The sequence below is a fragment of the Microcaecilia unicolor genome, chromosome 4 (assembly GCF_901765095.1).
Source record: "Microcaecilia unicolor chromosome 4, aMicUni1.1, whole genome shotgun sequence".
Lineage (NCBI taxonomy): Eukaryota > Metazoa > Chordata > Amphibia > Gymnophiona > Siphonopidae > Microcaecilia > Microcaecilia unicolor.
This window is the reverse complement of record NC_044034.1, coordinates 154,987,196-155,206,184: the sequence shown is the minus strand read 5'-3', so window position 1 is coordinate 155,206,184 and position 218,989 is coordinate 154,987,196. Positions and strand designations below refer to the sequence as shown.

Genomic DNA, 218,989 nt, shown 5'->3' with positions numbered 1-218,989 from the left:
AGTAGCCCTTGCCTGGGGTGCTATTTTGTCAATTTCCTGCTCTGGCCCTATTGATTTATTTCTTAACAGCAATAAAAACCTTCATTATGTCTGAATACGCGGCATGATATACATACTACGTAGGGACTGAAGGCACAAGGTGTTCACTTTTTATATGAGTAAAATGCAGTCCCCTGAGTAGTAGTATAATAAGGCTTCATTATATATATATGCAATAAATGCCCTGGTCTGCATCCTCTTATTCTCAGTGTCCTAAAAGCCTATGTGCTTACATGCATGTACACATACTTACAAAAATATAGGTGTGTATATCCAGATCTGCCCTTGAGTCAGAGTTGGCTCCTGGTGACAATACAGTAAGGGACCCCCTCCCCCACTTGTGGTTTTCTTGGCATGATACAGGAGTGGTTTGCCATTGCCTTCTCCTGAGCCATGGAGGGTAAAGTGACTTGCCCAAGACCACAAGGAGCCACTGTGGGATTTGAACCTGGGTCTTCAGGTCTCTCTCTCTCTCTCTCTCTCTACATGCGTGTAAAGCTTATTTTAGAAGCTCTATGCATGCTTTAGACATAATCTGGCATGCACACAGCTCTAAATCCCAATTTGACAATGTGAGGATATAGACGTCTAAATCTCAAAAGCATGCATATGGAAAGGGTGTGTGGTGTGGGTGTGTTTGGGGTGGGACTACAGAAGGGCTAAAAGAATATAAGCATACATTACCTGTTTCAGAAGGGGAATATAGGTCTGTGTCAAAAAAATGAACATCAGGATCTGCAGCTGACATTTAGGTTTCAGAAAAATGCTCTACTGGAGGGATTAGAGGAGACCATGCCCTTAATCCCCAGGGTTTCTTGTCCTCACCGAAAACAATATTAACCAAGGATAGTGGGCTCTGTGACAGCATCAGAAAACATTTATGTTTCCAAAATGACTAACATACCCATTTAGGTGTTGTACATAAATGTGTATGTTCTGAAACAGCGGCATATCTATGGTCATGTTGCCGTGTTGTGTATGTTGATATCTGACATGGATGCTCCTGCCCCTTGTAACCACTACATAAGTCCATCTCACTACATATCTTAGAACAGGCTTTATATCGGTAGATCCTGTTCTAAAATACTAGCAGAACTTGAAACGTCCAAACCTGGATGTCTGGATTCTGATTCGTTTGTTCTTTCTAAAATGCCGCTCATATACTTGTATTCTAAAATGTCTTATTTTTAAGACACTGAGAATAAGAGAATGCAATCTGCACTTCTACATTGTGAAAAGCACTCATCAGAAAGCCAATCTGGCTTAATGTAGGGACGCAGGACAATATAATGGTTGAAGTGTCCCAAAATTTCTCATTTTCTGAGCGATCCCTTAGTGTATTGGTCTGATGCATCTGCAGGGGTGAAGCTTCTGCATTTGTTACAATATTCCTGTACAGATGTCACAACACATGTATGACGGACTGTGAGTGTTAGGTATCGTGTCTCAGAAATCTAACGGGATCAGCTTCTACCTGTAGCTCCAATCAAAAGCTCCTCTAATTTAAATAAACTATTAATAGTTGCTTCATTTTTCAAATGTCAAGGTATATAAATATATTTCCTGTGAAAATGACTCATAGCACCAGATGCACTAAAGACAATGTTACAGCAAAGTGAGAAACAAGCGTAGTATATTACTGTGTAAACACAACTGGCTTAATATTCAACCTCCGTGGTCAGCATTTTTTTCTAAACATCAGCTGTGGCAGTGAAACAATATCCTGATCTGGATAGTGGTGAGTGCTGACTATCCAGATAAGGCGGTCAGCACCTGAACTTATCAGGATAGTGGCAGTCTGCCATCCAGATAAGTTATCCAGATAACTTTGCACTACCCGGCTATGTCTCCACCACTCTCAACCGCAGCCCAATCTGTATAGTGCTGAGGCTGTCTTAAGGACGTTCAGAGACACTATCTGACTAGTATATCCTGGTCAGCAGTTTATATATATGGTATACCACCATTTGGTAAAACTAGCATAGTGGTTTACAATATCCGGTATTTATAGACTATTTATAGACTGATAGCAATATGAAAGAAATAAGTAAAAAAAAATATAAAAGATGCATTGAAAAGTCCAAATAAAGGAAAAAAATAAAAATAGAATAACTATTATATGTGCTTCATTTCTGTGGCTGGCTCCACCTACTCTTCCACCTGCCATGCTGTTAATGGTTTCCTTTAGTGTCTCTAAACAAAAATGCTTTATTTTTCTTAAAATACTTGTAGGATGATTCGATTGCAAGTATTGTGGTGAATGATTCCACAGAGAAGGAGCTACTACACTAAAAGTTGAATCTCAAAATGGTATAGAAATATAACTAGTGGAAAGATGGTATTACTAAAAGGTTTTGCTGGGAAGAGCGCAGTGTTCTTACGGATGAGTATGGAATATGATAACGTAAGTGGAACACCAGTATAAGTATTTTGACCACCAATGTTCCTCTATCAGTAGGGGAGTAACATGATACTATTTACGCGCACCTTAAGCAACTTTACTGTTGTGTTGAAGAATTCGAAGTTGGCAAAAGTTCTGTTGAGTGAACTCCTTTGAGCAGAGTCGCAGTAATCAGTAATGATCATAATGTGGAAAGAATTGATATTCGTAATACTGTACTGGTAAAAACTGATTTAACGGAGTTTGAAAAAGCATTTTGGAGAAATAAAAGAGATGTGTTGTTTAAAAGATTCACGTCTTCTTCCAGAATTACATCTAGAATTTTCAAAAACAAAACCCAAGTGATTGGGGAACCAGACGTAAGTACAGGAGAGATACAGGAATGTGGGCCGTTCTTAATCAATATCATCCCTTTTGATTTTCTCAGCATTTAGGAAGGAAGTTATCAGCGTAGACTACTGTTAAGATGTGTTATTTTACTGTTAACACCAGCTATTAGTAACTCATTGCATAACATGGGACCTGTGCTAAAATAGCACGAATTAGTGGTAAAGTAACACATCTTAAGGGTAACCCAAATTGATAACTACAACCCCCCTTAGTTTCATCTTGTAGCGAAGTAGCCAGGTAGTGATCCTATCAAGTTTATCATTAAGCACAGTAATACTTTGACAATCTTGAAGATCTAAAAGTAGTCAGGATGGGAAGTCGTCAGCATATGTAAATGCTGGTAGTGCATGGCACTGAATCAATTCAAGCAAAAGGGTTATGAAAATATTAAAAAGCATGGGTGCTGTTTTCCAGATAAGTGCTTTTGAATATAGAGCTAGACGATAAAATGTTGAATGTTTATCTCGTTTTTATATCTGTTACCTAAAATATTGATCACAGAGATGTGATTTGCACAGCATTTTTTCTCTAAATTTAAATATTCCTTCTAAAGCTTGTTTTCATTGGCAGATGCTAGGTGTAGTGAAACTGTTTCTGCTTTATTGCGAAGTAATAGGTTTTGTTCTTCTTGAGTGAGACTTACTCGAGGGTGAGAGCTTAATGACATCTATACAGCAGTTCCAGAGCCACATGGAAAATAATGAGGTATTCATGTAGGGTGAGTCACTGAGAAATGTCACCACATTTAACGCACAGGTAGAGTTGAGCCATTCTGAAGTTTTATTTTATTATTCCAAATGTTTTTCTTTGCTGCTTATCTCAACATTGTTATGTCTAGATCCAAGATTTTTAAACATCGTGAGCCCAATATTTAGCTAGCGGCGATCAGCATTTTGCTGAGAGATGCTGAGTACAGCTATTTGGAGAGTGATGAGGATAAAGCAAATGTGCTAAACAAATACTTCTCTTCGGAGTTCACAGAAGAAAATCTTGGAGAAGGTCTGTGGTCAGCTGCCAAGGGTATATCTGGGAATGGAGTGGATATTGCGCTGTTCACAGAAGAAATGAAAGTGGACAAAGCTATGGGACCGGATGAGATACATCCCAGGATACTGAGGGAGCTCAGAGAGATACTGGTGGGATCTCTTAGGGATTTATTTACTAGATTTTTATAGATGGGAGAGGTTCTGTGGGATTGGAGACAAGCGGATGTGGTCCCTCTTAAAAAAAGTGGGGCTAGGCAAAAAGTGGGAAACTCAGTAATTCTCATGTTGTTGTAGGAAAAAAATGGAGCTACTGTTGAAGGAAAAGATAGCTGACTTTCTAGGAGCCAATGGGTTGCAGGATCTGAGGCAACATGGCTTTAGCAAAGGAAAATCCTGCCAAACTAATCTAATTGATTTCTTTGACTGGGTGACCACAGGACATGCACTAAATATTATCTACTTTGGTTTCAGCAAAGCCTTTTATATGGTTTCTCACAGAAGACTTGTGAATAAGCTGAAAGGGCTGAACGTAGGACCCAAAAGTGGTGAACTGGATTGGAAACTGGTTGACAGGCGACGGGGTGGTGGTAAATGGAATCCGCTCGGAGGAAAGGAAGGTGAGTAGTGGAGTGCCTCAGGGGTTGGTACTGGGGCCAATTCTGTTTAAAATATTTGTGAGAGATATTGCTGAAGGGTTAGAAGGAAAAGTTTGCCTTTTTGTGGATGACATGAAGATAGCCAATAGAGTGGATACCCGGGAGGGAATTGAAACCACGAGAAGAGATCTTAAAAATTAGAAGAATGATCAAAGGCCTACCAGTTAAAATTTTATGCCAACAAGTGCAGAGTGATGCACTTGGGGTTCAGAAATCCAAAAGATATGTACCAGATAGAACGAGAGAGATTGATAAGCATAGCTCAGGAGAGGGACCTTGGGGTGATGATGTCTGAGGATCTCAAGGTAATGAAACAATGCGACAGCCAGAAGGATGCTAGGCTGCTTAGAGAGAGGTATAACCAGCAGAAGAAAGGAGGTGTTGATGCCCCTGTACAAGTCATTGGTGAGGCCCCACTTAGAGTAATATCTTCCAAAGGATGTAAAAAGACTTGAAGCAGTTCAGATAAAAGCAATGAAAATGGTGTGGGGTTTGTGTCACAAGATGTATGAGGAGAGACTTGAGGACCTGAACCCTGGAGGAAAGGAGAGGCAGGGGTGATATGATACAGACATTCAAATATTTGAAAGGTATTAATCTATAAACAAACTTTTTCCAGAGACGGTAAGGTACAGTGCTGCACACATCTAGTGGTAGAACTAGAGGACATGAATTGAAGATGCAGGGAGGCCAACCCAGGACTAATATAAGAAAATACTTTTTCACGGAGAGGGTGGTAGATACCACAGGAGGTGGTGGAGATGAAAATGGTAACAGAATTTTAAAATGCATGGGATAAACACAGAGGAATTCTGTATAGAAGGCATGGAGCCAAACAAGCTTAGCAGTAATTAGATGGCAACACCAGTAATTGGGAAGCAAAGTCAGTGCTGGGCAAATTTCTACAGTCTGTGCCCTAAAAATAGCAAGGACAAATCAAGATCAAGTATACATTTGTAATATCATATCATACCTTTATACTATGAGTTTATCTTGTTGGGCAGGTCTTTATCTGCCATCATCTACGATGTTACTGTGTTTTTTTAAGATTATTGCAAGGCATAAAAGCACGATAAAGTATGATAAGAAAGGGGCAATGGGTGCTGGAATAAGTTTGGGAATCATGTATTGTCCCTGTATCCAGCCTGGTAGAAAACCAAGTAAACGCAGACTAATTGGAAAAGGAGTGATATCCCATGAGTGGTCAAGCTTCTACAAATGGAAGCTGAGATATGTTCTTGCAGTTCTGGCAGGAATAACTGGGGAGACTGGATGGGTCTTTTTCTGCCATTATCTACTACTGGATGCTATAATGTAGATGATATAAGATTTAAATTGCTTCTCTCTTATTTACAGTAGGGACTTCCTTTTATGGTTGTAACACTGCAACAGTAGGGAAGAATTAAGAGAAAGCCACCACTTTATGCAATAGAACTAGCTTAAGTAGGTTTTCTTAGGCTTCTGCAGCTGGCTCCTGAAGAAAGCCACAGTATAATGGCTGAAACATCAGTTCCACTTACTCAGACTGGCAAGACCCGGACAACCGCTACAATTATCTTAAGTAGCTCACATACTGATTCCCATAATGTAAAATCCAAACTGCTTTAACCCATAAAATGACATTACAACAAAATCCCTTTTTTGAATTGTTGTCTTTCCACAACCACATTTATTACATTCCAAAAGCCATTAATTTCTTTTGTGCAAAGGAAGCAGTGACTCATGTTTGGATTGTGAAGCTTTGTGTTCAGAATTCTTGTTGTGCTGCTGTTTTTACAGGCTGAATTCTGTAATATACTCAATATCTGGCTGGCTCCTGTGGCCCTTTGTCCACTGTTGTAAGCACTTAGGACTAGTGAAGTGTGAGAGGAACATTTAAAGGGGAAATATCCCAGCGTGATAGGGTTTGGTTGGCTCTTACACTAGCACATAGAGTTAGAAAAGTATATATGCCAAATAGCCAATCCAATAAAATGCATTAATAATTTTACTTTTCTTTCATATTGCTGGCACCTTCTTGACTAGTTTAGTTAAGACTTGTAGGTCACAGAAATACTGTACTTATGCTGTTAAGGTGGAATGTCATTCCACAAGCCCAACATGTACTGGGCTTTTGTTTTCCCCCATCAAGACTAGATTGAGGAAAACCCTTTAACAGTTCCACTCTAAAGTGTCTCTAGACTACTAAAACACACATTACACAACTTAAACACTTGGGTTCCAGATGTGAGATCTCATTATCTGATGTCATAATCATGGTGACGAGAGCTTGAATGTAGCCATTCATTTTCCATAAAGTTATTTTAAAGAGCCTACATAGAACACCTAGGTCTAACATGACCTGGGTGGATCTGACAATGTCAGTGTGATCTTTTAATGTTTAATCGGTACTTGATATACTGCCTTTTCTAAGAAGGTCAAAACGGTTTATTTAGGACAGGAAAGACACATTCAACAAGTGATTCAATCATACAATAAAAGCATTACAGTTAAAATTAAAGCTGCTCTTGCACTATATTACAGGGAGGACAATGAAGTGCTCAATCCAGAGGACAGTTGAAAGCCAGTTGAAAGTAATAGGTCTTCAACTGGGTTTTAAAACATGGATGGGAGAGCTCAGATCTAAGTTCTGAGGGCAGGTTATCCCATAAAGAAATTAAAAGGCTGCTTTCCTAGTAGATTCATGACCCTAAGAGAGGGTAGGACTAGACGACTGGAATCTAAAGACCGGAGTGCTCAAATTGGGGTATAGGGGATAATCATAGAAGATAAATACAAAGGTTTACCTGTATGTAAAACTTTATAAGTAAGGAGGAGGACCTTGAATTATAGTCGATATTTTACCGGAAGCCAATGAAGTTGTTTCAAAATGGGTGATGTGGTAGAATTTCTTTACAGAAAAGCCTAGCAGCAGTATGGTATAGGGTTTGTAGTCAGCATAATTGGAAATGAGGAAGTCCATTGTAGATCACCTTGCAGTAATCTAGTCATGATATAATGTATTAAAGTAATTGAAGACAGTTTATGTGACCATTAAATATGGGTTTAGGATTATTCCATGCCTAAGCATGAAGGACAGAGAGCATAACATCACCCTCAAACCTGGGGGATGCACCGATTAGTAGCAAAGGCAACATTTTCTCTCTTCTCCCTGTCCTTCTCCTTCTGTAAAATACTGCATCAGGGGCAAAACTCTAGTTCTTACCCTAATTCCAGCTCTAACCATGCTTCCAATTGTATTTACATTCCATTCTCCCACCTTCTCTATTTTCTGCTCTGGAATTGCAGATAATAGAAAGTACCTATTGGTCATTACCCTCAACACTGGGAAAACTACATTTTTTTCATTCTAGTCTCCATAACTTGCATACTTTTTATATAAAATTAAAAGGAATGAGGCTGATTCCTCATTAAACATTGAGGGATGAAGTTTTTTTCTGCTGTTATATTGTTTCTTTGCCTAAAACTTTGAAGCTAAATTTTAGTGTCTGCTAAAAAAAAAATGATCATTGGATTTAATATGGGTTGACGTTTAGCTTCTTACCAGCTAATTTTTATATAAAGTTTTTGCTTTTCATTGAGTTCTGCAGCTCACCTTTGTAATATATCTTTCCGGGAACCCTTCGTTATGTTTATAGCACAAGTGCAAGCCAGATTTATAGATTAGCATGCATTCTTATTTATAGATATGAATGACTAAAAACACTGCATGTGTGTTTATACTTATAAAATATTGTACATGTAGCATTACTTTAACCTTTGATATAGGATGGATGTATGTATTTCCACAAGATACAAACAACTTCAGTGTAGATCAGGGTACTCAACTCTGGTCCTTAAGCGTAGCAAGCCATTCGGCTTTTCAAGACATCCACTCTGAATATGCATGAGATGCGTTTGCATACACTGCCTTCATTATGTACAAATGCCTCTCATGCATATTCATTGTGGATAAATTTAAGAGAGTATCTGTAATTAACAGATAGATATTTTCTTAAAGGATTATCTATATCACAGTATCAGATAGGAGAAGAATCCTGCAGGTTCTACAGTTCTGAGAAAGGACCCCAATTAGGGTCCAATTCACAAGGGCTTGTTTCCCATTCTATGGCATCAGTTCTATAAATTGGTGTCTCATTTTAGGCGCTGCGAAGGAATGTGCTTAGTGCCAATTCTATGATAGCTTAAGGGTGCACCTAAGTTGTTTGAGAATATTAGTGCAAAGCTGCATTGGTGTGCCAAAAGTAAAGCATGCCACCTTATGACATGTGACTGCTGTAAATGGGTGCTCCATGCAATATGCACAATTGATAGTATTCTAGAAGTTAGATTAGATTAGATTTATTATTTTTTTGTCCACCCTTTTCCAGAAAGGATTGCAATAAAAACATCCATAAAATATACAAAAAAACAAAAATACAAAAAGAAATCAAGATGCATCAAAAATACATTACTTAAGCAGGACAATAAAAAGCCTTAAACAAAAGAAGTTGTGCATGCTGCTTGGTGACACCCATGTTCTGCCCATGTGTACACCCCTCCGACAGTTGTGTGCTGAATTCTATATCAGACACCAAAAAAATCAGTGCTGAAAAAAGTGCTATTCTAGAAACTGCTCTTAATAGAATAGCGCTTATGCCCGAGGATTGTGCCTACCTTTAGGTGTGGCCATTTGCACCGACTGAAATGTGGTGCAAATGTATGCACCCAAATTAGGTGCATATCCCCCTCATTCTATGACAATGCACATAAATGTTAGGAACGCCCCCGTTCCACCCATGACCCTCCTATTTCTGCACCCCCTTTTTGCACTTACGTGTAAAATTTAGGCACGGATCCCACACCTAAATTTTCTTGCGTATATTTTAATTAAATCTAATTATTGTCAATAACTGCTTGTTAAGCCAATTATTGGCACTAATTAGCTTGTTATTCAGTTAAATTGTGCATGCAAATTGGGCACATGCTCAAATTTGCATGCACAATTTTTAGTGACTTTTAAAGAATGATTTGGGTGCACTGTTTATAGAATAACACCTAGCACTTACATGCATCACTGCCAATTATTGGTGCCAATCCATGAGGAAGCACAACCATTCTAAAAACTAGGTGCACTATTGACACCTAAATTTAAATATCAGCCTATAGAATCATGTTTTATGTATACGTGAGAAAACATGAAAAAGTTCCGTAGTGCTCACAGCATCATGCATGATAGGCTGGGCAAAGCTTATAAGAACAGTTTTACAAAAACACAGTGTAAATGGAGTGGTACAACTAGATCACATGATGAAAATAACCTAAAAAATTGTTAAAAAGGGACTGACCCCTCCTAGCATTCCTAAGAAACCTACAAAATGTTCTAAAGGCTGCTTGGCTTGAGCTTGACGTTCAACCATTCTAACAGTGGGAGTTACATTGGAGCCTGGTAGATATCAACAATATCACTTTACATTTACCGACAGCCCAGTGAACAGTCAATCCTCTGGACCCAGGACCAAATCAAGTGGGACCACTTTTACTAGGTTATTTCATGTAGAAATATGAATAGCAAGTACTTTGTTTTTTGAGCTGAACATATGGATTTTTTTTGTATGCACTCGGTCTCTGTTAGGCAAATACCTGATGAATATGTAACTAATAATCTCCTAGAATGTTGCTCTGTTTGACATGTGATGTGTAAAAAGATACAGCACAAATTAATACTGTAATCTCGTAAAAACATTCTGAAAACATCCCATGACTAAGAGACCTGAGGTGTGTCACAGGATTTCCAACTGCCCTTTTATATTGCTTTAAAGTATGGCCATGCATGATATCATCCAATAGCATATTCTCAACTGGTTTTTAGTGGAAATATTCTGGTTTATAACTTTTTCCTTGAAAATGCTTTTTTTTTTTGGTGCGAATGCTAGGACATTGGTTAGCGAGCTGTCACTGGTCTTTCTCATGCTTTAGATCACTTTACTACTCTGGGTTCTGGCTTAAATGTGCCACGGGTTTTACTTTTTAATATTCTTGAGGTTTACTTCAACCCCTGATACAGGCGTACTTGACGCTGAAACACGGCCCGTGTTGGGTCTACCAATAAAAGGCTCTTGATTGTCCCATACTTGACGGCCCTTGCTGCTTTTGCTGCTTTTTTCTGTGTTTATACTTTGACCCTCTCCTCTGCCATTGCTTAGTTTATTTTGGAAGCATAAAAGCATCTTTTAGTGCATCTGCTAATTAATGTGTTATGGTACTTGTTCCACCAACTCCCACAATATGGTTCAAAACAGATTCCAAACATAAATGTGAAAATAGAGAAATTATAAGCAAGATTTCTGAAACAAAATAGTCTTCAAATTCTTCCGAAAGGAAAGGTAAATAGGAGATAGTCTCACTGAAATGGGCAAAGAGTTCCAGATCTGAGCGGCCTGATATGAAAAAGATGATTGTAATGATTTTTAGTAATTAACACCAGAAAATGATGGAAAATATAAAAGATAATATATGGGCCTGTTGTTCAAAAGGGTTTAACTAGGCAAAAGCCTCTCCTGTCTGGTTAAATCCCACTGAGCTGGTCATCCCCCAATGTTTAGTAGCTCTTAAACAGGTAGTGCCACTGAAACTTGCCCCTGACTATGACAGTGCTATCCGATTTACTACTTGAGCAGTCTGGGGGCGGAGCTTGGGCAGTCTGGGGGGTAGAACTGGCACTTAACCAGTTAGTTAGCAGTGATATTCAGTCTTCTAATTGGTTATGTATGCACGTCAAGTTAGGATAGCAAAAAGGTTGTCCTAACTTTATCCACAGAGCTAACTGGGCACCAGTCTGAATAGTAGCCGGTGTCTGATTAACTTCTGGGTAACTGGACATGTGAATATTCAGTGCTAGAGTGCAGATTTGGCCCAGCCTGTGGCTTTCAGCAGCTTAAAAACTACTGACCATTGTGGACTGGCTATCAAACCCATTAATGCTTTAATATTTATAGCTCATCTGTCTATATTTCACTTGTTTCAAATATTTCTTTTAGCATTGTCCCAGAAGGAATCTCTTCAGTTAGTCTCTATTTCTCTTTTTAGGTAAGTTAGGATCTCTATGCTCCCCCCCCCCCTCCGGACACTGTTCCAGAAGGAATCTCTTCTGTAAGTCTCTCTTTCTCTCATTAGGTAAGTTAAGATTCACCCCCCCCCCCCCCCCACTCCCTGGGCACTGACCCAGAGGGAAGCTCCTCTGTTAGACTCTCTTCCTCTCTTTAGGTAAGTTAAGATCTCCGCACTGTCCCAGAGGGAATCTCCTCTATTAATTTCGTTTTCACTATATAGTTAAGCTAAGCTCTCTGAGCCTCTTACAGAATCCATGTAGGCTATTTCTTCTTCCTTGGATCACAGCTTCTGGATTCTGTGGAAATACTGAAGATATGGTCAAGACTTAATCTTGTTTTCTCTTACTCCTCTTCAGTGGCATTCCTAGGGGCGCTGACACCTGGGGCGGATCGCTGATGCGCCCCGCCCCCTGGGTGCAGTGCCCCCCCGGAACAGCGTGACCCCCCCGGTGAAATAACCCTCCGGGTGCAGCGCAACCCCCCGGCGAAAGAACCACCCCCCCCCCCCCCCGGGTGCACGCCGCTGGGGGGGGGGTGCCGCGCGCCTGTCGGCTCTTCGTTTCCATGCTCCCTTTGCCCCGGAACAGGAAGTAACCTGTTCCGGGGCAAAGGGAGTATGAAAATGAAGAGCCGACAGGCATGCGGCACCCCCCCCAGCGGTGTGCACCAGGGGCAGACTGCCCCCACCGCCCCCCCTTGGTACGCCACTGCTCCTCTTTCTCCCTATAGGAACGTAGGCTGGAAAGCTGGTTCTCTAATTCAACTTTTACCCTCTAGCGAATGCAGCAGCTTTGCAGGCTCTCCCTTGTTCCCACCTGCAGGTACTTTGCAGTGGTAAAGGACTCTCTTTCTCTTTGGTAGAGGCTTTTGATAAGAGCTAAGCTGGTGCCCTAACAATATCCTGGTACAATGGCCAGGGACTGGAATCAAAGACAAGGACCCTCCCCTGACCGGGTATTTAAAGGAGCCCAAATTTTTATTCAATGGCTGGATCCTCCCACCCTGTCAATCAGTAAGGGAAAGCACAGCCCTTATTCTCGAAGCTGGAGGAGTTAGTGAACTGTATGAACTGTTTCTGTTCTGGTAGAATGCTGAAGGTGTTGGAACTCCTGAACAGGTGAAACCTTAGCCATGTCCACACCAGCTATTCTTAATTTGGGCATATCAGGTATTTTCCTAACTGGAACCAAACATTTTAGCTAGCCGTTGGTTATTTGAAATAGTGTTGTGGTGAGAGTATGGAGTCCTTATAAATGCAACCATTGATTCTTTGTGTAAGCATGAAGAGAAACGCCTCTCTGGACTTGGTGTAGATACTATTGGTTCCTATGTGTAATTTCAGTGAAATGGTATATACTCAATGTGTTTTTGCTGTTCATTGAATTGCATTGGATGTTCTGATGTTTTCTTTACGATGTGAATACCTTTATAGTGGCATAGATATGAATAGTTGTACATTGCTTGGTAACTTTTTTTTGTACTGTATATGTGTGTATACACATCTAAAAAGGAAAATCTTATTACCAATGATATTGTTGAAAACCATGTATGCAGCCAACCAGTTATAAATAGTCTCTGTTTGTAGATAACTGATGATGTTTGTGGCCTGTCTATAGTTATAAAAGTGCTATTAATACGGTGTGAAAGGCGTTATATGCCGTACATTATGACTGTCTACGAAGTAGGTACAGGTATGTGTTGAGATTTGACCATACTAAAATTATACTAAAGTCATCACAAGTATCCCAAGGAAAACATTGATCTTTATAACTCTCCTATGCCTTTTGCTCTCCCTACCTCGCATGGACAACAGCTAGTACCATTCACAGGTGTTGTTGAAAACCCAGCATCACTGTATGTGAGCATTGGGAATGATGCCCTCTAGCGCCATGAAGGAGAATCCTCCATGAGTGCAGCACATGGTGACACTCTGCTCTCCATGGACAGGAGTCTGTCCCAGAACACTGTGTTCAGTAGGCGTAGGTTAGGGTAGGCATGGGGGAGGGGGAAGAAGACAGCACTTCCCAAATGTTTCAGGTACTAAAGCTGAATTGCACCCCCTTCCAGGATAACTTTCTTATCCTATGTTTCCCAAAAATGAAGCAGGCAAACAGCACCCCTTCAAAGTCACTGCTGCACTCTAAGTGGCAGTGCCCTGTGCAAACAGAGGTTACACACCTATAAAGGCAGCCCTGGTGCCATCAAGAATACTCAGCACAGGTGTTACAGGTCATGTATCCCTGTGCTGCCCCTGTATTACTTTAAACAAGCACAAATCTGATATGTAATTATTCCATAATGTGAATGCACATAACTCCATTTAAATGGCCAGATAACCCAGCATTTTTCCCACAGATATAAAATGGGAAATCCCTCTATATATCTGGCCTTTAAAAATGGTAAAAGTGAACAAAGCACACATAAACACAAGACAAGCACAAAAAGCCCGTGGCACAGTATTTAAAAAGAAAAATATTAAAGGTAGAAAAGACTACTTCCACTGTTAACTTCACCTTCAGTGAATCTGTGGAAGATACACGAGTTTATCAGTGAGATGTCAGAAAATGTACAGATTAGATATTTTATATTATAGAGACAATATTCAATGTCAGCATGTCTTGATTCATCTCACAAGCTATCTGGAACGGTGGTTCCGCCTTTTAAGCTCTTGTGCTGGTGAGAAGCTTCCAAAGCTCCGATGAGGAGTGATGATGTGACACCGGCACTTAAAAGCTGGTTTTCCTAGCAGGGGAGCAAAGCAGGTGCCACTGGTCTTCAGACTGGGATATTGCACAATGCCTATGTTTACTATCGTTAATTAATGGTGCCCTGACAGAGTCTCTTCCAAATCAATAAACATAGGATCATTGATACCAACCATAGCAACAAACTTTCTGAATATGACTTGGGGTGGGGGAGGAGGGGGACTGAACCTAAATCACTCCTCCCTAGACACAGTGAAGGAGTTTGTTCAGTACTATGGGTGTTCAAATACCCATTGCACCTAGACAACTGGCACCCATGACAGAAACAAAACCTTTCAAAACAAAGGACTTTCCCAGCAGCAACTGAAAGAGAATCTCTCCGCCCAAGCCAGACACAATACAATGTACATCTTGATCCCATCGTGTGCCAATATTAACTCACTCTTCTGGGAACAGTAGAAATAAGCTTTTTATGACTACTATTTAACATAGAATCAAAGCACAGATAATGTGATCCTTTAAAGAATTTTTAGGTACTATAGAAAAACTTAAAAACAATATTTAAATGTTTGAGACATGTGAGTGAAACATCTCTGGTACCTTCCTATATAAAGACTAATGACTAAGGGGGGGGGGGGGGGGTCTGTGAGCTTCTTGGTGTTTACCGCCAGCTGATTTCTACTGCGAGCTAAAAACGCTACCGCGGCTTAGTAAAAGACCCCCTAAAGAAGGTAACCCTTCTGCTCCAACATTCATTTTAAGGTGCTCAGGAATCCATCACCTATGTTCCTTTTCCTGGGTTGAAAGGGGCAGCAATAGTATGGTTTCAATCACGAGGGACAATCAGGTCCCCTGGGACTCCCACAGAACTGGTCAGCCTCTTGAGGTTGAAACTACAGCACTCTCACACATTATGGACATGGGTGGTGGTCTCCTGTACATTTTAGAGGGAACATTGTAGTCTGTTCCATCTGGGTCCTTCCGTGGATTGTGTAGATGAGAATGTGTCTCCAGTAGTAATCTCTTTTTCTAATGTGAACTAGGTGAATTATCTTATGAAAACTTTTTTTACACTTCTTTTTTATGGTTTCCTACTGTGTGAAATAACTTTCTGTAACTTTCATGAATTACACTGGACTTTCTTTGTATATTACAGAATTAATCAATGGAAATAAAAGATTTCACTAAGTGTTATACCATTCATGTACAGATCAATAAATGTTGATTTCTAACTCTCTGGTCTTGTTTGCAGTGTTTTGTTCTTCTTTCACTTTGTTGGGAGTATCCTGAAGACTGGGTTGAGAACCTCTGGCATAACTTATGTCTATTTTTATAAGTGTTATAAGTCAGAAAATGACCTTCTTCCTGGAAAGCTCCCACACTGATTCTGAGACATCTACAACTGTCCTGTTTTATTTTAGATGCTTTTGTGTATATTGTTTCAAGTTTCAAACTTGTATTTAGTATTTTTTTTCTAGGGAAAAAGGTGCTGGTACTCATTCAGGGCCAACCTTAGGGGCACATGACTGTTCATGCCCACATTAGACATGCCCTTGTCACCAGTGTTAATGCTTGCACCTAAATGTTAACTAGCAAGATACGTGCAATCAAATCATAGTACATACCTTCCATTGGTTAGTAGGGATAGGCATTGGTTTGCTACTCTTTGGAATGTTTCTCCCCCACTAAGATCCATAGCTTCCCTTGTGGATTTTCATTTTGCTCTTAAAGCCTTCCTTATTAGAGATGCTTATAAACATTCACTTCTTTTCTAATACAACGCAAGGTTGAGTAACTCACGTTGTTCTGTGAGATCTCATATAACTGCATCCTATCTCATTCTTTTCTCTAATACTGTTCTTTCCTTTCCTACAGAAAATGGAGGTCCAATTTTTCTTCCTTTTCTTTTCATTTTTCTCTCTCACTATCTTTTCTCTCTATTAGCAGGGCCACCGAGGGGGGGGGGGGCGGGGGGGGGGGGACAAAATTCCCCGGGCCCAGGCCTTCAAGGGGGGCCCAGCGCCATAGTCCCACCCGCCCACCCTCAGCTCCGTCGACCGTCCGCCACTGGGCCGGGCCCCCTCCATTCAAATTACAGTGTCTCAGCACCTTGCTCCGTGTGAAAGCGCAGCAGCGGCAGTCTACAGATCGCCTCCCTTCGGGCCTTCCCTCTCTGTGTCCCGCCCTCGTCTGATGTAACTTCCGCCAGGGTGGGACACAGGGAGGGAAGGCCCGAAGGGAGGCGATCTGCAGACTGCCGCTGCTGCGCTTCTTTCACATAGAGCGAGGTCGAGGTGAGGCACTATGATTTGAATTCAGGGGGCCTGGCCCAGTGGTGGACGGGGGGGGGGGGGGGGCTGCGGCAATGACAACAACCTCGAGGGGGGGGCCAGGGTGGCCTTGCCTCGGGCCCGGCCCAGTCCCTCGGCAGCCCTGTCTATTAGATTTTTAAATATTTTTGCTCTTAAGGCCTCTGTCCTTGGGCGCTGTATCAAGATTTTAATAAACCTGAAACAGTATGGGACTCTCCCATGTTGTTGCATATCATTATCAAACAAAAACGAGCAGAAAAAAACCATGAGAATGAATGTTTTTCATTTACTGATAAGAGTGTGTACTCTTTTGAGAGAGTACACACTATTTACAAGGACAACGCTCATCGTGCATAGGTCATGGGGGTCATGGATTTGATATACTGCCTTTCTGTGGCACAATCGAAACGGTTTACATGTATTATATGCAGATACTTTCTCAGGTAAACTACTGTGCTCTTTCAGAAAGAGCACACCTTCTTTGCACATAAATGACTTTCTTTCAGGGATCAAAAAATGGCCAAACGAAAACGAATAAAATGAAAATTCCTGGAAATGACACAGAAAATGATAGAAAATGAAAACTTTCTGGCTGCCCATCCCTATTGGTCAGTATTCTATAAGAGGCTATTTATAGCCATTAATGCACATAAATGGCTAGAATACTGCCATTTCCACATGTCCCTGCCCCTAGAACTAGGTGGCTTCTTATAGAATTATCCCATCCCCAATGCTGCTTTAGTCACAGAAATAACATAAGTTTCCAAGTTATTAAATATTTGATATTCCGCTCAAGCAAAATTATAGGTGATTTACAACAATAAAATCAGGTCAAATAAAAACAGGAAAAGAATGTCAATATTGACAGGAAAGAAAAGGTGGAAACAAGGACTGAGAAGCAGTGGCCATGAGCAACTGTTACCTTAAAGAATTCTGGGACTTCTTCTGTTGTTTTAGTAGTAAAAGGTGACCATACAGTCTAATGTGCTTTCAGAGGGACTATGAAGCCAAAGAAAATGTACCTAGATGATCTGAGGCCATATGGAAGTACTTTAGAGACCACAACTCAACTGCCGAAACCTGGTATAAATGCTGGCCTCCAACTAATGGTAATTACGCACGCAAATGACATTATTCTAGTATAAATCTTATGATTCTTTGCAACACGACTGAATCCTGGGAGCGCCCCTGTCCCATCCATGTCCCCTGTTGAGTTCTGCTCTATAAAGTACTGCCATATGGCCTCAGATTATCTAGGTACGTTTCTTTCGGTTTCACTCTGAAAGCACATTATTTATTTATTGGGATTTATTAACCGCCTTTATGAAGAGATTCACCCAAGATGGTGGACAGTTTAACACAAAACTTATAATTTTTGTTAACAGCATAATAATAGTAACATAACTAAGAATAAACATATATACAATAAATAAGGTAAACCTGAAAATAGTAAATTGAAACCTAATAATAGAACTACTGTGAAACAGTATCAAAAATATACACGTTTAACAGCACTGGAATTCAAATATCAGAGATATAATACAATGTTAGGATAATACTAATAATACGCCTAATAAACACCTATTAGTACATTCAACTAACAACATATTAGACTGTGTGGTTATCTTTTACTACTAAAACAACATAAAAGGTACCAGGATTCTTTCAGGTAATGGTTGCTTGGTGCACTGCTACTACTAATCATTTCTATAGTGCTACTAGATGTGCACAGTGCCTACAGGTACTTTCTCTGTGCCTGGAGGGCTCACAATCTAAGTTTTTGTACCTGGGGAAATGGAGGGTTGGGTGGCTTGCCTGGGGTCACGGGGAGCAGTGGTGGGAGTTGAGCTTACTTTCCTAGGCTCAAGGTCCACTGTGCTAACCACTAGGCTGCTCCTCCACTGCTTCTTAGCCCTCTCCTGGAGGTGCACCTAGTCAGTCAGGTTTTCAGGATTACCGCAATGCATATGCATGAGATAGATTTGTATGCAATCGGTCTCCAGTATATGTCCATTTATCTCATGCATATGCACTGGAGTAATCTTGAAACCCTAACCAGTTAAGTGTGTCTCTAGGTAGGTGTTGATTACAAGAAGAATGGGCTGGGTTATAGTCGCAGGGTGGCTCAATGTTAGCTGCTAGGTATGCACCGAAAGCCTCAAAATCCTCTGCACTGAAAGCCTCAAAATCCTGTCTTTTTCTGTAACATCTGTGGGAGTTAAAAAGAAATGCAAAGGAGTGAAAAATAGAAGATGATTTTAAGGAGCAATAGGCCATAGCGTTCAAAAGTTTCTGTGACAAGAATGATTGAGATCTTTGCGACTGTAATTCCTGCTCTTCATCCATCATTTTGGGGTTCATGGGAGGGCACAGTTTTCTGAGCCAAGATGTAAACAGGAAGTTAAGACCCATAAGTCAGGGAGCCACAATTAGCTGGCGGAGTGCACACAGAAATGTTGCAAAGATGTGAGACAGGAAAACACAAAACACATCCATCTGAACTTTATTAGTTTAAGATGATGTGAAGCAGTCATGCTACTAACTGAAAGTTTTTCTTTGAAGTTAGTGTATGTTCAGTTACTCCTTCATTATATAACTTGGCATCCAAAATTGGGTACTGGGAACATCCACATTAAACTAGTAATCTTCAAAGTGGGAAAATGTGGGATATAAGTGAACAATAAATAAATAAATAAAGTGCGCTCTGCATGGAGTGACCTTTACAAAATACCAGTTTAGCCTAAATCCTGGGAACACCCTTGACCCATCCATGCCCCCTGTTGAGTTCTGCTCTATACAATTGAGGTGCTCATGTTATAGAAAAGGACACAGGGCAGATCAGGTTATGCTAGTATTTTATAATGGAAGTGAGGTGCTTGCTTTCCTTTGTAGAACGCCATCCTACAGCACTCCTCTGGGGCCCCTAAATTGAGACGCCCAGTTATTGAATTACTCCCCAAAAGGTTTTTGTCTGGAGGAATAGTCTAGTGGTTAGAGCAGCAGACTTTGATCCTGGGGAACTAGGTTTGATTCCCACTGCAACTCCTTGTGACTTTGGGCAAGTCACTTAACCCTCTGTTACGTCAGGTACAAAATAATTACCTGTATATATGTAAACTGCTTTTGATAGTAGCCACCGAAAGGCAGTACATCAAGTCTCATATCCCTTCTCTTTGATAATGTTTAGAAAACAATGATGAGACAAAAATATCAGCTTTCCCCTTCTCTTCTTCCTTTACAAAGATCTACATATTTCACATGGCAGCTAATGGTAGCTACAAACCATGACTCATGTACACCTTGAACTACTGGCAGCTGTGATTCCAGGAAGGAACATTCTTTCCGTCGGCTTTCAGACTGAGCAACACGGGGCACCAAGAGCAAATCTGGACTTGCCTGCCTCAGATCCAGACAGGTGGTAGCCCTCGGGCTCACTCTAAGTACAACTTTTTAATTAAACGCATCCTGACATGAGGGTTCTTGCAATTGTTCGACTCATAGCTTTGCAGTGGGTTCTGTAAAGGGATGTGCTATCATTGTTCATATTAGTCTTACTTTTGGAAAGTAAGGAATTGTTCAAGGTCCTACCTGGATTGAGCTGAGAGATCGCTTCCCCCATTGGACCCTAACCTGGTAAAAAGTAGACTCAAAAGAACCTGTCCACAACGCATGAAATCTGTGCGATAACAGCACCTGTGCTGATAGGGATTGAAATTATTGGAACATCACTCTAAAAGTATTTCTGAGTCATAGCATGTGCAAGTGAAAAGGAAGCATACCATCTGCCTGTCCGTGCATAACCTAGTCAATGGGAAGAGGGTAGGTGGTTGCAGATGTCAACGGCAAGGAACTCAGAACAAATTCATTAAACAACCCCAGCTTTTCATTTGCATCAATTATGCACAGAACAGAGCTTTTTCTGTTTTAGTCCCTAAGGTTTTGGCTATAATTGACACATTCAGCTTATACAAAGTGACACATTTTATGAACAAAGACAGGCCGTTTAACACATCAGTAGGGTAACGTTCAAAGAAATGTAAGTGAATGACAGTTCATGAGTTTAAAAAAGGGCAGATAGAAGCTAATTTCTATAACAGGGTACCTATTTTTTCACGGAGAGGATGGTGGATATGTGGAATGCCCTCCCGCGGGAGGTGGTGGAGATGAAAACGGTAATGGAATTCAAACATGTGGGATAAACACAAAGGAATCCTGCTTAGAAGGAATGGTTCCGTGGAATCTTAGCGGAGATAGGGTGGTGACCTTTGTAATTGGAAACAAAACGGGAGCTGGGCAGACTTCTATGGGCTACGCCCTGATCGTGACTGAATAGATAGAGATGGACTGGTGTGTAAATTTTAAGGGGCTTCGATGTTAGCTTCAGAACTTAGTACAAGAACAGTACTGGGCAGACTTCTACGGTCTGTGCCCTGAGAAAGGCAAGGACAAATCAAACTCAGGTATGCATATAAAGTATCACATACCATGTAAAATGAGTTTATCTTGTTGGGCAGACTGGATGGACCGTACAGGTCTTTATCTGCCGTCATTTACTATGTTACTATTAAGGGGGTCTTTTACTAAGGTGCGCAAGCATTTTTAGTGAAAGTTAAAATGGGCATCTCAGCGTTTAGCGCCAGCTGATTTGTAGTGTGAACTAAAAACGCTAGCACACCTGAGTAAAAGCCCCCCTAAATGTGTTGGTTAAGGTGCTTATTATAAGCCGATCCTATAATGAAAAGCAAAGACTTACTTTTCTTTGTAGAATTACTAGTGTAAATGACTGAAAACATATTTCCATTTAAGACGCAGGCACTGACACCAGCCTTATAACTGGTGGAAATGTCCAGGCCTTGTGGTGAGCTAGAACGGGCATAAATTATAGTGAAATTGTGGTGCACACTTTTCTATTAGTCTGTATTCTATAACACAGGTCATTTGCACACATTAGTAGCTACTTATATGGGTAAAGCCTAAAAATAACACAGTTTATGCATCTTCTTGCTAGTGGCGTAGCCACGGGTGGGCCTGGGTGGGCTGGGACTCACCCATTTAGGGCTCAGGCCCACCCAACAGTAGCACACGTTTAGTGGTAGCTGGTGGGATCCCAAGCTCGGCCAGCTGAAGACTTCCTCCTGATGGTAACAAAAATGCTACTCTCCATTATACCGGCACCTGCATATGTTCAGTTTTCAGCGCATGCCTGCTGCAGACTGCCAAGGTGGAAAGAAGCGTTTTCCCACCAGCTGAGATGTTTTTTGGGTGGTGGTTGGAGGAGGGAGAGAACAATTGGTGCCCACCCAGTTCTTCCCTAGGCCCACCCAAAATCTGTTGTCTGGCTACGCCCCTGCTTCTTGCTGCCCAGAACATGGTGGGCTCCTTACAGAAATACCCATTAATACACAATCATGATTCAGAAAATATAAAATAAACATTATTTTGGGGCATTACTTATTTAAAAGGCTATCATTTGGGGGTCTAAAAAGAAGATTACCATTGCACTTTATTGACAATCTCTGAGATACGCAATAGTTCATGGCATAAGAACATAGGCTACTTCTCCATAGGCACTGCCATACTGGGGTAGACCGGAGGTCCATCAAGCCCAATAACCTATTTCTAAAAGTGGCCAATCCAGGTCACAAGTACCTGGCAAGATCCTGATTACAACAGATTTTAAGCTGCTTATCCTAAAAATATGCAGTGGATTTTTCCAAGTACATCTTAGAAAGAAATTATTGGTTTGTTTTAAATTTACTACTTAGTAGCTTCATTGTGTGCCCCCTAGTCCTGCATACTGCTCTGCCTTTTATTTGTTAGGATTTTGCTCACATCTTTTTAGTAGTAGCTGAAGGTGAGTTCCCTGTCCCCAGAGGGCTCACAATATAAGTTTAAAGCTGAAGCAATGAAGGATTAACTGATGTACCTAAGATCATAAGCAGCAGCAAGATTTGAACTGGGCTTCCCTGGTTATTAACCTGGTGCTCTAACCATTAGGTTACCCCCCTCCACTCTATGCCATTTTGGAGAAGTTATTGCATCTTGCCTGTCAAAGAGCAGGATTCCATCAGCTGGGTGTGGTACCTCAGGCCTGGCACCACCTCCTTTCAAATCATGGGGCCAGCTGTGACTCACAGTGTGAGCAGCACCCAGAGACTTGCTGGAAGTGAGTGAGACATAACCTTGTTCTTATTGCTGGTAGTAAAGAGAAAATGTAAATCGCTATTTAGGGGAAAGTGAGTAACTTGTTTGGTTGGTCTAATCCAGGCCATTTTTTAAATGATTCTGCTGTTCCCCCGTAACTAAATGAGATGGAGTGCCATGAGCTCTTCAGCTCTCAGAAATGAGCCTAGGAAAAGAGCCATTTTACCCTTGGTACACCTCCATCCTATATAATAAAGCGCACCTCCAACATTCTGAAGCAGAGAAAGTGAAGCCTTCAAGTCTTAAAGCATTCCTGCAACGTTCCGGAACTACGTGTCGTCAATTGAGGAGATGGAGCCTTATAGAGCGCACAAATGCTTCAAGGCTTGAAGGCTTCACTTTCTCTCTCACACACACACTCTCTGTCTCTCACATACACTCTCTCTCTCTCACACACACTGTCTCTCACACTCTCTCTCTCTCTCTCTCTCTCTGACACAAACACACACACACATTCTGTCTCTCTCTCTCTGTCTCACTCATTCTCTCTCACATACTCACTTCATCTCTCACCCACACACTCTCTCTCTCTCAAACATACACACTCCGAGGAAAGGGGGGCATGGAACACCCTGGGGAGGAGAGGGAGGGGGCATGGAACTCGGAGGGAATGGGGGACCAAGAACTCGGAGGAGAGGAGAGAGAGGGAGGGAGGAGAGAGAGGAGAGGGAGGGAGGGGGGCCTGCACCTCCGACGGAAGGGGGCCTGGAACTCGGAGGGGAGGAGAGGGAGGGAGGGAGGGGAGGAGGGGGTCATGGAACTCAGAGCCCCACACACACACACACTCACTCTCTGTCTCTCACATACACTCTCTCTCACACTCTCTCTCTCTCACACACTCTCTCTCTCTCTCTCTCACACACACACACTCTGTCTGTCTCTCTCTCACTCACACACACACTCCATCTCTCTCTCTCAAACATACACACTCCGAGGAAAACCTTGCTAGCGCCCGTTTCATTTGTGTCAGAAACGGGCCTGTTTTACTAGTACAGCAATAAACACATAATTCAATTACAGACAACATTGAGAAAATAAACTCTCCAAGCTTTATTCATTAGATTTTAACTAAAAATAACATTTTGGATGGAAACTGTGGAGCTTTCTAATCAAACAGAACTCAGAATGACACAGCAGTGGGGCAATATTTTGTCCAGATCTATTAAAGTGTTTTGGAAATGCCCTACGTAAAGGCCGCACAGCTACTGTACCCCAGTCAGTACAGTTCCAGACCAAACATGAAACGTTGCAACAAAAAAGCATTGAAGAATACATGGAACAAGGTAAAAAAAATACATCAACATTACCTAGACAGAATAAAAGACCTTTTCAATAACCATGCGAAAGATACAGTCATTTTTGAACCAGGGTACCTGTTCAATCTGTCCAAGAACTGAAATTCTTTTAATCTGCAGGGAAAACATGTCTGTATACTGTTCAGAAACAATAAAAGCCACAACTTCTTAAATAGCTTATATCAAGGGTTGTCAAGCTCTGGTCCTCCAGATAACCATATTCTATTAATTAAAGAGGATCATGGATTTGGTACACCATAAATTAGAGCCGCCAACAGATCTTATGAATATTCATTTCGGCTTTCTTCAAAATCCAAACTGTTTTTGCCATCCTCCAGGACTAGAGATTGACACACCTTCTTAATGTCTTTAGAGGCGGCATTACTCATAACCAAAGGTAAACTTTGTGCTGGGAGGGGCTCATGATCAAAGGCTTGAATCAGCATGTTCTGTTCCCATAGACCCAGAATGTGCAAACAGCCTTTAGTTTATAAGCTGTGGAAGTATAAATTGCAAATGAATTATTTTTCTCTAAATTCCTGGGTGCTTTGCTGTACAAGTGTTTATTGCTGGACAGTATTTTGGAAATTAATTAAAAAAAAAAAATCACTGGGCATGCAGCTTCCATGCCTCTTCATCTATGTGAGGAATGGTCCTATTTTTTGAAGGCACTTTCTTGAAGGGTATCGCAAACTGTTCGGTCCCTCTCACTTTTCTGCACGCAGTTAAACTGCAAACAGCTGTAATCCAAATATACGTAGTACACAAATAAGCTAGACGAACCTCAGGATCATTTAGATTAAAAATAACAACATAAAATCAATACTCAAGACTCGACATGACACTGTGTTTCGGCACAAAACGTGCCTGCCTCAGGAGTCTGATGATACGGAGATAAGGATAAGATTGTGCTGCTGGGTGAAAATGATGAAGTGGTCTTTAAAACGACTGTGCATACACAAACCAATGCACTATAGAAAAACAATTGTAGCGAAACAAGGCCAGATACTCCGATACAGTACAAAGGTATGGTAAAACATCAGTGCTAGTCTGCTTTGCTCAGGAATACATTTTTAATCTAATTGATCCTGAGGTTTGTCTAGCCTTCTTCTGTTTCCCAATTATTTGTGGACTCCTCGTGGGACTCCTCTGTTCGGTTACCTTTTGGTTTCTGATCCAAATATACACCATTCCATGTACCTCTCAGGTACTTATTCTCCGCCCCCCTCCCCAATCAAGTGCAATCATCAGCTTCAAAAATTGTAAACAAAATGGGTTAATAAAGTTGAAGTCGGTCATGTCAAATATGAAGATATCATAACTCAAGCACATAGAGGGACAAATTCTATACATGGTGCTGAAAATCTGTCACTGAAAAAAAGTGCTAAAAGTTAGGCGTGGATTATAGAATAGCACTTATGCCGGGGAATTGCACTTAAGTTTAGATGTGGCCATTTACACCAACTGAAATGTGGTACAAATGTATGCACCTAAATTGAGCATATATTCTCATTCCGCCCATGACCCTCCAATTTCCATACCCCCCTTTTTTGTGCCTAAATTTACGGGCATAAATTCCAATTAAATCCAATTGGTGCCAATAAGTACTTTTTAAAAGGTCAATTATCGGTGCTACTTAGCTCATTATTTGATTAAATTGCACATGCAAATTGGACATGCACCCAAATTTGTGTGTGCAATTTTTGGTGGCTTTTATAGAATTCGAGGATGGAGTAATTCTCAAAAGGTCACCTAAAGTGTGTGCACTAAGCTTGAATTCTACCACAGCAATTTATATGCATAATTGCTGTGATAGAACATTAACGTAAGTCCAGAGTTTCACGCAAACTCTATGTCAATGGCTGGTGAAAATGCTCGTAAGGCACCTAACTGACCGCGTTCTAAAACCCATGTGGGTAAGTGCTCAGCACGCTCCTGATCCACCTGTACCCCTATCGAAAAAGTGAGGTAGACTCAATGAGGATGCCAAGAAGTCTTTTTTTTTTTTTGCATACGTTATGTCACTGACGTTTGCCGGTTAGACATTGTTTGCATTACTGCGTGCCTTTCTTACCGAGGATTACACAGAGGTTTGACAGCCTGGATCTTGACGTTACTTTTAAGCTAAGTTTTGTCATTACAAGAGATCCACTTCACCACTGAGGCAGGCCTTTTCTGCCGAAACACGGCCATGTCGAGTTGACTGTATGTTTCTTAGAATTAAAGACTTCTTGGCATCCTCATTCAGTTTACCTCACTTTTTTGTTTGCTACTCACGTTTGCGTGAGGGACTTTTCCTCCTCTTTTTTTGTTTGTCCACCTGTACCCCTCCCAGGTCCACACCCCTTCACAGTTATGCACTATGGATTTTGCGCACACAATCTGCAGAATCCTGACTAAGGGCAGGTTTATGTGTAATTGCTAATTAGTGCCAATTAGCACTAATTAACACCAATTATAGCCAATGACTGGATGTTAATGCCAATTAGCAGCAAATTATTATCTTAATTTTCCTCAGGGAATTGATAGTGTTCCATAACTTGCTCATGCAGCTTTGCATGTTAAATGTAAAATTGTGCACACAAGTTTATAGAATGAAGGGGTATGGGGTCATGTATAGAATATGCGCCATGCCAAGAACATGCATACTTGTGTGGCACTCAGATGTAGGCGTATTTGGGAGTGGAATTTGGGTGGAGCCTTAGCAGAGATGTAATTTATGCTTCTTGTTTCTAAAGCTTGTGCATTACAACCACAATTACTGCAGCTTTTGAGGGGAGATTTTATAAAGATCCATGTGTCTCTCTAAAATAGGGGCCTACTTGACCTGTTATAAAATTACTCTTACATGGGAAGCAGTTGCCCCACCTCTATAATAAATGTTACTTTCTGAACACTATGAGAGATTTCCAATTGCACCAGAGAATCAGAAGCACTGAGCTCCTGGCTCTTTCTTAGTATTTTTAGGCCTTTCAAGCCTTATCTCTCTTTCAATATATATAATGCTCTATTATGACCAAACATACTCACAGCATCTGTTTTAACAGTGTATCTGCTAAACTACTATATTAAAATTCCTAGTTTCCACCTACAAATGTGACTGGATTTTTCCATATGCAAACATTGGACCAGGTACCAAGGGTGGGACGGTGGGAGTTGTTCACCCCAGGTGCAGACAATATGAGAGAACATTCAGCCATCTGAGCAGCGGGGGAATCAGCAGCATGCTTTCAGCCGCTGGCAATCCTCGTGCACGTTTATTTCATACGCATGAACTGAGTATATGCAGGTGTAACCCTTTGCTATATTTGAGCCCTGGGTGGGGAAGACCCAACCAGGGAGTAAGTCATAAATCCATCTCACACTTGAGAATGTTCTGATTTGTGGAACCTCAGTGTGGGGTGGAGCTGATGACTTCTCTATATAAGGAAGGACAGTGCTGTAAGATTTGTCCTTGGCAGCCTGCATTAAGAAGATTCATAACCCCAGACCTGTTGGGCTGTCAAAGGGGTACCTGGTGAGCAAACCCTAGTAGCGGACATAGGATCAGGATCATTACTGTTAAATTCCTGAGCCACTTAGAGGAGCTGATTGCGGTTGAGATTGGGGAGTCTCGCTGCAATCCGGGCTCAAGGGTAGGGCGCTGTTTACCAGTGGCTGGAGATTTGCTTTCAGGGTAAACCCCTGAAAGACTTGGACAGTTAATGCCAGATCCAGATCTCGATTGGTACTGTTACTACATTGGAGAGAATAAGTGCAGGGTGTCATCTGGCTACAGGTCAGGTGTAAGGGGCTTTGTATATGTGCCTAATCCCAGAAGGAAAGATTGCACGTTCTTGTGACTTTGTAAAATCAAGCCTGTGTTAACATCTTAATTCTAGGCTGAGGACTTTCTGATGACCGATGCCAAGTTCCAGTTGTTAAATAAAGTTCAGTTGATTTCTTGCATTCTCCTGACTACTGCGTGGTTTCTGTGTGAGAGTTGAAAGGAACCTGAAGTAAGTAGAGCAACCCAATCTCCTGAACCCTAAGATCAGCTCATGGAGTTCACCTCCTGAGCGTGAATCCGCGTCTGGGTGAGAGGAGTGGGTTACATATGCACTGCCACCTTCTCCACTGCTCAGATGGCATGAGGGGAGGGGCTCAGGCAGAGGAACTCTTCCACTGGTGAGGAAATCTTTTGGTGGTCTAAGGAGGGGGTGTTAAAATAATGATCCACTCCAGGTGTCAAATATGCTAGGTACACAACTGCAAACAATGCACAGTAAAAAAAAAACCTGTCAAACACGCATTGGGTGACAAGCATGAATTTTCTAATCTACAGAAAAGCTGTGTGGGTTTAGATATATACAAATACATATTAGTAAGTAACTTGTAGGTGAGACCTTTAGATTGGGCTAACGCTAACCTAATGTGTTAGTAACAAGTGCTCGAGTCCCTTCATTCTGTAAGTGCCTGACTATTCAAATAACATCATCCTTGGCTCATTTAACACCGACCTGATTATATATGTACTAAGTCCAATTAAAAAAGCATCGCCTGCAATGTGCTTGTTGACCTTTATGTCAATAATGGAAAGAATGTGCAGTTTAATTACCAAAAGAGACCCCCGCCATGGCTTTTGTAAACAGATCACTGCATTTTTCACACCTGAGAGAAAAGAAATACCAACCTACACCTATGTTTTTTTCTCACACTGGGATAAATGTAGCTGAGTAACCTGAGCAAGAAGCAAAGCCTGATTTAATTAAACCAGCTTCACAAAGGTGGCTGACATATACATTTTATGCAGATCGGTTCTAATTCAGACTGAGATTAGATTTGTAAACACCCCTGACCTGCCCATGCCCCTCCCTTGGCCACGTCTCCTTTTCGGATCCACGCAGGAAAATTTACATGCACATCTTTATTGAATACTGATTATAAAGACACACGTGTAAATTCAATTGCCAATTAGTGCCAATGATTGATTATTAGTACCCAATTATCAGTACTAATTGCTTCATTAAGCAATTAAATTGTGCACGCAATTTTGAGCACTAGATATATATAGTATTAGGTGGTTCGTGTACAGTGTTGCAGATGTCTAGAAACACTATAGGAATAAGTAGTAGTAGAAGCAAAGGAAGAGAGAGCTTGAAGAAATTCTCAAGGGAATCTCTGCATAAATCACACTGATGAGATCTAGGAACAAAATGCCAGGGAAGGGCAATTGGAAGAGCTTTAAGACAGAACAGGAGACTTACTTATACTAAAGAAGGAGTCATGGGTTAGTCGTCATCAGTATTTTATTTATTTATTTCCTCTGATTTGATACAACCACCGATCGCCATAAGCAGCCAAGTGCTGAATCCACCCCCGGAACGCCCCCAACAAAGCCAGCTAACCGTGAAATTCATTGGCACTTAAGCAGTTAACTGCCACTGAATATTAGCAGCTAGCCCTGAGCAAGTGATTTCACCGGTCAGCAGCCGGTTAAATTATTTTGAGTATCAGGTCCAAAATGACTTTAGGGCTGCTCTAAACTTCTTACAAGAAGCTTCTGAGCATAGAGAAATGGACAGGGAATTCCAAAGGGAAGGTGCTACCTGTGTATGTGTGTGTGTGCAGTTTCTTTTTCCAATCAGGTTTTGGAAACCCAGTTAGAAACCTATATACACTGCATGCCTTCCCATAAAGTGAGGCAGGTGTCTGCACCATGTGAGGAGTGGCACACGATGGCAGTGACTCAATATTCTGAAATAACAGGACCTGATAATTATGCCAAGGGAGTCTTGCACAATTTGCACGTTTCAAATGACTCCAGGCAGCACAAGAGCCCTTTCTTGTTCCTAGTGTCTGTAAGAGTTCCATAGCTCTATCTTGGGTATAGGAGGTCTTTTTTTAATTACTCCCTCAGCTTTACTAAACTGTAAGTTATATGGCTCCGAAGATCATAATAGAGATTTCATCACCTATATGTGCACTCACACTGCAGCATTTCTGCACCTCCCCCTCCCTAGACTCCTCCCTGTGATTTCACTCATATCTATGCCCGACTCTTCCTTTTCCACCTTGTTGTGCCATATGCTTGGAATAGACTTCTTGAGTTCGCATGTCATGTTTCCTCTCTAGTCAAATCCAGTTTAAAAAGCCACCACTGTTGAAGCTAGTTTGAAACCTTAACTCCCTATATCCTAATCACAGCCTTGTTGGCTTTAGCCATTTTTCTTAACAAATGAACTTCCCCAAAGTTTCTTTTCCCCTTTGTGTTTATCGTAACTAAGTTCCACACGGCAGGTATTTTGTACAGCACCGCCTATGTCTAGTAGCACCATAGAAATGATAAGTAGTAGCTTTTGGGAAGAAAAGGACTTTTGTGTAGTCCATATTAATAAGACGATGCATTTTGCAGAGTACAGGATAGTTAAGATTTAGCACAATCATGGGGAAGATACTGAGCCACACTGGTCAGTGGTCACAGTAGGCAGTAAATGACCCGGATGTTCAATGCCAGGGCATTGACATCGAATATCAAAGTCTTTAATGGCCACCGAAAGTTATCTAGGTGTCGACCAGTATTAGATCAGTTCTTGGACAGCAGCGTTTTTGTAGTTCTAATTTTTTCCAGGTGTTTACTCGATTAGAGGACTGAGTATTACCACTAACCAGGTGAGTCCCGGCACTGCCCTGACTCCAGCAGTAACCAGAGAATGCCAGGGTGGTCAGAGAACTTATTCACTAGCCACTTAAATACTTGCCCTGGGGCTGGCCAGTAGGATTTAACCAGGTATGAGCCTTCCTGTTCAGTTAAATCCTTTTAAACATCTACCCCCACATGTCTGAGGAACTGATCCTCCAGTAAACATTTCTATGTAAAGCTGGATCTGAACAGGTATCGGGAAGCTTAAAATAGAATATTCAGTTATACAGGGTCTGACCAAACAGAAAAATTAAAATTATGGCAATGATCCGAGGGATTGTCTCAAACAAGCACTGAAATGGCAGCCAAAGAGTTAAACAATGGTCTGCTAATAAAGTGTTAATATTTGGCGGCCTTGATGCTTTTATATTTCAATGTGCAGTAACTGTGTGTTTCTAATAGGCAGTTAGTTGGCATTTCATACATGAGTTAATTAAATAGCCAACAGAGTGCTTTGAAATCCAGCAAAAACTAACCTGTGAAATGCCAGTGGAATATGATTCTCAATAGAGTGCTGACAGAAAAGAAACAGCCTAATGGCTCAAGGTAAACCTAAAGAAACCCAAGAGACCTTGCTAAAATTAAGCAACATCAATTCCAGTAATGCCAAATGAGCGGCATAGGATTTGAGAAGATCTGCTATCACTGCGCTGGAGATTTTTTTAAAAGGCGAAGAGCAAAGCTATGTAAAATAATCTCAGTTTTATTCTTCTCTTAACCATTACATTTCATCCTCTCATGTTGTCGAGGTCTTATTGTTCCTGCCCTCAGTCTTTAAAGACGTCACATCACTGCTTTGTAAAGCAGAGACCTTCACCACATATCCTCTGGAACAAGAGCCAGTTCAAGTTTTCTGGAGAACTATAAGTAACACAGTAGCACAGTAGATGATGGCAGATAAAGATCAAGTGGGCCATCCAGTTTGCCTAGTTTCTTTTTCGGGTCTATACTAGTAAGGATAGATCCCAACTGCTGAGTGTAGAAGCTCAATCACTTGTAGAATCTCTCTCATTATCTAAGTCAGTTTCTGTCTTCCTCCTGAATAGATGAGCAAGAAAGGTCCTGCACTTAATCCGTTCTGCAGCTCCTTCCCCCATGCTCCTTTTCTCTCGCGGCACCTTATGCCTGGAATAGACTTCCTGGACCTATACGTCTAGCTCCATCTTTACCTGTTTTCAAATCTATGCTGAAAACCCACCTTTTCACTGCTGCTTTTAGCTCCTAGCCACTACTCAATTGCCCTCCCCTTGTCCCTTCCTTCCTTCTCACCCATTACTTCCCTCACCCGTAACTGTCTTGTCTGTCTGTATTATTTAGATGTAAGCTCTTTTGAGCAGGGACTGCCTCTTTGTGTCAGGTGTTCAGCGCTGCGTACATCTGGTAGCACTATACAAATGCTAATAATAATAATAATGTCCTGCCACTCAACTTTGTAACAATGTAAACAGCTCCCAAAACTATTGAGGCTGTTATCTGCACATCCAGATGCCTAAGTCCCTGTGGCACTGCTTGACGGTACCTAGACACATCAAATGCTGCCTTCAATCCAGAGGGTGTAGCCTGCTGGTGTTTACCAGCTACTGATATTAATTGGAAACAGAATGTTAGTTATTTGCATTAGATACAAATAGCACCATTCTATATAGATAGCTAGACAAAACATCTCATGTATAACCTGTCATGTGGAAGGGTAGAGGAAAAGATTTATAGTAAGGTGTTTCTATTTATATTATCCCTGCAGCCAAAACAATAAAACAAATTCCATAATAAATATACGGGAAGGTAGCCTTCCCATTCGACAAGTCTTACAAATATTAGCTAGATATGTCTTGACATGTTTTCCCACTTTGTGGCAAACAGCATTCAATATTATTATGTTTTTTTTTAATCAGCGTGATGTGAATATAAATTTTAAATAATATAAAATTGCCTTTGGGCTGTGGTCATTTCACTTTGCTTTCATTTGGCAAGAAGCCAGTGTGAGCCACAGACGTTAGAGGCGAACGGCAAATATTCTGAAAGAGGCCGTTAATTGAAATTGTTTCAATAATAGTAATTAAGAACAATAACTGGATAAATTATTCTTGGCAGAAGGAGGCAATCATGTTTAGGAATCTATACCTGTACCTCATGTCCTTCCTAGGCTCTCCTGCTTCTGCCTTGGGTAGCAGTGCTTTGCTTACTAACAGCTTTCCAAGCATTATTCTAGGATACAGAAATACTGTCCTTTAGTTGTCCATCTGCATGATATTTTCTTTATTCTGCTTTTATTGTTTGTTTAAAGGCTTACATTAGCCCTTCGAGGAAATGAGATGAAAATGAAAGCAGGCAAAGAAACCAATCTTTCGGAGTCAACTCATCCTCCATTCTGCGAAAGTTCACAATCCATTAGAGTTTGCCATGAGTGTACTGGAGCTCTGCTCCTTTTGGATACCCACTGAAACAGAACCCTTCTTTAGCAAAATCCCAGTCTTTATGAGAACTAATGACCACAGAAATGCAACCAGTACAGAACAAACGAAGTTGCTTTTCCACGGTGTGTTTGAAAATCACGTAAGAACGGAATGAGTTAACAAAGAGTTAGTAAGGTGATTATATTACAGGTAATGCCACTTCTGTTCTAGTCCTCTAGCCCCTTCCCCTCCCCAGATACCTGTACACAAACATGGATTTACATGTATTAAATAAAGCAAATCAATCACTATACAAAATTCTTTTAGCATACTAATGTGGGACCCCCCAGAGAAAGCATTCTGAAATTTTTTACACCTCATGTGGCATAGTTTATATATTATATATATTTTTTAAAAACCACCCGCGAAAGCCCTGCTAGTACCCACTGGCTGCCAGGCAACAGGCTGCTTTATGAATCAATTCCCCTAATTCATTTTGACATAGTTCTGTGTGCAGCGGTTACAGGCATCCAAACACTTCTAGCATTGGTCTTCCAAAGGTCTTGTCAAAAGGCAGGCTGCACCTTTGTTCCTATTAGAGGTTTTGCTGCTAAAGCACATCACATTTCTTGCAATCCTAAACAGCAGGATAGATTGCAGAAGCCTGCAGGTGGGAGCTGGTGAAGGGAGAGGAACCACTGTGGTGGGCAGTGAATGGGAAGGGAGAGGGATCTATCAGAAGACTACTTTTTTACTTGGACCCGATCAAAACTGACAAAGATAATACAAAAGAAATTATGCCAGAAAGCGTCAGTAGCATATCACATCTGAAAGTTCCAGTCCTGGTTTCATATTAGGATTATGCTATCCCACCTCCTCTCTCTCTTTCTTTCCACAAGATGAAAAGTTTCACACCCCAATTTTCATGTCCCCTTGATGTTGATTTCGTACTTGCTCAGCTGACATTAATCTGCCACTTGTGTCACTCGTGTGTTCTTGGTGTACTAGGTGCACCATTTCCTGAGACTTGCTGGCTTCTCCGTTCACCTCTTCCATTCTCCCATCCTCCACTGGTCCTTTGTTGCCATTTATCACCAGCTTTTTCTTATGTCCACATCTGTTTCAAAGAGAGAGTTCTGCAGAATTAATGGGGCTCATATATATACAGGAATGCTAGTAAAGTTTCAAGAGTTTGATTAGCATGAAGGGGCCTAGTTACTAAGCTGAGCTAAGGTGTTGCACCTAACATGCATTAACAACCAAAGTTAAGGGATGTTAAGTGCAACACCTGTGCTGTAACAGCCAAGGCCGCCGAGAGACTGGGCCGGACCCGGGGCAAGGCCGCCCCAGGTCGCCGCCGCCGCCCCCCCGAGGCCGCTGCGCTGCAGTCCCCAGTCTCCACCTGCCCACCCCCAGCCCCATCAACAGCCCCCCTCCATCCGCCACCGGGCCCCCTGCATTCAAATCACAGCGCTTCACCTCCGTGTGAAAGCGCAGCGGCAGATCGCCTCCCTTTGGGCCTTCCCTTCCTGTGTCCCACCCTTGCAGAAACAGGAAGTTACATCAGATGAGGGTGGGACACAGGGAGGGAAGGCCCGAAGGGAGGCGATCTGCCACTGTGCTTTCACATGGAGGTAAGGCGCTGTGATTTGAATGCAGGGGGCCCAGAGGGTGGCTGTCGACGGAGCCGAGGGCGGGTGGGTGAGAACGGGGACTGCGGTGCCGGGTCCCCCTTGGAGGCCCGGGGAATTTTGTCCCCCCCTGCCCCCCCTCTCGGTGGCCCTGGTAACTGCCAGAGGCATTCCCAGTCCTTTGGGAAAGGCAGCCATACAATCAGGAATGGCCCAAGGCAAGATGCCGCCTGAGGAAGGGCTGAGATACCACTCCCTCCCCAGGTCAAGTTCTGACATCTCCTTCCTTCCTTCCTCCACCCCATTTCCGAGTTTACCTTCTTTCTCCATGTTCTAAAAGCCGGCGGTGGCAGTGATTCCCATACAATGCCCTGTCTCCATTATTGTCTTCTTCTCTTACTGCGGCCACCTCTGAGGAAACAGGAAGTTACATCAGAGAGGCGGGCCACAGTAAAGAGAAGAGGCGGGTGCCGGTGGCAGGACAGTGTATGGGAATTGCTGCCGTTGCTGGCTTTTGGTACATAAAGACAGAAGGTAAACTCAGGGAATGGGGTGGAAGAAGGAAGAGGGAAATGCCGCTCTCGGAAGAGTGCCACCTGAAGCCCCCACCTCAGCTGGCCTAATGGTCAGGCCACCCCTGTGTACAGTCAACACAGAGCAATGGAGGTACAGTTAAATGCATCATATTATCTGCTGCATTAGCAGTTAATGCAGACTAACAACCTCTCCCCCCTCAGATTCTATACAGGTCACCCAAAACAATCAGTTGATGGGCTCCGATGATTTACTTACTGGAGCTAAAAAGCACTTAATTGGCACTAATTATGATTTGGGCACTGCTCTGGCTACGCATTATGCTGTGTCAATGTGTGCCTAAATAGGGCCATATGCGACTCAAAAAGGGGTGCGACCATGGGAGGGGCATAAGTGAGTCAGGGGTGTTCACAAAATATGTGTGCAGTGTTACAGAATAGCAGGGATCCACGTCCAATTTGCGTGCTAGGATTTATACCAGGTTTCCGCTGGCATAAGTCCTTGTGCTCAACATGAGAGTGCTCATCCCAAAGTGCCCTCTATAGAATTACATTGAGCACCGAATTTTATTGGTGCCAAATTTTCCGCACCATTTATAGAATCTGAACCCTCTGTCTATACCACTACCCCGAATGGGAATTTCCATGAGATGTTTAATGCAATCATTAGATTCATTAACTGTAAACAGGCTACACTTTGGGATTCTGCCAGGTACTTCCGACCTGGATTGGCCACTGTTAGAAGCAAGATACTGGGGTCGATGGACCTTTGGTTTGACCCAGTATGGCAATTCTTATGTTCTTATGTGCAGTACTGTTAGCACAGATTAAAATAAGGAGTCATTTACTAATGGTTAGTTTGTGTTAATGCCGTTGTCATGCATGATCTGCCACAGAGACCATCAAACACTTACGGCCGGATTCAGTAAATGGCGCTGAAAAATAAGCATTGGGAAAAATCAGTGCTCAGGGCTACTCTATAAAGGGCACTTCAGGATGACAACCCTGTATTAGAATAGTGCCTAGTGGGGATTCTCACACCCAATTTTGGGTGTGAAGTTTTTTGCCAGCTGAAACCAGGTATAAATCCTGGCAAACAACTCGCGCGTTCACCCCCAAATTCTATAACACCGCACATAATTCATTGGAATACCCCAGTCTGCACACAAGAGGATTTGGGTGTGGATTGTTGTAGAATCGCATGCAGCCAGATCCATGCACTAATCCAAACTAGAGCCAATTAACATCAATAACTGATTGTTAACAGTTTGTTAACTAATTCATTTGTGTGTTGATCTCAGGATTGCGTGCAAATCTGGGTGCCATTTATAGAGTCTGGGGGCTAATGCGGCTTGGTGAATAGGTCCCTAAGTTGTACTGAATGGAGCTCCCTGATAGAATAAGCTATAATATTTTTAGATTAGCTGTTTAAGTTTCAATCCTTTTCTCAGATCAATAGCAGCCAAAATGCATTTGCTTTGAAATCTAGCTCATGTGCTCATCTGGAATGCCAGGCAGTTCTATTTTGCTCATCTTTAGAGACAAAGGAAAATATGCAGAAAGAAGATGCCTAGAACAGTTTGTCATTGCAGTCAATGAACCTCATTACATTTTGTGGTCAGATACAGTGATTTTAAGTGACTATATCAACTGACTAGGATAGTCATTAAAGGGCAATTCTGTAACTGGGCATTCCTAATTATGCACTGTTTTAGTAGCCCAAAAGACCCTATGATAATGGAAGGGCGTGTGTGTGTGTGTGTCCCTTTAAAGGCTGGGGGAGGGTAGCCAGGGCTGCTGAGGGGGGCAGGGAGAGCAAAATTCCCCAGGCTTGGACTCCAAGGTGATTGTGTTAACGCGATAACCCAGTCCCGGCAAACAGTAGCAAGAGAGAGACAGACCCCAGTGCTCGGCCTCCCTTGGTGGCCAGGGAGGAGAAGACGCAGGTAGGGGGCGGGGGGGGGTCAATGCTGCCTGAACGATTGAGCAAGCGAGGGACGGCAGTGGCAGCTGCATCCCGAGTGGGGGGGGGGGGGGGGGGGGCGGCGGCGGCTGCGTCCCGAGGGAAGGGGGTGGTGGCTGTGGTGGCCCTGCCCTGGGCCCTGCTCTCTCTCTTGGTAGCTCTGAGGGGAGCTTGAGCCGGCCTGATATGTGAATGTCTCTGCATTGAGGCTCAAGCTCTTCCACCAGCACTATGGCTGGTGTAATTGCTCACACCTAAATTAAAGGCAAGTATCTAATTAGTTAAGATAGAATTCTGTAAAGGAATGTAGGTATCTATTTTGCTTTATAGAATAGGTGCCATGTAGGAAGCCAGCAGGCAACTAGGTGAAAGGGCCCAGTTGGAACCCTATAGCTTATTACCCAGTAAAAGGTCTTTCATACTGACCATGCCATTGCTGTTTGGCAAAATATCTGACCACCACTGGTCATTTGGTATTACTACTGGTCTATTCTCAAATGGTTCTTCTAACCTGTTCTGCTCCGTTCATGCTCTGTGCACTCACAGAATAATTTCACAAGGACCTCGCCCTACCCTGCCAATTATTATTCACTGACCTGGATGGCTTTCAAGTTCTGTTCTAAAGCATTCATCAGTCAGCCCCCAGTCACATACTGGGAGACCCTTCAGTTCCGGGCCTTCACTTCCTCTGTGTGTGTGTTACCATGACACCAACTTACAGGTGCTTGGCCACTGCGTGCAGCTAACCACATATATTAACCAGAAGGGAAGAGGAAGTCCGGCATTTGCCGCAGACTGTGAACATTTTTGTACTCAATATTCACTGTTCCTTCAGTTACTGCACCGTTACACACCTGCCTACATTTCAAAATGACTGGGGATGTCAAACACAATGCAAATTATCCCTCCCTAGATACAATGAGGGAGCTTGCCCAGTACTAGGGGTGCTCAGCACACACTGAACTGGCTTCTGTGCACCTGGTGCTTGTATCTCAAAGGCTCCCCAGTTGTTAGTGTAAGGCAGTGACGATCCTAGGTAGGCTGCCACCCGGGGCGGATCGCCGATGCGCACCCCCCCCCCCCCCCGGGTGCAGCACGACCCCCCCCCCTGTCACAATGACACACACACCCCCGGCATATGAACCCCCCCCCGGGTGCATTCTTGGCTGCTCAGAGCAGCCGCGTGGCTCTCGGCTCCGCTGGCTCCCTGCTCCCTCTGCCCTGGAACAGGAAGTAATCTGTTCCGGGGCAGAGGGAGCAGGGAACCAGCGGAGCCGACAGGTGCGCGGCTGCTCTCTGCACCCCTCCAGTGGCGTGCACCCGGGGCGGACCGCCCCCACCGCCCTGCCCTTGGTACGCCGCTGGTGTAAGGAATTTTTTCATACAGTGTTTGACATTTAGGTATACAAGATCATAAGAATCATGCTTTTAACTCAATCAAGGAAGAGATACACCAACCACTATTTCTTCTAGGCGGAGTGAGAGTCTTCCGACTGCATTGTTGCCAGTGGGGGGAGGTGCTTCAATATTTTGTTTTCAATCAGTAGGGACAGTCAAGTTCCTTGGAGTCCTACAGAGCTTACCTCTTCCTCACTATTGAAAATGTGAAACAGTACCCTCCACTGGCAGGACTTTACGTGGAGGACTCCCACTCAACTTAGAGGGAATAGTTACGCCAACTATATTCTATCATATGACATTATTCTTATTTTTGCAGTTCATCAGGGTGCCTCAGCATGTAGAGCAGTTTGGCCTGAACGTTTTATATTGATCTGTAAATCTACTGTGAAGAAAAGCACTGGTATCAGCAATATATTCTGAACTACATTCTGGCCCCCATTATTTTTCTTGGTTCATAAAACTTTCCACCTAGAGAGGAGAAATCAACTATGGAACATTGGAGTTGAAAATGAATTTCTTGACATTTTGATTCTGGGAATGGGTTGGGAAAGAATTTCTTTTTGAGTGTCAAGGTGGAATAAACACAGTTGCTGCCACATGCCAGCTTCTCAGATGCATCCTTCAATGCCAGCTTCTCAGATGCATCCTTCAATGTTCAAAATGGAAGATGAGAACTGAGAGGGGGTGAAATTCTCTGCATCACACAATAAGAAAGGATGGAGGTGTGCAACTCAGGTCCTTGAAGAATGCTCAGTTTCCAGGCTATCCATAATGAATAATTATGAAATATATTTATACACATTATATGCTAATTCATTATAGTGGTCCACTGCATTGACATTCAAAAATGTTATTTACCTAAGAGCCCATGATTTCTAATGGAATATATTTGATAGTAACACACATCAAGTGTCTCGTGGTAGTTTTGGGATAAGTGCATGCTACCCACATGCTAAAAAATAGAATTTATTATTTAGCGCTGGGGTGTGTTCAGGGGGCAGAGGGTAGGCATGTGCTGCACTAATTGGTTAGCGCAGCTATGTTGTCGCACACTGATAAATGCGTGGTTATCGCCTAGAAAATAGATGTTGGTAAGTGCTCACACGCTAATGATCAAGCGCTAATGGGGAAAATAGTGCATGGCCATTAATAGGAATCATGGAAAACGGGGACATTTAGCACCACGCTAAAAGTGGCCTCAATGTGTGAGGAAGACATGTGCTGGGGCTAGCGTAAAGTTACCATATTTGCTCCCCTAAAAATGGGGACACATGCCCCACCCCACCACACCTCACCCTGCCCCCTGTCACATACCGCCCGCTTCACACCTCCACCCCGCTCCCCTGTCAAACCCCCTAAGGTTATCCTATCCTCCCCTCCCCATACCTTACTGTACTGCTCTGGTGATCTAGTGACCTCTTCGGGGCAGGAAAGAGCCCCATCTTTCCTGCCTGAAGTGGCTGTAGACTGTCTTGCTGCCTCCCGTACTGGCGTCATTTCAAAATGGCTGCTGAGATTGACCTTGAAAGACTTCTGCGGAAGTCTCGTGAGGCCACCGCTTGAACTCTCTGTGGCCATTATGAATCGGCACCAGGAGCGGAGGCAGCAAGAGCATAAAGCTGTACGTTAGATCTCAAAAAGTCAATTGTATTCCAAAGAAAAAGTTTCTCTTGGGGCAATGTCTGCAAGTGGGTTGGTTTGCACATACCATGACAATAATGAACTTCAATTATAAGTCAGGGTATGTGGCGTATTCTCTCAGTCTCTTAAATTTACTTCGAACGCTCACCATAGACCTTGCATTGTGCCAATGAGAGCTTCTTTCTTGAAAATTCCTTTTAATCAAGACTATGGCAACCAAAACAATGGCAGTCCACAAGAATCAGAAGACACGTCTTCTAATGTTGATAAAAACTTTTATTCTTGGACCATACAGTACCGACATGGACCCTTGTTGCCTCCTAGAGGCTGTGTCAGGGGCTTAGACTGGGCACACACACCTTCTCAGTCAGCAAGTCTCTGTGCACCAGGTTTTTGATTGCTAGTGGTGTTTTTCAATTTTGTCTGTTCTGGAGAATCTATTGAATATTAGCTGTGTGTGTGCCCAGAGGGACCCTTATAGTTTAAGCACCTGACACAACCTCTAGGAGGCAAAACGTGATCACATCAGGCATTGTATGGTCCAAGAATAAAAGTTTTTATCAACATTAGAAACCATGTCTTCTGATTCTTGAGGACTGTGATAACTTCTGCAGATTTTAGTTTCCTCTGTTTGGTTTGTCACCCAAAACAATGAGAAATACTTCTGTATCTTTCATATTTTCTTGGTCTTGGAATGAATTTCTTGGTATTTAAAGATCTTCTCACAGTTTCTAGAGTAATCACTTGATCAATACCATGTTGGTATTTTTCTCTTTTATCACCAGTGGCATAGGAAGGGGGGGCGGTGGGGTGGTCCGCCCCGGGTGCCCGCCGCTGGGGGGGTGTCGGCTCGCTGGTTCCCTGCTCTTTCTTCCCCGGAACAGGTTACTTCCTGTTCCGGGGCAGAGAAAGCAGGGAAGCAGCAGAGCCGACGCAGCTTCCAGTGACGTGCACTGGGGATGGATCGATCCTCCCGCCTGCCCTCCGCTGCAAGGTAAGGGTGCGTTTCGGGGGGGTATGCTCCGGAAGGGGGGGTGCACCATGCCCTGCACCCGGGGGGGGGAGGGTGCTCAGCGGCGACTCGCCCCGGGTGTCAGGCACCCTCGCTACGGCACTGTTTATCACTATCAGGCTTATTTTCAAAAGAGAAGGGCGCCCATCTTTCTACACAAATCGGGAGATGGGTGTCCTTCTCCCAGGGTCGCACAAATCGGCATAATCGAAAGCCAATTTTGGGCGTCCTCAACCGCTTTCCGTCACGGGGACGACCAAAGTTCACAGGGGCGTGTCGGAGGCATAGCAAAGGCGGGACTGGGCGTGCCTAACAAATGGGCGTCCTCGACTGATAATGGAAAAAAGAAGGTCGTCCCTGACGAGCACTTGGGTGACTTTACCTGGTCCATTTTTTCTTATGACCAAGCATCAAAAAGGTGCATGATCTGACCAGATGACCATTGGATGTAATCGGGGATGACCTCCCCTTACTCCCCCAGTGGTCACTAACCCCCTCCCACTCTAAAAAAATCTTTTAAAATATTTTTTTGCCAGCCTCTATGCCAGCCTCAAATGTCATACCCAGCTCCATGACAGCAGTATGCAGATCCCTGGAGTAGTTTTAGTGGGTACTGCAGTGCACTTCAGGCAGGTAGACCCAGGCCCATCCCCCCTACCTGGTGGTAAATGTGAGCCCTTCAAAACCCACCACACATCCACTGTACCCACATGTAGGTGCCCCCCTTTACCTGTAAGGGCTATGGTAGTGTTGTACAGTTATGGGTAGTGGGTTTTGGGGGGGTTGGGGGGGGGGCTCAGCACACAAGGTAAGGGAGCTATGCACCTGGGAGCAATTTCTGAAGTCCATTCCAGTGCCCCCTAGGATGCCCGGTTGGTGTCCTGGCATGTCAGGGGGACCAGTGCACTACGAATGCTGGCTCTTCCCATGACCAAATGGCTTGGATTTGGTCGTTTCTGAGATGGGTGTCATCGGTTTCCATTATCGCCGAAAATCAGTGACGACCATCTCTAAGGTTGACCTAAATTTCAAGATTTGGGCGTCCCAGACCGTATTATCGAAATGAAAGATAGATGCCCATCTTGTTTTGATAATACGGGTTTCCTTGCATTTAGCTTTATCAGCCTGGATGGGGATATCCCAGGTTATCATAACCTCTTCATTCTCAACAGTTCTCTCAGGGTCATGATTCCAATGCTTTTCTGGTACATTAGATCTTTCTCCTGATCTTTCTTAAAGCAAGCAAAAGGAACAACCCAAAAGATAACATAGTGTGGGGTAGTAACCAAACACTATAACTGTCAGTGGTTTCTTCTGGAAAGTAGAATTCCACTGTAACTCAGATACTATATATTTTCTTTAAAACACTTTTCATGGATGTCAAATTTTTATTCACAGAACCTTCGATAATCATCTTGAGGCCCAGCTAGACTGGGAGAGCTGAACGCTTCAGAAGTAATCAGTGATTAAATGATTACAATTCTACTGGGATAGAGCTGAAATGCATTTTAACTAACTGTTGCCATGAGAAAATATTTGTATAGACTGAAATTCAAACTTAAACTATGATTCTGCTCAACAAAGACAGTTAACAGCTTTCAACTTTCAGATGCTTTTTCCCCCTAGACAAATACTGGCTGCATTTGATCGGCTGCCGTGTTTTTGTCTATTTCTATGGTGATGGTTGAGGAGGTGGGACCCATTTGGTAACTGAGAAGTAGCTTGACCAATCACAATATTCTTAGCTCTCCTCTCACATAAACAACCAGTGAAGAAAGAGGAATATGAACTGTCTGTGCAATTCACCATACAGCAGACATTTTAGTTTAAATATTTTTCTAGTAGCATTATCAGAGGTCTACTATTTCTGAACTTATGTATACAATGTGACTGTGCTGTATATATAGAGACCAAAGCAAGGCTGCAATGGAATTTTCCAACCATCCTGAATGTTTCTATCATATAATGCACTGTTTTGTTGCTTAAAAAAAGAGAAGGAAGCAAACTGGATCCAAAAGTATCTGCTTTGGCAGGGTCTAGTCAACACTTTTTGCAATAGTGTTACCATTTTCCATGATGCACAGCCAAAGCTTCTTCACAGTCGTTCAAGGAAGTGTAGACCTACTTTGTACAGAAAACAATACTCAAGCCATGAGCATGATGAAAGGAAATGTGAGGGCAACAGTGTTGTCAAAATATCAGTTACTTACTGCAACAATCAAGTGTTGTTCATAAAAAAATGATGACAGCTTTTGAAATTTTACACTAAACTTCTGGATGTTTCAACCAAGTACTTAAAGAGAGTCTTATTGCACAGAGGAACATTTTAAAAACCTTAAAACCAGGAGGAATTTGCCTTGTTCTTTTAGGCTTAGGCGATTGGCATCACGATTGTTGCAGCTGTCCAGGTCTTGCTGCATCTAAGTCGAACCGACTTTTCAGCCATCGCGCTGTGGCTTTCTTCAGGGTGTGCTGCGAGGTCTGCAGTTTGTCTTTATGTATAATGGGATCTCAAACCTGATTGGCTGCAGAGCTCATAGCACACCCTGAAGAAAGCCACAGCACAATCGCTGAAACATCGGTTCCACTTACTCCGATTCAGCATGACACAGACAACTGCAACAATCAGCAATTTGCCATGGTTGGGGTGCTTTACTAACGCGCTTTCAGCAACAAAATTTTTACATTTAAATAATATGTGATAAAACTGTATATCCTAAGGCTGATAAGATGCCTGGATGATTGCAGCGATTTAATTTATGTGTTAACGAGGTGCTGTATTTTATATCTCTTAACCACTGCGTTCCAGCCAAAATGGCAGACAAAGATTTGCTTACCTTCTCCTGCTATTGACAGCTATACATACTGCAAGGATTAATGCCAGTGAAATAAGAGACACGGTTATGATCAACCAGTCTGTGGAAAAAGGAGCACAAAATAGTGACTATTCAAGACATCCAAGAAGCCCCCATGCATTGAATATGATAATCCTGGCCTTTTAATCTCTTGTGTAACTTGTCTTTCCACATTAATGACACTGTAGGTGGCCTATAATAAGCTGAGAAATGCTGCAATTCTCCCTCATGGTCAAAAGGCGACATCATCTCATCTTGCTCCTCTCTTGTTTTTTTTTTTTTTTATTATTTGATTTTTATTTGATTTTCAAATATACAGTTGTAGCAGAACCAAGTAGCAGAAATAACAATAATATCATGGAGAAAACTCAAACTTTAAAGTCAGGTCCACATCATGAGGGAGTAACTATCCAGAAATGTGTTGAAAAGAAGTTATACACTACAAAAACGTTCGTTAAAAATCAAGTGCAAGTATACAGTCTGCCAATAGAACCCTATTTATATATCTTAGCCTGTACATTTAACATTTCTATATTAAATTGTAATCAAACTATAAATCATCTTTAACTGAAATCTTTCCCACAAGAAATTTCTCCAGCTGGGAAGGATCCCAAAAATATAAAGCTGTTTCCATCTACATTTAAGAAGAAAGCAAATCCTGTTGCCAGCACCATAGGCTTCATCTGCAGGAAAGTCTTTCTTCTCTTTTGTGTGGATCTGGCTACATCAAGAAACGTGGATATTGTCTGCCCACAGACTCTTCTCTTGTAAACATATGTGTATCCTTTGAATCATAGTAACATCATAGGTAGCAGCAGCTATGAACCTTTTGAGTCTACCCCATTGCTCCTGTCCATGCCACCAATTATTTTTATTTATTTAGCAATTACTTAAGTATCTTTGCCTACTGTCAGTCACATAGGTTTGACCACCTGCAAGATACTGCACCTTCTCCAGGTCAGTTTTGTCTCTCTTTGGGCCTGTGCCAGTCTAGCTAGATAACCATGCAAGTTCCCATAGATAAATTAAAAAAAACAAAACAGGGGGCCTCCTACTATGTCTTTTACCCAACCTCTCACCTCTGTTCTTATTGCAATTCCTTAGACAGAACTGCTCTGGCCAAACAAGTTCAAGATTGTATTTGTATAACAATAAGAATGGACTTGCTCTCTGCAAAAGCAAAAGAGAGCTCATGTTGACCCTAGGCACTAGTTCCTTTATCCCAACACTCTTCACAGCAGTTCTTTAACCTAGGCACTCACATTTACATGCATGTTATGTGCAATAAAGGTTTAAAATACTAGGGTTTATCTGCATATGTGCACACTTATGCAAATATATCTTAGTTTGATTCCTAAGCCAGGGGCAGCCCAAGGTAATTGCTTCCTGAGGCAGGGATGAAATGCCACCCCCACCACATCTCATCCCCCAGACCACTGTCTAGCCTGCCTCTTCTCTACTGTGGCCTGCCTCTGAGGAAACAGGAAGTTACATCAGAGTGGCAGGGCAGCATATGGGAATCACTGCCACTGCTGCCTTTTGGAAAATGGAAAGAGAAGGTAAACTCAGGGAAGGAGGTGGAGGAAGGAAGGGGGAGATGCTGCTCCAGGAAGAGACCCCTGCTTCAGCTGGCCTAATGGTAGGGTCGCTACTGGCCTAAGCCTTATTCTGCAAATGTTCACTTAATTTACATAGTGTATATTTGCAAGGGGGCGTACATAGGAGCAGAGCATGGATGGGACATAGACAGGCCTCCCACTTACATGCATAACCTACAGAATACTGTATGTTAGATAATAGCGCGAGGCTGCCTGTGGAGGTCATGACGGCCATTTTGTAAAGGCAGCTGCTAGCAGCAGGAGCGAGGGGTGTTCGCTCCTGCCTTCATCGCTCCACTGGACCAGCAGGGATTTCAGGTAGGCCTGAAGAGGCCTATCCTGAGTTGGGAGTGGGGATGGGACGGTATATGGACCTGCAAGTGTGGGGGTGGGGAGATCTTGTCTCATCAGGGGTGGGTTGGGAGGGGGAAATCGGAAGGAAGCCGGACAACTTTTTTTTTTTGCAGGACCCAGCCGATATTTATTGCTAACTGATCTATTAACTTGCCCAGGTTAGCTATGCGGGTGCTGGTACTAAATAATGCCAGCACCCACATAACCACCGGCTACTCCCCAATACTGCTCCTGACCGGCCCACTTTCTACATGGACGGTCAGAGATGATATTCAGTGGCATTTTCCGGTTTAGTACTGCTGAATATTGGAGGTTGGGCGGCTCTAAGCGATTTAAGCAGGCAGGAGCCTCTGCCTGCTTAAATCACTTCAAATATTGGGCAGACTTTGTATAAAACCAGTCAATGTCCCTTTTAATTCTTGTATATTGTTTTTAGGTCATGTTAATCCTTCCTTCCTATTTACAAAATAGAAGGCACATGTCTGGGCCTACTTCAGATAGAACACAGACATCCAGGTTGGGATGTGCACAATTTCAATAGTATTTTAGAAAAGGATCTGCTCATGTAGAGTCTTTTCTAAAATGCATGTGGAAGTGCATGTGAAGCAGGAGCAACCATTTTACGATAATACATATTAAAAAGTTGTGCAGAGGCCCCAGTCACTTACACTTGTAAGTTAAATGTGTACATCTGCCATTTTGCAAAGTTACACATATACATTCTGGTAATTAACAACAGAGGCCACCATCCTTACTGATTTTCATTGTGGAGGGGGGAAATAAGCAGCAGGGGATTAAGTGGAAGAGCTCCCTTAATTCCTCATGGAAAGGCCTGACCCAAAAGGACACTTTTTACAAACCTACACATGCAAGGGAACAGCTGCAAATCCTGACATTGATATATGGAGGCATACATGACCTACCCTTTCTGAAATACGGAATACACATGTAGATTTTAGTATCACTCAAACCTAGCCCCTGGTAATTTACATGTGTAAATACCAACTTTCTAAATATCGGGTTTTACAGTGTATGTGTGTATTTATGTGTATAAATCGTGAATAGGGTTTCTAAAATAAAGGCCATGCTGTTTAGTTAGTGTAGCTACATTTAACCAACTGAGTCTGCACCTGGGAGGAAGTAAAAAAGAAGCTTCATTGTAAGATATGATCAGTAATTGTTACTGAGCAGATTAAAAATTCTGCAAGCACTCAGATTTCCAATAACCCTTCAGTCACCATACTGAAAAACCACTAAAACTTTGGGCAGTGATTCTGCCAAATGGAGTGGAAAGAGAATCATTGTTCAGATTGTAAGCTCTCTTGAGCAGGGACTGTCCTTCCCCTTGTCTAAACTTGTACAGCGCTGCGTAACCCTGGCAGCGCTATAGAAATGCTAAGTAGTAGTAGTAGTAGTAGCATTTCCCCACTCACAATGTAAAATCTAAGAGGACAATCAGATTTTTGCTAAGGTTGGCTTGCTGAAGAACGCAAGTCTGATGGCATGTCAGATTATTTATTTGCAAGGCACCACTGAGCACATAAGAACAGAATGAACACAGTCCCTCTCAGATACACTTTGAGTCTGGTAGTGATCCTTTAGTGCAGTGCTTCTCAACCCAGTCCTTGAGGCACATCCAGCTAGTCAGGTTTTCAGGATATCTTCAGTATGCAAATCTCTCTCATACATATACATTATGGATATCCTGAAAACCCAACTGGCTGGGCGTGTCCTGAAGATTGGGTTGAGAAGCACTGCTCTAGTAACAGAAGCCTCTGCAATACAATACGAATTCATGGAAGATTTTTTCAAGAGCTGACATCATTGTAAACAAAAACTCTGCCATGATCCAGGCACCTACCATTAAGTTTGGTTTGTTTAGTTGTGACCCATGATCAGATATCTCTCATATTGCAGGTTCATTTCACAGAAAATAGAACATTTTGGTGACTGCATTTACCATAAGATTCAATGTTGACATTTCCAGTGAAACAAATGAAAAGTCTGAAATTTGCCACAGATCATGTGCAGAATGCTTTCAATTGTGCCAGTTTCCTCAGTTTTACTCAATAAAGTCCTTGGCAAATGTATTTGTGATTTCACAACCCATTTGTGTGTTTATTCATGGACAGAAAATGTTACATTTTGCACATCCTTGTACAGGATTGAGTGTTCACAGTCTGCTAGAGCCTGCTCAGCAGTAAATGCTAAGATTACAGGTGGGGTTTTGATGTGCAAACCAAGATGAGGCTTTTCTGAACCATCTCAACTTTTTGATGTAATAATGTCACTTCCTCTAGAAATACATCTCAGACACTTAATAATTTTATTACTGGATATGCCAAAAGGACAGGAGTGAAAGTGGTGAAACTAGGTGAAAAGATACATGAAACAAATGTGAGCTAGCAGTGAATGAACAGGTGCACACAGGTAATTAGAAGATTATGTTTTTGCAGGGTGTCTTTCAGGCTTATTTTTGAAAGAGAAAGACGCCCATCTTTTGACACAAATCGCAAGATGGGCGTCCTTCTCACAAGGTTGCCCAAATCGGCATAATCGAAAGCTGATTTTGAGCATCCTCAACTGCTTTCTGTCGTGGGGATGACCAAAGTTCACGGGGGCTTGTCTGAGGCGTAGCGAAGGCGGGACTGGGGCGTCCTCGACCCATAATGGAAAAAAGAAGGTTGTCCCTGACGAACACTTGGACGACTTTACCTGGTCCTATTTTTCTTATGACTAAGCCACAAAAATGTGCCCTAAATGACCAGATGACCACCGGAGGGAATCAGGGATGACCTCCCCTTAGTCCCCCAGTGGTCACTAACCCTCTCCCACCCTCAAAAATGTTTAAAAAAAATATTTTTTCCAGCCTCTATGCCAGCCTCAAATATGATACCCAGCTCCATGACAGCAGTATGCAGGTCCCTGGAGCAGTTTTAGTGGGTGCAGTGCACTTCAGGCAGGTGGACCCAGGCCCATCCCCCCCTACATGTTACAGTTGTGGTGGTAAATGTGAGCCCTTCAAAACCCACCACAAACCCACTGTACCCACATGTAGATGCCCCCTTCACCCATAAGGGCTATGGAGTGGTGTACAGTTGTGGTGAGTGGGTTTTGGGGGGGCTTGGGGGGCTCAGCACCCAAGGTAAGGGAGCTATGCACCTGGGAGCAATTTCTGAAGTCCACTGCAGTGCTCCCTAGGGTGCCCGGTTGGAGTCCTGGCATGTCAGGGGGACTAGTGCACTACGAATGCTGGCTCCTCCCACAACCAAAGGGCTTGGATTTGGTCATTTCTGAGATGGGCGTCCTCGGTTTCCATTATCGCTGAAAACTGGGGTCAACCATCTCTAAGGATGACCTAAATTTCGCAATTTGGTTGTCCCCGACCGTATTATCAAAATGAAAGATGGACGCCCATCTTGTTTCGATAATATGGGATTCCCCGCCCCTTCGCCAGAACGTCCTGCGAGGATGCCCTCTTGAAAACGTGGGCGCCCCTTTCGATTATGCTCCTCCACGTCACCTGAGATCCATTTTACTCTGCAAACATTTCCTGAGTTCTGATCATCTCTTCAATATATTGAAAATAAAAAAAGGAATTGTGATCAGACCAACCTGGCACTCTGGCGGATCTTCTAGCTCCAGGGGCATCTGTTGTTTCTTGGCCACCGCTAAGTCCACCACTTCTGTTTCCATTATTATGTTCAGATTTAGAATCACCTACAGAGCAAAGTAGAAAAATCAAAGAAAAATGTCACCTTTAGAACTATTTTCCATGAGAGTCAAGGGCATGCCCACTAAAATTTATGCTGAGTTCAGAGATTACTAGTTTAGCACAGATCAAACGTGGAGTGAAATTTTTGATATGACGTCTAAGTCTGACTTTGGATGTTTAGCACAAAACATCTAATTTCCAAATAGAAAAGAAGGTCATTTTTGAAAAATAAAATGTCTATCTTATTTAAAAAAATACCATTTCGAACAAGGTTTTGTGCTTTGTTTTTTTGAACCATTTTCAAAAACAAAATGTCCAAATGAAAAACATAGAGAGCCAAGTCATTGGGATGTAGGAGGGGGGCCAGCATTTTTACTAGACTGGCCTCTCATACTCCCAGGAGAGCTATGAGGCACCTTAGGGGACACTGCAGTGGACTTCAAATAAATGCTCCGAGGTAAACATTTCACCATTGCTCCTTTATCATGTCAGCTCAGCTCCCCAAAACCCACTACCCCAACTGCACACCACTACAGTAGTCCTTATGGGTGAAGGGGCACCTAAATGTGGGTACAGTGGGTTTCTGGTGAGTTTTTGGGAGGCTTATAGTTTCCACCACAAGGGTAACAGGTAGAGGGATGGGGCGGGTCCACCTGTCTGCAGTGCAATGCACCCACCACCAGACTATTCCAGGGATCTGCATGCTGCTGTAATGGACCCGAGTATAACATCTGAGGCTGGTAAGTAAAGTTTTTAATCACATTTATTTTTTTTTGGGGGGGGGGGGTTAGGGGGTGGGAGGGGGTCAGTAACCACTGGAAGAGTAAGGGGAAGTCATTCCTGATTTTTTTTTTGTTACATTTGTACCCCGCGCTTTCCCACTCATGGCAGGCTCAATGCGGCGGGCAATGGAGGGTTAAGTGACCTGCCCAGAGTCACAAGGAGCTGCCTGTGCCGGGAATCAAACTCAGTTCCTCAGTTCCCCAGGACCAAAGTCCACCACCCTAACCACTAGGCCACTCCTCCTCCAGTGGTCATTTAGGGCACCTTTTTGTGCCTTATTCATTATAAAAACAGGTCTAGCTCAAAACATCTTAGTTTTACTCCTGGAAGGTTTTGTTTTCTTCCATTACGGCTGAAAGCATCCAAGTCTTAGGATTTTCCCAAATCCTGCTCTTAACATGCCCTGACATGCCCCCTTGTGATTCGGATGCACCAGGGGCATAGCCAGACACCCAATTTTGGGTGGGCCTGGGCTCAAGATGGGTGGGCAGAAGAACCCCACCCAGTCCTACAGGTGATTTGGTCTCTCCTTCTCTAGCCTGCATGCCATGTGGTCTCAAACATCCCCCCGCTCCCGCATACCTTTAAAATAGCAAATTTTCACTGGCAGTGAGAAGCAACTAATACACACTGGTCATGTTGGTCCTGCAGCCTTCCCACTGCTGCAACTTCCTGTTTCTGCATAGGCGGGAATATATCAGAGAAAAGGCTATGGGGCCGGTGTGAGCAGTATGTATCAGTCGCTGCAGGTGAAGATCTGCTATTTACAAGGTATGCAAGAGGGACAGTTGTTGGGAGTTTTCAGCTAGTGGGGCTTCGGAATCCCTGCCAACCACATCATAGATGTGTTGCTACTGGGTGGGCCTGAGTCTAAGCCCACCCAAGCCCACCCTTGGCTATGCCACTGGGATGCACTGCACAGGAACAGCATAGAGAAACATCTGAAAAATAGATTTCAAAAATACTGATTTGGACATTTAAAATGTCCAAATGCAGTTTTATGCCACTGTTTAGATGTTTTTTTTTTCTTTTGAAAATGAGCCCCATAGTAGCATAGCAGGTAAAGACCAGCATTGGTCCATCCTGCCTGCCCAGTAAGGTGGCTAGTTGTACCTGTTGCTCTATGCAGAATGTGAAGGTTACCCCTCTCCCCCACATTCTATATTCTAGATCTGTGCACAAACTAGTTAGTTAATGGGATGTTGACAATCAACAATCAGTATTAATTGGCACTCATTTGAGTTTATACATAGATCTGCCCTGTGCCCTATTCTATAAAATGAACACTATTTACGCAGGATGCAAAGACCAAATCTTGAAGAAACTACAAACAGCACAAAACACAGCAGCTAGACTCATTTTCGGAAAAACCCGATTCGAAAGCGCCAACCCCCTTCTCCAAAAAACTACGCTGGTTACCGATCAAGGCACGCATAGCCTTTAAGATTTGCTCTCTGACGTACAGAATAATTTTCGGCCTATCACCAGGCTACATGATCAATCTAATAGACCTACCAACCCGGAACACAAATAAATCAGCGAGATCTTACCTAACCCTCCACTTCCCAAGATGTAAAGGCATTAAATACAAATCATCTTACGCCTCCAGCTTCTACTATGTCTGCACCAAAATCTGGAACTCACTACCAAAAGACATAAAACTCAAGGACAATTACCTAATCTTCCAAAAACATCTGAAGACTCATCTTTTCAGGATATTCATCCCCACAGAACCAACAAAATCTGCCCAGTCCACCGTATTACATCACCAATAGACATACCAGTGAACAGAAAAGGCACAAGAGTCCGTCACTCAACTCACCACAAATGTCTACCTGAAACTAAATTAAAACCATTAACCTGTCATTACCAAGACACATGCAAATCTCATTGTCTATACAAATTCTACCCTGTTTATTCAAACTCCTTCGAATCTGCTACAGACTCTCACTACTGTACATAAACTGTAACCTTGTTCGACACAATCTGTAACCAATTTATTCCAGAATCATGTAAGCCACATTGAACCTACCAATAGGTGGGAAAATGTGGGATACAAATACAATAAATAAATAATAAATAAATAAATAAATAAACACATTAGTTGCACGCCAGCATTTACATCAGGTTTTCAGCAGGTGGTAAGTGGAGCCCAAAGTTAGGGGCAAGATCTGCATTAAACTACAATTCTATAAAAGGTGTACCATGCAGAGCGTCCTTCGCAGAATGCACGGTTAATGCAGATCTTCTGGGCACCTAACTTTGGGAACCAATTATGAATTTCCCCTCTATGCTCTTTTTTTAGAGTTGCACCTGCCGCTCTTTGCAGGATACCCCCATCATGTTTTTGAAATGTGTTAAGAGCGGTACCTGACATTCCATGCAGAATGTGCAGATTACCCCCTCTATGTCTTTGCCACCGAGAGCAATTTTACTTGAAAACTAGTCATAATGAGAGGTTCATCATGCAACACATAGAGTCAATGTTAAAAGGGTTTAACCAAGTAGGAGAGGCTTGCCAGTCCCAGATATTCAGTACCACTTAACCAAGTGGTGCTGCTGAATATCCTGGCAACCAGCCATCCACGAGGAGCAGGCCAGGGGAGGAGTATTGGCAGTGTGCCAACGTAGTCTGTTAGTGGTGCTATTCAGTCTGCTAACCGGCTAATGAGAGCAAAAAGGCTCAAAGAAGACCGACCAGAATGATAGAGGGGATGGAACTCCTCCCGTATGAGGAAAGGCTAAAGAGGTTAGGGCTCTTCAGCTTGGAAAAGAGACAGCTGAGGGGGGATATGATTGAGGTCTACAAAATCCTAAGTGGAGTAGAATGGGTAGAAGTGAATCAGTTTTTCACTCTTTCAAAAGTACAAAGACTAGGGGACACTCAATGAAATTACAGGGAAATACTTTTAAAACGAATAAGAGGAAATATTTTTTTTTACTCAAAGAATAATTAAGCTCTGAACTTTTTGCCAGAAGATGTAGTAACTGCAGTTAGTGTATCTGGGTTTAAAAAAGGTTTGGACAAATTCCTGGAGGGAAAGTCCATAGTCTGAAATTGAGGCAAATTCCTGGAGGGCAAGTCATAGTCTGCTATGGAGGAAGCCACTGCTTGTCCAGAGATTGATATCATGGACTGTTGCTGCTAATGGCTTTCTGACAGGTACTTGTGACCTGGATTGGCCATTGTTGGAAACAAGATACTGGGCTAGATGGACCATTGGTCTGACCCAGTATGGCTATTCTTATGTTCTTAACAGCTGTCCTAATTTTATGTGCCAAGTTAACTGGGCACCGGTCTGAATAATCCGCCGTACCTGGTTACATATCTGGATATTGAATGCCGGGCGCTCTGCATAAACTGATGGAAAGCATGGTAACCAAACAACTTACTGATTATATAAACAAATTCACAATATTACATGAATCACAATCAGGATTTCGCCCCCTCCATGGCACTGAAACAGTATTAATTACCCTCCTAGCCAAATTCAAGCAGGAAATAGCAACAGGCAAAGCATGCCCAGTGTGTTCTACATGGTAACCCATGAAATACTACTAAGACTCCTAGATTACTTCGGGAATGGCGGACATATACTTAGTTGGATCAAGGGTTTCCTAGAACATATCAAGTGAAATCAAGTTCAACATATCACCACCGTGGAAAGCAGAATGCGGAGTACCTCAAGGATCACTACTATCACCGATCCTTTTCAACCTAATGATGACCCCACTAACCCAAACCTATCCAACCCAAGGACTTAACCCTTTCATCTATGCAGATGATGTCACAATATACATTCCTTACAAACGTGATCTGACAGAAATCACCAACAAATCAAGCTCAGCTTGAATATCATGGACTCATGGGCAAGCACATTTCAACTAAAACTCAATACAGAAAAAAACACACTGTCTCATCCTCTCATCCCAATACAATACGAACAAACCCACAAACATAAACATCCCAGATTATACTCTCCCTATCTCAGACAGCCTGAAAATTCTCGGTGTTACAATCAACCGTAACCTCACATTAGAGAACCAAGTGAAATCTACAACAAAGAAAATGTTCTATTCAATGTGGAAACTTAAACGTGTGAAACCATTCTTCCCGAGGGAAACATTTCGCAACTTGATACAATCAATGGTACTAAGCCATGTAGACTACTGCAACGGAACTTATGCGGGATGCAAAGAACAAATTATAAAGAAACTTCAGACCGCTCAAAACACAGCAGCCAGGCTTATATTTGGAAAAACACGATTCGAAAGCACCAAAACCCCTCCGAGAAAAACTGCACTGGCTCCCAATCAAGAACGTATTGCTTTCAAAATCTGCACCCTGGTTCATAAAATTATCTACGGTGAAGTCCCGAGATACATGACAGACCTCATAGACCTACCAACCAGAAACACAACAGGATCAACACGAACATACCTAAATCTCCACTACCTAAGCTGCAAAGGACTCAATACAAATCAGCCTATGCATCCAGCTTATCCTACATAAGCACACAAACTATGGAACGCATTACCAAAAGCCGTGAAAACAACTTATGATCACCTAAACTTCTGGAAATCATTAAAAACTAACCTGTTCAAAAAGGCATACCCTACCCGACCCACTTAAATGCCTGTACCACTGCAACCACAACAAAACCAAAGCTCGTAATGGACATATAATAACTCTTCCTTTCTACAATTCCCTAATGTGTCTGTACAACACGACCCTTATTCTACCACAACATTACTGTATTTGTTCATACCGGAATTGGCGAACGCCTTTACGGTACAATGTAAGCCACATTGAGCCTGCAAATAGGTGGGAAAATGTGGGATACAAATGTAACAAAATAAATAAATAAATATCCAGGGTTAGGTGAACCGGCAGCGGGCTATTATATTATTTATTTATATCTTTATAATTAGGATTTATTTACCGCCTTTTTGAAGGAATTCCACTCAAGGCAGTGTACAGTAAGAAAAAATCAAACATAAGCAATAGACAATTACAGCTGTAACAATATTCAAATAACAATATAAAGTATGGCATAGAATGTTACTTACATTTACCCTTATTACCCTTTTCTTTCCCCCTTGATTCTCTAGCCCCTCATTTGGCAGTGGGTTTTCCATAAGTGAGATATATATGACCCCATAATATTTTTCTTGAGATCTCAGCAAGCAGGAAGCTTAGCAAATGATCCTAAATGACCCTCAGCCACAGAAAGAGTGAAACCTAAAAAAAAAAAAAAAAAAAGAGCAGCTGCCTTGTAAGAGGCTATGTCTGCAATTGGGAGCCGGTTTCAGAGAAACCAGCATCAGAAAGGAGTGGAGAAACCTTGGGAAGACTGAAAGAAAGTGCAGCCAAAGAATGACTCTTGGGGACAAAATATAAGACAGTCAGGAGGAAAGAAATTGCAGGAATTCTAACCCAAAAAGGATGTAATGTGCAATTCAAATGATATGTCTGTGGACAACTTTAAAAGCTTGTCTTTGCTTGAATTAAGAGTTATATTTACTGGTCTGTGTTAATGAAGTTAATGCACATTATTGTACCTTAACTGTGCCATTCACTTTCACCCATGGTATTTGTAAAATGGCTCTATTGACAGGAATGGGGCTTAGGTTAAATAAGCATGTTACTACATTAACACAGTGTGGCAAATCTAGCCTTCAGGGGCCTCAATGCAGCAAGTTGCAGCGCTCAGCGTGCTAACACATGTACTAAAGAACTTTTTAGTAACTAATTGCCACAATATTACTGCTGCTATCTGAGGAAAACAGTGCACACGTCAGTGGTAAGATACAGCCATTTGCTGCATATCTAATATAATAATTCACACCTCCAATGTTCTGAAGCTGAATCCGTGGCAGCGTCGGGCAGTGAAGCCGTGAAGCCCTGAAGTGTTCGTAGGCGTCGTAATCGCTCCGCCCTCCAGAGGCATGGAAGGCTGGATGGTAACGCGACGTTACTCTCAGTACCCCGCCCTCAGAGGCCTCCATCTTCTGATCTGAATCGCTCGCCGAGTCCCACCCTCCCGCCCTTGGAGCCCATGCTGATCTGAAGCAAGAGCCACCTGACAGTTCCTCTTGCCGTGTCCTGCCCTCCCGCCCTCAGAGCCCTCCTGAACAGAAGAACGAGCCGCCTGACTCAGTTCCTTGCGCTGTAATCTGACTCAAGAAACAGCCACCTGACTCAGTTCCTTGCGCTGAAATCCTGATCTGAACAAACAGATGCATGACTCACTTCCTCGTGCTGAAATCCATTCCTACCTGGACCAAGTGCTCTGACAGGACTCGAGCTTTAAAGAGCCTGCCCATCGCTACACCAGCACAGCTGCTGACTGAAGAAAACCTGTCCCGTGTTGCAGGCATTGATAGTGTCTGCTCTGCCTCGCCTGTATTCAACTTGGACCTCCTCCACTACTCCAGGCTCTATCACTGTGCCAGAGAGGGGAGGGTTGGAGGGGGTCCAGAGCAGTGCCGTAGCGAGGGCGGCTGGCACCCGGGGTGGGTTGCCACCGCGCACCCCCCCGGGTGCAGCACGGTGCCCCCTTCAGGCGCGCATCCTCCCCCCCCCCGCCAGAATGCATTGTAGCTTACTTGGCAGCGAGGGGCGGGCGGGAGGGCCGATCCGCCCCCGAGCCTACGTCGCTGGGAGCTGTGTCGGCTCCATTGGTTCCTTGCTCTCTCTGCCCTGGAACAGGAAGTAACCTGTTCCGGGGCAGAGGGAGCAAGGACCAAACGGAGACGACACCCCCCAGCGGCGTGCACCTGGGGCGGACCGCCCCACCGCCCCCCCTTCCTATGCCACTGGTCCAGAGCAGAGAGGGGGGTGAGGGAGAGGGGGTCCTGAGATCAGAGAGAGGGGGGGTGGAGGGGGTCCTGAAACCTGAGAGGGGAGAGGGGATCCTGAGACCAGAGAGGGAGGGGGTATCTCTGTCACGCACACACTCTGTCTCTCACACACACTCTCTCTCACAGCCAGTGTCTTTCTCTCTCTCACTCTCACACACTGTCTCTCACACACTCTATGTCTCACACTGTATCACAGTCCCTCTCACACACTCTCTTGGTCTCATACACTCTCTTGGACTCAGAGAGTCTGTGTATCGCACACATACTCTCTCACACTCTCTCTGTCTCACACACACTCTCTCTCTCACACACACTGTATCTGTGTGAAACACACTTTCTCTCTCTCACACTCACTGTCTCAGATACGCAGTCGCACACACTCTCATTCTCACACACACACTTTCTCTCACAGACACACTCGCACCCAGTCTCACTCTCTCTCTGTCACACACATACACTCGCACATTCACTCTCTCTCTCACACACACTCTCTCAAACATACACACTCCGAGAAAAACCTTGCTAGCACCCATTTCATTTGTGTCAGAAACGGGCCTTTTTTACTAGTGACTAAATATCTCCCTTCCTGTGAGTGTGTGAGTGGGGATTAGTCTCAGGAGTAATTTAAGGAAATACTTCTTTACAAAAAGGGTGGTGGATGCATGGAACAGCCTCCTGTGGAGGTGGTAGAGATGAAGACTGTATCTCGGTGGCATACCCAAGATTGGCTGTCACCCGGGGCGGGCTGTCATTTCACCCCCTCGGTGTATCACACCCCCCAGTACATCAACCCCCTCCCCTAGAAGCATATCACCTACTTCCCCCCTAAAGCGCATCATCCTCACCCACTTGGGAATGCAGGGAGCAGTCATTCAGCTGTCGGCTCTGTGAATAGGAAGTAATGTCAGAGGGGGCAGGGAACTGGCGGACCTGACTGCCGCGTGACTGCTCCACTACCCCCCCTTGCTGTCTGCACCCGGGGCGGACCACTATCACCGCCCACCCTCGGTACACTACCGCTGTATCTGAATTCAAAAAGGCATGGAAAAACACAGAGTGATCTCTAGGGAGGGATGGGTATTAGAGATTAGTAGATAGTACGGAGGTGCAGACTGGTCACCCATTTCTTATGGCCCTTATTTAATGGAGCCAGTTAAATCTCTGCTCCGGCTATGCACAATTTTCAGCAGCACTTAACTGGTTAATGATATTTAGGGGGTGTTCCAGGGGCAGTTAAGTGCTGATATTCAGAGTGCTTACTGGCCAGATTAACTGCATAGATAGAACAGCATAAAAGTCAATCCTAGCTTTAGTGGTAACCCATAGCTGGTCAAGTGTGAATATCGCACTTAACCAGCTATGCATTAGCCAGCTCCCACAAACCTGGAAATTCAATGCCAGTGTTCGGACATGGCCTCGGCATTGAATTTCCTAGTTTAGCGCTGGCATTGGTCAGCAAAACGCTGAATAGTCGGGGCCTATATTTCTATGTATGTTTTACAAGATATATGCACATTTCATCTGCATACTTTTACACCAGATCCTGAGGAGGTATAAATTTAGGTGGGTGCGTTTATCCGTAATTGTCCTGGATTACATCAAGCTATATTATAAAGATATATAAATGCTTATTTGTCTTTATCAATAAGGTCCCAAATAGGTGTCTACTTGGTGACCAGATATAAAATTATCCTCCTCATACAAGAAAGTGCTAGGATATGGTCCATCCATTTTGTCCAGTCTGGCCTAACTATGGGGGTCCGTTTATGAAGCTGCGGCAAAAGGGGCCTGTGCTGGCATCAGTGCGTGTGTTTGACACACGCCGAGGCCCCCCTTTTCCCACAGCGGGTAAGATGTAGATTTCCCTTTTTTTTAAAGAAATGGATGTGTGACAAGTGGATCACTTGCCACGCGGTCATTTCAGGGGGGAGCACTTACCGCTACCTATTGAGATGGCGGTAAGGGCTCCTGCACTGATCTGGTGGTAATCGGGCAGTACACAGCACTGCCCGATTACAGCCGGGTACACACTGGGGCTACAGAAATTGACATATTTTTGCAGTGCTGGAAATGGCACATGCTGGGGGATGGAACTACCTCCGAGCTACCTGTGGCCCCTATCTGTGGAGTTTTGGCTCCCAGTACAAATGTCAGATGATCACTGTGTGACCCATTAGTTTACAGCTATCTCAGCGGTTTACAATAATCAAATAAAATTGACTTCAAGAATAAGCCCCCCCCCCCCCCCCCCCCACACACACACAATAAAAATAAGTCACTCAACACACTTCCTTTCTAAAAGCAAGTCTATCAAAACAGATCTGTAAGAGACAAGAAAGACATGCTGTTAGGTATATTGACTACCGAGGAGTGGAACAGAAAAAGCTTACTGAAAAAAAATGTCTTAAGCAATCGTTTAAAACAGGATGCCTCCACTTCTTAGAGACCCTGCCAGAGTGCATTCTTGGGCTGATGATCAGAAGCAAACGCAGGTGCTAGAGGCTGTTAGTGCCATACTAGCGCCTGCATTTGCTACCGCCCCATGATCAGAGCCCCCGAGTGCGTGAAACAACGCATTTGTGAGCTCTGAACACAATTAGCATGCAAATGCATGCAAAACAGGGCTTGTAGTGCAAGTAGAATGCAAGTGCATGCTAAACCTATTCTTCCCCAATGATCAGCGAGCCAAACATTGGCATGCTGTCAGCAGCAAACCCTATGCCAGCACGGAGCTGGCGTTAGGGTTTGCAGACCATTGGAGAGGAATGGTGAACTCTGTACAGCATGCATTTGCATGCTAGGAGGCCCCCCATTCCCCCTGATAAAGCCCCCCTAGAGGAGCAGGAACCTCGACCCGCCCCCCAGCGACACGGGCGGACCTCCAGTACCCCGACCCCCCCTGATCCCCCAACACAAGTTCAGTGGGATCCCCCTAGCATCCCCCAAGTAAAGCCCCGATGGCCCAGTGGGCCGTGAATCAACCCCCCCCCCGACCTGGTGGTCTAGCGGCCCTCTTCCCCGTCCCCCTACCTTTGTTGAAGGAGGGAGGTAGACTCCCTCCTCTTCCACTAGCGCCGCCTCAAAAATGACGGTGCCCAGCCCTGCCCAGTGCATCCTGGGATGCAGTGGGCAGGGCTTCACACCATGCTGGAAGGTCTGAGGGTAGGCGTGATATATAACCATCACATCTATATCTGAATCCATATACTTTGAATAGCTTACATCTAAGAAGGATGCAAACAGAATGCCTTCTGCAGGTTAAAATACCAAGATGCATACTTTGGGTGTCCATATTCATATTAAATATTACCAATCCTCCTTTCCCATCTCTTTAAAAATAACTTTTGAAGGTGTGGAGAGAATCAAGAAGCAGCTATTTCCTAGAGCTAAATCTAGGAAACAAACAGTTTACAAGTTCAGCAAATGGTTTTACTTCAGAGGTCAATAGACATCCTCTTGATTGATGTGTCTTATGTTACCTCACAGGAAATTCCTAGCTGAGTGCTGAGTCTGGCAGAGTCGAGATAGGATCTGTACTGTTACAAGGAAGAGGTATCAATAAACGCACAGACTTCTCTGTAAATGATCCTGCATGTTCTTGCTCTTCTGGAGCCATTTCTCAGACACCCCTAAAATGTTAAGTGGTTAAGCCCCCTCCATTCATTAGAGGGATGATGTATAACTGTACAGTCCAGATGTTTGCTATCCATGTCAACAGGCAGATGTTTTTTTTACATTATTCTTTCAAAGTATGTGGAAAACTGCAATATTTGGCAACATCCAAATCCCGACTAGAGCTACTAACTTTCTTCAAAACAGGATACACAGACGGACTGTCCATACAGAGGGCAATTTTCAAATTATTCACATAGCTGCAAAGCATGGGGGGACTTTGCACTAAATTTCCAAAGTAAACCTGCAAGTACTTAGAAAATGTCCTAAGAAAAAACATGCATGCATGCACACACTTCCACCTCCAATTTTGTACAGATATTTTTGGGCCACTATTCAATCCACCGCAGTTAGCAATTATCATGTCCACTGCCACAGCAGGCAGAACTTGACCTGAATATTCAATGCCAGGTATAATCCAGGAGCTGGCGTTGAATATTTGCGGATTGCATGGCTGCCGAGAGGCTTGCGTGACTGCTGGAAGTTACCTGGGTGCCAGCCAATATTCAGATCAAAGAAGGTAAAGTTAGAGCAGCTTTTTTTCCTGTCCTAACTTTATCCACAATGGGGCTCATTTTCAAAAGAGAGAAACATTTAAAAAGTGGCATAAAGCAGCATTTGGTCATTTTTCTCACAAAAACGTCCAAAACAGTATTTTCAAAACCTATTTTTCAGACGTTTTTCTAAGCTGTTCTTCTGAAGTGTGTCTGAATCTCATGGGGGTATTTCGAGGGAGTGTTAAGGGCAGGATGTGGGTGGGAATTCCTCCCCCAAATGTAGGTAGAAATCTATATATTGTTGCTTCATTCAGACAGCCAAATGCATATGGACACAATGCTTTCTACCCATTGCAATTGCTTTGAAAATTACTCTCATTACCATGCACTAGAGACATAAATGATGCTTCTGAATTGCTTCAAAGCACCTAGAACAACCCAAGCCACATATGCATCATTGAAATGATAATTAATATTAGGTTATGGAATTTTCCTCAAGAATAAAAGTTGTCCTCTAGTACTTCAGCACTATCTGCTAATTTAAAATCTCCTAAACTTATTCCTGACGTGGAGGGGCATAATTGAACGGAAACGCCTATCTCCATGGCGTTTATCTCCGAGAACGGGTCCAGGAAGGGTTGGGCCGAACCGTATTTTGAAAAAATGGACGTTTTTGAGCTGGGCGTTTGTTTTTTTTAGTGATAATGGAAACTAAAAAACGCCCAGCTCAAAAACGTCCTAATCCGAGCCATTTGGTCGTGGGGGGGGGGGGATTCATAGTACACTCGCCCCCTGATATGCCAGGACACCAACTGGGCACCCTAGGTCAGTGCGGTGGACTTCAGAAAAAAGCTCCCACATGAATAGCTCCCTTACCACGGGTGCTGAGCTCCCAACCCCCCTCCCCAAACCACTACCCACAAATGTACAACACTACCATAGCTCTTAGGGGTGAAGGGGGCACCTAAATGTGGGTACAGTGGGTTTTGGAGGCCTCCCATTTACCAGCACAAGTGTTACAGGTGGGGGGGGGGATGGGCCTGGGGCCACCTGGCTGAAGTGCACTGCGGTACCCACTAAAAGTGCTCCAGGGACCTGCATACACGCCTGCCTCTAGGACTTGTTACTTGCTTTATTAACATTGGCACACCAGTTTACACCTGAAGACTAATCTCTCCGAAAACGTCCCTTTATTGGAATAAGCACGCTTACTCACAGTTACTGCAGATCAGAGGTTCCGCCCCACCACTGGCAATGAGTCTCCCTGGTAGTGAGATTAGCAGGTCAGAGCTGGCAGAATGCTGTACAATGCCCTCTTTCAGCCACATTCAAGGTAAGAACTAAGTTCTCTAACGTGGCTAACACATGGAAGGGATCTAAAACTGGCTTACAAAAAATGGCCACTACCTCATGGACTACCGGAAACACAACAGGGCACACTCTGACCCAGTAGCAGGGGAAAAGCACCATGGGAGAAGAGCCTACCAACTACCAACTGTTGGAATGTAATTGTATTTTACATGCATTGCCTGTCACCTATTATTTCTCTGTGATTACTCTGTGACCTCTGATGTGAATTACTTAGAGAGGTCACAGCTATGCAACTTCCTGTGGGGGTTAGACACAGCACATGCAGCACATGGAGCACATGGAGCTCATGATCTCTCCTAACCTGAGAGGATCTATGGTGGTGTGAGCATCCATTACCATCTAAGCACATGGAAGGAGCTGATAATACAAATGTATAGTAATATGTATATATAAGCCTGTCTGATTATAATCTAACTACAACTGTGAGTAAACAGATGTTTGTTACTTCAACTTTAAAGTGACTCAGCAGTGAATTATTCAGGGGTGAATGAGAGAGAGATGAAGAAAGAAATTAACATTTCTAAAGCTGAAGCTGTGTGTACTAAAATCTGCTAATTATTTACTACAAATAATCCAACAAAAGGGTTATGGGCCCAGGGCCAGGAATTGAAAAAGAAGAGAAATATTACCAGGCAGAAAAAAAAAGGCCACATTTTCTCTTAAGTTTTAAAGGAAAGATTCAGTCTGTCTCTCTCTCCCCCCACACAGCAGACAGAAGGCTAAGAAAATGGCTGAGGGAAGAAATTCACCATTTTTCTATTCTCTCAAGGTGCCTAAATTAACTGAGTTTAATTATCGGCAGTGGGAACTAAGATTCATATGTCTCCTTCGAGCAAAAGGATTAAATATATGCTTAGACCAAGACAGAACAGCTGAAAATATGGCTGAATGGGACAATGCAAACTATTATGTGAAGTGCATGCTTTGGAAGCTCTCTCAGAGAAACAAGCCATATTAGGGGAGGGAAAAGATACACCAAAGGACATTTTATATAAACTGAGAACTATGTATGCAACTACATATGCAAAGCAGCAACCAATTTGGCTGGCAGAGTTGAATGAAACCAAATTAAGGGATAAAAGTAAATGTAATGATCACATTATGCATATTATGTCTTCATTTCAAAGTTAGAACTTTCTGGAATTCCCATGTGTGATGCATTGAAAAAGAGCATTTCTTTTTACCTCACTATCAAAGAAGTTTGATGTTTTTAGGTCTGTAAATGAGGCCATTGAAGGGCAATCTTTTGAACAGACAACATCAAAAACTAGGCAGGAATGCATATAAATGATTCTGAGGAGATGTGTTCTCAAAGCAAGTCAGAGAGAAATGAAACCAATTTCTTGGCAAAGAACAGAGGAAGGCGGAGCTATGGGAAAAATCCACCCAAGGGCAAGCTGATTTGCTACTCATGTGGAAAGGAGGGACATGTATCTAAATGGTGTAAGGAAACACAAAACACTCCCTCTAGCTCACCTAAGCCAATGGAACTAAAGAATTTCAAACCAGGAAATGTATGAAGGACAAAGATAACACAAGGGCTATCTAATGGCAGAAAAATCTTTGACTATGGTAAATAATAATTCAATGAAAGTACTTGGATTTTGGATTCAGGGAGCACATGCCATTTAAACCAATTGTAAGAATTTCTTTCAGGAAATGTGTCCAGAGGAAGGTATTCTTAAAAAACTGCAAAACGCAGGGACTGCTAAGATCCAAGCAAAAGGTATTGGATTCTTAAATGCAAAGTGTCTAATGAAGTTAAAGAAATTCCTGTAAGTGATGTCTTGTATATTCCCCAAGCAGTGTGCAATATGCTTAGTGTATCTACATTAGATAAGAAGGGATTTGTGATTCATTTGAAAACAGTAAGTGCACAATCTCTAAAAATGATGAAGTGTATGCTGAAGCTTTTATGCATAATGATGTTATTAAGCTGAACATTTCAGGTGAAGCCTCACATATGGCGCAAGTAAGGAAGAATGATGGTAAATGTAGTCTGGAAATCTGGCACCGCCGCCTGGGACATCGTGATTTTAAGGTGATCAGGATCTTTACAGAAAGCAACTAGCCACCGGCATTCAGATAAGTGCAGATGCTGGTAATATGGAGAAATGCATAGACTGGTGTTACTCAAAAAGGTGTAGAGACCCTCATTTCCCTGCATACACAGGAAATAGGAGTAATAAAGTGCTGGACTTAATACACAGTGACTTATGTGGACCGTTTAATATCCCATCATTGGGAAATAACAGATTTGTGCTAATATTCTTGGATGATTTCTCTAGATATTGTGTGGCCCTATTGCTGAAAGAGAAAAGTCAAGTCACAGACATGCTGAAGAAATACGTAGCCATGGTGAGCAATAAATTTGAAAGAAACCAAAGGTTCTTCAGACCGACAATGGGGTGAGTTCACTTCACAAAGCATGCGCACATTTCTAGAACAAGAAGGCATTCAACATATCACAACAGTAGCTTATACACCAGAGCAAAATTCCTGTTGCAGAGAGAAAATTTAGGTCACTTGTGGAAATGACCAGATGTATGCTGTCAGATAGCAATCTCCCTAAAAGACTATGGGGGGAAGCCATTCTCACAGCAGTGTACCTACAAAACAGAATGCCAACTAAAGGCGCTGAGCGCACACCACATGAGACATGGCATGGTAAGGAAGCCAAACCTGTCACACATAAGAACATTTGGAAGTACAGCATATGCTCATGTACCAAGCAAAGAAGGCATAAGCTGGATTCCACAACAGAAAGGGGCATTTTAGTTGGCTATGCTCCAGGGACACAAAGGATATAGAATTTTGAATCTGAAAACTGGCATTGTTGGCATAAGACATGTGTACATATTTTGATGAAAACAAAAGGGTTGATAAAGGCTTGGATTATCCCAGATGAGCCTGATCATCCAGAATATGAAACTAGAACCATAATAGACATGCAGTGTATATAATGCCATACCAAGGCAGATGTCTGAAAGCAACTCACCTGTATCTAACGAGGAACAGGCAGAGGAAGCAGACACAGAAGGATCATTGAAGAAGACAGTACAGTTGGAGAAGGGGAATCAATTGGAGAAGGACTCTCAGATTTAGAGGATGCGGAAAGGTCAGACCAACCTGTTGTCAGACGCTCATCCAGGGAAAACAAAGGTGTTCCACCCCAAGACTGTCTTACCTAACAAAGTCAGCAGAAGCTCAAGAGCCCTTAACATGGGATGAGATTGAGAAAATGCCAGCAGAAGAAGCTGCTGAATGGCATAAAAGCTGCACAAGAAGAAATTGATGCATTGGATAAAAAATAATACTTGGATTCTTACAAATTACCTCCTGGCAAGAAAGCTATAGGATGCAATGGGTATTCAAGTTAAAAAGGAATGCACAAGGAAAAGTGGAAAGGTATAAAGCCAGATTAGTCGCAAAGGGATATCTTCAAAAATATGGAGAAGATTTTGATGAAGTGTTTGCACCTGTAGTGAAACACACGACAATCAGAACACTTCTGAGCATTGCAGTCTCAAAAGGCATGCAAGTCAACCACATTGATGTGAAAACAGCGTTTCTTCACGGAGATATAACTGAAGACTTGTATATGGAACAGCCAACAGGTTTCATAAATACAAAACAAAGACAGCTAGTGTGTAAATTAAACAAAGGTCTTTATGGATTAAAGCAAAGTGCAGAATGTTGGAATGAAAAATTGCATGAAATATTGACAAATTTAGGATTTAAGCAAGGTGAAGCAGATAAATGCTTGTACACTAGGTGCACAAATGGACAATATGCATACATTTTAGCTTTTGTTGATGATCTGCTCATTGCAAGCAAAAGTGAGCAAGAGTACAAGGACATTGTAAAGTGTTTAAATCTCAATGTTGAGATAAAAGAACTTGGTAATGTGTCATACTATCTTGGTATAGAAATTGAGAAACAAAATGATGGTTCTTATCTTCTAAGCCAGAAGCAGAAAATAAATGAGCTTATTGAAAGTTTAGGTATGCAAGATGCCCAAGTTGTAAGCACTCCCATGATCACTGATTTTCTGAAGGATGAAACAGTAAGAGAACCTTTACCAGATAACATCCAATATAGATCAGCCATAGGTAAGCTTTTATATCTAGCTACCACATACAGGGCTGATATAGCAAATGCAGTAGGAATTTTGAGCAGAAGGGTCAGCTCACCTACCAAATCAGATTGGACTGCAGTTAAAAGGATGGTAAGGTATTTAAAGGGTACCATTGATTGTAAGTTAAAGGTTTCAGCCAATAGTAATCCAAAACTAATATGTTACTGTGATTCAGATTGGGCAGGGGATCATTCTGATTATAAATCCACAAGTGGATATGTGTTTATGTATGGAAATGTACAAATTTCATGGGCCAGTCATAAACAAAGTATTGTGAGTTTGTCTTCTACAGAAGCTGAATACGTGGCTGTATCGGAAGCGTGCAGAGAACTGATGTGGATTGAAAAACTTTTGCTGGATTTCGGAATAGCTGAAAAGAGACCAATCCAGATAATGGAAGATAATCAGAGCTGCATCCGACTGTCACAGAATGACAAGGTTCAGTCACGCACCAAGCACATCGCAACGAAATACCACAACGTGCGAGAGTTGGCGAAAGAAGGGGTCATCAGTCTACACTATTGTCACACCAGTGAGATGACAGCTGACATCATGACCAAACCGTTACCCAGAGAACATTTTGTGAATCTGCGTATAAAGCTTGGACTTTGTATGAATAAATAATTGCATGACAGTTATGCATGAGAAGGGGTTTGTTGGAATGTAATTGTATTTTACATGCATTGCCTGTCACCTATTATTTCTCTGTGATTACTCTGTGACCTCTGATGTGAATTACTTAGAGAGGTCACAGCTATGCAACTTCCTGTGGGGGTTAGACACAGCACATGCAGCACATGGAGCACATGGAGCTCATGATCTCTCCTAACCTGAGAGGATCTATGGTGGTGTGAGCATCCATTACCATCTAAGCACATGGAAGGAGCTGATAATACAAATGTATAGTATTATGTATATATAAGCCTGTCTGATTATAATCTAACTACAAACTGTGAGTAAACAGATGTTTTGTTACTTCAACTTTAAAGTGACTCAGCAGTGAATTATTCAGGGTGAATGAGAGAGAGATGAAGAAAGAAATTAACATTTCTAAAGCTGAAGCTGTGTGTACTAAAATCTGCTAATTATTTACTACAAATAATCCAACACCAACATCGTGAGACTGTAACACAAGCTAATGAAATCACGGAGCCCAATACCCTACACCCACCAAAATGCAATGCTGATGTGACCCTGTAGTGCACCCGAGAGCCACTCTGACCCAGGGAAAGGCTGTGAGAGGATCGAACATATTCTGCTGTCATGGAGGTGGGTACGGGCATTTGAGGCTGGCATAGAGGCTGGAAAAAAATTTTTTAAAGTGGGTTTTTTTGGTGGGAGGGGTTAGTGACCACTGGGGAGTCCGGGGAGGTCATCCTCGATTCCCTCCAGTGTCATCTGGTCAGTTGGGGCACTTTTTTGGGACTTGTTTCGTGAAAAAAAGGGTCCAAAAAAAGTGACCCAAAAATCGCGGTAAAAACGCTTTTTTTTTTTCGATCATCAGCTAAAGACGCCCATCTCTCCTCGGCTGCTAACCACGCCCCAGTCCCACCTCCGACACGCCCTCCATCAACTTTATTCGTTCCGTGACATAGTGCAGTTGGAAACGCCCAAAATCGGCTTTCGATTATACCGATTTGGGCGCCTTTCCCAGAAAAACGCCCATCTCCCGATTTGGGTCGAAATATAGGCGTTTTTTCTCTTTCGATTATAAGCTGGATCTTGTCTTAGCTACACTTGGATAACAAAATCAGCAATTATTTAATGAACGCGAATTGAGAGTGACAAAATGAACTGAAACGAGATGTTTTGCCTTGTGAAAAATCTGTAACCAGCGAGATGAGATTAATAGGGGTGGACTTATATTTGAAACAAACCAGAAATTTCTAGTCAAATTTCCTTTTTCATTAAAAAAAAAAAACCCTCTGGGCCCTATCTCTACTCCTATCAGCCCCCCAGGACTCTCTTTTTGGTCATCTGGCAGCATTTTCAGGTACAGAAGATATTCAAAATGGCATTGGTCTCAAACTAATCAGAAACCATTTCTATAGCACATCAATGGGGCTGGAATAACTGGGAATATCACCCGCCCCATGATGGCAGAAGAATGTCAGAGGTTGATTGACAGATGAGAGCATAGTAAAATGACAAAGAAAGCAAAAAAAAAAAAATATATATCCATGCGCATATCTAGAGATTAGAGGGAGACTACCCATGTTTAAAAAACTATGCAAGACCTAGTGTTTCCAGCAGGCGTTGCTGAGGTCTGTCTAGACACTGGTTATCATGACCGGCATTGATGACAAAAGGTGGTAAACCTTTTTATTTGTTAATTTGTCTGATAGTTTTTTCTTCTATTTTATTATGCTACATTAGAAGGATGATTTTATTACGTGAAGATGGAATTCACATTTACAGGTCAGGACATGGAAAATTTCTACAGTACTTTGGAGGCTCTACCAAATGTGGAGTCTCTTGTAAATCAGGTTGCAGGACCGCTTGTGTAAGTCTCTCCATGTGCAGCAGAAGCAGCAATTTTGAAAAGCTTTAAGTGTGGAGAAAATGTGGAAATATCTCAGCTTTTCAAAACCATTGCCCTCACAGAGCCCTTGCCAGCAAACTGGCCCCCCCCCCCCCCCCCAGTGGCCCTCCAATATTGATTTCCCCTGATCATGTTGCAAAGCAACTGATCCCTTTCCCGACCCCCATCAACATCTGTCTGCATGAGATTAGAACCTCGCCCAAGCATCCAATCCTTCCACCCACAATCCATGGCACTAAGCCCCCTCATGACCCCCCCCCCCAGCAACACTGAAACCCCCTCAAGACCTTCTCCCCGACAGACTCCCCAGTCTCCTATTCTGAGCTTACTGGAGTCTCTGGTGTCAAGTGTGAGCAGAAGCGATGCCCACTTGTTCCTGATCTTACAGCACGGGATTCTAAAATGGCTGCCGTGATCTCTGGAAGTGCTCAGACCATATTAACATTAAGGGTCAGGTTGCCAAATAAGGGAATTTAAAAGGCTTTTATTGAATACTAACAGTATGGAGCAGTGGCGTAGCCAAGGGTGGGCTTGGGTGGGCCCAGGCCCACCCATTTTGGGCTCAGGCCCACCCAGTACCAGCATGGCTATAATGTGGCTGGCAGGGATCCCCAAGCCCCACCAGCCGAAAACTCGAAACAAGTGTCCCTCCTGCATACCTTGTAAATAGCAGATCTTCACCTGCAGTGAGCAGTGACTGATGCATACTGCTCGCACCGGCCCCATAGCCTTTGCTCTGATGTATTCTTGCCTAGGCAGAAACAGGAAGTTGCATCAGAGGGAAGGGTATGGAGCCAACATCAGCAGTGTGTATTAGTTGCTGCCTGTTGCCGGTGAAAATCTGCTATTTAAAATGTATTCAGGAGAGGGAGGATATTTGAGAGACCATATGGCAAGCAGATGAGAGGAGAGACCACATCATCTGCCCACCCATCTTGGGCCCAGGCCCACCCAAACGTTGGTGTCTGGCTACGCCCCTGGTATGGAGCCATTAATTGCTACATTAAATGCCTAACACAAAATTCCTATTAGGGGCCTGATATGAGTGGGGAATGGCATGGATTGGCCTTGTAGTTAATGTGGAGGTCGGTGCATTTAGCTACACCTTCGGAGCTGTAGCTAACTGTATTGCAAATTATCAGCCAGTCATGCTGTTAATTTGTGGTGACGATCATTGCTTTGCATTAACTTCATGGTTGCCTTCCCCAGAGTGGTGGGAATGCCTCAGCAGTTAACATAAGCTAGTAAATGAGAACATAAGAGTAGCATTACTGAGTCAGACCAACGGTCCATCTAGCTCAGTATCCTGTTTCCAACAGTGGCCAATCCAGGTCACAAGTAACTGGCAGAAACCTAAATCATGGCAACATTCCATGCTACCAATCCTAGGGCAAGCAGTTGTTTCCCCATGTCTGTCTCTATAGCAGACTATAGACTTTTCCTCCAGGAACTTGTCCAAACCTTTTTTAAACCCAGATCTGCTAACTGCCATTACTAATCCTCCGGCAAAAGGTTCCAGAGCTTACCTATTCGTTGAGTGAAAAAATATTTCCTCCTATTTGTTTTAAAAGTATTTCCATGTACCTTCCCTAGCCTTTGTACTTTTGGAATGAGTAAGAAAATCGATTTACTTCTACTCATTCTACACCACTCAGGATTTGTAGACCTCAATCATATCTCCCATCCACCCATCCATCCATCCATCTCTTTTCCAAGCTGAAGAGCCCTAACCTCTTTAGCCTTTCCTCATATGAGAGGAGTTCCATCCCCTTTACCATTTTGGCCACTTTTCTTTGAACCTTTTCTAATTCCGCTATGAGATACATACATTGTGAGATACAGTGGCCAAAACTGAATACAATATTCACGTTGAGGTCGCACCACGGAGCGATACAGAGGCATTATATTTTTGGTTTTATTCACCATCCCTTTCCTAATAATTCCTAGCATCCTGTTTGCTTTTTTGGCCACCACCACACATTGAGCAGAAGATTTCAGTATATTATCTACAACGACACCTAGATCTTTTTCTTGGTTGCTGACCCCCAAGGTGGACCCTAGCCTCAGGTAACTATGATTCGGATTAGTCTTTCCAATGTGCTTCACCTTGCATTTGTCCACATTAAATTTCATCTGCCATTTGGATGGCCAGTTTTCCAATTTCCTAAGGTCTTTCTGCAATATTTCACAGCCCGCACATATTTTAACAACCTTGGATAGTTTTGTGTCATCTTCAAATTTAATCGCCTCACTCATCATTCCGATTTCCATATCATTTATAAATATGTTAAATAGCACCGGTCCTAGTACTGATCCCTGTGGCACTCCATTGTTCACCCTCCTCCATTGAGAGAAATGACCATTTAACCCTACCCTTTGTTTTCTGTCCAATAACCAATTCCTAATCCAAACCAGAACCTTGCCTCCTATCCCATGACTCTTCAATTTTCTCAGGAGTCTCTCATGAGGAGCTTTATCAAAAGCTTTCTGAAAATCTAGATACACTACATCAACTGGCTCACCTTTATCCGCAAATTTATTCAGGCCTTCAAAAATGAAGCAAATTGGGGAGGCAAGACTTCCCCTTGGCTGAACTCATGCTGACTCTGTCCCATTAAACCATGTTTGTCTATGTGTTCTGTAATTTTACTCTTATAATAGTTTCCACTATTTTGCCCAGCATTGACATCAGGCATACCGGTCTGTAATTTCCCCACCCCGATCACCCCTGGAACCCTTTTTAAAAATCGGTGTTTCATTGGCCACCAATCTTCAGGTACTATGGAAGATTTTAAAGATAGGTCATATATTACTAACTGCAGATCAGCAATTCATGCTTGAGTTCTTTGAGCACCCTTGGATGTATGCCATCTGGTCCAGGCCCTGAAATATTTATTTTGTTATTTTTTAATTAATTATATTGATTGTATGCTGTTTGAGCCCCTTTGTTGGGAGTTAGGTGACACATACATCTGAATAATGTAAAAGATCTTTCGTTAGCATTATAAGACTGATCCTGGGGGTAATGTCCCCAAGTGGGTTAATTTTGTGCATACCATGACTGTAATGAATTTTACTCTTAAGTCAGGGTATGTGGAACAGTCGCATAGCCAGACTTTAAATTTTGGGGAGGTCCTGAGCCTAAAGTGGGGGAAGACACAAAAATTTGCCCAGCCCCCTGCTCTCCACATCTGCCCTGCTTTCCTGTGCCCCCTCACCTGCAACCTCCTGAGCTGGCGGGGATCCCCAAACCCTGCCAGCAGAAAAGGGCCTCCACCGGTGGCCTGACAGTTTGGTGGCTCTTTTCAGGGCTGCTGCCGTGCCACATTCCCCAGGCATGCTCAGGTTTTCTGGATGCAACACACTGGGGAGGGGGCAGCGAAGTGGTTGCAGCCCCATGGAAAGTGTCACTATTTGGCCAGACTGCCAGTGAAGGGCCTTTTCTGCCTGGTGGGGGCTTGGGGATCCCTGCCAGCTGCAGCAGACAGTGCCTCAATTTGGGGAGGGGCCTGAACCCAAAGTCAGGGAGGCCCCGGGCTCCCTCTCCCCTATGGCTACCAACCACCGAGTGTGAAGAATGATTTCAACCTCTCAAATTTACTGCTAACGTTTGCAATAGCACTTGCATCGTGCTGAGGAGAGCTCCCTTCTGGGGTTCAGTGGATGTAAAATGTATAAAACAGTGCTTGGAAATTTCTTATAATCAGGCCTGTGGCATAACAATACAATTCTGTATCTATGTACTCATTTCCTCCTTCTCCTCCTTTTACCACAGAGAGTTGGAGATCCCTTTAGTGTATCTGTCTTTTGTCTTTTCCCCTTTTATTCCCTTTGCTTTGCATCTACTGACAAAGTTGTCCCTGCTGAAAATGAAAGTAGGAAAGCAGCGTTAGTCTGAGGGTTGTAGCACAATGGCTGCTAGGCCATATTGAGTAAAATTGAAAGCTTCCCTGATTTGCCTCATCACAAACATATGAATGCTCTCTGGGCGTAGTTTGCTAAACAAATGATCATTTATTTCTCTTACCGTTTTCTGTATCAGTCTGGGTTTTATCAGGAATGGTCTTCCCGTTTGAGGAGGATAAGCAATGTTCTCATTCTCATCTTCCTTTGTTGTTTCCTCATAGCTTCCATAGGGAGTCTCTGTGGTATCAGGTATTGAAGTAGAGACTGGATGTTGTATGATGTGGATTAAAACTGTCTTCATCACCAGAAGTGCTGGGAGAAGAAGGTTTAGGTTGTAATTTCACCAAAAATTGTCATGATCAGATTTTTCAGGGTGTAACAGTCTGATTCTATTGCGAGAATATCCATCTGTTGCAGTGTCAGTGTCAGATTCAGAGTGATCAAGGGCTTGAGTAGTTAGTGAATCAAAAGGTCATAAATCATCAATTTCTGTGATCTTCCCCAGTATCTGATTTAGAAGGGGTTGGTTTCCTTCTGGTATGGTGCTTCTGTCCAAGACCTGGTCCTAAAGGGGGTCTATCGGATGAGGTCCCTGTTGGCAAGATATGAAAATATGTTTTAATAAATATACATCTTTCTGGTACATAAAACTCAGAGTATGCAACTGTATCTTTTTCAGATATATGGTCATTTAACCACCTAACTAGTAACTAAAAAAGGACCTCTGACTCATCACTTACACAGACCCTGAAAATTCAAACAAAACAATTAAGAACATGAGAACATAAAGAACATAAAGCATTGTAGCCCAGTATCCTGTTTCCAACAGTGGCCAATCCAGGTCACAAGAACCTGGCAAGAGCCCATAACAGCAAAAACAGATTGTATGCTGCTTATCCTAGAATATGCAATGGATTTTCCCCTAGTCCATCTTAATAATGGTTTATGGACTTTTATTTAGGAAATTATCCAAATCTTTTTTAAACCCTGTTAAGCTAACAGTTTGTTTTACCAAGTTCCCTGGCAAACGATTTCAGAGTTTAATTACTCTTTGAGTGAAGAAATATTTTCTCTGATTCGTTTAAAATTTCTTTCTTTCTTTCTGACTTGATATACCGCCGTTAACTGACAAGCAGAGCAAAGCGGTTTACATTAAATTAAAAGAAAGAACTACATAATTTTTTGACAGGAAAGATAATACACGCATTAATAAAAGAGACATATATCAAACACACAACTGTGCATTTCATTTCTTTTTACTTTCCTTCCAGACACTGCAGACCCAATATGCCTCAATCACACCTGTAATGCCTGTTGAAAAAAAAACTGTCTTCAACAGTGATTTAAAGTCTTTAGTTGATTTCCCATGCAGGGTAAAGGTAAAGAATTCCACAGATGAGGAGCAATAAAGAAAAAAAAGCACTCTGCATGAGTAACTTTCAAGATATGCAAAGCGAGGTCCTGGCAGAACCATTCAATGACCATTTATTGCACGAAGAATCCTTACGGGTGAATATGGGATTATCAGTGAAGATAGGTATGTGTGGTGAGCCTTGACGGAATGACCTTAAAACCCAATAGTAGTGCTTTGAACTTGATACGGTAGGAAACGGGTAGCCAGTGATGATCGCGTAAAGCAGGTGTGATATGGTCAAATTTATGGTAGTGACAAAGAAGACGAATAGCTGTTCTGTAGTGCCTGGAGTCTTGCAAGCAGGGATTTAGAAATACCTAAGTAAATGATATTGCAATAATCCAGTTGTTATAAAGAGAGAAATAATTAAGGAGTGAAAGAATCATGGTCAAAGAAAAGCCAAACCGATCGCAATTGATGTAAAAGAAAAAAAACTGTGATTTACTTAATGCAGAGACTTGTGGCTCAAAAGTGAGACCAGAGTCTAATAGTATCCCTAAGCATCTAGCTTCTCCTACATAAGCACACAATTGTGGAACGCATTACCAAAAGCTGTGAAAACAACGTACCACCACCTAAACTTCCGGAAATCACTAAAAATCAACCTGTTCAAAAAGGCATACCCTACCAACCCAACCTAAGCACCTAAACCCTACAACACAACGAAACCATATCTTGTTATAGACTCTGCATAACTCTTCCTCTCTACAATTCCTAATGTGTCTATAACACATGAACCTTAATTGACTACAACAACTCTTTGTATCTGTATCTCTACCGGAGATGGCGAACGCCTCTACGGTACAATGCAAACCACATTGAGCCTGCAAATGGTGGGAAATGTGGGATACAAATGTAACAAAAATAAATAAATAAATAAAACTTGGTACTGGGGTGATCACGGGTGTCAAATAACAGAAGAGGGATAGTAGTTTCATTGCATGCCCCCTAATCCTAGAATTTTGGAAAGAGTAAACAAGTGATTCACATCTACCTGTTCCACTCAACTCAGTATTTTACACCTCTATCATATCTCCCCTCAGCCATCTCTTCTCCAAGCTGAAGAGCCCTAGCTGCTTCAGCTGTTCCTCATAGGGAAGTCGTCCCATGCCCTTATAATTTTCATCTCCCTTCTCTGTACCTTTTCTAATTCCACTATCCACCTTATAATCGAAAGAGAAAAACGCCTATATTCTGACCTAAATCGGGAGATGGATGTCTTTCTCTCGTGGGTGCTCAAATCAGTATAATCGAAAGCTGATTTTGGGCGTCTTCAACTGCACTCCGTCGCGGGAATGAATAAAGTTGATGGGGGCGTATCAGAGGTGTGGTGAAGGTGGGACTGGGGCGTGGTTATTGGCCAAGCAGAGATGGGCGTCTTTAGGTGATAATCGAAAAAAGGCGGTTTTACCGCTATTTTGGGTCACTTTTTTTGGACCCTTTTTTTTCACGAACAAGTCCCAAAAAAGTGTCCCAACTGACCAGATGACCACTGGAGAGAATCGGGGTTCACCTGCCCTGACTCCCCCAATGGTCACTAACCCCCTCCCACCAAAAGAAACCCACTTTACAAACTTTTTTGCCAGCCTGTATGCCAGCCTCAAATTCCGTACCCACCTCCATGACAGCAGAATGTGTTCTATCCTCTGACAGCCTTTCCCTGGTTCTGATGTGGCTCTCGGGTGAGTGTGACACCTTTTCTGTTAAGGGCACTGCAGAGTCACATCAGCAATGCATTGTGGTGAGTGTAGGGTATTGGGCTCCGTGATTCCACTAGCTTGTGTTCAATGCTCACGATGTTGGTAGTTGGTAGGCTCTACTCCCATGGTGCTTTTCCCTCTGCTTACTGGGCCAGAGTGTGCCCTGTTGTGTTTCCGGTAGTCCATGAGGTAATGGCCATGTTTGTAAGACATTTTTAGATCCCGGTCATGTGTTAGCCATGTTACAGCACTTAGTGTCTTACCTTGAACGTTGCTGAAAGAGGGCATTGTACAGCATTCTGCCAGCTGGGACCTACTGCTAATCTCAGTACTAGCGAGACTCGTTGCCAGTGGGGCACAACCTGTGATCTGCAGTTAACTGTGAGTAAAGGTGCTTATTCAAATAAAGGACGTTTTCAGCGAGATTAGTCTTCAGGTGTGAACTGCTGTGCCAAGGTTATACAGCAGCAACAAGTCCTGTCCCTGGAGCACTTTTTAGTGGGTACTGCAGTGCACTCAGGCAGGGCAGACCCAGGCCCAACCCCCCCCCCCCCCCCTCCACCTGTACCACTTGTGGTGGTAAATGGGAGACCTCTGAAACCCACTGTACCCACATGTAGTTGCCCCCTTCAACCCCTAAGAGCTATGGCAGTGTTATACATTTGTCCCTCCCACGACCAAATGGCTTGGATTAGGACGTTTCTGAGCTGGGATATTTTCCATTATCGCAAAAAAAAAAAACCCAAAAAAAAAACGCCCAGCTCAGAAAGGACCAAATCCATGGGCATTTGGTCCGTCCAAACCGTATTTTCGAAACAAAAGATGGACCGCCCATTTTTTTCGAAAATATGGTCTGTCCTGCTTCTTCATGTACCCATTTTCGGACATAGATGCCCATGGAGATGGGCGTTCGCGTTTGATTATGCCCTTCATTATCTTTTTTGAGATGCGGCAACTATCAAATCCCTCTGTTCATATAGTGAAAAGATGAGTCTGACCACGTGGTCCATGCTGTGATAACATCGGGCTGGACCTACTGTATTGCCCTGTACATTGATTAGGCTAAAAAGAGTTTGTACCAGCTCTATCTAATTCAGAATACTGCAGTACAACTCATAGAGGGCTGCAAGTGACATGACCACATCATACCCTTGCTGCAAAACCTTTACTGGCTGCCAGTACCTTACAGGGTCAAATTTAAAACTCTATGTTTGCTATTCAAGGCCCTCAGACAAAAATTGTCCAGAGTACTTATACACCTTTGAAGCCTCTAAGGTCCTCTCTCAAGCAGCATCACTATCTGTACCTCATCAACACCTGCCAGAACGCCCTCTCAGGAGAAGCCCTCACACTCAAACTCGCTCCCAGAAAGGCTATGCTGAACTCTAGACTACCTTTACTTTAGGAAACAAGGTAAAAGCCTGTCTCTTCTCTCAAGCCTTTAATACATGTGGCAAATAACTATCCACACACTCTGCACCTGGACTAGCTTACTGCAAACACTGCACCTTAGACTGTTTCTTTATATATTAGTTAACTGTACATATAATTTGCCTTCAGTTTAGCCACTCATCTGTTTATCCCAATAACATATATGTAGCAGTTCTACATCTCAACTGCACTTACCCCCTCAGCTGCCTATTAAGCTGCTTCATTTGTATTGTGTTGACATTGTGGGTGTCATATCTATGTTATATGAATGTTCCTCCATGCCTGTCTATTATGGTATCATTCATATTCTGTCACTGTTATCATATTTCTGTTAGATTGTTCTACAGTGCTGTTAAATATGTATATTTCTGATACTGTTTCATGGTAATTCTATCACTGGCGTTCAATTTGCCATCTCCAGGTTTACCTCACTGATTTATGCTTATGTTTTGTCATTTTACTATTGCTATGTTGTTAACAAAATTGTAAGTTTTAAGTCAAGCTGTACCTGCTATACAATGCCTTGGAGAATCTCTTCATAAAAATGGTTAATAAATCCCAATAATAAATAAATATTCAGTGTGTTTCCCCTTGCAGCCATATAAAAGGGGGGGGGGGGGGGGGGAAGGGGGGAAAACTCAGAGCAACTGGATTCAAAAAGTGATCTTAAAAATCTAGAACACCTGTTCCTTTAGCTCTATATGGTAGATCCTCATATAGAGGCCCACGTTTTGCAAGCCTACATTCAGTGGTCCTCTCAGCTGGAATACAACTGAGTGCTTCAATCAGGGCTCAGTTCTGCTGGTTTGCTTTGTCAGCTAGTGCCTCAGCTATCTCAGCAGCTTATATTATGTGAGCAGTGAAAAATATGCATAGCACCCTAGGTTGGACAGAATAGATTTACAAAGCATCTTTAATAGTTTAAAAAGATTCAAACAACCACTCTTCTAAGGGGGAGGGGATTGGACTTGATATACTGCCTTTCTGTGGTTTTTGCAACTACCTTCAGAGCAGTTTACATAGGATATACATGTACTTATTTGTACCTGGGGCAATAGAGGGCTAAGTGACTTGCTTAGAGTCACAAGGAGCTGAAGTGGGAATTGAATTCAGTTCCTCAGGATCAAGGTCTGCTGTATTAACCACTAGGCTACTCCTCCACTTAAGTCAGACCAGGGGCGTAGCCACGGGTGGGCCTGGATGGGCCTAGGCCCACCCAGTTTGGGTTCAGGCCCACCCAGCAGCGGAGCGGAGGGAGCAGGGCGCGCTGATCCTGCATCTGCCTCCTTCTCTCTGGTGGCAGTGCTTCCCAGACGCTGCTTACCGCCGCCAACGATCTACCTCCTCACTCTGTCTCAACAGCAGCTGGTAGCATCGCGATTCAAACACGCTGCATCCTGCCTCTAACCCGGAAACGCTTCCGGGTTAGAAGCAGGGGGTAGCGTGTTTGAATCGCTACCGCTGCTGTTGAGAGTGAGACAGAGGGAGGAGGTAGATCGTGGTCGGGCGGCGGTAGGCAGCGCTGGAAGCGCTGCCGTCCGAGAGAGGGCGGGCAGGTGGAATGGGAGGGAAGGATGCATGGGGGTGAAGGAGAATCGCTGGACACATGATGGGAGCGGGAGGGGAGGGGAGAGAGGAGAGTCACGGGATGGATGGATGGAGGTGGGGGTCAGGGTGAGAGAGGAGAATTGCTGGGGATGATGGATGGATGGAGGTGGGGGGCAGGGGTGAGAGGAGAATTGCTGGGATGATGGATGGATGGAGGTGGGGGGTCAGGGGAGAGAGGAGAATTGCTGGGGATGATGGATGGATGGAGGTGGGGGGCAGGGGTGAGAGGAGAATTGCTGGGGATGATGGATGGATGGATGGAGGTGGGGGTCAGGGGAGAGAGGAGAATTGCTGGGGATGATGGATGGATGGAGGGAGGTGGGGTCAGGGAGAGAGGAGAATTGCTGGGGATGATGGATGGATGAGGTGGGGGCAGGGGAGAGAGGAAAATTGCTGGGGGAAGGATGGATGGAGGTGGGAGTCAGGGGAGAGAGGAGAATTGCTGGGGATGATGGATGGATGGAGGTGGGGGCAGGGGAGAGGAGAATTGCTGGGGATGGATGGATGGAGGTGGGGGGCAGGGGAGAGAGGAGGGATTGCTGGAATGGATGGATGGAGGGGACAGGGGCAAGAACAGAATTGCTGGGATGGATGGATAGGGGGAGGGGAGAGAAGAGAATTGCTGGGTATGGATGGATGGAGGGGAGAGGAGAGTTGCTGACATGGGTGGATGGAGGGAGGGAAGAGGAGAGAGGAAGGTTGCTGGACATGGGTGGATGGAGGGGAGGGCAGGGGGCAGAAGAGGGTTGCTGGACATGGATGGAAGGAGGGAAGGGAGAGAGGGAAATGCTGCACATGGATAGAAGAAAAAGGAAAGAGTGAGGAAGGAGATGAGATGAGGGAAAAGGAAGAGAGGAGAAAATTGCACATGGATGAAGAAAATAGGCAGAAGCTGGATCCACTGGACAGTCAAGTCTACCGGAGGACCAGAGCAAGAAATGAAGAAGAAAGGCGGAAAGTAAAGAAATAAATGGAAAGGAAGCCCTGGAAACGGAGTAGTAAAGAGGACAGATAGCAGCAGAATCAGATACTGGGCCAGTATGATCAGAAAAACAAAGTCACCAGACAGCAAAGGTAGAAAAAAATAATTTTATTTTCATTATAATGATTGGAACACGTCCACTTTGAGAATCAGGTGCTCAACATTAAAAGTTTATATTTATTTACTTATTTATGGCATTTTATCCCACATTAAACATGAATTAGATTGGAACCTGGGATCATTTAATGTTTTTTTTTTCTTGGAGAGAGTAATGCATTGCCTCCCCCACCCCCAGGCTCTCTCCCTGGCTATAGCCAGCTCTGCAATTTTGAGGGAAGGTGCACAGGTGGACGGGGGGGGGGGGGGGGGGGGGGGGGGGGCGCAGAGGTGGACCAGGGAGAGAGCCTGTTAAACATTTACCAGCACACCACTGTCTAGTGCCCACCCATCCAACCTGTTGGCCCACCCAAAAATTGACTTCTGGCTACGCCCACTGAGTCAGACTGGTTTACAATCTAAAATTACACACACACCACACACACACACACACACACACACACACACACACACCACACACACACACACACCACACACACACACACACACACACATATATATATATAAGAAAAGAACAGCACAGTATGACAGAAAAGTAAACAATCACTCATACCAGAAGATCACAACCCAAATAAAATCCCCAATCCCAAATACATGACTTTTACACTATTCATTTTTGCAACTTACCTGGCATACAACCAGGGTTCAAATCTGCTGATGTTCCTTGTGGCCTTGGACAAATCATCCCACCCTACATTGCCTCATGTATCAACTACCCAGATAAATGCTGCTGAGACAAATATTTAGGGGCTCTATCTGGATAGTGTTGCTATATATCTTTACAGCTGTATTGTAGAAAAGCATTAGCATCGTATCTCTGTTATTTGAATGTTCTAATGCGGGCTTATTAGATGTTTCACTAGTATTATGCTGACATATACTATATCTTTGTTATTTAAATTTGAGTGTTGTTAAAGTGTATATTTTTGATACTGTTTCATTTTAGTCCTATTATTAGGTTTTAATTTGCTGTTTCCAAGTTTATCTCATTTATTGTATTTATGTTTATATTTGGTCATTTTACTATTGTTATGCTGTTAACAAAATGTAGGTTTTAAGTTAAACTGACCTGCTGTATACAGCCTTGGGTGAATCTCTTCATTAAGGCGATTAATAAATCCCAATAAATAAATACAGATCACCTTGGCACTATCTGGGTAGTGTCGAGGCAGTCAGGGGGAGAGGTGAGGTAGGGACACAATTTATCCAGATAGCAGCAATTCTGAGCATACTATTTGAATAATTATCAGGATGTGTACGGCCCCATTGCATTTACATGCTATGCCAGTTACATGCGTCATTACAGAATAGCTCTTAGGCAGCCTGCTAGCACTTTCACAGCTAAAGTTTGCACTTCTACACTACTATTACTACTACTACTTATCATTTCTATAGCTGCTGACAGAGCTTACAATCTAATCAAGACAGACAAACAGACAAATAAATAAGGGATAAGGACAAAGAGTAGCAAGATTCCAGAATCCCAAAGAATAACCACATTCTGTGCAGAATCCCAAAGAGTAGCAAGATTCCGGAATCCCAAAGACTTCTACTTATTTCTATAGCGCTGCTAGACGTATGCAGCTCTGTACACTGAACATGTAAGAGACAGTCCCCTGCATGACAATCTAATCAGGACAGACAAACAGGCCAAATAAGGGATAAGGACAAAAGAGTAGCAAGATTCTGAAATCCCAACGAATAGCAAGATTCCATGCAGAATCCCAAAGCGTAGCAAGATTCCGGAATCCCAAAGACTACTACTACTACTACTACTTATCATTTCTATAATGCTACTAGATGTATGCAGCACTGTTCACTGAACATATAAGAGACAGTCCCTGCTTAAAAGAGCTTACAATCTAATCAGGTTACACCTGTCTTTAGAAGCCATTTCACATATCCTTAATTGCATGTACTGCTCACCTTTTCCACCTCAGTCCCTTCACTCTCTGTCAGGGATAGGTCTCACAGTGGCTCAATAACTTACAATCCTTTCTGTGTGGCAGGATACCAACAGCAAGTATACACGACTGTGATTACATGAGCGTAGGGGCTCTGACCCTTTAACACATAGCCAAACCACAGTCTAAAGACAACTAAATACATCCTGTATGCATATTGTTGGGTCAATCCAAATACTATTTTAATCCAAGCACAACAGAGATGTGCTCTCTAACAGGTCTTCCAGTTCAGCCACATATGGTTCTCGAAGCAGTCTCTGCTATTATAAAAAGAAGCCTGTCTTACCTTGCAAACTGTAGTGCTACAATTTCATTTCAGCAGTCCCTCAGCTATCACTGACAGGGCCGTTCCTGGGGCCTCTCTGACATGTTGCTCTAAAGCTGTTCCCTCCTTCATTTGGGCTACACCCCTACCTAGGCTTCCTAGTCTTAGATCTTGGGAAGATGTGTCTTAAGGAATTATGGAATGTGTGTCACTGGCTGGGATATGATCTATAACTGGACAGTAGGGAGACAAATGTGGGCATTATAGGATGTGAAGATCCTGTCATCCACCAACTTGTTTATATTGTTTTGGATATATTATTTGATCTCATTTTACTGGTGGTAGCTTGGTTTTATTGTGAATAATATTTATTTATTTTATTTTACACTGACTATTTTATGCCTTGGTTGAACTATGAATGTGAGTTGTAATCCATGTTGGTTAAAAGCAGAATCTAAAGATAAATACATAAATAAATAAATATAAATAGATAAACAATTAACAATAAGCAATGAAGGGGAAATGAGGTGTGCCACAGGCACTTCCTCACAAGACACAGACTTTGCATGTACGATATATGTGGCTCAAATGTCATAGCCTCGGTACCAGCTGCTATATATTTGAGACAAGAGTGACATGTCCTTGGCAAATAGATACTATGGCATAAGGTTTTTTCTTTGGTTTGCCCACAGTTTGTTTACTCTAGCACTTGCCTCTTATAGTATACAACTCCTGCCAGTTCTTGAGTATCTATGGGACAACACACCTTAAAGTCTCTGTTCAGTCCATGGCTCATGTTGGTCCATCCTACAGATGCTACAGTGGCTTATCAGGCAGTGGAAGAGGGCAGCAGGGATGAACAGGCCAGTCCCTCCAATGTTCCAGTGGCCAGCAGTTAATGGAGAACATCAACTCAATACTGTGATATCCATGTCCAGGAGAAATTGCCACCTGTGGGCTCTGCAAAAGAGCCTGAAGAGGAAGGACAACCACTCTGAAGAGATCAAGGAAGGTGCATTAATGCAGAAAAGCTTGAGGTAATGCCCTCCAGAGAAGAAGGTGGAGAGTGAGGAGGACATTGCAGGGGATCCATCAGAGGACTTCCAGTGGCCCAGAGGTCACAGCAGCTCATAACATCAGAAAACCTGAGTAACATATAGTAACCTAGTAAGATAACATCATCTTAGAAATAGCTCAAGACATTATCAGCAAGACAACCTGCTCAGGGCAGAGGTCAGTGGCCTTCATGTGGATGTTCAGGGTCTGAGAACCACTGTGGAGCAGGAAGTGGGTTGATTAGGATTTAAAGTGAGTAGCCTCATAAATGAAGTAACATTGGACGTGAGCTCCAGACCCTGAACCATATCCCTGGCCTTCTTGCACCCCCAGCTACTTCGGTTTGAGCCATCAGTGTCTGATTTTCTGCAAGCTCCATGAGGAGGTCAGGCATGACTATGGGGTATGGCAAGGTGGACCAGGCTCTTCTGGTGAGCCCTCTGACCCATGACAGCCTCTACATTACAGCACGTGCCAGCTGTCATCTCCCCAAAGTGTGGTTGTAGCAGGGGAAAGAGCTAGGGATCTGGAGGGGTGTTGGAAATGTGCAAGGGTCAGAGGGAGAGTGGCGGTAATAGGGCAATTGCATGCACATGTATGCTATGAGACACCAGTGTGGGGAGGGGAAGGTGTTTTTGGAGGGTATATGAGCACTGTTATATACCTTAAATACACCTGGACACTTGAATTAAACTGTTCACTTACGCACAAGAAATGAGTCTGGGTCAGTTCATTCCTTGCAGCCATTGGATGCTGGTGGGCCTATGCAGGCATTAGATCGCTTGGGTGCACGGCCTCTCCCTCATCCTCACTGTCAGGGTTTGCCTCCATTGGTTCTTTTGGTTCTGGTATCCGCTGGTTGGTTGTGGAGCATGTATGATTGCCAGTGGCATACTACAGTCTCTTTATCAAACCTGAACCTGCAAATGCACTGCTCCACTGTCATGTCCATGAAACAGTTTCATGGCCTCTATACCTTCTGCACAGGGGTTTTTCTTCTTCTTTATTGATTTTTTCTCCTGCAAGCAAGGGCCCACAGGAGCACCACTCTGCTTCTACTCAAGCTTGTACCCACACGATTGCTGACACCTGTGACCATCACAGACTGTTGGGCAAGACTACCACACACACATGCACGCCCGAGTGTGGTTGAACAGACACAGCCAATAACAGACACACAGACAGGCACTCCCAAATGCACAAATACACACACTGTCTGTTGCACATAGAGATGGGGTGGAGGTGCTGAGGAAGAAGAACGCTGTTTAGAAGGTTGGAGAAGGTGTTTGGTAGAAAGGAGCAAAATGGAGCGTAATGGAACTATCCTGTAGAGGTTTAGAAGAGGGCAGAGAGGTAGCTAGTTAGAGGAAGACCAAGGCCTGACCATTCACTGGAGACGTCAACCAGTAGAACAATGCACCAACCAAAGTTCCAGATCAAAAGGGACATCTTCTCCACCACTTAGGTACTAATTATTGAGGAGTAAACTTAGGCTTGTCTTTTACACACCATCTGTGCATGCAATATTTATAGAATCCTGCTGATATTCAGCGCTATTTAACCAGCCAGGAATGGCTCCTGGATGGTCAAATAACATTTAATCGGCTATCTGCGAATATTCAGCGGGAGATAGTTGGTTATCTCCCGCTGAATCTTCGTGGTCAATGCATAGTGGCTAACTGGTTATATCACCTGATATAACCAACTGTCTGCGAATATTCAATGCTTTGCTGGCCAAGTTAGGCAGCCATATTGGGCCACCAAAATAACAGGCCTATCTTTGGCTGCTATAAAATTCACCGGCCAGTGCTAAATATTAATTTAGGCCCCCTTTTATCAAGCCGTGCGGCAATGCCAACTGAGCACATTCAATTGAATGAGCTTTGTTGGCAATACCACACCAGCAGCCACTACTGTCGCTTGATAAAAGGGGGCCTTAGCTGGTTAGTTTATAATAGACAAAAAACCTTGCATATTTAATGCTGGTCACCGGAAACAGCCCGGCATTGAAAATGAGGGCTCAGTGCTGACCACAAGACTTAGCCAGCCTGCCTCCCATGGCTGAATATTGGCTCCAGAATACATCCTACATGCTTGGGTGACACTCATGTCCATTGCAGGCCCAATTTCCACAATAAACGTGGCCCCTTTCAGGGCACATGCATTTATTTATATGACATACTGCATACGTGCACACCTTTTTGGACATTACAGAATACCGCTGAGTGCATTCCTGGGTTTTTCTGTTGAAACTGCGCATGTGAATGGCGCATAACTTTTACAGAATGGTGGGGGTTGTGTTGATCTGTATTGACTATAGTGTCTTTAGGCTGTTCAATTCGAGGCATTTTTCTTGTCCTCAAAGCTAGTATTTGGGCATATGAGGGAAAGGAATATATTGTAGAATCTGTAAATCAAGGACAATGCCAAGAATCTGAAGGTAAGCGGTAGTTCTGGGATCAGCGCGTGCCAATCCCGTGCAAAAAATATTTAATCATTTATAGTGTGGGGGCGTTTGGAACCTGTGTTAATCTGGTAGTGTGGGTAAATTGCCACACATTGCCAATTAGCTCAGGGTTAGCCTGGGAGCCCCTACCTCCTACAAACTAGGTGGTAGTAAGGGCTATTGTGCTAATGGCCACATGCTAATTGGGAAGCTGGCGCATGGCCATTAATGAAAAAAAAAAAGAAATTGAGGTCATTTTACAGCCATTCTAAAAGTGGCCTCAGCATGTGCAACACCCATGCACTAAAAACAGTGCAGACCACTTTTTAGCACGGCTTAGTAAAAGAGACCATTTTGTGTTTTGATTATGCTTTGCTTGGAGTTTTGTTTTTTTATTTTTACCTTTTAATGTATCTGGATTTAGATCACGCCTTTTTTGGTAGTAGCTTAATGGAGGGTTAAGTGAATTGACCAAGATCATAAAGAGCAGCATCAGGGTTTGAACCAAGCTTCCCTGAGTATAAGCCCAATGCTCTAGCCACCAAGCTACTCTTCCATGGTATAGTGGGAAATTCTCCAAAGTGGTGAGATTTTAGAAAGCATCCTTAATAACAATATAGGAACAAAGCAAAACTGATACTAGATGCTATGAGGAGCTCTTCAGGGAAGAATGAGGAACAGACAAACCTGAACATAGTTGGATTGCACGGCTAAGACTATTGAACACAATGACCTTCAGCCATCAAGGTTAGAGCTGATGAACCTCAATGCTTATCTGCCACCTTAGGCCTTCTTACAATTCACAATGGGATTCTTGTGCACTGGAAAATGAATACTCACTCATGTAAGCAAAACCATACCTTGTTCTTGAACAGTTTTGTCTGGATAAAAAGTGAATGATGGTGGTAGGATGATGGGATCACATACTTTCTTCCTAGTTTCTGCATACAAAGGAAACACAATATTTATTGCAATTTAATTGTAACATTGGCATTTGCAAGAGATTTCTTGTTGGCCTTATTTGGCTCTTTTGGAAAAGGACTCCAAGAAATGAGCAGTTGTGGATTATATCAAGCACTCCCTGATAATCAGACTGAGTTGACCCTGTATTCATAGGTGAAAATTGAAGAATAATCTAGTTCTACAGAATAACTCTTGACTTCTGAATGCCTGATCAATAATTATAAAACAATCATAGCATTTATGCAGCATTCCAGGTGTTTTACTTGAGAAAAATAATGGCATTTCAAAGTCTTAAGCTTGGAAAGGGAAAACAGAAGCGTGAAAGACATGGGAAAGTGCCAAAAGATCTGCTCTTGAAACTCTGAAGACAGGTTACCAAGGCTGAGCTTGAAGACACTGGCATATAAAACCTTGCACGATATCACAATGCAAGTTACACCAGCTCATACCCATCTGTATCTGAAGGAATAAGGCCTAGAAAGTCACCTTAGATGTCATTTTAAACACTGAACAAAATTAATGCCAACAGTTATTTTATGCAATTAAGATTCTTTTGTCAAGAAAGCAATTTTATTAGAAATAATATACCAACATGTTAGTGTACAGATTACGGAGATGGTATCAGGCAAGTTCCCACCCACCAATTCCCCCTGAGACAACTCCCACCTAGGACAATTCCCCTGGGACAATTTCCACCAAGGACTTCACCCCACCTCTGGTCATTTCCCACCCTCCCTAGCATTTTTTTTAACTGACCGTAGGTTCTTTCTTGTATTGGATCTGGAACAAGGAGATTAGAGCAGCATACAGATGTACACAGAGGATGTACAATTGCAGAATAACTTTTCATAGGTAGAGTAGTAATTTGTCATAAATCATAATCAGCATGTCATTTTGAGGGTCTGAATTAGGTTTAAACTTAGTTTAGGGAGGTGTGGGGGCACTTACCCCCTACATGACTTGCAGTTTGTATTTATATTTACTTATTTATGACATTTAGACCCATTAAACATGAATTAGGTTGAAACCTAGTTTGGGGGTGTGTGGGAGGGCATAGCTAGAGTAGCAATTTGTTATAAATTGTAATCAGTGCGTCATTTTGAGGGACTGAATTAGGTTCAAACCTAGTTTTGGGGTGTCACATGAACTGCAGTTTCTATTTATTTATTTATGACATTTGTATCCTGGATTAAACATGAATTAGACTGAAACCTAGTTTGGGTTGTGTGTGTGTGTTTGGTGGGGGTGGGGGGGGGGCATTACCCACCACATGAACTGCATGTCTGAAAGGGAAAAGGGAAGTGTAAAAGATAAAGTTGTAGGGGGGGGGGGTGTGAGGGGGTACTGGCACCCCAATCAATCTGGAAGAGAAAACGGAGGGAGATTACTTGCCTTGTGTGTTTTGTATTTTCCCTGGTGTGGTGGGAACTGGTTCAGTGGGAATTGTCCTAGGTGGGAATTATCCAGATGGGAACTGGTGGGTGGGAACTGTCCAGGTGGGAACTGACCTAGAACCGCTGAGATAAACACACAGCATGGACAACTGCTTAAATGCTTGATTTGAATTCAAACATGCGTGGGATAAACATAAAGGAATCCTGTTCCGAGGGAATGGATCCTCAGAAGCTTAGCTGAGATTGGGTGGCAGAGCCGGTGGTGGGAGGGGGGGCTGGGATAGTGCTGGGCAGACTTATACGGTCTGTGCCCTGAAAATGACAGATACAAATCAAGGTAAGGTATACACAAAAAGTAGCACATATGAGTTTATCTTGTTGGGCAGACTGGATGGACCGTGCAGGTCTTTTTCTGCCGTCATCTACTATGTTACTATCAGGCATATTTTCAAAGCACTTAGCCTTCCAAAGTTCCATAGGTTTCTATGGAACTTTGGAAGGCTAAGTGCTTTGAAAATATGCCTCATATGTTTCCTATTGGGTGCATTGCTGATTTCTTGATGAGTATTTTTTTATTACATTTGTACCCCACACTTTCCCACTCATGGCAGGCCCAATGTGGCTTACATGGGACAATGGAGGGTTAAGTGACTTGCCCAGAGTCACAAGGAGCTGCCTGTGCCTGAATGGGGAATCAAACTCAGTTCCTCAGGACCAAAGTCCACCACCCTAACCACTAGGCCACTCCTCCACATATGTGAGCATTGAAGTAATTAATGTGCCTTAACATTTTCCGTGCATGCAAAATTGATTTAACATGCATTTGCCTATGAATTAAGGTGTATGCAATTGATTTGCATGTGTTTAAAAGTTCTAACTCATGTTAATAAAGTTATTAATGCTAGTATGTGAAACAATCTAAAAAATGCCTGAAAATTGAGAATTAAAAAAAAGCCAAACAAACTGAAAATGAACTGAAAATATTTGGGCTGTGCACATCCCTATGGTCGATTATTTCATACTCTGAAAATGTCCATAGTGTTCCTGACATGCTCATTATTGTATATTGTATTATTTAAAAAATATGAAAAATATGTTTCATAAAATGCATTGTATAGATCTAGAAACACTAATATGACAAAGTACTAAACTCAGTGCATCTTCCTATATTTTGGCTATGGGGCAATTTTCAAAGCAATTTAAATGGGCAAACTAGCTGTCTGAACATTTCTCAAGCAAGGCAAGGTCAAGGGAGGGAAATGGAAATGCCACATATAAATTCCATTTCAAACCTACGTGCTCTATTTCCAATGGAAAAAGTACCCCTGCAAAAAGTCAGAGCAGCTGTTCATGTTCCCCAAGCAAAATAGGCATCTATATTTTTAAAGGCAATATAGGCATCTATATTTTCCCTTGCAAAGCTGTATGTAAAATGCCTCTACAGTTTGCTGGAATGTGAGCAGTTTTGAAAAATTCCCTCTTAATAAACATCTACATTGTTCATTTTATATCTACAGCATCCATTTATGTCAACAGTAAATACCTGAGGCATTGAAGCAATAGACATCATATCGATCAGTTATGTTTGAGATAAGAATATAAACGCCTGTGTTGTTTGCAGCACAATTGGATGGGGATGGATACGAGGGACGACAATATTTCTTCTATCCATCCATACCTACAAAAAACAGTGAATACGCCCATTAGTATGGGCATCTTCCATGGTACAGAACAAATTTCCTACAACTAAAGTGAAGAACTAAAGCTCAAAAAATTCAAATAATAATCTAACTGTTTATTACATTCATTTAATACATTTCTGGATTAGACTTTGAGACAGCATTCCTTTTCTCAGATCAAAATATCAGGTTTTGTTATTGTTTTGACCTGAGGAAAGGAATGTTATCTCCCAAAGGTGAGAGAAGAATGGGCTCATTTTCAAAACAGGAAAATGTCTAAAAAGTGGCATAAAGAAGCATTTGGATGTTTTTCTCACAAAAACGTCCAAATCAGCATTTTTGAAACCTACTTTTAGACGTTTTTCTTTGAAGTCCGTCAGAAGTGCGTCCAAGTCTCAAGAGGGTGTATCAGGGGTGTATTCAGGGTGGGACTTGGGTGTTCCTGAGACTTAGATGTTTTCAGCCATAATGGAAGAAAACAAAAACGTCCAGGACTAAAACTATGATGTTTTGAGCTAGACCTGTTTTTATAACAAATAAGGCACAAAAAGGTGCCCTAAATAACCAGGTGACCACTGCAGGGAATCAGGGATGACCTCCCTTTATTCCCCCAGTGGTCACTAACCTCCCCACCCCCAAAATGTGATGGAAAACATTACTTGCCAGCCTCTGTGCCAGCCTCAGATGTTATACTCAGGTCCATTAGAACAGCATGCAGATCCCTGGAGTAGTGTACTGGTGGGTGAGTGCACTGCAGACAGGTGGACCCAGGCTTCTACCACCCCCTACCTGTTACACTTGTGGAGGAAACTGTGAGCCCTTCAAAACTCACCAGAAACCCACTGTACCCACATATAGGTGCCCCCTTCACCCATAAGGGCTATGGTAGTGGTGTACAGTTGGGGGTAGTGGGTTTTGGGGGGCTCAGAAGACAAGGCAAGGGAGCAATAGTCAGATGTATACCTGGGAGCATTTTATGAAGTCCACTGCAGTGCCCCCTAGGGTGCCCTATTGCTTTCCTGGGATGTCATGTTTGAATTCTGTTACCGTTTCATCTCCACCACCTCCCACGGGAGGGCATTCCAGAGTGGTGGATGCTTGGAATGCCCTCCCGCGGGAGGTGGTGGAGATGAAAACAGTAACGGAATTCAAACATGCGTGGGATAACCATAAAGGAATCCTGTGCAGAAGGAAGGGATCCTCAGGAGCTTAGCCTAGAATGGGTGGCAGAGCTGGTGGTTGGGAGGCGGGGCTAGTGCTGGGCAGACTTATACGGTCTGTGCTGGGGCTGGTGGTTGGGAGGCAGGACTAGTGCTGGGCAGACTTATAGGGTCTGTGCCAGAGCCGGTGGTGGGAGGCAGGGATAGTGCTGGGCAGACTTATACGGTCTGTTCCGGGGCTGGTGGTTGGGTGGCGGGGATAGTGCTGGGCAGACTTATACGGTCTGTTCTGGGGCTGGTGGTTGGGAGGCAGGACTAGTGCTGGGCAGACTTATACGGTCTGTGCCAGAGCTGGTGGTTGGGAGGCGGGGATAGGGCTGGGCAGACTTATACGGTCTGTGCCAGAGCTGGTGGTTGGGAGGCGGGGATAAGGCTGGCCAGACTTATACGGTCTGTGCACTGAAGAGGACAGTACAAATAAAAAAGTAGCACATATGAATTTATCTTCTTCGGCAGACTGGATGGACCGTGCAGGTCTTTTTCTGCCGTCATCTACTATGTTACTATGTCAGGGGGACCAGTCTACTAAAATGCTGGCTCCTCCTACATCCCAATGCCTTGCTTTTGTGTGTTTTGCAGTTGGACATTTTTTTTTTTTTTTTTTCGAAAATGGACCAAAAAATAAAACATCCAAATCACAAAACCTTCTATTTTGAAAACAAAAGATAGATGTTTTTCTTTTTTGAAAAATGACCTTCCTTGCTATTCAGATTTTGGACGTTTTTGCGAAACATTGAGACTGCAAATAGGTGGGAAAATGTGGATACAAATGCAATAAATAAATAAACATCCAAAGTCGGACTTAGACGTCATATCGAAAATGTCCCTTCACATGTATTAAGTTCATCCAATGCCAAGTTATTGCCTTACGCTGTTTGTTTTTGTTTGTTTGTTTGCGTCATGGATCTTTACTTCCATGCTGTGAAGTAGACAAACTTGGCAAGAACAGTGCTTTATCCAAGCTTAAAGCAATGGCTTTTCAGAGCTCTATAAACTTTCATGACTTCAGTCACCTTCCCTTCACCTTGTTGATATGCAGGAAATAGCTAGTGGTGGTCATATCAAGAGGTTTCTGAGGTGAATAGTCAGGCAAACATCTATTGTTGCTGTACTTCTTGGTACAGGTTTGAACATTGCTCATGCAGGGACATTCCCCAAAGATGACACATAAATTTGACATTTACAGAAGATAAAATCATAGTTCAACAACCCATGCTCTGGGGTCACAGCATTTTAACTGGCAATGATCAAGAAAAATCATTGCGGCACACAGAATTTAATTTGATTTATTACAGAATTGCTGTACTGCCTTTCAAGAAAGGCGGTTTACAAAAGCATCATAGAAACCAAACAAATAAACAAAAAAAGATACAGAAATGCAAAGAGAATTATTTGAAACACTATAAACAAGCAAGCGTAACAAAAAGAAGAGATGATGATGAGGAGCAAAGGGTAGAGGGGACAATCAACCACTGTCACCGGGCCCATGATTTATTATTATTGTTATATTATTATTATAGTGGTCGATATTCAAAGTGATTTAACCAGCCAGAAATAACTCCTGGTCGGTTAAATTGCTTGAGCGGGGCATTTAACCAGTTAATGTCGCTGAATATCACCACAGACCACTGGAGTGAAAGCTGGTTATTTTGTAGGCAGTCCAGGGCAGAGTTGGTGCTAATGCGGGTTAAATACCGATATTCATATTCAGCGCTTAACCACCTAAGTTAAGCAGCCATATTGGACTGCATAACAGTCAGTCTTATCTTCATGTGGTGTTACTTAGGCGGTAAGTGCTGAATATCGAACTTAATCGCAGAAGAGAGAGAGAGAGCTGCCTACATAAAACCAGATATTTAGGGGTCATTTTACTAAGGTGTGCCAAAAAATGGCCTGTGCTGGTGTAGATACGGGTATTGGATGTGTGCAGGTCCGTTTTTCAGCGCACCTGCAAAAATTGCCTTTTTTTGGGCTGAAAATGGACGTGCGGCAAAATTAAAAATGGCGCGCTTCCATTTTGGGCCTGAGAGCTTACCGCCACCCATTGACCTAGCAGTAAAGTCTCATGTGTTAACTGGGCAGTAATGGTCTACATGTGTACAATGCCAATTAATGCCCAGTTAGCGCCATGCACCGGCACGCTTAGTGGACGCACGTAAAAAATGAAATAACTACCCGGGCCCACGTGATAGCTAGGCAGTAGTTCAAAGTTTGACACACATAGGACACACGAACATGCCTATGTGGCTTAGTAAAAGGGCCCCTTAATGCCAGTGCATGGACTGGATATCTAAGAATAATGCCAAATGCTCACTGCCTGCTGCTGAATATCTGCCCCATTTTTATTATTATTGTGGTTCATATTCGAAGCAAATTTAAACAGCCAGGAGAGGCTCTTGGACATTAAATTGCTTGTCCGGGGCTAACCAGGGATATTCAGTGGCAGCTGAATATCTCCTCTAACTATTCACGCCAAAGCTGGCTAGTTTGTGGACGGTGTGGGAACAGAGTTAAGGTGGTGAAGAAACCTAGAGAACCAGCTGAGCAACTACATAAAGTTAGGACAGAAAAAAAGGCTAAGTTTATGGGGCAAAGTTAATCGATCTGAATATCAGCAAGTGCCATCCCCATCCCTCCCTCACAATTCCCCCCCCCCCCCCCCAGGCACATCCTGAACTACCCCTTTTGCTCCCTGCTCCTTGCCTCCCACTGCCCCTCCCCCAGAAGCAGGACTCGATCCCTTCCACTCACCTTTGAATGCTAGAAAGACCCCCTTCTGATGTGTGCTCCTTCTCCCAACCCCTGAAGCAAAGCAGGACCCCCTCCCTTCCCCACTTCCCCCTCCCAGAACAGCAAGCCCACTTTCCCCCATGTTTGCAGGCTTTCCTGCCCCTCTATCCTGGTGGCCCAGTGGGGAAATGGGCAGGAGCAAGGCCCAATCACTCCTGCCCATTGCAATGCCTCCCTCAAATGGCTACCGCACTTCAAGCAGCAGCCTTGTGATACTTCAGCCGGGATCCGTATAAGCTCCAATGGCTAGCTTCTGAGGAATAAGCACTGAATATTCAATGCTGGTCGCCAGACATGACCCAGCATTGAATATCTGGGGCTAATTCTGCCCATGACAGAGTTTTAAAAAAAATGGTGACTGCTGCAGGCTGAATATTAACCCGATATCTGGTTAGTGTATCTGGGTTTAAAAGGTTTGGACATGGGGGAAGACACTGCTTGCCCCAGGATTGGTAGCATGGAGTGTTGCTACTCTTTGGGATTCTGGAATCTTGCTATTTTGGGGGATTCCAGAATGTTGCTACACTTTGGGATTCCGGAATCTTTCTGCTCTTTGGATTCTGCATGGAATGTTGCTACTCTTTGGGCTTCTGCCAGGTTCTTGTGACCCGAATTGGCCACTGTTGGAAGCAAGATACTGGGCTAGATGGACCATTGTATGGTATAGCTATTCTTATGTTCTTCTTATTATTATACATGGCACATAACACAAACAAAGATTTGTGTCATATCACTGGAGAATTTAACCTTCACCTAGAAGCTTAAGAATTATCCAGGTATGATTGCAAAATAACTTGAAGCCAACAAAACTGTTTTTTGTACGTCCACTGTTGAGAAATCTGAAATTTCAAGGTGTTGTAGAAATTTTTCCTCTATTGGATAACACTGTCTAAGCTTCCTACAACAATAGGAATAACATAACATGGTCCTTTCCAGAATTTCTATTGTCAGCTCTCAAGACGTCATTAACTTGTCTAATACTGAAGCAATGCTAGAGATACTATAAACAAGAAGAAGAGAGAGGGGTTAATAATGAGAATGCTTCCAAGCTTATGATAACAGCACTATACAAGACTTAGCCAATGTTATGCACTGATGAGTAGGTTCATTCACGGAATGGAAGCTGCAACCCAAGAAGATGTCATTGAATTCCGTGCTGCCTTTGTGGACTCAATGACTCATTTTATTTATTAATTTATTTATTTGTGACTTGATATACTGCTTTAACTGTCATACAGGAGAAAGCAGTTCACAAAACTAATAAAAAAGGTAAAAGAACTAGAATAATTCATATGAAAGTGACCCAGGCGCACAAGAACACATCCTGCCAAATCGTGCCAAACATCACTAATCAGTATAGGCTTATTGAAATAGCCAGGCTTTTAGCAATGATTTAAATTTCTTTTGGGCAAATTCGCTGTGCAAGTTTAAAGGCATAGAATTCTATAAATTAGGGGTGACAAAGAAAAAGGCGCCATACTGGGTCAGACCAATAGTCCATCTATCCCAGTATCCTGCTTCCAACAATGGCCAGTCCAGGTCACAAGTACCTGGCAGAATCCCCAAAAGTAGCAACATTCCATGCTACAAGTCCCAGGACAAGTAGTAGCTTTTCCCATGCCCTTCTAAATAACATACTATGGACTTTTCCTCCAGGAACTTGTACAAACCTTTTTTAAACCCAGATATGCTAACCGCCATTATCACATCCTTGGCAATGGGTTCCAGAGCTCAACTATTCTTCGAGTGCAAAAATATTTCCTCCTATTTATTTTAAAAGTATTTCCATGCAATTTCATTGGATGTCCCCTAATACTGTACTTTTTGAATGAGTGAAAAATCAATTCACCTCCACCTACTCCACACCACTCAAGATTTTTTAGACCTCAATCATATCCCCCCTCAGCCATCTCTTTCCAAGCTGAAGAGCCCTAATCACTTTAGCCTTTCCGCATATGGGAGCAGTTCCGTTCCCTCTATCATTTTGGTCGCTCTTCTTTGAACCTTTTCTAATTCCTCTATATCTTTTTTGAGATACGGCAACCAGAATTGAACACAATACTCAAGATGAGGTCGCACCATGGAGTGATACAGAGACAGGACCATATGATGGTCATTAATAGAGCACAGGACCTGCGCTGGGGAATAGGAGACAGTCAATGAGGATAGATAAGAAGGTGTATCTTGTCTGAGGGCCCTAAACGCCAGAAGCAGAGTTTTGAACAGAATGTGGAATGCAATTGGTAACCAAAGATGATCCTTTAAAACAGACCTGACGTGATCAAACTTCTGTAAATGGCAGAGAAGACAGACAGCTGTGTTCTGCAAGATCTGAAGCCTTTTAAGTGGAATTTAAAGGTGGACCCTGCAAATGCACTGGTGGGGCAGGAGTGACTGGGGATTGCTCCTGCCTCATCAAGCAAATTCATCACACAGACAGAGCAAAAGTCAGGTAGGTGGCTGGTAGCTCAGGGCAGGCGTGCATTTGCTTTCTCAGGGGAGACAGGAGGACAAGGTCTAGACCCGAAATAGGGTGCTATGTTTTTAGGCTTACTGCAGGAAGTGGGAGTTTCTGAAAGTTAAATGACGAATAGTGAACAAAGTTTCACTTCATTTTCCTTTCATTTTATTTTCTAAATGAAATGGGACATTTTTTTTATGCTCCTGACCAAAAAATAAGTCAAAGCCTTTATCTCAGTGTAGACAGCTTGAATATTGTTCTTATGGGGTCCTTTTACCAAACGGCAGCTAAAGGGGCCCTGCAGTGATATTGTCATGTGGGTTTGGCACTCAGTGAGGCCCCTTTTTCCTGCCACCAGTAAAGGGTATTTTTTTTATTTTAAGGAAGGAAATGATCGTACGGTAAGTCCTGGAAGAGCCCTTGCCACCTCCTATTTAGGAGGTGGCAGGGGATCCTGGGTAGCACCAGCAATAACTGTGCGGCATATGGTATTACCCAATTACTGTCAGACACACCCCTGGTGCTAAAAAAATTAAAAAATATTTTCTAGCAATGGAATTGGTGTGTGGCGGGACATAGAATTACTGCCGGGCTTCCCCAGGAGCCCAGTGGTAGGGCCGAATCACCGTGCGTCAGGTCTGTGCTACACCTTCTACCTTTTTGTAAAAAGGGCCTCATAATGCACTGGGAGGAAACACTGAAGATTAATACCACATCCCTTTGGCATGAAGATAACTGCTGAAATTGTGCTTTGTGTAGGACTGTTCACGTTTACCATCCACTGCTTTCTGGCACTAATTCACACAGACTAGGATGAAATCAGGGTTTCTGCTGCTTTGAACTTAAATTATGGGTGGAGCAAATTACCTGGTTTCAATCTGTTTTATTTTAAGCCTCTATTTACCTTCACTGAAAATGAGTTTCTAAATGCAGTCCCTTTGAATTTTAACGATTGCTCACACAAATGAATTTGAGATTGAAATAGAAAGAATTTCAAATTCATTTGCAGGAAAGGTAAAGAAAGAAGGTTACAAATATTAACTGAATGTTCTTAAGACTTTGCTTTCCTATATATGCAAACAGGAAGGAAGTTAATAAATGGCACTAATTTGTTGCTGAAAATATTGAGTGCAAACTCCCGGATTCTATATAGCGCACCTAGCATTCCATGCTGAAATCCAAGCGTATTCTATAACAACACACGTAAACTTAATTGGCTTAACAAGCCAATCAGCGTTGTTAACAGCACTTAACAAGCAATAATGAGCACTAATTGGCAATAGTTAGAATTTAAGCTCATAACTTGCTAACCATATTTGTGTAATGTACGGCACCTAAATTATAATGCATGCAGGCAAAAGGAGCATGGTTAGTGGCGGGGAAATGGGAATTCCAAAATTTATGCACATAGTTATAGAACATGGCCCAGTGCGTGTAAATCTACGCGTCAGAATTTACACCACATTTTCATTGATGTAAATGGAGGCACATAGTTTCAGTCGCTAGGATATTAATTAAGCATATTCTATATACCGCCCCCAAATATAGGTGCCCCTTATAGAATATGCTTAGGTGGAAATGTTTTCCGTGTGGATTTTCTAGATGCCTTATACAGAATTTCCCCCAAAGCACTATTCTATAAAGGGAGTGCGTCCTTTACAGAATAACGTTCAATGCAGATCCGGCACCTAACTTTTAGGTGTCATACTTACACCTGTTTTTAGGATAAAGCTGGCACCAACCTAACTTAGACACGCACAAAACCTTTTGGAACACCCCTGACACGCCTATGGTCATTCACCCTTTTCAGATACCCATGATTGAAGTTAGGTGCTGTGCTTTATAGAATAGCTTGATGAGATGCCTATGCCCCAGCCCATGAATCTGACCCCCAAATCCATTGTCCCACGAAGAGTAGGGGTTCCTGAAACAGTAAACAGTAGACAAAGAATTCCAAAGCTGGAGGGGAGTGGCAGAGCAGTCACAGATGCAGGGGTATGGTTAGTGAAAGGAGGAGTCCTGAAGAGGATAAGCCTCCCTGGATCCGCAGGCCCTCGTGAGTCATCCACAATGGCTCTCAGCAGATCCAGGGGGTGAAGATCTTAATGGAAGGCAAAAGCTGGGGGACCTACTCCTATGGAAGTGGAGGGATCTGAGATTCAAGGGAAGGATAAAATGTCTGAAGCAGAGTTTATGGATTACTCTGATGTAACCAATTGGGTAGAACCCAAAGTATGTAAATGTGAGTGAAAAAAGGGGATTTCTAGATACCTGTCAACACTTACAGAATTCTGGGTTGCAGCTGTGCGGGGGGGGGGGGGTGGGGGGGGGGGGGGGAATAGTGTTTGTTATGGAAGGAAAACTATCACAAGGGGAGTATCTGTCAGGGGTCCCCACAACTAATAAGCTGAGAAAGTCCAACCCAGGGAGAAGAGACTAAAGAAGGTGCTGATTTTTCCAGATCTGATTTGCTATATGATTTGTGGACAGTAAAATCCCTGGATTATAAGTTGCTAGTGGAAAAATCCAGGGGTTGGTTCTTACCTTGTGGACTTTACAAACTAATCTTAAATATGTGGAGGGGCATAATCGAAAGGGGCACCCAAGTTTTCCTGAGGACGTCCCGGCGAAGGGGTGGGGAAACCCGTATTATCGAAACAAGAGGGACGTCCATCTTTTGTTTCGATAATACAGTCGGGGCCACCCAAATCTTGACATTTAGGTCATCCCTAGAGATGGTATCCTTAGACTTGGTCATTTCTGATTTTCGGCTTATAATGGAAACTAAGACGCCCATCTCCGAAATGACCAAATGCAAGCCCTTTGTCATGGGAGGAGCAGCATTCGTAGTGCACTGGTCCCCTGACATGCCAGGACACCAACCGGGCACCCTAGGGGGCACTACAGTGGACTTCAGAAAAAGCTCCAAGATGCATAGCTCCCTTACCTTGGGTGCTGAGCCCCCCAACCCCCCCCCCCCCAATCCCACTACCCATAACTGTGCATCACTACCATAGCCCTTACGGGTGAAGGGGGGCACCTAGATGTGGGTACAGTGGGTTTTGGAGGGCTCCACATTTACCACCTCAACTGTAACAGGTAGGGTGGGATGGGCCTTGGTCCGCCTACCTGAAGTGCACTGCACCCACTAAAACTGCTCAGGGACCTGCATACTGCTGCGATGGACCTGAGTATGGCATTTGAGGCTGGCATAGAGGCTGGCACAAATATTTTTAAGTTTTTTTTTTAGGGTGGGAGGGGGGTTAGTGACCACTGGGAGAGTAAGGGGAGGTCATCCCCGATTCCGCCCGGGGGGTCATCTGGTCAGATTGGGCAACTTTTTGTGCCTTGGTCGTAAGAAAAACTGGACTAGGTAAAGTCGTCCAAATGCTCGTTCAGGGACGCCCTTTTTTTTTATTATGGGTCGAAGACGCCCACGTGTTAGGCACGCCCAAGTCCCGCCTTCGCCCTGCCTCCGACATGCCCCCGGGAACTTTGGTTATCCCCGCAATGGAAGCAGTTGGGGACACCCCAAATCGGCTTTCGATTATGCCGATTTGGGCGACCCTGTGAGAAGGACACCCATTCTTCCGAATTGTGTCAAAGATGGGCATCCTTCTCTTTCGAAAATAAGCCTGAGAGTGTCCTGCTATTGGCTGGCTGCTGAAATGTCTATTCAACCTCAGTTGGAGAAGGGCCTAGAATTAGGATTCTGGGGACCAGTGGGGGTGCCTAGGGGAGCGACCGCTCCCCCAAACAGAGTTCTGCCAGCTCCGGCGCCTATTTTTTTCTCAATGTGTTGCATTGAAATGTGCGCCGCTCTTGCTCCCCCACACCGTCAACCTGGGCTCCGCTTCTGCCTGGGACCAGTCAGCACTGCAGGATACAACACACACCGGTCCTCGTGGGTCATCCAGGGTTACAGGACCTGTCCAGAAGGGAAAAGGACTTTTTTCTTTCTGGAGTGCTGACATCATACATTGGACTATTGCATGGACCTTACAAGTTCTTGGATCTGAATACTGGTGGAGGACCTTTATATCTCTCATAATAAAGGGGTGGACTAACAGACATGTCTTCCATGTGAAATACGCACAGCTTTCACTCACTGCTGGCTACACCCATTTCTAAAATACAGATCCTACACAGCAACAAATGACAAAGATAACTTTTAATAAGAATAATTTCCCTGTAATTGGAGACTGCGTGTTCTTGCAGTGCAGCTGTTTTCAGCAACTTAAACCTTTGCAAATGGAGCTTTCTGGTGCAAATCCTGATGTGCTCTCTCTTCTGTTTTCATTTTTCCAGTTAAAAAAAAAGGGAGTACCATAATAAGGTAATAACTAGTCCCAGGGAGGTCCAATAGGATAATGACCAGTGCCAGTGTGGAATGCAGGCATGAATCATGCAATTAATTCTCGGATACACTCGGGGTGGTACTCAAAAGCACTTATAAAGTCAATGGCAACACCAGTCCCATGAGTGCTTTTTGAACAAATTCATCACCATGGGTAAATGTGTAACTTTGGTCATAATGACCAAATGTGTATGTTTAGAAATAGGACATGGTTTGGGGTGGGAAGAAGGCACTGAAAAAGGTTCAGTGACAAAATTCAGTGACTGATTGTATGAGTTATGGGGGTAATTTTCAACTGCGGCAATCAGCAATTAAATTTTAAATACTGGCCCCACCTTTTAAATTAATATGTATTTTCACCAATGCTATAAATATACGAGAGGGGGGGGGTCTATTTATACATTTAGGAAGACTTGATATACCGCCTAAGACTAATGAATAGATCCAAGTGGTTGTACAATAAAATTTAAATAAGGAAATCAGAAAGAGCTCCAATAAATTGACAGGAAAGAGTATTCATTCATCCACTTACAGAAATAGAAGGTAAGTGCGCAAAACAGGGGAGAGGACAGAAGAAATTAAAAGTGAGGAAAAGGAAGTTGTATTCACAGAAGGAGAACCTTCTAAGGGTCATTAAGCGGAAAAGTCAACTTTTTATAGCAGATTTAAATTTTTTTAAATGAGGATTCAGCTCGGATTTCTAGTGGCAATGAGTTCCAATGGAATGGGGCAGTGAAGTAAAATGCACAGCGTCTGGTAGATTCAAGTATAACGTGTTTGGGGTTGGGAAGGGTTAAATGATAATATTTATAGAACGGAGCAATCACAAAGGGGAATATGGCATGATAAGATTAGAAAGATATAGTGGGAAACCTGCCCTGAAAGCTTTAAATGTATGAGTTAAAAGTCTGTGAATAATTCTTGTCTGATCGGAAACCAATGATATTCCTGAAATAAAAGAGTAGTATGATTGATTTCTTAGTGTGACAATGTAGCCTCATAGCGATATTTTGAAGTGTTTGTAGGAGTTTAAGTCTATAAAGGTGCTCAAAATTAGGTGCCAGAAAACAATTGGCCTTAAGCACAATTCTATTAAGGGTGCACCCAAGTTAGACGTGCTGAGGCTGTATCTAAAATTGATGGGGTCCTTTGACTAAGGTGCGCTAATGGATTTAGTGCAAGCTAATGATTAGTGTGTCATACCTCTGGATTCTATATATCGCGCCTAGTGTTCTGCACCGAAATCCAAGCATATTCTATAACACAGTGTGTTTTTTCTAGCAAAAAAGGTGCCAGTGCTCAATGATAGGCCACCCTTCAGGGGCGGGGTGATCACTGAGGGACCCACCCCACAATAGCCAGGCCCCCCTGCCAACTAGTCACAGAATCTATGACAAAGCAGAATTGGTGTGTAGAGCCTGAGCTCTTTTCATAAAACTTGCGGACCATGGGTCAATTTTTGCAGACAATGGAAAAGGTGCCGTTACTCCAGTACCCCCCAAGTATCCCTTCAAAAAAAGCCCTGCTATAACAACACACTTAACTGGCTTAACAATCTTAATCAACATTTATAACAGGTCTTAACGAGCATGAGCACTAATTGGCAATAATTAGAATTTACGCACACAACTCGCTAAGCGCATTCTGTAATACACTATCCTGCTTATAATCGAACGAGAAAAACGCCCAAGTTCTGACCTAAATCGGGAGATTGGACGTTTATCTCACAAAAACGAATAACGCGGTATAATTGAAAGCCGAACTTGGATGTTTTCAACTGCAATCCATCGCGGAAAGCATACAAAGTTGACTGGGGAGCGTGTCGGAGGCGTGGTGAAGGCGGGACTGGGGCATGGTTATCACCCGAACAGAGATGGGCGCCTTTCGCCGATAATGGAAAAAAGTATGCGTTTTGTAGCTAGAATTTAGGGCACTTTTCCTGGACCCTGTTTTTTCACGAATAAGGCCCCCAAAAAGTGCCCTAAATGACCAGATTACCCCAGAGGGAATCGGGTGATGACCTCCCCTGACTCCCCCTGTGGTCACTAACCCCCTCCCACCACAAAAAAAATGATGTTTCACAACTTTTTATTTTCACCATCAATGTCATACCCACCTCCCTGGCAGCAGTATGCAGGTACCTGGAGCAGTTGTTAGGGGATGCAGTGGACTTCAGGCAGGTGGACCCAGGCCCATCCCCCCTACCTGTTACAATTATGCTGCTTAATGCTTAGTTGTCCAACCCCCCCCAAACCCACTGTACCCACATGTAGGTGCCCCCCTTCACCCCTTAGGGCTATAGTAATGGTGTAGACTTGTGGGCAGTGGGTTTTGAGGGGGATTTGGGGGGCTCAACACACAAGGGAAGGGTGCTATGCACCTGGGAGCTCTTTTACCTTTTTTTTTTTTGTTTTTGTAAAAGTGCCCCCTAGGGTGGCCGGTTGGTGTCCTGGCATGTGAGGGGGACCAGTGCACTACGAATCCTGGCCCCTCCCACGAACAAATGCCTTGGATTTATTCGTTTTTGAGCTGGGCGCTTTCATTTTTCCATTATCGCTGAAAAACAAAAACGCCCAGCTCACAAATTGTCAAATAAACATGGACGTTTATTTTTTTCTAAAATACGGTTCGGTCCGCCCCTTCACGGACCCGTTTCTGGAGATAAACGCCCCATGGAGATAGACGTTTTTCGTTCGATTATGCCCCTCCACGTCTAAATTCTAATGCGCACAGTCAAAAAAGGGTGTGGTTATGGGTGGAGAAATGGGTGTTTGTGGGCGTTCCAAATGTATGTGTACTGCTAAGGAATATGCCCCTGTGCGCCTAAACCTATGCGCCGGCATTTATGCCACCCTTCCCTTGGTGTCATGGATGCATGTAGTTTTAAGCACTGTGATATCAACTAAGTGTATTCTATATACTGAACTTAAATATAGGTGCCGCTTCAGAATGTGCTTGGGGGAAATTTTATTCTGCGTGGAGTTTCCAGGTGCCATACAGTATATAAAATCTGACCCTAAATGCTAAGATGCCCATTATATTCCTATGGGTGTCTTAACATTTAACGTGCACTACATCTGTTAGTGCACCTTAGTAAAAAGGACCTGTATGCATGCCATACCATTCACCAAAGATCATTCACTAACATATCTACTGCCTGTACTATTTTATTGGGACATAATCAATGAACCCCTGCTTTTGTCAGTTTTGTGTGGTTAATCTGGGGTTAAGGCACACGAAGAGAGAAGAATTGTCCACATCCCCTCCCAACAGATTATAGAAAACCGCTGAAAGGGATGAAGGGCCTTTGATAACTCTAGGGGTATCCTACAAAGAAATTTTTGGAAGCAAAATAATGGAGAATCCTCCTTGGAATGCTATGAAAACAATATATATTCTTCCCAAAACTAGGGGTAATGGACTGGGGACCATGATATTAACAAATAAATAAGTGCACAAATAAACAATTCTATGTGGGGCCCTCGGGAATCATACAAGTGATGTAATAACATTTCCAATCATCAGTATCTTTTTTGAGTCTATATAGATTTGTGTGCTTAATGCTAGAGAGTAAACTTATAAAAGAGCACTTAAGTTTAATACAGAAGGAAGACAACATATCCTATATAATAATTCTCACCACCAACGTTCTAATGTGGGACTGCCTGTGTCCGTGGCTCCTGGAGTTGCTGAGCTAGGCTCCGTAGCCAGGATGACATCACTCACAGCTGATTCCCAGGCAGGAGGAGGAGTAGGGAAACACGCTGTCTCTGTCTCTCTCTTATTCTCTCTCTGACACACACACTCGCATCTCTCACACACACTCTCTCTCTCAAACATACACACTCCGAGGAAAACCTTGTTAGCGCCGTTTCATTTCTGTCAGAACGGGCCTTTTTTACTAGTTTTATATAAAATACACTAGTAGAAATAGCACCTAATTTGTGTGTGCTGACATGCATGTGTACACAGCAGCTCATAAAGGGCTAGATTCAAATATGGTGCCAAACTATCTGAGCTGAAAAAAGTGCTATTCTATAAATTGCGCTTAAGTTAGCGTAGTTTGTAGAATAATGTTTATGTCTGGAAATCTCGCTTATCCTTCGGCGTGGCCATTTGCACCACTGAAATGTGGTACAAATATATGCACATCCCATATTCTATAACTTGCATTAATTTTAGGAACACCCCCATTCTGTCTATGACCTTACTATTTCTGCGCCCCCTTTCTCAAATTGTGCATAAATTTTAGATGCGGATCCTGCGTCTAAATTTATATGCGTAAATTCAATAAAATGTAATTAGTGCCAATAATGCTTGTTAAAAACTCAGTTCTACATCTATGTGGATGATGTTCAGGTACTCATACCCACTGAACCTGACCTTACCCACAGTCCTGTTTTAAAAACTGACTACCTGTCTAATATCAATTCAAGCATGGGCTAAAATTACAAACGTTGCCCTGAACCCAAGTAAAACTGAGGCTTCTATGGGTCCCTAACATAAGTGAGCACATACCTGACATAAAAATCTCTTTTGGGAAATATGAACTCCCCCTCAAATCACAAGTCAGGAACCTTGGAATAGAGCCGATTCAAAACTTACTCTGATCCCCCAAATCCAAGCAACCTTCAAAAGCAGCTTTTATCATTTGCGACAACTATGCTGCCTGTCTCCTTACATTGAGAAGGCAAGCCTTGTCTCAGTTGTGCATGTCACGATAACATCAAAACTGGATTACTTTAATGCACTCTACAATGGTCTGACTACAAGGGTCTGCATCAGCTCCAAGTGATTCAGAATACTGCAGCAAGAGTAATAGAAGGTTGCAAGCGATGTGACCACATCACATCATTTTTGCAAAACCTTCACTGGCTACCAGTACAATACAGCAGGGCTGCCGAGGGGGGGGGGGGCAGGGGGGACAAAATTCCCTGGGCCCAGGCCTCCAAGGGGGACCTGGCGCGGGGTCAGGCTGCCGGCACTGCAGTCCCTGGTCTGACCTGCCTGTTCTCCGGCACCGTCCGCCACCGGGCCCCCTGCAATACAGGGCCAAATTTAAAACTCTGTTTGACCTTCAAGGTCCTTAAAAGAATGGCCCTGAGTATTTGAAGAACAGGATCTTCCTCTAATACCTCCAAGGTCACTAAGGTCCTCCCAAGGAGTATCCCTAACCACAACCTCTCCAAAGGACATCACACGATATGATATCTGCAAGTGAGCATTCTCCGGAGTAGCCCCCACACTCTGGAATGCACTCCCTGAAAGGCTTCACTTAGCACAAGACTATCTCTACTTCAGGAAGCAGGTGAACCTTTGGATCTTCAACTAGGCCTTTAATGAAAGAAGTAAATGACACTGGCTGCACATACTATATTTACACACTCCTACCCTAGCTAAGATAATGTTCAAGCACCTTTCTGACCTCATTTGCAACTTTCTTAAAATTAATCCCCTTAGGGGGTCTTTTACTAAAGTTTAGCTCGAGTTATCTGCAGCAGGGCCCATAGCAACAAGGGCCCTGCTGCAGATAACTCAAGCTAAGTTTAGTAAAAGACCCCATTAGTTTCTTACTTTTGTTACTTTGTCTTATCTTTCTATAAAAGTTTCATCTTTGCTTATACTCTAGGCTGTCTATGAAAATGTTTTATTATGTATTGTGTTGACGTATAGTAATGTAGCATACTATGCCATACTTTGTATTGATGTTTGAATATTTTTACTGCTGTAATTGTCTATTGCTTATATTTGACTTATTTTTACTGTACACCGCCTTGAGTGAATTCCTTCAAAAGGCGGGTAAATACAAGCTAATAAATCATAAAAAAATAATAATTTATTGGCACTAATTAGCTTGTCATTTAATTAAATTACATGCGCAAATTGGGCACACGCCCAAATTTGCGTGTGCAATTTTTGGCAACTTTTACAGAATTAGGGGGAAAAGTAGGCATGTACCTGCAAATTCTATAAAATACGCAGGGAGATTTCAACTCTGCCCATGCTCTGTCCATCCTCCTCTCCTGAGCACGTCTGCTCTACAAGTAAGTGCTGGTGTGACCTAAATTTGGAAAAGGCCTTTTACATGCATAAAACACAGTACAGGAAAATAAGGTTTGTAAAATGACCCTCCACCTATTCCAAATATGTGTCTTTTTGAACATCATGAGGAAAGAGCATCTCCAGTCTGGTACACGTTTTGAATAATTTGTTTTAAACTCATAAACATGTAATGACAGACACAGAAAAATGGACCAGTAATTTGACATGATAGTACAAAGATATAGTTCGATATAAAATGATGGTCTGACATGCACATGGATAGCTTTTTAATTCATTGTGGGCCCCTTTTACCAAGCTGTGGCAAAAGGGGGCCTGCGCTGGCGTTGGCACGTGCTTTTGACATACACTGAGGCCTCCTTTTACCGCAGCGGTTAAAAGGTAGGCCTTGCTTTTCTGTAGGAAATGGCCATGTGGCAAGTAAAGCACTTTCCGAGCAGCCATTTCAGAGGGGAGCCCTTACTGCCACCCATTGAGGTGGCGGTAAGGGCTCCTGTGCTAACCATGCAGTAACCGGGCAGCAACGCGGCACTGCCCAATTACTGCAGGGTACACACCGGCGCTATAAATATATTTATTGTTGTAGTGCCGGATATGACGGTGTGCTGGGGGGGGGAAGTAGTGCTGGGCTGCTGCAGTAGCCCGGCAAGTACTTCCTTTTTAGCGAGCAGTAAGTCCTCATTGGGCTTACCGCACTTTGTAAAGGGGGACCTGTATGTTTATTGGAATTTACGCTAAGGTATGAATTTTCTTGACTTTTTTTTTCATTTGTTTTATATTAATATCCTTCAATTCCTACATTGTTTTCAGGTTTGGGAAGTCCATGGTTGTTTTCACTCAAGTCAGAGGTTCAGTTGAAGGAAATGTAAAGAATGACCGAGACGGAGAGAATTGGGGGAGATGGGGAAAATGACTAAACAGGCAACATCTAGCATAAGTACAAATGAGCTTGAAAGTCTAAACTTTTTATGGCCATAACTTGATAGGAAAAGCCTAAATTGGCTACAAGCTATAGTAGAAAAAAAACATTTTCTTCTAACCCCAAAGGACAGATTTGGGTGAGATAATGGGTGCCTCACATTAAAAAAAAAAAAAGAAAAAGAAATAAAGAAACCATGTTCTAAGCTTCATCATTAAAGAATGGATTTCTATTAGTTCATAAGTATACAAATATTGCCATACTGGGACACACCAAAGGTCCATCAAGCCCAGCATCCTGTTTCCAACAGTGGCCAATCCAGGTTACAAGTACCTGGCAAGATCCCAAAACAGTACAATACATTTCATGCTGCTTATCCTAGAAATAAGGAGTGGATTTTTCCCAAGTCCATTTTAATAATGGCTTATGGACTTTTCTTTTAGGAAGCTATCCAAACATTTTTTAAACCCCCACTAAGCTAACTGCTTTTACTACATTCTCTGGCAATGAATTCCAGAGTTTAATTACATTTTGAGCGAAGAAATATTTTCTCAGATTCATTTTAAATTTACTACTTTGTAGCTTCATTGCGTGCCCACTAGTCCTAGTATTTTTGGAAAGAGTAAACAAGCGATTCACGTCTACCCATTCCACTCCATTCATTATTTTATAGACCTCTATCATTTTAAATGTACTACTTTGTAGCTTCATTAAGTGCATCTTTTGCATCTCTCATTAAACAAAGTGCACTGGGTTGAGTGATAAATCTTTATATAAACTTCACAAACATTTGTTTATAAACTTGCCAAGAGATCAGGGTTTTGTGATGAGGCTAAAAGCTGCCTTGCTATCCATCTTTTCTCAGAACAACTTACCTGCATGTTTCAAATCCAATTTCATGAGCTTTTTCCAACTGCTCCATGGTAGCCAGGCTGGAGTTGAGAAGGTGGCAGATCTCTATCCCGTCATCTCGAGTTAGACTATAACGGTTGTTCTTTTCCACATGGAACACCCCTCTGTATCTGCAGGTTATGTTCAAAACTGCCAGGAAGACACAAAAACACAAATACCATAGTCAATTCAGATCCAGATTTAAAAACAAACATTTTTAATGCATTGTGTTGTCTGTGTAACACTAATGTTCTGACTGGTCCTTAGTGCAAGTGATCTCGCCTTTAAATGGACTTCTGCTTTTTAATAAACCACCTGATTATTTCTTTTTTGATAAACACCTAATTATTTCAATAGAAATACCAGTCCCCATGCCAAAATTTCAGCTTGATTGACTTAGGATGTATATCTGAGAAATGTTTGTTAGATAAGTTTCCAAATAAATGCAAAGACACCTTCAAGGAACAGTGTGCTGTAGAAAGCATTTAGATACATTAAAATAGCACCAGCTGACCTGCTTTCAAGATTTTAGGGGCATATTTTAATCTGCAGATTTTATAATTTGTTTGTCTTTAATTTTATCGTTTGCTGATCTTACTGTATCATGTTGTTTTGATTTTATTATGTGTGTCATCTGTAACCTGCTTAGACTTTTAGATAACACATGATATAAATTTGTAAAATAAATGAATAAACAGCTTTTCTGAGACTGAATAGACTAAGACGGTGGTTGTCAACCCAGTCCTCGGGACACACCCAGCCAGCCAGGTTTTCAAGATATCAATATACATGACAAAGATTTGCATGCAAATCTATCTTATGCATATTCATTGTAGGTATCCTGAAAACCTGACTGGCTTGGTGTGTCCTGAGGATTGGGTCAAACCCTGTGAGACAACATATCTTTTCTAAAGATATATGCTAGAAAAGTCTAATCTTACCTGCTCTAAAGATATAGTCTATCTGAATCTAACTAAGGTAATCAATAGAAATAAAACAAAATAGAACATGGAAAAGAAAATAAGATGATACCTTTTTATTGGTCATAACAAGACATTTTTTTGATTAGCTTTTGAAGGTATCGAAACTAGCTTTCGAAGGAATCTAACTAGAAATAGCAATGCAGGTTGGACATTTTTAAAACTTTTTGAATTGTCCTAGAGCTGAGAGGCAAGATGCTTAAGAAATTATTTCTACCCTATTCAACATCTTTTCTAGAGGTGACTTTAAAACGCTGCCTGTACTAGCTCTTGCTGGGATTGGTTGGTTGAAAGCCTGCTTGCAAGGGATTGGTTCTGCTCTTTTCTCCATCCCCCTCTGGCTCTTTGCTATGTGGACAAAAACAAGCAGGCATTTGATGCAGCTTACCCATAGGCTTGAACATCAAACAAAATAAAATAAAATGGAATATTTTGATGTAGTCTTTATTTTATTTGAAAATGAAACATCTTGCCCTGTGTTTTTACAGTTTTATTTGGTTTCAATACAGCACTGCTCTAATGATAGATTAGTCCTTTATAAGGATATTAAACTCAATTCCAAATGGGATTTGAGTCCACAGATGCTAACACCAGAAGTCAGTGACTTATCCATAAAGCCAGTAGCACTGGTCTTTCCCCTTCATAGTTACTGAGATACATAATGCACATCTGATTCCAGGTTAAAAGGTGTCTTTAGAATTTCCCTCACAAATTTCTTATTCCCATCCTTCATACATGTATATCCCTTCCTCTATCCTCCATTTCATTCTTCTCCAACAATATATGTAAATAAATAGAAATACAACTAGGAAGTGTTAGGCTACAAGGAAGGTTTTCATTTTTATTGGGTTGGATGATATAACCGTTGTTAATATTACGTTAATTACACGCAACTTGATATTCAAACTTTGATCTCTCTACATTTTTTAAATTGCCAGGTACAACGTATCAATTATTCAGTGATATTCAGTGCCACGTGAAGGGCAATTCTATCAGGCAATGCCTAGATTTAGGCACACACACACACTATGCAGAAACATACACCTCAATACATACATGCATGTACATATGTACACAAACATACATGCACACACATTGCATGAACACATATACACATATGCAAACACACACACATATATATACATGCACATACATACACCCACACACACACATGTACATTTATACTCATACACATACACACACACATGTACATTCATACTCATATACACACACACATGCACATATACATACACACACATACACCCACAAACACACACACACCAAGTTGAATATGGAAGATATATATTCCTCATTTGCAGCCGGCCTCCCTGCTTAGCTGCTATTAACCTCCCAGAAAGAGCCACCTGACATGAGAAATGCATAGCCTGCCAGATTGACCCAGCTATGTAATACTGGCATTGCCCTAAGGCTTCCAATATATTAAGTGCATAGCCTGTCAGATCAACCCAGTAGTTTTATGCTTGCATCTTATTACAAAAACAGCCTGCAGACAGACCTGATAGTCCATTTTAACAGTATGAGCCTAGAAGCAGAAGACAATAAATGCACTTCTTTAACTCATAGTAACAGGAAAATAACAGCAGATAAAGATGAGAACAGCCCCTTTAGTCTGTCTGGCAATGATTTGACTACTTTGGGTGAATGCATATACAACTTCATACATGAAACCCAACATTCATTCCCCCTTCTCCTGTGTCCCTCACCCAGCCTACAAAGTTGCACCACTGTATTTTACAATCAGGGCCGCCGAGAGACTGGGCCGGGCCCGGGGCAAGGCCGCCCCTGGGGCCCCGCCCCTGCCACCCTCGCCGCCGCCGCTCCCCCCTTCACCCCCCTGAGGTTGCCACCGCTCCGCCCCCCCCGAGATCGCTGCAGCCACTGCTCCCCCCTCTACCCCCCCTCGAGGTCACCGCTGCTCCCCCCCCCCCCCCCCCGAGGTCACCGCAGCTTCCCCCCTCCGTCCACCACCGGGCCGGGCCCCCTGCATTGAAATTGCAGTCTCACCTCCATGAAAGCAGCGCTGCAGGCAGCAGAACGCCTCCCTTTGGCCCACCTTCCCTCCTTGAGTCCCGCCCTCGTGGAAGTTACATCAGATGAAGGCGGGACACAGGGAGGGAAGGAGGGCCAAAGGAAGGCGTTCTGCTGCCTGCAGCGCTGCTTTCATGGAGGTGAGACTGTGATTTCAATGCAGGGGCAGACGGTCAACGACGGAGGGTGGGTGGGACTGCGGTGCTGGGCCCCCCTTGGAGGCCCGAGCCCGGGGAATTTTGTCCCCCCTGCCCCCCCTCTCGGCGGCTATGTTTACAATTGGACCTGCCACTCCATGCAGATTCTATGTATCGCAGAAGATGTAATGATAAAAACACAAACACAAGACCCCAAAACATCCGGGCTCACAATTGTTCAAACAGTTTACATAATAAAAATGTTTAAAAGCCCATCCCTCCCAGATTCCCACTCTAAAATTCCCAAAACTCATCCATAGGCCTATCAAACAGAAACCACTCAAACCATCTGGAATCCTGGATTTTCCCCCTGCTAAGCTGCAACATTTCATCATTAACAGAATTCAAAAATGCATGGGATAAGCACAAAGGATTCCTATAAGGAAAGTGAATGGTATCGCAACAAACTTAGTGGTGCTTAGATGGCAACTCCACTGATTGGGAAATAAGGCCAGAGCTGGGCAGTCTTCTATGGTCTGTGCTCCTGTTATGGCTACACATATCAGATCTTGATGAACTAGAGTGGGCTTCGCCAGCTACTCTAGTAGTTGGGAAATAAGACCAGTGTCAGGCAGACTTCTATGATCAGTGACCCAGTTATGGCTAGACATATCTTGGAGGGTTGGCATAGGCTTTGATGGCAACTTCAGTAGCTGAGAAATAAGACCAGTGCTGGGTTGGCTTCTGTGAACAGATCAAGATCAAGTATACATATGTTAAACTCAAGCATATGACATGATGGACCATGTGGGTCTTTATCTGCTATCATCTACTATGTTATCTAGTGGAGGAGTGGCCTAGTGGTTAGAGCACCAGTCTTGCAATCCAGAGGTGGCCAGTTCAAATCCCACTGCTGCTCCCTGTGATCTTGGGCAAGTCACTTAACCCTCCATTGCCTAAGGTACAAAGTGAGATTGTGAGCCCTCCTGCGACAGAGAAATATCCAGTGTACCTGAATGTAACTCACCTTGAGCTGCTATTGAAAAAGGTGTGAGCAAATCCAAGTAAATAAATATCCAGGCTGGCTAGAAACTAGCAAGAGGGCTGAGAAGGCAGGTGAATCCTGGCCTACTTTTACAGGAAAAGAGAAGCTGTCAGAAAGGCAGTGGCCCTGGTTCCTCTATCCACCTGACACTTCAGCTTGTCCTGCGTCTAACTCCTCCTACCTTCATTCAAAGCCTACTGCTCTCTCTCATCTGCTCAAATCATGCTGGGCTACCTATGTGCCATATAATGGCCTCCTGGTTTAGCCCACAAAGGTGTCCTTCTCATCAGCATATCTTTGTTTGAAAAATACGTTTTCTTGCTGACATAAATGATACTGAATTATGTGTTGGGGTTTCTTATTTCTTGCCTCCTCCTCCTCTCTCTGTCTTAGTCACTTCCTTTCTTTTATCTCTCCCTTTTCACTTCCAACACCATCTCTTGCCCCATCTCATTTAGCTAATGCATCCTATTAGCTAGCAGGCAGGCTAAAAAGTTTACACTTTCTCTAATGCAGATGTTAAATTCTGGTCTGTAACTAGTGTGTGCTAAATAAGTCAGAGGAGAGGTTATTCTGGCTTTTTGGTATACACTGCGAAAGGCTCATTTGCACCTGAGTTTCCCTGTTTACATAAATGCACAAGATAATTTTAGCACTTGTACCCTAACATCTTTTTGGACTGGTTTAGTCTGCACACTAGGGTTTTCACATATAGCACATTATTCTTTGTGCATATGCTTCGTACACATCAGTGCATAAGTCCCTAGATTTGTAGATGTTGGTAGCTTGATGCTTCTGTGTGCTAATATGCAAGCTGATATGACTTTATATGTAAACCACACAAGCACAATCAGTCCATGCGTTGTGGAGTTCCCCAGGCTCCCTCTCCAGTTCTCTTTAATATTTTCTTAAGTCCTCTAGCAATGCTGATCCAATCCACTGCTATTAAATTTTACATTTATGCTGACAGCATCCTAGTTGTTTTTCCCTAAAACCTATCCAGTATTGAGCTTCCCCTCCTCCCAGTCCTGTTTAGATAAAATCGATCAATGGCTATCTGCCCACCACTTAGTCCTAAATCCCCATAAATCAACTGCTCTCTGGATCATGGGCTGGTCATTCTCTTCTACCCTGGTACCCTCTCTGCAAGGTACTCCACTTCAATTGGTACAGTCTGTTAAATATCTTGGTGTAACTCTAGACCCATTGATGACTTCTCCTGTACGACCCTTCTCTGTTCCTTAGTCTTTATTCGGTTAGACTACTGCAATATAATCTACTCTGGTCTTCTGAAGGTCTCCATTAAATACCTCCAAACAGTACAGAATACCACTATCCGTTTGCTTTCACACGCCTACAGGTCTGATCATATCATCCCTTTGCTCACCTCTCAACATTGGCTCCCTATATCTTACCATATTCAGTTCAAGATCTTCACTCAAACACACAAAGTCTTACACTCAGGTCTTCCCTCCTATCTTTTATCTGTTATTTCTCCCTACACCCCCACTGGGTTCTTCGCTCAGCCCTCTCATCCCAACTCACCCTGCCTCCTTTGCACTGATCCTGTCTTCCTCTGGAATCTGAAATGGTATCTCATCCCCATACATCTTAGGGGTTCCCTGAACCCAGGGGATTCTTGTTTTGCAATTGAACCCCAATCAAATTTTTGCTTTGCAAAAAGAAAAGTCACAATCTCCCATCATACAAAAGCCTTGCTGAACATTCTCTGGCCCAGAGCCTCCACTGGTCACAGGTTCATCAGGAAATGCCTCTGGGTGGAAGTTCTCTTCTCCTGCTGTCCCCAGCTGCTCATAGGACTTTGCTTTTTCTCTGCAGCTCAAGATGCATAATTGAGCTATTTGCGCAGCACCGCATTTCCTCAGTGAGCTCCATTATCTTTTCCAAACCCTTTACGATCTTAGATAAAACCTATCAGTATTATTTTATGTCTAGAATCGACACATCACTCTGCTTTTTTTCTATGCTGCTCCTACCCTCTGGAATGCCCTCCCAAATGATATGTAGGTTCAAGCTATGTACTGTCCACTGTTGCAGTCTGTCTAGACACTAATCACTGGATGGGAAATAAAGCAGAATCTAATGCTGTCTGTTCTTGGGGGCTTGGGGTTATAACATGAATTTGTTAAAAATGTTCCTGTATTTTTTCAAGTTAACAAAAATAAAGCTAGGAAAGAGAAGAAGAGAAGTCCAAAGATTTCACTCACATTCCCTCATTCTCTCTTGCTTCTGGCCATCCATTGACCTTTATCTATAGTCATTAGGGTGGAATTTGAGTGAAGAAGATTTGCAGGATTCACATGTCCAAAGTGTAGCCTTCCCACTGGCTCAGATTATCTGTGTAATTTTAAGACTAGTAGGGTTTAGAAATCCAATCATGATGGCTTGTGTATATCTTTGCTAAAATCTGTTATTAAATATTAAAGATGGAACACCCAGAAAATGTTCATGTCATTTTTCATTTGGAATTTTTATTCATTTCCAACAAATCTTGTTAATAGTGCACCCTCTTCTCAAAGAATGTGCACTATCCCCAGATTCTATATATGGTGCACAAAATTGTGCATGCAAATTTTTACTTGTGCACTATTTAATTGGATAATGAACCAATTAGCACTGATAACTGGCACTAATAATCAATTATCATGTAAATTGGCAATAATTAGAATTTACGCACACATTTTGCTAGGTTTGCAATTCTAGATGTGCGTGTAAATTCTGGTGCACAGATCTGAAAAGGGGGTGTGGCCACTGGAGGGGCATGGGCAAGTCATGGGCATTCTAAGAATTTGCATGTGCTGTTCCAGAATATGCTTGATCCAAGCCTAAGTTAGACATGGGAATTTATACCAGGTCTCAGTTAATGTAATTCCTCATACCTAAAAGTTAGGCGTGGATCCTGGCACTTGGCGCTATTCTATATAAAATGGTGCTTAGAACTCATTTTTTTAGCACTGATATTTTTGGCACCGTCCCCTAGCTTCTTTATAGCGCGACTTAAGTTGTGCATGCAAATTCAGTCATATTCTGGATTTGCACATGCGACTTAATTAGTTAACAGCCAATCAGTGCTGATAATTGCCAATTAACAAGCAATTGACAATAATTAGCATTAATTAAAATTTTCGTGACCAACTGTCTAAGCGTAGTCTATCATGTGATACGCAGGTCATGGGCATTTCTAAAATCTATGTGCATTGTTATAAAATACACCCGGTCTGCGCCTAATTTAGGCAACAGCATTTACATCAAGTTTTACTTGGCGTAACTGTCCATAACTAAATTTAGTCGTGCAGACAGGCCCTTAGCATATTGTATTAACCGAATGGAAATTTAAGCGTATTCTATAAAGTACACCTAAATTTAGGCCTACTTTATAGAATACGCCTAGGCATATTTTCTTTCAGCGCTGATTTTTTAGGTGTGATACATAGAATCTAGTACCATATATAGAATTTCATCCTATCCCTCTAACTCTATAAACTTGTACACCCAAATTTACACTTACCCCCAGATTCTATATTTGGGGCCCAAATCTGGACACCAATCCAAGATGCATATGCAACCTAATTGGATAACGAGCCAATCAATGTCAGTAATTAGACGCTAACAACCAATTATTGATTAATTGGCACCAATTAGGATTTGTGTGTGCATCTGGCTGCACACTATTCTATAACACTGGGTGCCCAACTCCCATAACACACAATCCAAAGGGTCATGGCCAGGGGAGGGGCATGAGCTGGTCCGGGGCATTCCTAAAAGTTGGGTGCAACAGATCTATGTTTGTCTTGCAAAAAGAAAAATACTGGAACTCTTGTACATCTTTTATTAGAATGTCCTAACCTAGTCTTATTTTGGTCAGATGTCTGGGATAAATTTAAAAAAGATTTTTGGGTTTCAAGAATCTTTTTTTTACCTAAGTATATAATCTGGAAGTCCATTTGCATTCCATTTTTTTCTCTCTCAGAAGATGGTAAATTATTGTTTGATTTCTTAGTATCTGTTGCATTGAAATTAATAATATCGCATTGGAAAGATAACTCTCAAGTCAATGTTTTCCTTTGGTGGAACTGGATTTTACTACACAAAAAATATGAACAGTCTGCTATATATTCTTTGCCTGGTCCTAAAACTGGTCTTCAGAAATGGAAAACTTTAGACCTTTTTCTCTCTTCTACTGCTTAGCTTTATAGTATTGTTCTTCTTGAACTCAGCTTTGTTTATTTGATTGTGTTGTATTATAGTACATGCTTTCTTTCTTTTGATTTTAAAATGTTTGTTGTATCTTTAAAAATTTAATAAAAATATTTTAAAAAAAAGTTGGGTGCACTGTTATAGAATATGGGGGTTCATGTTCAACCTGTGTGCCAGGATTTGCACCAACTTTCAGTCTGGTGTCCAGAGTTGGGCACAGGAATCTGCCCTAAGTGCTATTCTATAGAGGCTGTGTGCCCTTATAGAATAATGCTTAGCACTGTTTTTTTTTCTTCTGGCGCCGTTTATAGAATTTGGATTTAGGTGCCTAAGGGGCCCTTTTACGAAGCGGTGGTAAGCCCAATTTGGGCTTACCACTTGCCAAAAAATAGTACTGCCAGGCTACCGCAGCAGGCAGCAGTTCCCTCCCCTAGCACATGCCATTTCCGGGCCTGCAAAAATATTTTTAGTTTTGAAGTGCTGGTGTGTACCCGGTGGTAATCGGGAAATGCCATGCGCTGCCCAGTTACTGCTGGGTTAGTGCGGGAGACCTTACCGCTACCTCAATGGGTGGTGGAGGTAAGTGCTCCCCCCTGAAATGGCCATGCAACAAGTGCTTCATTTGCCACATGGCCATTTTTTTTTTTTTTTAAATCTCCAAAAGGAAAGATCTCCCTTTTACCCACTGTGGTAAAAGGGGACCTCAGCGTGTGTCAAAACATCCACCAATGCCAGCGCAGGCCCCCTTTTGCTACAGCTTTGTAAAAGGACCCCTAAATTTGTACTTTTTTTTTCTTAAATTTCCTTGTAAATGTCCGATTCATTATGGGAACAATAGATATATTTTTGTGGATCCTTCACATTTAGAATCTTTTCTCTCAGATAAACCAGTACTTTCTGAGTAAGTTTCTTATGCTGGAGTTTACTAAGCCGCTAGCGTGGTTGACTGTATGCTAGTGCCCACACAGCCCATTCATTTTGAATGGGCTGTGTCGGCAATGCTGCACGGCTTAGTAAACAGACCCCTTAGTGTTTTATTATGGCTGTTTGTGTTTTATTGGAGTACAAGAAATTTATTTGATAGATGTACCTGCTTTCTTTGATGGCTTTGATTTATTTATTTATTAGGATTTATTAACTGCCTTTTTGAAGGAATTCACTCAAGGCGGTGTACAGTAAGAATAGATCAAACATGAGCAATAGGCAATTACAGAAATAAAAATATTCAAATACCAATAAAAAGTATACCAAAGTATACCACTTACAATGTCAACACAATACGTAATAGAACATTTTAACTGATAGTGAAGGATAAAGCAAAGATGGAACATATAGATAGGAAAGAGCATAAGAAGAGTTAGAAAGTAAAGTGATTAATTTAAAGAAAGTTGCACATGAGGTCAGAGATGGTTTAATATTATCTCAGCTAGGTTAGGAATGGATTTGATGCTTATTTCCATTTGATTTTTTTCTTTTTCTATCTAGCTTTTTTGTTTTCTACAGCTTCCTAGATGTAGACTATAGTTAATTGTATATTTTCCTATATTTTTAAAATTATGAAGTGGAATGTTTCATTTGTTTTCTTTATTTTGTATTGTATAATTACGGAAACAATTTTTTTTAAAGTGCATAAATTTCTGCATGTAAGTTATAGAATAAGGTCAGTTGCGCGGATAACTTAATTTAATAACTGGCTGTTAATTGGAGTTAGCAGCCAATTGTTGGCTTTAATTGGTACCAATTAGCATTTTGCATGCAACTTCCCTTAGTCATGATTCTAGAAGTTGTGTCCCCCAATTCCGTCATGTGCAACTTCTAGGGGGGCATGGATATGGGCGGGGCAATGGTGTGTCAGGGGCATGTCCATGAGTTAGGTGCGCAGGTGATAGAATGCTAGGAGTTACGCGCGAGCACTTACCCCAGCCTTGGACATGGCATAACTGCTTGTGCCTAAAGCTGGATGTGAAATTGCAGGTTTCTGCTAGTATTTCCATAACCTCTCTCTTTGCCACTTGATTCTATCCACTTGAATTATAAAAATCCCCAACCTTGAAACAGCAAGAGCGAAATGCTGGCCAAAATTGGTCTGGGGACTATGTGGATGGCAAAAGACAGCCAGATAGTGAGAACAGAAAACAACTTAAACTTAAACTTCTGGAAAGCACTAAAAACTAACCTGTTCATAAAGGCATGCCCTAATGATCCAACCTAAATGCCTGAACCCTGCAACACAACAAAACCAAAACCATACTGGAAATAACTAAACCTTTCCTCCTCTTTACGATCTCCAAATGTTTTTGTCACACATGAACTTTACCCTACTACAACTTCACTCTGTATTTTGTTCATACCAGAATTGGCGATCGCCTAATGGTATTATGTAAGTCACATTGAGCCTGCAAAAAGGTGGGAAAATGTGGTATACAAATGTAACAAATAAATAAATATAAGCGCATTATAATTTTCCTAGCAGTGGATTGAGTTGTTAACATGCAATATTATTGAACTGGAAGCACTATCTTCCTTAAGAAATGATTATTTAGAGATGGCTGTTTAAATAATTAAAACATCCAATATAATAAAAAACATCTCCAACGTTCTGAAGCTGACTCCGTAAAAGTGAAGCCTTGAAGCATTCGTGCGCTCTGTAAGGCTGTATCCATCTCCTGAATTACTACTACTACTACTACTTAACATTTCTAGAGTGCTACTAGGGTTACGCAGCGCTGTACAAAATAAACAAAGAAGGACGGTCCCTGCTCAAAGGAGCTTACAATCTAAAGAATGAAATGTCAAGTTGGGGCAGTGTAGAATTGTGTAGAATTGACGTCATGTACTTCCGTGTTCGTCACAAATAGCAGTGACCAATCACTGGAAGGGTACGCTGCAGAGTTGCCAGGCCACGGAATGCAACATCACACACATGAGGGTGTCGTCGTCCCTCCCTTCCTCCCTCCCTTCCAGTTCCAGGCCCCCTCCCTCCAAATTTTAAAAGTCATCTTCACTTACCAAGTCGGGTTTACGGCGGCCGGCAGCAGTGGTAAAAGGCATGCAGGCTCAGCCCTTCTCTCTCTCTCTCAGCTCTGGTCCCGTCTTTGCGGAAACAGGAAATGAGGGCGAAACCAGAGCTGAGAGAGAGAGAAGGGCCGAGCCTGCACGCCTTTTACTGCTGCTGATGGCTGCTGTAACCCTGACTTGGTAAGTGAAGATGACGTCTAAAATTCAGAGGGAGGGGTGCTGGAACTGGAAGGGAGGGAGGAACGAAGGGAGGGACGACGACCCTGGAACTGGGAGAGAGGGGGGATCCTGGAACTTGGAGGGAGGGAGGAAGGAGGGAGGGGGATCCTGGAACTGGGAGGGAGGGAAGGAGGGGGGGGGGGGAACCTGAAACTTGGTCCCCTGGAACTCAGAGGGCGGAGACGACCCTGAAACTCGGAGGGAGGGAGGGCGGGGACGACCCAAGAACTCGGAGGGAGGGAGGGGGGAGGTAGGGGATGACCCTGGAACTCAGAGGGAGGGAGGGAGGGGACGACCCTGGAACTCAGAGGGAGGGAGGGGAAGACCCTGGAACTCAGAGGGAGGGAGGGAATGACCCTGGAATTCAGAGGGAGGGAGGGAGGGGATGACCCTGGAACTCAGAGGGAGGGAGGGAGGTAGGGGAAGACCCTGGAACTCGGAGAGAGGGAGGTAGGGGATGACCCTGGAACTCAGAGGGAGGGAGGTAGGGGAAGACCCTGGAACTCAGAGGGAGGGAGGGAATGACCCTGGAATTCGGAGGGAGGGAGGGAGGGGATGACCCTGGAACTCAGAGGGAGGGAGGGAGGTAGGGGAAGACCCTGGAACTCGGAGAGAGGGGGGTAGGGGACGACCCTGGAACTCGGAGAGAGGGGATGACCCTAGATCTCAGAGGGAGGGAGGGGAAGACCCTGGAACTCAGAGGGAGGGAGGGAGGGAAGGGGGATGACCCTGAAACTCGGAGGGAGGGAAGGAATGACCCTGGAATTTGGAGGGAGGGAGGGGATGACCCTGGAACTCGGAGTGAGGGAGGGACGAGCCTGGAACGTGGAGGGAGGGGACGACTCTGGAACTCGGAGGGAGGGAGGGGATGGAAGACCATGGAACTCGGAGAGAGGGGACGACCCTGGACCTGGGAGGGAGGGATGACCCTGGAACTCGGAGGGAGGAGGGACGACGACCCTGGAACTCGGAGGGAGGGGGGCCCATGGCACACACTCTCATTCTCACACACACACTCTCTCTCACACAGACACACTCACACCCAGTCTTACTCTCTGTCACACACACACACACACACTCGCACATTCACTCTCTCTCACACAGTCACTCTCAAACATACACACTCAGAGGAAAACCTTGCCAGCGCCCGTTTCATTCGTGTCAGAAACGGGCCTTTTTTACTAGTTTAAAGAATAATTTACAGAAGAGGTGTAGAGGTTTTTCTGCCGATGATGAAGAGTCCTATAGCTCCGAGGGTGTTTTTGCCTGGAGCTCTTTGAGGCTTTTCCTCCCACTTTAAATCTCAGGGCTTTTTTTGAGGGGGTACTTGAGGGTACTGAGTACCGGCACCTTTTCCATTGTCTGCTAAAGTTGACCTATGGACCCCATGTTTTAATGAAAGAGCTCAGGCTCTACACACCAATTCTGCATTGTCATAGATTCTGTGACTGGTGGAAAGGGAGCCTGGCCATTGTGGGGTGGGTCCCTCAGTGATCAGTCCACCCATGAAGAGTGGCCTAGCATTTGAATACTGGCACTTCTTTTGCTAGAAAAAACACACTGGTTTAAACTAACACCATTTGAATTGTTTGAGGATAGCAAGCACTGTTTTTGGTATTTGGATTCTTCTTCTTCTTCATTCCCATTGTTTTGAATTAGTATTTCTATAAGGGCAGATCCGCTCCCACAGAGGGGTAATAAAGCTCCTGCAGAGGAGGTAAATTAAAGTGAGTTTGGGAATAAAAAACACAGGGGTCCTTTTACTAAGGTGCACTGAAAAATGGCCTGCGGCAGTGTAGCGTATTTTGGGTGCGCGCAGAATCATTTATTAGTGTACCTGCAAAAAATGCCTTTTTTAATTTTTGCCAAAAATGGGCATGCAGCAAAATGAAAATTGCTGCCTGTCCATTTTGGGTCTGAGACCTTACCACCAGCCATTGACCTAGCGGTAAAGTCTCACTTGGTAACCTACGTGCGTCAAATGCCACTTGGCGCGCACCGAATACGTACGTCAGAAAATAAAAATAATTTTTCGACCGCACGTCAAAAATGAAGTTACCGCAAGACCCATGCAGCAGCAGGGTGGAACTCCATTTTGGCGCATGTTGGGCACGAGTACGCGCTTACGTGGCTTAGTAAAAGGGCCCAACAGAGATTCACTTTCCATACTGACCTATGATGATTCCTCTCTGTGCATGTGTGCATCAGAAGTAGAAGTGCCCTAGAAAGGTCAAAAGCAGGAGGTTCTTGAAAGTTGAAAAGGTTGTAGTTCTATCACATTATTGCCAGGCTCAGAAGCTTATAGGAAAGCGCAGAGATAAATGCGCAAAGCTGTAGCTCGATTTTGCTTGTTTTCTTCCTGTCTCCACTTGCCATTTACCACATCCGTGGTATGTATCAATAAATGTTAAACCTCAAAGAAGTGAAAAAAATGATAAGGAAAAACACTTCAGAATCTCTATGGCAACAGTGATCTGTGCTATGGTTTTAGCAGTACAGAGTTAGAGCATCTTCCTCAAACACAGAGAGATTTTTATCACCAAGAAACACCACATTTGTCTGGAGGCTGCCATGCCTGGGCTGTGTTTCTATTTACAACCACATGTTTCTAGATAGTTCTTTTTGAAGCAGAAGTGAACATAATATTGAGAGCTATTTTGTGGTGGATTGAGTCTGTAATTAAACCTTTTAGAGAAAATGTCAGCAATTTTATTGTCCTTCTGGGAGATCAGGAATTGCAGAGAGGCTGCATCTGAATCTGGTTAAAGCCCTGCAGCTCTATAGTATGATGTCTGAGTAGAGGAGACTGTTTTTAAAGAGACCCGGCCCACTAACTGTGACAGAAGTCTCTTTGACAAACTGCTGAGATATGGAGGGGTGGCAAGACAAGATCTGCCAGTTCTGGCAGTGAAAAATCTTGCAGCTGCTTCTGTTCTCACTACCCCCCACACATTGTGAATGAAGCACCTTGCAGAAGCAGCAGGGAAGGGAGAGGTTCATGGTAGAGTTGCCTACAGACAATTTTGTTGTCAAGTTATACATGCTGATTAATGGAAAACATCTTGAGGTCCATTTTTCATGATCTGGAGAGAAGTCAGTGGAGTCTCGTGGTTTGTGAAATTAGTGATGGTAGCTGGGGATGTGTAATCAGTGCCTTATTCAGATAAACAATACTGCTTTTTAGCTAATGGGTATCATGTGGTAAATGGTGAAAACCCACCATGGCAACTTTCTTACAGTGGCTACTGTACCATACAGGTCAGAGAAATAAAAAGCATCCACAGCTACACATATAACAGGATCATATGAGTCAGAGGCAGTGGTTGAAATCTGAACATTAATTGTCTAAAAAAAAAAAAAAACCACCCATGTGGAGGCGGATTTTAGATAGGATGTGGAGGAGGGGGATTCCCATACTGTTTCACAAGAAGCTCTGCCAAATGTAGGGTCTCTTATAGAACAGGTGCAGAACTGTATGGCAAATTCCCTTCATGTACAGAGGGAGAAGAAATTTTAGAAAGCTGCATATGAGGATTACAGAAATAGATATCCCCATTACAGATGGAGCAGGGACTTTAGAAAGCTACACTTGAAGATAACAGATGCCGATATCCCTCTACGTAGATATGGAAGCAACTTTCCAAAATGGCTGCTCCCTCTGGAAAAGGCCACAGTCAACAATGGTCCCCTCCCTTGTGGCACCAACATCAACCCCATATCATCGATCTCACATTCCCCCAATGACCCCCCCCCCCCATGTATGGGCAAGTGCCCACCATGTGATGCCCTCCCCCTGAGGTTTACATCCCATGGCAAAATATTACTTAAAATGGCTCCCTCCTCCTAGCAGTGCCCCCCCTTTCCCAATCCCATGCCCAGGCTTACTGAAGGTCCCTAGGATCTTGTGGGACACCCCACTTGCTCCCATCACAATACTCTTTTGGCTCAAAATGGTCACTAAGATATGTAGCAGTAATATTGCAGTATTACCACTAGGAGTCGGGCTTCCATATATAGTGTAGAGTTGAAAATGCAATCTATGCATGTTACTTTCCATCCCCGACCTGAACACAACCCCCCCACCCCACCAGCTCCTCTAATAGTCAACAAATTATTGAGCAGTTGTTCAGACAGTGGCAAGTGGCTTTTGAAAGTACCCTTTCCATATTTAATTTAGTTTTGTTTAGTTTATTTGAACTTGATATACTGCCCTTCAATGCAATCAGAGCGGTGTACAATAAAATCAAACAACCATGCGGAAAGGAACTCCATAAAAAAGCAGACAGGGCAGATAGAATTAGCATAGTGTATTCCAGGGCAGACAGCACAGCTGACCTACGTTGGGGGGGGGGGGGGGGGGGGAGAGGGGAAGACTTGGCCAAAAAAATACGTTTTCAGAAAAGATCTGAAACGAGGGTAGGATTGTTCAATCGAACATCAGTTGGGAGGGCATTCCAGGGGGCAGGTCATAGGAGCCGACTCTGTGGGTGCTGTGGGTGCTTGAGCACCCCCAATATTGAGAAAATTCCTTGTATGTGTCCAGGAAGGGGTTATTTCCACTGGGTTTAGCACCCCCAATAATTTTGAAAAGTTGGCTCCTATAGGCAGGAGCAGCACAGAATCAAAGCAGAGTGACGGGTCAATTCTAGACGTAAGGTAATACTAATAAGACCATAAAGAGTTTGGAAAAGATAATGGGGCTCACTGAGGAAATGCAGTGCTGCGGAAATAGCTCAATTATGCATCTTGAGCTGCTTTGAGAAAAAGCAAAGTCCTATGAGCAGCTGGCGACAGCAGGGGACGAGTACTTCCACCCAGAGGCATTTGCTGATGAGCCAGTGACCAGTGAAGGATCTGGGTCAGAGAATGTCCAGCAAGGCTTTTATATGAAGGGAGGTTTTGCCTTTTCTTTTTGAAAAGCAAACATTTGATTGGGGTCCAATATCAAAATAAGAATCTTTTGGGTTCAGGGAACCCCTAAGATGTGTGGATGTGAGATACCATTTCAGATCCCAGAGGAAGACAACACAGCCATGAAGAGTAGACAAATTAATGAGAGAGGTCCTGTCCAGAGGTTTCCATTTATCATCTGAGAATAAAAGGAGAATGAAGAGGAAGACCTCAGAAGACAAGATTGACCCTTTTTGTATTTTGCACTTTTTAAGTTTATTTCTTACTACTTATCTGTACTGATTCACCCAGTAAATGAATGGGTCAATTTTCAGTAGTGACAGTGAGTGATTAATTTCAAATAATATGTATATTAAGCTCCTCATTTTTCAAGACTTATTCACAATAAATGTGTGCATAAACCATCACTCAAAAGTTTATCTTGTATAAACGTCTAAGCCCCTATCGAACCGACCGTTCACTTGTCTATTAGATTGTAAGCTCTTTGAGCAGGGACTGTCTCTCTTTGTTAAATTGTACAGCGCTGCATAACCCTAGTAGCGCTCTAGAAATGTTAAGTAGTAGTAGTAAGTCCCATTTTAAAAAGCTGGGATATACACGTTTTAAACCCAAATGCATGCAAATAGCAAGGAGGTGTGGTCTGGCCATATTTGGGGCAGGACAAGGGTATGGCAAGTTAATAGACATGTATTTCCCATTTCCCCATTGTGTATGTCCTAAAAGATTGACATTGGGAGTTATACCTGTTATCATGCACATTTAGGATTTGGTGAACAACTGTTATTGAATGGAGGAATAGTCTAATGCAGTGGTTCCCAAGCCTGGTCCTGGAGGCACCCCAGCCAGTCAGGTTTTCAGGATACCCACAATGAATATTCATGAGAGAAATCTACATGCACTGCCTCCACTGAAAACCTGACTGACTGGGGTGCCTCCAGGACCAGGCTTGGGAACCACTGGTCTAATGGTTAGTGCAGTGACCTGAGAACCAGGGGAACTGGATTTGATTTCCGCATAGCTCCTTGTGACTCTGGACAAGTCACTTAACCCTCTATTGCCCCAGGTACAAAATAAGTACTTGTATATAATATGTAAACTGCTTTGATTGTAACCACAAAAAGGCAGTATATCAAATCCCATCCCCTTTCCCTTTCCTTAATGAGTAGCACTCCACTGGAGGTGGAGTGGTTTTTCTGCCCCCTACCCCATGCCAAACTGGCAAGAAAAAAACACAGTCTAGATAATAGACGACTTCTATTTCTAAGGTCGCGTAGATTCTCAGTTAAGTGCTGACTTTGAACCTGTTGATATTTTCCACATTTAGGGCCTCTTATGAAACCGCACTTGCAGTCCCCGGTACAATAATGCTGACAAAGGCTTCACCGGCATTGCTGTTCGGGAGCCGCTAGCACAGCTTGATACAAGAGGCCCTTTAGTTTGCTAAAATGGATGCTGATGCTGCACACATCTGGCATAGAAATGTCCATTTCTCCTATATTTTAGAACGGGGTACTGAATTGACTGATTTTTGTATGGCTCTGGCAGGCTCTCCAAAAAGGCATCTATTATATATAAGAAGATGGAGGATATACCCGTGTTATGCTTGAGTGAGTTTAGGAGTTTGATTTGGGGGAGCGTCTTCCTCAACCACATTGGGAAACTTTTTAGACTAAAGTGTGCAGGCCATTCCTATCAGAAGTGGTCACTCAGTCTCTATATTATTTGGTTGGCAGAGCCTTATCAACCCCTTCCAAAGTTGCAAAATTGAGGGCCGGTGGTTCTCATAAATGTTGGTCTTGGGAGTCTGCTGTGGGAACTCTATCTTATATGCTGCTTGCCTGTATGAATTAAAGAAAAATTGTAGGTACCATTATGGGATAGAATTATAAATATGTTGGAAATTTGAACTGAGCTTAATTATAAGGTGGTTGTGTTGTGATCAGTCACTTTATCTCATTTAGGGGTCCTTTTACTAAGGCGCACTGAAAAATGGCTTGTGGTAGTGTAGGCGTGGGTTTTGGGCGTGCACCAATCCATTTTTCAGCGCGCCTGTAAAAAAGGCCTTTTAAAACTTTTTGCCGAAAATGGACGTGCGGCAAAATCAAAATTGCCACGCATCCATTTTGGGTCTGAGACCTTACCGCCAGCCATTGACATGGCGGTAATGACCTATGCGTGCCAAATGCCTCTTGGCACACGGCCGACATGTTCAGCAGAAAATAGAAATTATTTTTCGACCCCGAGTATCGGATGTGCACCAAAAATGAAATTACCACAAGAGCCACGTGGCAGATGTGCGGTAACTCCATTTTGGCGTACATTGGGCGCATGTAGATGCTTACACAGCTTAGTAAAAGGACCCCCTATTAAGTAAGGAGCAGGCTAAGCTATATGATTTACTTATGACCATAGCTATACGGTCAATGTTGTCTGAGTGGAAAGACAATACAGTCTGGTCTATGAATTCATGGTGGAATACTGTGTTTCTCATTAGGAACTATGAAGAAATTGCTGCAGTTAAGAGGCAGAGCTTTTACGTGTTTAGAAAGATCAGGACTCCATTGGATTTGTTTTGTTAATAGTTTGATATATAAAGAGGATTGAATTTAGGTCAGGGACTATGTATTGTGTTTGTTAGACCTGGGGCTTTTGGGGGGGTTTACTATTTTATATTGCATCTGTATTTATTTTTTGGCACCTCTATTTGTAAAAATAAAAAGTTTAAAATAAAAAAAGAACAGACTTGATGTCAGCAAATGCTGTTCCAAAGTACTTGAGACATGCAGATCAGTGCATCTCAAATTTCACTGTTCCAGCGTCTACATCCCTCTCATCAGCGTCTCAAAATATGTGTTATGTGGAGGGGCATAATCGAACGGGGACGACCATCTCTAAGGGCGCTCATCTCCAGGAGTGTCCCTGTGAAGGGGCGGGGAAACCGCTATTATCGAAACAAGATGGGCGTCCATCTTTCGTTTCGATAATATGGTCGGGGACGCCCAAACCTCAACATTTAGGTCGACCTTAGAGATGGTCGTCCTTAGGTCGTCCTTAGAGATGTTCGTCCCTGGTTTTCGGCCATAATGGCAACCGAGGACACCCATCTCAAAAACGACCAAATCCAAGGCATTTGGTTGTGGGAGGAGCCAGCATTCGTAGTGCACTGGTCCCCCTCACATGCCAGGACACCAACCGGGCACCCTAGGGGGCACTGCAGTGGACTTCATAAATTGCTCCGAGGTGTATAGCTCTCTTACTGTGGGTGGTGAGCCCCCCTAACCCCCCCAAACTCCACTCCCCACACCTGTACACCACTACCATAGCCCTAAGGGGTGAAGGGGGGCACCTACATGTGGGTACAGTGGGTTTCGGGTGAGTTTTGAAGGGCTCACATTTACCAGCACAAGTGTAACAGGTAGGGGGGGGGGGGGGGATGGGCCTGTGTCTGCCTGCCTGAAGTGCACTGCACCCACTAAAACTGCTCCAGGGACCTGCATACTGCTGTCATGGAGCTGGGTATGACATTTGAGGCTGGCAAAAAAATATTTTTTAGGGTGGGAGGGGGTTGGTGACCACTGGTGGAGTAAGGGGAGGACATCCCCGATTCCCTCTGGTGGAAATCTAGTCAGTTTGGGCACCTTTTTGAGACTTGGTCGTGAAAGAAAATGGACCAAGTTGACCAAATGCTCGTCAGGGATGCCCTTCTTTTTTCCATTATTGGCCAAGTACGCCCACCTCTTCAGCACGCCCCAGTCCTGCCTCCGGGACGCCCCCGTAAACTTTGGTCGTCCCCATGATGGACTGCAGTTGAGAACACCCAAAATCGGCTTTCGATTATGCTGATTTGGGTGACCCTGAGAGAAGGACGCCCATCTCCCGATTTGTGTCGAAAGATGGGCACCCTTCTCTTTCGAAAATGCCCCTGATAGTCACTGTCAGCTCTGCTAGGCTTAAATGTATAGCTGAAAATTGAATCTATCCTAACAATCTTCTGGTATCACCTTCCCTCTGCCTCCTCACTATACAGATAGTATTGGGCTGAAAATCAATGGCAAATAGAGTTATACATTAACTGGATGACAGTGAATGTATAATTCTGAATATTGGCTGGCATATTTTAAACCATAGTTTCTGGAGTGGACAGAGACATTTTCTGAATTGAGGAACACCTGAATGATAGGCTAAAAGAAAATAAGAAGGGGAATAATTGTCCACAAACTAGGACCACTCAGGACTCCCAAGGAAGAGAAAAGCCTGTAGCCTCTGAAGCTGCCAACCACACAGTTTGCCAAGGGACCTGTTATGCCTTTTTAAAAAACTAATTTTACAGCGATTTTTGTGTGCCCAGTTACATTGAGGCCTCATTGTGCATTGACAGACCACTTGTCTACCGTATCTCTGACATGATTCAAATCCCACACTGGGATTTCTGTCAGGTAGCCAGCCTCTGGCCATCCATGACTTATTCAGCTTAGTGAGTGAGACCTAATTTTCATATTTTAACACTCCCACAATGCGTTCTGCCACCTTTTATCTTGGAGAAAGTTGCATGCAGAGCATGCCTGCTCCGGTGAATGCTAAAGATAGGCAGATCGATAAGTCAGATATTGCGCCACCCTGCCTTATAAGAGGTTCATTCTGAGAAAAAGACTGTGCTTCATAGCTGCTAGGGAAATACAGCTTCTGGAAAAAAAATAAGAAGAAATTAGTCATGTTTCAGTGTTTTTCTCAGAAAATGGCTCTTTTAACTGAATTGATCTCTCTGCAAGGTGATTTCTCAGTAAAAGCAATGAGCTCAACCTATGAGTCCATCTGTGTTTGTGCTACTGCTGGGAGGCAATAGCATGAGACTGGTTGCAAAGTGCACCTTGTGGGGTGATTCACTGCATTAGATGGAAAATGGAATGAATAATGGAATGGGGGTGGGGTAAGGAAGGGAGTAGAGGAAGAAAAAGAAGCTATAAGACCTTGGAAACGAAACGCCTATAATTTGTAAACACACATATTTCAAAAATCCTGCCTGTCACAACCTGAAAACTTGTAATTCTGGCCTGATTTTCCAAATGATGTTCAAGGACACTGATAAAATTATTGGAATTCAGGTACAAGAAGGCTCTGCTCTAAGTATGTCCCTGAGACAACAGGTGAGAACGTGACATGCCCAAGGTCATATGGAGAATCAGCGAGATTTGGACTCTATCGATCTAGCACTAAGTCAGACTTTCCCCTTGAAATGAGGACTAGAACAAGAAAGTCCCAAGCAAATTCCAAAACACTTTCTCTATTTCTTTTATTTACACTTGAATACAGCAATTATACCTACAGTTCACAGTAAAGATAAAGAAATGCTACAACCAGAGCAAATAATAAAATCCTAACTACTGAGCTCCCACTAAATGCACAGACCTTCCACTCCACTCTACAACCTCCTTACCCACCAGAAAAGCCTTAAACAAAAGTTTCCGCTGAAAGGCCAGACGCTCTTGCTCTTCCTTCAAGGCCCTTGGGAGACTCTTTCACCGATGAGATCAAAGAGCGAAAAGGCCTGGTTCCTGAGCCTGGAAAACCAGATTACCTTCAAAAAAGGATTGCAAAAAGAATGCCTCTCTGGGATCTCAATAATCGAGCATGAGGTTCAAACATAAACATAAATAAACCGAAGCATGACGACCTGATTTTAAACATCAACATTAACATTTTAAACCAAGACTATATAATACGGGGAGTACTATTGCTTTGTAGTAGCTGTAGGCTCAGGCTGTAAGACAGAGAATAGCTTGACAGCTCAGGAATGAGTTCCTGGATCATACAACCATGTCTAATTAACAGTAGTACTGGAAAATGTAGGCATCCAACGTTCAGTAGGATGCTGGTAAACTGTATTCAGAATTTCCAATGGTGTCTGCAAGCGAATGACTGTTTGAAGAGTAATGCCTTTGCAACTCATCTTGCAAAGCTATGCATAAAACAAGCCACTGTTTATTCATTATGAGCTGCTCAGATATACAGGATCTGATCATCTTAAGATGCGCATCTGCTTGGAAACAGTTGCTATGCTAAATATCCCGAGAGAATATCTTGCTATTAATTATAGGTTAGACTTTTTGGGGGTTTGTGTTCTACATTGAATATTATTTTATTTTCAAACGCTCTGAACTCCAGGCCGTTCATAACATAAAACAGCTGTGACGACAAACCAATATTTTACTGAAGCATCAGGCAAAACCAGCAAAGCCACAGCTATGTTTATTAGCAGAATATATTTGCCAACCGCAAAGCTATGAAAGCATAACAAATACCATGCAAACAACAAAAAGAAGGACAGATATTTAGACACATGGCATAACGATCCCATGAAGACAACAGGAAGCGTTTTTCACTGGAGAAATATGTCGGCTAGTAGGGAGGGGCAAGATATGTTCTCTGCCTACTGATTTATTATACACAACCTTAATTATGAACCAAATTTTTAAAATAGTCATAAATGTATGTAAGAGGGTAAAATATTTCATTTTTACAAGCATGTAGCTTCTAAGGTTAATGGCCACAGGGCTAAAGAAGCTGTGCCTTTTCCTATCATCCTCTTCCCTCCTGTTTGAAGAACGTGACAGGATGTTATGAATTTTGGGGCCCTTTCACCAGAATGTGTTAGGCACTTAACACACATTTAGCCCTGGATTCTATATATGGCGACTAGAGTTCTGTGTGCAAATCAGCTTGCATAGAAGACTTGTGAACAGATCTTAATTGGGTAACAAGCCAATTAGTGCCAATAATTAGATGCTAACAAGCAATTAATGGTATTAATTAGCACTAATTAGGATTTATGTGCATAGCTCGCTAAGCATATTCTATAAAGCGATGCACGTAATTGAACACGAGGATCTCAAAAGGGGGCATGGTCATGGGAGGGGCATGGGCGTTCTTAAAATTTACACGCAGTGTTATAGAATCTGCTTAATCTGCACCTAAATTAGTCATGTACTTTTAAACCAGGTTTTAGTTGCCGCAAATGGCCGCAACTAAATTTAGTCACAGGAATGGGTGCTGTGGGCCTTATTCTATAAAGGTTATGCTCCTAAATTACGAGCATATTCTATGCTCCAAAATAAATTATGCTCGTAATTTAGGAGCATAAATTAAGAGCATAAATTTTAGGAGCATAGATTTAGGCGCATAACCTTTATAGAATAAGACCCTATGCATATTTTGTAAACCACACCTAACTTTAGGCGAGGTTTATAGAACAGTGCTAAGCATGCTTTTTTCTGGCACCAATTTTTTTGGTGCCATATATAGAATCTAGTCCTTAATGCGTGAAAACAGGCTCCCAAACAAACACGTTAAAGTGTTTCACAGTATTGTCTGCTTATGAACACCAAACCATGCGTTATGGATTTGTGCAGAATTTTTCTATCTGGGGGAATGGCATGGATGGAGAGTGAGCGTGGAAGTGTTAGCTGGTAGCCCATTATAATGTCAGTCAATCGAAAGAGGGTAAGAGAGTACACCAAAGGGTCAATACAAAAAAAGAAGCATCCAGAAACAGGACAATGAAGAGTTCTTTATTGGAAAGACCAGATAGGGGCCATGTTTCGGCAACCAAGCGTCTGCATCAGGGGTCTAAAAATGATAACATATGCATTATAATGAGCAGGGGCTAACTGGCTAATGCAGGTAGCAGATAAATGCTCTCACACTAACACATGCTAATGAGAACATTTTTAGTGCACAACCAACAAAACAAGAAAAGGACAACCCTCAAAAAGCGCCACCAGAAATATGCACTTATTGCATAGTAAAATCCCATGTTACAATGTTTTAACCAGTGGTGTAGCTATGTGGGGTCGTGGGGGCCTGGGCCCCCTCAAATTTCCTCTGGGCTCCTGTTTTCCTGGCGGGGGTCCTCAACCGCAGCCAGCTGAAGCCTTGTCCAGCACCAGTCTCTGGCGCCACTGCCTTGCCTGCCCTGCTCTCTTTCTTCCCTCTCACGTCCTGCATGTTCCTTTTAGTGAAATTCAGTTTCACTAAAATGAGCGTACAGGACGTGAGGGGGAAGAGAGAGAGAAGGACAGGCAACGCGGCGGTGCTGGAGAAGGCTTCAGCTGGCGAGGGTTGGGGAACAGAGGGAGCGGCAGGGCAGCAGGGGAGGGGCAGACCAAAATTGCCCTCCTACCTCGGGCTCTGGCCCCCTCCCACCGCAAGGTCTGGCTACGCCCCTGGTGTTAACTGGAAATGTTACTTTTACTAAAGGGTTGGCATGCGGCGACACGCTTGCTATGTGCCAATCCGGAACTACCACCGGGCTACCACAGGGGGCACCATTTCCAGCACTACAAAAATATTTTCTATTTTTGTAGCGCCAGTGCTTATCCAGCGGTAATCGGAGCCCTTACCGCTACCTCAATGGGTGGTGGAAAGTGCTCCCCTCCAAAATGGCCACACAGCAAGTGGTTCACTTACCAAACAACCATTTCTTTTTGAGAAAGAAGACAAAAAAACACGAGCTGACGCTAGAGTAGACCCCCTTTAACCGCAGCTTAGTACAAGGATCCCTTAGTAAAATGGCTCCTTAGTACAGATCACCAGCCCCACAGGCTGTGGAACAGGGTGTGCCACTGGGGTCAAGGTCCAATCAGTAACTAGAGAACTTGAAGGTGGGGCTGGAAATTGGTTTCTTTGGCCCACTTCAATCATAATATTCCACTGTCTCTGCCAGGAACAACATGGTACCATTATATCTCACCTTGTATTGCTAATGTGCCTAATAAATGAAAGATTAATACTGGTCCTATGGAGAAAGAAACAAACTGTAAGCTATTAAAGATTTTTTGTACCTGTATCATCTACAATCCACTTCCCAAAAATGCTAAAATAAGAAAAAGAAGCCTTTTCTGAATTGTGGAAGACTTCTATTTAACAATCAGCGGAGATGACCAAAAGGAACAAATAGCTTGCACCAAAAACTTTTAAAAAGTTCTTTATTAAGAGAAACTCATATAACATTTGTTGAAGGTCTCAAGTGTGACATGGACTTCTAGTTAACAAATCCTGTTATGCTGCAAACATATCTTATGAATCACAAGAGGAGCTCTACACAGGAAGCTCCAAATTAACATCTGGTTCCCACGGGAAAAGTCACACACCAAGCAGCCAATGTTGCAAGTGATTTGAGTGAGGAGATCCATGTTTTACAGGCTCAAGTAGATGCTTATAAAACTTCCTGAAGATATATAAACACCAAAATAGACACTCAAAAAACAGTTTGGGGCCCTTTTACAAAGCAGCGCTACAAAGTGGCCTTAGAGTGCCCTTACACAGGTCTTTTCCATATGCTAAGGCCATTTTTAGTACTTCAGTAAAATGACTGATTTTTTGTTTTCAGCATTAATGGCCATGCGTTAATGTTGCCATTAGCATGAGGCGATTAGCACGTGGGTTCTTAATGCCATTTATTTTGTAGGTGGTAAGGTCCTGACCAGAGGTGGCCCAAGGCAATCTGCCGCTCGAGGCAGAGATAAGATGCTGCCCCTGCTCGTGCCCCCACCTGGTCTGGCATCTCCCCCCTTTTATCTTTTCCAAAAGATAAATTAATTGGCTTAAACCAATCAGCGTTAACAGTACTTAAGCAATAATGAGCACTAATTGGCAATAATTAGAATTAACATGCATAACTTGCTAAGCATATTCTACTACTACTACTATTTAGCATTTCTATAGCGCTACAAGGCGTACGCAGTGCTGCACAAACATAGAACATACTGTGCCTAAATTCTAATGCACGCAGGCAAAAGGGGGTGTGGTTATGAGTGGGGAAATGGGTATTTCATGGGCATTCTAAAAATACATGCATAGTTATAGAATATGGCACAATGCATGTAAATCTATGAGCGAGGATTTATGCCACATTGGTGTAAATGGAGGCACATAGTTTTAGGCGCCAGGATATCAACTAAGCATTTTCTATATACCATGCCTAAATATAGGTGCTTCTTATAGAATATGCATAAGAAATGTTTTCTGCTTAGATTTTCTAGGCGCCATATATAGATTTTCCCCCTTTATGTGTAACATGTATCGTTTTTAATATTTTTCTCTGTAAATTAGATTTTCTATTTTGTAATCGATTTACTTCTACTTGTTCTACACCACTCAGGATTTTGTAGACCTCAATCATATCTCCCCTCATCTGTCTCTTTTCCAAACTGAAGAGCCCTAACCTCTTTAGCCTTTCCTCATAAGAGAGGAGTTCCATTCCCTTTATCATTTTGGCCGCTCTTCTTTGAACCTTTTCTAATTCCACTCTATCTTTTTTGGTCCATTTTAGACACCGGACGAATTGCACTTCTAGTTTCTCTCGACCTTTCTGCAGCATTTGATCTTGTTGATCATTCTCTGCTTATATCCTGGCTTTGTTCCATGAGGCTTGGTGGCTTTTCTCTCAACTGGCTTTCCTCATACTTGTCAGAATGTAGTTTTTCAGCTGTTACCCCATCTGGAACTTCTGCATCAATTCCTCTGTGCTCTGCTGTACCACAAGGATCAGTTCTCTCCTCACTTCTAATCAATATTTTTATTAGTCCTCTCAGAACCCTGCTAGAAGACCATAATATAATTTCTTAATTTATGCCAATGATATCCTGTTGGTTTATCCAGGTACTCCTTTGTCTTTGAACATAGCCCCTCTGCAAAGTGCATTAAAGGCTCTCTCCCATTGGTTTTCCTCTCATAGGTTTGTTTTGAATCCTAGTAAAACTATCACATGTTGGATCACTGGATCATTATCCAAACCCACAATAACTCTCACACTTTTCAACCTTCTTATTACACCGGTTGCTTCCTTTAAAGTACCTAGGAGTCATCATTGATTCAAAGCTTGCGTTTGACCAGCAGATTTCTAAGGTTGTAAAAAACAGATTTTCTGCCTTCGGAGATTATGTTCAATTAGACATTTTTTGGATTTTTTCATCATTGCACTGTTTAATTCATTCTTTTATCATATCTCAAATAAGTTATTATAATATGGTTTATGTAGGGCTGCCTCAGTCCAAACTCCATCAACTTCAAACTCTAGAAAATTCTTCTGTTTGTCTGTTATTTAGGGCTAAATGATTTGATCCAATCACACCTTTATTAGCAAAGATACACAAGTGCATCATGTACAATTTAAGGTTCGATTCCTTGCTCATAAAACCCTCCAGCTCAACAATCCACCTTACTTGGCCTCATTGAATATTCCATACACCCTTTCTCGTGCCCTTAGATCACTCAACACTACAAGATTAATATTGCCATCTCCAAAATAAACCAGCTACGAATGTACTCACCATTCTGCATTCTTTTTCCTGGCCTATTCCCTTTGGAACAGTTTACCTGCAGATATTAGACCTGAATTCATCCTTCCCCGATTTAAAATGAGACTTTAAAAACTTATTTTTTTTCCAGAAGGCCTTCAGTGTTCCACCTGACTAAGTGCTGGCCCTGTGGTCATATGCAAAGACACAGAATTTGAAATTTGTTCCCTACCCCCTCTTCTCCTACTATTTTCTTCTCTTTGTGTGAATGTCTCTTTACTATCTTAAATGGAGTTCCTTTCTGTTTTTAACGTTATAATTGTACATCGCTTTGACCTTTTTCTAAGCTAAGGCAGTATATCAAGACAATAATAAACATAAACATATGTTGTACTTGTATTTTTAGACAGATAGATGATGTTTTATTGTTCTATTCAAAGAAGGCAGTGTAGATATGTCAATAACAACATAATATGATCTATTCAACAGCATACATACAAACAAAACAGAAGAGGAAGTCACCAAAAAACAAACGTTCCAGACAAAAAAAGGCAATAATCTAATAGTAATGTCCAAAGGATTTATTCATCCATAGTTGATAAAACCTCAATTTAGTTATACAATAGCATTCCACAAGTGAGTTAAACATATCTACTAGGCGGTTTACTATCTATGCATGCTGGTTCTATCAACTGGAGGATCCATGGAAGCTCTGTGCTATATGTCTTAAATGAGTAGTTTCATGGTGGGATGACTTTTGAAGTTCTGGGTGGCGCGCGGGAGGGTGGGGGTGGACTGGTGGGGGACTGTTGTGGGAGAAGAGGTCGGGCTGGGGTTGGGACTGGCACTCGGAGGGGGGGCTGGAACTCGGAGGGAGGGCCCTGTAACTCTGAGGAGAGGCAGGAGGGAGGGGGAGGGAGGAGAGGATGGGGGGAGGGAAGGGGGAGGGAGGGGAGGGGGGAATGCACCACCTGTAAAAAAAAAAAAAAATTCAGCACCCCCCAATCATTTTGAAAAGTTGGCTCCTATGTCACAAGGTTCAGTTATTGGGCCGTTTTTAAAAACATTTTTAGTAAACAATGTTGCCAAAGGGCTGTCTGATAAGGTTTATCTCTTTGCAGATGATACCAAAATGTGCACTGATACCCTTGATGGTGTGGATAGCATGAAGAAGGAGTTTATCTTGTTGGGCAGACTGGATGGACCGTGCAGGTCTATTTCTGCCGTCATCATCTACTATATGTAGCCAACTGAAAAAGTCAATAAGGCTGAAATGATACAGGTGTAGAAAGATGAAATAAAGGTGAATACAGCACAAGATGCCATGATAAACTCTACCTGCCATGTACAGTGCAATAGGTCCAAGAGTACATCGCAAAGTAATAAAGGTGAATCAACATAATTTTCCTTTGGATATTTATGGAATTTTTAAAAACTGGACCCTGAACATCAGCAAGAACCATGTGAAAGAGTACCACCACAAATTAGCTCAATCACTCTAGATCAAATTGGCCTACATTTCTATGGCACCACACACACAGAGCAAAAACTAATATACTTATTTTATTTTTATTTATTTATTTTATTGCATTTGTATCCCACATTTTCCCACCTATTTGCGGGCTCAGTGTGGCTTACAATACATTGTGAGTGATGGAAATACAATGTGTTACAGTACGATTATAAGTTACATTGTGAAGAGTTATGGGGAAACAGAGTCAAGTCAGACATCGTTTAGGGCGTAGAAACAATGGAATGTTACAATGGGGAAAAGATAGGGCGATAGAACAATAGCAAGAGGACATAGGGTATCACAGTTGTACCTGTGGGTGGAGATTGAAGTGTGGTGAGAATACGGGGTAGGAAAATTCAGAAGAGAGTGTATTGATGCATTTCTATTAGTGTGTATGGACTTCATGTGTTTTGATCCTCGCCATAAATTTTCTCAAAGAGATATGTCTTCAATCGTTTGCGGAAGTCAGTTAATTCGTAGATCATTTTCAGGTTGCGTGGTAGTGTATTCCAGAATTGCGTGCTCATATAGGAGAAGGTTGATGTGTGCAGTACTTTGTATTTTATGCCTTTGCACTTAGGGAAGTGCAATAATAGGACCCCATTTTAACACTTAAAAATTCATGTGATCCCAGATAGTGATGAGAAAAAAATAGCAGACCTCCCCTCCCTCCTCTCCCCCCACCCCACCATACACACACTTCTCCAAAGCATACAACAGCAGCAGAAGTGCAGGGCTCTTGTCTGCATGGGTTACCAGTCTAACAGGGATGAGGCGGGACCCATGAATGCTCACTGATTTACAGGCCCCATGCTGATTGCCACTACTTAGCACAGGTCACAGCGGAGGTTCAGAGGGAGAGGGAGCAGCTCTGTTTCTGTGACCCTCCCTATCCAGTTATGATGTAACCCCATTTGGGGTCCTGACCCTCAGTTTGGGAAGCACTGTAATAAGGTGTAATGCAATGTGATGGAATTTTGACTGTGGATCAAAAATGGCTGCTTCCACAAGTTGGAGAAATGTAGTCAGCTGCCTCAATAACTGCAAGCTCTTGAGCAGCTACATCAGCGATGCGCGAATGGGACCTCTGGCAGTTGCATCAACAGCAACACTCTTTCTGTTCACTTCCTGCTTATCCTCCCAGGCCCTCAGCCCTGCCCCTTGCCCCTCCCTGACTCACCCAGAGTGCCTTGAAGCCCCATGATGCCCCTGTACTAGTTTCCACGAGTAGGAAGCCCAAAGGAGTAGGAAAACTGCTGGATCAGCAAAAGGGCAACATGTAATTGATATAATCTGCATATTACCATTTCCCATATGGAGTTTTGATATATTGTAGTGTGCTGGGGGTACACTTTTATCTCAGGACATATACCTAGCTTGAAGTGTAGATTCCCCTTTTCTGACTACCATAAAGGTTAGGAAACATATTTACATGTGGGATGCTTGTGGCAATTGGTTGGGATTGGGGGGACTAGAGGGTAAGAGTGAGGGTAATTTCTGTGAGCACTGCTTTTTGAATGTCTTAGGAAAACATCCAAATTTCCAGTAGTGAAAATGGCCATTTTCAAACCAGAAAACGTCCAACATTTTGTTTTGAAAATGGCCAATTGGGATGTATGAAGGGCCAGCATTCTTACTAGACTGGCCACACAGACATTGCAAACATACTTCACATGAAAGGTCCCAGGTACATGTCTCACTGTTACCCCCTTATATGGTGGGAGGAGCCCTCCAAAACCCACCAAAAACATACTGTACCCAATCGTACACCACTACAATAGCCCTTATGCCTGCAGGCGTCACCTATATGTAGATACAATAGTTTAGGTATTTGGTGGGTTTTGGAGGGCTCATGCATTCTACCATAAGTGTACCATTTAGAGTGGGATATGGGTCTACAGTTCACTGCACCGATCACTAGTCTACTCCAGGGACCATGATTGCTGCTCTAATAGGACTGGCCATAACATCTGAAGCTGTCATAGAGCCTGGTATGTACAGTTTCTTTCACATCATTGGGGGGTGGGAGGGGGTCAGTGACCATTGGGGCACCTTTTTGTGACTTAGTCCTGATTGAAACACGTCTAGACCAAAATGTCTTTTAGCCCAGGATGTTTTTGTTTTGTTCCATTATGGCAGGAAATCATCCAAGTTTTGGGAATGCCCAAATCCTGCCCCCAGCATGCCTCCTTGTGATCTGTACGCACTGCAGAGAAAAACATCTCAAATCTGAGTTTTTAAAGTCGTGGTTTGGATGTTTTTCAGAGACATTTTTTGAGACATTTTTCTCTTTTGAAAATGAGTCCCTCAATTAGCTTGTGAGTGATACATTAAAAATCTTTTAAATATATAACAACAATAATCATAGTAAAAATAAAATAATGACTATAATAATACAATCCCCTTATAGTAGCAAATGATAATATACACAGAAATATAATAAAATAAAATCTAGTTGTCTAAAAGACAGTTATGTTTCAGTGTGTGTATGAGGGGGGGGGGGGGGAGATGGTGTTTTACCTGGTATTGCACTGTGCAAGTGTGTAAAGCTCTACATGCAGTCAGCAAGTCAGACAGAAAGAATTGCCTTGGGCACCAAGCTATGCAGCTGGTGGGGAGCCCAGACCCAACCTGTAGAAGCAGAGGTGATGTAGGGTGATCCACATGATGCAGCTGAAAGAGAAGCTAAGACCCACCAGCCAAACAGGATGGAGCACTGAAGGAACTGACCAGCATGGCTGGGGGAAGTCAAAGCCTCACTCACTGAAGAGCTGTTGAAAGTTGTCAAGGTGGAGAGACAGCAGTGTGGAAGGAGAGAAAAGAGAAAGGGAAAAGCTGGAGAGGATTGCTTGTCATTTTTGATGGAGTAGAAACATGCAGAATAGTCATAATTATAATTAGAAAAAAATGTGCTTTATGCCAATAAAAATATTCAGAGGAAGGTACTATTTAAGGGTCATAATGTACTACAACTAACATTGAACAGTCTGATTTGGTCCCTGATTTCATTTGTTGTTCATGTTCTGTATGATCAGAAAAAAATCAATATCAAACATGAGCATTGAACACATGTCGGCAAAATGCAAAATGAGCCATGCTGACCACAAATGCTAACCAGGTTCCATACATTTGCATCAACAACTTTTCTGGTGCTTTAGTCCATCATCCGAAGCTCTCCTGCCAGTCACAAGACACTGTTTCTGGACAGTATAGAGTTAAAGACAGGAAGCACCATCAGAAAATGGTGAAACAGAAAGCAGTTTCTATCAGAAATAACCATCAGTAGTAGTAAGCTGAAACTACAGTAGATGCATCAAAGGTTGTAAAAGCAGAAAACCACTGTCACCGCAGCTGCCAACACTCATGCTCTTGCTGTAAGTTTGGTGAACATTTACAGTCTGAGCACATTTAACCTTTCACCATCTACACCTCCAGGAGGAAAGCACAGGAGATAAATATGTGCAGGGACTCAGCATTTATTTGCCCTGCACTGTTGGTCATATTTTACACTTTGCAGACCTTTAGTTTGACAGTCTATAAATCATCAAACCAAGATGTGTGCTAGTATACCCTTTCACTCCCCTACTATTATTACTACTTATCATTTCTATAGCGCTACGAGGCATATGCAGCGCTGTACACCCCTCCCTCATGTATCTTAGCTTAGGGGTCCTTTTATTAAGGTGCGCTGAAAAATGGCTTGCCGTAGTGTAGGCGCAGGTTTTGGCCATGCGTCAATCCATTTTTCAGCGCGCCTGTAAAACAGCCCTTTTAAAAAGTTTTGCCGAAAATGGACGTGCGGCTAAATCAAAATTGCTGCGCGTCCTTTTTGGGTATGAGACCTTACCACCAGTTGTTGACCTAGCGGTAAAGTCTCATGCGGTAACCAGGTGGTAATGACCTAGGAGCACCAAATGCCACTTGGCGTGTGTAGCTGACGCTCGCCAGAAAATAAAAATTATTTTCTGGGCGCGCCTAGCGGGCACGTGCCAAAAATGAAATTACCGCAAGGGCTACATGGTAACCATGTGGTAACTCCATTTTGGCATGCGTTGGGCACACGTAGACACTTACGTGGCTTAGTGAAAGGGCCCCTTAATCTATATTTCCCAGCCTTGCCCGTTTATACCTTATATTCTAAAATTCAACCTAGCCTCTTAACTGTGGTCCCGACCCTTTCTAATCACTTATATTATTTTAAATTGCTGTAAACTGCTTAGATAAGTAATTTATAGGTGTACATTAAAAATAAATTGAAATGTGAAATGTGAACACTGTTCTCTGAATGGAAGAGGCCTGAGGAAAGATGCCTCACTGGGTGTTATCTGAAATGGAGAGTACATCCTATTCTGTTTCCTGTGCCCAACAGACTATGACACGCTGATTTGAAAAGTCCAGATGGGGGTTTTCTTCATACTCTCTTCATACCTCCGGAATTTGAATAGAGCTGCAGACCGTTTTACCCACAAATAATGAAATGGAGCATTTTCTTTCCATTCCTTCCTTTAGCACCCCGGAATTTCCAGCTCCTGCCCCCTCCCATCTGTGTGATCAGGTCTAACAGTGAAGCAACGTCTAGAGAGGCGAACTCAACCCTAAGGCACCTTACAGCAGAGGAGAAGGCAGCAGAGAGCTGTGCGTGAACCTTCTCCAGACTTATAATGTTTAATAAAATTTGCTATACTGCCTTTACTGACTAACAGGTCAAATGGTTTACAATAAAATCATAGTAATAAAAGATAAGAGCTCCATATTAAGACAGGACAGTCACACACATCTAAAATAAGAATCACATCAAAGAACTAAGGGCCCCTTTTACTAAGCCACGTAGGTGCTCACGTGCGCCGAACACACGCCAAATTGGAGTTACTGCCCGGTTACCATGTGGCCCTTGCGGTAATTTCAATTTTGTTGTGCGTCCGCTATGCACATCTAAAGAATATTTTTTATTTTCTGCCACACATAACGGACGCACGTCAAGTGGCGTTTGACACGCGTAGGACATTACTGCCCAGATTCTTTACTGCTAGGTCTATGGCTGGTGGTAAGGTCTCAGACCCAAAATGGATGCGCGGCAATTTTGATTTTGCTGAACGTCCATTTTCAGCAAAAAAAAAAAAAAAAAAAGAGGCCTTTTTTATAGGTGTGCTAAAAACTGGATCAACGTGCGCCCAAAACCCATGCCTACACTACCGCAAGCCATTTTTCAGTGCACCTTTGTAAAAGGACCCCTAAGAATAGTAACCAGGACTCCTACATCATGGACAATCAACCCAGACATCTAAGTGCCGAAGGCCAGCGAGAAAAAATATGCCTTTATTAGGGTTTTAAACATTGTCCTGGATGGTGCTTTATGCAAATAAACAGGGAGGGAATTCCACAAAGAAGGGCCAAGGAAAAAAATGTTGAGTCTCGTGTGGATTCCAAGTGGGCCCGGGATGGAGAGGGAAGCACAAGGCATTGTTTGTGTAATGAGCGCAGTGAACAAATTGAGACACTTGGAAAGATCAACACTGAGAGATATGTAGGGGTTCCATGAAATATAGGTAACCACTGTATAAACATTTTAATGAGAATAATAGAGAGTTTGATTAGGTTTTTAAAAAAAATTTATTTTCCTGTCTAATAGCTCAGTATAAGCTAGTTCCAACTAAGCTGGAAGCATAATGGAGCAGGAAGAATCTTTCTGTGTATGGAAAAAAAAAATCAGTCCTTGGTCAAATGGTACAGCCAATGCTAAAAATGGGTTACTAAGTGAAAAATCACTGATGGTAATAAGGATCACTATAAAGTGATACTATAGACATTTGTTGCTATGGGCAACTAAATGCCAGCAGTGCTTTTTAAATCATGGGTCTCTTGAGCTTCAGCATCAGAAACCTTCATTTGCAAATACCTGGAATCTTTGCCCCTAATTTCATATGTCTTTCCCAATTAAACCCTACCATCACAGTGACAATTCCTGGTGAGTTGCGGTTAAATTAGATGCCATGGCCATGACTAATGTGAACCTTACATCTGGTCACTAGCTGCCACTGTTGATCAACAACTGAGGCTCCCCTCCTCCCCTCCCCCCACCGTGCCCCCAGGGGCTATCAACACTGCCTCTGCAAGATCCACAGCTCTGACTGACCCAAAGGGACGAAGCCTACCCAGGAACTAAACTGATTTTACAAATGTATTATTGGAAACTGCCTAGAACCATCAGAGATTGACAAGTACTTCTAAATAAATAAACAGGACACTGCACAGCACTTGACCCTGGCCCAGAAAAAGCAAAGAGCTTCAGTAAAACAAAGGCACCCTTTTACTAAACCACGTTAGATTAGATTGTAAGCTCTGTTGATCAGGGACTGTCTCTTACGTATTTAGTGTACAGCGCTGTGTATGTCTAGTAGTGCTATAGAAATGATAAGTAGTAGTAGTCTTTGGGATTCCAGAATCTTGCTACTCTTTGTCCTTATTCGTCCTGTTTGTCTGTCATGATTAGATTGTGAGCTCTGTCGAACAGGGACTGTCTCTATCAAGTTCAGTGCACAGCGCTGCATACGCAGGGGTGTGCTGGTAAATTTTTAACAGGCTCTTTCTCTGGACATGTAGCCAGCTCTGCAGTTGGAAGGGCCAGGGGTGGCCAGGTGGTGGGGGGAGCAACACTTGCCTCTCTCTCCTCCCTCCCTTCGTGGGGGCACGCTAGGCATACCTTTGCTGGCAGCCAATAAATGGACTGCCACCACTCCCAATGTCTTGCTCTGAGCAGCATGCTGAAACTTCTCACACGTGCTGGAGAAGTCCCAGCCTGCTGCTCAGAGCTGGAAACAAGGAGTGGGGGCAGCAGCAGTCTATTTACTTGGCTGGCAGGGCTCAGCATCCCCACCAGCAAAGTAAAAGAGAATTCAGCAGGGAGGCCCACATTCTGGAAGCCAGTTGTTAAAATAGCCATGGAGGGCCCTACTTTAACAACCGGCTCCCAAAATTCTTAAAAACTTAACAACCGGCTCTTGCGAGCCTGTGAGAGCCTGCTCCAGCACACCACTGTGCGTACATCTACTAGCGCTATACAAATGATAAGTAGTAGTAGTAGTCTTTGGGATTCTGGAATCTTGCTACTCTTTGGGATTATGGAATCTTGAAATTCTTTGAGATTCTGCATGGAATCTTGCTACTCTTTGTCCTTATCCCTTATTTGTCCTGTTTGTTTGTCCTGATTAGATTGTAAGCTCTGTAGAGCAGGGACAGTTGTTGCTCGATAATGCTAACATTATTGCACAGCCTGAAAAATAGAAATAAATTGAAAAATAGAAGTTCTAATGCTGCTGTAGAAATGTTTGCTATTGTGGAAAACAGAACAGCAGATCAGTGATGGTTGCTAAGGTCTCTTTACTTTGTTGAAAGCAAAGGGTACTAGCTTTCAAAGGGGAGAGGAAGGAAGTAAACACGTGTTTCTGAGGGAAGTGGAGGGAACTAGGTCAGTCCTTTTTGCTGGTTTTTTCAAGGTCTAAATGTTTTCCAAGATTGTTGTGAACAAATAGCATCAACCGCTGTACAAGTATTCCATATTACAATCTGCAAAATAGCCCCTGACGCAACCCTGTTGGGCGAAACATGGCCTGTGTCGGGCAATACTTTGGTATACGGTACTCTTAATAAAAGCTTTTAATATCCATCACTGATCTGCTGTTCTGTTTTCCTTTTTGAAATGTTTGATATTACCATGTGCTAAGACCATTTTCTACCATGGTTTAATACAAGGGGTCCCAAAGTAACATCACTTAGGTCTCAGTAACTTGAACCATGTCACATATTTACACAGAGGGCCATTATTCCTATTGATCCTAATGTTATCCCTGCTATAGAAGCAAAACATATGCTTTCCAGTAGCTCAGCCTCCCTTCATTTGTTCTCATATGTCTCAAACTTAATATCTGAAAAATAATCTCTTTTTATGTGACCTTGGCTTCATGGACTGATACGCCACCTGTTCTCTAGAGAGACAATACATAAAGTAAACAGATTTTGTATTACAAGTCATTCCCTGTCTTGGACAATTTCTGCAACAATAATATTGTAGAGGATCATGCAAGCCACAAATTCTGTTTGAAATTCTACAATGAACCTCTGCACTGAGTTTCATTTTATTCAAAATGTGTTTGGCACTTTTAACTAAAGTCCTTGCATGGAAGAAAGAATACATCATTGTCACACACAAAATCCAAACAAAAAGGGTTAGTGAGTTCAAAACAGATGAGAAAGATGAAAATATGAAAGCATTTGGAATGGGCCCAGAGCTGTGAACTTACCTAGTTCCAGCAGGGAGACCTTTTGGCCAATTTTCTGTTTGTAGGCCCCTAAGGCAGTAGTTCTTAACCCAGTCCTCAGAGCATATTCAGCCATGCAGGTTATCAGAGTATCCACAATTAATTTACATGAGATAGATTTGGATGACATGCCTCATTGTATATAAATCTATATCATGCATATTAATTATGAATATCCTGAAATATTGATTGGCTGGGTGTGCCCTGAGGACTGGGTCGAGAACCACTGCCCAAAGGTACTGAGGTGCAGTGGCATATTTAGGGTAGGTGCGTTGTTGCGTATGTACCCCCTGTCAGACCCAGCCTCCCCCTTAAAATCCTCTTGGCATCTTCACTGCAGCCTGCTCCAGGACTTCCTTCCTGAACCATCCCACTCCTGAGGCCATAAGCATGGGGTGGGACAGTTCAGGGAGGAAGTCCCGGATTAGTGCCACTGCCACTGCTGGGTGAAGACACCAAGAGGATTTTAAGGGGGGGCTGGGTCTGACAGGGGGTGCATATGCCACAACTCACCTACCATAAATATGCCCTGGGGGTGGTGGAGGGAGTGACAGTACAGGAAGGTGGGGGCAGTGGTGCAGGGAGTGGGGGAGATGCACCCCCTGTACAAATTTCCTGGCTACTCTACTGCTGAGATGCAGTAATCAGAAATCCAGGACTGGCCTAATATCTCACACCTGGAACCTGGCAGATCTGGAAAGTGTGCAAAATGAAACTGACCTGAAGCCATGGTTCTCAACCCAGTCCACAGGATACACCCAGCCAGTCAGGTCTTCAGGATATCCACAATGAATATGTTATGCTATGTATTACCCTTCCCATATTATATATTATTAATTTATTGTCTTACATATTTGACTTTTTATATAGAGTTAATTATACTCTCCATTGTAAACTGCCTTGATATCTCAGGATCATTTGGCAGTATAACAAATGTTCAAATAAATAAATAGATCTGCACATAACAGAGGTCGTGTATGCAAATTTATCTCATGCATATTCATTGTAGAAATCCTGAAAACCTTATTGGCTGAGTGTATCCTGTGGACTGGGTTGAGAATCCCTGATATGAAGGAATCAGTACAGTATGAAAAGGTCCATAGTTTCTGTAGGAGTGTAACAAGAAGTTTCAGAAGGTCCCTGGTTTCAGAAGACATGTAGATCACTGACATGATTTTTTTTTAATACCAGTTGATACTCTAGGTGGGCAACATTAAATAAAAAATAAATCTTAACCCCATATCATCTGGGGAATTTGAGCTAGTGAAGGACCAGTCCAATGTTTGGCCTACTGGTGGACCAATCGCTGGACCATTGAAATTGTTCTTTTGAAAACATTTTTTCCCCACTTTTCATCTAGTAAAAAGTTTTTAATTTTCAGAGCCACATATCTTATGTGTGATCTCTGCCTGTGCAAGTGAACTGAAACGAGTAAAGGAGTCTACAAATCATTAAAAACTTAAACATTTCTTTCTTTCTCCCTTTCCTTTTCCCAATTAGGAAAAGAACCCCAGTACTGAGGCTATATATTTGTGAAATGCACATTGATTTGGGAGATCTGCTCTGTGTCATAAGAGTGCCTCAGATTACTCAGGACAGCTAATGCAGAAACAGCTGCTCACAATATGCATGAGAGGCCTGAAGTGGTCCCATTGGATTCTCAGTTCTGAGCCCCAGGACAAATGCAGACTTGACGTGGTAATAATAAACCACCTCAGTCACAGAGGAAATATGTTTTGACTATGGTTTTCCCCAGACTAGTACAAATTTGTTAGCTTTAATGAAGGATCAGGGATTAAAAGTTAACTTTTAATTCTACTCCTGATAAGAGTACATCAGAATTTGTTGGGCAGCAGCAAATGCCCTGCTGCTGTTTGGCTTGTTGCTGCTGACCCCCCACCCTCCTAATTCCTCCTGTGCCAGCCCTGAGCTTAAAGAAGACTGAATGCTACATAAACCCTGTAAACACAGGCCCGTGCTCAAGCACTGCTTTGCTCTGCCTCCCTCCAAAGCAGACTTTCTACTTACACACTCCATCCCCATGCAGCACTTGATCTTCTCTAAGCTCAAGCTCATGTGGGAGGTGTTGGGGAGGGGGGTTGCCAGCAGCCCAGAAGTGGGGAGGAGGGAAATGCTGTATGTCGGGGGATAGGAAAGAGGAGATGAGATGCTTGCTAACTGGAGAGGGGCAAAAGAGGGGAAGTGGAGATGCTGGCCACAGTGGGTAGGGGGGAAGTAGAGAGGGGAAGGGGAAATGCAAACCTGGGAGGTATAGGGAGGGGAAGGGGAGATACTGAACTATAGGGGTCGGGGGCTGGTATGGTCTTGAATTGCCCCTGGAAGAGGGAGCACACAGCTGCATGTTCCCCTCTATATCCAATACCCTTGGGCACAGCATGGGCAGAGTCATGGGCGTAGTTTGGGGGGGCAAGGGGGGCACAACGCTGCAGGCAGCTCTCCCTCCGTCCCACCCTCAGCTCCCCAACCAACAGCCCTCCTCTCTGTTCCTTCCTCCCTCCCACGCATTTAACCCTTTTATTTTCAGTGACTGCAACGGCAGTGAAGAAGACAGCACAGTGGGCTCGCCTCCATCTTCTCCCTTCCCTCACAAAGTGTCCCGCCCTCGCGGAAACAGGAAATACATAATCGCAAATGGTGGGTCACTGTGTGAGGGAAAGGAGAAGCTACCGTCGCTGCCACTGAAAATAAAAGGGTTAAACGTGTAGCGGGGCAGGAACGAATGGAGAGGAGGGCTGTCAGGGAGCTTAGGGAGGGCAGGGAGAATCGCTGGACATGGAGGGGAGGGGAGGGCAGGGGAGAGAAGAGATCGCTGGACAGGAGAGGGGGGAAGGGCAGGGGAGAGAGGAGAATTGCTGGACAGGAGAGGAGGGAAGGGCAGGGGAGAGAGGAATTTTGCTGGATATGGGTGGATGGAGGAGAGGGCAGGGGAGAATGGAGAGTTGCTGACATGGATGGATGGAAGGGAGGGCAGGGGAGAGGAGAATTGCTGGACATGGGTGGATGAATGGGGGCAGGGGAGAGAGGAGAATTGCTGGACATGGATAGATGGAGGGGCAGGGGAGAGAGGAAATTTGCTAGATATGGATGGATGGAGAAGAGGGCAGGGGAGAATGAAGAGTTGCTAGACATGAATGGATGGAGGGGAAGGCAGGGGAGAATGGAGAGTTGCTGGACATGGATGGCTGGAAGGGGAGGGAAGTCAGGAAGGAGATGCACATGGATGGAGGGGAGGGAAGAGAGGAGAAATGCTGGACATGGATGGAGTGAGGAAAGTGGAGGGCAGTTAAGAGAGAAGAAATGTTGGACAAGGATGGAGGGAAGGAAAGACAAAGGAAGGAGATGCACACGGATGGAGGGGAAGGGAGAGAGGAGAAATGCTGGACATGGATGGAGGGGAAGGAAGACAGAGGAAGTAGATACACATGGATGGAGGGGAGGGGAGGGGAGTGAGGAGAAATGCTGGATATGGATGGAGGGAAACTGCTGAATTTAAGGGATGGATCGGAACACTTTGAGGGCAGATACTGAAACTCGAGGAACGATACTGAAACTCGAGGAGTTACAGATGGTAGACAGGACGCATAAGGACACAGGAGGATGGTGGACATGGTGAGTGAAAAAATATCAAATGGAAAGAAGACACTGCATTAAACAGAAGACACTGGGACCAAACCAAATAGAAAAACTAAATGATCAGACAACAAAAGGTAGAAAAAAGTATTTTATTCAGAATTTATTAATTGGAATACATCAGTTTTTGGAAATGTGCATCTGTGATATTTTGCATGTAAGTTTCAATTTTTCTGGTATTGCTGCATGCTGAGTCTGACTTCTTGAGGTAACTTTCCAGTTCAGTATTTTGCTTTCATATTTTTTTTTATTTCTAGTTCCTTCTGTCATATCTGTGTCATGTGTTTTTCATATGTGATCAAGGTGCAGTATTCTGCTAGCATGTAGTGTTTGCAGCCCTTTTTGTTTTTTTTTTTCACTAGGTAGTGTACTGGTGTTTTAGAGCCCGGTGTAATTACAGTGCTGCCTTTCCTCGCATAAGGTTGTAGCTTGTCCTGTCCTTGGAATTAGTGCTGTTATGGTTTGGTAAGGTTATGAGTGTGTTTTTGCACAAGTTTGTGTATAGTGTTTTGCAGTGGAGAGATTGTGTGTTGGACTTACTGAGGTGGCACCAAAACAACAGAAAGGGTTTTAGAGCCTAAATCATGACACACTACCTCTTGAAGGATCTACATATAGAGCTTATGCATTTCTAAGGTCTACACTGGCATGGTATGGGAAAGGGGGTGGGGAAATACTACTGGAGAGGAAGAGGGAGTGCTGGGTAAGGAGGAAAGAAGGAAGGAAGGAAGGAAGGAAGGAAGGAAGGAAGGAAGGAAGGGAGAAAGCGCTGGCTTTTTTGGGAATAGCCATAATGTATATGTATTACCATATAATCACAATGTGACCACTATTTATCTGCAAATTGTTTCCTTTTATTCAATATAGTTATATATACTATAAATACTTACTAATACCCTATTTTCCACCTTTTGTTCTAACTCACCTCATTCATACAATCAGACATGCTTCTAATCCTAAACGTGATATATAAAATACATACATATGCTGCACAGACCTGTATTCTATGTATTTTATATATTTTATGGATTTTATATGTATTTTATAGAAACGTTAAATAGTAGTAGTAGTAGTAGTAAAATAGGGTATTAGTAAGTATTTATACTATATATAACTATATTGAATAAAAGGAAAAATTTTGCAGATAAATAGTGGTCACATTGTGATTATATGGTAATATAATAAAAGTGACAACATTGAGAAAATTGAACCTAGAGGCATTGGTATAGTAATGTATATGTATGAAATATCTCATACGTATTCATTATGGTTATTCCCAAAAAAAGCCAGCTCTTTCTCCCTTCCTTCCTTCCTCCATATTAGCATATATATATATATATATACACACACAAATGAATATGCTAATATGCCCCGTCCCGCCCCATCCTTTGCCTCCCCCCCCCAAATGAAACAGTCAAACTACGCCCATGGGCAGAGTTCATAAGTATGCATATCGATTAGAAAACTGGCTAATTTACACAGGCACTTAAATAATCTGGGCGCGGACATTTACACCAATTTGAGAGCAGGTGCAAATGTTTGTGCTTGTAATGTAGGCACAATTTTTGACATTTCTGCAAGCACTTTTGATGCACAGAAATTTGATAAAAAGTTTTGAACACAAAAAAGCACCTATATGTCTATAAACTAGTAGCCTAAGATGCTGCCTTCTTGCGTCTTAAACTAGGCACTCTGTTATAAATTTAATGTTATTCTGTTCTCCACCTTTGACTGTGTCACTGTATAAGAATTACTGCTTCAATGTAACTCTGAACCATGCATAAAAATCCAATCAGTTTCTTTCTGTTCTGTATATTAATTAGCAACCTCTAAAAACTGAGAATGTAGTGAAAAGGGAAAGTACCCCTTCCTTGCTACTTCAGTTGAATTTATGTAATTTCATGTTTAATCATCAACCAATGGTGATTTGCTTTAACAAAAAAAGAAAAAAAGAAATAGAAAAAAGGTACAAGTGGCGGCCTCCCCTTTCCACCTCAGTTGCAATGAGAAAAAGGAAGCAAGTAGCAAAAAGTTTCAGATTACTGATCTGTTGTAATCTGGCACTGGCAGAAAATCCCCACTGCTGTCAACTAAAGTGGCTAAAAATTGCAAGAACTCATACAAACATTATACCGAAGATCAAGAAATTCAGAGAATAGGTACATTACTAATCAGCAAAACAACAATATCAGACTGGATCAGTTTAGAAAACCTCGACCTAATCTTCATCATTGAAACTTGGATACACAATCAAAAGGACCCCATAATCCTCAAACTGTATCCCCCAGGCTACAAAATCACTCACTGGACCAGATTGGGAAAGAGAGGTGGAGGCTTAGCACTAATTTACTGAACCCAATTCACCACCAAAATCACTGCCGAATCCATAACACCCCAACTAGAAATTGCTTCATTCAGAATTCATAACAAATCCCTGATCGATCTTCTGAACTGTGTCCTATTTTACAGACTGCCCGGTAACTGGAACGAAAACCAGCCAATCTTCACGGACTTCATCTCAAATACTTGTGTAAACAACTCCAATACACTAATAATAGGTGACATAAAACTTCACCTAGAAGGCCCCAACTCCACCAACTTACGTGAATGCAAAGACTTTCTACAATTCTGGGAGCTAAAATGGCCTCACATGTAAGCTACCCACACCAAGGGACACACCCTGGATCTCATGTCATACAAACCGTCCACGAATCATAACCTACTAATAACTGATATCAAATGGTCAGAAACACCATGGACCGACCATTACAAAATGAACCTATCTCTAGACTGGTGGAAAAAAGGACTAAACCATACACCAAAACATACAACCTACACCACGAGAGGGTAAATAGACCCACAAGCATTCTAGCAAATGATATACGACAATGAATGGTCAACACGAACGGACTCCATACATTATATCAATCATTGGGAGGATAGATGCAGAAACGTACTAAACAAAATAGCACCCTTAAAGACAAGAACATCAAGAAGACAAAACTCGATACCATGGTTCAATGACGAACTAAAAAAAAACTCAAAACACAAACCAGGAAACTTGAACAAGCATGGAAAAAAATAAAAGATGAACATACACTCAAGGCATGGAAACAAATACATAGAAAATACAAATATGCAATCAGACAAACCAAAAGGTTATACTAGAAAACTAAAATAGGACCAGGTTACAAAGATCTGAAGAAACCATTTCAACTCGTAAATAAGTTACTAGACACCACCCCTATCACCACAACCAATACAGACACCCCACCTGCAGACAAATTTGCCATCTACTTTAACGAAAAAATAATAAAATTACGCAGCACACTTCCTCAGAACAATTCCGACATTGAAAACTTCATCAACGACTTGGACCTAATCCCTGGTGGATACCCAGCTGACCGCATCTGGACAACACTCACCCTCGTCACCATTGAATCAGTTACACAAGCAACTCATAGATTCGCCAACTCCCACTGCAAACTGGATACATGCCCCAGTCATTTACTTAAATCCGCCCCCAGCTGCTTCACAGCAGACCTCACATCCCATCTTAACTTCATGCTACAACAAGGTCTCTTCCCCGAGGAACATGGTAACATCCTACTTACCCCAATACCAAAAGACACGACGAAAAACACAAACGACCTCACCAACTATATCCAGTTGCGTCTATCCCACTAGTAGTTAAACTGATGGAAAGCCTGGTAACCAAACAACTTACGGAATACATGGACAAGTTCTCAATACTACACGACTCACAATCAGGATTCCGCCCCCACCACAGTACTGAAACTATCCTAGTCACTCTCCTGGCGATATTCAAGCAGGAAATAGCCACAGGTAAAAGCATACTCCTATTCCAATTCGACATGTCAAGCGCATTCGACATGGTAAATCACAATGTACTACTAAGACTCCTTGGCCACTTTGGAATTGATGGAAACGTGATCAATTGGATCAAGGGTTTTCTAACCACTAGATCATACCAAGCAAAATCAAACTCAAACATATCACCACCTTGGATAGCAGCCTGCAGAGTCCCCCAAGGATCACCATTATCACCAATACTCTTCAATATAATGATGATCCCTCTAGCAAAATCCCTATCCGAGGCCTAAACCCGTTCATCTATGCAGATGACGTTACAATCTATATTCCCTTCAAACATGACTTAACAAAAATAACCAATGAAATCAATGACGGCCTAAACATCATGGACTCCTGGGCAAACTCATTCCAACTGAAACTTAACACTGCCTCATCCTCTCATCTCAACATAACAAGTACAAACCCATAACCATAAAAACCTCAGGACACACCCTTCCTACCTCAGACAGCCTAAAAATATTTGGAGTCACAATCGACCGCAACCTTACCCTTGAGACTCAAGTAAACTCCATAATAAAGAAAATGTTCTACTCAATGTGGAAACTTAAACGATTAAAGCCTTTCTTCCCGAGAGAAATTTCTCGAAACCTAATACAATCAATGGTCCTAAGTCATGCAGATCATTGTAACGGAATCTACGCAGGATGCAAAGATCAACTCACAAAAAAACTCCAGACCGCCCAAAACACAGCAGCCAAGCTGATATTCGGTAAAACACGATTCAAAAGTGCCAAACCCCTCAGAGAAAAACTGCACTGGCTCCCAATCAAAGAAAGGATTACCTTCAAAATCTACACCCTGGTACACAAAAATATCTATGGTGTAGTCCCAGGATACATGATAGACCTCATAGATTTACCAACCAGAAACAGAATCTGATCATTACGATCATACCTAAACCTACACTACCCAAATTGCAAAGGACTTAAATACAAAACAACTTACGCATCCTACTTCTCCTACATAAGTGCACAACTATGGAATGCACTACCAAAAGCTGTGAAAACAATCCATCACCATTTAAACTTCAGGAAATCTCTAAAAACCAACCTCTTCAAAAAGGTTTACCCCACCGACTCACCGTAAATCCCCAAACCCAGCAACACAGCATAACCAATGATCTTAGTGGACAATATATAACCTACATTCCCTTCGACCCTCCTGTTGCCTGATACACACCTACCTCATCAGACCACATTACAACCTGTATTTGTTATCAGCCGGAATGGCGAATGCCATTACGGTACTATGTAAGCCACATTGAGCCTGCAAATAGGTGGGAAAATGTGGGGTACAAATGTAACAAATAAATAAATAAATTACCAGTGGAAAAGCTCAGGCTGATAGAAGAGACTCTCCCTGACAGGGCCGCTACAGCCGCCGCTGCCCTCTCCCCACTCGGGTCGCTTCAGCATCCCGCCCCTTACCTTCCTATGTCTGCTCCTCCCTTGGTCTGTCTCTCTCCTGCTCCTGTATGCCAGGACCCGGTTTATTGCTTTACGCAATCACCCGGGTCCCAACACACAGCAGCAGGAGAGAGACAGACTGAGGGAGCAGAACCTTTTGCCTGCCTCCAGAAGCCTTGCTGGTGCCAGGTCCACCTTGGAGTCTGGGCCTGGGGAATATAGCCCCCCTGCACCCCCTCTCTTTAGACCTGCTCCCTGACAGATCCACCAGTCATGCAGTCCTGCTAGCAAGTTGTGATGGTATCTGTACTTCTGGTTTCCTTTTGGATCGCCATTTCCCAGCTCCTCAGTCATGTTTTTTTGGGTGGGGTTGGCTTAGAAAGGAGCAGGGAAATTTTTTGCCAGCTGCTACTGGTATTACAGCTGATATGGTGGGACTATTCTAGCTATTAAATACTGATCTGGGATTCTCCTCTCTGCTACTGTGGTTTATTTTATCGTGCTTACTATACTGCCTTCCAAATCAAACATCAAAACAGTTTACAATATTAAAATAGAACATAAGAACTATTACAATTATACATAAAATCCCAAGATGACAATTACAAAACACATAATAAGCAGAAAGATCCCTTATGGTGAGTTTCCCTGTCCCTTTACTGATATTAGTCTAACCAAAGGCCTGGGCATATAACCATGCCTTTGGTTTGGCTTTAAAACATGCATAATAGATCTCCAAGCACAACACTAATAGCAAAGAGTTCCACAGTAATGGAACGACATAACAGGCTGTGCGTCTAGTTGATTCAAGACAAACACTGGTTGGAGAAGGGACAGCAAACTTTAGCTGGCTGATGAGGGAGCACGAGAAGGAGTGCATGGTGATAGCCTACTTGCCAAACAGAGGTACTCTGAATTGTTTGGAAAGCCAAGATGAGAATCTTAATAAGACTAGGTCCTGACAACCAATGATCTTTCAACAATAGTACGCCGTTGCCATATTTCTGAGTGTAAAACAGCAACACACATGATTATGGAGCAGTAACAGTGTATCGGGCCACAGATGAAACAACAAGGCAGAGCTGAAACTAAGAGGAAACAATTTATTTGCTGAAACAAGGGATGTGTCGGGTATTCCAATGAATTTTGGCTGCACCTTGTTATTCCATCTGTGGCCCAATACTGTTACTGCTCCATATTTCTGAGTCTGACATAATTTTATAGCCATTGTTTTAATTAGCTGAATTTGAGCTAACTTGTTCTTGACTAAATTATGGCATATCATTATCATTGTCAATACATGCAATCACAAAGCTTAAACAAGTCATCCAATTTTAATAGTGATCATGAACAATGAATTTTCAAAGGTACCCTGTCACCAGTCTTTCTAAATTGTAATGAAGGGACCACTTGCATCAGACATCAATGTGCAATTGTATGGGATGGTAAAAACCATTATCTTGCTTCCCTTTTTAACCTTCACAGGATCAGCCTGTTCAAGAACAAATATTTTGATTTCCTACACCTCAATTTGCCTTTTTTTATAGTATTCTGAGAAGTCATAATATGCTTCCCATAAGACTCAATGCAAATATTCTAATAAGTGAAATGTTCTTGTAGCAGTTCTTTTAGATTCAATGAATGAGGCATGGTCATAATTTGACAGATATGAAAATATCTTATAGCATGTCTTTCTGCTGTTAACATATCTGGATTTAAAAAAGGTTTGGACACGTTCCTGGAGGAAAAGTTCATAGTCTGTTATTGAGATGGACATGGGGGAAGCCCCTGCTTGCCCTGGAATTGGTAGCATGGATTGTTGCTACTCGTTGGGATTCCAGAATCTTGATACTCTTTGGGATTCCAGAATGTTGCTACTATTTGGGATTCTGCCAGGTACTTGTGACCTGGATTAGCCACTGTTGGAAGCAGGATACTGGGCTAGATGGACCATTGGTCTGACCCAGTATGGCTATTCTTATGTTCTTATGCACCACTGCTATAGCTAAGTCAAATAGCTCAGACTCTGAGAATAATCAGAGATGTGAAAAAACAAAATCAACTTGCATTCAGTCTCAATTCTTGACTCAAAGTCATCCTTAATGTAAAAGTCCTGCACTATTTTAGGGCCTTCAAATATTTATATAAATTAATAGTGATGCATTCAAAGAATTGCAGTATGTTGCTTACATGTTAATGCATGTGATTTGTTATTAGTAATGACAGCCTGAAAAAGAAGATTTGAGCCAATCTGAAATGTAATTAAGTTACAAGACGGAGAGATGCTATAACCCACAGGTTAGCTGGTTGCCTAATATTGTCACATGAACAGGCAGGGTAAAACTTGGCAAGTCCGCCTTTACCTTTCTCAACTCACAATTCCTAGGAAAGTGGACAATATGAAACATGCTAGATCCTACAGTGATGTTGCAATCAGCTAGAAAACAAGAGTTTGGCTGTCTCAATACACATAAGGCCTGCATACCCCTAAATGATTTAAAATGCATATGACTGTATAAATAAAGTATACAAATATCTGTCAATCTATTTAACTATCTACACATGTATAATGTACCTTACAAAGCTTGTGTCAGATGAGCTTCCTCAAAAACAAAATACAGTCCTATTCTTTCAGCAGAATAACTGTATCCATGAGATTCCCAGCTAGTACAATGGTGGATGCCAATGAAATTCCAGCCCTGGCTAGCTTACCGAGAAGCAAAGTGCCTGGCATTTACTGAACGGCACATGAAAAGGCCAAAGCAGGCTTAGATTTTCAATGCACGCATGTCTTATCATTGATGGAAAATGAATAGACATGATCACATGACTGCTTGGGGTGTACACTACCATGGCTTATAATGCTGCAGTTGAATTTAAGGTTGTCTGGGATATTTAGGATAGGCACTTCTGTAGATATTAATACAACAGTAACAAGAATGACAAGAGCTGGCTAAAATGCAAAATTATTCTGTACCAGTAAAAAGCGTATGTATTGAATAATGTCCACAGTGTATCTATTTTTACCAGCCTACATTTATCTTCATAAGTAGCAGACCACATGGTACCAGTGAGTAATAGTGGATGAAGTTCCTCTTTAGTTACAGAGACAACTAGATTACATGGGTTTAGTAGATAGACTGTAACCAATTATTTTGAAGCCCTGTGTATGAAGGTTTGAGGTCCAGATAATACATAGAAACAAAACAATACAAAGAAAAGAAAATAAGATGATACCTTTCTTATTGGACTAACTAAATACATTTTTTAATTAGCTTTTGAAGTCAATACCTTCTTCTTCAGATCAGAAATGAGCAAATGATGGCGCATATCAGAATATATGAAACGTAAAAGCATTCCAATGAGTCTCGCAGGGAAAGGATAAGAAATGCCTGATATTGTTCCTATTACAGAGATATGATAGAATAAGAACTTTGTCCATGATTTAGCCATACCAGGTTATGCTTTGCTTAGAAGAGACAGCGTAGGTAGCAAGGGAGCAATAGAAGTAACACTTTACAGGAAATCAATCAAACATATAAAAGGTGAGTGGTGTACTCACTCGCAAATGCGCAGTAGAGACTTCCCTCTCTGCCCCGCCCCCGCATCAATACGTGATGACGGGGGCGGGACAGAGCGGGAAGTCTCTACTGGTAAGTTCAATAAAGACAGTGCTCAGGCCGGGTGGAGGGGCGGCGGCGGCGGCGACCCGTGGGGGGGGCTCGGAACCCCCCCATTCCAAAACTAGCCCGCTTGGACGGGCTCAACGGCTAGTATAACATAAAAGAACAGAAAGTTAGCATATACAGAGAAGGTACTGTGGATTACTCTAGAAACAATAGAAACAAAGAATTGCTAGCTAACTGTTGTGATATATATATAGAGAGAGTCAGAACAAATGCATACAAGTTGGTGTGAGCAAAAAAGGTGGAATGGTGGGGGGAGACGACCAGGGCCTCGACTCAGCCAATCAGCCTACATTTTGTTCCACACAACTACAGAACTTGGGAGAGGGGCCGGGGTGAAGGTTAGTTTGGTTCCCCACTGTAAGGAAAGGGGTTTTTTACTTTTTCTATGACTACTCATGTCTATGTCGCAGGATGTGGTTGTGGCTAGTAGTTCACTTATGCTCATACTATGGTATTTTTGTAAATACAAAGATATGAGTGGGAGTCCATTCTCAGCCCCAACCCATCCCATGAAATAGTTCCCCCAATACAAAGGTTTTTATTTGTATTTATTGTTATATACACATAATGGCCTCCATTATTAAATTGCAGACTTCAATATGTAGACTTTGGAAGAAAAATGAGAGAGGAGAGATGTGGTAGAGACTTTTCAATATCACTGTGGCATAAATGGACAGGAGGCAAATCTCTTTCAACTGAAAGTAAACTCTGAAATGAGGGGGTATAGGATGAAGGTGAAAGGGGACAGACTCAGAAGGAAACTAAGGAAATACTTCTTTGTGGAAAGGGTGGTAGATCCATGGAACGATCTTCCAGTGGAGGTGGTGGAGATGAGGACTATATCTGAATTAAAGAAAGCATGGGATATGCGCATGGGATCTCTTAGGGAGAAGGGATAGTAGATGGCATGGATATGCAGAATGGATAGGCTATACGGTCTTTATTTTTTCTGTTTCTGTGTAACTAATCATGTAGGTGGAATTTTGAAAACCCTTGTTCCACTTCTAAAACCCTGTTTTGTGCATGGAAATGCCTTTGAAATTTGCCCTCGACTACTTGGAAGATAGCTGCTCCTATTGGGAGCAGGGAGATCCTGGATTCCTTTGCAGAAGTGTTCTTCATGCGATTAGAAAGACCTCAGGTACAAGAGACCCAACATGTAATTAGACTCTGGAATTCGTTGCCGGAGAACGTGGTACGGGCGGTTAGCTTGACGGAGTTTAAAAAGGGGTTAGATAGATTCCTAAAGGACAAGTCCATAGACCGCTATTAAATGGACTTGGAAAAATTCCGCATTTTTAGGTATAACTTGTCTGGAATGTTTTTACGTTTGGGGAGCGTGCCAGGTGCCCTTGAACTGGATTGGCCACTGTCGGTGACAGGATGCTGGGCTAGATGGACCTTTGGTCTTTCCCAGTATGGCACTACTTATGTACTTATGTACTATGAGACCAGCACTGGGTCTGAAATTCAAAAACTGGGAAGGTCTTGTTGCCATTGTAGTGAATCATGCTCCTCTGTGGTCAAGTGATGACCAGACAGGAGTGGTTTAATAACAGGGCAAAAGCAGAGATGAACCACAGAAAGGTGGAAACCCTTAACGTCAGGATTGTCAGCTTAGTTAAGATGGGGAAGTACTACATGGCCCCTAGTGATAGGATCGAGGACCGTAAACAAATTAAAACAGACCCAGAATTCAAATGTGTCCCTAAAATCTACCCTTTGCACCAGTTTGAACAGAAATTTCTCAAACTACTGTACATTGTAAGAGATATTTTCCAAAGGTACCACATTAACACAAGTAACAGAGATGGAAATTATCTCTGATGAAAACTACAAGTTGAAATACAGCAGCATCAAACTTTCTTTTAACTTTTCTGAATTGGCAGGATGGTGTCTGAGGAATTAACAGCTAATTGCATGTTTAGTCGCCAAAAGAATAAAATTTCATATGAATGGAAGCAGTCCTCTAAGTAGGTTAAGATTTTGATAGTGCCTGTACCTTTAAGAAAATATTGTTACCTGCCAAACTTTTCGATTTCAGACCTGCTGGGTTTATATTATACATGCTGAGAACATTATGGCTTTCAAAACTAAAAGCAACCATTATAAACATTAACTGACCTTTTGGGTAGGAGAAGAACAAAGGAAAAATAAGCAGGTATTTGTGAGAGAAATAGCTGAAACAGAAAAGGCATAAAAGATTAGTATTTCTAAGGCACAAGAGATTATAGGAGAAGGAGGAGAATGGGGAAGCATTACTTGTAAAACTGTGGACATCGGGGAAGGTAATTAGGAAAACCAGGGTAAGGGATTGAGAGAAGCATCAGGAGCATAACTGGAAGACTAGTGGGCCCTAGTCCATTTATGGAAGACAGACTCCAGATGAGATTATCAAAACTGAAAGCAGACAAGGCAGTAGGATCTGGTCAGGATGCATCCTAGGATATAAAAGAAGCTTACATAAGTACATAACTATTGCCACACTGGGACAGACCAAAGGTCCATCAAGCCCAGCGTCCTGTTTCCAACAGTGGCCAATCCAGGTCACAAATACCTGGCAAGATCCTGAAAAAGTTCAATACATTTTATGCTGCTTATCCCAGAAATAAGCAGTGGATTTTCCCCAAGTCAATATAATAATGGTCTATGAATTTTTCCTTTAGGAAGCTGCCCAGACCTTTTAGCTTCCACTAACAATCCCGCTCAATGACTTGCTGAAGTCGGATGTGGTCCTGTACAGACAAAAAATAGGAGCAGGAAGGGTTCTGGTCTTGGTGGCACTGAAATTTAGAGAATTGCTCCTATGAAAGAGGACGGCAAAGTGTCTTGCAGAATTATAGGCTCCATCAGGGAGTGGCCATTTCAAACCAGTCTGAGTCATTCTCTTGACTGGGAGACCAGTGAGTTACTGTAGGCTAGGGGAGAGCGCTGAATGTTGAACACTTAGAGTTAAGGACCTGGATATGTATATTCTAGCGATGGGAGAGGGGTAGGATATTGTAGCAACACTTTAAATTCTTCCAGCAGCAAGTTCTAGACAAGTATACTGAAGGGACAGATATGGATATAATAGAAAGGATGATAAACGCTTGGAAATAGGTGTAAATGAAGAGGCTTCTTTGCAGTGGGAATGAGAAGGTTAAGCTGGTCAGGTAGGATATGCACTATTTCAATAGGGCAGACTGGGGGGGGGGGGGGGGGGAATGTTTAGTCCATGGAGCCTGCAGTGTTGCTGATGGTTTTCTGTGCTGTCAGTTCCACCTTCTTTAAAGCCAGAGGAAAACAAATCAGGCTATTGATTATTGTTTAATCTGCTCTGCTAGCCTGTGTAGATCTAGACATGTCTAGGGTCCCTCCCCACATGAAAAATCAATGCCCCGGAAAAGCATTTCTTTTCTCAGAATGAGGTGCCAGTTATTAAGCAAGCAGACACATTTCCACTGGGAGAGATGTATGGGAAGAACATGTTTTTCTTTTGGTTTCAAGGAGCTGACTGAAACCTGCCTAAACACACCTGCAGGCCAATGGACCTCTGCCAGAGCTGATGCCATTTTGTTCTGTGGAACTCTGCGCGTGCCCCGTTCAGCTTTCACTGTGCATCACCAGTGCGTGCCTGGAACTAATGCGAGCTTTTGACAGACGTTTAAAAAAAATTGTTTCTGTGGTTAAAGATTTTTTTTTAAACAAACTGCTCTAAGTTTAGAAACAACTCTGGTCAGCAGGGATCCTAGAAGACTTTACAGAAGTATTAGGAGCTGCACCGCAGGCAGTAAAGATTAAACTGGCTTATTTCACACTCGGCATAGCTCTTAAATTTTAAGTTCACCAACCCATTCAAACCCCTAGTTTGGGATGGATGTGGGGTGGGGTGGGGTGCCTCTCCAAATGCTGCCAGTGCTAATATTGAATCGATCCCTCCCCCCTCCACTGCCAATATGAGTCCCCCCCCCCCCCCCCCCCCCCCAAAGTGAGCTGGCAAACTACCCCAATGAGTCCATTGTAGAGTTACCCAGCAGAGAATGGGCTTATTCTATGCCCTGACTACATGTACTGTATATCTCCTTTCTCAAAGTTTATAGTGAGGATTGCAGAAAGGAGACCTGCTCTACAGCACAAGGGGAAGGGACGAGAGAAACCAGGCTCCCTTAGCCACCGAGTGCCGTATTTCCCGGTATAGACAGCCTCACAGACAATAAATTGTGCCAAGAACTTTTTGAAGTTTGTGCAGCTCTACATCATTAGCGCCTCAGCAAAGTGCTCTCCGTTATTCCATGTAAAGTTTCTTAATCCAGCATTTGGTGTAACAAATCCAGCTCAGAGCACAGTATTCACAAACAAAATCGTTTTCCCGCATAAAAGAAACCAATGCTTTGAATTGCACTTCCGTCACCTTTTTCTTGTGAATTGCTCACAAGAAAACTGAATGAAAAACGTGTGCAAAGTGGCACAAAGGAAAGCAGAGGGTTTAAAAGCTTGGCTGTCTGGATGGCTACAAACCAGCAGCTGTGCTTACAGGCGTGAATTTAACAAAAGTCTTCCAGTCCGAGCCGAGCACTCACCTATCTCCGCCTGGGAAATGTGCAGCCAGCATAGTCCAAAGATGAAAACGAGGAGGAACCGGGCCATTGTCTCCCCAGAAGTATAATGTGGCAAGCAAAAGATCCTGCAGGCTGGACAATGAACACGACGACTCTCCCTGATCGGTGGGGACTGAGGCTCTCAACTTTGCAGGACTTTTTATTCTGATTCAAAGGAATCAAAGTGGTGACATAACAGGGAGGGAGGCTGAATCAGTCACACCCATAGGGCAGGGGAATAAAAAAAAGAAGAGAGACTCTGTCTACTGACTAAGCAGCTGCATTAGAGAGACACATCCCTGCATTTCACAGGAGAGCAAGAGAAGTTAAGTCAGAAGTCACGTTATTAGTGCAGCTCGAGCCCCTCAGAAGTAAACTGGCACAGGAAGGCTGATCTCAGAAAGTCTATTTCAATCTGAGAAAGCGACTTTCCCAGTCAGGATAATGTTTAATGGGGAGAACACAACTTTTAGCCCAAATGCATGCATAAGTTAATTAGTCCATTGGGTGCTAACAACATGTTAATTGGAGTTAATTGACACTAATTTGGATTCACGCGTGCATCTGCCTATGTGCTTTGTTTGCTATGCACCCAAAGTGCCTCAGTGCAACCCAAAAGGGGTGTGGCCATGGAAGGGGCATACGTGAGCCAGGGTCATTCAACTATTTAGGTGCAGTGTTATCCTATATAATAATTCTCACCTTCAGCGTTCTATGCGTCTGGCTGCCTGTGTCCGTGGATTTCTTCAGAGTTGGTCTGCTAGGCTCCGAAGCCCAGGCTGACGTCACACGCAGCACTGACCAACCACATGACAGCTGCACGAGGCCCCGCCTCGCTGCCCTCACCACCACGCCCCTCCACCAAGGTCGCCGCCACCGCCGCTCACCCCTCCACCTCCCCAGGATTGCCATCGCTCCCCCATCCACCTCTCCCGAGGTCGCCACCGCTCCCCCCTCCACCCCCCCAGGGTCACCACCATTCCCCCCTCCACTCCCCTCCCGAGGTCACCGCAGCCACTGCTCCCCCCTCCACCCCCCCAAGGTCACCGCTCTCCCCTGCCCCCCTCCAGTCACCCAGGTTGTCTAGCAAATTCTTCGGGGCAGGCAGGAAAGATCCCCAGTCTTGCCTGCCCGCTGCCGGTGCTGACCCCCGCTGCTGGATCGCTCTTCAAAATGGCCGCCGAGACTTCAGCAGAAGTCTCACGAGGCTGCTGCTGGAAGTCTCAGCGGCCATTTTGAAGAGCGATCCGGCAATGGGGGAGGGTCAGTGCCGGCAACGGGGGAGGGTCAGTGCCGGCAGCGGGCAGGCAAGACTGGGGATCTTTCCTGTCTGCCCCGAAGCGTTCGCTAGACAACCTGGGTGGCTGGAGGGGGGGCAGGAGAGAGAGGAGAGTCGCTGGACATGGGTGGCTGGAGGGGGGCAGGGGAGAGAGAAGAGTCGCTGGACATGGGTGGCTGGAGGGTGCAGGGAGAGAGGAGGGTCACTGGACATGGGTGGCTGGAGGGGGGCAGGGGAGAGAGAAGGGTCACTGGACATAGGTGGCTGCTCACAGAGAGTCTGTGTATCGCACAAATACTCTCTCACACTGTATCACACACACTCTCTCACACACACTGTATCTGTGTGAAACACACTTTCTCTCAGACTCACTGTGTCTCAGATACGCAGTCGCACACACTCTCATTCTCACACACACACTCTCTCTCACACAGACACACTCGCAACCAGTCTCACTCTCTCTCTGTCACACACACACACACTCGCACATTCACTCTCTCTCTCTCTCACACAGTCACTCTCACACTCACTCTCTCAAACATACACACTCTGAGGAAAACCTTGCTAGTGCCCATTTCATTTGTGTCAGAAACGGGCCTTTTTTACTAGTAGAATATAATGACCCACCAGGATTTACACCATTTCAACTGTGTAAATCCTTGGGTGCAGGAATCCGCTATAAGCGCTATTCTATAAATGGTACTCAGCCCGGAGCATCCTTTACAGAACAGCGCTCGGCGTGGATTTTTCCTGGTGCCTAAATGTAAGTAAAGTCATAAATGGAGAAAAGATTTTATGTTTATTTAGATTTGCTAAACTGCTCCAACAGCCTGGAAAGAGTAGTAGTGTACAGAATCAAAAAACGTAAATACATAAAGAAAAGAAAAGGAACTCCCAAAATTTGATACGAAAGGGTGTTATCATGCAAAAGAAGGTATAAGAACGCACATTACTCAATCAAACACAGAGAAAACCAAAACCTGATTCAAATGATAGCAGCCTTAAGCCAGCCCTAACCTCCAAAGGTTTGTCTGAAAAGCCAGGCTTTCAAATTTACCTTAAAGAAGCTGGGGAGAGAAGAGTCACTACAAAGGGCAAGGGGCAATGAATTCCAAGTGTTAGGTGAGAGAAAGAAGAAAGTAAGTGTGGTGCCTGGTTGTTTCAAGTTGGGCAAGTCTGGGACTTGGCAGAACCATATGGTGATCATTTAAAGAACGGAATACCCCCACAAGTGAATAGGGGATAATAAAGCGGGAGAGATAGTCAGGTGTACCCATCCTAAAAGCCTTGAAAGTAAGTAGTGTGAGTTTGAAGTAATCCTATACTCCACAGGTAACCATGGTGCTATTTTAGTAAAGGGGACATATGATCAAAAAGGCAGGTGTGACAGTCTGATACCTGTGTTTTCCAAGCTTTTTAAGAGCTGATCAATAATGATCCAATATATCTAATACAAACTGAGACAAGTCCAAAGAAATAATAACTCACAATTAATAGCCAAACAGACATCCAAACACGTCAGTGCCTTACTGGGGTATTATGTTCATTCATTGGTCAAAAATCTTCTGGCTTTTTTTTTTTTAATTTTGCAATACTTGTGCTTCAATCTTCAATGTGCCTTTATGATATTGAATTGGAACCTTCTTTAGAATTGGATTGGAGAAGACCATTTGGTTGAAAGCCTCTCAATTTTTGGCGGTGTATCTACAATTGCAGTGTTAAGATCATGCTAATAGAAACACCACCCCTGAGGAAGCCTGATAAGAGAAACAGTGGACCTTTGTTGGGTAACAAGCTAAGTATTTCTTCTTTTTTGATAAATGTTTTAATGGTTGCAGTATAAAGTTTTATAGCACAAGGTTTAAAAGGCACATTGAAAACTGAAGCAGAAGTATTGCAAAATTTAAAAAAAAAAGCCGAGGTTTTTGAGCAATGAATGAACATAATACTCCAGTAAGGCACTGAGGGGTCCTTTTATTAAGCTGCAGAACAAGGGGGCCTGCACTGGGGTCAGCGTGTGTTTTTGATGCGTGCTGAGGCCCCATTTTATTGCAGCAGGTAAAAGGCTGGTGTTTTTTTAAAGAACTGGCCATGTGGCAAGTGAAGAACTTGCCACGCGGCCATTTTGAGGGGGAACACTTACCATCATCCTTTGAGGTGGCACTGCCCAATTACTGCCAGGTGAACACTGAAAATGGCGCACGCTGAGAGTAGGAAGTACCATCGGGCTGCTGGAGTAGCCCAGCTATACTTCTGGTTTTGCAAGCGATAAGTCTGCATTGGGCTTACCACCGCTTAGTAAAAGACCTCCTGAAGTATCAGTGTTTGGGTGTCTGTTTGGCTATTAATTGTGAGTTATCATTATTTCTTTAGACTTGTCTCAGTTTGTGCTGGATATGTTGGACCTAAGTTTGAGCATCATTTCCTGAATCTGACCCTTGAAGTCCATGACCCTTGAAGTCCAAGCTGGTACCTTGGTGTGTGTAAATGATGAAGGGGACAGAGGAAGAGCAGCAGGCTATAGTGGGGCAATTGAACCCTTCTCCTGGTCCTCTGTCCCTGAACAGAGCCCAGTTCCAGTGATACCCAGTCTAATGTAGATATTATGGTGATAACGCATCCCATGACTCAAATCATTTCAGCTTTTAATCCAAGTTAACTGAATATCAAACCAACATGGATTTATATAACTCCTCAGAGGTCATACTTCATGCATTTTCTAATGAAATTATATATCTTAAATAGACTTTTGAGACATAAAAGTCAATAATAGCAGTAGTTCAGAAAATAAAAATAAAAAGTAGATACATTTCTTTCAGAAATCAGTTTGTATGACCCGTTGAACATCAGACAGAAGAGTAAAAGCTTTGTGTAGAAGATGGATATTGGTTGCCCTTTGAATGTTGGATTTCATGTTTAATGTTTCAACCAGTTTTTTTTTTTTTTTTTGCTTGATACCAAGTAATACCACGGGAATTCTCTATGAAAAACACAGAGCACCGAAATAAGCAGAGAAGAATAAAGATAAGGCTGGGATATGGCCCAGAGCTGTCCAAAGAGGTGTGTGAGTGGTGGGAGGGGTGTGGTGATGGGGGACAGGGCACAATTCCAGTTTGGAACACTCCTGGCATGACCTTTAAAGCAGTGCTTCTCAACCCAGTTCTTAGGGCACACCCAACCAGTCGTTTTCAGGATATGTGCATGAGATAAGTTTACATACCAAGGAGGCAGAGCATTCAAATCTATCTCGTGCAAACTCATTGTGGGTATTCTGAAACACAGAAACATAGAAAAATGTAGGCAGATAAAGTCCATATGGCCTATCCAGTCTGCCCAGCCATACCATCTACTCTCCCTATTACTCCCTTAGAGATCCTATGGACTTGTCCCAAACTGTCTTGAATTCAGATACTGTTTTTGTTTCCACCACTTCCACCAGGAGGCCATTCCATGAATTCACCACCCTTTCTGTGAAGAAGTATTTCTGAGTCTAACACTTTTCACCTTTATCCTATGCCCCCTCGCTCCAGAGCTTCCTTTCAATTGAAACAGGCTCGCCTCCTGTGCCTTTATGCCACATAGGTATTTAAAAGTCTCTATCATATCTCTCCTCTCTCGCCTTTCTTCCAAAGAATATATATTGAGCTCTTTAAGTCTCCTCCCCACTCGCATTATGATAAAGACCACTGACCATTTAGTAGCCACCCTAAGGACCGACTCCATCCTGTTTATATCTCTTTGAAGGTGTGGTCTCCAGAATTGAACACAATATTCTAAATTAAGTCTCACCAGAGTCTTATACAGGGGCATCATCACCTCCTTTCTCCTATTGGCTATTTCTCTCCCTATGCACCCAAACATCCTTCTAGCTTTCGCCGTCATCTTTTCTACCTGTTTGGCCACTTTAAGATCATCACATACGAGATACGATCACACCCAAGTCCTGCTCCTCTTTCGTACATAAAATTTCTTCATCCCCTAAACAGTACCATTCCCTCACGTTTTTGCAGTCCAAATGCATGACCCTGCATTTTTTAGCATGAAATCTACGCAGCCAAATTCCAGACCATTCCTCTAGCTTCACTAAGTGCTTTCTCATGTCATCCACACCATCAGGAGTGTCTAGCCTATTTCAGATTTTGGTATCATCTGCAAAGAAGGCAAAGATTACCAGACAGCCTTTCAGCAATATCACTTACAAAAATGCTAAAAAGAACCGGCCCAAGAACCAAACCTTTTGGCACATGACTGGTAACATCCATTTCCTCAGAATGAGCTCTACTCAACCAGTTCCTAACCCAGTCAATTACTGGCTGGGTGTGCCCCGAGGACTGGGCTGAGAAGCACTGCTCTAAGTTCCTTTCCCGAGATTGTACTACAACTACATTGTGGAAATGTAGATCTCACAAATGTTCATATCCAAAGCAGTTATCACAGGTGAAGTAATAACATGGCTCTTTTCAGGTGTGTTCAGTATGTAACTTCCCCCTTTCTCTAGTGCAATGATTCTCTACCCAGTCCTCGAGACACACCTAATGGAGGTAGTGCATTCAACTTTATTTCATGCGTATTCATTGTGGATATCCTGAAAACCTGACTGGCTGAGTGATTCCTGAGGACTGAGTTAAGATGCCCTGCTCTAGTGTTTTGGTTGGATTAACTTCACCACATCAATAATAAGGGTAAGAAGTCATGTTGCACAAAGCTGCTTATATGATGTTCGGTGTGCCAGTCCTTGGAGCTCTCCTACGCTAGCAGAGTAGGACCAAGCATTCTGTACTGGTCTAGCTGGTTTGAGCTGTTCCTTGTGCCCCGGGGGTGAAGCTGGAATGCAGCCATTTATTCCTAAATTCTCTTAGTTGCTCAGTCTCCTGCAGATAGCAAAATAGGGGTGTGTCTGTTAGGTCCTAATAATTTATCTTGGCCTCCATTCTTTAAGGACTTTTCTCATGGATACATCTTAAGTAGAGGAGTGTGGTAGCCGTGTTAGTCCACTCTTAAGGTTATCAATAGAAATCAAACAAAATAAAACATGGAAAAGAAAATAAGATGATACCTTTTTTATTGGACATAACTTAATACATTTCTTGATTAGCTTTCGAAGGTTGCCCTTCTTCGTCAGATCGGAAATAAGCAAATGTGCTAGCTGACAGTGTATATAAGTGGGTGGGTAGGAGGTAGGTAGGATGTATGCATGGGGACATCAAAGCATATCATTGATATTCTAACAGGATGGGTGTGGATAGGTGAGGGGTGGGGTGATCAACAGAGACATACAGCTTTATGGTTTATAATGGGCTAGGAACCCCAGATCCTTGTTAAGTCCTTTCTGTTGGGTGTTAAAATATTCAATCATTCTGACTTCAAAGGTCTTACGTTCTTGTATGGTTTTAAAGTTACCTTTCAGTATTCTCACTGTGAAATCATGGGTTCCTAGCCCATTATAAACCATAAAGCTGTATGTCTCTGTTGATCACCCCACCCCTCACCTATCCACACCCATCCTGTTAGAATATCAATGATATGCTTTGATGTCCCCATGCATACCTCCTACCCACCCCCATCCTCCCACCCTGTCAGACTGTCATAGTAATGCTTGAATGTTTTCACTTATATACACTGTCAGCTAGCACATTTGCTTATTTCCGATCTGACGAAGAAGGGCAACCTTCGAAAGCTAATCAAGAAATGTATTAAGTTATGTCCAATAAAAAAGGTATCATCTTATTTTCTTTTCCATGTTTTATTTTGTTTGATTTCTATTGATAACTCATGGATACAGAATTGGAGAGTTAGCCATCAACACAGACACTCGTGATGTGAAATAGAACTTGTATGCTATCAGTGAGGTGAAGCTTCTAGGCTAGTTCCCATTTGGGAACATTTCTGCCATGGATTTCTCAAGGAAAGGGTGTTTCGGATTTTCCTAGTAGGGGCACTCTTTATTGCTTACCTTGTAATGGGATATCTGAAGATATCTCAGTATATCCCTTTGTGAGCCCCATTGTATTGAACCATGGCCTCTGAGGTACTTTATCGGTTATTACTGGGAAGGATAACAAATGTTTTGTCTGTCTTCTGCTTAGGCTAAGCATCAGGAGAAAGAGGAATCAGCTTACATATTTATTTATTTATTAGGATTTATTTAACACCTTTTTTAAAGAATTCATTCAAGGCAGTGTGCAATAAGAATAAATCAAACATAAGCAATTAGATAACTACAGCAGTAAAGATATTCAAATAGCAATACAAAGTATGGTATTTACAATGTCAACACAGTACATAATAGAACATTTTAACAGACAATGTAGAGGATAAGCAAAGATGGAACATATGGTTAGGTAAGAGAGTAAGAGGAGTTATAAAATAAGGTAAATAATTTAAAGAACATTGAGGTCAGAGAGATGATTAATGTTATCTCAGCTGGGGTAGGAGTGGATAAACATGTCCTGCTGCAGTATGTGCAGCCTGTGTTACTCCTCATGTATCTGTGAGTGAGACTAAGTTAGTGACTTCTTCCATTAAAGGCCTGGTTGAAGAGCCAAACTTTCACCTGCTTCTTGAAGTAGGGATTGTCTTGTGTTAAGTGGAGCATTTCAGGGAGTGCATTCCAGAGTGTGGAGGCTACTCCGGAGAAGGCTCGCTTGCGGGTATCACATCATGTAATATCTTTTGGAGAGGGTATGGTTAGGGATACTCCTTGGGAGGACCTTAGGGGGGTCTTCTACAAAGATGCAGTAGCATTTTTAGTGTGCACTAATGATTAGCATGCGCTAAATGCTAGAGACACCCATAGGAATATATGGGCATCTCTAACATTTAGTGTGTGCTAATTTTTAGTGCATGCTAAAAATGCTAGCATGCCTTAGTAAAAGGATCCCTTAGTGTCCTTGGAGGTGTGTAGAGGGTGATCCTGTTCTTCAAGTACTTGGGGCCATTTCCTTTAAGGGCCTTGAAGATCAGACATAGAGTTTTAAATTTAGCTCTGTATTGTTCTGGTAGCCAGTGAAGTTTGTGCAAAAATGGTATGATGTGGTCATGTCACTTGCAACCTTCTATGAGTCTTGCTGCAGCATTCTGAATCAGTTGGAGTTGGTGCAGACCTTTTGTAGTCAGACCAGTGTAGAGTGCATTGCAGTAATCTAGTCTTGATGCTTTCATGGCATGCACAACTGGGATAAGATTTACCTTCTCAATGTAAGGAGAGAGGCAGTGTAGTTATCACAAATGGTAATATTCTTCCTTCTCAATGTCACTTTAGTGTCCTGATCCTCAAGGCATGCTTGGAGAATCACACTGCCACCATTACCAGTGTCACAAATAACTTTGCATTCAGCTACAATCTTGTTAATGGCATTATTGATAGAAATCAATTTTTTCTGTTCTTCTGTCTGAACGTTTGAGTGCTTGACTTCCTATTTTAGCTATCTGTATTTTTTTTATTGGATAGCTGAAGTAACAGGGTATCTAGGAAACACTGTGCCATTCTATCTGCTTTGTTAGATTGTTGTGGTGCTTTAGGTTTTATTTGATTATATTTTATGTATGCACTTTTATTGTTATGCTTTTGTGATTTCATATATATGAGGTACTGTACCAATGCTGTTATACTTTGTTATACTTTTATGTTTATTTATTTGAATGTGATAAGCAGCCATTTGGCCTCAAAGAGGGATACAATAAAAAACTGAAACATCAAATATAGATAACATAAACAATAATCCTACAATACATAGAAAACAAAATCCACCAAACTCAGCATTATTTCCATAGTACATGATCCCTGCAATCCAATAGCACCACATAAACCCTTAACACCCTGACACATGAGATTAGCCACATATATCTAACATGTTTCACGTGTATATTAGTATTATATTACACCAAGAATTTGGAAGACAGAGCTGAAGTCAAGGAGACCATTGTACACCATTATCTGGTGGTCGCCCCATATTCCAAGTATTAGAATGGTGTTTGAATTACCCTGATAGGGACCGGATATTTTCCCATACACACAAAATGGGAACAATTATCCTTAGTAAATCAGGCGCAGAGATGTTTTGGACAGAGCAGTCAGCACAATATATAGCAGTTAATCTGCTTGAAAGAAATCTCTGTCCATGGTAATGATAATATTTATTATTCAAACAGAGACATGAGGATACCCAGCAGCTGGAATGGCGTGGAAGTCCTCTGCTAGAGTTCTTGCTGGTGGGGCATGGTGTTAAAATATTCGGTTTCAATCACAAGAGACAGGTGGTTCTAGGGAACTCTGGTACACATTGCATTTGCTTAGTGGGAACACAGCCCACATATTGAACAACTCTTAAAACCATTGATGCATGTAAAGAGTGATTTACCCATGTAAACTGGTTGTCTGAAAGTCACCCACCCTCAGCCCACCTAAAAGCGCATGTGAGATTTCACTTTAGGTCACGTTAGGGGAAGATGTTTCCGAGGTCACAATTTGAGCAGGAATGGAACATAAGTAGACTGTATTTTCAGATCCGCATGTGACGTTTTCCATGGAAACTGTACCTGCACAAAGGGCAGGTGAAAAAGACTGCCAGTACTTTACACTTGTGGTGAGGTGCAAGTAGAAAACATCTGAGGACTCTACACAAGAGCAGATGGATTGAAAAATGTTGCCATACTACAGATAGCTCTATATCTGCCCTGCAAGCTGAACTAGATGGTAGAGCAGATGAGACTTAATATACTGCCTTTCTGTGGTTACAATCATATTGTATACAGTTACTTATTGTGTACATGGGGAAATGGAGGGTTAAGTGACTTGTCCAGAGTCACAAGGAGCTGCAGTGGGAATTGAACCCAGTCTCTCAGTTTGTTCAGTTTGCTGCACTAAGCTACTCCTTCTACTTATTGGTATACAAAATACAGGAGAATTGAATCACGCCAGCTTCACAGCACTGAGCTCCAGTGATTAAGTCAGTCCACAGTCAGTTGTATGTCACTAACAGTAAAACTCCAGGAGACATCTATTTGCATAACGAAGAGGAACAAGCACAAGAGTTGACTACACAGATTTTTTGATATTTACAGCTGGAATCTCCCTTTTGTACTATCTGGAAAAGATGCCTGTCAGGTACAGTAATTTAACTACTCTAAATAAAGGGACACAGTCACATAGACCCACTGGATTGGCTAATGGAGCCAGGAATTAAATTTCACTCTCCCAGCCACAACTAAGCTGAACTCTAATTGTTTGCCGTTAAGCAGTGTTTGCCGAGAAAGGGTTATCAGCAGAACTAGGCAAATTGTTTCTACAAGGAAAATAGGCAGACAGCATATTCAATCAGCTATTACATATCATTGCAAATAGGGCACCGTGTACCTTTTATCATGGGTGACAGAAAAATACATGTTGTTCTCCTGAGCTATGGGTTTTTAGATGTTCCTTTCGGCTTATGTCCTTGTTTTATCTGTTCTGAGCCACTAGAGTTCTTTCTTTCTTAGCCATCTATATATCAAAATAGCAGATCCCTGTCTATGTCCGGTCATTGATGTACAGAACTGTAATATTGTAGTACTACTGGAGCAGCTGTGAAGGTCAAAATTTACATCAGGCGTGGATGCAGTTCTAAAATACCATTCTGGAAGCCCAAGTCAAATATATTCCGTGTATTAAAAAAGGAGGAAGGAAGACCAAATGACAGCTGGCATGGTTAAAAAGTGAGGAGAAAGAAGCTATTAGAGCTAAAAGAAAATCCTTCAGAAAATAGAAGGAACCAACTGAAAATAATAAGAAACAGCATAAGGAATGGCAAGTCAAATGCAAAGCACTGATAAGGAAGGCAAAGAGGGACTTTGAAAAAAAGATTACGTTGGGGGCAAAAACACAGTAAAATTCTTTTTAGGTATATTAAAAGCAAGAAGCTAGCAAAAGAATTGGTTAGACTGCTAGATGACGTGAAAGGGGCACTCAGGGAAGACAAAGCCGTAGCGGAGAGATTAAATGAATTCTTTGGTTCGGTCTTCACCGAGGAAGATTTGGGAGAGATATCGGTGCCAGAAATGGTATTCAAAGATGACGAGTCAGAGAAACTGAATGAAATCTCTATAAACCTGGAGGATGTAATGGCGCAATTTGACAAATTAAATAGTAGCAAATCTCCTGGACCGGATGGTATTCATCCTCGAGTACTGATAGAATTGAAAAATGAACTTGCGAAACTATTGTTAGTAATATGTAATTTATCTTTAAAATCAAATATGGTATCGGAAGATTGGAGGGTGGTCAACGTAATGCTGATTTTAAAAAAAGGTTCCAGAGGAGATCTGGGAAATTATAGACCAGTGAGCATGACGTCGGTGCTGGGCAAAATGGTAGAGACTATTATAAAGAACAAAATTACAGAGCATTTTCAAAAGCATGGATTGATAAGACAAAGCCACAATGGATTTAGTGAAGGGAAATCTTGTCTCACCAATCTGTTACATTTTTTTGAAGGGGTGGACAAACATGTGGATAAAGCTGAGCCGGTCGATATTGTGTATCTGGATCATAGGTGGTCGGTGGCCCAATTGTTTGGGGAGGCTAAAGGGGGCGGGGTTAGGGGTGGGGCCAGGGGTGAGCTTACATCCATAATTGCCTGACAACACACAGAAAAAAAAAGTAAAAATAAAAGTCACAATTAATACCTTTTATTAAATTTAGATATTAGATATGTATCATATGTCAAAGAATAAATTAGTTGCTCAAAGCATATACTAACCACAATCGCTCAACTATAAAACACTATGCACAAATTTGTGCAAAAACACACTCAGAACCTTACCAAACCATAACAGCACTAATTCCAAGGACAGGACGAGCTACAACCTTGTGTGGAAAGGCAGCACTGTAATTACACAGGGCTCTAAAACACCAGTACACTACCTAGTGAAAAAAAAACAAAAAAGGCTGCAAATACTACATGCTAGCAGAATACTGCACCTTGACCACCCATGAAAAAGACATGACACAACATATATGAAGGCAAAATATGAAGGCAAACTATTGAACTGGAAAGTTACCTCAAGAAGTCAGACTCAGCATGCAGCAGTACTAGAAAAATTGAAACTTACATGCAAAATATCACAGATGCACATTTCCAAAAGCTAACATATTCCAATTAATAAATTCTGAATAAAATACTTTTTTCTACCTTTGAGGTCTGATCATTTAGTTTTTCTATTCACTTCAGTCCCAGTGTCTTCTGTTTTATGCAGTGTCTTCTTTCCATTTGATATTTTTCCCTCACCATGTTCACCATCCTCCTGTGTCCTTATGCGTCCTATCTACCATCTGTAGCCCTGTCCCTATCCTTTCTTCAGTTTCAGCATCTGCCCTCAAAGTGTTCCGATCCAGCCCTTAAATTCAGCAATTTCCTCTCCATCCATATCCAGCATTTCTCCTCACTCCCCTTCCCTCCATCCATGTCCATCTACTTCCTCTGTTTTCTCTCCCCTCCATCCATGTCCAGCATTTCTCCTCTCTCCCTCCCCCTCCATCCATGTGCATCTCCTTCCTTTGTCTTTCCTTCCCTCCATCCTTGTCCAACATTTCTCCTCTCTTCCCTGCCCTCCACTCCATCCATGTCCAGCATTTCTCCTCTCTTCTGTCCCCTCCATCCATGTGCATCTCCTTCCTGATTTTCATACTCTTCATCCATCCATGTCCAACAACTCTCCATTCTCCCCTGCCCTCTCCTCCATCCACCCATATTCAGCAAATTTCCTCTCTCCCCTGCCCCCATTCATCCATCCATGTCCAGCAATTCTCCTTTCCTCTTCCCTCCCCTCCATCCATTCATGTCCAGCAACTCTCCATTCTCCCCTGCTCTCTCCTCCATCCACCCATATCCAGCAAATTTCCTCTCTCCCCTGCCCCCATTCATCCATCCATGTCCAGCAATTCTCCTCTCTCCCCTGCCCTCCCCTCCTCTCCTGTCCAGCGATATCTTCTCTCCCCCTGCCCTCCCCTCCTCTCCATGTCCAGCGATCTTTTCTCTCCCCTGCCCTCCCCTCCTCATCCAGCGATCTCTCTCCCCCTGCCCTCCCCTCCTCTCCATGTCCAGCGATCTCTTCTCTCCCCCTGCCCTCCCCTCCTCATCCAACGATCTCTTCTCTCCCCTCCCCTCCTCATCCAGCGATCTCTTCTCTCCCCCTGCTCTCCCCTCCCATCCATGTCCAGCGATTCTCCCTGCCCTCCCTCAGCTCCCCGACAGCCCTCCTCTCCATTCCTTCCTGCCCCCCCCCGCGCGTTTAACCGTTTTACTTTCAGTGAAGAGGACAACACAGCGGGCTCACCTCCAGCTTCTCCTTTCCCTCACACAGTGTCCCACCTTCTGTGATGATGTATTTCCTGTTTCCGTGAGGGTAGGACACTGTGTGAGGGAAGGGAAAAGCTGGAGGCGAGCCCGCTGTGTTGTCCTCCTCACTGCCGTTGCTGCGCTTGAATGTAAAAGGGTTAAACGCGCGCGGGGGGGGAGAAGGAATGGAGAGGAGGTCTGTCGGTCAGGGAGCTGAGGATGGGACGGAGAGACCGTCTGATGGTCCGAGAGCTACATGCAGCGCTGCGCCAGCCCTGCGCTTTGTGGGGGCAGCAGCCAGGGGAAGGTCACAATTGGGCTGGGGAGGTAGTGTCATATTGTGGATAGCTTGGAAGAGAAGGCTGAGGGGAGATATGATAGAGGTCTATAAAATAATGAGTGAAGTGGAACAGGTAGACGTGAATTGCTTGTTTACTCTTTCTAAAAATATTAGGACTAGGGGGCATGCAATGAAGCTACAAAGTAGTCAATTTAAAACGAATCATAGAAAATATTTCTTCATTCAATGTGTAATCAAACTCTGGAATTTGTTGCCAGAGAATGTGGTAAAAGCAGTTAGCTTAGTGGGGTTTAAAAAGGTTTGGATGACTTCCTAAAGGAAAAGTCCATACACCATTATTAAAATGGACTTGGGGAAAATACACTGCTTATTTCTAGAACAAGCAGCATATAATGTATTGTACTGTTTTGGATACTTCACTGAGACCGCTCTGGCACTCCACAAAGATTTCTTCTTTGATTTCGGGTTTTAATGATACCCATTTCATGTTCAAAATTTGATAAAACTATTTCTTTCAATATCAGCATTACATCATAAGACTCCTGAGGCAGGTGCTTAGGTACCGAAACACAGCAGATGTGTCGAGTTGCTTTTGATGTTTTGTAATAAAGACTCTTATCCATCTACACGTCTCCTTTGGTATTTGAGAAAAGCCAACTCTTCCTACTCCCCCTTTTTGCTCAGATTGTTTTGTATGTAGGGAACCAGCGCACCTCCACCCTTTGTGTGGCCTCCCCTTGTTTTGGGATCTTGCCAGGTACTTGTGACCTGGATTGGCAATTGTTGGAAACAGGATGCTGGGCTTGATGGACCTTTGGTCTGTCCCAGTATGGCAATACTTAAGCACTTATGTACATTATGGAATAAAAGGAATTGTCCCATTTTTGAAGGTTTTTAGTACTTTTTCTCTGTTTTGGATTTTGATTTGTGCTTTGAACCCTCTCTGTGTTGTTATATTGAATGATTAGAAATCATCAGCTAGCTAAAGTCTGCTCCATTGACTGTGTCCTTTAATAGATAGAAACATGGCAGTAGATAAGGGACAAATGGTCCATCCTCAACATCCATTATCTTCTCCTTTCCCTAAGAGATCCCACCTGCCTGCCCCACTCTTTGTTAAAGTCAGACACAGTCCTTTTCACCATCAGCTCCACTAGGAATAATCAGCTCTCCAGGAATAACCCTGGGCATAGGATGAAGTTATGAAGTTATAGGCTCAGGAATAATCTAAGGAACTACTTTTTCACAGAAAGGGTGGTGGATGAGTTCTGTGAAAAAGTAGTTCCTTAGATTATTCCTGAGCCTATAACTTCATAACTTCATCCTATGCCCTCTCATTCCAAAGTTTTCCTTCATTTGACAAAAGCTCACCTCCTGTGCCATGGAGATATTTAAACATCTCTATCACATCCCTTCTCTCCCATCTTTTGGCAGAGTACACATATTGAGGTCCATAAGTCTGTCCCCATACGCTTTATGACAGAGATCACTGACCAGTTTTATAGCTGCCCTTTGGACCGACCCCATCCTGTTTATATCCTTTCGTAGGTGCAGTCTCCAGAATTGCATACAATATTCTAAACAGGGCCTCATCAGAGACTTATTCAAGGGCACTATCTCCTTTTTTCCTGCTAACCATTTCTCTCCATATGCACCTGAGCATCCTTCTGGCCTTGACCATTGCCTTTTCTACCTGTTTGATCAGCATAGGATCTTCACATAGTATCACCCCCAAGTCCTGCTCTTCTTTTGTACACAAAAATACTACACCCTGTATACTATACTATATACTAAATGCAGATTTTTGCAACTCAAGTGCATGACCCTGCATTTTTTAGCATTAAATCTTAGTTGCCAATTTCTAAACCATTCTTCAAGCTTTGCTAGGTCCCTCCTCTTGCTATCCACACCCTTCAGGATTGTTACAGAGTTTGGTATCATCCCACAAAGAAACAAACCTTATTAGGCAGTCCTTCTGCAATATCACGCACAAAGATGTAAAAAAAGCTGCCCAAAGACCAGTTCCTGCTGATAACATCCTTGTCCTCAGAGCAAACTCCATTTACCACTACTCTCTGTCTCCTTCCACTTAACTGGTTTTTAACCCAGTCACTTCAGGGCCCATACCAAGGGCACTCAGTTTATTTATCATTCAACAATGCGGAACTGTGTCATTGAAACACAGAAAAATGTAGGCAGATAAAGACCATATGGCCTATCCATTCTGCCCATACTTGCCATCTACTCTCCCCATCATTCTCTTAGAGATCCTATGTACTAGTCCCAAGCTTTATTGAATTCAGATACTGTTTTCATCTCCACCACTTTCACCGGGAGGCCATTCCACAAATTCACCACCCTTTCTGTGAAGACGTATTTCCTCAGGTTAGTTCTGAGTCTATCCCCTTTCATCTTCATCCTATGCCCCCTCGCTCCAGAGCTTCCTTTCAATTGAAAGAGACTCACAAATGTAACAAAAACAAACCCTCCTGTGTATTTATGTTGCATAGATATTTGAATGTCTATATCTCCCTTTTCCCACATTTTATTTATTTATTTTAGCGCATTTATATCCCACATTTTCCCACAAGCACAGGTACAATGTGGCTTACAATAGCACAGGGAAAAAAAACACTGACCATTTTAATAACCCCTCTCTGGACTGACTCCATCCTGTTTATATCTTTTTGAAGGTGCAGTGTCCAGAATTGTACACAATATTCTAAATGAGATCCCACCAGATGCACCCAAGTATCATTTTAGCTTTCACCGTCAACTTTTATACCTGTTTCGCCACCCTAAGATCATCATATATGATCACACTCACATCCTGCTCCTCTTTCATGCACAAGAGTTCTTCACCTCTTAAACTGTACCATTCCCTTGAGCTTTTGCAGCCCAAATGCATGGCCCTGCATTTTTTTAGCACTAAATCTAAGCTGCCAAATTCCACACTATTTCTCTAGCTTTGCTAAGTCCTTCCTCATATTATCCATACCATCGGGGGTGTCTACCCTAGTGCAGATTTTGGTATCACCTGCAAAGGGGCAAACCTTACCAGACAGCCCTTCAGTAATATCGCTTACAAAAATGTACCCTTTACTGAATCTAGTCCCAAAAGACCAGTGACAGATGCTGCTCGGAACTTCACTTCTGAGTCAATAAAGCTGTTTTACTCTGTGAGATTTTTGTACTTAATGTAAAATGCTTTCAACAAACCATGCAGAAGAAGAACTTTGTTGTGCTTCTCTCTGGTTTCTTTTCTGAACCCTCGGATGAATTCTGCTGTTTGTAGCATAAGCTGGTACCTGGAAGGATATTAAACCTTGAGTCATGTGGTTCATGCCTTGAATGTGGAATGAAAATGTTAGGTGCTTTACACTATTAATTCCATTTTCTGTTTACTTGTGGCGGGGGGGGGGGGGGGGGGGTCTAGCTGTAGCATGGAAAGCTATGAGGTCAGATTTCACTATTGGTATTTATGTTCAGAAACTAGATTTTAGGTATACAGCTCTTATGTTTATGTTTATTGTATACTTGATATACTGCCGTTACTGACGTATCAGATCATAGTGGTTTACAGCATTAGACAAATGGAAAAGATCTCCATAGTTAAAAAAGGAATGTATTAACATACATACCAGAGTCAGTCATGTAAGAATACATCATGTTACATCTCCACCCACAGTTTCGCCATCCTAACCAATCACAGGGACAGAAAAACAAAATGCCTGCTGGAAATAAAAGGCTTTGAGTTGGGACTTAAATTTAGTAAACAAAAGTTCTAATTTAATCTGCGGAGGTAGATCATTCCACAACTTGGGAGCTAAAAAGAAAAAAGCAGACTCTCATTCTCAGAGTGCTCCCATTTTGATGAGGGCAGAACCATGCAATAGGCATCAATAGAACGCAATGTTCGATTTGGTGTATATTGTCAGAGATGAAAGATAAAGTGGTTGTCACAGATGTAAACCTTTATGTGCTAAACAAAGAACCTTAAAATAGATACGGTACTTTGCATAGAATTATTGAAGAGCAAATACTCAAAAGCTAATCACTGCAAAGGCATCAAATGCAGCATTTTCCATTGTTGTTTAGTTCTACATATTCAGAACTACCACTTCACTTCATCCAGGGGTCATGGAAGGGAAAGGTAAATGGGACTTGATATACTGCCTTTCTGTGGTCTTTTTGCAACTACATTCAAAGCGGTTTACATAGTATATTCAGGTATAGTATATTCAGTCACAAGGAACTGCAGTGGGAATTAAACTCAGTTCCCCAGGATCAAAGTCCACTGCACTAACCACTAGGCTACTTCTCCACTCAAACATCTTCCACGAGTATAAACTCCTTTACATTGCCTCTTTTCTGGTCAGTACTTCTGATTCTCTAATAACATTTCAGAAGTATTCATCTAAGTACTTCCTAGAATGATGTCACATATCATGCTGTCCAGTCAGTGTTGCAAGTGGTTCCTTAGCAACTGCACAAGGAGTATCAGATGCTTCAACCATTTTATCTTTTCTCAAGTTGAAAAAAGGTCAAATTTTACATTCACTTGATCCAAGGACAAGAATGAAGCATCCTGTCAAACTGTGAATGATATGGGCTCTATCTCAAAAGTGTTTTTTGGTTCTTTGTCTATAGCAAAATCCTTTTGAAAATGAAGCTAACCTAGGATTTTCTTAGCACCTGAAAACCAACATTTTCCTAAAATCAGCAGTGCAATACCTAGTCCTCAGAACGACTCCACCACATCTGTTTTTCAGGATTTTGACAAAGATTGTTTGTGATGTAGTTTTACATTTATATGGTTTAAGGTCTCAGGTCATTTGCATATTGTTGTTATCCTGAAAACCAGGCCTGTTTGGGGATGTAAGCCTTGAGAATAAGCTCCAACCAAGAATCACTTTCCTAAAGCACTGAAATAAATTCTGTATTATTTCAAAATATGCCCTGGACACGAGTGAAGCGAGGATGAGAAATAATGCAGTAAGAGAGTACAGACCATATTTTTTTGTCAGCCTCTTCTAAATGTGTCAGATAAAAGGCTAAATGGGGAAGGCACGATAGCTGAAAACTGTAAAACACGGGTACAGATGAAATTAACTTTGGTAATTAACCACAGCACACAATGGTACACCATAGGTGTGTAATGTGCTTATCACGGATCTCTGCGGCATCCATGCCCTCACTGCTGAACAATCAACATAAACCACAAGGAAGACACATTAAGTGCAGTCCTGCCAAATATGAAACAAGACATGATATTTCTACTACAATATTCCTGCTATTACACTGCATGGTGTTACACATTAGATGGCGTTTACACATTAACCCCTGGATTTTATATATGGCACTCAAAATTGTGTGCACAATTTAATTGAGTACCGAGTCAATTAGTGCCAATAATTGGACACTAACAATTATTGGCATTAATTGGCCACAATGGAGTAGATGGACAGCTACTACTGAAAAAGGTGTGAGCAAAATATAATAAACAAATACATAAATACATTTAGATTTACACATGCATCTTACTAAGCACTTTCTATAAAGATGCGTGTGTAAAGCTTTTAGGCCCTGAAGATCAGTTCCCCACCAGAACAGCGCAGGGAATTAACTTCCCTATGATCAGCACTAGTAACATGCAAATTTATGTGCATTATTAGTGCTGATCATTGGGGGTCTTCTGCAGGAGGATTGTGCCTGCACATGTACTCAAGCACAATCATACCCCAGAAGAGGTTTGACAGGTCTGGACTGTCAAAAAAAAAAAAATCCTGGACCTGTTAAACCTAAGGCCAAATCCCCCGACACAAGGGCATGGAGATCCAGTGGACCTCAGACCACCCTACCCCTCATACACAAAATCCCCCCCACCAACAATAAAAAAAACCTGGTGGTCTAGTAGGATTGGGGAGGAATATTAATTCCCCTGTTTTGCATAAATTTGCATGTACTTAGCATTCAGAGCCAGCAAGCTATTACACACACTTGCTGGCTCTGATCATCAGGCGCTGGCAAATATGGGCACTAATTGTCTCTAGCGCCCAATTATGTCTTTGAACATCAGCCTGCTAGTGTGCAACTGAAAAGGGGGCATGGCTGTGAGAGGAACGTGGGTGGGTCAGGGGCGTTTACTAAAGATACGCACAGTATAATAGAATTTTGAGGATCCATACCTAATTTACGTGTGAGGATTTACACCAGTTTTTCACTTAGCACCTACTTTTGTTTTAGAATACTAGCTTAACAGGTCAAATTTGCACCTTTATTTTTGGCTTGAGCACTTATTGCCAGCAAAATTGGAAAAGAATGCATGTAGATTATTTTTTAATGTAAATCTGTCACTGTGCTCTCTGCTCATGCTCCATCCAGACCCTATCCATGTAAATGCCCACTGTGAGGGGGTCTACAGAACACTGCCCCTCTCCTTTAGGAAAAGTCCCTCCATTAGCCTGAGCCACCTTAAGAATAGTCCCTCCAATAGCCTGGACCACCTTAAGAGCATGAGACTCGCCCATGAAGAGGTGAGCCAGGAGGGGCAGAGCCCATACCTGGGAGTAAAGAAGATAGAGCCAGGCTGAGGATAAGGAGACTCAGGGAGAGAAGATTTGAATCCCCAGCATATAATGTGGAAGGTACTGTTCCATAATCGTGACCTGGTTGAGGTAATCCATTTGATTAACCAGATTGAACGTCATAAGTTTTGCTTTTAGGTCTGGCTGGAGCCAGATCTGAACCTCGGTGGACAACCAAGGAGTTATCGGCTGTGTTTGGGGTGTGGCAACTCCAGTAGTCCCAGACTGTGCTTGGACTACTGCCAAAGGCTGCTAAGACTGAAAATATTGGACTGCATACATTTCCCTACCCTGTGTCTCAGGATCTGTGAAAGGAACTGGCCCAAGGTTTCCCTTGAATAAATACTTATTTTTTGTTTCATCCCTTTATCTGGATGTATTTATTTCACTGGCCCATGCCCAACCCTCGCTCAGGATGTCACACTCACTCTCAAATTACACCTCATCATATTTAGGCAGAATATTGGCATTTGCATGTATGTGTGTGTATTTGACAGGATTCTGGTCATTTGTGCAAGCTCCTGGCACCAAAATCATTATGCATTCGTTATACAATTACTCCCATAGGGCTCCTTTTACTACACCCATAAGTACTAATGCATACTTGCCACAGATTGAAAGGGCTTACCATAGGATGCGCTGAGGCATCCCCCGTTGTTTCAAATGTGTGTGCACTACGCATGTGCTAAAAAATATTTTTTATTTCTTGGCTGAGGGCAGGGAAGTGTCTGGGGCAGAGAGGGCATTTCTGCGCTAATCACTTAGCACAGCTATATTGCCATGTGCTAACTGATTAGCTCGGGATTAGAACGTGAGCTCTTACTACCTACAGAATAGCTGGCGGTAAGGATTCATGCGCTAATTTTTGTTAATGGCCATACACTAATGGCAATATTAGTGCATAACAACCATGGGCGTAGCCAGACCTTGCGGTGGGAGGGGGCCAGAGGTGGGGGGCACATTGTAGTCTGCCACCCCATCGCTGCCCCGAAGTCACCTTGCCCCCCCCGCCACCTCACACCCCTGCTGCCTCGCCGCTCCCCCCTGCCACTTCGCCGCTCCCTACTCACTGCTGCAGCAAAGTACTTTGGCTGGCGGAGGTCCCCTGTTCCCGCCAGCTGAAGATGTCCAGCACCAGTCTCCGGTGCCACCGTGTTGCCTACCCTGCTCTCTCTTCCTCCTCACGTCCTGCACGCTCCTGTAAGTGGAACTGAGCATGCTGCATGTTCCTGTAAGTGAAACTGAGCTTCTTGCGGCTTTTTTTTCCTCCTTATATGTCAATTTACTGTTCATGATATGTTTCATAAGGGAATCCTTTTGTTTTGGTTGTTGTGATAAATATCTGTCGAGTTCTCTTCCTCAAATAATTTTTTGTATAGTTAATATTATTGCATAGCCATTGATTCAGAAAATGGGAAATCAACCATTTTCTGGCAACTGTAGAAATGGTCTTAACGTGTGGGAAAGACCCACTTAAGGGTGCGCTAAGGCCACTTTCTACTGCAACTTTGTAAAAGGAGCCTTTAGTGTTCCATTTCATTAAACATTCCTTAATTCTTCATCCATGTATTAAACCGCTTTGTGCTGGTAGAGCCAGGGCTATAGGTGCATGTTTTCACATTACATATATCTACACATAGAATTCCACATATTCTTGCCCCCTTATGTGAAGGAGAAGAACAGATGGATGCCAATTCAATGAAATGGGTGCTCAGTTTTAATATCTTTTGAAAATGAAGCCACTAGCCGCCTTATTTTTGAAAGAGAAAGATGCCCATACTTCGACCCAAATCGGGAGATGGGCATCTTTCTCCCGTGAGCGAACAAATCGGTATAATCGAAAGCCAATTTTTGGCGTCTTCAACTGCAATCTGTCGCGGAAATGGCCAAAGTTGATGGGGGCGTGTCCGAGGCGTGGTGAAGGCGGGACTGGGACGTGTTTATCGACCGAGGAGAGATGGGCGTCCTCAGCCGATAATCGAAAAAAAGAAAGGTGTTTTTAGCGCGAATTTGGGTCACTTTTTTTGACCCTTTTTTTTCATGAACAAGTCCCCAAAAAGTGCCCTAAATGACCAGATGACCACCGGAGGGAATCAGGGATGACCACCCCTGACTCCCCCAGTGGTCACTAACCCCCTCCCACCCAAAAAAGACAACTTTAAAAACTTTTTTTTCCAGCCTGTATGCCAGCCTCAAATGTCATACCCAGCTCCATCAACTATTGGAGAATGCAAACTCTACAGAAATAATTCCAGCCTAATAAGAGGAGTTTGTATTATATACCAGGTTAGTTTGAGGGTGTCCCGTTCCAATAAGAGGAAAAAACTTCCCCCTATATATAGTAACTATACCAAATGGAACCTCAAACCTCCAAACAAGGGACCATTCCAACGGAATTTTAACACACCTTGTATAGTACGGAGTGAGTTAATATCATAGGTTCCTCCCAAGAAGGGAAAAGAGAAAAAACACCCAAACGAAAAAACTCAAATTAACTGAGATAAAAAAACGAAAGGGATAAAAAACTCTCTTTCCTTCTTGTAACTATAAATAGAATGAGCACCTGACCCAAACTAACCTGCCCAGACTACCCCCAGCCTAAAGAAAGACTACCTAAAGAACACCCCAGGGGAAAGATTAGAAACACTCAAGGGAAACTATCGGGCAAGGATCTACCTACCTACCTACACAAATAAATTCCCAAAGCAGCAAAAGAATAAACCTAAAGATTACTTAACTTGGTTCAGGCAAGGCTGCTTCATAAAAAATATTCCCCCGATAAGGTCTCCAGAGCCTTACAACAAATCTTCAGCTGATAAAAAAAAACACCAGCCCTCCAAATCTTCAACCGGCGAACAACGCCAGCCCTCCAACAAGAGCGCCTTGTTTCGCCAACCTTAAGGCTGCATCAGGAAGGGTGCTTACAATCCATCTTGTCAAAAACAGCGGACGACGCTGGAGATTGAACCTCAATCATATAGAAGCCAAAGATGGGGGTAGTCTGGGCGGGTTAGTTTGGGTCAGGTGCTCATTCTATTTATAGTTACAAGAAGGAAAGAGAGTTTTTTCATCCCATTAGTTTTTTATCTCAGTTAATTTGAGTTTTTTCATTTGTGTGTTTTTTCTCTTTTCCCTACTTGGGAGGAACCTATGATATTAACTCACTCCGTACTATACAAGGTGTGTTAAAATTCCGTTGGAATGGTCCCTTGTTTGGAGGTTTGAAGTTTCAGTTGGTATAGTTACTATATTTAGGGGGACGTTTTTTCCTCTTATTGGAACGAGACACCCTCAAACTAACCTGGTATATAATACAAACTCATTTTATTAGGTTGGAATACCCAGCTCCACCACAGCGGTATGCAGGTCCCTGGAGCAGTTGTTAGTGGGTGCAGTGGACTTCAGCCAGGTGGACCCAAGCCCATCCCCCCCACCTGTTATACTTGTGATGGTAAATGGGAGCACTCCAAACCGCCCCCAAAACCCACTGTACCCACATCTAGGTGCACCCTTCACCCATAAGTGCTATGGTAATGGTGTAGAGTTGTGGGCAGTGGGTTTTGGGGGGGATTTGGGGGGCTCAGCACCCAAGGGAAGGGAGCTATGGACTTCAGAGGTAGTTAACGTTTTTTTTTAATTGTTACAAGTGCCCCCTAGGGTGCCCGGTTGGTGTCTTGGCATGTGAGGGGGACCAGTGCACTACGAATCCTGGCCCCTCCCACGACCCAATGCCTTGGATTTGTTCGTTTTTGAACTGGGTGCCTTCGGTTTCCATTATCGCTGAAATACGATACCGCCCAGCTCAAATCCACACAAATCTGATGCATTTGGCTGGCACAAACCATATTATCGGAAAAAAGATGGACGCCCATTATTTTTCGAAAATACGGTTTGTCCTGCCCCTTCACGTACCCGTTCTTGGAGATAGACGCCAATGGAGATGGGCGTTCGCGTTCGATTATGCCCCTCTAGGCATAATACCCTCTAGGTATCTTAGGCCATTTTCCTGTGGATTTTCTAACTTCAACACTTCCTGCAAATGGATTTTTCTTTCTTTTTTCAGAACTAAAAACACAATTGGATTCTGATGGTCATTTGATATGCTGTTCCACCTGGCCTAGAATACAACCATATCTGGACAGTTTTCTCTAATGGTTACACAGCGCAGCGAGGAAATCAATCCATCAACTGAATCATGGTTACCATCCCTCTGAAATAAAAGGGTTCTGTTGCACTTCAGATCATATTGCCTGCAGGTCTAAGGTTCATATCACAAAGCCAAGGTGCTTTGGCAATATGCAGCAATAAACCTGTGCCGGATGTCTTGTGCCTGTGGAATCTGTGAATTGGCCAATGGCCAATCAACTGGGCTTAGTTGGGATTTTTTTTAAGTTTCTATCAGGCATCAAAACACAAAGCAAAGAGGGAGAACAGGGGGACGGAGGAGGAGCAAAAGCAAAACCTAGATGTACTACTCTGAACAACAAGTAGAAGGGTTCAAAGGGTTGACCTGTAGAGAAAAAGCAGGAAAGGCTCCATTTGTCCCTTTTGATATGGTCAGTCTGTACAGAGAAAGAACATAGGGGTGTCGGAGCAATACTACTACTACTACTACTACTATTTAACATTTCTAAAGCGCTACCAGGGTTGCGCAGCGCTGTACAATTAACAAAGAAGGATAGTCCCTGCTCAAAGGAGCTTACAATCTAAAGGACAAAAAGTGCAGTCAATCAAGATTGAGGCAGTCTACTCCCAAGAAACGCTCTCTGGTGGCGATTTCATAAAGTCATGCCAAAGTATAGGCACCAGAAGACACTCAGACCCCCTTTTACTAAGGCGCACTTGGGTGTTTAGCACGTGCTAAAAATGGGCGCACACTAAATGTTAGAGATGCCAATGCATTCCTTTGCGTGTCTCTAATGTTTAGCGCATGCGCTAAAAATGTGAGCGTGCCTTAGTAAAAGACCCCCTCAAAAAGCCAACTTTATAACAGCATTAGGGTATGACTAACTCATTATAAAGAGAGGAGGAGGAGCCTAATGTTTAACACAGCAGGCTGAGAATCTGGGGGACCTGGGTCAGTTGCTATTGCAGCTCCTTATGACCCTGGGCAAGTCACTTAACCCTCCATTGCCCAAGGTGCAAAAACTTAGCTAGTGAATCCACTAGGGATTTTCATTAACTGTTACACTCTGCACCGCTGGAATCCTCTATTGAAGCCTGAAGTTTTAAACTCTCATTTCACATGCCTCCTAAAAGAGCTACATCTTTAAATCACTAGAGGCATGAATTGTTAAGTATTGAATCATTAATGTCAATAATATAAATGTATATTTTAGAGCAATTCTATAAGGCTTAATGCTATCAGCGGTGATAGATTTAGTAATACTGTATAAGCTTGTTAGCTAAAGTTAAGATATACTGTAAAGGAAATTAAATAGTACTGTATAGCACAGAATTTGTAAAGATAGTTATTAAAATTCATGTTTGTTTTCTTTAATTTTTAAAAAAATGTTTGAGATGTTGCTGAATAAATAATTAAAAATTGGTCAGTAAAAGATTTATTTTAATTTACTTGCTCCTTTTGTAGAGAGACCTCTTTGGATTTTATAATATCTATGTAAACTGCTTTGGTTGTACCACAGAAAGGCAGTAGATCAAATCCATGAGCTTTTACCTTGGTGGGACAATATCTATAAGTCCTATAAGTTGCGCATGTCGCTAGATGAAATGTGTATGGCACACCCATGCTCCACCCACAGGCACAGCCTATTTGCAGTTGCTCCCTAACCCCCAGATTCTATAGAAGGCACCAAAAATCATCACTAACTTTCAACAAATTGTTGTTAAGAATAAATGATTGCAGTTAATTGGCAGTAATTGGAATTAGTGTGTTCATCTTCATGCACCTGGATGCTCAAATCCACTAGCGTGCAACTCAAAAGAGGACACGACTGTGGTGAGGCAGGGGCATTCCAAAAAATTGCATGCATTGTAATAGAATAGCGAAATTTCTGCACCTAAAGGCCATAAGTTGGGTACTGGTATTTATACCAGGTTTCAGCTGGTTTATATATCAGCGCTCATCTTTGGGCACAGGAATCGGCTCTAAGTGCTCAACTCAGAGTGCAGTTTATAGAATAGCATTCTGTGCTAATTTTCTCTGGCTCCAGTTTTTCAGTAAACCATATATTGTGGTGTAATCATGAGACTTTACAAGTACTTCAAAAAAATGGAGGAAAAGGGCCTCTGAAAGTCTGTGGAACGTTCTGTTATTCCAACAGAACTCTAAGTCATCATAGGCAAAAAAAAAAAAGCCCCAAATCTCTATGTATCTTCTTTATTATATTCTTAAACAAATCTTTGAATTTTTCAATTTTTATACAAAGAAACCACATTATGAGGTCCTTTTACTAAGCAGTGGTAAAAACGTGGCCTGCGGTAGTGTGGGACTGTGTTTTTGGCACACACTGGGCCATTTTGTTTTTACCGCGAATGAGAAAAAAGGTATTTTTCAATGGGGGCAGTAAATGGTCATGTGCTAAAATTAAAAGTAGCATGAAGCTATTTACTGCCTGAGCCCTTATCACCACTCATTGACCTAGTGATAAGGGCTCACACGCTACTCATGCAGTAATCATGCAGCTTGTGCCAATATGGCTGCTCTGCCAATTATGTCCGGGAACACACCCCGGGGTAGAAAATAGAAAAATATTTTCTACCATGGGAAACAGTGCATGCGAACTTCGAAACTACTGCACGGTGCACACACTACCTCTAAGGAAGTGCCGATTTGGCACGCGCTACCCGCTCATTAGCCCTACTGCTACTTAATAAAAGGACTCCTTAGTGAACAACTGTGACAACTAAGCACACTTATCTTAATCCTCTTAATCCGACGGGGTCCCATTTCACCCGTGACTTTTCTAGCGCTTTTTCAAGGGTGTAAATGTGCCCAATGTCATTTGTCAGTGCTCCATTTTCTTTATCGCCGGCATTCTTCTTCAATGGGGCAGTGACATTTACTCCCTTGAAGAAGTTCTGGAAAAGTCACGGGCGAAACGGGACCCCATCAGATTAAGAGGATTAAGATAAGTGTGCTTAGTTGTCACAATTCTTCACTAAGGGCCCTGTTTACTAAGCAGCATTATAGGTGCGTTAATATTTTTATCGCGCTTTAACCATGTATGTGCCTACAATATCCCTATAGGCGCTTACATGGTTAGCGCACGAGCTAAGTGTAGGTACGCTAAAAACACTAATGCACCTTAGTAAGAAGGGCCCTAAATGTGATTTCATTGTATAAAAATTAAAAAATTCAAAGATTTGTTTAAGAAGATAATAAGGAAGATAACTAGAGAATTGGGGTTTATTTGACCTATGATGAATTAAAGTTCTGTTGGCACTATGCTCAGTTGAAATAAGAGAATGTTCCAAAGACTTTCAGAGGCTTTTTTCTTCCATTTTTTTTGAAGTAGTTGTAACGTCTCATGATTATACCACAATATATGGTTTTCTGAATAGCGTGTTCAATATATGTTTTTGTGGAAAGTTCTCTTGATTTTGAAGTGATCCAATTTTCCAGTGCCATTTCTAAACTTTACCCCTAAATGGCATGCAATCCATGTTGATAGAATAGCACTCAGCATTACACACATATTTGACAATTAAGGGTGCCAATCCTAGTGTGTAAAATGCTAGTATTTCTGTAAACATTGGGGCTTAATAGGTGCTTTAATTTAGATGCACCTTAAAGAATTGCTCTTTATATTTTAATAAGTTCAAAGATCTATTGCTTAATATCTGTAAGCACTCCCCAAAGAGTGCTAGCCTTGAAATATCCATATATACCTAAGGCTTATTGTACATTCCTTTGTATCAATTAAAAATATTCAAGATTGTACTGGCTTATTTCCCTGGGTTGTCTCTTATATGTTGCTGCCCATGATCTGCCTTTTACAGTTCTCAGACTGGTTTAATTCAGTCTTTGTTGTGGAATGGAGGAACTTAACCATGTAACTTCTGGGAAAAACTGATATACCCACAAAACAAAGTCTCCTTTCAGCTCAAGGCTGGCAGTGAACAGAAGGCAGGTTGGTGAATATTACTGAGGACTTTGCAGAAGAGAAAAGTGTGTACTTGAAATCCCTGTCGCTTCACTGTGAAATTTTTGTAAAAGTTTTATTATAGAACTGTTTACTGAGCTTTACACTTTTTCCATAGGAAAAATGAATGTAAATTAAAGATGTTTACCAAATCAATATGTAGATGTAGATAGAAGCAATAATACCATGATTTTTGCCAAGGGTCTACGATTTTTATACTTTTCATCAAAACATTGCCCTCAGAAAGTGCTGAGATTTAGGATGGTTCTATGACTACCTTTAAAAATGAGCCTTTGATGTTGATTGTATATGACTGCTTTGTAAATTATGGTTTACAGCAATGGAAGACTGGCTGAACTGACTCAGACCAAAGGTCCATGAACCATCAAAGCCACCATTCTGTCCCCCACAGTGTCAAGCAGTAGGTGCTGGGAAGAAGTGCCCAAAAAGCAGGGGCCCATTTCCTGTCCTGCCCTCCCACTTTGAAACAGTCATGGCTGAACTTCAGGGGGACTTTTAGCAAAATAACAGCATTGGACAGAATGGCACAAATATGGAACATTTCCTTGTGCCAGAACTGAAATTGTTTTTCCAACTTGTGGTTGCATATAAAACAATCAAGTACTTACCGTTTTCATAGTCAAGATGGTAGATATTAAAAGGCCCAAATTTAAGGGACATGAAGGATAATTCTGTTACAGACGTGAATCCTGTTGGCTGTTGTTGGCACAACATTAGCCATGGAGGTTTTTGACCTTTAAGGTTGATCTGACTGGGGTTCCTATTCTGTCCTGTGTGAACTCTGTTCCTCCTGAGGAAGCCAGGTGGCAAAATATGGATCTATTTGAGGACAGACTTTAACCTGAGGATCTTATTGCTGATAACAGAAGATTTGGTGAATCCTTTAATTTTTAGAGCTTGAAAGAGGAGGGGGTGGTATCCTTTATGGGCTTTTTCATATAGCCCTGATCAAGGAGGTTTGCTTTTGGATATCCCTGAACAAATGACAATATTTTGGCTTGTTTGAAGCTACTTCAAGATATTGGATTTGGAAACACTAGCTGTTTGATCTTCACTGATTTGGGGACATTTTTGTGGACTGTGATATTGCTGTTATAGACTGTGGTTAGGTCTTAACAGATTGATTTATGAGATTATCTTTAGTGCATCAGAGTCCCACATTTCATCTCCTTAGTTTGATAGTGGATTTTAAACGCAAATGTTTATAGCAGTATGAAATAAAGTTTTGCATATTTTACAATTGCATTACCTGTAACAAAACGTTTTGAGTTACAGCTTATGGTTCTGTTATTTATATTTTGATTTACCTCTGTATTATTAGCTCAAGAGAAATTATTTGCCTACTACCATTGTTATAGTCACTCCTGTTGACTGTTGTTGGCACAGCATTAGCCATGGAGTTTTGGAAGGTGCCTTAGGGGTCCTTTTCCCGAGCTGCAGGAAAAAGGGTCCTACGCTAGTAGCAGGGGCTGTTTCGCCCATGTGCCAGGGCCCTTTTTAGTGCAGCAGGTAAAAAAGCCCCCAGACACACATGGCCATGCGGTAAGAGAACTCTTACTGCATGGCCATGAGTTGGGGAGCCCTTAAGACCACCCATTGAGGTAGCGATAAGGGCTTCCGCGCTAACCCAGCGGTAACCAGGCAGCGCACGGTGATGCCCAATTACCATCGAGTTATTGCCGTGCAAGCCATTTCTGGGGGTTTTCTTCCCCCCCCCCTGAAATGGCACACACTTGGGGCAGGACTACCACTGGTATCTGTGTTGGGCAGGTGGTAGTCCCAGAAGAGTGATTGGTAAGCCCGTGTTGGTGTTACCACCTCTCTGCAAAAGGGCCCTTTAGCTGGCTCTTGTGATCAATAGTCCTGTCACAGTAAGGATATGTTAAGGCAGAGAAGCTGAATGGGAGAAAGAGGACAGCTTAACAGGACATCACAGCACAGGCAGCTCTCAGATCACCTCCTTGATGGATAGCTACCCCTGTTATTATCCCTAAGTAAGCATTTTAAAAGCAGACCTTTTTGTATAGATCTCATTCTCAAAGGATAATGCATAATGAAGGAAAGGACATCAAAACAGAGAAAAAAATGCCACAGTAGTAAAATTTCCATAGAATGCCCAAATAGGGCTTCACCAGTGTTACGTACTTTAATTATGTTAAAGACCTGCACTGCTTGTACTGTCTGCAGTCTTGGGTATGATTCCTAGAGAGAAAAGTAGGATAAAGACATTTACAAAGTCTGATTTTTAGTTTTTTATATCTTTTACTAAGTGTAGTAATGCCCAATAGCAGAAGAAACATCAATGAAAAAAAATATTTCAGGCATATGTAGCAGCTGCTCACACAATTTAATGCAAAAATGAAGAAAGGCCCAGATTACGTGCACAAACAAGAATCCTGATACATTTACATCAGCATGCTGAGACCCCTGCTGCACTGGGAAATGAAAAGACAACATTTGCATGACATGAAAATGGCTTCTGGCTATTTGCATTCCATCTTGGATATGGCTGTGTGGCTTTAATTTTGTAGGCAGGGCATATCAATGATTTTAGGATCTTCTTAGAAAATGGAACAGGTGTTCTCGCCAACCAGAATGCAGCCTGAGCAAGACACCGCCATTGTGGCCAACCAGAATGAGCAGGGCACCACCTGGTTGGATAAAGGAACTTCCAAGCTAACGGAGCAGCTGTGAAGTCCACTGCTGACAGACCACAATAGAACCAGCTGTCATGGTAACCAACATCTGAATGCTCACATAGGGTTCATAGCATGAGGGCAATGGGAACTGTGATTTGGTCGGCTCCCTTGCTCAAAGGCAAAGTTGTGTAGTGCCATTTGTAAGTATTGGGTTCAGTTTGTGGCTCATATACTCTATTCCTTAGGTGGGTTTGCACCCAGTCTGTTGCTCTTGAAGGTCCATAGGACCAATTTAACCTGACAAAGGGCCTCTGTTGGTCTTTCAAGTCATCAGTGGGTAACTTTGTCCACATTTTGTTTGATTGCCCTAAATTTCGACTATACTGGGATTATGTGTGTGCAATGATATGCCAGCTTTTGCAGATACAAGATGCATGCCAATTCAAGCATATTGTAGGGAATCCCAGGAGATAGCTTCTGACTTGGCAAAGTTGAATGCCTAGCTGTTTAATTTACTGATATCAAGTGCTGTAAAATAATTTTTTATACCTGTAAAGATAATTTGCAGGTTTTCATGTACTGTAAGTATGAATCTGCAGCAGAAAAACCAAACAGACTTTAAAAAGTTTTGGAACAACTGGGAACACATGGTGAATACCTTGGGTTGGATGATGAAGGGTATGTCATTGCTCAATGTTTTGGGAGGGTAATGTTATTGTGGCTCTACAAATTCAATAAAGTTGTGAACTAAAAAAAAAAGGAGAAGATTAATGTGCAAATAAACAAATATGAGCTGTATTTTTATTAAGAAAATTAGTAAAGTGATGTGGTAGCTGTGTTAGTCCACTTTTAAAGGTAATAAATAAAAATAAAACAAAAACATAGAAAAGAAAGTAAGATGATACCTTTAGGAAAACGAAACGTCAACTTGATAAGGTCTTTTGTGATTGCAAGAGTAGGTATCTGTACTATATAACCTTATAGACAATAGCAAGAATTACCTTACCATAAATGCCAGCAAAAACAGATATATAACTGGCCTCATTCATTCATTCAATAGTGACAACTTCTAATTAGAACAGCAGAGGTCTTCCCCTATGAAAGGGCTCAGGGGAGCCGACAATGCATCAACATATGCACGCTCTCGTACTATTGGTTCCTTGAACATGACGTGCCCCAAGGTCAATGGTAGTAACAGGAACTGTCAAAAATATTCTGCATCAAATCAGCTCCACTAAATTATAACCATGATTATGTATTTATTGGGATTTATTAAGTGCCTTTATGAAGAGATTCACCCAAGGTAGTGCACAGAAGGTACAGTTTTAAAATAAAACTACAATTTTATTAACTGCATAACAATAGCAAACTGACCAAGTTTAAATTTAAATATAATCAATGAGGTAAACTTGGAAAATGCAAATTGAAACTTAGTAATAGCACTAAATGAAACTATACCAGAAAAATACACATTTTACAGCACAGTAGAACAATCATAAATCATAAATATGATAAATGTCAGTACAATACAAATAGCATAATAGACAGCATAGAAGAACATTCAAATAACATAGATATAATATGAAGTCTATATAATGCCAATGAAACACCTAATAAGTACTTTAAAACATTAAGGGGTCCTTTTATTAAGCACTAACGCATACTTACCGCAGCTAAAAATGCCTTACTACAGGGTGCACTCAGGCGCCCCTCGGTAATTTTATGGTCGATGCACACTACCCATGTGCTAAAAATAAAACTAATTTTTTTAGCGATAGGGCGGATCTGAGGGTGGAGAGTGGGCATGTTCTATGCTAACCAATTAATATGTGAGCCCTTACTGCATACAAAATAGGTTGAAGAAGGGACTTGTGTGTTAATGGAATACTTTTTACATCACATATAGATCCCTGATGCAGGCATCTGTTGCCGAAATGCGGACCGTGTTGGGTCTAACTAATAAAGTATAGCTGAGATGCTCTCTGTTTTGAAGGCTCCTTGTGCTTTTTTGGTTCTTTGCTTTTTGCTTTCTTGCTTTTTTTCCCCCATCTCCTCTGTATGTATCCCACATGCTAATGGGAAAATGAGCTCATGGCTATCAATAGAAGAAATAGAAAAATCGACCATTCTACTCCTGTGGTAAAAATGGTCTTAGAGTGTGGGAATGACCTACACAAGGACATGCTAAAGCCACTTTTTACCGCAGTTTGGAAAAAGGGCCCCTACAGATGTTAAAGTAATTAAAAATGTTGTGCAGCAAGTTTATTGTCCATTCTTCGACCCAGTCCTTCAGAATGTCAGGGACTCTCACCACTCCTGTAAATCCAACCCTCTATAGGTGGTTGCTGTACAGTTTACCCAGTGAATTTGGCCTCCTTGGGCTAAAAGATTCCTTTGTCTCTGGGCTTCAAGTTTTAAAACACACACACACACACACACACACACACACACACACACACACACACACACACACACACACACACACACAAAACACCACCACTCATAAATTACTGGAGCACAGATGTAGCATCAAATCCTTGCAGCGACTCAGCTAGAAGGGGCTGAATATTCCTGATTACAAAACCAAATCGATTTCATCTTGGCTCTCTTTTCTTTCTTTTTCAGTTCCTATACAGAAGAAATGAACATTCATTCTAAATGTTAAGCAGGCTTTGCACTGGTTTCTATTAAGGCAAATATGGAAAAGTGAGAGTCTGTGTTAGCTCTAATGTGTTTTCCATTTTGATTCATAGACTTACTTAAATTGTGCCCAGGAATGGAGTATTAGGTTTTGAAAAGAAGGGAGGTGATTGCCAAATCCACAAAGATCAAGTTGTTGGTTTCCTTTCTAGTTCCAACAGACAGTTGAGATTTGATCCTTTGTCTGAGCATGACTTTGAATTTATTTGCACTGCAAGCTGAAAATCTTTTCACGTCCTTTTATTATTTTGCAAGGTTCCCTGGTGAGATGTTCTGTGAAAATGGAGACATAAATTCTCTCATTCTATAACTTTACTGCCTAAATGTAAGCGACATTTGTGTGCTCAGATTATAAAATCCTAGAATTGCACGCATGAATGTTACAGTCACGCACAGAAGGGCTGGTCTGACGCTAAGTTGTGTTCTACAAGCTTAGCACCCAACCCAAATACCACACAACTGCAAAGGGGTGAACACATAGGCAGAGCATGGGTGAATCCCACAAGGGCATGTAAATTATACAATACTGTAAGGTACACACTAAAGTATATGGAAGAACAGGAATATGCCCTCTACAAAATGCAATGAAGATCAAAGGGAAGTAGAGGGAGACACGACTCAGGCATGGAGAATTCAAGTTGAAACTCTTTATTAGGCACCAAAGCTGAAAACCCAACACAGGCCAGTATTTTGGCGGGAAAACCACTTGCATCAGGGGTCACAGGACTTGGAAGGAAGTCAACTGTGTATGGTACCTATAGGTGGATCTTTTTCTTTCAAAATTGCTACACAGCAAAAAGCTGTAGGTGTACCACCAAGAAACAACCACATGACAACAGTATTTTCAAATACAGTTGTTTTTTGGCGGTACACATATGGCTTTGGCTGTGTGGCAATTTCAAAAGAAAAATATCCACCTATAGGTACCATATACAGTTGACTTCCTTCCAAGTCCTGTGACCTCTGATGCAAGTGGTTTTCTTGCCGAAACACTGGCCCATGTTGGGTCTTCAGCTTTGGTGCCTATTAATGAGTGTCAACTTGAATTCTCCCTGCCTGAGTCATGTCTTCCTCTACTGTTGTATGACTATGTTTTTTTACTAGAATTTTTTTAACTTGGACTATTGTAAACTGCTTTGATGTTACATTTAAAGGCAGCACAGCAAATGTAACAAAAGAAACAGATGAATAGAATTCCCTGCATTTCGGTACCCACATTTGGGCAACCTTTATAGAAATGCCCCCAAACTAAAAGTTCAACATTTTTGTCTTCAAAGACATTTTCTTTCTAGAAAATAGATACACAACTGTTGGAAATAGACTCAAAGAGACTTTCTAAAGTAGGAGATTCTTTATTGGAATGTGCGGGGACTTCACTGGGAGGGAGTGATCTGGGTTAGAAGGGAAAAAGGAGGTCCTGGAGCTGGTGGGCATGACTTTTCTTGAAGGGGAGAGGGAGGAATAGCGATGCTTCTAATGGGGTTTTTTGTCAGTCAGAAGGTAGGGTGGAAAGGATGGGCCTCTGAGGGGAGGGGGCTTGAGTTTTCTTGGGGTGGGAGAGAGGATGCTCTGGAGGGGGCTTTTATTCATGAAGGGAGTTATAAAGCTGATTGGAGTGCATGAAGGAGGTGTCCTCCCTGTTGATTGGACTTACCACTACAGGATGATAAGCACCGAGGAATCAGATGTTCCTGGTTGCAGAACAGATATGCTTAAATCGTTCATTGCTTCTCCCATTGATTTTAATGGAGATGGTGCAAATGACTTAAAGAGGAGCATGAAACCAAACAGCGCAATCCTAACATCATAAAAATACAAAGCAACAAAAGTTTTCACGCATAGCCCTTTCGCATAGATAGGTTGCATGCCATTTTTAAAAGAAGCCAAGCGGCAGAGTCAAGACAGCATATTCACAGAAATATCCAGAAATTGACTGGAACACTCAATGTCCACATTCAGTTCTGTTTCCATGTAATGCATTAATGAGAACCATTAGGAAGTCCAGCTTCCTTCATCTTGAATCACTTAAGATGTCACCCAGTACAGTTCTGGAAACAATACATGCCACTCATGCAAGACATCATTTATGAAGAAGCAATAAAAATTAAATTTATGGTTTTATGGAAGGGAATCTCTTAAATATTCCTGGGTTTAAAAAAAAAAAAAAAGCATTTTCTCTTGTAATGCCAAGGTGTCATAAAAAAAATGCTGAAAAATCTGAGGGGGTGGAGGGGAGAGCCAATGGAATACAAAGAGAGATGTGAATCCAAAGCCCTACACCAAAACAGGAAAAGCAAGAAGAGAAACTCCCAGGCATACAAGACTACTTAATTATCTCCTGCAGCAACTTCATTATCAACAGAAATACAAGATAAAAAAAGGCATGACATATCATTTGCTGAGCTAATGCACTCCCACCATTGATAACATTTATCTCTTCCAAACTGTAATCAAGACTGGCTATGATCAATACTTATTTGAACTACAAACAATCAAAGCTGAATTACTGTGGCTGTCAGTTGCATTTTAATGATGATTATATTTATTTGAGAGAATAATAGGTATACTTAATACATTACACATTCTTGAGGGAGCCTGCAATCCATTTCTGCTTATTAAGTACCAAATAAACTGCAGGACAGGAAAATAAACGTAATCCTCCAAGATAGCATCGAGATTAGAACTCATTTGACACATGCGTCTATATTTGCCATGGTAACTCTTGCATTGTAATTTGTGTCTGTGATGAACGTTTTCCGTCAAGGCCAGTGTCAGTGTAGTCAGTGGAGAAAAAGTCTTCATTATAGCACAGAACTGTATTTTGCTACATCTCTTGAAATGAACCCCTGAAGGGGGAAGAAAGTTAGAACAACTATTCAGCCCAAAAAGGCCGACACCAGCAGATGAGAAACCAGTTGCTGAGAATTTCTTTCCATTTTGTTAAGCACAGCTGAGGAAAAAAAAAAAAACGAAATGTTGACAGCAAATTTTAAGATAAACTATGTTTGAGTCTGTTTCTCTTCAGCAAATAGAGAAGCCAGAAAATAAAAATCTCTCTCCAGTGTGAAGCAGACAAAACTCTGATGAATTACCCATCTTATTGTCTATGTCTGTTGGTTTTTGTCTTTTGCCTTTGAACACTCATAGCAGGGCTTTTCAACCCAGAAGGACACACCCAGCCAGTCAAAATGAATATGCATGAGATAAATTTTCTTTGACATGTTTGGGAAGGGGATAAGCTTTTGGGAGGGGTTTGGGAAGGGGTGAGCAATTGTTGGTGGGGGGGAGGTTGCTGAAAGAGGAGAACTGAAAGATATTTAGGCTGCTACCCAAAAGTTATGTGGGTGCTGGTTGATATTCAGCGCTGGCACATGTATAGATAAATGACCAAAGATAGGGAGTGGCCCTGTCTGGCTGCTTAGCTGTGTTGGCATGGACATTGAATGTGGCTTGTGCCTTCATCCTATCTGACTCCAGCCCCAGTCCACCCTGGCACTGCCTGGATTATAAATGCAGTGGCGGCCCTGCCATATTGCCACCTGAGATGGGGGTCTCGGGAGGCACTCTTGTGAGGTGGCATCGCCCCGCCCTTCCCTCCCCAACTTCCTTTCCTGAAATTACCTTTTTCTTTTCTTTTCTTGTTTTTCAAAGGAAGGCAATGGTAGCGACTCCCATAGGCTGTCCTACTGCCTGTCCCGGCTCCTTCTCTCTACTGTGTGCGGCCCACCTCTCTGACATAATTTCCTGTTTCTTCGGAGGCAGCCCACCTGCAGTAGAGAGAAGGAGCTGGGACAAGCAGCAGGGCAGTCTATGGGAGTCGCTGCCACAGCCTTCTTTTGAAAAACTAGAAAAGAATAGAAAAGGTCATTTTGGGGAAGGGGTTTGGGGAGGGAAGGGCGGGGTGGCGGCAGAGGAGCTGGGGCAGCAGCTCATTTTCTGCCTCAGGCGGCAGATTGTCTTGGGCCGCTGCTGTGTACACAGAGCCGCCCAGAGAGGGGGAGAGGGGGGCAAATTCTCCAGGCCTGGCCTCCTGGGGGGGGGGGGGGGGTCCGGGCTCAGCACCGGCAAGGTTCTTCTTGCTGCCTGCTTCCAGTTCTGTCCTCTCCTGCTCCTGCATGCCGCCCAGGATATTGATGATTGCATTAGCGCAATATCACGTTAATGCAATCATCCGGGTCCTGACTCCCGGCATGGACTGGAGCAGGAGAAGACAGACCGTGGGAGCAGGCACCCAGGAAGTGGCTTGCCGGCACCAGGCCTGGGCCCCCCTTGGAGGCAAAGACAGAAGGATAAGTGGGTGGGCAGGAGTGGCGGTGCTAATGGGGCGTGGGGAGGTGGCTTGCGGTGGTCCGGTTCTGCTCCAGACCCCGCTATGTCTCTTGGCAGCCTTGTGTGTACATGGGCCGTGAGAGCCGATATTCAGTGGCACTGCTCAGTTACCTGTCACTGAATATCAGATGCTGGCCCACTCAGCGTAGTTTAAGTGGGCAGAAGCCACTCCTGCCTGCTTAAACCACTCTGAATATCAACCCTTTTGTTTTAAAGGGCAAGTGCAGTGCTCTTGCACTGCCACATCTTTGAAGAGTCATCTGCCTCTTCATCCGTTGTCTATTTTCAAAATATTTCCAACAATGCCTGCAGATAGAAAGTAAAGTACTGAGAGAATGGAACAGTAGGTTCAGATAGGAATAATACAAACAAAGGGTACATTGCTTTACTGTTAGGGTTTATAAAGTGATGTTTGACATGTAAGCCCAGGCTTCACAAATGTGGAGCTGGCACTTTAAAAGCAGCTTTTGCAAGGGAAAGTACAGGTAGTCTTTAAAAAAATAAGGGAAGATTGTTAAAAAAAATTGAGGACTTGGGAAAGGGGGGGGGGGGGGCTGTCAAGTAATTTGAGTGGTAATCTGTTACCTTCTTGTCCTTTTGAATCCTGAGCTCTTCTCTAATTGGGACTGTCAGCAGTGCCTCACCCTGAGGTAGTTTATGATACAGATGCAGGGAGCTACGCCCCAACCCACCAGATTCATTTCACCTGGGATCCAAGCCAGTTTTTCTAACCTGGACTTCCATGGAAGAATGGTTAGTGCAGTAACTCAGTGAAATAGTTTATTATTTCAACACGAGCCCAACACTCAGTACACTGCCAGTCGCCTACACAGCACCTGTTTCAAAGAATGACCAGGAAGACATTGCCATTCCGATAAAGTAGTGCTTTATTTATGGCCACAGCATAACTTAATAGTTTAAACATACGATATTCTAACTAAACAACATAATACCTAACTAATTAAGGTACTTAAATCCTAATTGCCTCTTACCTGGGCCCGCTGTATGGTCCACAGCATTCCTATTGCATGAAGGAAAGACCATTTGAAGTCCTTCCTTGCCTCTTCATTTACATGCTTTAGCTGCTGTTAAAGCATCACTACCACTTGCATTCTTGATCAACATGAACATATGACACTTAAACAGTATGACCCATCTCATCGAAATCTGGGTCAGCTGATGTGCTTGAATTCTGTCCATCCATTTGCTTGCACTGGCAGAAGAAGCTGGTGACTATCAAATTGTGCTTTTATCCTTTATTAGAATGTACCACAGGGGAAAAAAAACATTTACACAAGGTTATGCACCAATGAGGCCCTTTAACTTCCTTAACTATGCCGTGTACTTGAGCCCTGGGTTAAAACAGCAGATGCTGTGACTGACTAGCTGCCATGAATGTGTAAGCATTATGATCCACCTTTGAAAATAACACAAAATGAGGTGTGGGGGCGGTTGGGAGGGTGTATGGCTAGAAGCGAGCCGTGTAATGGCTGCTGCTGATACTTTGTCCCAGCACACTCCCTGCCACTGCTCCATTGGTTCAGCTCCTACTGGTTCAACTTCATTTGTGTTTTTGAGCTCCTCCACCATTAAGTTGTTTCTCTTCAAATCCCTACGTCTCTCTCATTTTTACCCTATCTGCTCATTCTTTTCCAATCCCCCTTGTGGCTCATGCTCTCCTCCCTTCCCCTGTGCCCACCCCGGACTGCCACCCTACCTCCTGCTTCCTCCATCTGTACCCTATCTCCAAGTGGCTGACCTATGTCTGGTTTGTGAACAGCAGCCACTTAATAGGCAACTGCCTTGAGTCTTTATAATGCAGTAGATCTAGGGTCTAACACTATAATTAGTCTGGCAAAGAAAGAGTTAAGTATGTGTGTCAAGCCTACTCTTAATGAATCCTGTTAAAGCAAAAGTAGGAAAAAAAGTTATTATACCATAGAGCAAGAATATATTTCTACCATCCTCTCTGGCACGTTTCCAATTCATCTGGCCATTTGCAAAACAGTTGTTAATAGTTTATTAAGGGCCTCTTTTACCAAACTGCGGTAGTGATTCCCAGCAAGGTAATGTGGGCAAACCCCACTCACTTTCAGTGGGCTTTGTCGGCATTGCTTCGTGAGAATCACTAGGGCAGTTTGGTAAAAGAGGCCCTAAATGCTTAATTATAACCTCTCCTGACTTTTTAACAACCCATTTCCCCCATTATCTTTTACTCTTCTCCTTCTCTCCCTCACATGGAATTATTTCTGATTTATTAGATTATTTTCATACTTTGGAGTTTGGGACAATATGAAGCCCTAGTACAGACTTAAGGCTATGAATACCACAGTAGAAGGCCTCTTTGCAAATTGAGGGGTCCTTTTACTAAGCCACAGTAAAAAGTGGCCTGCAGTAGTCCACAATGGACAGCGCCAGGCACTGGAAAAGTTGTGACAGCTAGAGATTACACAAATTGTGAGACTAGAAATATTATATATGCTATACAGTGCCCATGCAATCTAATATACATAGGGAGGAGTTGTCAACCTATCAAGGTATGACTAACTGAGCATAAATCCAGGATTACTACCAGGAACACTCAGGACCCCCTGGTCAAACATTGGGTAAAGAAAAATCATACTACAGAAGATATAAGGTGGAGAGTTTTGGAACATATACAACAGGGCAGGGAGGGTGGTTCGATAAATAAATTGTTAAATTACAGAGAACAATGGTACATCTACACTTTAGGAACGGTTATTCCGATTGGCTTAAATGCCGAGTTGGAATGGGCTTCATTAATGTAAATGACATTTGTCTCCATCCAATGAGAATCGAGGGGGAAAGAGACGTCATGACATGTACTGTTTAAATTGTTTCATTACGACGCCGTCGCCATCTTTGCAGAGGTAATCCCGAGAATAATGTAGCAAGGGTGGCGCTGATAATGGCAAAGGGTAATTATGAGATTTATGATGAACTAAAAAGGTAAAGAGGTGGTCATTTTGTATGGGAAGTAAAGATGTGACTCGTACAAAATGAAGTGAGACGTTTTTTGTTTAATCTTTGTAGGGGAAGTCCTTGACACAGCCTAGCTGGTGAAACATGCACGTCGGACAATTTTGAACCCCCAGTCTATCTATAAAGATAAGTACTTAAATTATGAAAATACATTGACTATATGAAAAGCCGATGAGGAAGCTGGTGCTAAATACATTTCAAAAAAATAAGATTTGGTTATGAGCACCGCTGAAGCAAAAAATTGGAAAAAGAAAAATATATATAGTGTTGATAAAAGTATATAGGAAATAGGAGGGAGCATAACTATATATACCTAGGATTCATTAAGTTTGAAGTTTTGTACACCTAGGGTTCCTAGTAAGATACATCTAAGATAACTGCCAAACATATCTGCAGTAGTTTGGGCATGTGTTTTTGATGCACGTCAGGCCATTTTTTACCGCATTTTTTTAATGGGCCGGGAAATGGGCATGTGCTAAAATTAAAACTAGTGTGCTCCTATTTATAGTCTCAGCCCTTACCACCACCCATTGATATAGCGGTAAGGGCTCATGCACTACACACGTGGTAACTGTTCGACACACGCCGACTGCTGATTACTGCTGGAAATGCCACGCTCAGTAGAATATAAATAAATAATTTCTACTGCCGGAATGAGCGCATTCCAAATCCAGAATTATCATCAGGGGAGCGCGCTAGCCTGGTGGTAGTCTTATTTTGGCACGCGCTGCATTCACGTAGGCCCTACCGCAGTTTATTAAAGGGCCCCTGAGGGAATTGCTGAAACCAGCTTGAAGGAACTGGCGGCTCAGAGAATAAAATTGAAGTCAGACATAGAAGATGTAGGCTGACACTTTATTCAAGCTGTCAGCTCGACTATTTAAAAAAAAAAAAAACACTCACCTCCCTCCTACCCTGAAAACTTCATGCATATCTACCAAAATCACTGAATTCTGGAACTAGAAACGAAGCCATTCATGTCTGGGAACAGCATCCTCAAGCACTGCTCAAACACAGGAGATATTATGAATGCAGATGCTGTCACATGTTTAACATTTTAAAGCCAAATTTCTTCTGCTTTGAAAAACAAACCCACATGATGGTAATAACTCGGCATCAGAGCTGAGAGCAATCCACAAATCTGTTTCTCACTGTAAATGATCTGTGCAAGGACGGTTTATAGCTACCCAAGCCCTGTACTCAGAGGGAGAATGGGGGTTTTTGAGCCTGGGTGTGTTATGTCATTTCATTTTTAGATCCTTTGCTATGCTGTTACTCCACTGTCTGTTCAATCTCGCGTACTGTGACAGGATGGATATGAATCACCCCCACCACTGCTAGTATTTGTACAGTTTATTTATTTATTGGGCTTTATTATCCCCCTTTATGAAGAGATTCACCCAAGGTGGTGTTTGTCCTGGGCAAGAGCCTCTGTTTTCAAGATTTATCTCACTGCAGTACTTCTGCTCAGCCCCGACACTACAGCACAGCAGGAACCAAACCCCTGTAGTAATTATGAAATCTCTCCCCATATACTGAGAAGCATCTGATCAGAGTGGTCAATGCTGTGATAATATCACAGCTAGACTACTGTAACATCCTGTACATTGGTGAAACCAAAAAGAATTTGCACCAGTTCCAACTACTTCAGAATGCAGAGGGTTGCAAGCGGCGAGACCACACCACACTCCTTCCTACAAAACATGTACTGTCTACCAGTACACTACACAGCCAAATGTAAAACTCTGTAACTCACTCCCAAAGGGGCTATGCCAAACTCAAGACTACCTCTTCTTCAGAAAGCAGGTGAAAACCTGGCTCTTCTCCCAAGCCTTTAATATATGTGGCGACTGACTATCCATTTACAGTGCATCTGGACTAGCTTACTGCACATCTTGTATAAATTTACCATAAGAAAAAAAGAGGGCGCATGCCACACCCCCTGTCACAATCCTACCCCACCCCTTGTCACACCCGGCCCCACCCCTGTCTCACCCTGCCCCATCCGTCACACCCCACCCTGCCCCCTGTCACTTTGACCCCCCCCCCAAGAAAGCCAGATTCCGTCTCTCCCCCCATGTAGATCCCCTCCACCCAATTTTCCAGCCTCCCTCCACCTACATGACTCCATTCACTACCCCTCCCTTCCCTTCCTTTACTTTAGTGTGGTGCCCTGGTGGTCTAGTGACCTCTTTGGGACAGGAAAGAACCCATTTTCTGCCCGGCGCATCTGCAGACTGTTTTTCTCCTGGCGCTGATTCAAAATGGCTGCCGAGAGTTCAAGCAATGACCTTGCAAGAGTTCTGCGGAAGTCTCGCAAGGCTACTGCTTGAACTTGGCAGCCATTTTGAATTGGTGCTGGGAGAAAGTCTGCATATGCACTGGGCAGGAAAGAGTGGGGTTTTTCCTGCCCCAAAGAGGTCACTAGACCACCAGGGCACCACACTAAGGTAAAGGAGAGGAAGGGAGGATAGGACGCCCATCTGCCCGCCAGCCTGCCCATTCATCCGCAAATCCAGACAAACAGGCAGGATAGCCTGGTTGCCCAGTCGTGTCCTCAAAAAGAGGACATGTCTGGAGTGGAGGAGTGGACTAGTGGTTAGGGTGGTGGACTTTGGTCCTGGGGAACTGAGGAACTGAGTTTGATTCCCACTTCAGGCACAGACAGCTCCTTGTGACTTTGGGCAAGTCACTTAACCCTCCATTGCCCCATGTAAGCCGCATTGAGCCTGCCATGAGTGGGAAAAGCACGGGGTACAAATGTAACACACACACAAAAAAAACGAAAATATGATGACCTACCTGCTTATAATTGGATTGTAAACCAAATTGAACATGAACTCTGTTTGGAACAATGTGGGATACATAACAAATTTTAAAAAAAAAGTCCAAGTGAAAAACACACAAATCAAATCAAGCCATTGGGATGCAGCAGGAGCCACATTTCCTAGCAGACTGCCCACATAGGCAGTGCAATGGGGACTTCACATAAAAGGTCCTAGGTACACATCTCACCATTAACCCCCCCCCCCCCCCCCCCCCCCTTACATTGTATGATGAGCCCTTCAAAACCCATGAAAAACCTACAGAACCCAACTATACACCACTACAATAGTTGCCATGGCTGCAGGTATCACCTATATTTGAGTACAGTAGGTTTGGGAGACTGACACTTTCCACCACAAGTGTAATAGTGGATTATGGGTCTGGGTCACTTTCTCTACAGTGCACTGCACTGACCACTAAGCTATCCAAGGAACCTGTCACAGAGGCTGGTATGTACTGTTTCATTTACATCTGAAGGAGTAAGTGGGTGTCATTCCTTTATTCCTGCAGTGGTCATCTGGTCATTTAGGCACTTTTTTTTGTATTATTAAAATAGATCTAGACCAAAACATCCAAATTATAGCTCTGGATGTTTTTGTTTTGTTCCATTATAGCAGAAAAATGTCCAATTGCTCGAAACGCCTAGATCCTGTCTTTAACATGCCCCTGCCATGCCCCTTGTGATTTGAACATATTTCTGACGGACTTCATAGAAAAACATTTAAAAATTGGTTTTGAAAATACCAATTTAGACGTTTTTGTGAGAAAAACATCCAAATTCAGATTTATAGGCTGGGGACACTCAATGAAATTACATGGAAATACTTTTAAAACAAATAGAAGGAAATATTTTTTTACTCAAAGAATAGTTAAGCTCTAGAACTCATTGCAGGAGGATGTGGTAACCCAGCGTTATCTGGGTTTAAAAAAAGTTTGGACAAGTTCCTAAAAGAAAAGTCCATAGCTGCTATTGAGATAGACATTGGGAAGCCACTGCTTATCCTGAGATTGGTAACATGGAATGTTGCTACTATGTGGGATTCTGCCAGTTACTGGAGACCTGGATTGACCACTGTTGGAAGCAGGAAAATGGGCTAGATGGACCATTGGTTTGACCCAGTATGGCTATTCTTATGTTCTTATGAAGGAATGGCATGCAACAAACTTGGAGATCTGGACTGCAGATATGTCTACAACTCAAATGGTAGGAAGATTAAGAGACAGTCACCAGAATGAGCATCAGTAAAAAGATAGTGACCCAGACTGATCAGGAGCCTCCAGGAAGGTCTCCGCAAATTTCCTTTCACTGATGTGTCTGGAAAAGATTTTAGTTTATCCACTTCATTACTCAGGCTTGGCAGCTGGAAGACCAAACCCTGAATGCAACAGGAAAGTTTCCAATCATCCTACCTCTCCCCCTTTAAACAGGGCCGCTAAGAGGGGAGGGGGTCAAGATTCCCCGGGCCTGGCCTCCAAGGGGAGCCCAGAACTGACAAGGCTTCCGGAGGTGGGCAGAAGGTTCTGCTCCCTAGGTCTGTCTCTCTGCCGCTCCTTTGTGTCGGGACCCGGGTGATTGCGTTAATGCGATAACCTGGGCCCCGGCACACAGGAGCAGGAAAGTGACAGACTGAAGAAAGAGCAGATGCAGGAAGGTAGGGAGTGGGGAGTGGCGATCTGATTGGGGTGGCATCAGCTGTGGTATGAGTGGGAGAGGCGGCAGCAGCTGCGGCTGCCCTGCCCCAGGCCCGACTCTGTCTCTCGGCAGCCCTGCTTTTAAACCTTCTCACTCTCAGCACTATCAGCAGAGCTACAGTTTCAATTGTATCATGCAAAAAAAAAAAAATCATTTAGTGTAGTCTAATGGCAGCATCAGTATTTATAAATAAGTTCTACTGAATTGTATTGAGGCCAGAGGAAGTTTCTAATCAGCAGAGCCCCTCCCCGTCTTGGAATTCATTGACAGATGGTTTTAATAAACGTAGCTCATGCAGAGTAAAAGTTTGCTTTTAAATAACTTGACATATGAACATCGTGTCCTACAACAGTCATATTTTCTCTAGCTGCTCTGGATCAGCTACAGGTTTCACTATACTTGTACAGCCTCGTGCAGCGGTGCAGGCAGAGCAGACTGCACCAGCAGTGTGGACAGAACACTGAACAGTGAAACATCAGACACCTCAGGTCTGAATACAAGCTTTGCCACTTAACTTGAGTAACTTGCAGGGCTAGTGCTACCATTCGATTAAATAGGCAGCCATCTAGAACACCAATCTTTGGAGGGCAGGGGAAGTCAGAACATGTCCATCACTAAAGCTATGATGACAGCGTCCATGTCACTTTGTCCCCAGTGAAGGTGGCCAGCTAGGGAACTCCTATTCAGCATCTCTTCTCCAGTCTCTTGCTGCACCCTTATCCTCTAACCCCACTATTACTGTAACTATATGGACTATATGTGTCTGGGAGCTCCAGCAGTGACAATGACCATAAAATAAAAAGGAAGTGTAGCATGGGACCTTGGAACAAAAGAATAGCCATACTGGGTCTAACCAATGGTCCATCTATTCCAGTATCCTGTTTCCAGCAGTGGCCAAGCCAGGTCACAAGTACCTGGCAGAAACCCAAATACTGGCAACATTCCATGCTTCCTCATGTCTGTCTCAATAGCGGATTATGGACTTTTCCTCCAGGAACTTGTCCAAACCTTTCTTAAACCCAGATACGCTAACTGCTGTTACTACATCCTCCAGCAAAGAGTTATAGAGCTTAACTATTCATTAAGTGAAAAAAATATTTCCTCCTATTTGTTTTAAAAGTATTTCCATGTAACTTTCTTGAGTGTCTCCTAATCTTTGTACTTTTGGAATGAGTGAAAAATCAATTCACTTCTACATACTCTACACCTTCTATCCCATGGCTTTTTAATTTTTTCAAGTCTCTCATGAGGAACTTTATTAAAAGCGTCCTGAAAATCTAGATACACTACATCAGCTGGCTCACCTTTATCCACATGTTTATTCATGCCTTCAAAGAAAGGAAGCAAATTGGGGAGGCAAGACTTCCCTTGGGTGAACCCATGTTGAGTCTGTCCCATTAAGCCATGTTTGTCTATATGGTCTGTAATTTTATTCTTTATAATTTTTTCCACTATTTTACCCAGCACTGATGTCAGGCTTACCGGTCTATAATTTCCCAGATCACCCATGTGCACTCTGAACACTCAGCCACATCTTGCTTCCACACACCCAGGAAGTCTGCATCAGAGGGAGGTGGGACATGGTTGGGTATTCAGGGTGTGCATGGGTTCCAAGGCCACTCATTGCACTTCTTTCTGTTTTATGGTTATTGTCGCTGCCGAGCTCCCAGGCAAATTTTGCTGCAGCAACAGTGGTTGTGGTAAGAGCGTAGATTGGAAGAGGTTGGAGGGGATATGCTAAGGCTGAAGAAAGGCACAAGAATGAGGCCTAGAATGCCTAATATTCTTCTACTGGCCTTGGTAACGAAGTAAATCAGTTAACTATACTATTACTAAACTTCAGTCTCATTGATAACTACCTATCATGCTCAAAATATCAAATTCCCTCTAACTCTTTCTTGAATCTGTTGCCAATTCATTTCATCTTATTTCTAGGTCTCCATTATTGGTTTCATATATATTCTGTTTCATGTATTTTCCACCTTTTTGAACTCAGGTGTGTGCCTTTATTACACTGGCAGCCCCTGTTTTGAAAAACCTCCTAGTATTGACACCTGAATCAACTTGACATCACCATAGGTGTTTCATGAGGATTAACACAGAAACACGTGAATTCACTTAGATAAATAGTGGTTTAAGTGGCAGAAGATCTGAGGAATCCAATGCCAGTCCTCTAGACATTTATGAACACCAGATGGAAAGAGGCTTATGTTTTCTTTTTTCTTTTTCTTTTTTTTTTTTTTTTGCTACTTGCAAGAAAATGTTTGGATTTGAACATACAGAGAAACATTTCATGAAAATGAGGAATTTTATTCTCATAAAACTATTTACAAAAGAATAAATTGACTTTTCACATATCTTTGATGGCATGAGAGCTGTGATGCACAATGATAGAAAAATCATCAGTGACCTATACATTAGAGAAAATGAAAACTAATAAATTATTCTCATTTTATTTTCTAGAATCCTTTGTTGTTGTTGTTTTAGACTTGTGATGTGCTTTAAACCAACCCCCCCCCCCCAAAAAAAAAAAAAAAAAAACCCCATCAAGCAATAGTCATAAAGACAGATCCAATTTGAAGGTTAAGTCAAGGTCAAATCCTGGACTACAAACCCAGGCACTGGGAGCCAACGTGAATTGCCCAGGGTCACACAAGGAAACCAGCCTCAGAAGAGAATCTTGAACTCATGATCCAGTACTCCTCCTAAATCATAGTCCAGCACCTTTATTCCCCCTCCTTCCTTTCACCCTTCTATTATTTCTCCATCACGACTTAAACATCTACCATAAAAATTCTTTGTCCTTTATTATTAACATTACAAGGGCAATAAAATGATCTTACTGAAAAAGAATTGAGGAGAGAGAACACACAACAGCATTAGATATGACCTGCTCAAACAGGTCCACAGTAGGTAATACCATTTTGTTGAGGACTACCTGTGCCCTTTTACATTCCTGAATTGCTGCAAATGAATAAGCTGCAGAAAACAATTACACAAAAAAGTACCATTCCTACTGAGTGATCAAGGCTGTTGCTATTCTAGTTCAAAGTGAACTTTAAATGGTGAATATTAGTTTCCAGTTTCCCAGTGGGATTGTTCTTACTAATTTTGGTTAAAAGTATGCTCTGATGTCAGAGAAGAAACCACAGCCTTCCTGCTACTAATCCCATCCCAAGAGCCACCATGACTCACTAACGTTCTGTTCCAGTGATGCCCCTCTTCTCTTTCCTCACTGCCACATGTAAATTTCACTTCACTTTTCTCAGCTGCTTCTTTTCTTCTCACATTCATTTCTCCCTTTTACCTGCTCTTTTTGACTGGTATTGGCAAGTAAAAATGTTACACCCAGGTGCAAGTGGATTAAGAATTAATTAAAATGTGTGGTTTGCTGATTTTGTGTGTTGAGACTGTGTAGTACTGCCTGTGTGCACTCACTCAGGGAAGACTCTAGGAGGGTGTGGTGTCTGTGGGGAATTGTTTTATTTATTTAGATTTTGCTCACACCTTTTTCAGTAGTAGCTCAAGCTGAGTTACATTCAGGGACACTAGATATTTCTCTGTCCCAGGAGGGCTCACAATCTAAGTTTGTACCTGAGGCAATGGAGGGTTAAGTGACTTGCCCAAGATCACAAGGAGCAGCAGTGGGATTTGATCCAGCCACCCCTGGATTGCAAGATTGGTGCTCTAACCACTAGGCCACTCCTCCACTCCTAATTAGTTGATGTGGGGCCCCCAAGGACTGTAGACCAGGAAAGGGCCTCTGTCAAATGCTGTCTTACTGCTACCCTCTCCACAGAGCAGGTCATGGCAGCTCCTGATCCTGTAGTATTCTTGCCTACCAACTGCAGGGGAAGGAAAGTGATATCAGACTTTGGGCATCAACAACAGAAACATCTACTATCAGGGACATGGCTGCCACGGCGCCATAGGGTTTGAGACAGTCAACTTGATTCCTCATCCTAAAAAATACAGTCCTGCAAAAACGTGTGTACAATATACTAAGGTCATGATGTGAGGCCCAAAGGAAATAGAATCAGATGTAACATCCCAGAAAGTGCGATGGATGCATGGAATGGTCTACCAATGACAAAAACAGTAATAAAACTCATGAAGCCCAAGGTGAGCAGGGAAGAGCATCCTCAGAGGCTAACTAAGTGGTCTCGGTCATAAAACATATAGGGACAGGCTTATGGACCTCAACATGTATACACTAGAAGAGAGGCGGGAGAGAAGGGATCTGTGGTGAGGCCCCACTTGGAGTATTGTGTTCAGTTTTGGAGGCCATATCTTGCTAAGGATGTACAAAAAATTGAAGCAGTGCAAAGAAAAGCTACAAAAATGGTATGGGATTTGCATTACAAAACGTATGAGGAGAGACTTGCTGACCTGAACATGTATACCCTGGAGGAAAGGAGAAACAGGGGTGATACGATACAGACGTTCATATATTTGAAAGGTATTAATCCACAAATGAACCTGTTCTGGAGACGGGAAGGCGGTAGAACTAGAGGACTTGAAATGAGGCTGAAGGGGGGCAGACTCAGGAAAAATGTCAGGAAGTATTTTTTCACAGAGAGAGTGGTGGATGCTTGGAATGCCCTCCCGAGGGAGGTGGTGGAGATGAAAACGGTAACGGAATTCAAAAATGCGTGGGATAAACATAAAGAAATCCTGTTCAGAAGGAATGGATCCTCAGAAGCTTAGCAGAGATTGGGTGGCAGGGCCAGTGGTTGGGAGGTGGGGCTAGGGATGGGAGGCGGGGCTAGTACTGGGCAGACTTCTACAGTCTGTGCCCTGAAAATGGTAGATACAAATCAAGGTCAGGTATACATATAAAGTAGCGCATATGAGTTTATCTTGTTGGGCAGACTGGATGGACTGTACAGGTGTTTTCTGCCGTCACCTACTATGTTACTCATGTTACTATGATAGAGACGTTTAAATACCTCAGTGACATTAATGTTCAGGAGGTGAGCCTTTTTCAAATGAAAGAAAACTCTGGAATGAGAGGCATACGATGAAGTTAAGAGGAAATAGACAAGAGAAATCTAAGAAAATGCTTTTTCATGGAAAGGGTGGTGGATGCGTAGAATGGCCTCCCGGTGGAGGTCGTGGAGACGGGGACTGTGTCAGAGTTTAAGAAAGCGAAGGACAGGCATGTGGGATCCCTTAGGACAAGGAGGAGTTAGTAGTTACTGAGGAAGGGTAGACTGGATGGGCCATACAGCCCTTATCTATTGTCATGTTTCTATGTTTCTGTGTAATTTGGGCACTAGATGGGTGCGAAGGTTCTTATCTTCTTTCTGGCACTGTGTATTTTGAATCCCTGCTTGTACGAAGAGGTTGAGTGTTAAACAGGAAAATACATGTGTGTTTTTAACTGCTTTTAGCTGTTACTTTTCCTAATTAGAAGCAGTGATATTTACATGCTGTAGTCTTCTGACATCTTCTTCTATCATTAAAAATTCTTTAAAAATCAAGAATGGAAAACCCCTTGTACTCTCATGCCCCTTTGTGAAGATCAGCCATGATCTTCAGATCCTTTCAATTTCCTGTAGCCCCGAAGAGTTCAGCTGAAGCCAAACTCTCAAATGCAATCCCTAGAGGGAAAAATGTCATATATTGTACAGGATACTCAGGCCAATATTAGAGAATTGCTATTGGAACAGGAAATATTAGGGAAACATGAAAATGCATCTTACTTTAACAGACTTGAATACCTTACATCAAAGAATCAGACTGGTTTCTGGGATAAAATAATTTGATCTTCTAAATCAATCATTATATATTACATAATTCCACCTAGTTTTGCCACATGTATCTGAGGTATTCCTTTCTCTGGTCCTTTACGTTGTTTGCTATCTCTTTTTTGTACTGAGACACATCCCACAATCTGTTAACAACCAGGCACGTGTGATCAAGGAAGTTTAAAGTCATGTGCCTGCTTGTTATGCCTGATTCATCAATCTCTTTTTAAATTTCTTTTTGCATGATTTCCTTTACAGCAAGCTGTGGTTTTTCTCTGCATTTTTTTAAAGTTAATTGAATTGGCATCACTTATATTCTGCTTTATGTATATTTGTTCCAACAGATTCAAGGTGAATTACAAAATAAGGATCAATTAATACAATTCACATAACATATAAAATGCACATCATTATCAACCTATATCTTAAAATTTACATAATTTTATGAAATAACTAGATTAAAATTTTCCACCCATCTTCTCCCCCCCCCCCCCCCACCAAGCTCTCTTCACTCTAGCCCTTAATACATAACTTTCCCTCAATGTTATAACAAATAGTTTTGAAAGAACCTAAAGGTTAGAACAGCGAGCAGAGAACCGTGGAAACCCAGTTCAAATGCCACTGCAGCTCCTTGTGATCTTAACACTTTATTGCCTCTGCTATAAACTTTGATTATAAACATTCTGTGGACAGGAAAATGAATGTAATTCACCTGGAGCTGCAAGGAAATAGACATGAGCTACATCCAAAATTCCTTCCCTATGAAAGAGAGGATAAGTTCCATCCTTAGATCTCTGAGTGGACTATTGCAGAGATAAGGACATTTAGCTAGAAGGTTGCTAGGCTGTATAGAGAGAGGTGTGACCAGCAGAAGAAAAGAGGTTTTAATGCTCCTGTATAAGTCGTTGGTGAGGCCCCACCTGGAGTATTGTGTTCAGTTTTGGAGGCTGTATCTTGCTAAGGATATAAAAAGAATTGAAGCGGTGCAAAGAAAAGCTATGAGAATGGTATGGGACTTGCGTTACAAGATGTATGAGGAGAGACTTGCTGACCTGAACATGTATACCCTGGAGGAAAGGAGAAACAGGGTGATATGATACAGACGTTCAAATATTTGAAAGGTATTAATCTGCAAACAAACCTTTTCCGGAGTTGGGAAGGCGGTAGAACTAGAGGACATGAAATTAGATTGAAGGGGGGCAGACTCAAGAAAAATGTCAGGAAGTATTTTTTCACGGAGAGAGTGGTGGATACTTGGAATGCCCTCCCGCGGGAAGTGGTGGAGATGAAAAAGGTAACGGAATTCAAACATGCATGGGATAAACATAAAGGAATCCTGTTCAGAAGGAATGGATCCTCAGAAGCTTAGCCGAGATTGGGTGGCAGAGCCAGTGGTGGGAGGCAGGGCTGGTGGTTGGGAGGCGGGGCTAGTGCTGGGCAGACTTCTACGGTCTGTGCCCTGAAAATGGCAGATACAAATCAAGGTAAGGTATACACAAAAAGTAGCACATATGAGTTTATCTTGTTGGGCATGCTGGATGGACTGTGCAGGTCTTTTTCTGCTGTCATCTACTATGTTACCATTACCTCTTCTTGTCCCCTCTATAGAAGCCTTAAGCCTACACTCCTAGGGGCTCACTGTTATAGAGGTACCAAAGCTCCATGTAACCTGAGAGCTGAGACAGAGGTTTACAGTGATGTTAAGACTCAACCCCTGTTAGACATAGAAACAGGTATAGAGTGTCTAAATACTTGGATGCTCTGCTTTTAGTCGTTTCATCCCTGAGACACTGTAGCACAGATCCCACCAGGAAAAGGACAGGTATATGCACAGGAGACAATATTTGAGAATAACCCCTCCCCCCCTTTCCTCCAGTACTGTCAGAACCGTGGTTCTCAACACAGTCCTCTGGACACACCTAGCCAGTCAGATTTTCAGGATATCCACAATGAATACGCATGAGATAAATTTACATACCAAAGAGGCAATGCATGCATATCTATCTCATACATATTCATTTGGATATCCTGAAAACCCAACTGTCTGGGTGTGCCCTGAGGACTGGGTTAAAAATCTCCTCATTGGAAGCTCTGTCATGTATAACCTTTTCTTTGTCTACCATCCAGATGAAAGGAGCATGTCCTAGGGCAGTGATTCTCACCTCAGTCCTTGAGGCACACCTAGCCAGTCTGGTTTCCAGGATCCCCACAATGACTATACATTAGATACATTTGCATGCCCTGCATCCATCGTACGTAAATCTACCTCATACACATTTATTACGGACATCTTGAAAACCTGATGGACTGGGTTTGCCCCAATGACCAGTTTGAGGACAACTGTCCCAGGCAACAGGGCCTCTGCAAATGACTTCCTTTTACAGTGGGGAGCCGGAAGGTCAGAGTTAGGCTGAAATTCTGTTCTAGCCGCCACTGGCCTAGTAACCTCTCCTACTAACCTCCCTCCATCAGTTAGAAGCACCAGCTCATGTTATAACCTGCTTCTTCTGACAGTATTATAAGAAGTATAAGAGATTTTATGGCTAGGATTTCAGGTGGAATGAGTATAAAGGTGAACTTTATATCTATGCAGAAGATTTATACAGTGCCAAGCTCTATGCACAGTGATATAGCAATCATATATGGACACATATGGAATGGTCTAGTTATTAACCCCATGCAGCACTGTCCAAACCCCAGCTCCATTGTACCAGTACTGTTGTATGAATTGATGACTCAAGGATCAAGTACCCTGGATGTATCTATGTAGTACAAGAGGTCATGATCCTGTAAATAAACACTCAAGTACCAGCCAGTCATTTCACATCAGCACAGAACAAATTTAGTAGAACTTTGCCTCCTTAATGGACATCTTACTGAACCAAATAAGCCCCAGACATAAAAAGGCCTCCGTCTACATCTACACTAAATGCTCAGCATGCAATCAATATATTTGTGACTCCTGGCTTGTTCTCTTTCTTTATTTTTAACAATATTCACAATCGTTTCTGAGAAGCAAGACCTGCATTTGAATGAATGCATTTGAATGAACCCGGATTTCTGTGCTTATTACAACCATACTATACCAACAACATGCACTGTATTTTTTCATTTTAGTTTGCTCAATTGCCTCCTTTCATACAATAATGAGCCTCAGAACAGGGAACAATCTATAA

The 218,989-nt window shown here is 42.7% G+C and overlaps 1 protein-coding gene and 1 long non-coding RNA gene across 2 annotated transcripts; both read right to left on the bottom strand.

Moving 5' to 3' along the window:
- Positions 1–11,047: 11,047 nt before the first annotated feature.
- On the bottom strand, positions 11,048–31,931 carry LOC115468794. Its single transcript, XR_003941918.1, has 3 exons — positions 29,152–31,931; positions 19,219–19,225; positions 11,048–11,059 (listed from the first exon to the last, which is right to left on the bottom strand). It is a non-coding gene; the product is annotated as an uncharacterized LOC115468794 (long non-coding RNA).
- Positions 31,932–32,106: 175 nt separating this feature from the next.
- On the bottom strand, positions 32,107–164,433 carry CD44 (CD44 molecule (Indian blood group)). Its single transcript, XM_030202432.1, is given in 12 exon segments — positions 32,107–34,271; positions 44,173–44,251; positions 49,758–49,862; positions 73,752–73,788; positions 73,791–73,969; positions 74,201–74,221; positions 87,474–87,554; positions 90,514–90,603; positions 90,606–90,632; positions 90,635–90,648; positions 109,332–109,497; positions 164,249–164,433. Coding segments are annotated over 12 exon segments (1,074 nt in total). The 5' UTR covers positions 164,316–164,433; the 3' UTR covers positions 32,107–34,063.
- Positions 164,434–218,989: the final 54,556 nt, after the last annotated feature.